This window comes from Bombina bombina, chromosome 2 (assembly GCF_027579735.1).
Source record: "Bombina bombina isolate aBomBom1 chromosome 2, aBomBom1.pri, whole genome shotgun sequence".
In the NCBI taxonomy this organism is placed as follows: domain Eukaryota; kingdom Metazoa; phylum Chordata; class Amphibia; order Anura; family Bombinatoridae; genus Bombina; species Bombina bombina.
Window position 1 is genome coordinate 279,896,614 of NC_069500.1, and position 288,358 is coordinate 280,184,971.

At 39.2% G+C, this 288,358-nt stretch overlaps 1 protein-coding gene across 1 annotated transcript; it reads left to right on the top strand.

The window, feature by feature from the left end:
* Window positions 1–13,454: 13,454 nt before the first annotated feature.
* AP3S1 (adaptor related protein complex 3 subunit sigma 1) lies at window positions 13,455–225,841 on the top strand. The gene is made up of 6 exons (XM_053701575.1): window positions 13,455–13,739; window positions 18,360–18,451; window positions 18,620–18,731; window positions 83,375–83,446; window positions 108,302–108,409; window positions 225,096–225,841. Exons 1-6 carry the CDS (start codon window positions 13,671–13,673, stop codon window positions 225,222–225,224), a joined length of 582 nt encoding a protein of 193 aa, XP_053557550.1. The 5' UTR covers window positions 13,455–13,670; the 3' UTR covers window positions 225,225–225,841.
* The last annotated feature ends 62,517 nt before the right edge of the window (window positions 225,842–288,358 follow it).

Consider the following 288,358-nt stretch of genomic DNA (forward strand, 5'->3'; position numbering starts at 1 on the left):
GTGGTTTTAGAATAGGGGTATGTGGGTGGTGGGTTGTAATGGGAGGGGGGTATAGTATTTGTATGCAAAAGAGCTGAATTCTTTGGGGCATGCCCCACAAAAGGCCCTTTTAAGGGCTGGTAAGGTAAAGAGCTTTGAAATTTGTTTAATTTAGAATAGGGCAGGGAATTTTTTTTATTTTGGGGGTTTATTATTTTATTAGGGGGCTTAGAATAGGTGTAATTAGCTTAAAAATCTTGTAATCTTTTTTTATTTTTTGTAATTTAGTGTTTGTTTTTTTTGTAATTTAGTTTAGTTAATTTAATTGTATTTTTAGATAGATGTTTGTAGTTTATTTAATTTATTGATACTGTAGGTGTATTTGTAACTTAGGTTAGGATTTATTTTACAGGTAATTGGGTAATTATTTTAACTAGGTAGATATTAAATATTTAATAACTATTTAATAGCTATTATACCTAGTTAAAATAATTAACAATTTACCTGTAAAATAAATATTAACCCTAACATAGCTACAATGTAATTATTAATTATATTGTAGCTATCTTAGGGTTTATTTTATAGGTAAGTATTTAGATTTAAATAGGAATATTTTAGTTTATAAATGAATTAGATTAATTTAATATAAATTTAGTTAGGGGTGTTAGGGTTAGATAGAGTTAATATAGTTAATATAAATACTATAGTAACTATATTAACTATATTAACCCTAATATAATTAGGGTTAATATAGTTAATATATATAATGTAATACCTATATTAACTATAATATACTTAGGGTTAATATAGATAATATAGCTGGCGGCGGGGTAGGTAGATTAAATAAGGGGTTAATCATTTTAATAGAGATGGCGGCGGTGTAAGGGGCTTACATTAGGGGTTAATAATATTAATATAGCTGGCGGCGGTATAGGGGGATTAGATTAGGGGTTAATAATTTTTATATAGGTGGCGGCGGTGTAAGGGGTCAGATTAGGGGATAGATAAGGTAGATGACAGCGGTGTAAGGGGTTCTAATTAGGGGATAGATAAGGTAGATGGCGGCGGTTTTAGGGGCTCACAGTAGGGGGTTAGTTTATGTAGATGGCGGGGGGGAGTTTTCTCCATTTTCGCCACGTAAGTCCTTACGCTGCATATTGGATACCAAACTGCGCGGGTTTGGTATACCTGCCTATAGCCCAAAAAACTACGGGCGACGGCAGAAATATACTCGCGTAACTTCTAGGTTACGCCGTATATGTGATACCAAACCCGCGCAAATATTGGCGTCGCCGGCTTTTGCGGGCGACGATTTTTATCGGATGGACCCCTAGTTGTTTTTTTTATGGGTAGAAAAATAGCTAAATGCCCTTTTATGGGCAATAGGTAGTTTAGGGTATTTTTAGTTAGTTTTTATTTTTATTTTGGGGGGTTGTAATTTTAGGGGTTAATTGTTTTATTTAATGCAAAAGAACTGTTAGCTTTAGCGCAATATACCTAAAAAAAGGCCCTTTTAAGGGCTATTGGTAGTTATTTGTAGAATAGGATTTTTTTTTAAATTCGGGGTGTTTTTTTGGGGGTATTAGAACAGGAATTTTTATTTTTTATTTTTGGTAATTTCATTTGTTATTTTTGTAATGGTAGGTTTTCTTGTGCGCAAAATGTTATTTTTTTTTATTTTTTGTAAAGGCTAGTTTTTTTGTGGTAATATTAGGTATTTTATTTTTTGTAATTTTTTTAAGTAATGTTAGATTTTTTTAGAATAAGCTTATATTGACATTTTATTTTACAGGTAAGTTTTTATTTTTTTAAGGTAGTTAGTATAGTTTTAATTTAATTTATGGGTATTTTAATTGGGGTTAAGTTAGGGGGTTTAGTTATTAGTTTATTACTGTGCATTGTGAGAAGATGGTGGTTAAGGGATTATTTATTTAGATAGCTTGCGATGTGGGGGATGGCAATTTATGGGTTAATAGTTTAGATAGTTTGTGATGTGGGGGATGGCAATTTAGGGGTTACTAGTTTATGTAGTTTGCAATATGTGGAGGGATGGCGGTTTAAGGGTTAATAGGATTATTAAGTGTTTGCAATGTGGGAGGATGTCGGATTAGCAGGCCCATTTATCAAAGGGCTTGCGGACCTGATCCGACACTGCGGATCAGGTCCGCAAGACCTCACTAAATGCGGAGAGCAATACGCTCTCCGCATTTAACATTGCACCAGCAGCTCACAAGAGCTGCTGGTGCAACGCCGCCCCCTGCTGACTCGCGGCCAATCGGCCGCCAGCAGGGAGCTGTCAATCAACCCGATCGTATTCGATCGGGTTGATGTCTGGCGATTCCTGTCAGCCTGTTCAGAGCAGGCGGACAGGGTTATGGAGCAGCGGTCTTTAGACCGCTGCTTCATAAGTTGTGTTTCTGGCGAGTCTGAAGACTCGCCAGAAACACGGCCCTTCAAGCTCCATACGGAGCTTGATAAATGGGCCTGTTGGTGTCATGTTACGGTGTATATGAACTCAGGACAGAGACCCTAGGGGCAGTGGTAGGGAATTGGAGACACCGACCCCTGACCCGGGGAAGAGTATCCTGGACGTGGATAGATGATATTCTGTGATTCATAGTTGCAAGAAGTTATTGTAGAATTCATGGATACTGAATCATATGTATACAATATAGTCTGGCTTCAATGGAAACATAAATTGATACTGTGACTTATAGTTAATAGGAGTAGCTGCAGGATTCATGAGTGAAAAATATAACAATGTAAGATGTTCAGGCTTCAGAGTAAACTGGTAGAAGATTGACTCATAGATGCAAACTAAGGTTTGTTGCAGGTTCACAGTACATAATATTATATGGAGCTGTATGTCAGTAATAAGCAGAGCAGCACAGGTGATAGACAAGTTGCAAGTTTAAGGCATTCAATACCGTTTGTGCATATATTGGAGAATCAGCTCAATCCTATTGGCTGTTTGGATCAGCCAATAAGATTGAAGCTCAATCCTATTGGCTTATTGCATCAGCCAATGGGATTTTTTCACCTTTAATTCCGATTGGCTGATAGAATTCTATTAGCCAATCGGAATTCAAGGGACGCCATCTTGGATGATGTCACTTAAAGAAACATTCATTTGGGAAGAAGACTTCGTTTGAAGAGGATGCTGCGTGCCGGATGTCTTGAAGATGGACCTGTTCCGCGCCGGATGGATGAAGACACTTCTGCCGGCTTTGATGAAGACTTCTCTCGGCTTCGTTGAGGATGGATGTCCGGTCTTCAAAACTGTAAGTAGATCTTCGGGGGTTAGTGTTAGTTTTTTTTAAGGGTTTATTGGGTGGGTTTTAATTTTAGATTAGGGCTTTTGGGCAATAGAAAAAGAGCTAAATGCCCTTTTAAGGGCAATGCCCATCCAAATGCCCTTTTCAGGGCAATGGGGAGCTTAGGTTTTTTTAGTTAGGATTTTATTTGGGGGGTTGTTTGTGTGGATGGTGAGTTTTACTGTTGGGGGGTTATTTGTATTTTTTTACAGGTAAAAGAGCTGATTTATTTGGGGCAATGCCCCGCAAAAGGCCCTTTTAAGGGCTATTGGTAGTTTAGTTTAGGCTAGGGTTTATTTTTTATTTTGGGGGCTTTTTTTATTTTGATAGGGCTATTAGATTAGGTGTAATTAGTTTAATTATCTGATAATTTCTTTTTTTATTTTGTGTAATTTAGAGGGGTTTTCTGTAATTTAGGTAATTGTATTTAATTTAGGTAACTATTTAATTTAGGTAATTTATTTAATTGTAGTGTAAGGTTAGGTGTTAGTATAACTCAGGTTAGGTTTTATTTTACAGGTACATTTGTATTTATTTTAACTAGGTAGTTAGTAAATAGTAGCTAGCTTAGGGCTTATTTTACAGGTAAATATTTAGTTTTAAATAGGAATTATTTAGGTAATGATAGGAATTTTTATTTAGATTTATTTTAATTATATTTAATTTAGGGGTGTTATGGTTAGGGTTAGACTTAGGTTTAGGGGTTAATAACTTTAGTATAGTGGCGGCAACGCATTGGGGCAGCAGATTAGGGGTTAATAAATGTAGGTAGGTGGCGGCGATGTTAGGGGCAGCAGATTAGGGGTTAATAATATTTAACTAGTGTTTGCGAGGCAGGGGTGCGGTGGTTTAGGGGTTAACATGTTTATTCTAGTGGCGGCGATGTCCGGAGCAGCAGATTAGGGGTTAATAATTTTATTTTAGTGTTTGTGATGCGGTCTCGGGTTTAGGGGTTAATAGGTAGTTTATGGGTGTTAGTGTACTTTTTAGCACTTTAGTTATGAGTTTTATGCTACAGCTTTGTAGCGTAAAACTCATAACTACTGACTTTAGATTGCGTTACGAACCTTGCGGGATAGGCTGTACCGCTCACTTTTTGGCCTCCCAGAAAAAAGAAAAAACTTGTAATATCTGCGCTATGGAAGTCCCAGTGAAAAAAGACTTTACGCAATTTACTTTTCACAGCAGGGGAGAGCAAGCTCATGTAGGCCATATAGATAGCATTGTGATCACGCCCGTGGCTAGTGGCAGACACTGCACTAATTGGCTAAAATGCAAGTCAATAGATAATAACTAAAAGTCATGTGATTAGGGGCGGTCAGGAGATGCTTAGATACAAGTTAGTCACAGAAGTAAAAAGTGTATTAATATAGCAGTGTTGGTTTTGCAAAACTGGGGAATGGGTAATAAAGGGATTATCTATCTTTTTAAACAACAAAAATTCTGGTGTTGACTGTCCCTTTAAATCTAAGATAGATAAAGAGTCTGCAATGATTGTTTTTAGCCAATCAAATATGTTTAAGTATTTTAAATGTGAGAGCCCAGGTGTAAAGTCCTAAGCTATAATTTTCTTTCAGTAGACAACCCAAATTATTGATCTAGGCACATTTTGGTATATTTTATGCCACCTTTTCACCACCAAATGTGATGAAATAAAAAAAATTGTTAACTTTTCACAAACTTTAGGTTTCTTACTAAAATTATTTACAAACAGCTTGTGCAATTATGACACAAATGGTTGTAAATGCTTCTCTGGGATCCCCTTTGTTCAGAAATATCAGACATTTATGGCTTTGCAATTACTTTTTGGTAATTAGAAGGCCGCTAAATGCCACTGCGCACCACACTTGTATTATGCCCAGGTAGCTTGTAGGGAGCTATTAGGGTTAATTTTAGCTTTAGTGTAGGGATCAGCCTCCCACCTGACACATCCTACCCCCTAATCCCTCTTAAACAGCTCTCTTCCCTCCCCCACCTTACAATTGTCACAGCCATCTTAAGTACTGTCAGAAAGTCTGCCAGTACTAAAATAAAAGGCATTTTTTTTAAATGTTTTATTTTATTTGTATGTTTATTCTGCAGTATTGGATTCCCCCTTAGCCACTAACCTCCCTGACCCCCCCCAACAGCCCTCCCCCCTCTACCTTTATGCCGCCATCTTGGGCACTGGCGTCTGCCAGTACCCAGTTTGCTGGAATTTTTTTTTTTTTTTCTGTAGTGTAGCTGCCCTCTCTCAATTCCCTCCCCCTCTCAGATCCCTTTCCCAACATTTATTCCCCCCTCCCTCCTTTCCATACATCTGATCTTACTGAATTTTTCCATACATCTGATCTTACTGAATTTCCATGTGGCTCTCTCTGCATCGGTGGGTAAAAAAGGGTATTGCAGTGATGCCTCAATATCGAGGCATCACTGCAATACCTTGAAAGCGGCTGGAAGCAATCGCTTCCAGCACTTGAAACCACAGAGGATGTGCCAGGCAAGTGCTTGGTCGTTAACAACCGTTTATTGTAGGACGTGCCTGGCAAGTCCTTGGTCATTAAGGGGTTAAAATGGATTAGAATAAAGATGTGTTTTTTTTTAATGGAAATTCACCACTGTTAAGGATTTTCTTTTGCTTATTGTATATTTTTATACCTATATATAATCATGCACTCACCGTCGACTTCATTAGGTATACCTATTCAATTGCTTGGTTACACAAATTGCTAATCAGCCAATAACATGGCAGCAACTCAATTCATTTAGGCATCTAGACGTAGTGAAGACGACTTGCTGAAGTTCAAACCGAGCATCAGAATGGGGAAGAAAGAGGATTCAAGTGACTTTGAACGTGGCATGGTTGTTGGTGCCAGGCGGGCTGGTCTGAGTATTTAAAAAACTGCTGATCTACTGGGATTTTCACGCACAACCATCTCTAGGGTTTACAGAGAATGGTCCGAAAAAGAGAAAATATCCAGTGAGCGGCAGTTGTGTGCCCATGAAGTCAGAGGAGAATGGGCAGACTGGTTCAAGATGATAGAAAGGCAACAGTAACTCAAATAACCACTTCTTAAAACCAAGGTATGCAGAATACCATCTCTGAACGCACAATAAGTCGAACCTTGCGCCTGAATTTATCACAAAAATAGACGTAACTTTGCGCAGGCGAGTTGGGGCGTAATAATGATAAATTTTGCCTGTCGGCAAAAGCATTTACTCCCTATTTATCACAGTACATCCCTATAAATATTTACGCCGCAATGTTTTGATTATTAAAAAAAAACGTTTTTTTAGGTAACTATTTAGCTTATATTTATATTATATAATGTTTCTGTGCTATTTTTGCCATAGGTTGATAATTGAAGATCACAAAAATAAATATATCAATATATCGATATATACATACCTAGGCTTACCATAATTTTTAGAGGTGAAACTGGGACCACCTGGTGCGGTGCCAGTGGGGGTGTGGTCAGGAGCGTGGTCAAGGGGGAGTGGCAATTACCAGTCCTTTTAAAGTAGTAGCTTTTATGTGTGTAATGTTTCGTGGATACTCTACCCTTCCTCAGTCAAACAAGTGAATCACACAGTTTAAATAGACCATAACACCACGCCCTAGTGAAAAAGGCACCATTACGTTGTCATGGCAAATAAATCATTAATCTAAATCTCAGATTCTAAATAATGCCAAACATCAAGCATAATTATCACTTTCATAATTATCAATTTCACAATTTAATATCTGCAGTGTAATATGTGTTTTATGTGTCTAATTAAGGAACAGAGCCAAATACTGATAAGGCATAAATACAACATTGAATGAAAGTAAAAAAGAAACACGTACCTGCTAAAGCTGTTTAAGAGGCTACTTTATACCATAATGCAGGAAGATTATAGTCAAAATGCTATTCTGCATGATCATACCCATATGATTCCCCTAAAGGTGTATTACCGGCAATGTCACCAGGGGTCGGGGGGGGTGTGTGTTAAATTCTTAGAAAAATAAACCAAGTAGTACTACAAAATTAAAAAAAACTCTATGCTGCTCACTCAGCCTGTATTACTAAATGTAAACTTTGAAGGACACGAACGTTAAAGCTAAGCAGGGCTGTATGTAACAAAGTACCAGCATCCAACTATGCTGGAGAGCCACAGTTCAGTCATTTTGAATAATGTGTCTGGGTTTCAGATGGTCTGAAACCCAGACACATGATTTGAAACCTGGAGGTGGCAACCCTACTGGGACAGAATGAACAACTGGTTGGGACACTGGGACAGCGCCTCCAAACCGGGACAATCCCAGTAAAAGTGGGACTTCTGGTAAGCCTATACATACCTCCCAAAATTTAAAAATTCAAAATAGGGACACCCCCCCCCCCCCCGCGACAAAAAATTGAAATGTGGTGGGCGGGGCTTAAAAAATCATAAGACCAAAGTAATATAAATAAAATTCTAAATAAAGTCATATATTTTAATACACAGGCAGCAAATCAAACACAAGCTCAAACCACTGATATGGCTATGTGAGCTATGTATTTAATAAGCCTTTGCAAAGACATTGCTAAATATTTTTATCTTAATTGGACATTAAATAATAAATTCTTTAAAACTGCTCTCTGCATTCCCCATTAATATTCTAGATTCTAGCCTTTAAAGTCAGCAAAAATGCACAGTAGCACACTACATAGCATACACATGCAGATATACACACACTCCATAGCATACACATGCAGATATACACACACTCCATAGCATACACATGCAGATATACACACACTCCATAGCATACACATGCAGATATACACACACTCCATAGCATACACATGCAGATATACACACACTCCATAGCATACACTTATACATGCAGATACACACACACTACATAGCATACACTTATACATGCAGATACACACACACTACATAGCATACACTTACACACGAAGATACACACACACATTACATAGCATACACTTATACATGCAGCATAAACTTATACATGCAGATACACAGACACTATATAGTAAACTTGTATACATGCAGACACACACTACATAGCATACACTTATACATGCAGATACACACTTATACATGCAGATATACAGGGAGTGCAGAATTATTAGGCAAATGAGTATTTTGACCACATCATCCTCTTTATGCATGTTGTCTTACTCCAAGCTGTATAGGCTTGAAAGCCTACTACCAATTAAGCATATTAGGTGATGTGCATCTCTGTAATAAGAAGGGGCGTGGTCTAATGACATCAACACCCTATATCAGGTGTGCATAATTATTAGGCAACTTCCTTTCCTTTGGCAAAATGGGTCAAAAGAAGGACTTGACAGGCTCAGAAAAGTCAAAAATAGTGAGATATCTTGCAGAGGGATGCAGCACTCTTAAAATTGCAAAGCTTCTGAAGCGTGATCATCGAACAATCAAGCGTTTCATTCAAAATAGTCAACAGGGTCGCAAGAAGCGTGTGGAAAAACCAAGGCGCAAAATAACTGCCCATGAACTGAGAAAAGTCAAGCGTGCAGCTGCCAAGATGCCACTTGCCACCAGTTTGGCCATATTTCAGAGCTGCAACATCACTGGAGTGCCCAAAAGCACAAGGTGTGCAATACTCAGAGACATGGCCAAGGTAAGAAAGGCTGAAAGATGACCACCACTGAACAAGACACACAAGCTGAAACGTCAAGACTGGGCCAAGAAATATCTCAAGACTGATTTTTCTAAGGTTTTATGGACTGATGAAATGAGAGTGAGTCTTGATGGGCCAGATGGATGGGCCCGTGGCTGGATTGGTAAAGGGCAGAGAGCTCCAGTCTGACTCAGACGCCAGCAAGGTGGAGGTGGAGTACTGGTTTGGGCTGGTATCATCAAAGATGAGCTTGTGGGGCCTTTTCGGGTTGAGGATGGAGTCAAGCTCAACTCCCAGTCCTACTGCCAGTTTCTGGAAGACACCTTCTTCAAGCAGTGGTACAGGAAGAAGTCTGCATCCTTCAAGAAAAACATGATTTTCATGCAGGACAATGCTCCATCACACGCGTCCAAGTACTCCACAGCGTGGCTGGCAAGAAAGGGTATAAAAGAAGAAAATCTAATGACATGGCCTCCTTGTTCACCTGATCTGAACCCCATTGAGAACCTGTGGTCCATCATCAAATGTGAGATTTACAAGGAGGGAAAACAGTACACCTCTCTGAACAGTGTCTGGGAGGCTGTGGTTGCTGCTGCACGCAATGTTGATGGTGAACAGATCAAAACACTGACAGAATCCATGGATGGCAGGCTTTTGAGTGTCCTTGCAAAGAAAGGTGGCTATATTGGTCACTGATTTGTTTTTGTTTTGTTTTTGAATGTCAGAAATGTATATTTGTGAATGTTGAGATGTTATATTGGTTTCACTGGTAAAAATAAATAATTGAAATGGGTATATATTTGTTTTTTGTTAAGTTGCCTAATAATTATGCACAGTAATAGTCACCTGCACACACAGATATCCCCCTAAAATAGCTATAACTAAAAACAAACTAAAAACTACTTCCAAAACTATTCAGCTTTGATATTAATGAGTTTTTTGGGTTCATTGAGAACATGGTTGTTGTTCAATAATAAAAGTAATCCTCAAAAATACAACTTGCCTAATAATTCTGCACTCCCTGTACATACACACACTACACATAGCTTACATTTATACATGCAGACACACACTACATAGCATAAACATATACATACAGATACACACACAGAGTTATGGATACAGAGATAGACACACACACTATATCATATATGGGTATCTGTAATTCATTGAATGGGGTCCTGGGGTTGGCAAGCACATTAGCTGGCAGTCTGCGGCTGACACTGTTCGTTACCCTGGTACTTGCACTGCTCATTGTATAAAACTGAAGGCATGCTAGTATTATCACCAGGGGTTAGACATCATCACTACCAGAGGTAGGTTAGAGAGGTCACCATTACCCGCGGTCAGTGTGTATACAGCCTTCTTACTCCTGCTTAACCCACACACCATTCCTTTTCCACAGGGAATCTAACAGGTATCTAAGCCAGCTGCTTCTGAACAGAATTTAAATTTTTTTTTAATGCTTGGGGCAATTCAGGACAGATGGCTAGCAACCCAGGACAGGGGGACAGACACCTAAAATCGGGACTGTCCTGCGAAAATCGGGACAGTTGGGGGGTATGTATATATATATATATATATATATATAAAACTGTTGGTACCCATATGCGCCTGTGGAAGCGCAAATTTCTTGCAATAACAGTCTCTTTTTGTCGCTGAGCTTTTGAAAAATTAGTTAAAAGAAGAAAGTACTGCATCACAAGATGTAAAAGCATGTATTTTAATGGTGTTCGCCTCAGTCTGTATGGCGAAATATACAACACACAATTGAAGCCGAAATTTCAGTTCCCTATCGGCGCAAAGCAATGATGAATTCCAAACAAGTCGTATTTCTATGTCTGCATCTAAAATTATGCCTGTAAGCAATGTGTATTAGCACTGTCGAGAGCGCGCCCGTGCGCCTAGGCGAACAGATTTATTTCAGATTTACGCAAATATTCAGTAGTTTACTGAATAAGGGGATCAGTGCGTATGAGTTATTTTGAGCGCGATTATAGAAGAATGACTTTGATAAATCTAGGGGGGGAGAGAAGGGGAGAGAGAGAGCGGGAGAGAGAGCGCAAAAGAGAGGGGGGAGAGGGAGAGAGCGCAAAAGAGAGGGGGGAGAGGGAGAGCGCGCAAAAGAGAGGGGGGAGAGAGAGCGCGCAAAAGAGAGGGGGAGAGAGAGCGCGCAAAAGAGAGGGGGAGAGAGAGCGCGCAAAAGAGAGGGGGAGAGAGAGCGCGCAAAAGAGAGGGGGAGAGAGAGCGTGCAAAAGAGAGGGGGAGAAAGAGCGCAAAAGAGGGGGGAGAGAAAGCGCAAAAGAGGGGGGAGAGAAATCACAAAAGAGGGGGGAGAGAAAGCACAAAAGAGGGGGGAGAGAAAGCACAAAAGAGGGGGGAGAGAAAGCACAAAAGAGGGGGGAGAGAAAGAGAGTGCAACAGAGAGGGGGGGAGAGAGCGCAAAAGAGGGGGGAGAGAGAGCGCAAAAGAGAGGGGGGAGAGAGAGAGCGCGAGAGAGAGCGCAAAAGAGAGGGGGAGAGAGAGAGCGCAAAAGAGAGGGGGGAGAGAGAGAGCGCAAAAGAGAGGGGGGGAGAGAGAGAGCGCAAAAGAGAGGGGAGAGAGAGAGCGCGCAAAAGAGAGGGGAGAGAGCGCGCAAGCGAGGGGAGAGAGAGCGCAAAAGAGAGGGGAGAGAGAGCGCAAAAGAGAGGGGGGAGAGAGAAAGCGCAAAAGAGAGGGGGAGAGAGAGCGCGCAAAAGAGAGGGGGAGAGAGAGCGCGCAAGAGGGGGGAGAGAAATCACAAAAGAGGGGGGAGAGAAAGCACAAAAGAGGGGGGAGAGAAAGCACAAAAGAGGGGGGAGAGAAAGCACAAAAGAGGGGGGAGAGAAAGAGAGTGCAACAGAGAGGGGGGGAGAGAGCGCAAAAGAGAGGGGGAGAGAGAGTGCGCAAAAGAGGGGGGAGAGAGAGCGCAAAAGAGAGGGGGGAGAGAGAGAGCGCAAAAGAGAGGGGGGAGAGAGAGAGCGCAAAAGAGAGGGGGGAGAGAGAGAGCGCAAAAGAGAGGGGGGAGAGAGAGAGCGCAAAAGAGAGGGGGGGAGAGAGAGAGCGCAAAAGAGAGGGGAGAGAGAGAGCGCGCAAAAGAGAGGGGAGAGAGCGCGCAAGCGAGGGGAGAGAGAGCGCAAAAGAGAGGGGAGAGAGAGCGCAAAAGAGAGGGGGGAGAGAGAAAGCGCAAAAGAGAGGGGGAGAGAGAGCGCGCAAAAGAGAGGGGGAGAGAGAGCGCGCAAGAGGGGGGAGAGAAATCACAAAAGAGGGGGGAGAGAAAGCACAAAAGAGGGGGGAGAGAAAGCACAAAAGAGGGGGGAGAGAAAGAGAGTGCAACAGAGAGGGGGGGAGAGAGAGTGCGCAAAAGAGGGGGGAGAGAGAGCGCAAAAGAGAGGGGGGAGAGAGAGAGCGCAAAAGAGAGGGGGAGAGAGAGAGCGCAAAAGAGAGGGGGGGAGAGAGAGAGCGCAAAAGAGAGGGGGGAGAGAGCGCAAAAGAGAGGGGGGAGAGAGCGCAAAAGAGAGGAGAGAGGTGAGGGGGGAGAGAGTGCAAAAGAGAGGGGGGGAGAGAGAGAGCGCAAAAGAGAGGGGGAGAGAGCGCAAAAGAGAGGGGGAGAGAGCGCAAAAGAGAGGGGGGAGAGCGCAAAAGAGAGGGGGGGAGAGAGAGCAAAAGAGAGGGGGGAGAGAGAGAGAGCAAAATAGAGGGGGGGAGAGAGAGCAAAAGAGAGGGGGGGGAGAGAGAGCAAAAGAGAGGGGGGGAGAGAGAGCAAAAGAGAGGGGGGAGAGAGAGCAAAAGAGAGGGGGGAGAGAGAGCAAAAGAGAGGGGGGAGAGAGAGAGCAAAAGAGAGGGGGGAGAGAGAGAGCAAAAGAGAGGGGGGGAGAGAGAGCAAAAGAGAGGGGGGGAGAGAGAGCAAAAGAGAGGGGGGGAGAGAGAGCAAAAGAGAGGGGGGGAGAGAGAGCAAAAGAGAGGGGGGAGAGAGAGCAAAAGAGAGGGGGGGAGAGAGAGCAAAAGAGAGGGGGAGAGAGAGAGCAAAAGAGAGGGGGAGAGAGAGAGCAAAAGAGAGGGGGAGAAAGAGAGAGAGAGCGAGCAAGGGGTGGGACCGCTGTACTGCAAAAAATGGCCCGTGTGAACGGGCTTTAGGACTAGTTATTAGTGATACGTCTCACAGTCCAGTCTTACTTTGTTTTAAAGGTCGATTTATTTTCTCTTTAGCAAACAAGCTACATATAATATTAGAAAACAGTATCTATATGAGACTACAATAATTCTCTATCTATACATGATATACTTACAGGCTCGTGTCAGCGCTGTAGTGGGGTACGTACATTTTAATATGTTCCCATAAATTACTTATAAGCAGCTGATCGAATCCACCTTAAGAGAACCGCCGCGCAAGAGCCAGAGGTGGGGCTACATGCTAATGCATGAGACTGTGATACAGGAACTGCTGGCAATATTGTCGTGTGTCTCTACACTGACACGGCTTCCCTAGTTTGCCAGTAACAATACGATAGGTTTGGCCAGTGTCACATGATGCTTGTGACGTGTATCTCGGGAAGTATCAGCTGGATGTAAAAAGAAAGAGGCTATACGGCGTGTAAAGTGGGGAATCCTGGAGGCTCGGTGTGGTGACAAGTGCCCGTTTTTTGTGGGAGGTGCGGGGTTCTAAACGTTATCCTTGGAGACCGTACTGTGCCTTGGCTAAGTCGTCACAGGCTATTCGCACCGACAGTTATATCATCATGATCAAAGCAATCCTGATATTTAATAATCACGGGAAGCCCAGGCTATGCAAGTTCTACCAGCATTATGTGAGTGCTTGCACAATAATAAGCGACATATTGCATTCTAGAACATCTGCTGTGTGATAAGTGATGTCATTTTCAGGTTAATGAATGAGGTCTCAGCCATACATATGTGAACGTATTCACAAAGAGTATGTGCTTTTAAACTGCTTTGCAATTTATTTATATTATCTTATTTATTTTGTTTTCTTTGCATCCTTTGTTGAAAAGGACTCCTAGGTAGGCTCAATGGCTGCTGATTGGTGGCTGCACATATATGCCTCATGTATTGGCTCACTTAAAACGCTCTGCTAGCTCCCAGTAATGCATTATAGTTTATTTGCCTAAGGATACCAATTGAATAAAACAAACTAGATAATATAAGTAAATTGGTTAGTTCTTTAAAATTATATTCTCTATCTGCATCATGAAAGAAAAATGTTGGGCGTCATGTCCCTTTATTTTGCATACAGTATATATGAATGTACTACCTAGCCAGCTCCTTAAAATGTAGTTTTTCTGATGTTTGTGTAATTTATTTATACAGCATTTCCTATTGTATATTTATTTTACACTATCTCTTAAAGTTAGAGGGGAACATTTTGATCAAGACAATACCACCCTTTATTAGGCAGTCATGGAAGTGATGCATTTACTTTAATATATCATTTCTACAACAGCATTATCAACATAAATGTCTTTTTATTTATTTATTGGATTGCTTATTTTTTAGAATATGAAAGTGCAAAGTTGTCTAATTTACATGTCCCAGTCCTGCCTTATGAGACTTATTTCTTTTTTGTCTACAAGTAGCCTTGGCTGGTTGGTAAGTTGGATGCTGTATGGTCCAAAATATCCTACTGCTTTTTAGAAGTAGAAGTTCCAAAGATGCTTTGTGTCATGATAGAGCCTGAATTACTAGACATGTGCAGAACTCTTCAGTGATTATTCATGTTACCAAATGGCTTGTTATTCTATCTGTTAGAAATAAAGTCTTTGGGAATGTGTTGTTTTTTTTTTTCTATTGCACAATGTCTCAGGTGATTAAACATTTTGATGTATTGACTGAGTTTACGTTTAGAAAAAGATAAAGCTACTTTAGGTGCAGGGGCTGCAAAACAGCTTGTTTTCGGTTTCTTTTTTTAATTTTGAAGAACGAGCAAGTACTGTAATTGAAAAGCAATTAAACGAAGAATACCTAATGATGACCCTACCATTGTTTAACTGAACTTAATTTCTGTCCCCCATGTATCCTCTCTCTTATAATTGCACTAAACCACAGGTTTTCAAAGCTGTCCTCGGCCTCCCTAACAGGCCAAATTGTTAGGATTACCTTGGCTGAGAGCAGGTAAAATAACCATGTTTACTAATCATCTGATAATTTCACCTGCCTAGTTCAGATGTCCTCAAAATCTGGCCTGTTAGGGAGGCCTGGGGACAGGTTTGAAAACCAGTGCCCTAAACTGACCTCATTATTTCGTATCTTGATTGAAAAAAAAAAATAATGGGACACTTCCTATGAAGAGTGCCATTTAATTTATGTAACACAGTCATTCTAATGTGAATGATTGCGGACATAAAACAGTCACTTCAGTACCAATAATTAGTTGTAACCTTCTGGACTGTAACAAACCAGAAATCAAGTAACTATTGAATCAGAAAAAGCTAGTATATGCTTTGGGTCCTGTTTGTTTTGTTTAAATAATTATATCTAAAGACTAACGCACATTTTTAATACAAGTTTTTTCTTTAAACATGAGAAATTTAACACTATCACACACTACTGCTTTTTATTTACATAACAAAAGTTACATATAAAGGGACAGTAAACAGTTTGTAATTATAAGAGATTTCTCTTGTGTTGATATTGAATAACGTATCAGCCAATTTAAAAATTTTAAATCAAATTCACATCCTTTTAACTACAATTGTTTTTCAATAGTCAAAATCCACAAACTGTTAGTATACAGTAATTTGGTCAAATATTATACCAATGTTAGTATAAAATGTATTGTTTTGCAGTTGAAATCAGCTAAGCCAACTAGGGATGATATGTAGCTGGGTTAGCCTTGATACGTCAGCAGGGTGCATTTCAAGTTGTTTGAATTAGAAAATCCTCAATTTCAGAGCACAATTAAATGAGCAGATGGTAAAATAACTGAGGAAAATATATTGTGTCATTACACAGAAATAAACATTTTATATAAAAACCTCAAAATATTTACTGTCCCTCTTAATCTTTAGATTTTAATAATGTGGTCAGCAGTCTATTGACCAAACGTGTTAAAATTAGGTACTGTTTATGTATTTTACAATATTAAACAATCCAAGATAAAATGTTAAGATCTAATGCTTCTGTGGCGTTTTTCTCCCTTTTTATTTAAAAGTTAGTTCTGAAAGATATAGTACAGTATAACACACTTTAAATGGACAGTGTACTGGAAAATTGTTTTCTCATTATACCTGATTCAGAGTTTAAAATGTACGGGAAATTGTTCCTGTCAGTTTATTCACGTATATGAAATAGCTATATCTGATAACTGAAACTACAACCCAATACAATAGGTTGATGTTATTTGGAGAGAATACCTCATTATCTTATTTATCTGTCTAATTATTTACACAAAGTCCTCCTTATCTTCTTCATTACTTTTCACTTAAAGGCCAATACTTATAGCCTGATATTCAAAACCTCTTTGCTCAGGTGAGATATTCTAAGAAGTCTCATCGGTACGGTGAGGCCCTTTAAAGAAAAATCGAGAAACACAAATTTTATCTTGACAAATCTTTATGTTGCTATGTAGTGTTTATGTGAAACAGACTCTTACATTACAAGGTAAAAAAAAAAATCCAAAAGATTTTGCGTGATTTCTCATGTCGGCAAAGTTTTGAACATCAGGCTATTAGAAAGAACAATGGGAACTTAACATTTTAGTACCTCTCGGTCACAGCCTCCTACTGGGAGCATGATTGTAACTAAGCCTTCTTTTTACATGGTTGTTTTTTTTTTTTTTCTAAGCAGAATTTAAGTTTTGAAATGTTCAGTATATATAGAGATATAATAGGCAAAAATCAAAATGTGCAATTTCTTAAATAGGTAAAATGGAAAATTTGGGAACACGTTAAAATATTAGCATACACTGTCCCTTTAATCATTTCTCAGACTGACTTTACATATTGGGAGGCTGCCCAGAGTAACTTAGCAATGGTTTGTGCCTAGCTGCTGATTCTCACATGACCCAGTATAATGTGATTTAGTACTGGGACCCAGTAACAAAGGAAGTGTAGCTGTGTGAGCTGAATGTGAACTCATCACAACAGATGTGAAAAGATGATCCTGCTAGCATTGCAAGGGCCAGTGCACAGCAGAAACAAGATTCTGCTTTTATCTTCTGTTCATAGAAATGTAGATCACCTGATGAAAGCAAACTTTGCCTGTGCATATTGTAATTATAGGCTAAGTGCACATATAGTAATTATCATGCTAGATTAGAAGGGTAACCGCCTACAAGCAGATATTTATATGTTGGTAAATAGATATTTCAAGGGACATGAAAAACTGAGATTGTGAAGTTTTTTTAATTATGCAAAATTGATATATTCCTAATTTTACCCCCTTTCTGTAATTTAATTCAGAGAAGATAAAGCACCCACTGCTGACTTTACAAGCCTGACCCTGCTACATATATGTCTCTATGTGGCCTCAGGTGATAAGATACTGCAAAACAATGTAATTATTGCTAACGTAATGAAAGCTGCTAGCCTGGTCTATTCCGTCTGGATTGGCCTTTTCGAATAATGCAAGTGGGGGAGTTTGCCTATTAAACTTAAAGGGACACTGTAACCAAAATTTTTATTTCGTGATTCAGATTGAGCATGAAATTTTAAGCAACTTTCTAATTTACTCCTATTATCAAATTTTCTTCATTCTCTTGGTATCTTTATTTGAAATGCAAGAATGTAAGTTTAGATGCCGGCCCATTTTTGGTGAACAACCTGGGTTGTCCTTGCTGATTGGTGGATACATTCATTCTGCTGTTCAGAGTACTGAAACCAAAAAAAAGCTTAGATGCCTTCTTTTTCAAATAATGATAGCAAGAGAACGAAGAAAAATTGAAAATAGGAGTAAATTAGAAAGTTGCTTAAAATTGCATGCTCTGTCTGAATTACAAAATAAAAAATTTGGGTTCAGTGTCCCTTTAATAATTGCAATAAACAATGGGTTTATTTAGAAAGTTTCCACACTTGGCTGACAATTACATTTAATGCAAGGCTGCAGTCAAAAAAACACAATCTATAAGCCGACTTTTTTTTTTTTTTTTTTTGCAAGGCTCTGGTTTTGGCAACATTTATCTACAAAACCGTAATGCTTTAGTGTCATGACAAGGCAATATATAATTTTGTTTTACATATGAAATGTTATGGTTTTACTCTTATTAATAATAACACATTATTTCCCTTGTATTTCTGGGTGCTGTATATTGCGACAAGCAGATTAGTATTCTGCAGAAGTTTTATTCTCTCATAGTTTTTACTCAGAAATATATTTATCTTTTTTTTTACATACTTTTTATTGTATATCTAAATGGCCTGCGCATTTATTTTACAGGCGATCATTGCTGTAATTGTGGTATTTTTTTTTTATAGAGTGAAGATATCCAGCAGCAGATCATAAGAGAAACATTCCACTTAGTATCCAAAAGAGATGAGAATGTTTGCAATTTTTTAGAAGGGGGCTTGTAAGTATAATCTAAGTCTGAATGCCATCAGATATATGCTATTATAACAGTGCACTGCACTGTAAAGTAAAAAAAAAAAAGCAAATCTGTACAGTTAAAAATTGTGCTCTTATGTTTATAACAGCTGAATCTATTGTTTTGTTTTTTTTGTTTGTTTTGTTTTTTTAGATTAATAGGCGGGTCTGATAACAAACTTATCTATCGGCATTATGCAACTTTGTATTTTGTCTTTTGCGTGGATTCTTCAGAAAGTGAACTTGGCATCTTGGATCTCATTCAAGTAAGTTCTTTATGTTTAAAATATCCTTCTGCATCACCTAGTAATTGTTGGATCATCTATAAATGGGCTTATGGAAGTTATTGATCATCTACCGGATCATGCATGTGACACCAGAACCGATATCGAAAAATTATACAAGCGCCTGGCATGATGTTCTTGTATTGAGGGAAATAAACCTTTCTGTCTTATTGAAACAGAGTTATAGGAGTTATCAGCCACTGAGCAGTCTGTACCTCACACTAATGAGCTTTATCTTATATAACCTTTTAACGCCGTTACGGCGTTGTATTCCGTTTAAATTTTTCTGGGATTTAACATCAATGGACGGAATACAACGTCCTAACCGGGTGGCTCATAGGGACGCCCCCCTAATGCAAACCCATCATTGAAATCTCGTGATCACTTGCACGATCGCGAGATTTCAAATTGTTTACATCGGAACAGTTGTTCCGATGTAGACACTTTAAGCCCGGCAGGAAAGGGTTAAAAACATTTGAAACCGCTTGGCAACTAATTTTCGTACAAAAAGCACAGAATGCTTGCAACAATGAATCATCCTAAATAGATCTTCTATTAAAGGTATATTAAACACTAAATACATTTTTATAAGCATAGAATTGAGGCTATTGAGTGTGTCACCATGTTTAAATCCAGCTTTCACTGCATTCTAGTGCTGTCTTTGCACATTTTCAGCAACTCTCTTCTAGATTTCTGTGAATATCCTAGTTTCTAAAATGGTGGCTCCCATAATTAGAATGAGGTGCAATAAATCTATTTAGTGTTTGATATCCCTTTAAATACACCTGTTTATTTTTTCATTTACTTACTTTTCCATGTAATAAGATACTCCCAAACTTGTATATGCTTTGACACCAGCAACAAAACCGCTATAGGGGTTCCAGTCTTCAAAAGAGGAATCTAATATCCAGTGCTATGGACTTATTTCTTTTAAAAATAAATATGGACAGGAATGTGATAAATGTTGTATTACTGTTTCCTGACCTACCGAAATAGGACCAGTGCTGTGAAGTAGTTTCTGCTGTTATGACAATCACATGTACGCTTGGGTGACATTGGAAAATAGAAGATGACCCTTTTCCATTAAGGAGTCTAGTATCATATATATATTGTGAGAAATAAAGAGGGGCTACCCCACTACATGACTTCTCACTTTCTTTGTTTTATGAGGAAGGAGTAACCTCCTGGCCGTTATAAGGGATATCCTTGGTGCCTAGTCGTGCCTTACCATTGTAATAACCTGCAGAGGTTTATATCTCTTGAAAAAAAAATCACTTCTTTCCTAAAAGGGTTATCTTACCCTATTGGTTTAATCATGTAAACAATATGTGCTCTGTAATACTCCCTTATATATATGTATTAGACATGGAAACTGAGCAATGGCTCATATACATCACATGGGTAGATCTAAAGCTGGAAGTCCCTGTGAGCTGCTTCCTATAGAAAGGAATGAAGCTCTTTTAAATGCAGAATGGTCTGGTAGTGCAAGGTTAACATGGGAACACCTGACCCCAAGCCTCAGTGTGAAGCATGTTTTAATGTTCTATTGTGAAATTTGAGGTCACTTCCTCTGCATACAATTGTTTTATATAAATCATTGAGAATTGCAGGTGTAAAGTTTTTATGAGTACTGTAAAGCGCTTCAGACAATGGGCCAGATTACAAGTGGAGTTCTATTTAACGCTCCCACTCAAACGTTAACTCCTCTAGCAGTAAGCTTTATGTACCCATATACTGTATAGTGAATCACAACAAAGCCCTTAATGTAAAAAAAAAAAAACTAGTGTATAATATGTATGGATGCACTTAACAAAAGAGGATAATTATGGTGAAATCAATGTACAGATAGAGTAAAAGCACAACATAGTTTTATTTATGCAATTTATTTCTGCTACCTGCTAATATACTGATGGGTACTTACAAGGTTAAATCGAAGTGTGCATATAGTGTATAAAAACATAATGTCCCAAGTGTTATCCTACACTCCAGATCATGCCGTTTAGGTTACATCAGGTGGCGGCTCCAAAGTTGTTTGGTCTTCCACTTAGTTCTGATCATACTATTTGGGCTCTTGCCATTAGATGAAAAAACTGCTGCGCACAAACTAGCTCTACTTCTTTCATTTACTGCACCGTAGACTGAGGTTTTCATCCTTCCTTATATAGGGCACCATTCATGCTACATACTGCAATTGAACAATATTAATTGATATTCAAAATGCATAAGAAAGTTGTGTGTCTTTATATTGAACTTCTGATAATCGATGCACCAGTTTTCCCACTTTGGACATTTAGTTTTTATGCACTATTTGTACACTCTGTTTTTAACCTTTGTGAGAACCTGACAGTATATTAGCAGATAGCGGAAATAAAATGTATACGTTGAATCTGTGTTGCGCTTTTTCTTTCTGTATATTTACTTGTTCTCTGTGGATGCGCATTGGAATCCCATTACTGAAGAAGCAGAAGCATATTCTTAGCGTACTTACTACGGTGTGGTTTATTATACTCAAGAGGATACATTAACTGACACCAGAGGACATTCCAGACTGTAAACTGTTGGGATTATGAGGGAGGTACTGTTGTATTTTGTTTTACCATTACAAAGTGTTCAAAGAAGACAAACTGATTAGTATGGTTTTATTTATGTATTGATTTATATACACTTATTGTTTATTTGATATTTAGTGGCCTATATCCGTTGTTAAGGCTAGCGCTGATTTTCTTTTTTAAGCTTATGACGAACTCATAATGAGCCAAAATGGCCCGTGTCATGTAAGAACAGAAACTGGGGGAAAAAACTCTGTCCTTAAGGGGTATAGTGCAATAATAAAATGCTTTTATTACAAATGTTTTAAGTTTCTTTAAACTATTAAGGCTGTGACACACTGCAAGTGGAGCGGTGCGCAGCGTGTAGATGCAGCTGTGCGCACTCAGAGATGAAATAATTGAACTTCAGAAGCGATGCGAAGCAGTGTGTCACAGCCTTTAAGCCTGTGACACACAGAGTGGCACAGCGTGATGATGTGGCTGTGTGCACACAGTGTGTCCTGCTTTTTCATCTCTGTGTGCGCTCAGCTGCGTCAGGTTGCGCAGCTGAGCACTCAGAGTTGAAATATTTGAACTTCAGAAGCGATGTGGCGCGAAGCGGCTGCTTCGACTCGCATCGCTTGCAGTGTATCACAGCCTTTAGGCTAACACTGCAGAGCAGTTCAACTGCCACTTGTCCATCTTTCACTAGTCTACCGCCAGCATAATGAGCAGCATAAAGACAAACTGGTGGCAATTACTTGTCACCACTATAGGGGGCGCCACAAAGTGAACTATAGACCGTGGAGCAGAAAACCCCAGAATAACACTTAATGATAATGGTATTGTATATTATGATGATATAGGTCACGTAATAATTAGATGCATGTAATATGTTATAACTGGTCAGTCCATGAAGTAAAATAACAATCAGTGATTGCAATATTGTATACTACAATGGTAAAAATCACATAAAAATTAAATGCATATAATATGCTAAGACTTATCAGTCCAGGGATAGAACAGTCTTTGATAGTGGGATTCCAGTCAGGTTTGTTGATCTCTTGATCCCTGAATCCCGGCAGCTCCTTCCCAGAAAATAGTCAAAACGAAATCTGTGATGTTAAAACAAAACAAAGAAGGGCGCCTCCTAGTGTGATATAGTATTGGCTGTTTGCTTTACAAATAACAGATGGAGATATACTCACAAGCGTGGCAGCACTCACTCGTGCTAAGTAACACAGACTGGGATCTCTCAGTGTCTCAGGCTCTCAAACACCTCTCTCAGCGGCGTAGTCTCCCAGCAGGAAAGAACAGGCTCTCAGTCAAGTGATATATACAACTCACTTTAAATAAAAACAAAGTTAAAACACAGTGTACAAGGAGTATTCACTATGTAGTTAAAATGTGCAACTAGTTTCTCAGCTTAGCACGCCGTTTCTTCAGGCATCTCTAATGTGCAGCATAGCTTGTGCTGTAGCATTTACACCTGCACCTACTCAAGCACACAAGAAAAGCAAACCAGGGTGTGGTCTTGAGTAAAGCTATGTGTGACGTGAATGGAGCCGAGAATATCACCAGCAATCACACTTTGACTGAATTCTTCTCTTTTTAGTGATGTGTTGGGATCATTTGATAGGAGGCTGCAATGTGCCAGTGGAACAATAACAAAGGCCCGGGTTCTGTATCTTTGCTTGCTGCACAGTATGGTGCAGATCTCTTATAGTGAAAGGGATAGACAGCTTGCAGTTTTACCCCTTGACATTGAAGCAGTAGAGCTGGATATACTTTACTTTAAGTAGGATGTTTTAAATAAATTGGAGTTAATTATACTGTTTAAATGCTGTTTAGAAGGAAACAATTGATCTTACCTTTATATCTTTTTACATGACTGAACAAATAAAATATTCATGGAATTATAGAGTAGCATGAAATATTTAAGCAGGGCTGACCTGGATAGTTTTATATTCTCCCTGATCTTTCTTTGTGCAACACATTCAACACCCAGCACTTCCACTTTTTTATCCCAGAACTTGTTTGTATAAATATTTTAAATTTCAAGTCTAGCTAAGGTTTATAGAACTCTTGTTCAGCTATTAAATATCTGGTAGTTCACATTTTTTGATTGAATTCATCTTTAGAGCTAAAAGTAATAAATTGTGGATAAATTAAAAAGAACATTAAACTAAGTACAGCACCTTACGGTAATTTCATAAAGAGTATTGTGAAATCATTTCATAGGGAAATAAGCACATTACTACGCTGTTTCTTCTGGAGTTTGAACAGCAGGTGGCACCACAACTCTTTTAGTAACATTAATTCTTATAAATCAGATTTGCAAATATAAGTTTGATGTTTGCAGTTCTTGCATATAGCAGTTATCTGCCTACCAATAAGGCCATATCATTTGGCACACTGGCTTTAGGCTATCGTCATACTGCTTTGTTTCTTAATTATTTTTCTTATGGAGACATGCTATAAATCTGCATTTAAGCTTTAAAGGAATAGAAAGGTCAAAATTGAAATATACTTCCAATAGTGAAAAATGCATCTAGTAACAGTTATTACTGATTTTCAGAGGCATAAGCACATATGCTGTGAACGCCTTGCAAAAGTATTCAAACGCCACACATTCTCAAAATGTCAACAGTGGCTTGTGTGACACAAATGAATGCAATATACACCACTGCCGGATCTGTTAGTGGGTAGGTGCCCTCACTGCAAATGTGCGTATGCTGCTGAAAAATAGTAATAATTTTTTTATTAGAAGCATTTTGCTAATCAACATATATTGCGAAAATGCTTCTATTCAGAATTGCAATGCACCCATGCACAGTTTAAATTTTGACATTTCTATCCCTTTAACTGTTGCTATACATCATGGATTTAAAACAAAATTTTATATAAATGTTTCTTAAAAAATATACACAAAAAAAGATACCATGGGCACTAGAGAGATTTTTTTTTTTTTAGAAAATTGTCACCAATCTGGTTGCTTTCGCTAAAAATAGGCAATCCATGGATCCTCTGCACTCCTCTTTTTAAAGGGACGTTCCAGCCAACATTAGAATCCACAGATGCATTTCAGTTTTGATAAGAAACATTTTTATATTATAGATGAATTAGCAGAAATGCTTCTACTTAAAGCTGTAGCTGTTTAAAAAGTGTATTTAAAGGGGCAGTAAACTTAAAAAATGTTACATAACTCTGCGTATAGTGCAAAATGATGTAACATTATCTTAGTGACAGCTTTAAAAAATCAAAAGATTTTAGATCCTAATGTTAAACTTACCTTGTTTCCTCTCCAAGGATCAGGTCTTCCTTTCAAAAGAGGTTTGCGGTCGCGCTGTCTAATCAAATCGCCCGATTGCGCTATTGAACTAAATGTAGCTCACTGTGGTCTGGTAGCGGGAGCAAGCTATATTTAGTTCAACAGCAAACCCGCCAACCACTAAGACCTGATCAGAAGAGCCTGGAGAGGAAATGAGGTAAGTTTAACATTGGGGGGCTAAAATCTCTCAAATCTTTTGATTTTTAAAGCCAACACTAAGATAATGTTACATAATTCTGCTCGGTGTGCAGAATTATGTAACATTATTTTTTAAGTTTACTGTCCCTTTAAGTATGCTCCGTGCACAAGAATTTTAAACACAGCACTTGCTTAGAGACCCTTAGGTGCTTGTACCATCTGAGAATGACTCAATTTGTTAATTGTTGATACAAGTCCCACTGGTGCTCTATGCAGCTGCAGTATTATATATATATATATATATATATATATATATATATATATATATATATATATATATATATATATATATATATAGTGCGATACGATAGCCAAAGTGTATATATAAGTCTGATTGGGTGATTAAGCTGCAAATATCCTCCAGAACCCTGCTTTATCAGGGTGTAGACTGTCCCTTTTAACTGTGCTACGTTAGAAGAACGCTGCAGTAATCGGTTTGCAGCTTAAGCTCTACCGGATTCTGGTGTTCCTATACACAGACTATACTTTGCTACTGGGTAGTCTATGAGTAAAGCTTGAGCTCTACCGGATTCTGGTGTTCCTACACACAGACTATACTTTGCTACTGGGTAGTCTATGAGTAAAGCTTAAGCTAAACCGGATTGTGGTGTTCCTACACACAGGCTATACTTTGCTACTGGGTAGTCTATGAGTAAAGCTTGAGCTCTACCGGATTCTGGTGTTCCTACACACAGACTATACTTTGCTACTGGGTAGTCTATGAGTAAAGCTTAAGCTCTACCGGATTCTGGTGTTCCTATACACAGACTATACTTTGCTACTGGGTAGTCTATGAGTAAAGCTTAAGCTCTACCAGATTCTGGTGTTCCTATACACAGACTATACTTTGCTACTGGGTAGTCTATGAGTAAAGCTTAAGCTGAAACACATCATATCTATTTTAAAGGTACATAAAACCCCCTTTTCTTTCTTGATTCAGATTGAGCATTTCATTTTACAAAAGTTTCTAGTTTATTCTTTTTATGAAATGTGCTTTGTTCTCGTGGGGCTCTTTGTCTAGGTAGGTAGCATGCTTATGTCTGGAGCACTATGTTGCAGCAGTTCTGCCATCTAGTGCTTGAACATTGTTAAAAGCATTATTGGAAAGCTGCTTCCATATAGGGCTCCAGACATGTGCACACTCTTGGTCCTTCTTTTTTTTTTTTTTTTTTTTTTTTAATATTTATTTATTGTTTTCTCTTTAACAACAACATAACATCACAGAAAATCAATAACAATAGCACCTTGAAAAATATATCATACATTGGATTTCCATACAAAAACAAGTTCAAGTATATGCAAGAGTCCAAACTCCCGTAATAGCTTTACCTTATATATATATATATATATATATATATATATATATATATATATATATATATATATATATATATATAAGAAATCACCATATATACCTAACCAACTGGATAGGATACTCTTTAGTAGGCAAAAAAAAAACTAATACAGTTCTCGAGTTCCAACTCCTTTCCTAATCCTTCCTTAGGAAAATATATGCATCAACAGATAAATAGCCATGAAAAAACACAAGAAAATAACGAAACGAAACAAGACAAACACAAAAAAAAACAAAAAACCCCCACAAATTATAATATATATTTCCCCTCTCCTCTCCCCCGCACCTCCGCCTCCGCTATCCCTGATGAAATTCCCCACAAAGCTATACTATCCATTCATATGGGAAAATATTCAATAGTGTAAGTTTCGCAAAACTCACTGATGATAGAAAAGGAGAAAGGATCAATTTTTGGAACGTATTTGGGTAAGATAAAATTACAGGAGACCATCTCCAAAGAAATTTATTAATACTATTTTCGGAAGCATCATGGAGATGGTGTGATTTAAAGAGGATTTGATCTTGAAGTATTTTAAAAACCGTGGCTAATCCTGGTACATATCTAGCTTTCCAGTTTTTAAGTATGCCATATCTAACAGCCAGAATTATTGTATTTAGACTATTTATTGTACTACTATTGAAAGCATCTTTTTCGCGGGTATAAAAAAATAATATCCTCCGCAGATAGTCCTATTGTAACTTTGTATAATTTATTAAACCAGAAGATAATTTTCAGCCACAATTGTCTAACTTTAGAGCATGACCAAAACATATGCAGTGTATCTGCTCTAATGTGTGCACAACGTGGGCATATATTAGCCGAGGCGGGATAAAACTTAGCTAGTTTCCATGGAGAGGGATAGAAATTATTAACTAGTTTCATATGTGATTCATTCCAAGCTACCAGGGTTTTACATTTGCGTAATGACTCAAAGCTCTGTTTAATTGTTCCATGATCAACCGCAGGAATTAGGGGAGACCAAGATTTACAGATATTGTCAAATATAAGCAAGCTCTGCTTATTCAGCATAATGTCATACATCAGAGAGATCGAAGAGTCCCCTGATGTGAATTTTTGTATACAAGGCTTAATCTCCACCCAGGCTAAGAAAGAGGGAGCATGCCAATTTTGCTCTGAGATGAAATGACGAATTTGAAAAAAGGCAAATTAACTAGATCTAGATAATCCAAATTTACTGAAAATAGCTTCCGCCGATAACATTTGATAGTTTTCATCAAGAAGTTGTTTTACATGGCATAACCCTTTTTCGGCCCAGTCTTTAAAGACTTTCTGATATAAACCTGGAAGAAAACTTGGATTCTTTAAAATCGGCAGAAATTCAGAGACGGAGTGATCTAACTCTAAAATTCCACAAAATTTTTGCCAGGCGTGAACTATATTTTTGATAGAGTTAAGACAGCTCACATTCTGCGGTAGTTTCTGAACTTGTACATGTAGGATAGCTTTTAGAGAAAACGGGGCAATTAGATAAGATTCTATTTCTTCCGATGCTACTATATTAGCTCCGGTGAGCCAATCTATCGCTGTTTTGGCCATTGCAGCCAGATTATACAATTGAAAATTAGGAAGAGCAAGTCCTGCTGCTCCAGTACTTTGCATTAATCTTGCAAGCGCGATTCGAGGCTTTTTTTTATTCCAAATGAATTTGGAAAAAAGGGCATTAATTAATTTCAGATCCTTATTTACTATAAATAGAGGAAGATTCTGTAAAGGATACAGCAAGCGAGGAAAGATGATAGATTTAATTAGGTTAACTCGTGCTATCAAAGATAATGGAAACGCCGTCCAAAGTTGCAAATCGGCTTGAATCTTTTGAAATAGAGGCCCGAAATTATCTTTGTACCAGAAAGTAGGGTTTTTATGTAAGACTAAACCTAAATATTTAATAGCATTGACGCGTTTAAAGGGAACCTTGGAAGCTACTATCTCTGTGTTATTAAAACACAATAATTTGCTTTTTTCAAGATTTATCTTGTACCTAGAAAAGGAGCTAAAGCTTTTCAAAATTTTTAAAACAGTCGGTATAGCCTGTTGCAAGTTGACTAAAAAGACCAACACATCATCCGCGTATAACAATGTTTTAAGGTACTGTGTACCAAATGGAATTCCACATAATGCTTCTCTAAATCGTATTGCTAGTGGTTCCAAAGCAATATTGAAAAGAACAGGGGACATGGGACACCCCTGCCTAGTGCCTCTCTGTAATATTATTTTAGGAGATAATGAGCCATTAATAAGTAAGAAGGAAATTGGATTATGATACAACCTATTGATAAAATATACAAACTCTCCATTAAACCCAAACTGTTCTAATACCCTAAATAGATATTCCCAAACAATAGAATCAAATGCTTTGACAGCATCCAGGGAAAGAATAGCCAGATCTTGCCATAAAGTTTTTTTATTACCCTGGTCAGCATTCCAAGCGTAATCTAGAACATTAATTAATTTACGAATATTTTTTTGTTGGGTTTCTATTAGTCATAAAACCAGTTTGATCTGGATGTATAATTTTATGTATACAACTAGACACTCTCTAAGCAATGATAGACATTAATAGTTTGTCATCTATATTTAGAACAGAGATTGGTCTATAGGAGGCCGGATCTTCAGCATTTCTATCTTTCTTTAGGATAAGTGAGATATTTGCAGCTGAGAAGTAATTTGAGATAGGATTCTGTGTGCAAAAATAAAAATTAAAAAGTTTTTCTAACGTAGACAGAATATCTTCACCTAAGCATCTATAAAATTCAGCAGGGAATCCATCAGGTCCTGCCGCCTTATTCAACTTTAAATTATCTATGGCTTTTCTAATTTCTTCCGATGAAATTGGAGCATTTATTACTAATAGATCCTCAGCCGAAAGTTTGGGTATCTTTATCATATTCAGAAAACTATCTTGATTCGTAATATCAGATTTCACTGTGGAATAAAGTTGTTGGTAATACGCGTAAAACGCTTCTAGAATGTCTTTAGTTTCCGTAGACCTACCTCTATCTGTTTGAATGGCGAGGATCAGATTCTTCTTTTTTCTGGCTTTAGTAAGTCTGGCCAAATATTTGGCCGGACAACCATGGACACCTCTAAAATAAAGATTTATTTTGGCTTCTTCCTCTACGAGTTTTTGTTTAAGAAGAAAATCTCTTTCCTTTCTCATGTCTCTATTTTCCCCAATTGGCAGCCGTACGGTTTAAACAAAACTTTCTATACGCATTTCTAACTTGATTTGTAATTTGAATTTCTCGTGCTCTCCTCTTTTTTTTTTTTTTTCCTATACTTACGAACAACTGAATCTCTCCCCATAATACTGCCTTATACGCCTCCCAAAAAATTTCCGGTTTGTCAAAATAGTGTATGTTCTCAGTGTAATATCGCTGCCAAGATGCTTTCAAGTAGCAAACAAATTTGGGATTAGTATATAGATAACTGGGGAAAACAAATCTAGCTGTTTTAATCCTTTCCTTATTACCTAAGGGAAAAAATAGGGAGATAATAGCATGATCTGATACTATGATATCGTGAATCTCAATCTCTAATTCCTGTATAGATAATATTTCAGAGATTAAAAAAAAAATCAATTCTAGAAAAGGTTGCATGTGATTTCGACTCACATGTGAATAACAGCTTATCCGGGTTTTTTAATCGCCAAATGTCTACTAATTTTAGACTGGTATACAATCGTTTTAAAAATTTTGCATTTCTATCATAGTCTGGTCTATTTTTCTTGGAAAGTCTGTCCAAAACTGGACAGAGTGTAGCATTAAAATCTCCCCCGAGTATTAAATTCTCAGTAGACAATGGAAATAATTTCAATTTTATTTTTTCCCAGAAATCTCTGGAGAAGTTATTGGGGGCGTATACATTACATATCACTAGCTTTATATTATTTAGTTGGATTTGCAACAGAATATATCTAGCTGCTGGGTCTATGTCTACTTTGACTATCTTGTAATTTAACTCTTTATGTAGCAAAATAGCTAGGCCGCATTTTCTGGTTCGCCCAGCAGTAGAAATAACTTCACCTACCCACTTTGTCCTCAGTTTTGCTGCTTCTTGCTCATTAAGATGGGTCTCTTGCAGGAGAACCATATCAGGATTATGCTTCGCAAGTGTTTTAATAACGAGTTTACGCTTAATGGGGGAAGTTATTCCCCCTATATTCCATGATAATATTCTAATTCCCTCACCCATCTGTCCACAAAAATTCAGCAGAGATTAGGACAGGAGGCCTTTCCGGAGAATAAACCCGAAATACAGCACAGGGACGGGGAATACAGGGGGGGCGGGAGAGATCGAAGAGAAAAAAAAAAAAAAAAGACCACAAAAAGATATCCCGAATAGGGCCACATAACATATATTCAAAATCGCTAATACTAACTAATATAGACGACATAATATCCCTATAAACACAGACTGGCCAGGGTTTGACCTATTTACTCTATCTTATCAGCTGACGTACACAGTAAGGAAAGCTATATGGTCCCCAGGTATGTTTTGACTTCTGAGACATCTTCAAAAGAACGTCTGGTGCCTTGATCTTCAACAATAATTCGTACAGGATAGATCATCCGTGCTTTTAACCCCTTATTTATTAATTGTGTACAGTATGGGGCCATTGATCTTCTTTTAGAGGAGGTCTCAGAAGAAAAGTCCTGGAACATTAATATCCTGGAATTATCAAATAACAGGGGGTCAGCTGCTTTAAATAACCTCAAAAGTTCCAATTTATCTTGGTATTTTAAACATTTGAACAGACAAACTCTATTTTTTAAGGCTCCATCTGGAGAGGTTTTTCTAGGACCCAGTCTATGTGCCCGTTCAATCATAAGTGGTAAAAGATGGGAGGACATCCCTAGTGCCAGGGGTAAAGTAGTGGAAGCGAATTTTAGCAGATCTTCATATTCTAAAACTTCCGGGAGACCAACTAATCTGATATTGTTGTGCCTGGAGCGATCTTCAAGATCCTCCAGGCGCAGCTGCATGTTTTTGATTTTGGTCTCCTGTTTCTGTGTTGTCTCAGTAAGTGTATGAGTTTGATCTTCTACATCCGAGATTCTAGTCTCTGCCTCTGCTAGTCTGGCTGAAAATTGTCTCACTTCAGATGACAGTGTACCTAGGTCAGTAGAAATTGAGCCTAATTCTTTTTTAATAACTTCAAATTGAGGAGAAAATATAGCTGAAATTTTGGATATGAGTTCTTGCAGGTCAAGAGAACTCTTGCTAGTCTCAATTGAACTATCAAGACTGGTATCAGATATTTTATTATTTTTTTTTTTTTCTTTCATTTTCGCAGGCATTATGGGTGAATTAGCTTTCACCTGAGTGATATATTTTTCCATAAAAAAAAAGTGCATTAATTAAAAAAAGAAAAGCCTGAAGGCCAGAAGAATCTGGCTAAACACACGTGAATCTATACAACCTGTGTATATCTAAATACAACTATATGGGGCACACCCCTTTACCCTCCCCGCTCCTAAAAAAAAATATATGTGTGATATATATGTGCCAAAAAAGAAAAAAGAAGGCCTGCGAAACACCAAGAACACCTGGCCAGTCAAGAGTATACTCTCATACTTCTATCCCTCTAATCCTTTTTAGCAAAGTATTTAAGATAGGAATACAAAAAACAAACAAACAGCTTTTCACTACCTAATGATATTTTCTAACACGGAAATAATGTCTTACAATATAATTCAGGGGTCTATTTTGTATCAAAGTTAATTGGATGGCACTTAACTAGAGCCTCCCTAAACCAATTTCAGAATGTATAGATGAGTTAACTAGTATTACCAACCACCTTGCACCTATACAAAAAAAATTTTTATAGCGCAGAGTTACACATACAATTATATATAACTTCCTCTGTGTATATATATATATATATATATCTTACAGAAAAGGACACCCTATTGTGGCCACACACTAATCAAAATATTACTTAACATTGACTTCACATATCCTAGCTAACAGTGTCTTCTTACTCTTCAACATTCATAGAGACAGGCATATATAAAGTCTCTAGGCAGGGGAAAACTCCACACTTGACGTTAAAGTCTATAAGTAATTTTAGGCCGACTACGCCCAAAGAGATCCTCCTGAGATTAACTTTGATTGGGAGTCTGTATCATCCAGGGAGACAAACAGGAGAAAAAAAAAAAAAAGCCTCAGCCTCGAATTTTACTTTCTTTAACCGGCAGAAGCCATTTCTATAAAGAGCTTACTCTATTGATAATGCGAGGCAAAACAAGGCTAGAGGGGCTACCAAAAAGCTCCAGGTGTAAAACTGTGTCTACAAACGATTTGCTGATCTGAGAAAATGCTTCTTAAGATGCAAAAATAAAGTCACATAATGTCTTTCCTCAAAGGCAAGCTTGCAAATCACAAAGTTCAGCGTCTATAAGACAGAGGTGCACAAAGATTTATAATTGCACTCACATAGATCTCCTTGGTTGCGTGGTATTGGGATCTGGAAACCACCCCCAGATAGCTGCCTTCAAGCTTTCAGCTGTAACACTCGTTCTCCTTCTGAGGCTAGAGGTCTCCTTTACTCTTGCGCGTCTGTAGCGCTTTGATGTATCAAGCCTGGTGTATCAGAATGTGTATCAGAATGTATCAAGCCTGGTGTATCAGAAAGCCCAAGTTCACTCCAGATGGGATCGCAGGATATATCTTGTATAGTAGTAGGTTTCACCCTTGTTAGGACACTGGGAAATTGTTCGCAGCTATAGCGAGATTGCGGCTCTGTCACCTGAGCCTGTATTATAGCACCGGGGGGGGTGACTGCGAGGGTCTAGGTAGAATAGCCCGTCTCTCTAGGGTGCAGTCCGCATCAACAACGAGAGCAACCGCAGGTGGGATTAGCTGACAGAGGCTGGCTGAGCTCCACTCTACACGCCGACTTTCTGCGTGTGCTCTACTCAGCACAGCTCCTCCCACTGGAAACACTCCCCCTCCTTGGTCCTTCTTATGCTTTTTAACAAATGATACCAAAAGAACAAAGCAGATTTGATAATAGATGTAAATTACAAACTTTTTTAAAAAATTGCTCTACCTGAATATCTGGTGGTATGGTTGTAAAATCTGCTATTCTTATGTTTCTGTGAAAAAATCTTAACATTCCATTATTACACTTGCTTTAATTCATTAGTGTCATTTTATCACTACCGACCTTGCAAGTCTGTGTTTCATACCCACAGATGGGTTAAACACATAAACGTACCACTTGGAAGCCGCAGAGAACAGCTGGGCCCTTGCAGGCATGGCTGGCGAGCTAATTGGGAGCATCAGCCTCACAACCCTTCCAATCACCGGCTTTGCCTCTTGTCTGCAGCTCTTGAGCAGGCCATTTAACTATGTGTTTAACCCCATTTGCCAGGCTTTTTCCAGGTTTGCTAGTGCTAAAATGAATTTTGCACTACATTGGTCTTTTAACATTTGTTTGCAAAAATGCAGCCAGTATTTGTGCGGATCCCTATTTCTTTGTATGTATTTGTTTTAGTGGTAATTGGTTATATAAGCTCTGTGTAGAGCATAGATTTTCCTTCTGTCCAGTTTGCCTTTCATGGTTTCTTTATTTATTGTATTTATTTATTGTACTATATAGAGCTGCAGAATCTGGTGATGTCCTATAAAAAGGATAAGAATAATAAAAGTAATACTTGCTTCACTAGAATATAACTTGTCTGACTTGTTGAGTTTTATTCAGAAGTTAGGCACCCACAACATAGTGTTGTGCTTGGGGTACACTTAGACCATTTGCAAGCATTCCAAAAAAATGTTGGAGGAAAACCACAGCTCTAATTTGAGCTGTTTTTCGTTATTACTAGATTTTACATTTGATTGCTGTCCTTGTTTATCCTTAGGATGTATGTTATATCTAAGTAACACTGAGAGTGGAAGACAATAACTCCCTCCCTGTGTTCTGTCTTCCCTATTTAAATATTTGGCAACATTTCTGAGCCTAGAGAATATTGTTCTGGAATTAATTTCAGTTTACAGAAATATTTTCCACTAACATTAGAATTAATTCAAAGGTTCATCCATCTTATTGTAGCATGAACAAAACTCTGATGGGCAGTAGTACAGAATATGACTAACATGCCAACATAGTTTCATGTGTGTGATTTTTTTTTTCCTTTCTTTAAAAGGTAAATCTGGTTTAAAAAAATAAAATAATAAAGATGGGTGGGAAAAAAAGTTCTTTAAAACTCACTGCTATTAGCATGTCCAGTGAGACAGATAAGATACACAAGTTGCACTGTAAGAATGACCTCTTCCACTAATCGTGGTCTTGGTGTGTCACCATTTGGATTGGTTACTCTAAACATACAATCAAATCTCTGTTGGCTGTGGCCAATCACACCACAGAAGGGGGCAGCACTAATGTAGGTTTAGCCCTAAAAAACAATTTGCTCATTCAAGACTCACAGTTATTGTGACTTTGGTCTTATACATGTTTTATTATTTTATATATACTTTTTAATAATGACATGCTAAAAAAAAAAAGTGGAGCTTAGCCAGATTGCTTTAAACGTTTTATTATAACAACCATTGGTGTACTGTGTATGAAATGAACCTTTGTTTTAGGAACAGGTGACCAAATCAAGACATACACATACAGTAAGTGATAAATAAAGACGTGTTGTGTACAGAAATTAAAATACTGTTACATGAGTTGTGTAGAAGAAAAACATACAAAAAGTGCAAAACAATATTACACAAAGCAGGTTGCTTCTTTTTCAACTCAGCCACAAGTCTCTATTTCTTTTCTTTCTGCCCTATTAAACTCTTTACCCCATCCCTTCACACAAGCACCATTTTCAGAACATTTTTCTAGCCGCCAGGATGTATTTATTGTATTCGTGGTACCCCCTACTAATCCTGGCTACCCTATATTGTGAGCACCCGGTAAACACAAAATGGCTTGTAGCTCCCGCATCATGTGATCGAAATGCAAACTGTCCCAGAATGTGGGCCTGAACAAGAGCTTTAAAATGATGTCAACCACTTGAAGCCAGGCCCTTTGCTGTTAGTTACCGGACCTAAACTTGCTAAGCTAAATGTTGTGCCTGGGAAATCTACCTTCCTGGCAGGATCTTTCACTGTATATAAACCCTGTATCTTGACCATTAAAGTGTTCCTCTCTACTACACTAAGCCTTGTCTGGTGTTTGTATGGGAGGGGGAAGAGCTTCTTCATTACAGAGCTTAATCACTGCATATAGTGTTATTAGTAGAGTAGCCTGGTCCCTGTAGCCCTCTGGTGGTACTTGGAGAATGAAGAAAAGCACAGCAGGGCAAATCTGACCCTCAACTCGGGGTGCAATTCACTAGGTCCCTCTACAAATATATACAACTATTACTTTACAATACTAAGCTTCTCTAAGATTCCTATACAGATATCTTTTGTGGACTCCTAAACTTTCTGGTATTGGGTCTCTGAACTTCAAAGACTGCTCCAGGACTTTCTCTTTCTGTCTGTGTGGTCTAAGGTCCCCTCAGGATTTTCAAAGACTGCTGGGCTCCCAAAGTTCCACTCTGCACTTTCCAGAATGGCTTCCCCTCCACAATTTCACTCTCAACAGCCTTCAGAACAGCTGCCTCTCCTTTGGTTTGACCTGTCCAACCCAGAATGTGCCTTTTGGGGTTGTAGAGAATTCTCACAAGATTGTGAGACAACTGTCAATTTACATGTAAATGTATATAAGCATCCCTAATGTGACTTCCTTTCTGGTATATGAAGGTACATAAATAAATTAAATACAGGTATACCCCGCTCATACAGCGGGTTAGGGACCGGAGCCCCGCTGTAAAGTGAAAACCGCCTTGAAGTGAAACAAGGCAGTTTTAGCTTTCTTTTCACTTGTCAGTGTGTTTAAAAACTTGAAAACATGTTTGAACTAACATATATTAGAGGTGCAATAATGCTACGTTTAATTTAACACTAGCACGGCACAGTATTCAATAAATACTGTACCTGTAAAATAGTGACAATTACTCTAGTAAAATTTGCCAGACTATAACACTGAGAAACAGATTGCACTGTAATGCTGTAAACAGAGTGAACTAAGCATAACAAAATGGTGCCAGTCACACTTCTCGCAATCTCACGATGATTACAGCACTGTTTCAAAATCCTTGGAGGTTGAACTTCAGCTCCACAAAGCGCTATATTAGCGAAGCGCTGTAAAGTGAGGTATACCTGTACTTTGTTTCATAAATGGCAAATCCTTTCTTACATGCTGTTATTGCTTTTTGCTTTACAGGGACAGTCAAGTCCAAACATTTTTTTTCATGATTTAAATAGGGCATGCAATTTTAAACAACTTCCCAATTTACTTTTTATCACCAATTTTGCTTTGTTCTCTTGGTATTCTTAGTTGAAAGCTAAACCTAGGAGGTTCATATGCTAATTTCTTAGACCTTGAAGACTGCCTCTAATCTGAATACATTTTGACCACTAGAGGGCATTAGTTCACATGTTTCATATAGATAACATTGAGCTCATGCACGTAAAGTGACCTAGGAGTGAGCACTGATTGGCTAAACTGCATGTCTGTCAAAAGAACTGAAATAAGGAGGCAGTCAGCAGAAGCTTAGATACAAGATAATTACAAAGGTAAAACGTGTATTATTATAACTGTGTTGGTTATGCAAAACTGGGTAATGGGTAATAAAGGGATTATCTTTCTTTTTAAACAACAAAAATTCTGGTGTTGACTGTCCCTTTTAAATTGATAATTTCAAAGCAAAAAGGATATTGTTATAAATATTCCATATAAACAAATGAATAATCTGTTCCATTCAATGTTTTTATACAGCATTTTTCTTTTTCTTCTTTTTATATCTCTATTTCCAAAGAGTCTTTAGTTTCTCCATGGGATTTACCTCTGATGCCATGATGGCATCTCAATATAAACCAATAGGGGAAGTATTTCTCTGCAATTTCACATTGAAAGCATGTATTATTTTGGTGTATTTTTCAGATTTGCAGTTTAGCTTCAGGAATTTGTTGCCATTCTTGTTATTTGGTCTTTCATCATTACAAATAGTTCTTAAACTAGTTTGTGTAAGCATTTGTTTGCTGATACGAAAAGAAAATGACCAGAAGCATGTACATTGGTAGAATATAGTTCTTATGGGGAGATCAAAGAGTGTGGCAATAGCAGAAATAGGATTTTGAAACAAGTATTGGACAGGTTTCGTTGACAACTCCAGAACTGGGAGTGGAAGACCCATAATCAGAGCAGCAACTGAAGTAGACTTAACAGGACTAGTCAGACTTGTGCCCAAGAATGATTCGGGTCAGAAACCTCTAAGCAGAACTGGACTTCTTGTGGGCAGGTTCAGCAGCTTGGATGCAGGATGAGGATTTAATAATCTCGTATGCAAGAACAGAAACAATTGCATATCCAGACTGTAGACAGAGTGACCGGATTCTGAAGGAAGGGCTTTGTCATTTATATAGAATTGCCTGTGTCATTCCACCTCTCTGGGGACATTGCACGTTTAGATTTCGCACTGTGTACAAGGCAGTGCATTGGGACATTACTGGCAAGGCAGCTGTCTTAAAGCTCCAGAGGTGATGATAACAATGCATACTGATGTTTATTCAAGAAAGAGGGTAGAACGCAGAACTAATGCAAAGTGATGTATTACTGTTCTTTAATTTCTTCATAAGGTGCTTTTCAGGTTTCATTCCTCAAGACCTTTTCCTTCCTTATTTTGTGCTGGTCTAAACCTTGTCACTAGAGAACTGTGTTTTACCTTGGATGTGGTTTGCTGTCTTCACATTTTGTCTCGAAAGGGCAAAAGAATATGGTAAAACAGACAGACGATTTGTTATTCCACTGTGAAATTGCAAAGATTTTGTGTTAGCAAAAACTATAATTTCCAGGTGGAACTTTTGTTGCATCATCTCCATTTATTAAAGGGACAGTAAACGTAGGATTTCGGACATCATTTTACTAAATGCCTTATGCAACTATGACAGTCTAGCGGTATCTCACAATAAAAAAAAAACATTTATAACATACATTAACCCCTTAATGACCACAGCACTTTTCCATTTTCTGTCCGTTTGGGACCAGGGCTATTTTTACATTTTTGAGGTGTTTGTGCTTAGCTGTAATTTTCCTCTTACTCATTTACTGTACCCACACATATTATATACCGTTTTTCTCGCCCTTAAATGGACTTTCTAAAGATACCATTATTTTCATCATATCTTATAATTTACTATAAAAAAATTATAAAATATGAGGAAAAAATGGAAAAAAACACACTTTTTCTAACTTTGACCCCCAAAATCTGTTACACATCTACAACCACCAAAAAACACCCATGCTAAATAGTTTCTAAATTTTGTCCTGATTTTAGAAATACCCAATGTTTACATTTTCTTTGCTTTTTTTGTAAACTATAAACCATAAATACAAGTAGCACTTTGCTATTTCCAAACCATTTCTTTTCAAAATTAGCGATAGTTACATTAGAACACTGATATCTTTCAGGAATCTCTGAATATCCCTTGACATGTATATATTTTTTTTTATTAGACAACCCAAAGTATTGATCTAGGCCCATTTTGGTATATTTCATGCCACCATTTCACCGCCAAATGCAATCAAATACAAAAAATCGTTCACTTTTCACAAATTTTTTCACAAACTTTTGGTTCCTAACTTAAATTATTTACAAACAGCTTGTGCAATTATGGCATAAATGGTTGTACATTCTTCTCTGGGATCCCCTTTGTTCAGAAATAGCAGACATATATGACTTTGGTGTTGCTTTTTGGTAATTAGAAGGCCGCTAAATGCCACTGCGCACCACACGTGTATTATGCCCAGCAGTGAAGGGGTTAATTAGGTAGCATGTAGGGAGCTTTTTGGGGTAGTTTTAGCTTTAGTGTAGTGTAGTAGACAACCCCAAGTATTGATCTAGGCCAATTTTGGTATATTTCATGCCACCATTTCACCGCCAAATGCGATCAAATTAAAAAAAAACGTTAATTTTTTCTCAATTTTAGGTTTCTCACTGAAATTATTTACAAACAGCTTGTGCAATTATGGCACAAATGGTTGTAAATGCTTCTCTGGGATCCCCTTTGTTCAGAAATAGCAGACATATATGGCTTTGGCATTGCTTTTTGGTAATTAGAAGGCCTCTAAATGCCGCTGCGCATCACACGTGTATTATGGCTAGCAGTGAAGGGGTTAATTATGTAGCTTGTAGGGAGCTTGCAGGGTTAATTTTAGCTTTAGTGTAGAGCTCAGCCTCCCACCTGAAACATCAGACCCCCTGATCCCTCCCAAACGGCTCTCTTCCCTCCCCCACCCCACAATTGTCCCCGCCATCTTAAGTACTGGCAGAAACTCTGCCAGTACTAAAATAAAAGGTATTTGGCCCTTTTTAAAAAAAAAAGAAAAAAAAAAAGCATATTTACATATGCTGATGTGTAGGATCCCCCCTTAGACCCCATCCTCACTGATCACCCACCAAACAGCTCTCTAACCCTTCCCCTCTGCAATAATGGGCGCCATCTTGGGTACTGGCAGCTGTCTGCCAGTACCCAGTTTTGTAAAAAAAATGTGCCTTTTTCTTTAAAAAAAATACCCTTTTCTGTAGTGTAGCTTTCCCCCCCCCACCAAGACCAACCCCCAACCCCTTCCAGGTCCCTTAGATTATATTTTCAATATTTAAATTGTATGTGTTTTTAACTTTTAACTTTTTTTTTTTCTGTAGTGTAGCGGTTCCCACCCCCGATCCCGTCCCCCTCCACTCCACACAGAGCATCGATGGCCACCCACCCGCCTCCCACGTAAGCTCCCACCCACCAACGATACAGGCCATCGATGTCCGGTGCAGAGAGGGCCACAGAGTGGCTCTTTCTGCATCGGATGGCCAAGGGGGGTTATTGCAGGATGCCTCCATATCGAGGCATCACTGCAATAACCGGAAAGCAGCTGGAAGCGAGCAGGATCGCTTCCAGCTGCTTTCCAGACCAAGGACGTACGCCACACGTCCTCGGTCATTAACTGTATTTTTTTTGAGGACGTGTGGCGTACGTCCTTGGTCGTTAAGGGGTTAAACAGACTGCTAACCTTACATGTAGGGAGTAAACACCGACCGCCCAGTATTTCTTATGTATATAGAATTTTTACCATGCTTCTTAATCCTAACCAATCCCCTGTATATCGATCGCGCAGCTCCTTGAGCGTCAGGGGCGAGCGTTCTTTGATTGACAGGGATTGCTGGAGACATACTGGGCATGCAATCCAGTCTTTATCATATCGCTGTTAAAGTGCATGCGCAGTTTGAGTAGCTGTCGAAACACTTGACAGACAGAAGCTTGTGAACGAACAGTAATGGGAGGAACGGGGGCGTTTGTAGCCCTTCCTATGGGGTGAACAGTTAGCTGATTAAGCACTCCAAGAGCAGGAGCGGCTTCGTGGGCGGTGAGTGAGGACTTACATAATGGTTATTTTCAGTAACTTCAAAATGTTATAACTTAATTTTTAAAAAGTTTACTTAAAAAAACAAAAATAGCATAGAGATAAGAACATTAGAGTCTCCCTATATGTGAAACATAAAATGGCAAGATTTACTGACACTTTAAGTAATAAAGTCTTAGGCTAAAGGCTCATTCTTTAAGGGCCTTCCCATTTCTTGCGCTTATACATTTTCTTAAAGGGACATTAAGCACTAAGTAGATTGTATGCTCCTCCCACTAGTTATGGGTGCCGCCATGTTGGAACTTCACTGCAGGTATCTGAAGGAGAGTTACTGCACATGATGGTTAAGTACATTAAAGGGTTTAGTAAAACTGAGGCTGTGGGTATTTTACATAAAATGGAAAATTCAAGAACAAGGGGTCATGAGCTCAAGCTAAAGGGTAGTAGATTCAGGAGTAATTTGAGGAAGCATTTCTTTACAGAAAGAGTGATTGATTTATGGAATAAACTTCCTCAAGAGGTAGTAGCAACAAACACTGTGGGGGACTTTAAAAATGCATGGGACAAGCATAGGGCTATCCTACGAACTAGATAAGTTTATACTGTTAGGTAAGGTCGGGCAGACTTGCTGGGCCTATGGCTCTTATCTGCCGTCAATATCTATGTTTCTATGTGCAAACACGTCAGCACTGGAATGCAAGAAAAATAAATTTCAACATGGCAGCATCCATGACTGGCAGGAGGCAAGGAATAACCTTAATACTATGCTTATAAAATGTGTATTTCCCTTTTTAGCACTGGGTGTCAGTCCTCCGTTTAAAAAAATAAAATAAAAATTAGGCCAAATTTAGCAGGAATAAATAATCAATTCATTGGTTTGAGGCTTTGGTTTTTTGTCTATCGCCCCCCTCCCATAAAAGTGCTAATCTTCAAATTATAAAAGTTACAGTGTCGGACACTCTGCAATGTAAATCAGCAGCACAGAACACTGCGCCTTCATTTCCCTTTCTTGGTATAGGTGTTGCACATTAGTGGATATGTTTACCATCATTTCTGCCTGCCCTTTGCCTCGCCCCATTTTTTTTTTTTTTACATTTGATACAGCAGCTCGTATAATGGCACCACCCTACACATTGCAAATAAACAGAGCATGCTCCTGCACTCGTGTGGTGTGACTGATCATGCAGCTCACATGCCTGAGCCAGACTAGGTAAAGCATCATAGTGAGGAAGCCATGGGGTGCTTCATATTAGTTGTATCATTACCTGTAGCTATATGTTTACCATCTTGAGAGTCTGTAGATTATATGGGATGCTTGTGATGATGGTTACAAAAGTGATATCATTTATTTATTTCCCTTTAGCCCCCAAAAATCTAGAAATGCAAAAGGACATGAAACCCAAATGAGTTTTTTCATTATTCAGATAGAGCGTGCAATTTTAATCAACTCTCCAGTTTACTTCCATTTATAACACATTTTCTTAGTTGAATAACAGGGGAGGTAAGCTCAGGAGTGTGCACGTGTCTGCAGCAGTTTTGCAAAAATTTTATACATTTTAAAGAGAACTAGATGGCAGCACTATTTCCTGTCATATAATGCTCCAGATGTGCACTTTTACCTACCTAGGTGTCTCCAACACATTCAAAACATTTATGCACTGTCTGAGTCATGAAAAAAAAGTGTTTCATGTCCCTGTAATATACATTTTACATTTATATAAAGACGCATTCATTGTACTGTGCATTGTTCTTTCTTTTATTTGTCACTTTATTACAATACTTATAAAGGTTATAAAAAGCATGAAACAATCCAGTGTATAATTTTCTCTATTTCCTTAACCCCTTCGCGACCGAGGACATGCAAGGCACGTCCTACAAAAAAAATACCCTTCGTGACCAAGGACGTGTCTGGCACGTCCTCTGGGGTTTCAAGAGCTGGCAGCGATGGTGATCGCTTTCAGGGTATTGCAGTGATGCCTCGATATTGAGGCATCATTGCAATACCCTTTTTAACCCACCAATGCAAAGAGGGCCACTCTGTGGCCCTCCCTGCATCGGTCATTGATGGTGCCCATTGTTGGTGGGTGGGAACAGGGAGGCATGTGGGCGGCCCATCGATGGTTACATCCGGATCTGGTTCACACCGATGTGTATGCGCTGAGTTCCTACTGCGGCGGGGTTAATGTGGGTGGGGCGCGCACCGCATATACTTATATTGTGCAGCTATGGAAAGGAGGGAGAGGGAGGGGGGAATAATTTAAGTTTGGTTTGATCTGGGGGTGGAGGGTGGGTAGGGTATTGAGGGGGGACAGCTACACTACAGAAAATTATGGTATTTTTAATATAAAAAAGTAAAAAATTTTTGGGGGGCCTTTTATTTTAGTACTGGCAGACTTTCTGCCAGTACTTAAGATGGCGGGGACAATTGTGGGGGAGTGAAGAGTGTTGTTTGGGAGGGATCAGGGGGTGGGATGTCGGGTGGGAGGCTGATCTCTACACTAAAGCTAAAATTAACCCTACAAGCTATCTAATTACCCCCTTCACTGCTGGGCATAATACATGTGTGGTGCGCAGGGGCATTTAGAGGCCTTCTAATTACCAAAAAGCAATGCCAAAGCCATATATGTCTGCTAGTTCTGAACAAAGGGGATCCCAGAGAAGCATTTACAACCATTTGTGCCATAATTGCACAAGCTGTTCGTAAATAATTTCAGTTAGAAACCTAAAGTTTGTGAAAAAAATTAACTATTTTGTTTGATCACATTTGTCGGTAAGATGGTGGCCAGAAATATACCAAAATGGGCCTAGATCAATACTTTGGGTTGTCTACTAAAAAAAAAATATATACATGTCAAGGGATATTCAGGGATTCCTGACAGATATCAGTGTTCCAATGTAACTATCGCTAATTTTGAAAAATAAAAAATGGTTTGGAAATGACAAAGTGCTACTTGTATTTATTGCCCTATAACTTGCAAAGAACATGTAAACATTGCGTATTTCTAAACTCAGGACAAAATTTAGAAACTATTTAGCATGGGTGTTTTTTGGTGGTTGTAGATGTATAACAGATTTTGGGGGTCAAAGTTAGAAAAAGTGTGTTGTTTTTTTTCCATTTGTTCATCATATTTTATAAAAAAAAAATTATAGTAAATTTATAAGATATGATGAAAATAAGGTTATCTTTAGAAAGTCCATTTAATGGCGAGAAAAAATATGTAAGAGAAAAATTACAGCTAAACACGAACGCAGCAGAAATGTAAAAATTGCCCTGGTCCCAAATGGTCAACAAATGGAAAAGGGGTCTGGTCACGAAGGGGTTAAAATTTAAAAGCAAAAATTGACCTTGTGTTTGAATTATCACTACATTGTTTTGCTGGCAATGCCTGTAAAATTTGTGCATTATCTTTGGTTTGGCAGCAGTAGTTTGTAAGAGGCTTTTGACCCTTACACATCTGTTTTTAATTTTGTTTGATTACATTTTTCCTATACAGAGGAGATCCATTTTGTGTCTTAAGTTATGACAGTGTTGCTTAACCCCTTAAGGGTTTGAAAATTATTTATTTTAGGAGGATAGGCATTATTTTGTAATTTTAGCAATGTTTTGATTTACATGTACACAAGAAAACTAAATGGTTTTTAGTACCAATTCATGTTTAATATATTGAATATATGATGCAGCAGATAAGAAAAAAAGGAAAATAAGTTTTCTCTTACTATTATACAATATATTGTTTTGAAAATTCCTTGTAAGCTAAATCGTTTTATATATTAGCTAGTTTCTCTGAATATATCAATATCCATTATTTGTAGATCTTCATCCGTGTTCTCCACAGGCGATTTTGCAGGCCAGGTAGCACTATGAAATAGCCGGGTGGGGTTAGTGTAATATTACAACATTTTTATATTTTTTGAAAATGTTACTTAAACTATTCAAAGCACAAATGAATTGCATAATTTAACATACAATTGGTTTAATATTTTTTGCAATAACAATTAAACAAACCTAATATTAGCTAATTATAGCATAATATTGTCTGAAATTTTAACCGAGTGGTGTGCCTATTAAATGGGTCCTGGGGAGAACTCTGTTTTATATTTTAGGGGCAATACTGTAATCACATCACTAAGTGCCAGATTACGAGTGGCACGCTAACAGTTAGGCACTAGCAAAAATAGGCTTATTGCGGCTGTTTGCACACGTCTGGTGTAGTACTCGTATTACAAGTTGCAAGTAAACTCAATCGCTTGAGCACAATTGAAGTAAATGTGCATCAGGATAGCTCCTCCTCGGAGCTCTGGTTAAAAGGACAGTGTAAACAAATTTTCATATAACTGCATGTAATAGACATTACTATAAAGGAATATGTCTTAGTGATGAAATATCAGAAAGCGCCTAACTAGGGGCTATTGGGAAGTGGGTTTAGAAGATTCTATAAGCTTCTCTATCATGTGTAAATATTTTTGGTAAAATATAACACAAGGTTGTATAAAAGTGAATATATAAGCGATATAAAAGTTTGACAAATTTAATACATAAAATAAAATTAAAATTCAGCATACAATCAGTTAAAAACATATACATATTATAGAAAACATATACATATTATAGAATATTGTACAATATTAATCGGTTAATAACAATTGTTTTAAAACGATAGGTAACAGTTGTTTTAAAACACAAACTTATTCTAAAAATCACAAACTTCTGTAAAAATTACTTTAAATATTACAAACTTCTGTAAAAATTACTTTAAATATTTGTTGTTACACAGTTCCTTAAAATGTAGTTTGGGTGTATTGCACCAATTAATTGTAATAGTAATTTTTACAGAAGTTTGTAATATTTAAAGTAATTTTTACAGAAGTTTGTGATTTTTAGAATAAGTTTGTGTTTTAAAACAACTGTTACCTATCGTTTTAAAACAATTGTTATTAACCGATTAATATTGTACAATATTCTATAATATGTACATGGATCCATGTTTTTAACTGATTGTATGCTGAATTTTAATTTTATTTTATGTATTAAATTTGTCAAACTTTTATATCGCTTATATATTCACTTTTATACAACCTTGTGTTATATTTTACCAAAAATATTTACACATGATAGAGAAGCTTATAGAATCTTCTAAACCCACTTCCCAATAGCCCCTAGTTAGGCGCTTTCTGATATTTCATCACTAAGACATATTCAATCTCAGGGGCAGCTAGGTACCCCATTATCAAAAAGCAAGATTGGGATATTTTGAGCGCTGTAAGATACCGTTAAATTACTATAAAGGAAATCCAGTATAAAACCTTACTATAAGCTCCCAGTTTAGCACTGTTGATGAGGTTGGGCTGGGACGTCACACCACCACCCCTGCATATGAAAAAACAGATTACACAAACAATAGCAGCAAAAATCTGTAGACTTGGGTCTGCATCTGATACTTCTGTACTTTGTTACAAAAACACTCCCAGATGGGCTACAGTTGTAATCAAAATTATTCAACCCCCATTGCAAATCAGGTTTATTGTCCAAATTTACAGACTTTCAGTTGTTTGCAATGAACAAATCAAACAAAAGCAATTGAAATAGCCCCACACAATGAATGCTTCAAGTTGTTTCCCCAAATTCAACTGAAAATGCAACTTTTAATGAATTTTGAAGTTTCTAAATTATTCAACCCCATACATAGAATCCCTCACAACAGCACAAATATGCAAAACAGGTGTTATCTCAAGCACACCTGATGCAACTAATCAGGGGCTTCATTAGTTGCACCAGGTGTGCTTGAGCTAGAACACATGAAATACCTGAACTGGCTGGGGGGGGGGGCTAAGTCAAAAGAATGGTCTAAAAAGTTAAGAGAAGGGATCATCGCCCTTCACAAACAAGGAACAGGATGAAAAAGATAGCGAAGGTACTGAATGTTCCTAGAGACACCTTTTGGAAGCATAGTTTACAAGTCGAAAGTTAAAGGAACGGTAGTTAGCTTCCTTTTTCTGCCCCATCCAGGTAGTCTATCAACTGCTGCAACCAGATATCTGAGAAGGCAGGTTGATGAAAACCCTCGAGTGTCTGCAAAAGACTTGCAGCAAGACTTGATGGAAACAGGCACTAAGGTTTCAGTTTGCACAGTACGGCTCGTACTAAACGCAGAATGTTTCCATGCCAGAACTCAGACGTACACCACTACTGACCCAAAAGCACAAGAAAAGTCGGCTCCACTATGTTCACAATCATATACATAAGCCACAGAAGTTTTTGGATTCTGTTCTGTGGAGAGATGAAACAACCAAAATCAGAAGGTTAATCCAGCACACAGCGACCCTATTGCCAGCCACTCCAGAGACCCACTCCAGTCTCTGTAACATCAATAGAATTTCCACTCTGAGTAGCAGCAAACAAATAGTGTTTATTTAAAACAACACAAAACAATCGGCAACATTTCGGTATGTCTACCTTATTCATGCTCATTGGAGAGATGAAACAAAACTGGAACTTTTCGACTCGAATCAGCGGTATGTCTGGAGGAAGACAAATGAAGCATAGGCCTACAGTTAAGCATGGTGGTGGCTCGGTGATGCTCTTGGACTGCTTTGCATCCTCTGGCACTGGAAACTTGCATCGTGTGGAAGGCAAGATGGATTCATTGAGGTATCAGGAAATCCTAGGAGAAAACGCCATGACGTCTGATGAAGCTTGGGCGTCATTGGACCTTTCTACAGGACAGTGATTCCAAGCATACCTCAAATTCCACCAAGGCTTGGTTGAAGAAGTCCCGGAAGATTCTACAATGGCCATCAGTCACCTGACTTGAACCCCATAGAAAATCTCTGGTGGGATTTGAAGAAGGAGGTAACAGTACGCAAAACCAAGAATATTACTAAACTGGAGGCCATTGCTCATGAGGAATGGGGTAAGAATACTCAGGAACACTGCCAGAAGCTGGTGTCTGGCTATGGATTACGTTTGCAACAGGTCATAACCACAAAAGGGTGCTCTACTAAGTACTAAAGATGCTTTCCATGAAGGGGTTGAATAATTCTGAGACTTCAGAATTCATTAAAAGTTGCATTTTCAGTTGAATTTGGGGAAACCACTTGAAGCATTTGTTGTTTTGAGCTATTTCAATTGCTTTTGTTTGATTTGTTCATTGCAAACAGCTGAAAGTCTGTACATTTTGACAATAAACCTGATTTTCAATGGTGGTTGAATCATTTTGATTACAACTGTATATAAATGGATCATCTACAAAACAATTGTGTAAAGAAAATCTAGTGTACAATGTCCTTTTAACTGTGAAACTATGAAAATCTAGAATATGTCTTCATTCGTCCAATTACCTGTCCTGGAATTTTCTTTAAAAATAGGTGTTCTTCTTATTTTTTGGTGTGAAAAATGCCATTGTTGATATTATTGAGAACAATTTAAGGAAGAAAGAAAAAGTGGTAAAAATGAAACATAGTCTGTCTCCTGAGCACACAAATATAAAAGATGTACAGTCATACCTCGTTTTATTGCGCTTCAATTTATAGCACTTTGCAGATATTGCTCTATTTACAAATATAAGGTTTGTGGCAACTCTGAGTTGATCAAGTCTATTGTCTCTATTTTTTTTCCAACATATATACTCATATAAATACATATGAAGTCACATATATAGACGCCAATCGCAACAAAAATGATGAATCACTGTAGCATTTTTTTTACCAAAAATATATATATATTTTTTTAATATTTTTATTAAGGTTCTGTGAAAGGCATACAGAGAATACAAAAAAAGGAAACATTACACAGTGGTAATGGTATACAGATGAGTGCCAACATAGAAAGATGCAAAAGCATAATCTAGAAATATGGTGCCTAGTGCTTTAGGAGCCCCCCATGTGACAGGAGAGGCCGCTCTTGGACCTCAATTGGAAGCTAGGAACCATAACCTGGGGGTTGTTTCTGGTTTAAGAGACCACTTTTGGATCCCCAATGAGAACCTCATTTTATACATTATTAAAGTTTTAGAAAAGTGTATTTATCAGGGTAGTACAATATAATGGCGAAAAAATTGTGCTAAAGTTTTGCCTGCCCAGCTACTAAGAAAGGAGATGTTAATGATAAGATCTGTTGTATGGGGAGCCACACTAGGTTCTTAGAACTATGTCTATATGGGACCAAGGGTCAAATACATACAGAGAACGTGACTCTCGTTGTAAATATAAAATTGCCGAAATGTGGGGAATTTCCTATAGTCAAACCAAACCCCAACAACACAAATAGGAGGGAGAAAGGCCCAACCACAATAACTAAAGAAGGATAATAACAATCGTTTGGTATAATACTTGAAGGTATACTACGTCTGACTAATGGCAATAGGCTAAGCTGGTGGTATTAAGTATATTTCTTCTATTCAGAGTTAGAGACAAATACAGTGCCGTGCTCCAAATGTCATGCTATCAAAGAGTAAGAGCATCAGCTATAGCAGCTTAGGTATAGGTTATAGGCTCTAAAATATGGGAGACATTTATAACCTAGGTAGGTGCAAATATGGGGGGAAAATCCTCACGCCACCCTGGCCACAGATAGCGAGAGAAAAGAACCACCCCTGTAGACTGACTCTCTAGGTGTATAAGCAAGGACGTTAACTAAGAGAGCGGTCCTATAGCTATATTTAGATATATAAACTGCATATAGACTAGATATGGAATTGTAGATGCATATCACTTTGCAAAGTGGTGAGCTTTAATCAGGCTGCAAGGAGTCCACACATATAAGCAAAATAACACTACTGTAATACTGGAATACTGTAAAAATTGCTTCATAGTCCTAGCAAGGGCAAACATTAAAAAGTAACAATCCTGCTATTAAGCCCTAGTTAAGATAACACATAACATTCTTAACAAGAAAAACATGCAATTACTAGATATAGTTAACACAGAATAAAAGGGCACAATTATGCAGCTAATAATTTGGTAGTGTCCTATGGATTGTTATTAGAGTTACTCTTGGCGATTGTGAGAGATAAAAGGGTCCACTACGAGTCTTTCCAGCCTCTTGCCAAGTTCACTATAAAGGGCCACAAAATAGCCCTAGGAGACCAGGACATAACAGAGTTGAGGCATTATCAAATATAAATATAGAGGGTGTCTCAAAGGCTACGACTGGATGGGCACAGGAATGAGAAATACCATTCCATAGGCAAAGAATGCTCAGGTCTTTAATCATGGTGGTAAAAATGACAATGTTCCAGCTCAGCGTTAACAAGCTTGCGGAGAGACCAATTCTAAGCCACCCCCGTTCACTAAGCCTCAATCACAAGAAGCAGTCCAGTGCGGACCGCCAGGGTCCCAGCTCAGGGTCAGCAGAGCTGTGTTAGGATGGGGATCCAATGAGAAAGATGTTTGCAAAGTCTGTACTTCTTTTAGGTACATAGACTCCTTGGTCTGGATAAAATCACCTGCTAGGGACCCCTTGGGAAAATACATAGTAAAGATCGGCGGCGATACAGGAGCTAACCAAATGTCACTTGCCTCCGCTATAGCCGTAGGGCACATGACCTGCGTCTGCATAGGCGAAGCATTTCGGCTCTCACCTCCCAGCGAAATCACATGTGGGCTCCAACTTAAGGTATTCCGGGGATGTGCTGAAGTCGGGGTAAGCTTTGTGGTTTCAACCTCTGCAACCAGGGGTAGGGCAGCAAGGGTCTCCATACCTCTCTCCCAGCCACTTCTCCAATAATGGAACTGGGGACAGGCGGCGAGCGCCGGGGCCCCAAAGCGCCGCCGCCCCCCCCCCCTTCTACAGTAACGGGCTCTGGCTGAGGTGACTGCAGGACCGAGCCACTGCTGCAATTGCCAAAAGAGTTATGTAGTGCGTCCGCCAGAGCAGCGTGGTGGCCATCAAGTAAGATGGGTAGCTCCTCCAAAAAATAGCTGGTCATCTCCATAGTAGATGTGTAGGGATGATTTTTTTGACAGGCAGATGATATGCGATATTTCTTGCATTCAACACAATGGGCCACTTAACGACAAGGCCTTGGTGTGCCTCACCGGGGGGTATTGTGAGAAGGCCTCAACCTCCTATGGTGCTCCGGGCGCTCAATACTGCAAATATCTTGTTAGCATTTGGCTCATCAGATGCAGGTTCTTAAGCGGTGTGAAGATTTATGTGGGTAGCAAGCACTCGAGCTGTTTAGAGGTTATTTCAGGTAAAAATAGATGAGATGCAGGAGCAGTGTGAAAATAAGCAGCCTATCATGGCTGCCACCCGGAAGTTCCCCCCCAAAAAATATTTTTTAACTTAAGTATGAACATTGTTTTTTTAGACATAATGCTATTGCACACACACTTAATAGACTACATTTATAGTGTAAATGTAACTTTTATATGCACTGGTAAACAAAAAACGTTTAGGTGATTCACTTTATTGCTATATTCGCTTTATTGCGGTGGTCTGGAACCAAACCTGCAATATCTCTGAGGTATGCCTGTATATGCGTTCTTACTTTTATTGCTAGGACAGCCAGCAAATATACAACATGTCCTATGGCCTGATGATGTAAAATATGACACCAACGCTCACATGCTCTGACCTCAATAATGAACGTAAAAGGGCTGAGCCAGGAATTCACAGAATTTTCGAACTTACCTCCATAAAAAGTAATGAAGCTCCCTAGAATGCAGGGAACACCTACAAATGAAATGATGCTGTTTTTAGCATAATTTACATGGCAATTTTCACGTGTCCTCTTTTTTTTTTTTTTCCCTCCTTTGCTTTCAATAGCGCGACACATATTTTAAGCGAAATACGCCAGCCTACATTCAGCAAGATGAAACTGCAAGACTTACAGGCAAAATATGTTAAAATAAAATGTATCACAATGGTCAAAAACACAAATACAAATAATGTGAAATAAAGTGTGTCAATATAAAAAAAATATCTGATACAGACATCAAAGAATCGCGTATCAAATGCAAAAAGTCAGAGTCCTCTTGAGTAAGATACAAGGGCAATCTTTATTCTTGTTCTTACAAATCCTCAGAAGCAATCCTCAGGGAAAGAGAAAAGCAATCATAGCGTAACACAGTATATGTAATGGGCAGCAGTCCCCCACTCGAGTCAATCCTACTCACGTGTTACAGAGCTATAACTTAGCTCTTAGTGTAAGCGCTTTCAACATTAATCACCTCCCTGTTTCACAGCATACAAGATTTATTAAAAACAAAAACATAGATCACTAAGGGTTAAAAACAGCTTTGCAAGTATGTACACGCTATTTGTGTCAGTGTCCTAACATCACAGGATCAAATACGAACACAGCAATTTCAAGGTAGCAGCCTTTCAATTATGTTCACCCTTCCTTGTGACAAGTGAATGTAAACGATTAACTCCGACGTACGTTTCCCTGGGCAAACATCTAGAGTGTAGGTTCCCACGGGAACAGGGCCCTCAATCCCCCCCCCCCCCTGTATTTGTTTGTTTTAATTTTGTCCGGTGTCTTATATTGTATTGTATCACTGTTGTACTTTTATCTTTGTACCCATGGACAGCGCTGCAGAATCTGTTGGCGCTTTATAAATAATAATAATAATTCCAGCTTTTTCAAGGAGATTAATTGGTTTCCAGTTGGTGTTTATTATACCGTTTTTTTCCAAGCTGATTGGTTTGTGAGTAGGTTCAAATTTATTAGTCCATTCACTTGATAGGTGGAGCGGATGATAAACATTAACCAATATGGTGACACTGACACATGCAGATGTGGAACCAAGAAAAACATTTAAAACATAAAAACTGTTAAACATTTTCATTCCGTCCCTAAATAATATACAATATCTATAAACTTTAATATCTTAATTTACAACAAAAATGTACATACATTAACATCTTAAATTATAAAAAATATTTTAAAAACACTGGGACCAAACTCTGGTCCTAATGGTGCTAGAGCAAAGATAATACCAATAAGCCATATGGCTTATTGATGATAGTATGACTATTTTCAGAAATATATCATGTCAAGCTCAATTCCCCCTCGCTATTAAAATTTAATTTGGATTACTAGGGCAGTGTTTTTCAACCAGTGTGCCGTGGCACACCAGTGTGCCATGAGAGATCCTCAGGTGTGCCACGGCAGACTGACAACAGTGTGACATATTTTTTAAACGTTGCTTGTTTTTTACTCCCAGTGCAGGGGTAGTTTGTAGGAGGCATGGCATAACAGCACAATACATACAGTATGTGCGTGTTTGTGTGTATGTGTATATATATATATATATGCTCTATTAGGCTACAATGTGTGATTTTTTTTAAATTTTGGGATGGTGGTGTGCCACAGGATTTTTTTAATGTAAAAAAGTGTGCCACGGCAAAAAAAAGGTTAAAAATCACTGTACTGGGGGATCTTTACTCAAAATCAAAAGGAGAGATTCAAACATGGGTAATAGTCAGTAGAAAATAATTCATTATACAAAATGAATTTAAATATATACACTCACCGGCCACTTTATTAGGTACACCTTGCTAGTACTGGGTTGGACCCCCTTTTGCCTTCAGAACTGCGTTAAAGGGACACTGAACCCACATTTTTTCTTTTGTGATTCAGAGAGCATGCGATTTTACGCAACTTTCTAATTTACTCCTATTGGCACATGTTCTTCATTCTCTTGGTATCTTTATTTGAAAATCAAAAATGTAAGTTTAAATGCCGGCCCATTTTGGTGAACAACCTGGTTGTTCTTGCTGATTGGTGGATAAATTCATCCACCAATAAACAAGTGCTGTCCATGGTTCTGAACTTTCTTTTTCAAATAAAGATAGCAAGAGAACGAAGAAAAATTGATACTAGGAGTAAATTAGAAAGTTGCTTAAAATTGCATGCTCTATCTGAATCCCAAAAGAAAAATGTGGGTTCAGTGTCCCTTTAAGGCAGTTCTGAAGGCAATAAATTTAACAAGATGTTACATTCCTCAGACCTTTTGGTCCATATTGACATGATATCATCACGCAGTTGCTGCAGGTTTGCCGGCTGCACATCCGTGATGTGAATCTCCCGTTCCACCACATCCCAAATGTGATCTGGTGACTGTGGAGGCCATTGGTGTACAGTGAACTCATTGCCATTTTCAATAAACCAGTTTGAGATGATTTGAGCCTTGTGACATGGTGCATTATCTTGCCGGAAGTAGCCATCAGAAGATGGGTACACTGTAGTCATAAAGGGATGAACATGTTTATCTCAATTGGTACTAAGGGGCCCAAAGTGTGCCAAGAAAATATCCCCCACATCATTACACAACCACCACCCTAAACTGTTGATACAGGGCAGGATGGATCCATGCTTTCATGTTGTTGTTTATGCCAAATTCTGACTCTACCATCTGAATGTTGCAGCTGAAATTGAGACTCATCAGACCAGGCAAAGCTTTTCCAATCTTTTATTGTCCAATTTTGGGGAGACTGTGTGAATTTTAGCCTTGGTTTCCGGTTAGCTGACAGGAGTGGCACCCGGTGTGGTCCTCTGCTATTGTAGCCCATCTGCTTCAAGGTTCGACGTGTTGTGCATTCAGAGATGTTATTCTGCATACCTTGGTTGTATCATCTCAAACCAGTCTGCCCGTTCTCCTCTGACATCAACAAGGCATTTTCGTCCACAAAACTGCCTCTCACTGGATATTTTCAGATTATTCTCTAAACCCTAGAGATGGTTGTGCGTGAAAATCCCAGTAGATCAGCGTTTTTGAAATACTCAGAACAGCCATGCCATGTTCAAAGTCACTAAAATTCCCTTTCTTCCCCATTCTGATGCTCGGTTTGAGCTTCAGCAAGTCGTCTTCACCACGTCTAGATGTCTACATGCATTGAGTTGCTGCCATGTTATTGGCTAATTATCAATTTGTGTTACCAAGCAATTGAACAGGTGTACCTTATAAAGTGGCCGGTGAGTGTGTGTATATGTGTGTATGTATATATATATATATATATATATATATATATATATATATATATATATATATATATATATATATATATATATATATATATATATATATATATATATATATATATATATATATGGAATAGAATCCTGTTCTACACAGTCTAAGGACATCACATATTTTAGTGATATTTAGTGATATTTTAATTACCTAGTAGTGATAGTATTAGCCTTGTAACCAGAGTGGGAACAAAATAAAAAATTAATAAAACTATTATACTCCGAGGGGGAACCTAACTTTAAATCTCTAACACATCATAAAAAAACATACATTTTATCAGTGGTTATGTATTATTGGAAATTATAATGGAAGTGTCAACTCAATAATAGATCATAGAAAATGATGTAATTCAAAGTCTTTATTGTGTCCCCCTGGAATAAGAGATTCCAATAGGAAAATCCATTTCATTTCTAGCTTTCCTAGTGAGGTATGCCTGTCCACTCCTCTCCAATATGGAGTAACTCTCTTGATTCCCCTCGTGTTTAATTATATGTTTGGGATCACAATTGTGCTTCATCTTAAAATGTAAGGAAAAGGGGTGTTACTCAAATCCGCTTTTAATTTTGCTTACATGCTCTCCCAAACGGATACCCAAAGAACACTAAGGGGCCTATTTATCAAGCCATCAACCGCAAATACGCTGGAATTCCGCAGCGTAATTGTGACGAGCCTGATTCCCCTTATTTATCAAACCCTCCAGACCGGCAAAAGTATATATTTTTTTTTTTTGTGACGTAACATACAATCCGCCGGTCAAAGTCCGACACAGATCGATGCTTACATCATTACAGATGTGCTGAACGCAAATTCGGCACTATCCGACTACTTTTGCTAGTTAACAAATTTCTACCAGGTACGCCCGGCACTATTCCGGCCCTGCGTACCTGGTTTTCAATCCGCCGCCCTCGAGGCGGCGGATGCCATAGCAATCAATGGGAGCCTGAAAGCAGCAAAAGCTTCTGTTCGCTGCTGCCCGATATCCCATTGATTCCTATGGAAGATTAAAGTTACGTTTACACCTAACATATACCCCGAGTCTAAACACCCCTAATCTGCTGCCCCGACACCGCCGCCATTTACATTATACTTATTAACCCCTTAATGACAGAGGACGTACCAGGTACGTCATGGAAAAACATTCCCTTAATGACAATTGACGTACCTGGTACGTCCTCTGTTGTTAGAAGCGCTGGAAGCGATCATGATCGCTTCCAGCTGCTTCCAAGGGATTGTAGTGATACCTCAATATTGAGGCATCACTGCAATCCCTTATTTTACCCACCGATGCAGAAAGGGCCACTCTGTGGCCCTCTCTGCATCGGACTATAGCGATCACACATTCGTTGGTGGGTGGGAGCAGCTTCTGGGAGGACCGTTAATTATATGCTCCCGATCTGTGTTGTTATTGAGTAGTTCCGTTAATTTCGGCGGTTGCGGCGGGGGGGGGAGCGGGGGCGGGTGCAAAATATGACCGGAACAGAAAAAAAAAATATATAACAAATGCAGATGCCTGGGGTCCTGGGGATCTTCTTTGAGTAGTAAGGGACCTGGGAGGGGGAGGGATGTAGATTATTAAGGGGGGCCCAGCTACACTACAGAAAACATATTTTTCATCTAAAAAGTAAAAAAAAAACTATTTTTGGGGGCAAATTGGGTACTGGCAGACAGCTGCCAGTACCCATGATGGCGGCAAATAGGTAGAGGGGGAGGGTTAGAAAGATGTATGGGGGGATCAGGGAGGTTGTGGGGTAAGGGGGATGCAGACTGCAGACAGTATGAAAAAATAAATAAAAAAAAAATAAAAAATGATTTTTATTTCAGTACTGGCAGACTTTCTGCCAGTACTTAAGATGGCGGTGACAATTGTGAGGTGGGGGAGGGAAGAGAGCTGTTTGAGGGAGGCCAGGGGGGGATCAGGGGGTGGGATGTGTCAGGTGGGAGACTGATCTCTACACTAAAGCTAAAGCTAAAAATTAACCCTATAACCCCCTAACTGATGGGCATATGTGTGGTGCGCAGCAGCATTTAACGGCCTTATTATTACCAAAAAGCAACGCCAAAGCCATATATGTCTGCTATTTCTGAACAAAGGGGATCCCAGAGAAGCATTTACAACCATTTGTGCCATAACTACACAAGCTGTTTGTAAATAATTTCAGATAGAAACCTAAAATTGTGAAAAATTTAAGTTTTTTTTTTTATTTGATTGTATTTGGCGGTGAAATGGTGGCATGAAATATACCAAAATGGGCCTAGATCAATAATTTGGGTTGTCTATTACACTACACTAAAACTAAAATTAAACCTAAAAGCTCCCTACAAGCTCCCTAGTTAACCCCTTCACTGCTGGGCATAATAAACGTGTGGTGTGCAGCGGCATTTAGCGGCCTTCTAATTACCAAAAAGCAACACCAAAGCCATATATGTCTGCTATTTCTGAACAAAGGGGATCCCAGAGAAGCATTTACAACCATTTATGCCATAATTGCACAAGATGTTTGTAAATAAATTAAGCGAGAAACTTAAAGTTTGTGAAAAAGTCAACAATTTTTTTTATTTGATCACATTTGGCGGTGAAATGGTGGCATGAAATATACCAAAATGGGCCTAGATCAATACTTTGGGATGTCTTCTAAATAAAAATATATACATGTCAAGGGATATTCAGGGATTCCTGAAAGATATCAGTGTCCCAATGTAACTAGCGCTAATTTAAAAAAAAAAGTGGTTTGGAAATAGCAAAGTGCTACTTGTATTTATGGCCCTATAACTTGCAAAAAAAAAAAAAAGAACATGTAAACATTGGGTATTTCTAAACTCAGGACAAAATTTAGAAACTATTAAGCATGGGTGTTTTTTGGTGGTTGTAGATGTGTAACAGATTTTGGGGGTCAAAGTTAGAAAAAGTGTGTTTTTTTCCATTTTTTCCTCATATTTTGTATTTTTTTACAGTAAATTATAAGATATGATGGAAATAATGGTATATTTAGAAAGTCCATTTAATGGCGAGAAAAACGGTATATAATATGTGTGGGTAAAGTAAATGAGTAAGAGGAAAATTACAGCTAAACACAAACACTGCAGAAATTTAAAAATAGCCATTGTCATTAAGGGTAAGAAAATTGAAAAATGGTCCGGTCCTTAAGGGGTTAATCCCTAATCTGCCGCCGCCACTTACATTGTTATTAACCCCTAATCTGCCCCCCCACACCGCCGCCACCTACATAACACTTATTAACCCCTAATCTGCCATCCCCAATGTCGCCGCCACTATATTAAATTTATTAACCCTAAACCTAAGTCTAACCCTAACACCCCCTAACTTAAATCTAATTTATATAAATAAAATTACTATCATTAACTACATTATTCCTATTTAAAACTAAATACTTACCTATAAAATAAACCCTAAGATAGCTACAATATAACTAATAGTTACATTGTAGCTAGCTTAGGGTTTATTTTACAGGCAACTTTGTATTTATTTTAACTAGGTACAATAGTTATTAAATAGTTATTAACTATTTTCTAACTACCTAGCTAAAATAAATACAAAAGTACCTGTAAAATAAAACCTAACCTAAGTTACACTAACACCACACTATAATTAAATAAATTAACTAAATTAAATACAATTAACTAAATTAAATACAATAACCTAAATTAAATTATCTAAAGTACAAAAAAACAAACACTAAATTACAGAAAATAAACAAATTACAGAAATTTAAACTAATTACACCTAATCTAATAGCCCTATAAAAATTAAAAAGACCCCCTCAAAATATAAAAAAACCCTAGCCTAAACTAAACTACCAATAGCCCTTAAAAGGGCCTTTTGCGGGGCATTGCCCCAAAGTAATCAGCTCTTTTACGTGTAAAAAAAAATATACAAACAACCCCCCCAACAGTAAAACCCACCACCCACACAACCAACCCCCCCCAAAAAAATACTAACTAAAAAAACCTAAGCTCCCCGTTGCCCTGAAAAGGGCATTTGGATGGGCATTGCCCTTAAAAGGGCAGTTGGCTCTTTTGCAGCCCAAATCCCTAAACTAAAAATAAAACCCACCCAATACACCCTTAAAAAAAAAACCTAACACTAACCCCCTGTTTTATTTTACAGGTACTTTTGTATTTATTTTAGCTAGGTAGTTATTAAATAGTTAATAACTATTTAATAACTATTCTACCTAGTTAAAATAAATACAAACTTGCCTGTAAAATAAAAATAAACCCTAAGATGGCTACAATGTAACTATTAGTTATATTGTAGCTATCTTATGGTTTATTTTATATATATATATTATATATTTTATATATTATATATTGTTTTAAATAGGAATAATGTAGTTAATGATAGTAATTTTATTTAAATTAGACTTAGGTTTAGGGGTTAATAAATTTAATATAGTGTTGGGGACGGCAGATTAAGGGTTAATAAGTGTTATGTAGGTGGTGGCGGTGTAGGGAGGGCAGATTAGGGGTTAATAACATAATGTAGGTGGCGGCGGTGTAGGGGGCGGCAGATTAGGGGTTAATAAGTATAATGTGGGGGGTCAGATTAGGGGTTAATAACGTAATGTAGGGGCGGCAGATTAGGGGTTAATAAGTATAATGTAGGTAGCAGTGGGCTCCAGGAGCCGTGGTTTAGGGGTAAATAACTGTATTTAGTTGCGGCGGTGTCCAGGAGCGGCGGTATAGGGGTAAAACAGTATAGTATAGTGTGAGTGTTTAGTGACGGTATACCAATAAAGCTGGGAAAAAGCCGAAGAGCAGCGAGATCGATGACTGTTAGTTAACAGTCCGCTGCTCATCGCCCCGTACTTGGTGCACGGCTTTTTTGGTAACTTTTGAAAACGTATTCAGGTCCGTGGCGGCGATCTTAGGCGAGCGTATTGGTACCGGTGAATGCAAGTAAGTTGACCGGTTGATAAATAGGGGCCTAAGTATCCATTTGGGAGAGCATGTAAGCAATATTAAGAGGATTTGTAAGAACAAGTACAAAGATTTCCCTTTCTATCTTACTTTAGAGGACTCTAACTTTTTGCATTTGACACTTGATTCTTTGATGGTCTGTATCAGATTTTTTTTTATATTAACACACTTTATTTCATAAAATGCTAAAATAATTCTAATACTAGTGTGAGGAAACTTAAAGGGACAGTAAATCCCAAAAATGTTATTGTTTAAAAAGATAGATAATCCCTTTATAACCGATTCCCCAGTTTTGCATAACCATTACTTTTTACCTCTGTGATTACCTTGTATATAAGCTTCTGCAGACTGCCTCCTTATCTCATATCTTTTGACAGACTTGCATTTCAGGCAATTAGTGCTGACTCTAAAATAACTCCACGTGCGTGAGCACAATTATCTGTATGGCACACATAGTCTAGCTGTGAAAAACTATAAAATGCATTCAAATAAGAGGCGGCCTTCAAGGCCGTTGAAATTAGCATATGAGCCTACCTAGGTTTAGCTTTTAGCTAAGAATACCAAGAGAACACAGCAAATTTGATGATAAAAGTACACTGGAATTTTGTTTAAAATGACATGCCCTATCTAAATTATGAAAGTTTAATATGGATTTTACTGTCCCTTTTTAATATACACCCAAGGAACTCCCCTGTTCAGCCCACTCGCCAATACTGCGAGACTCATCTCGCCATCACATACAAAAGTTACAGCCCCTTAGCGAGATACACAGCTGAGTGTCAAATGTGCATTTAAATAATCTGTCATGGACTTCATAGCACTGATAGATCATCTTGCCTGAACGGACAGATTTAGCTCATTGTTCCCATGCAATTTTCATGGATGCTTTAATAACCCTAAACCCAAATTTAATCCCCTAAAATATATATCTCCTGAAAGTACACAATTTAGGGAATATAAAATTCCTCAAGAGTTTTTTCCAATTGCAATACTTGTCCATGAATTGGTTGTAAACATCAGGGATCTCAGGTCTTTAGTTAGGAAGGTAAATTATCCCACACATTGTATTCTTCCTAATTGTAAACACCTTAGTGAATATAAATGTCAATAAAATGTCTTCATCAATAGAAAATTGGCTTCAAAATTTAGTTTTATATATTTAAATATTTTTTTTTTATTTTTTTTTTTTAGGTAAATTAAAAAAATAAAATAAAAATACCCATGCACCATAAACAAAAAATTAAATAACTCATTTTCTTTCTTAAATGCCTTGGGTAGCACTGTCCCTAAATTTGTAACATGTTATTTTTGTTTCATAATTTTAAAATGCCGCAAGACTTAACTATCCCATGTATGAGGTTTTACCTCAAAAATGTGTTTCGAACGAAATAGAAAATTCGGAAAATGTCTTCCTCATGGAAACACTTACCCAGTAAGCTTTACATATTTTTAAGAGGAATTTTATTTTTTTTCTTCCCATATTCTTAGTATATATTTGATCACAAAGTAATTGGTAAAAAATGGCATATGATAAACCCTATATTGCATAAACACATACCAAGCATTTGTATTATGGTTTCTTAACCCTATGGTTACTAACGATCAACATTTTCAACCTCTTCTAAAGTGCCATCCTTTAATTATCACTGCTGAATTAACCTTCAGATTAACCTTCTAAAAGGGTGGTCCTAAGTTACATTTAAAGGGAACATCTACTCCAGAATTTGTATTATTTTAAAAGTTAGATAATCCCTTATTACCCATTCCCCAGTTTTGCATAACAAACACTGTTATATTAATATACCTTTTACCTCTTTGACTACCTTGTATCTAAGCCTCTGCATGCTGCCCCCTTTTTCAGTTCTTTTGACAGACTTGCATTTGAGCCAATCAGTGCTGACTCATAAATAATTCACCTAAACTAGTGCTGTCCAGCTGTGAATAACTGTCAAAATACACTGAGATAAGAGGCGGCCTTCAAGGACTTAGAAATTAGCAAAGGAGCGTACCTAGGTTTAGCTTTCAACAAAGAACACCAAGAGAACAAAGCAAATTTGATGATAAAAGTAAATTGGAAAGCTGTTTAAAATTGCATGCCATATCTGAATCATGAAAGTTTAATTTTGACTAGACTGTCTCTTAACACCTTTTTTACTTTTGTGTAAAAATCGTACATTGTCCTACACTCTCCCTCGAGAGGCCAAAAAAGCAAAATCTGTAACCCAGGACTTCAAAATGCTGCAAATTGTTGGAACAAGCTATTTTATTTGCAGGTTACAGATGTTGTCTTTTTAGCCTTGTGGGGCAAGCACTGTATTATTATTGAGATGTTAAAGGGTCTATAAGCAGACGGCTCAGTCACAAAATGGAAGACCATGCAAACTCACAGAGTGGGGCCACCAAGTGTTGAAGCATGTGAAGTGTAAAAATGTCCTACCATCTGCTGCATCACTCACTACAAATTTCAAAACTGGCTCTGAAAGCAACATCAGCATAAGAACTGTGTCCGGGGGTTTCCATGACTGAGCAGCAGTATACATGCCTGTACACAATTATCATGCATAATGTCAAGCGTTGGCTGGAGAGGTGTAAGGCATGACGCCACTGGACTCTGGAGCAGTGGAAGCATGTTGTGTGGAGTGGTGATTCACGCTTTACTGTAATATCCCCAGGAAAGGGAAAAAAGGCGCGCTATTTATGGGTAAAGGATATCACAAAAGACAAACATATTAAATGATAATAAGCAAATATGAAATAATAAATAAAAATTAGAACATTGAATAATGATATTACCAAGCTGACTTAGTCCCTTATCGAGTATATCTTACCCGGATATATGGCTGTAATGCCTCAAAAGGAAAAGTCTGTTGCTAAATGGTTGTGTTTTGCTCGTTGCTTTTATGCAGGCAGCTCCTCTTGTTCCCAGAGAGCAGGGATGTGGCTGTTTAGGAAAGAAGAAAGAGAGGGCGCCGCATAGTGTGATATTGTTTCAATATAATGTGACACAGATGTAGACAGGTAATGCGCTTACCAAAAGGTGTGGTACTGTGCTGTGCGCAGTACAATCTCGCCTGCTAGCACTTAATACATTGGCTAGTACACTGCCAGACTAGATCCTTCCTGGAGAACACCCTCCTTGCTGTAAGAGACGGCTACCAAAGAGATCTTCAGTGTGGCTGTAAAGAAATCCTCGTTTTGCAACTTTGAAAAACTTGTTCAAAATCGTTGCATAAATAAGTGTAAACAACTTCCAGTGTTAAAAGATTTAAAAGGCTTTTAACACTGGAAGTTGTTTACACTTATTTATGCAACGATTTTGAACAAGTTTTTCAAAGTTGCAAAACGAGGATTTCTTTACAGCCACACTGAAGATCCCTTTGGTAGCCATCTCTTACAGCAAGGAGGGTGTTCTCCAGGAAGGATCTAGTCTGGCAGTGTACTAGCCAATGTATTAAGTGCTAGCAGGCGAGATTGTACTGCGCACAGCACAGTACCACACCTTTTGGTAAGCGCATTACCTGTCTACATCTGTGTCACATTATATTGAAACAATATCACACTATGCGGCGCCCTCTCTTTCTTCTTTACTATCTGGCAGTCTAATGGAAGAATCTGGTTGTGGAAGAAGGTCAAGAAGACCTGGTTTGGTGTGGAGGAAGTCAACTCCATTCAACACTTTTGGGACACATTGGAACGCTGATTACAAGCCAAACCTTCTCATCTATCATCAGCGCCTAACCTCAAAAATGCTCTTTTTGCTGAACAGGCTAATATTACCCAGACACACTTCTAAATCTTGTGGAAAGCCTTTCCAGAAGAGTGACAGCTTTTATAGCTGCAAAGAGGGGGCTCCATATTAAGGCCCATTGTGCTGGAATGGGATGTCCAACAAGCTCATATAGGTGTGATTGTCAAGTGCCCACATACTTTTGGCCTTATGGTGTGTTTAATGTTCCTGTTCCTTTAACACTAAGCAAAACGGAGTTGTCAAAATCGCATTTTAAAAGAAAAAAAAACGTGTCTGGAATACAATTTAGTATTTGGAGACATCCTGAAATGAAAATCTAAACATGAACTATTGCCAAATATTGAATGATAGCTCTCTTTTTTTGTTGTTGTTGTTGTACTTAAAATGTAAGTGGGTAATTCTTCTTGAGGTCACAATGTGCTTATACGAGTGACATGTTTAAAGTGTTGCATCTGGTCTATACAATATAAAAGCTTTAAACGTTTTGCTTTTTTTTTTTTTTTTTAACTGTTGCTTGTAAACCCTTTATGCGGAAATCTGGAAAATATTATTTTCATATTTCTTGTTCCAATTACAAACAATTCCAGGTTTAAATTAAAATATTACTAAAAATGTTTTTCATATATATCAAAGATCACTATTTAAATAAATATATATCTAATATTTGTCTGAAGAAAAGGGAAAGTTATTTAAATTTATGGTTAACCTAACAGGAAGTGGCTGATTGTGTACATTTTTTATTAATAATATCAGTTATTTCTTGAGCGCCAACAGATTCCGCAGAGCTACATTTGGGTCACATTGCAGTGTTTTCCACAGAAAATGTTGCCAGGTGGGTGGTTTTCTAAAGTTGCTGGGTGGGAGCAGTGCATTGCTTTCAAATATTTTAACCTTTTCTGCTATCCAAAGCACAAAATAATTGCATAGTTGAACATACATTTATTTTATAATAATTTGTGCAATAAATAAACATTTGAACATATTCGCTTATTTTAACTTAATATTGGCTAGAATTTTAGCCAAGTTTTGCACAAATTAAAAAGGTCATAGGAAGAACATTTCATTGGTTGATAGGGACAGTGCCAACATAAATATGTATTTTCCAGCATAGGAACATCAATAAAAAATAAAATAAAAACATAGCACCCTTATACATTTTGAAAAATTCTCTTTTTACATGGAAGAGAAATATATTTTGAATATCATGTCCCTTTAATTACCATTTGCGAGTTACCTCCTTAAAGGGACATGAAACCCCAAATTGTTCTTTTATGATAACAATTTAGAATGCAGTTGTTTTAAAACTTTCTAATTTACTTCTATTATAAGATTTTAATAATCATTTTGGTATACATACTTGATGGAGCCACAATGCACCCTTGGCATCTACAAAACTCTGGAGAACAAATGACAGGAGCCATAAATGTGCAGCCACCAGTCAGCAGCTAGCTCCCAGTAGTTCATTGCTGCTTTTGAGCCTACTTTAAGTATTTTTTTTCAACAAAAAATGCCAAGAGAATGAAGCAAATTAAGTAATAGAAGTAAATTGGAAAGTTGTTTTAAAATTGAATGTTCTATCTGAATCATGGAGGTTTTTGATTTTTAACTTTGTTAGGGTAGGGTAATTATAATAAGAATGACTTAACCCATACTGTCATTCTCTGTCATTGTCTAAAAAACCTTGGGGGATCGTACGGTATTAATTAGGGAGTGTGGCACTACAACAACATTCAGTTTATTCCATTAGTCTCCAGTTCTGCTCTCCTGCTAAGCTAAAATTTTAACAACATTCTTAATAACTTAACCATTGTCTGTTGACCCTGTCAGCTAATAGAACTTACAGGGTGAGGCTTTAACCCCCCACAACTCAAGCCAGATGTGTTGGAGTCAGTATCCATCTATAAGTAGAGTTATTTTGATGGAAGCTTTTTGTTTGTATCAAACTGCATTCAGTTATACAGCATTTTATTTATCTTTAGTATGATTTGTCAATGTTAATTTTTTTTTTTTTTTTTGCATCAAATTTCAAACACATAGTTGTCATTCCTCAGGGTATATGCATAGAAACTAACACTCCCTCACATAACTAAAATGTCATTTTTAAAACATTTTTATTTTCAGTGATATTAAAAGAATATAAAACCAAAAACGTTTCTTTCATGATTCAGACAGGACATGAGATTCTAAAGAGACAGTCAACACCAGAATTTTTGTTGTTTAAAAATATAGATAATCCCTTCATTACCTATTCCCCAGTTTTGCATAATCAACACAGTTATAATAATACACTTTTTACCTCTGTGATTGCCTTGTATCTAAGCCTCTAAAAAACTGCCCCCTTATTTTAGTTCTTTTGACTAACTTGCATTTTATCCAATCAGTGCTCACTTATAGGTAACTTCACATGCATGAGCTCAATGTTATCTATATGAAACACATGAACTAGTGGTGAAAAACTATAAAAATGCATTCAGATTAGAGGCAGCCTTCAAGGTCTAAGAAATTAGCATATGAGCCTCCTAGGTTTAGCTCTCAACTAAGAATACTAAGAGAACAAAGCAAAATTGGTGATAAAAGTAAATTGGAAAGTTGTTTAAAATAACATGCCCTATTTGAATCATTAACGTTTATTTTGGACTTGACTGTCCCTTTAAACAACTTTCTAATTTACTTCTATTATAATATTTTCTTTGTTTTCGGGTTATCTTTTGTTGAAAAGCAGGGATGTATGCTTAGAAGTCGGTCCATTTTATATGGCAGCAGTTTTGCACGAATGTTATCCATTTGCAAGAGCACTAGATGGCAGTACTACTTCTTGCCATGTTGTGCTCCAGATGCCTACCTAAGTATCTCGTCAACACAGAATATCATGGGAACTAAACAAATTTGATAATAGAAGTAAACTGGTATGCTCTCTGAATCACAAAAGAAACATGTTGGGTTTTATATCCCTTTAACTATGAAGATTATTATATAATAATCATAGTCCTAATGAGCCATAACATTACAGTAGTAGCAAACCTGCCCATTTAGAGAATTTCATTTTTTTCACATTATCATATTCTCTCTGAACAACGACAAGTGAAGCCCATAAATTAGGATTTCTTTTTCAATTTGATCTTGGATGCCAAGAGCTGTGGTATGTCTTTGTAATGTAACGTTTAGTATAATTATTTTTTAGTAATATTGTTAACCTCTGCTAAAAGGTTTTTAGAATTTACACTATGGCCTTTTTGCTTGAACACTTTTAGAAGTCATACTAAGATTTCATCTGGTGCATGAGGTCTCCCTTTAAACATTCCAAAAATTGAAAGTCTGTCAGCCCCATACTTTAGATTCTAGAATACTCTATAACTTATTACTGTTAAATGAAAGGACAGCATCCAACTTAAACCATTTTATAGCAAGGTGTGTTCAGTGTTTTCTAAAACCCTTTAAGATGTAGAAGAACCAAACACCTCAGAAATGAAAGGCTGGTTCTATTAAGTTCATATCAATTACAAAAAGGAAAAAGAAAGGGAAAAATGAATGGTGGTTTAAGGGGCACTATCATCCACTATAAAATATATACCTTTATTTAATTTCATTAAAAAATACAGGTTTAGGAAATAATTTAGATTCTCAGCTAGTGAGGTATATCAGAGATAAATTTAAATAATTTTGATAAAAAATACTGCAGTTGTGAGTATAAGGGTTAAACTAATACCCTATATATGCTTCACTGCAGAATGGGAATACAAATATTCATGTACTTAAACCAGTTAGCTTACAGTGATTCGTATTCCATGTATGCCCGGCCGATAATCAGGATACCTCAGCATCGGTCTGGAAACGTATTTGTGGCTTCCTGGCACTAGTTACAGACACACAAACATAATAATATAGTACAAATGCATTTCGGTCTGTAAACGGACCTTTTGTCAATGTAACGTTTTCTTTGAATTGGACAATACCTGAATGGCTAATCCAAGCCCTCGCTATTTAAGCTCTGAAGTTTACACCTACTTAGGTGCGTTTTCACTTCTAAATCTATCATATGGCTAATCGTAATATTCCTTGCTTACTTGTTATCAAACAATCATTGTTTAGGACATGGTAAGTGTGTTATTGTCTCCACCTCCACCATAGTAACATCATTGTTTGGGGAGTGTATCTTTATTGTGGATGCATGTCCTAACGACACTCCCTCTATAATCATAAACTGATTATTGGTCAGAAGAGATGCGCGTATATTTCCTCCACCCTTTTGACGTCATCATGGGCGGAGAGTGTATAAGAAGTTGTATCAGAAATATCACGATCGTGCCATCTATAGGTATACACAACTTGTCAGAATTAAATACAGCAACATTGTGTATGTTATAATCACTGATTCCCTTTGTGAACTTATCTGGGAACCGCAAAAATGTGTATTGTGTGAATTTGTAAGCCACTCGTTTTGCGTGCTCCAGTAGTCACTGAAGAGTCCATGATACCACTCCCTCTGTATTAGTTTCCCTGTTATTGGTCAGAAAATAGTGGGCGTGTATTGTTTCTCCGCCCCATCAATATCATCATGAGGGGAGTGTAAGGCAACTAATGCCCGATATTTATAATTATGCCGCCCAGGGGGATAAAACGACATGTCAGATACTAAATAAGACAGCGTTTATTATAATACCTGATTCCACTATGTGCAGGCTTATCTTGGCAATACATAATGCATGTAATGTAAATTCATTCACACATTCATTCACACAACCAGATAGTCACTACAGAGTTCATATATAGTAGTGGTCATGTCTGATTTCATCCTCCTAGATTATATCCATTCTCTCCACTACATATGTCTTACTCTGTAGGATTCAATAAAAATAACTAAAATGTAAAAGCTTTAACATAGCCTTGGCTATTAAGATTATTAACTACTGGGTTTACATCTCTATTTGGAGCATCATATCTCCTTTCAACCTGTGATCATCCTCTCCCCTCTTATGTAACCTACTGTATATATGAATTACAGTCTATAGGATTCTTCATTATTAGGGGGGCTTTAAATGACTTATGTATGTATTATGTTGTTCCATATAACTGAAGATTATTATGGGCCATCTTTTGACATATATTTCTTAAATTAAAACATATGCAGTAAGTTTATCAGATGGCTGAAGGATGATTTATATGAGTGCACTTTGCACATTAGTACACACTCACAGTTTTATTCCCAGTTTATAACAACTAGTTTTATTACTGTCCATTATACTTCGAACCAATATCATACAGTTATTTATAAATATACCCAGTAATTATTGCATTCATTCATGCCATTTGGGAATACCGTATTCAACAAAAATATCCATTTCCATCTAAAGGGGAGGAGAGTCCACGGCTTCATTCAATACTTGTGGGAATAAAGAACCTGGCCACCAGGAAGAGGCAGACACCCTAGCCAAAGGCTTAAATACCTCCCTCATCCCCCAGTCATTCTTTGCCTTTCGTCAAAGGAGGTTGACAGAGAAGTGTCGGAAGATTCGGAGTATCCTCTTATGGAGGGTAGTACTCTTCGGAATGGAACTGGAGTTTTAAGTAGTCCTGTCAGCCTCTGTGAGAGCTTAAGTAAGAGTCCGGAGATGCAGGGAGAGTCTTTCTGCGAACCCATCCCGACTCAGTTTAACAGCTCCATAAGCAATTGGCGTTGACGAGTTTCGCTGCCTGCTTTCTACACTCAAGTCCATGTAAGGAGTGAGGCTACTACACTGTCACACTTGAGAGGCCGTGTTCCTGTTCCATGGCATAGATTCTGGTAAGATCGTTTCATTTTTTTTTTTTTATACACATAACGCAGAAAACAGGGTCACAGTGTGATACCTTTTTATCTTTATAGAATCAAGGGTTAATATCCCTGGTAGGGGGATTATTGAACAGGGGGGTTTTATACATAATATTCTTTGTGTCATTGCTGCGATATGTGTGAGATGAGGCTCTGGCAATGAGTAGACTTTAGTTTCATTTCCGGGAGTATTTGCGCGGCAGATTTGGCGCGTTTTCTCCCGAGTGCAGGGATGGTCCTGCGAGGCATTCCTTCTGATCGGGTGTGGCCAACTCAACTTCCTTGCTTGACCGGCGGTGCAGGAGACTTAAGGTTTCTATGGTCCGGGTCATAGGAGGTGGTGAGTGCCGCGGCCATTGGAGGTTATAAAGGTGCTATTTTTTATATTTATAACTAGTCCGTAATAAAGCTTTAAGCTATGGAGGACTCGGACGCATTAGAGGGTACTCCCTCTTTAACTAAGTCTAGTAATTGTGTTTATTGTGAGGAGGTTCCTGTAGATCCGCCTGCTCAATTATGTTCCACATGCCTTGATGAACTCACAACATCTAGAAAGAAAAGGATGTCTAGTACTACTGAGCCATCCACATCTGAGGATTCCCCGTCCCATGAGGTGCGTTCCCTACATTCATCTCAGAGTACACATGCAGCGCCCCAGGGCATGACTATTTCTCCTACGGGAGAGATCCGTTGGCCGTCAGATTTTACAGATCAACTGCAAACGGCGGTTCTCTAAGGTGATTAGTGCCATACCATGTTCTGCAAAGCGTAAGGTAAAATATGGCGATCCGACCCAGGGGTCATCTGCGCCAATGGATATTTTGGAAAGATTATCCGCCGATGAGGACAACTCCGACTCTTCGGAGGACATTCATTCTGTGTCAGAGTCTATCTCATCTAAAGCTCTGACTGCAGAGGAGCCTGACTTTAGGTTTAGGATGTAAAATTTGTGCTTTTTGCTGAAGCAAGTGCTTGCTACCCTCGAAGTTCTGGAACTAAAACTACCGGAGTAAGCCTAAGGGATCTACTTTTCGTTGCTTTCATGCGGACAAGGCCCAACAGCCCGCAGCAAAAGCAGATCAGTCCAAGGGCAGTTGGAAACCAGCTCAGTCTTGGAATAAGTCCAAGCAGAACAAGAAGCCTGCTGAAACAGTCAGCATTAAGGGGCGGCCCCTGACCAGTCTCCGGACCAAGTAGGGGGCAGATTATCTCTCTTCTCAGAAGCCTGGTTGCAGGATGTTTAGGACCCTTGGATTCTGAAGGTTATCGCCCAAGGTTACAGGATAGTGTTCAGATCTCATCTGCCCAGGGGCAGATTCCTCCTGTCAAACCTGTCTTCCAGACCAGAAAAGAGGGACGCCTTTCTAGAATGTGTGAGGGATCTCTCTTCCCTCAGAGAAATTGTACCAGTACCCCCAGCAGAAAGGGGTCTAGGGTACTATTCCAAACTTTTCGTGGTCCCAAAGAAGGAGGGCACGTTCCGCTCGATTCTGGACCTAAAATGTTTAAACAAATTTCTAGCTGTTCCATCGTTCAAAATGGAAACGATCAGATCTATTCTGCCCCTAGTTCAAGAGGGTCAGTTCATGACAACAATAGACTTGAAGGATGCCTACCTTCATGTGCCAATCCACAGGGACCACTTCAGGTTCCTGAGATTTGCATTAATGGACCATCATTTCCAGTTTGTGATCCTTCCCTTTGGTCTTCACAAAGGTTCTAGGGGTGCTACTTGCAGTGGCCAGATCCAAAGGCATTGCTGAGGCGACCTATCTGGACGATATCCTAGTCCAGGCGCCGTCGTTCAGTCTCGCAGAGGATCACTTGAGGGCTCTTGTTCTTTTGCTCCAATTCCACGGTTGGAAGATAAACTCAGGAAAGAGCTCCCTGATTCCCAGCAACAGGGTGGAGTTCCTGGGAATGATAATAGATTCTATATTCATGAGGATATTTCTCACAGATCAGCGACACTGAAAGATAGCGTCCACCTGTCTTGCCCTTTTGTCCTCAAGTCCCTCGGTGGCTCAGAGTATGGAGGTGATCGAGCTCATGGTGTCCAGCATTGATGTCATTCCATTCGCCAGGTTCCACCTCAGACCTCTTCAGTTGTGCATGTTGAGACAGTGGAACGGCGACCATGCAGACCTATCCCAACAGATTTCTTTGGATGATCGGACAAGGGACTCCCTCTCTTGCTGGATCCGTCCGGAACAACTGTCCCAAGGGACATTCTTCCTGAGACAGTCCTGTGAGATTCTGACCACAGACACAAGTCTGGCAGGATGGGGGGCTGTTTGGGGTGCCAGGATGGCACAGGGAAAATTTTGGTCTTGAGGAGTCTCTCCTTCCGATCAATATTCTGGAACTCCAAGCAATCTACAGTGCTCTGAAGGCGTGGCCTCTCCTGGGATTGTTTAACTTCATCAGATTCCGGATAGACAACATTACCTCTGTGGCTTACATCAACCACCAGGGGGAGACGAGAAGCTCTCTAGCAATGAAGGAGGTTTCTTGGATATTGGATTGGGCAGAGTCCCACAACTGCTCGATCTCAGCAATCCACATGGACAACTGGGAAGCTGATTTCGAAGCTCATGGTGTCCAGACTCAATTGCAAGCTACCCAGATACTGGTTGCGGTCCAGGGATCCCCAGGCGGAGCTGATACATGCTGTAGCGGTGCCTTGGGGGTTCAACCTAGTGTACATTTTTCCACTGTTGCTTTGGCTATTCTGATTGCTCTGTCGTGGCCGCGGATCTGGAGGAGATGTCATCCTTTCCTCCATGGAGGTTACCCTGTCGCAGGGACCTGTTGGTACAGGGTCTTTTTCAACATCAAAATCTAGATTCTCTGAGGCTGACTGTGTAGAGATTGAACGCTTAGTCTTGGCCAAGGGAGGGTTTTCTTAGAGAGTGATTGATACACTTGTTCAGGCCAGAAAGCAAGTCACTCGTCGCATCTATCACAAGGTGTGGAGGACTTACTTATCCTAGTGTGAGAAGCATGGATATCCTTGGCACAAGATTAGAGTATCCAGGATTCTGTCCTTTCTCCAGGAAGGGTTGGAGAAGGGGCTTGCCGCAAGTTCCTTAAAAGGTCAAATTTAGGCATTATCTGTTTTATTGCACAAGAGGCTCGCTGAGCTTCCTGATATTCGGTCTTTTGTTCAGGCTCTGGCTAGAATCAGGCCTGGTTTTAGACAGTCTGCTCCTTCCTGGAGCTTGAATCTGGTCTGAAGGTATTGCAGAGGGTTCCGTTTGAACCTATGCACTCTATTGACATTGATTCTTTACTGGAAGGTTCTCTTTTTGTTGGCCATTGCATCAGCGCGCAGACTCTCTAAAGTTGGCAGCCTTGCAATTTGAGCCTCCTTATTTGGCCTTTCACGCTGATAAGGCGGTTCTTTGCACTGATTTCTGATTTCTTCCCAAGGTTGTGTATAACTGTAGCATCAATCAGGAAATAGTTGTTCCTTCTTTGTGTCCTACCCCCTCTTTCTCCTAAGGAGAGGTTACTTCATAATTTGGACGTGGTTCGATCCTTGAAGTTTTATCTTCAGGCTACAAAGGATTTCAGACAATCTAGTTCTCTTTTTGTGGTGTATGCAGGGAAGCGCAAGGGGCAGAAAGCCTCTTCAACTTCTTTGTCCTTTTGGTTGAGGAGCATGATTCGCTTAGCCTATGAGACAGCGGGACATAAGCCTCCTCAGAGGATCGCAGCTCATTCGACTACAGCGGTGGCTACTTCTTGGGCATTCAAGAATGAGGCCTCTATGGAGCCGATTTGTAAGGCAGCTACCTGGTCTTCCTTACATTCGTTTGCATATTTTTTTCTTCGGTGGAAGCAGTTTTCAGGAGAAAGGGTTTACAGGCTGTGGTGCCCTCAGATTAGGGTCCGCGTTCTTTTTGCCCTCCCGTTTTTCATTCAGTGTCCTCTAGAGCTTGGGTATTTGTTCCCACAAGTAATGAATGAAGCCGTGGACTCTCCTCCCCTTTAGATGGAAAACATAAATTATGCTTACCTGATCATTTAATTTCCATCGAGGGGTGGAGAGTCCACGGCCGCCGCCCGTTGCTCCGGTGGGCGCACCTAAATTTTAGTTTTTTGTTCTTCTGGCACCATTTATACTCTTATATTTTTCCTTCTGTTCCTTGTTCCCTCAGCAAAATGACTGGGGGATGAGGGAGGTGGGGGAGGTATTTAAGCCTTTGGCTGGGGTGTATTTGCCTCCTCCTGGTGGCCAGGTTCTTTATTCCCACAAGAAATGAATGACCATATAAATGTACTCAAAAAAGGTCTCTAGTGTATCCCTGATCCCAGCATTGATAAATTTGATTTAGTCAAAGACATCCATTTGTTTGCTAGGAAATTACTTTTGAAAAAAAAACTTCGATAATAGTTCCTATAATGATCAACAAGCTATAGACAACCTAGTGTCATAGTTAGAGGATTGTGAGGCAGAAATAAATGGCGAAAATGGCACTTTTATTTTTTAACCCCTGGGTCTCTATTTGTATATCCTCTGTCCATTTTTTCATCTCTTTCCCCCAAATTAAAACTGGCCATTCTGAATCTTGTTGGTTAAACACGTGCTCTAGTTCAACCAAAAGAGACTGTTAGACTCTAATAAACTGATGTAGAAAAATTGTGTATTAACTGGATGTTTTTATGAAATTAAATAAAGGTATATATTTTATAGTGGATGATAGTGCCCCTTAAACCGCCATTCCTTTTTCCCTTTCTTTTTTCTTTTTGTCATTGATATCAGTAATCATTGGAGGTAGGGCGCACCTAATTTAGGTATCCCATGTAGGGATCTTTATTAGCCCAATCCCACTTTAACTTGCACAGTGCCAGTAAATACACATTTATTTTTTTCTCCATTAAGTTCATGGGGCCTATTTACTAATGTGCGAGCGAACATGATCCAATATAGCGATAAATCGCTAGCAGGGGTGTCAATCAACCTGATCGTATTCGATCGGGTTGATTTCTGTCCTGGGCCTCAGAGCAGGTGGAAAAGTTATGTTGCAGTGGTTTTTAGACTGCTGCTTCTTAACTTCTGTTTCGCTCGCCGGAAACACGGGGCATAATTCAGGCCCCCATGTCATTACTTTGTCACCCAAAGATAGTTATACTAGTATATAAGGGAAAGTCCAACAGTCATCATGGTTATGCAGCAAATTAAAATGTTCAGAACAAAATAATTTTGGCAGCACATTGTTTCCTAATCCCTCTTTATAGTTTTGTTTTATGTTGGCTTTACGAGATCTTTAAAGTCTGCTTCAGAGCAGCAATGCACTAGTGAGAGCTAGCTAAACACATTTGCTGAGCCAATGACAAGACAAATGTGTGTATCCCAGGGCTTAACAAATCTTGGGGCTACTGGAATTTTACCCCTGGCTCCTAAATGTTTGGGTTATTTTCCATACATCTATATATAAAAATCATTATTTGGCTCCTACATTTAAAACAGATTTGTTAATTCCTGGTGTAGCCCATCCCTTCATTGCCGATGATATGTTTTGCAACAAAGTAAATTTGATAATAGAAATTAATTTAATTTGAAAACTGCATACTTTTAAAGTTTGATTTTGGCTTTTATGTTAAAGGGACATGTAATCCAATTTTTTTCTTTCATGATTCAGATAGAGTATGTGATTTTATACAACTTTCCAATTTACTTCTATTATCTAATTTTTTTTTTTTTTTTTTTTTTAAAAATCTTAATTTTTATTGAGGTGAATAATGCAAAATCACAGCTCAGAAATTCAAAAATCAACCATAACCGTTCAAAAGAAAAATACAATCTCTGGTACTTAACAATTTGCTTTGATAATAGGTTACTTATAATATATCGCAAATAAAATTCTTGTTTTCCCAAATATTTTCAGATTCTAATACAAAGTCGTCCCTTGAACTATCTGTACCATCCATAGCGGATATCATATGGGGAGAGAAGGGGAGGAAGAGGGAGGGGAGGGAGAGAAAAGGAAAAAGGAATGTTACCAACAATCTAACATCACTATTTCGGAGTGCCTGAAGGGATAGATTAATTGATCTATCTCTTCTTGGGGGAAAATCTTAATAAATGTGGACCATTTTTTGAAAAAAGAAGTTATTTCCCTTTCGGAAGTTAACGTTGTATCCATCTGTTCGATGATACATTGTTTTTTCATATGATTCTTAATCTCTAAGATACTGGGAACCGAGGGATCTCGCCATTTCTTGAAAATTAAATTTCTTGCTGCCAAAATTGTCATATTTCTAGCCTTTTTGTGTTCAGGAACTAATGAGGATTCTCTAAGAAAAACAACCTCTGCCAAAGAGAGAGAGAGAAAAGGTATCTTCATTACTTTAGTGAGCCAGAATTCTATTTTCAGCCATAGCTGTCTTATCCTAGGGCATGCCCAGACAATATGAATTATATCAGCTGCCGGAAATGCACACTTCGGGCATGTATTAAATTCATGATTATGCCATTTAAATCCCTTTAATGGGGTGTAATAAGATCTGTAGAGTAATTTAATATGTGATTCTCTCCAGCTCTCAGATAATGTGGTCTGAGCTATTGTAACTATGGATTTCTACACCTGGTCAATCTCAATATTTAGTTCTGGTGACAAACAATTCCATTTTTGTGTTATCTGTTGTAGATTACCTTCTCCATTTTGACTGATAATCAGCTCATACCAAATTGAAATGGAGGTTATATCATTTTTGGCAAGGATAGGCCAATTATCTAGTTTACCCCATGTCCAAGTCCACCCAAATTTCTCAGTGAGGGAGAAAAGATAATGTCTGGCCTGAAGGTAAGCAAAGAAGTCCCTGTTACTTAGATTAAATTCCTGTTTTAATCTATCAAAAGATTTTACTGATGAGATATCCGGATCTATAATTTGAGACAAAAAAATTAAACCCTTCTTATGCCAAGTGTCAAATATTTGAGATTGAAAGCCTCTTTGAAATTCTGGATTGCCACACAAACATTGGAATTTTGGGATGGAGAGATCAATGCCTACCTTCTGCCCAAACTTTTTCCAAGCCTGTATTATCGTAAATATGGAGGTAAAGCATTTTACTTCTTTCGGAATTAAGTGAAGCTGGCAGTGAATTAGCGCTAAGGGGTTATAGGGGTATAAAATGTTTCTTTCAAGCTTGTTATTAGTAAAATAGTCTTTATTCAGAATCCAATCTATCGCAATCCGAGAGAGAAAAACTAAGCTGTATTTACTGAGATCGGGTAGAGCCAAGCCCCCACATTTTTTGGGGAGATAAAGTTTATTTAAAGAGATTTGGGGTCTTTTGCATTTCCATATGAAATATCGAAGAGCGCTATTTAGACTTTTCCAATCTTTGACTTTTAAGGTAACCGGAATGTTTTGCAAGGGATAAAGTATTTTTGGGAGAAGAACCATTTTAAATAGGGCAATGCGCCCTGACAGGGAGAGTGGAAGATTTTGCCAACTGCTCATATACTCTTATCTTAACTAAGATGGGAGAAATATTAAGACCATACCAGTCTTGTGGATTGACTGATATGTTAATTCCTAGGTATTTAAAGTGGGACCCTACTTCTTTAAAGGGTATCACCGAAGGAGAAGCCTCATTTTTCCTGACCCACATTAGTTCTGATTTGGTTAAGTTAATTTTATAACCTGTAAAAGTTCCAAAAGGGTTAGTGATCGAGAGTAGTCTCGGAATATTATTTTTTGTGTCAGATATGTAGATTAACACATCGTCCGCATATAGGGCTATTTTTTGTTCTAAAGAGCCAATTTTTATCCCCTTAAGGGATTGTCTAATTTTAAGAGCTAAAGATTCTATTGCCAAGTCAAATAGGAGAGGTGATGGTGGGCAACCTTGTCTTGGGCCTCTCTGGAGACTGATTGGTTTAGATTCTAAATTATTAATAATCAGCTTGGTAGAAGAGTTAATACAGAGATTGTTAATGAAAGAAGCAAAATTATCTTTGAAGCCAAAATTAAACAGGGAAGTTAAAATATGTTGATGATATACAGAGTCAAACGCTTTTTCTGCATCAAGCGCAATAATTGCTATATCTGACTGATCTTGCGAGGAAATTTTGTTTTATTCTCTTGGAATCTTTATTTTAAAATCATACCTAGTTAGGCTCATAAGCTATTGATTGGTGATTGCACAAATATGCCTCATGGTATTGGATCACCCAATGTGCTCAGCTACCTCCCAGTAGTGCATTGCTGCTTCTTCAACAAAGGATACCAAGATAATGATTCAAATTTAGATAATAGAGGTAAATTGCAATTGTATTTTCTATCTGAATCATGAAAGAAAAAGCTTGGGTTTCACGTCCCTTTAAATTCTGAAATTATTTATCACTGTAGTTTGAGCAATTTAAAGTGAATACATGAAGATGACCCAGCTTTTAACTTGCTGTAAAATTCTACTTATTGGCAGTGTGGGTGTGTCTGTTGGGCATGATGTAAACAATGACATTAGAATGTTTTCCCCCTGATCATTACAGAAATTCATTAATATAGAATTGCCCTTGCCCAGACTGCTTTATGAAATATTGTAGCAAATCATGTCGCTGGACATCGCTGCAGATGGACAGAATACGCTGTCCGAACTTATCATTGCACACTAGAAATGCTTGTGCAATGCTTCCCCCCTGGCCAAACGACTGCTAACAGGGGCTGTCAATCATCCGGATCCAATCAGGATGATTTAAATCCACCACATTTTAGGTCTCACGACTGCTGCTTATTAACTTTTTAGCCACTTTGTAGTTTATCAGTGGGTTGCTTAGGAACATGGGTGGGAATTAGATATAATTTTAATGGACAATTGTACACAAAGAGATTCTTGCATATGAAATAACAAACATGTGGCGAGATTACGAGTTTTGCATTAGGAGCTATGCGGTGCTAACGAGCAGTTTTTTTCTCACCACTCACTTACATGCAGCGCTGGTATTACGGGTTTTCAGAAACCCGGCGTTAAAAGACAAGAAGTGAACGTAGAGCAAAATTTAGCTCCATATCTCACTTCAATACCAGCGTTGCTTAAAGGGCAACTGTAGTCAAATATACTCTCGTGTTGTAACAATAGTATACTGTTAAATAAATCTTTTTTCTCCAACATAGGTGTGTCCGGTCCACGGCGTCATCCTTACTTGTGGGATATTCTCTTCCCCAACAGGAAATGGCAAAGAGCCCAGCAAAGCTGGTCACATGATCCCTCCTAGGCTCCGCCTACCCCAGTCATTCTCTTTGCCGTTGTACAGGCAACATCTCCACGGAGATGGCTTAGAGTTTTTTAGTGTTTAACTCTTGTTCAGGCCAGAAAGCCTGTAACTAGAAAAATTTACCACAAAATATGGAAAAAATATATCTGTTGGTGTGAATCTAAAGGATTCCCTTGGGACAAGGTAAAGATTCCTAAGATTCTATCCTTTCTTCAAGAAGGATTGGAGAAAGGATTATCTGCAAGTTCCTTGAAGGGACAGATTTCTGCCTTGTCTGTGTTACTTCACAAAAAGCTGGCAGCTGTGCCAGATGTTCAAGCCTTTGTTCAGGCTCTGGTTAGAATCAAGCCTGTTTACAAACCTTTGACTCCTCCTTGGAGTCTCAACTTAGTTCTTTCAGTTCTTCAGGGGGTTCCGTTTGAACCCTTACATTCCGTTGATATTAAGTTATTATCTTGGAAAGTTTTGTTTTTGGTTGCAATTTCTTCTGCTAGAAGAGTTTCAGAATTATCTGCTCTGCAGTGTTCTCCTCCTTATCTGGTGTTCCATGCAGATAAGGTGGTTTTACGTACTAAACCTGGTTTTCTTCCAAAAGTTGTTTCTAACAAAAACATTAACCAGGAGATAGTCGTACCTTCTTTGTGTCCGAAACCAGTTTCGAAGAAGGAACGTTTGTTGCACAATTTGGATGTTGTTCGCGCTCTAAAATTCTATTTAGATGCTACAAAGGATTTTAGACAAACATCTTCCTTGTTTGTTGTTTATTCTGGTAAAAGGAGAGGTCAAAAAGCAACTTCTACCTCTCTCTCTTTTTGGATTAAAAGCATCATCAGATTGGCTTATGTGACTGCCGGACGGCAGCCTCCTGAAAGAATCACAGCTCATTCCACTAGGGCTGTGGCTTCCACATGGGCCTTCAAGAACGAGGCTTCTGTTGATCAGATATGTAGGGCAGCGACTTGGTCTTCACTGCACACTTTTACCAAATTTTACAAGTTTGATACTTTTGCTTCTTCTGAGGCTATTTTTGGGAGAAAGGTTTTGCAAGCCGTGGTGCCTTCCATTTAGGTGACCTGATTTGCTCCCTCCCTTCATCCGTGTCCTAAAGCTTTGGTATTGGTTCCCACAAGTAAGGATGACGCCGTGGACCGGACACACCTATGTTGGAGAAAACAGAATTTATGTTTACCTGATAAATTACTTTCTCCAACGGTGTGTCCGGTCCACGGCCCGCCCTGGTTTTTTAATCAGGTCTGATAATTTATTTTCTTTAACTACAGTCACCACGGTATCATATGGTTTCTCCTATGCAAATATTCCTCCTTAACGTCGGTCGAATGACTGGGGTAGGCGGAGCCTAGGAGGGATCATGTGACCAGCTTTGCTGGGCTCTTTGCCATTTCCTGTTGGGGAAGAGAATATCCCACAAGTAAGGATGACGCCGTGGACCGGACACACCGTTGGAGAAAGTAATTTATCAGGTAAACATAAATTCTGTTTTCAATGTACATCCTATTTGAAATCTTATTCGTTTTCAATATATAACTTTTTTAATTTTAATTGTTTTCCAAACCCACTGATTTATAGTCCGTAGCTGTATTCCAATCCTGGAGGACAACTCCAGTTGGAAGATGGTGACTACCGGACGCAATGCGCATGCGCGATTTCACGCAACGTCATCGGATAGATTGAAATTTAATGTGCGCATGCGTTATTTTCTGTCTGTTGTCAGCGATGTCCACTTCTGTGCCAATATGCGCATGCGAGACTAATAGAAAACAATTGCGCATGCGATGAGTGACGAAAATGTATTTAAATTACATGCTAATACTGGCAAGTATGTTATTGCTTAGACGGCCCACATTTGAGGGCTGGATAACGACGTCATTGACAGAAAGTATAAGTTTATTTTTATGCTAAAGGGAGCTTCGTTTTTCAAAATGAAAAGGTACCTTTTATTTATATTAACATTGCAATGTTTAATGTTGAGTGCGTTTTGCTTAAGGTCAGCAAAAGTTAGTATTCCTTTAAGTCAGCGGTGAGCTGGTCGAACGTGCTCGGGAGAGCTGGCTGAAAAAAAGTCTAACACCTGCCAAAAAGCAGCGTAGCCCCATTGATTCCTATGGGGAAACTAAAGTTATGTTTACACCTAACACTCTAACATGAACCCCTGAGTCTAAACACCCCTAATCTTACACTTATTAACCCCTAATCTGCCGTCCCCGCCGCCACCTGCATTTATATTTATTAAACCCTAATCTGCCGTTCCGGACACCGCTGCCACCTACATTATACTTATAAACCCCTAATCTGCTGCCCCCAACTTCGCCGACACCTACATTATATTTATTAACCCCTAATCTGCCGCCCCGAATGTCGCCGCAACCTACCTACACTTATTAACCCCTAATCTGCCGCCCCCAACGTCGCCGCCACTATATTAAATTTATTAACCCCCAACACCCCCTAACTTAAATATAATTTAAATAAATCTAAATCAAATTACTATCATTAACTAAATTATTCCTATTTAAAACTAAATACTTACCCGTAAAATAAACCCTAAGCTAGCTACAATATAACTGTTACATTGTAACTAGCTTAGGGTTTATTTTTATTTACAGGCAAGTTTGTATTTATTTTAACTAGGTAGAATAGTTACTAAATAGTTATTAACTATTTAATAACTACCTAGCTAAAATAAATACAAATTGACCTGTAAAATAAAACCTGACTTAAGTTACAATAACACCTAACACTACACTACAATTACATAAATTACCTAAATTAAATACAATTAAATAAATTAAATTTAAATTAGCTAAATCACAAAAAAACAAACACTAAATTACAGAAAATAAAAAACAAATTACAGATCTCTAAACTAATTACACCTAATCTAATAGCCCTATCAAAATAAAAAAAAAAGGCCCCCAAAATAAAAAAACCCTAAACTACCAATAGCCCTTAAAAGGGCCTTTTGTGGGGCATTGCCCCAAAGTAATCAGCTCTTTTACCTGTAAAAAAAAAAAATACACACAACCCCCAACGCCCCGGCTTGGATGAAGACTTCTCCCGGCTTCGTTGAGGACTTCGGCCCGGTTGGATGAAGACTTCTGCCTCTTCCTTGAGGATGGATGTCCTGTCTTCAAAACAGTAAGTCGATCTTCAGGGGGTTAGTGTTAGGCTTTTTTTAAGGGTGTATTGGGTGGGTTTATTTTTTGGTTTAGGCTTTGGGCAGAATAGAGCTAAATGCCCTTTTAAGGGCAATGCCCATACAAATGCCCTTTTCAGGGCAACGGGGAGCTTAGGTTTTTTTAGTTAGTATTTTATTTGTGGGGTTGGTTGTGTGGGTGGTGGCTTTTACTGTTGGGGGTTGTGTTTTTTTTTTTTTTTTTTTTTTTTTTTTTTCAGGTAAAAGAGCTGATTTCTTTGGGGCAATGCCCCACAAAAGGCCCTTTTAAGGGATATTGGTAGTTTAGTTTAGGCTAGGGTTAATTTTTTGTTTTGGGGGGCTTTTTATTTTGATAAGGCTGTTAGATTAGGTGTAATTAGTTTAAAGATCTGTAATTTGTTTTTTATTTTCTGTAATTTAGTGTTTTTTTTGTGATTTAGCTAATTTAATTTATTTAATTGTATTTAATTTAGTTTATTTAATTGTATTGTAGTTGTAGGTGTTATTGTAACTTAGGTTAGGTTTTATTTTACAGGTCAATTTGAATTTATTTTAGCTAGGTAGTTATTAAATAGTTAATAACTATTTAGTAACTATTCTACCTAGTTAAAATAAATACAAACTTGCCTGTAAAATAAAAATAAACCCTAAGATAGCTACAATGTAACTATTAGTTATATTGTAGCTAGCTTAGGGTTTATTTTATAGGTAAGTATTTAGTTTTAAATAGGAATAATTTAGTTAATGATAGTAATTTTCTTTAGATTTATTTAAATTCTATTTAAGTTAGGGGATGTTAGGGTTAGACTTAGATTTAGGGGTTAATAAATTTAATATAGTGGCGGCGACGTTGGACGGCAGATTAGGGGTTAATAAGTATAATGTAGGCGGCGGCGATGTTAGGGACGGCAGATTAGGGGTTAATAAGTATAATGTAGGCGGCGGCGATGTTAAGGGCGGCAGATTAGGGGCTAATAATATTTAACTAGTGTTTGCGAGGCGGAAGTGCGGCGGTTTAGGGGTTAATATGTTTACTATAGTGGCGGCGATGTCCGGAGCGGCAGATTAGGGATTAAAAATGTTATTATAGTGTTTGCGATGCGGGAGGGCCTCGGTTTAGGGGTGTTAGTGTACTTTTTAGCACTTTAGTTAAGAGTTTTATGCTACGGCGTTGTACCATAACACTCTTAACTACTGACTTTAGAATGCATTAGGGATCTTGAAGGTAGAGGGTGTATCGCTCACTTTTTGGCCTCCCAGGACAGACTCGTAATACCAGCGCTATGGAAGTCCCATAGAAAAAAGGGTTTACGAAGTTTACGTAAGTCGGTTTTGCGGTAAGACCAAAGAAGTGTGCGGTGCCACTAAACTCGGAATACCAGCGGTAGTGAAAAAGCAGCGTTAGGACCTGTTAACGCTGCTTTTTCAGCCTACCGCACAACTCGTAATCTGGCCGATGGTATTTTATATGTAAAATTATGTTGTATATCTACGTACGAACTGGCTCCTATATCTCTACTGATACTGCTACAGAGCATCCATTTTTCAAACACTTTCTTTCATGATTCAGATAGAGCATGCAACTTTAAGCACTTTCTTATTTAATCCTATTAATTTTCCTCATTCTCTTTGTATCTTTATTTGAAAAAGCAGGAATGTAAGCATGCATGCTCTTATCTGAATAGTGAAAGAAAATAAAATTGGGTTTAGTATCCCTTTAACAATAAAAATGTGTGATGCGGTGTGGGCAGTCATTTTCCCATGTAATCTCTTGCTAGCTTGTCCAGCCCAACACATAGGGCTAACACTAACCTTCTACACTCCTGCTGTCTAAAAATCTCTTTTTTTATTTCAACAGGTGTTTGTGGAAACCCTGGACAAATGCTTCGAAAATGTATGTGAGCTGGATTTGATTTTCCATGTAGACAAGGTACTGTGATGACATCTTGTATAACATAACATATTTTCAATTCTCTTCATAGTTTACCTACATCTTTCTGTAAAGTTTTAGGGCATTTTTAGATTTTTTTTTTTTTCTTTTTTTCATCCATCAATGCTGGTGTAGTATTGTTTCCACTTCAGTAAAATATTTATTTCCATCTTAATATGAGGAGAGTCCACGGCTTCATTCCTTACTTGTAGGAATACAGAACCTGGCCACCAGGAGGAAGCAAAGACACCCCAACCAGAGGCTTAAATACCTCCCCCACTCCCCTCACCCCTAAGTCATTCTTTGCCTTTTGTCACAGGAGGATGGCAGAGAAGTGTCAGAAGATTCAGAGTAGTCTCTTATGGAGGGTAGTACTCTTCTGTATGGGACTGGAGTTTCAAATAGTCTTATCAGCCTCTCAGTGAGAGCATTGACGAATGTTAGGGTCTGGAGATGCAGGGAGAGTCTTTCTGCAAAACCATCCAGACTCGTATTAGCAGCTCCTAAGCAATCAGTGTTGACGAGTTTCACTGCCTGCTTCTACCACTCAACTCCATGTCAGGTGCGATGCTACAAGACTGTCAAACATGAGAGGCTGTGTGTCTGTTCCACGGCAAAGATTCTGGTTAAATCGTTTAATTTTATTTCATATGATAAAGTAAGAAAACAGGGTCACAGTGTGACTCCTTTATCTGTATGGAATCAAGGGTTAATATCTCCGGAAGAAGGTTATTGAACAGAGGGGATTTATACATAACTTGCTTTATTATGTTTTATGCTGCGATGTGTGAGATGAGGCTCAGGCAGATGTGGAACATTTAGGTTTTACTTTAGTTTTTGAGATAACTGCGTGGCGTGTTTCTCTCCTGGAGCAGGGGTGGTCTTGCATGGCACTCCATGTTACCGGGTGTGGTCTCATTGACTTCCTTTTTCCTGACCGTGCGGTTTACAGGAGAAGAAGCGGTTTCTCTGTGGAGCCTGGGTCATATGAGGTGGCGAGTTCCCTGGCCATTGGGGGTATAAAGGTTCCATTTATCTTGTTTCTATTATCCATCTTCAAAGCGCAAGCTATTGAGGACTCTGATGTGTTAGAGGGTACTCCCTCTTTTCTTAAATCTAATACCTGCCTGCTTCATTATGTTCAACATGCCTCGATTAGGTAGTTATATCTAAAAAGACAAAGATGTTTAGTACTACTGAGCCTTCACCTCTAAGGGGTCTCCGTCCCGTGAAGTGCGTTCCCTGCAATCATCTCCTATTACACATGCAGCCTCCCATTGCACTACTAATCCTCTTTCGCCAGGGGCCCTCTTACCGCCAGACTTTTGTGAACAGTTACAAACAGCAGTGTCTGCAGCCTTCAGTGCTTTACCTCGCCCTGCTAAGCGCAAGCGAAAGGTCAAATATTGCTAATCTTCCCAGGGGTCATCTACCAATTTGTTGGATTTATCTGATACTAGATTATCCACTGATGAAGACTCCTCTGCTAGTTCAGAGGAGGCTCTTTCTGGGTCGGAATCTGCTGCCTCTAAACCTTCAGCTGTGAAGGAACCAGACTTTAGATTTAGGATTGAGCACTTACGCTTTCTGTTAAAGGAAGTGTTGTCTACGTTCAAGGTTCCTGAACCTAAATTACCAGAGGAACATTCTATTCCTAAGCTTGACAAAGTTTATGAGGACAGGGTGGTGCCACAGACTTTCCCGGTTTCCTCCTCCCTCCTCAGAGACGTTAAATTACTTCCAGTTGTCTTGCCCTCCAGACCTCCTCAGGGCCATCTGTGTCCCGGTGTATGGAGGTAATTGGGCTCATGGTGTCCAGCATAGATATTATTCCATTTGCCAGGTTCCATCTCAGACCTCTTCAGCTGTGCATGCTGAGACAATGGAACGGCGACCACTTGGATCTCTCAACAGATTTCTCTGGACAACCGATCGAGAGAATCACTTTCTTGGTGGCTCTGTCCAGATCGCTTGTCCCAAGGAAAATCCTTCTTGAGACCATCCTGGGAGATTGGGACTACGGACACAAGTCTGTCAGGATGGGGAGCGGTTGGGGGTGCCAGGAAGGCACAGGGCCGGTGGACACGAGAGGAATCTCTTCTTCCGATCAACATTTTGGAACTTCAAGCAATCTTCAATGCTCTGAAGGCTTGGCCTCTTCTGGGTTCGTCCCAGTTTATCAGATTCCAATCGGACAACATTACCTCGGTGGCTTACATCAACCATCAGGGGGGTAACGAGGAGCTCCCTAGCAATGAGGGAATGGGTGGAGGCCCACAACTGCTCGCTGTCAGCGATCCACATTCCAGGTGTGGACAACTGGGAAGTGGATTTCCTCAGCAGACAATCCTTTCATCCGGGGGAATGGTCTCTCCATCCTGAGGTGTTTGCGGAGATTTGCAACAGATGGGGGATGCCGGAAATAGATCTCATGGTGTCCCGGCTCAATTCCAAGCTACCCAGATATGGGTCGCGGTCCAGGAATCCACAGGCAGAGCTGATAGATGCATTAGCAGTTCCTTGGAGGTTCAAACTAGTTTACATCTTTCCACCGTTACCACTTCTACTTGGGGTAGTGGCCCACATGAAACAGGAGCAAGCTTCAGCAATCCTAATTGCTCTATTGTGGCCGCAAAGGATGTGGTTTACAGATCTGGTGGGGATGTCCTTATCTCCTCCATGGAGGTTACCTTGTTGCAGAGATCTGCTGGAACAGGATGCCTTTGTTCATCAGAATCTAGATTCTCTGAGGCTGACTGCGTGGAGATTGAACGCTTTGTCCTAGCCAAGAGAGGTTTTTCTGAGAGAGTGATTGATACTCTCATTCAAGCTAGAAAGCTGGTCACTCGCGCATCTATCATAAGGTCTGGAGGACCTACTTATTCTGGTGTGAAGAGCTGGGATTCCCTTGGCATAAGGGCAGGGTATCCATGATTCTTTGCTTTCTCCAAGATGGTTTGCAGAAGGGACTTGCCCCTAGTTCCTTAAAGGGACAGATTTAGGCTCTATCTGTGTTATTACACAAGAGGCTTGCTGAGCTTCCTGATATACAGTCTTTTGTTCAGGCTCTGTCTAGAACAGGCCTGTGTTTAGACATTCTGCTCCTCCTTGGAGTTTAAATCTAGTTCTTAAAGTTTTGCAGAGGGCTCCTTTTAAGCCCATGCATTCAATTGACATTAAGTTACTGTCTTGAATGGTTATTTTTCTTCTGGCTATTGCTTCGGCATGCAGAGTCTCTTAAGATGGCGGCCTTGCAATGTGAGCCTCCTTACCTAGTTTTTCATGCTGACAAGGCTGTTCTTTGCACTGGGTTGTTTTTTTTCCCTAATGTTGTGTCTGATCGCAACATCAATCAGGAGATTGTGGTTCCTTCCTTGTGTCCTAATCCTTCTATTTCGAAGGAACGATTACTTCATAATCTGGATGTGATTCGAGCTTTGAAATTCTATCTTCATGCCACAAAGGATTTTAGACAAACTTCTGCATTGTTTGTTGTCTATTCTGGGAAGCGCAGGGGGCAGAAGGCTTCTTCCACTTCCCTATCTTTTTGGTTGAGGAGCATTATTTGCTTAGCATATGAAACAGCGGGAGGATTATGGCTCATTCAACTAGAGCTGTGGCTTCATCTTGGGCCTTTAAGAATGAGGCCTCTATCGAGCAGATTTTTTTTTGTTCTTCTGGCACCATTTATACCCTGATATTTCTCCTACTGTTCCTTGTTCCCTCGGCAGAATGACTGGGGGATGAGGGGACTGGGGGAGGTATTTAAGCCTTTGGCTGGGGTGTCTTTGACTCCTCCTGGTGGCCAGGTTCAGTATTTCCCACAAGTACACAAGGATTCCCACTAGTAAGGAATAAAGCTGTGGACTCTCCTCATACAGATGGAAAGGAATTTATCGGGTAAGCATAATTTGTTTTTCACAATAGTGGATAGATCTAAAGAATAATCACCGGCCCACTTTTCAGTGTTGCTAATGCACTGCCATTTAAGTATAATAATTTGCAAAATGAGCTGCCTGTTAAGTTCAAGTAGTATGTAATAAGTATTACTCTATAATGGTGTTTTATCCATTTTGATATTTTGCACAGCAAATTACAAGCTTAAAGGGACAGTAAACCTTAAAAATAATGTTATATAATTCTGCACATAGTGCAGAATTATATAACATTATTTAGGTGCTATAGCCATAAAAGCATTTTTTACCATTTAATTTGCTAAAATACGGCGCTTTTACAGACCCGCTCTCTGCTGAGCGGGTCTGTTATTTTTAGTAAGCGCATCGGGCCAGCTGTATAGTCACAGCCCGGCCCGACCGCGCCATAGCACTAAGTGCAGCTCGCTCCTGTGACAGGAGCGAGCTGCACTTAGTCTTATGGCGCGGTCGGGCCGGGCTGTGACTATACAGCTGGCCCGATGCGCTGACTAAAAATAACAGACCCGCTCAGCAGAGAGCGGGTCTGTAAAAGCGCCGTATTTTAGCAAATTAAACGGTAAAAAATGCTTTTATGGCTATAGCACCTAAATAATGTTATATAATTCTGCACTATGTGCAGAATTATATAACATTATTTTTAAGGTTTACTGTCCCTTTAACTATAAAGGGACATGAAACACAACATTATTTCATGATTCATATTTAGATCATACTGGAGATTTGCATTTGGATCCTTTGTGACAATCGGAATCCGGAAGTAGGCGCACACTCGTGCCATTCAGATCTTTTTGTAGCCGGATTGATTCTAGTGAAAGATCTCCACACTAGAATCGATCCAGCTATGAAACGTTCCGAACGGCACAAGCTGCTACCTACTTCCACATTCGGATCCTCACAAAGGATTCAAATGCACATTCCTAGATCATACCATTTGAAACCACTTTCCAATTTACTTCTATTATCTACTTTTTCTCATTCTCTTTGGGCTAGATTGATCATGTTGTGAACCTGTCTGCATTTCATTGAAAATTGTGGAGTGTCAGTTGGAGTCAATAGTTTTTCAGACTGGAATGAATTTAAATTATAATTTTGTAGTGTAATGAGGAAGGTGGCAGAAGAGAACACAGCCTCTGCAGTGAACAAATTTAAACTCCGCATCTGTGCATATTTTTATGCACAGATATTTATTTGCTAAATTTAACTAATTGGAAAAAACTAAAAACTGTAAATGTGGCATGTGCACCCTTCTTGTCAGTACTCAGTAATATCTTCTTTGGCAGAACTCACAGCCCCCAAACCCTTTTAGTAGTTAAGTCTTTGTATTCTTGCTTTAGGACTATTTCCCCACTCTTCCTTATAGAAAATTATTTTGTAGCATGTACTGCGTGTTTGAGTTCTTCCCAGAGATATTCAATAATATTAAAGTCTGGGGACTAAAGAGGCCACTGGCAGCCACACAACCCTGAACCATAATAGATCCAATCCCCATTCTTAAAGGGACATTAAACCCAACATTTGTCTTTCATGATTCAGACAGAGCACACACAAACAACTTTCCAATGCACTTCTTTTATCTAATTAGCTTTGTTCCCTTGGTGGCCTTTGTTATAAAGCTTATCTAGATAGGCTCTGAAGCTGGGAACTAGCTACTTGTGATTGGCTTACCAATGTGTTAAGCTAGTTCCCAGTAGTGCATTGCTGCTTCTTCAAGAAAGGAATATAAAGAGAATGAAGTACAATTGGTAATAGAAGTAAATTGCAAAGTAGTTTACTTTATGTATACTCTATCTGAGTCTATCTGAATTATGAAAGAAAATGTTTGGGTTTAATATCCCTTTAACTCTTGGCATGGTAATTTTTACTTCATCACACCACAGCATTATACCTCTGGCATACTGTATCTGTTTTGCGTTGCATATAAATTCTTAATGCTCCATGTTGATAATTACTTTGCACTAACATGGCTTTCTAAAATTGAAAAATGCTTTCACTGTGTATATAAAATCACCAATATTTTTTCTAAAGTTTTCAGTGCAGATCATTTTTAATTTGTAAAATCCTGTAAGTGATAGTATAATTATAAAATAGTATTCCTAGACAAACATCTTTCTATTCAGAAAAATCAACTGGTTCTGTGCAAAAGCTGAAAATTACAACAAGCAATTGCACTTCCTACATATTCCCTCCCCAGCGTGCAGCATGCTGGGATTTGTAGTTTTTCTTTTTTCATACAGGTGGTGAGAGTCCACGATCCTCTATAAAATCCCTTCCACCTCACACATACCACAGCCTCTGTTGTAGATGGTCGAAGAATAAAGATGTGCAGTGTTTTAACGAGAGAGGGGTTTTCAGTGCATATTGAGGCCCGGTTCCTGGCTGAGTACAGTGCTTGTCAGAGGGATGTATTGGAGTATGGTTTGTGATACAGTGGTTTTGCCTCATGGAAAAATCCTTCATAGGCCCTCTGCAAATTCGATCGCAGCCACTTGTCTTCTGCCTCCCTTTGCAGATCTACATTATAGTCATATTTCCATTACCTCTGCTGATATGTTTCAGTACTGGTTTGGCTGTTTACTATTGGCTTGTTTATGGACGAGTGTCTATGGGTAATGTGTTTATATAGCTTTATCATGAGCACTTTTATATGTTTAAAAGTTTATCTGTATATGTCTTTATATATTTGGTCCTGGGACAGATTCTCACTATTCCCCTTTTGCGCGCGTACATTTTGGCACAGTTTAGTTTTCTCCCGCCGGGCTCTAGATGCTGATATACTTTCCCGCTGGGCTCTAGATGCTGATATACTCTCCCGCCGGGCTCTAGATGCTGATATACTTTCCCGCTGGGCTCTAGATGCTGATATACTCTCCCGCCGGGCTCTAGATGCTGATATACTCTCCTCAGATTAGTGTTTTTAGTCTTTTTAGAGGATGTTTTTTTTTTTTTTTTGGTGCTCGCTTTCTGTTCTTCTTAGTTTGGCAGAGCATGCTTTCTTCATGAGGGGGTATAGGTTCTCCATTCCTCAAGAGCTTGCTTAAAGGGAGTGTTTTTTATAGTGCTTATCGCATTGCTATTGTTTTTTGCTATATTGGAGCAGAAAAAATATGTCCCTAAATTTACTCTAAATCTGAGTCTCCTGTACTCCTTTCTACCAATTTTAAGTGTGCTTATTTTAAAACAACTGAAGCTTCTTCTTCAGCTCATTTATGGGGCCCATGTCTAGATTTGTTATCACATTCTGATTAGTCTTTTTCCCGGGGTAATTACGCACCTAATGTCTGTTCAATACAGGAAAATGCTGATGGAGTACCTCCAGCTTTGAAGAATTACATTACTTCTGCAAATATGAAGGCACTTGCTCTATCGCCTTCAAAAGAGTGTAAAAGGTCAGTTTAAGCTTTTCCTACTATTAGTGATGTGTGTCCTGATACAGGGGATACTGTGGTATCTTCAGATGGTGAGGTTTCGTCTGAAAATGAGGATCCCTTATCTGATATAGAACCAGATAACTCCTCTTCCTTTTTTTTCTTTTAAGTTGAACATATTAATTCTCTCTTATAAGAGGTTTTGCTTACCTTAGGGGTTGACAAACCTAAACAGTCTGATAATAAACCATTGTAATCGTTTAAATTCAGTTTTTTAAACTGCTGCTAATCTCCTTGAGATTTTTCCTGTTCCTAATGCAGTTTCTGATATGATTGCTAAGGAATGGTTCTAAACCAGGTGTGTCTCTTTATCATCTGCAAGGTTTAAAAAAGCTATATGCTTTACCTACTGCTAATTTAGAGTTATGGGAAACTGTTCCTAAGGTGGATGGGACAATTTCTACTCTAGCTAGACATGCTTTGGAAGACAGTAGTTCTTTTAAAGACCCTTTAGACAGAAAATTTCAATCTTTTATAAGATGGGCCCTTTTACATACTTGTTATGTTCTTAGACCTTCTGTTTCTGTTGCTGATGTATCTGCTGCTTCTACTTTCTGGTTAGATAGTCTTGCTCAGCAGTTTTCTACTTGACCCTGTTCTAATCTGTTAAATTTGCTTCAAAGTGCAAATTCCTGTATTTGCTATTATGAAAATCAATGTGACAAACATGTCTATTCTTGCCAGGAGGGCCTTGTGACTTAAAGCCTGGAATGCTGACATAGTGTCCAAATCTTGATTGTTGTTTCTGTGCTTTCAAGGAAATACATTATATGGGTCTGATTTAGATTCTATTATTTCTACAATTGGGGGTTAAGGAAATTTTCTTCCTCAGGATAAGAAATCTAAAGGAAAATTCAAAGCTCCTAATAATTTTCGTTCCTTTTGTCAAAATAAAGAAAAGAAAATTGACTCTTTTTGAGTCTCTCTCATTCCCTACAGTGGCCCAGTATATGGAGATTCTAGGTCTCATGATTGCAGCTTAAGATGCAATTTCATTTGCTTGGTTCCACATGAGGTCTCTCCAGCTTTGTATGCTGTGTCAACGGTACAGGGAATATTCTTAGCTATCTCAAAGGATATTCTTAGATTCCAGTACAAGTTAGTCTCTGGCTTGGTGGCTGAATCATCAGTTCATTATTCAGGGGGCTTCTTTTGTTTGTCCTACCTGGTCTGTGATCACAGATGCAAGTCTTTCAGGTTGGGGAGCAGTTTGGGGGTCTCTAACTGCACAGGGGATTTGGGATCCTAGGGTACTTTGCGAGGTCCAGGGATCCTGTGGTAGTGGATGCTCTAGTAGTTCCTTGGTCATTTCAGCCTGCTTACTCCTCTGGTTCTTCTTCCCAGAGTGATTTCCAAGCAAGAGAAGTTGTTTGTATTCCTGATTGCTCCAGCTTGGCCTCACAGGTTTTAGTTCAGATGTCCAGTTGCCCTCCTTGGCCACTTCTCCTTCTGTCTCAAGGTCCTTTCTTCCATCCCGATTTAAAGTCTCTAACATTTGATGGTATGGAAATTGAACGCTTAGTTCTGAGGCATAGAAGTTTCTCAGATTCTGTTATTGAGACTCTTATACTGGCTCATAAGCCTGTGCCTAGGAAGATTTATCACAAGATTTGGAAAACTTAATTTCCTGGTGTATAGATCATGATTTTTTTTTCTCCTGGGATTCTTTTAGAATTCCTAGGATTCTTCAGTTTTAGCAGAATGGTTTTGATCAGGGTTTATTTGCCAGTTCCCTGAAAGGATAGATTTCTGCTCTCTCAGTATTGTTTCACAGAAAGATTGCTAGTCTTCCTGATGTTAAAGGGACACTCAAGTCAAAATTAAACTTCATGATTCAGATACAGCATGTAATTTTAAACAACTTTCCAATTTACCTCCATTAACAAAATCTGCACTGTCTTTTTATATTTACACTTTTTAAATCACCAGCTCCTACTGAGCATGTGCAAGAATTCACAGCATATACGTATATGCATTTGTGATTGGCTGATGGCTGTCACATGGTACAGGGGGAGTGGAAATAGACATAACTTTGAAATTTATTTAAAAAAAAAATCTACTACTCATTTGAAGTTCAGACTAAGTGCTATTGCATTGTCTTCTTATCATGCATTTGTTGATTATGCAAATCTATTGTATTGACTGGTCCTTTAATTGTTTTGTTCAGGCTCTTGTCCGAAATAAACCTGTTTTTAAGCCTATTTCTCCTCCTTGGAATCTTAACCTGGTGTTAAGAGCTTTGCAAGCTCCTCATTTTGAGCCTATGTTTAAATTGAACGTTAAGCTTCTTTCTTGGAAAGTGTTGTTTCTTTTGTCTATTTCTTCTGCTAGAAGAGTTTCAGAATTGTTAAGGCTGTTTTGTGGCAGCATTTATTTTTTTTGCTTAAGGTTGTTTCTTCTGACAAAATTGGTAGAGAGATTGTTGTTCCTTCTTTATGTCCTAATCCTAAGAATGCTTCTAAAAGATCTATGCATTTTCTGGATGTTGTTAGGGCATTGAAATATTATGTTACTACTAAGGATTTCAAACAGACCTCTAGTCTGTGTGTTCTTTTTTCTGAACCTAGGAAAGATCAGAAAACCTCTGCTGTTTCTTTAGCCTCTTGGTTGAAACTTTTGATTCACAGAGCTTATTTGGAGTCAGGTCAGCCTGACTGTGCCGCTGCACCTCGCTAAAGTCAGCGGCTCCAGCCTCCCACGGCACAGTGCTCTTCTACCAATGAGGTGACGTTTACACCTCAAAACATATAGTAGTGCTAGCATACAGAACACTGTCAACTGTCAGGCATGGCTATTGGTTTAGAGGTGCAAATGTCACCTCATTTAACCCCTTAAGGACTGATAACGTACGGGGTATGTCCTCTAAAAAAAAAAATACACTTAACGATCGAGGACGTACCCCGTACGTCGTCGGTCTTGGAAAGCGGTGGCAGCGATCCTGATCGCTTCCAGACGCTTTCCGGTTATTGCAGTGATGCCTCGATATTGATGGCTGATGCAAGAGGGGGTGGGATAGCGGGTGGCATTGCCAGAGTCGCGCGCGTGTGTACAGGGAGGGAGTGGGTGGGTGGGTGGGAACCATTACACTATGGAACAATTGGTTATAATAAGTGGGAGAGAGGGGGGAGGGAATTAATATTTTCTGAGATCTTAGTGATCTGGGAGGGGGGAAGCTACACTATATTTTAGTACTGGCAGACTTTCTGCCAGTACTTAAGATGGCGGGTACAATTGTGGGGTGGGGCAGGGAAGAGAGCTGTTTGGGAGGGATCAGGGGGTGTGATGTGTCAGGTGGGAGACTGATCTCTACACTAAAGCTAAAATTAACCCTTCAAGCTACCTACAAGCTACCTAATTAACCCCTTCACTGCTAGACATAATACATGTGTGATGCGCAGCGGCATTTAGAGGCCTTCTAATTACCAAAAAGCAATGCCAAAGCCATATATGTCTGCTATTTCTGAACAAAGGGGATCCCAGACAAGCATTTACAGCCATTTATGCCATAATTGCACAAGTTGTTTTGTAAATAATTTCAGTAAGAAACCTAAAAGTTTGTGAAAAAGTGAACGATTTTTTTTATTTGATCGCATTTGGCGGTGAAATGGTGTCATGAAATATACCAAAATGGGCCTAGATCAATACTTTGGGATGTCTTCTAAAAAATATATATATATACATGTCAAGGGGTATTCAGGGATTCCTGAAATATATCAGTGTCCCAATGTAACTAGCGCTAATTTTGAAAAAAAGTGGTTTGGAAATAGCAAAGTGCTACTTGTATTTATTGCTCTATAACTTGCAAAAAAAGCAAAGAACATGTAAACATTGGGTATTTCTAAACTCAGGACAAAATTTAGAAACTATTTAGCTTGGGTGTTTTTTGGTGGTTGTAGATGTGTAACAGATTTGGGGGGTCAAAGTTAGAAAAAGTGTGGGGTTTTTTCCATTTTTTCCTCATATTTTATAAAAAAATTTTTTTTATACTAAATTATAAGATATCATGAAAATAATGATAACCTTAGAAAGTCCATTTAATGGAGAGAAAACTGGTATATAATGTGTGGTTACAGTAAATGAGTAAGAGGAAAATTACAGCTAAACACAAACACCGCAAAAATGTAAAAATAACCTTGGTCCCAAACGGACAAAAAATGGAAAAGTGCTGTGGTCATTAAGGGGTTAAGGAGAGCGCTGACTTTAGCGAGGTGCAGCGGCACAGTCAGGGTGAGTTTAGCACACTTTTTTTTAATAACTGACAACTTAAACTCAACTTTATTTTTAATGATCGTAAATCCTAGCATTGGTTAAACGCTCTGCTTTACCATCACTTTAAGCGAAAGAAATATGTTTCTGCGCTGGAAAACACTATTAAGCCTATGGAAAAAAAAATAGGTCTCCCCGGCCTCTAAGATAATTATGTGATGGAGTATAAGGATTATTTAGCCGAAGCTAGATAACCTTAAATCATAAGCACCAACAAAAGCTTAAAATAGTGATATAAGAGAGCCTTTAAATATACACAAGCCAATAATGGCCAACTAAAGTGATCCAAGCTTGAACATGTGATTTATAAGAATTTAATAAAATAAGTAAATGAATATACACAGACTTATGAAATAAAATAAATGCGTCGATCAGGCGCAATAAAAAAGATGGCTAAATAATCCTTTTACCATCACTTTAACATTCCACGAATGTTTATTTTTATTTTGAACTACTTTTAACATTTAATATATTTTGGCTTTTATACATAATGGAAAAAAGGTTTAGTAGTTGGACAAAAGTTTCTCTCACCCCTTAGTATTATCTGTGTCTGTTTAATGAGCCTGTAGAGGACAGTGTTCTATATAGCTTAGATTTGTAACGTGTTAATACCTATTTGTTCATACAGAATATCATTACAACATAATTTTCTATTTATTGTTTTTTCACTATCCTCAAAGCTCTTTTTCTAACCACTATGAAGACCGCTTTATATTCAAATAAGCATATCCTATATTTCCCTTGTTTATGAATCTTTGACATGTAGAAACACCCTACACGAAGAGTTCTTACTTCAAGGGATATTGTACTGAAAATATCCACTCGAAAGATCAAATGTATTGACCTTTTTATTGCCTGAATAAATGACATAAAAAGTGATTGAAATATAAGCCAGCATACTAGTATCAGCTGTGCTCTTCCTGCTGTGCTTTGAATGAAAGTACTTCATTTTCATGTTCAATATGTTTTTAGCAGAAAACGCCTATCAACCAATAAGCATTAGCAGGAAGTGCTTATCAGCTAATAACTATTTGCAGGTACCTATCATCTAGTGAATGTTGAGTGTTAAGTAGTACACTAATACAGTTATATTAGTTTAAATTTAAACAACTTCTCATTTTTTCCTGGCAAAAAAAATCAAAACATTTTTGATTTTTCATATGGATGACAGAAATAGTTTGAGGAGAGTGTTCCTTTAAATAGTGTATATGGGCAATAAATGATGTGGCCTGTAGATGGCTGGTCTTACCTACCAAATCATTTTCAAAATGTCGGATGGGACAGCTTGCATTCATTTTAAAGGGATAGAAAACACCAAAAATGTTATTGTTTAAAATTTATTGTTTATTTTATTTACCATTCCCCAGTTTTGCATTACCAATACTGTTATAGAAATATACTTTTTACCTCTGTAATTACCTTGTATCTGCTGACTGACTCCTTATCTAATGTCTTTTGATAGATTTTCTTTTCAGGCAATTAGCGCTGACTCCTTAATGTGCGTGAGCGCAATGTTTAAATGAAACACATGAACGAACGCCCTCTTGCTGTGAAAAACTGTCAAATGCAGTCAGAGAAGAGCTTAAAAATTAGCATATGAGCCTACCTAGGTTTAGCTTTCAACTAAGAGTAACAAGAGAACAAAGCAAATTTGATGATGAAAGTCAATTAGAAAGTTGTTTAAAATTACATGCCCTATCTGAATCATGAAAGTTTAATTTGGACTTTACTATCCCTTTAAAATGACATTGCAATAGATTACCTGTCATGTTGGACACGATAACACTTTTGGAGATCACTCACTAAATCTCTAAATTTGATATCCACAAACACATGGGTGAAACCACTAAGACATCTTTTACCTCAAGGAATTCACGGACAGATAAGATAGTGGGCAAACAAGGACGAATATAAGGACGTATACTAACATTTAACCAACTACAAGGGAAAATGCTTCCACAAAAATTACACTGGTACATTTATCTACAAATTTCCTCTGCCCCCAATAAATATGACATTCATCAAGCGAAAAACCCATATACATCCCTGGAACTCTTATGCAAAACTCCCAACAGAGACAAACATACAAACTCTAAACTATATCTAACACTCCAAGAAAGCAAATATAACACTAAATCAAACACTATTACAAAATGGGAGAAAGACACAGGATTCATACTCCCAAAGAATGAATAGGAAGATATTTGCCTTATGTAAAGGCATGATTAATGCAGATCTTGGGGAAAAACTGCATTAAAACATCATTCAGTTGGTACCTAACTCTTATAAAAACTTCACATTTCTCATCTACTAAATCAAAACTATGTTACAGGGGGTGTGGGCAGGACCGTCTTTAACACAGGGCAAAAGGGGCAGCTGCCCAGGGCCCAGTCTCTGTTGAGGGGCCCAAGAGTCCTTTTTTTTATGCTTCAACCAGACTGCTGATGTGACATGGGGAACACACACATTCAGTCCTAATACTGTCACAGTCAAGAGTACTCTGCTTATATTTAAAAAAAAAAAAACTGTGCCAGACCGTGCCGGTGTCATGCGACATGCCAAGCTATTGCCATGTGCTGTTTTAGATGTGCACCGTGCAGCACTGAATGCAAAGCCCTAACTCTGCATACAGCCATTCCCATTGCATCAGAAAAGGTCCTACTGGGGTTACCAATGTTACCAGGTAACTGCTCTGGTGGTGGGGATTGTTTCTGGGTAGTGCTGACTGTAGGCGCATGCAGCAGAAAGCTGGAGCGGCAGGCATGTGAGGATTTGAGCATCTGTGCAGCTGCAAACACTGCTCTCTTCAGTCCTGAGGCTGTGTGACTCATCTCACACTGTGTCCATTTAGCCTTGGGCAGACAGCATCCAGTCTGCTGGTCCCCTTAGCCCTGCTCTTTCTGCTGTGACCCTAAGATAAACTAACTGAAGTTTGTCAGTGGAACAGTGCTTTGTAGAAAGGTGTCAGTGGGAAGAATAAGTGAGTGCACACACGCCCCTCCCCATGCAGCATTGTCTAGTGCAGGGTGAGAGGGAACTTGTTCCTAGCAAAGAAGTGACATGTGCTGCTGTGGCTGATGTATAGGGGGGTAGTTATCAACGTGTCAACTTTCCTGCCTTCGCCGGCCCAATACGCCCGCCTAAGCTCGCCTACCATCGCCGCCGCGGACCTGAAAAAATGTATTGCTAGCCTGTCACTAAGCACCCACACTAACTACACTGTTCTACCCCCTATACCGGCGCCCCCGGAGCCCCCCGCAACTAAATAAAGTTATTAACCCATAAAACGCCGCTCCTAGACCCCGCAGCAACTCTTATAAATGTATTAACCCCTAAACCGCTGCTCCCGGACACCGCCGCAACCTACATTATACTTAGTAACCCCTATCCTGCCCCCCCATACCGCCGCCCTCTATAATAAAGTTATTAACCCCTATCCTGCTGATCCCGCACCTCGACGCAACTAAATAAATAGTTTAACCCCTAAACCGCCGATCCCGGACCCTGCCGCAACCTAATTAAATTTATTAACCCCTAATCTGCCCCCCTACACCGTCGCCACCTATAATACATTTATTAACCCCTATCCTGCCCCTCACTACACCGCCGCCACTTTAATAAATTTATTAACCCCTTAACCGAAGTCTAACACTAACCCTAACACCCCCCTAACTTAAATATTAAGGCGCCAAATAATGTGGGCGGCTTTTTTGGCGCTAAAAAATTTGAGCGTCATTGTTGTCTCCACAATATTTAAGTCTCATTATTTATTGCTTCTGGTTGCTAGAAGCTTGTTCATTGTCATTTTTTCCCATTCCTGAAACTGTCATTTAAGGAATTTGATCATTTTTGCTTTAGATGTTGTTTTTTTCTATTACATATTGCAAGATGTCTCAGATTGTCCCTGAATCAGAAGCCACTTCTGGAAAAAACGCTTAACTGAGTTTCAGTTCTACCAAAGCTAAGTTCATTTATTTTAAATGTTATAAATGTTTATCTTTAGCTATGGTTTGTAATAAGGTATTATGATATACGTTTACATGCAGAATCCATTAGTGTTTATGCTTTATATATTTCCATTATTACATTTTATGTACAAGAAATATTTAGAAGATTTATAAGAAATATTTTCTGATTCTATTTTAAAGGCTTTGTCTGACTTTGTGCCTTCTAATAACATTTTTAGGTCTTTTTCACTTCTTTTTTAATTATTGAAGTTTCAAATGACCAACAACATACTGATTTATCCTTCTCTGATGATGTTTTTTCTCTTTCAGAAATTTTCTTCATCAGATATTGACACTAACAAATCTACTTTTTTATTATTTTTTTACTTTTTTATTATTAAAGTACACTTGTTCTTTGTTGAAAAGGTGTTAATTATTTTGGATATTAAGGTAACTCGTTCTTTAAGACTAGCTGACACTATTTCTGCCTATTTATTTCTTCTGTGTTTTCAGAGGTATTCTTTCCAATTCCCCATTCTAGGGAATGGAATAGGCTGAGAATTTTCTTTTATTCCTTTTTCAAAGGTTTTAAACTATATTCTTTGCCAGCAGTTAAATTCAATTTGGAGGGTTCTCCAATTTATTGGGGCTATCTCTACTTCTACTAATTATGCTATTGTTTCTATAGCAAAATAGTATTTATTTTCCTTTAGATAGTTGTATCTTATTTATGGAAAATTATTTAGTTTCAGGTACTTTTCTTATTATTTCCTTCAGTTGCTATATATGCATAGAAGTTTTAGTTAGGTCTTATGGCCTCGGCATTGGATTCAATTCCCTTTGCTCATTTTCACTAGAAAGAACCTTTCCAGTCTTTTATGAGTGTTGTTTCTTCTAGAATATGGTTGGAGGATCAATTTACCAATCAGTTCGTTGATTCCTCAGACAAGGGTAACCTTTTTTAGGTTTCCTGATAGATTCAGTGTCCTTGACTCTGTCTCTGACGGACAAGAGACGTCTGAAATTGGTTTCAGCTTGTCGAAACCTTCAGTCTCAATCTTTCCCTTCGGTAGCCTTATGCATGGAAATTCTAGGTCTTATGACTGCTGCATTGGACGCGGTTCCCTTTGCTCGTTTTCACATGCGACCTCTTCAGCTCTGTATGCTGAACCAGTGGTGCAGGGATTATACAAAGATATCTCAATTAATATCTTTAAAACCGATTGTTCGACACTTTCTGACGTGGTGGACAGACCACCATCGTTTAATTCAGGGGGCTTCTTTTGTTCTTCCAACCTGGACTGGGATTTCAACAGATGCAAGTCTGACAGGCTGGGGAGCTGTTTGGGGGTCTCTGACAGCACAAGGGGTTTGGGAATCTCAGGAGGTGAGATTACCAATCAATATTTTGGAACACCGTGCAATTTTCAGAGCTCTTCAGTCATGGCCTCTTCAAAAGAGAAAGTCGTTCATTTGTTTTCGGACGGACAATGTCACAACTGTGGCATATGTCAATCATCAAGGAGGGACTCACAGTCCTCTGGCTATGAAAGAAGTATCTCAAATTCTGGTTTGGACGGAATCCAGCTCCTGTCTAATTTCTGCGGTTCATATCCCAGGTATAGACAATTGGGAAGCGGATTATCTCAGTCACCAAACGTTACATCCGGGCGAATGGTCTCTTCACCCAGAGGTATTTCTTCAGATTGTTCAAATGTGGGGACTTCCAGAAATAGATCTGATGGCTTCTCATCTAAACAAGAAGCTTCCTAGGTATCTGTCCAGATCCAGGGATCCTCAGGCGGAGGTAGTGGATGCATTGTCACTTCCTTGGAAGTATCATCCTGCCTGTATCTTTCCACCTCTAGTTCTTCTTCCAAGAGTAATTTCCAAGATTCTAAGGGGTGCTCGTCTGTTCTGCTGGTGGCTCCAGCATGGCCTCACAGGTTTTGGTATGCGGATCTTGTCCGGATGGCCTCTTGCCAACCGTGGACTCTTCCGTTAAGATCAGACCTTCTATCACAAGGTCCTTTTTTCCATCAGGATCTCAAATCCTTAAATTTGAAGGTATAGAGATTGAACGCTTGATTCTCAGTCATAGAGGTTTCTCTGACTCTCTGATTAATACTATGTTACAGGCTCGTAAATCTGTATCTAGGAAGATATATTATCGAGTCTGGAAGGTTTACATTTCTTGGTGTTTTTTCTCATTTTTCTTGGCATTCTTTTAGAATTCCTAGAATTTTACAGTTTCTTCAGGATGGTTTGGATAAAGGTTTGTCTGCAAGTTCCTTGAAGGACAAATCCCTGCTCTTTCTGTTCTTTTTCACAGAAAGATTACTAGTCTTCCTGTTATTCATTGTTTTGTACAAGCTTTGGTTCGTATAAAACCTGTTAAGTCAATTTCTCCTCCTTGGAGTTTGAATTTGGTTCTGGGGGCTCTTCAAGCTCCTCCGTTTGAACCTATGCATTCGCTGGACATTAAATTACTTTCTTGGAAAGTTTTGTTTCTTTTGGACATCTCTTCTGCTAGAAGAGTTTCTGAGTTATCTGCTCTTTCTTGTGAGTCTCCTTTTCTGATTTTTCATCAGGATAAGGCGGTGTTGCGAACTTCTTTTAAATTCTTACCTAAGGTTGTGAATTCTAACAACATTAGTAGAGAAATTGTGGTTCCTTCATTATGTCCTAATCCTAAGAATTCTAAGGAGAGATCATTGCATTCTTTAGATGTAGTTAGAGCTTTGAAATATTATGTTGAAGCTACTAAGAATTTCCGAAAGACTTCTAGTCTATTTGTTATCTTTTCCAGTTCTAGGAAAGGTCAGAAGGCCTCTGCCATTTCTTTGGCATCTTGGTTGAAATCTTTAATTCATCATGCTTATGTCGAGTCGGGTCAAACTCCGCCTCTAAGGATTACAGCTCATTCTACTAGGAATGAAGCTTCGGTTGATCAGATTTGCAAAGCAGCAACTTGGTCTTCTTTGCATACTTCTACTAAATTCTACCATTTTGATGTGTTTTCTTCTTCTGAAGCAGTTTTTGGTAGAAAAGTTCTTCAGGCAGTTGTTTCAGTTTGATTCTTCTGCTTATAATTTCAGTTTTTTTCATTATAAGATTTAAACTTTATTTTGGGTGTGGATTATTTTCAGCGAAATTGGCTGTCTTTATTTTATCCCACCCTCTCTAGTGACTCTTGCGTGGAAGATCCACATCTTGGGTATTCATTATCCCATACGTCACTAGCTCATGGACTCTTGCTAATTACATGACAGAAAACATAATTTATGTAAGAACTTACCTGATAAATTCATTTCTTTCATATTAGCAAGAGTCCATGAGGCCCACCCTTTTTGTGGTGGTTATGATTTTTTTGTATAAAGCACAATTATTCCAATTCCTTATTTTTTATGCTTTCACACTTTTGTCTTATCACCCCACTTCTTGGCTATTTGTTAAACTGATTTGTGGGTGTGGTGAGGGGTGTATTTATAGGCATTTTGAGGTTTGGGAAACTTTGCCCCTCCTGGTAGGAATGTATATCCCATACGTCACTAGCTCATGGACTCTTGCTAATATGAAATAAATGAATTTATCAAGTAAGTTCTTACATAAATTATGTTACTTACCTGTAAAATAAACCCTAAGATAGCTACAATGTAATTAATAATTGCATTGTAGCTATTTTAGGATTTATATTTATTTTACAGGTAACTTTGTATTTATTTTAGCTAGTTAACTATTTAATAACTACCTAGCTAAAAGAAATACAAAATTACCTGTAAAATAAATCCTAACCTAAGTTACAATTAAACCTAACACTACACTATCATTACATTAATTAATTAATTAAATAAATTAACTACAAATAACTACAATTAAATACAATTACATAAACTAACCAAAGTACAAAAAATAAAAAAGCTAAGTTACAAAAAATAAAAAAAATAAGTTACAAACATTTAAAAAATATTACAACAATTTTAAGCTAATTACACCTAATCTAAGCCCCCTAATAAAATAACAAAGCCCCCCAAAATAAAAAAAATTCCCTACCCTATTCTACATTAAAAAAATTCAAAGCTCTTTTACCTTACCAGCCCTTAAAAGGGCCTTTTGTGGGGCATGCCCCAAAGAAAACTGCTCTTTTGCCTGTAAAAGAAAAATACAACCCACCACCCACATACCCCTAATCTAACCCAACCCCCCCTTAAAATAACCTAAGACTAATCCCCTGAAGATCATCCTACCTTGAGTCGTCTTCAGTTCCATCGCTCGGCTGAGTGAAGAGGAGATCCGGAGCGTCAGAAGTGATCCTCCAAGGGGCGTTGAAGAAGTCTTCCATCCGATGAAGTGATCCTCCAGGCGCTGAAGAAGTCTTCCATCCGGGCGATGTCATCTTCCAAGCGGCACTGAAGAAGTCTTCTATCCGGGCGATGTCATCTTCCAAGCGGGGACTTCAATCTTCTTTCTTCAGGATCCACCTTCATCCTGCTGACGCAGAACATCCTTCTTTCCCGACGGACTACCGACGAATGAAGGCTCCTTTAAGGGACATCATCCAAGATGGCGTCCCTTCAATTCCGATTGGCTGATAGGATTCTATCAGCCAATCGGAATTAAGGTAGGAAAAATCTGATTGGCTGATTGAATCAGCCAATCAGATTGAAGTTCAATCCGATTGGCTGATCCAATCAGCCAATCAGATTGAGCTCGCATTCTATTGGCTGATCGGAACAGCCAATAGAATGCAAGCTCAATCTGATTGGCTGATTGGATCAGCCTATCGGATTGAACTTCAATCAGCCAATCAGATTTTTCCTACCTTAATTCCTATCAGCCAATCGGAATTGAAGGGACGCCATCTTGGATGACGTCCCTTAAAGGAGCCTTCATTCGTCGGTAGTCCGTCGGGAAAGAAGGATGTTCCGTGTCGGCGGGATGAAGATGGATCCTGAAGAAAGAAGATTGAAGACCCCGCTTGGAAGATGACATCGCCCGGATAGAAGACTTCTTCAGCGCCGCCTGGAGGATCACTTCATCGGATGGAAGACTTCTTTAGCGCCCCTTGGAGGATCTCTTCTGCCGCTCCGGATCTCCTCTTCAGTTCCATCAGTGGCTTGGCTGAGTGAAGACGACTCAAGGTAGGATGATCTTCAGGGGATTAGTGTTAGGTTATTTTAAAGGGGGTTTGGGTTAGATTAGGGGTATGTGGGTGGTGGGTTTTAATGTTGGGGGGTTGTATTTTTCTTTTACAGGAAAAAGAGCAGTTTTCTTTGGGGCATGCCCCCAAAAAAGGCCCTTTTAAGGGCTGGTAAGGTAAAAGAGCTTTGAACTTTTTTTAATGTAGAATAGGGTAGGGAATTTTTTTATTTTGGGGGGCTTTGTGATTTTATTAGGGGGCTTAGATTAGGTGTAATTTAGCTTAAAATTGTTGTAATATTTTTTTAAATGTTTGTAACTTATTTTTTTTTATTTTTTTATACTTTAGTTAGTTTATGTAATTGTATTTTTAATTGTAGTTATTTGTAGTTAATTTATTTAATTAATGTAATGATAGTGTAGTGTTAGGTTTAATTGTAACTTAGGTTAGGATTTATTTTACAGGTAATTTTGTATTTCTTTTAGCTAGGTAGTTATTAAATAGTTGATAACTATTTAATAACTATTCTAACTAGCTAAAATAAATACAAAGTTACCTGTAAAATAAATATAAATCCTAAAATAGCTACAATGTAATTATTAATTACATTGTAGCTATCTTAGGGTTTATTTTACAGGTAAGTATTTAGTTTTAAATAGAAATAATTTATTAAAGTATAGTGTAGTGTTAGGTGTAATTGTAACTTAGGTTAGGATTTATTTTACAGGTAAATTTCAGTTTATTTTAGCTAGGTGCAGGATAGGGGTTAATAACTTTATTATAGAGGGCGGCGGTATAGGGGGGCAGGATAGGGGTTACTAGGTATAATGTAGGTTGCGGCGCTGTCCGGGAGCGGCGGTTTAGGGGTTAATACATTTATTATAGTTGTGGCGGGGTCAGGGAGCGGCGGTTTAGGGGTTAATATGTATAGAGTAGCTTGTGGCGGGGTCAGGGAGCGGCGGTTTAGGGGTTAATATGTATAGAGTAGCTTGCGGTGGGCTCCGGGAGCGGCGGTTTAGGGGTTAATATGTATAGAGTAGCTTGCGGTGGGCTCCGGGAGCGGCGGTTTAGGGGTTAATATGTATAGATTAGCTTGCGGTGGGCTCCGGGAGCGGCGATTTAGGGGTTAATATGTATAGAGTAGCTTGCGGTGGTTTAGGGGGTAATAACTTTATTTAGTTGCGGTGGTGTAGGGGGGGGACAGCTTAGGGGTATTTAGACTCGGTGTACATGTTAGGGTGTTAGGTGTAGACAGCTCCCATAGAAATCAATGGGATGTCTGGCAGCAGCGAACTTGTACTTTCGCTATGGTCAGACTCCCATTGATTCCTATGGGATCCGCCGCCTCCAGGGCGGCAGATTGAAAACCAGGTACGCTGGGCCGGAAAAGTGACGAGCGTACCTGCTAGTTTTTTGATAACTAGCAAAAGTAGTGAGATTGTGACGTAAGAATCGATCTGTGTCGGACTGAGTGTGGCGGATCGAAGCTTACGTCACAAAATTCTACTTTTGCCAGTCTCTAGCCTTTGATAACTAAGGCAAATCAGCCTCGCCACAAATACGCTGCGGAATTCCAGCGTATTTGAGGTTGACGGCTTGATAACTACCCCCCATGATGTCATGCGGATATTTCACACATTAATGTAAGGTGTATTGTTATATTTTTTGTTTTCTCTCTGTCTCAGATTTTACAGCTTCCCATAGTAGTTCTGCTGTTCCAGTCAGTAAACTTATATTTGTCTGCACCTCCATGCTTTCTCCTCAGTCTTTACCTTGCTTTGCTCCTGTTGGCTGCCCTAAATCTCTTTAACCAGCTAATCTCACACCAGAATCACATTCAAAAGAATATTAAATGAATCCACAGTGGAGGAATTTATATATTTATTTACTTATTAGTACTGCTTACGTCAAGTTTCACATATTGCAATTTATTTCATTTTTTTTAAATGATTAGCCCAGCAGTGGATGATCCACTGCTGGGCTAATAATTTAAAAAAATTATAAAATAAATTGATTTAGTTGTTTTTTGAGATGTTGGGGTAGAGAGCGAAATTGCATGGGGTGGGGGGGTGGGGGGGGCCTCAAGAATTTTTTTGCCCCGGGTCCAGTCAATATTAAAGACAGCCCTGGGTGTGGGGAACAAAGCTCATATAGTCACATGTGGTGGGAGTGTGTCAAGGTGATGGATATATGGGATCAACTAAATAATCTACTAAGCACACTATTTGATGAGCATGTATCCCTCACCATTTCCCAAGCACTGTTGAATTAGGGAATCCCACAATTCAACACAACCATAAGAATCTACATAGCAAGGTACTGGAAAGTAGGGACCCCTACCTGGCGAAAAGTTAAAGACAAAATTAAAAATGTATATAATATGACAGAGGAGGTAGCATGGGTCCAAGGCAAGAATGATCAATTTCATAAGACTTGGTATTACTGGATCATGCATGGAAGTATATGAGGGGAGGTGGGGAAAGCATATTTAGCCACTTGACAGAATAATCATCTGGACATGCAGCAACAACAATTAATGCACAGTTTAGAAACAAATAGAATATTAATTCCCTAAACCAAATATATATATATATATATATATATATATATATATATATATATATAAAATATATAAATAATGTTCCTAAAGCAACATGGAGATATTATAGGAAGGGTACTGTTTCAAAAAGCGAAGATATTAGAGTTTGTTGTAACTATGGTCACATTTGTGTAAGAGAGTGTTGATGGAAAGGCATGAAAATCACTTGGATATGAAAAGATAAAGGGAGACAGCGCAACTCCAATTTAAAGTAATTTCTTTATTAGAACAAAGCCAAGACAAGTTAAAAACGCGCTTACTAGAAGTAAGTTCTTTTGCACATTTGAGAAGTAAATACAGCTCCGTAGGGGTCTCTCTGTCAGTCCTTTCACAAATTTCAGAGTTCCAGTATAAGCGGGGTCTAATTTTCTTTCATGTAATTGGCAAGAGTCCATGAGCTAGTGACATATGGGATATACAATCCTACCAGGAGGGGCAAAGTTTCCCAAACCTCAAAATGCCTATAAATACACCCCTCACCACACTCGCAATTCAGTTTTACAAACTTTGCCTCCTATGGAGGTGGTGAATTAAGTTTGTGCTAAGATTTCTACGTTGATATGCGCTTCTCAGCATTGTTGAAGCCCGATTCCTCTCAGAGTACAGCGAATGTCAGAGGGACGTGAAGGGAGTATCACCTATTGAATACGATGATTTCTCTAACGGGGGTCTTTTTCATGGGTTCTCTATGTTATCGGTCGTAGAGATTCATCTCCTACCTCCCTTTTCAGATCGACGATATTCTCTCAATTTACCATTACCTCTACTAATAACTGTTTTAGTACTACCAATTGAACTCACTCTGTTTCCCGACTATGGATCCTCCTAACGGACAAAAAGCTTAACACGTTTCTCCCAGTGTATGCCCGGGCTTTCTCAAGAGCGATATCTGTTGAGAGGATAGCGTTATATTTATACGAGACCCTCCCTATGTGATGAAAATCACTTGAATAAAATTGTTGTAAGAACCAGTCAACACAAATATATATATATATATATATATATATATATATATATATGTGTGTGTGTGTGAAACAAACTCAAACTGATTATGTAATCACAATGCTGTATTGATTGTTAAATATGTAGAATTGTAATATATGTGAGATGTAACAAGAACTGCCGTTTCTATTTGTTTATTATGCTGTTTTGGAACAAAATTAAAAAGAATTTCAACATAAAATGACATTGCAGGCCCATCCTGGCATTCCTGTGTGCTGTAAGCCTTTTCTGGTTCCCATGTTTGAAAAGGAGGAGGAAAGAGTTTTTTCACCAAATTCTCCCTAGTTTGGCTATGTGTAAATTAAAGCTTACAAGAATAGAAAGGTTACATATAGCTGAAGAAGTATCTCCCAAACACTTAGACGTTTTTTATTTTTACCATACAAGTTCAGCTCTATACATCCACCAGTACTGAATTGGACACTAAGTATATAAACACATATCCTAAAATGTTGTGTGTGTTTTTGTTTGTTTTACTAATTAATGATATTTTTTCTGTTTGTGACATCTCTAACAAAATAACTTTCTCTTCTTCTGTCAGGTCCATAATATCCTTGCTGAAATGGTAATGGGAGGTATGGTTCTAGAAACCAACATGAATGAAATTGTCACTCAGATTGATGCCCAGACCAAACTAGAGAAATCTGAGGTAAGTACATAACAAGGCGACTAAAAAATTCTCTCACATTTATTATCTGGTTGTGCAGAACACTCCATGTTGAAATCGCTCATTTTTCACTATTCATTTTTCCTTTATGCCCACATACATAAATGTGTGTGTTTTTAGCTATGCTGTGCAGGGAATACAAATATTTTCTAGGGCAAGGATCAGTAATCTTTTATTTTCTATATTATTTTTTTCAAAAGTCAGTAATGTGTCAGTGGAACAAAATGGTTAATGTCTGAAGGTTACTACAATGTTTCCTTCGTTAACGATCCGTTACTTTTTATTGATGAATATGTAGTACTAGAGACATAGTTTAAATGTATCAATAGACCAATTCTTCAGTTTTGTATGATTTAAAGGTAAGTTGAAGTGATATTTTAAATACGAATCATTAGTTTCCAAATACAATTTAGAATAATTTTTGCTATTAAATTTATTTTAATAGAAAAATAAAAAACAGATATGCTTGGTTGCACATGGTGCAGCTATATCCTTCTTTTTTTTTAAGCCATAAAAAAAACAAAAAAAAAACTCCAAATAAAACGAGTTTTATTTTTGATACTCATATCCTATGATTTAACCCCATCGCTCCTGGGAATTTCAGAAAAGAACTTGCCTAAAATACCGGACAATTTTTAGCATGTTTGCTATCACTCCATTTAAACAGAAATAGAGCCTTGCTATTTTTTATTTACCTGTCAAATATATATATAGTGTTTGCAGAAGGAAGCGCACTCCAAAGGACTTGTTTAAATTATTCACTTTTATTCTGTGAACGTTTTCGAGCTTAAACAGCTCGTCCTCAGACAGACAAAATTTGAACAGTTACACTTACCACCACCGTGACTAAATACCCAACACACCACCCCGTCACGCTCTACACGTTAGACACCCCCCCAAAGGGGAGCGGTCATCCGTGTCAGTGCAACGGAGCAATGTTAAAACCAAGTGACATAAAAATTTTTATACTCAAAACAAATCTACTGCAGGAGACAAGCACAGAACAGGATCTAACAAGTAATTATACAATTGTATAACGGCTATAGAGTGCCGTGAATGCGTCACCATGGTAACAACAAAACACAAGCAAAAACAACGATTGGTCATAATAAACCAGCCAATCAGAAAAGGCAATACCATGCTGGAGTGACAGAACACTGGGGAGGCAAGAGATAAATAACAGAGGGAAAGAAAAGACATATTATATGTGATCGCTAGTGTGAGAGAGATCAAAGCCACTCAGACGGGTGGTGGTAAGTGTAACTGTTCAAATTTTGTCTGTCCGAGGACGAGCTGTTTAAGCTCGAAAACGTTCACAGAATAAAAGTGAATAATTTAAACAAGGCCTTTGGAGTGCGCTTCCTTCTGCAAACACTGGATATTACTTTTGCTGCATTCAAGGCCTAATATCTGAAGTTAGGAGTGCATTTAGTCTATCTACATATATATATAATTAAGTAGGTAACCTAAGGTATTGATCTAGGGCCATTTTTGGGTTATTTCATGCCACCATTTCACTGACAAACTCTGGGTTGCTAACTGAAATTATTTACATACCGCATGTGCAATCTTGACACAAATGATTATAAAAGCTTCCCTAGGATCCCCTTTGTTCAGAAATAGCAGACATACATAGCTTTGCCATTGGTTTATGGTAATTAGAATACCGCTAATTGCAGCTGTGCACCACACTTCTATTATTCCTTGCAGTAAAAGGGTTTAATCTGGTAGCTTGTAAGGTTTAATTTTAGCTTTATTGTAGATATTACCATCCCACCTCCTGATCCCTTCCAAACAGTTCTCTTCCCTCACTGGTCACCACCATCTTAGGTACTGGCAGAGAGTCTACTAGTATGCAGTTCAGGTTTTTTTTAATTTTTTATAGTTTTTTTATACAGTGCCCATAAATAAAATAATATATATATATATATATATATATATATATATATATATATATATATATATATATATATATATATATATATATATATATATATACAGGCATAGATACGGTCATAAAATATATACCATAGAACAGTGGTTCTCAACCAAAGTGATCTCAAGGCCCGGTTAATTTGAGCTGGACATGTCCAGGGCCCGGTAGTTATATATATATATATATATATATATATATATATATATATATATTATATTAATATATATTAATAAATATATATATATTAAGCAGCAGAAGCGGACTGATCAGCCAGGCAAATAGGACCTGGGCCGAGGGACCAGCAGGTAGGGGGGCCCACAAATGGCATCTCCACTGATCCTGGTGCGTTCCTTAAAGGGACACTGAAACCAATTTTTTTCTTTTGTGATTCAGATAGAACATGCAATTTTAAGCAACTTTCTAATTTACTTCTATTATCAATTTTTCTTTGTTCTCTTGCTATCTTTATTTGAAAATGAAGGCACAGGACCCTGGACAGCACTTGTTTATTGGTGGGTGAATTTTTCCACCAATCAGCAAGAACAACCCAGGTTGTTCACCAAAAATGGGTCAGCATTTAAACTTACATTCTTGCTTTTTAAATAAAGATACCAAGAGAATGAAGAAAATTTGATAATAGGAGTAAATTAGAAAGTTGCTTAAAATTTCATGCTCTATTTGAATCACTAAAGAAAAAAAATTGGGTTCAGTGTCCCTTTAAGCTGGAGTTTTCAGTTGCCCTATCAGTAACTAAGCAGTTAAGTGTGGGTTTAATGGGGGCCCTGGAGTGTGGGGGGTCCTGCCGGGGGTCTGTCGCTGTGAGGGCCATGGAGTGTGGGGTCTGGCCCTGAAGGTTGGAGGCCCTTTATCTGGCCCTTAATGTTGGGGGTCCTGGCTCTGGAGGTTGAGGGGCATGTTGGGGACAGGGCAGGGAGGCTACCATGTTCATTTGCATACATTTGAATACATTTGGGTCAGTGTGAGACAGTTTTCCTGGGGCCTTGATTGGTCTCAGTCTGCCTTTGGTGTGCAGTGGGGTAAGAGTGTGCAGTGGGGGCATGACAGGTTGGGGCCCACCAGCAGGGCTATCACGGCCCGGTACTGGGCCACGGCCCGGCTGTTGAGAAACCAGGCCATAGAACATATAAAACACATAAGTTGCTCAAATGTGTGAATATGTGACATACGATTGAAATAACACTTAGCACGTAAATCAATTCAATAAAAATACAAAAGAAAAGTTCAAAGGAGTCCAGATGGTTTTTATCTTCTTAAACAAGCTCCCCCTAACGGTGTCCACTTACTTGAATTGCTCTCAATCAATATGAGGTAAGTATAGACGTAATCACCAGTATATCTCACTGCCTTTATGGTTTGCCACGTCACTGTATGAAGAGATCTTTATTAACTCTTGGAATCCCAGAGGTAGAGTGAGAAACTCTCAATCTCACTTTCCTGGTAGGTGTAGAAACTGTGTGCAAACTTTGTGTGAACTCACATGGAAGACAAAGAGAAACACTAATAGTGTGTTACCCTTTTATTTAGCTAAACAGCACACAAACAATTAAAAACCTACTCACATAACTTAACCTCAATAATTATGATTTATAAACTACTAGTACCCAGGTAAAAGAAATAGTAAGGGGCACAGCAGAAAAAAATATTGCATTCCAATTCCAGACCTCCAAACAAGTAGAGGGAAGCCTAGAAACATATAGGCATTGCGGTAAAAAGCAATATGATAAAAGTCTAGTGCAGAAAAACACAATCCTAACACGTTTCAAAGGCTTGTATGACTTTCGTCTGCCTTCATCAGAGGTACAACTCTGCTACGGAACTTCCGTGTCTTTTAACGACACCTGGCGTGAGTACGTCATGGGGCGGACTTCCCTTTCCATAATTGTACACGTATTAAAGTGAAACTAAACTTTAATGAATGAAAGCCTGGTTTTTAAAAATACTATTAAAAACAGGGGCACTTTCATTCATCAAAGTTTACAAAGCAGCCGTTTTGATTAAAAACTTACCTCTCTAATTTGCACAGTGCAGCTTCCTCCTCCTGGAAATCGTTCCTCCAATCACAGCATGGCCTCAGACAATGACCACCCTGGGGGGAAAGCCGTGATTGGAGGGAGCCAGATTAGTCATTGCTGATGTGTGAAGAGAGGAAATCCAGGTGGGGTAAGCTGCTCTGGCTGTGAAAAGAAAAAAAGGTAAGTTTTTAATCAAAACGGCTGCTTTGTAAACTTTTATGAATGAAAGTGCCCCTATTTTTAATAGTATTTTTAAAAAACGGGCTTTCATTCATCAAAGTTTACCTTCACTTTAACATACGGACATAAGAACATAAATAAGTGCTTTTAAAATATCCTATACATACTTATTATCAACCTATGTTAAATGTATAAAATATATATAAACGAGAATAATATATACATATTAAAAAATGATGAATTAAATGAGCAACCGTTCACAATTCATAATAGTAGGGATCGCACAACTACCATATAAGCATTAAGAAACGGGCACCCATAAATATTAGATTATATTGGCCCTTCTCAATAGAATCATTGTATGAAAATAGAGACATTATTTAAAATGCAATATTTATATACATGTGCAATTAATTTCCCTAGTACCTTAAAATTAGTATAATACATATAAAAAGATACACACAGGGTAAAAAATACATACATAATGAATCAATATTAATAGCCATAACTGTGTATAAAAAAAAAATAACATTGTCAAAAGTTCTACATTACATCACTTTGTTAGAACATAACCCAATACAATGGGGACCATCTTAAAGGAACAACAATCCAATTGTTGCCAGCTTTGTAAAAAGAAGAGGCTATGGGAATGGGAATTTAAAGAAAAGCAGCTATATCGATATCCTTATTGAGACCATAAGGAACCATACTGTTAAACAGAAGGATCCAGAGATCGTTCTCTTTCTCCTCCCCTTTCAGCAACTTTAACGTGTTCCAAAATAGTACCCCTTAAACATGTAGGATTGTGAATGTTCCTATAATGTTCAGACTTGCTATGAGATTTAAGTCCCCCCTTAATGTTAGTGTTATGTTCATACATTCATTTCTTAAAGGGGCGGGTAGTACAACCTATATCCTGAAGGTCACAACTACACTGTAATAAATGGACCACATAGAGTCTTTCTCTCTTTGTCACCAGCATGCCTATCCATATAACCTAAGATGGTGCTGAAGTCAGGATATATATATATATATATATATATATATATACAAAATATTATTATTATTATTATTATTATTTCTGTAGTGGTTCACCCCCTCCCTTTTTTTCTGCAGTGTAGCTCTTCATCCCTCCCTCTTCATTCATATTTTTTTTTCTTCTGCTGTATAAGGCTGTATAAGGCTCATCCCACTCACTCCCCCTCCACACTGGAGTATCTTCCCGTCTTCCCTTCCACACCTCCCTTTGGCACTAGCAGATAATCATTACAGACGGTGACGCACACAGTGTGGGATCTTCCTTCATATGGAACCTCAGCACCGATTGTGCTCCGGTTCTATATGCAGGCAGATGCCTGGAGCTCATGAACCTCAGCTTGGTCTATGCAAATTAAAAAGACACTTGGGCTCAATGGCCTAAATGTTTTAGGTTATCATATGAATTGGATTCTTAAGTAAATAAGCAAATTTTCCTCATCAGTTAGTTTTTGTTGGAATATACACTTTCTTTCATGTAATTGGCAAGAGTCCATGAGCTAGTGACGTATGGGATATACTATCCCTACCAGGAGGGGCAAAGTTTTCCAAACCTTAAAATGCCTATAAATACACCCTTCACCACACCCACAATTCATTTTGATAAACTTTGCCTCCTATGGAGGTGGTGAATTAAGTTTGTGCTTGATTTTCTTCTGTGATATGCACTTTTCAGCATTTTGAAGACCGATTCCTCTCAGAGTACAGTGAATGTCAGAGGGATGTGAAGGGAGTATCACCTATTGAATGCTATGGTTTTCCTCACGGGAAACCTTTTCATAGGTTCCCTGTTATCGGTCGTAGAGATTAATCTCCTACCTCCCTTTTCAGATCGACAATATATTCTCATATTCCATTACCTCTACTGATACTGTTTCAGTACTGGTTTGGCTATCTGCTATATGTGGATGGGTGTCTTTCTGTAAGTATGTTTTCATTACTTAAAGGGACACAAAACTCAAATTTTTTTCTTTCATGATTCAGATTGTAATTTTAAACAACTTTCTAATTAATTTCTATTATCTAATTTGTTTCATTTTCTTGGTATCATTTGTTGAAGGGGCAGCAATACACTAATGGTTTCTAACTGAACACATGGGTGAGCCAATCACAATCAATATATATATATATGCAACCACCAATCAACAGCTAGAACCTAGTTTCTCTGCTGCTCCTGAGCTTGTCTAGATAAACCTTTCAGCAAAGGATAACAAGAGAAGGAAGCAAATTAAATAATAGAAGTAAATTGGAAAGTTGTTTAAAATTATATTCTCTATCTGAGTCATGAAAGAACATTTTTGGGTTTCATGTCCCTTTAAGACACTCTCAGCTATGGTTAGGCACTTTATCTATTAATGTAAAGTTTTAAATATATGTATTGTACTTATATTTGCCATGAGTCAGGTTTATGTATATTTCCTTTTGCAGACTATCAGTTTCAAATTGGGAAAAACGTATTTAGGAAGTTATTTTTTGACTGTTTTCTTTCATTTTCTCGGGCAAAATTAGGCTTGCGAGGCCGCAAAATGCTATTATTTATTGCGTCATTCTTGGCGTTCATTGACACAAGTTCACCATTTCCGGCGTCTTAGTTGACGCCAGGTTCCTTGCACAAGGTTGCGTCTGCTATGACGCAAGTTGCATTATTTACGGATGTTGTTAGCGCCAAAAAATGTAATTTTGCATTGCACGTCATACTTGGCGCCAAATAATTTATTTAAGCCCCACTTCCTATATGCCTCTTGCCTTTCTCTATGCTCAGAGGGCTATGCTGTTTGCATTTTTTCCTATTCCTGAAATTGACATATAAGAAAATTGATAATTTGGCTTTATATGTTGTTTTTTCTCTTACATTTGCAAGATGTCTCAATCTGATCCTGTCTAAGAAACCACTGTTGGATTCCTGCTGCCTGATAACAGTTCTACCAAATATAAGTGTATCTGTTGTAAATTAGTAGTATTAGCGGTAGTATGTAACAGTTGTCATGATAAACTTTTACATGCAGAGAATGTATCCATCAGTACTAGTACAATGCCTGTTGTTCCCTCAACATCTAATGTACATGATATCCCTGTGAATATAAAAGATTTTATTGCTGATGCGATTCAGAAGGCTTTGTCTGCTATTCCGCCTTCTAATAAACGTAAAAGGTCCTTTAAAACTTCTCATAAAGTTGATGAAATTTCCAATGACCGACAACATACTGTTTTATCCTCCTCTGATGAGGATCTATCTGATTCAGAAGATCCTACCTCAGATATTGACACTGACAAATCTACTTATCTCTTTAAGATAAAGTATATTCGTTCCTTGTTAAAAGAGGTGTTGATTACTTTGGATATTGAGGAAACTAGTCCTCTTGATATTAAAACTAGTAAATGTTTAAATTCTGTTTATAAATCTCCTGTGGTTACTCCAGAGGTTTTTCCAGTTCCTGATGCTATTTCTGATATGAATTCAAAGGAATGGAATAGGCCCGGTATTTCTTTTATTCCTACTGCTAGGTTGAAAAAGTTGTATCCCTTGCCAGCAATTAGATTGGAGTTTTGGGGGAAAATCCTCAAAGTTGATGGGGCTATCTCTACTCTTGCCAAACGTACTACTATCCCTATGGAAGATAGTACTTCCTTTAAAGACCCGTTAGATAGGAAACTTGAATCTTATCTAAGGAAAACTTATTTATATTCTGGCTATATTCTCAGGCCTGTCATTTCTATGGCTGATGTTGCAGCTGCATCAACTTTTAGCTATCTTAGCTAGAAGAGCTTTTTGGCTTAAATATTGGAATGCTGACATGGTATCTAAGTCTAGATTACTATCTCTTTCTTTCCAAGGTAACAATTTATTTGGTTCTCAGTTGGATTCAATTATTTCAACTGTTACTGGGGGGAAGGGTAATTCTAAGGCTTCTAATCATTTTCGTTCTTTTCTATAGAATAAGGAACAGAAAGCCAATCCTTCCCCCAAAGAATCTTGTTCCAATTGGAAACCTTCTTCAAGTTGGAATAAATCCAAGCCTTTTAAGAAACCAAAGCCAGACCCCAAGTCTGCATAAAGGTGCGGCCCTCATTACAGATTAGCTGGTGGGGGACAGATTAAAATTTTTCCAAAACATTTGGGCAGATTCAGTCCAAAATCAATGGATTCAGAGCATCGTCTCTCAAGGGTATCAAATACGAATCAGAGTAAGACCTCCTGTGAGAAGATTTTTTTTCTCTCACGCATTCCAGCAAACCCAGTGAAGGCTCAGGCCTTTCTGAAGTGTGTTTCAGATTTAGAGCTTTTAGGGGTAATTATACCCGTTCCGTTTCAGGAACAGGGTCTGGGCTTTTATTCAAATCTATTCATTGTCCCAATGAAAGAAAATTCATTCAGGCCAGTTCTGGATCTGAAAATTTTGAATCATTATGTAAGAGTGCCAACTTTCAAAATGGTCACCATAAGGACTATTCTGCCTTTTGTTCAGCAAGGTCATTATATGTCCACGATATACTTACAGGATGCTTATCTTCATATTCTGATTCATCCAGACCACTATCGGTTTCTGAGATTCTCTTTTCTAGACAAGCATTACCAATTTGTCGCTCTCCCATTTGGCCTAGCGACAGCTCCAATAATTTTTTCAAAAGTTCTCAGTGCCCTACTCTCTGTAATCAGAGAATAGGGTATTGCGGCGTTTCCTTATTTGGACAATATCTTGGTACTCGCTCAGTCTTTACATTTCTCACACATATCAACTAGTGTTGTTTCTTCAAAGACATGGTTGGAGGATCAATTTACCAAAAAGTTCTTTGATTCCTCAGACAAGGGTCACCTTTTTAGGTTTCCAGATAAATTCAGTGTCCATGACTCTGTCTCTAATAGACAAGAGACTAATTAAATTGGTTTCAGTCTCAAATGTTCCCTTCAGTGGCTATGTGAATGGAAGTTTCTTTCATGTAATTGGCAAGAGTCCATGAGCTATTGATGTATGGGATATACAATCCCACCAGGAGGGTCAAATTTTCCCAAACCTCAATATGCCTATAAATACACCCCTCACCACATGCACAATTCAGTTTTATAAACTTTGCCTCCTATGGAGGTGGTGAAGTAAGTTTGTGCTAAGATTTCTACGTTGACATGCGCTTCTCAGCATTTTGAAGCCCGATTCCTCTCAGAGTACAGCGAATGTCAGAGGGATGTGAAGGGAGTATCACCTATTGAATGCAATGGTTTTCCTCACAGGAGATCTATTTCATAGGTTCTCTGTTATCGGTCAAGAGATTCATCTCTTACCTACCTTTTCAGATCGATGATATACTCTCATATACCATTACCTCTACTGATAACTGTTTCAATACTGGTTTGGCTATCTGCTATATGTGGATGGGTGTCTTTCGGTAAGTATGTTTTTATTACTTAAGACACCTCAGCTATGATTTGGCACTTTATGCATTAATATAAAGTTCTAAATATATGTATTGTACTTATATTTGCCATGAGTCCGGTTCATGTATTTCTTTTTTGCAGACTGTCAGTTTCATATTTGCGGAAAATAAACATATTAAGACATATTTTTCTTACCTGGGGTTTTAAATTGACTTCATTTTTCTTTGCAAATTGTGGGCAGGATTAGGCCCGCGAGTGCGCCAAATGCTAGACATTCTTGGCGCGAGAATTTTTTTGGCGCGAAAGTACGTCCGTTGACGCAAGTTCGGTTTTTCCGGCGTCACAGTTGACGGCGAGTTCCTTACACAAGGTTGCGTCGTTAGTGATGCGAGTGTCCGGACGTTGTTGGCGCCAGAACATTTTCAGTTACGTTGTGCGTCATACTTGGTGCAACATTTTTTCATTATTTTTTCACCCCATTGCTATTTGCCTCTTGCCTTTTTCTATGTCAGAGGGCTATGCTATTTGCATTTTTTCCCATTCCTGAAACTGTCATATAAGGAAATTGATAATTTTGCTTTATATGTTTTTTCTTTTACATTTTGCAAGATGTCTCAATCTGATCCTGTCTCAGAAGTATCTGTTGGAACTTTGCTGCCTGATATCGGTTCTACCAAAGCTAAGTGCATTTGTTGTAAACTTGTGGAGATTATATCTCCGAATGTCATTTGTAATAGTTGTCATGATACACTTTTGCACGCAGATAATGTGTCCATCAGTAATACAAAAGATAAGCAGGGTCTCCAGCACTTAAAACAGTTTATTTTGTACAGAAGCGACGTTTCGGGGTCACAGCCCCTTATTCATGCTTGGTAATTAAACATGGACCTGTTGAATCTTTAAATTCCTTAAGTTTGGCGCCTTCTCCACTCTGAGTGGGAGAAGTGCTCCCTCTAATGGCCAATGTTATACACTCACCAACATTTTTAAATACAATGTAGCTCAAGTGAACATGTTACAAAACATATAATTACACAAGTTCATAGAAAAAGATTTTCTCATAAAAATTCATAGAAATACTTAAAACATTTCAGGGCTAGAATAGATAGCAGGATATATAAATAACAAGGATGGGGGGAATGTAATTGTACCAAGGGCACACTACAAGAGACATTAAAAGAAGCAACTTAAATCAAAGTCCCTATTGAGCCCTTTTGGTGCCATACTATCTAATTTATGTACCCACCACATCTCTCTCTGTTTTAGTAGACGTTCCCTATCAATGCCTCTTCTATTTGGGGGAATATGGTCAATGACCTGCCACCTAAGTTGGCTGATGTTATGTCCTTTTTCTTAAAAAATGGTTGGACAATGGAGCCTCTTTATTCTTGCACCTGATGTTGGACCTGTGTTGACTTATATGGTCCCTCACCTTACGGGTGGTCTCCCCTAAGGGACCATCTAGTTCACACAGATGTAGGGACCAGTAAACATAAAAGACAACTTCTTTTGAGCAAGAAGAATATGGGGACTTTCCCTTGCTTGAGTTGCATGAGTTGTCATTAAGTAATAAAAGGAACATTTTTTCATCATCCACATAGTGGTGGGAAAAAGTTTGCAATCAAGGGGTATTATACTTGTGAAACCACCCCCGTTGTGTATCTCATAAAGTGTCCATGTTCCTCCATTTACATAGGGGAGACCACCCGTAAGGTGAGGGACCGTATAAGTTAATACAGGTCCAACATCAGGTGCAAGAATAAGGAGGCTCCATTGTCCAACCATTTTTTAGAAAAAGGACATAACATCAGCCAACTTAGGTGGCAGGTCATTGACCATATCCCCCCAAATAGAAGAGGCATTGATAGGGAACATCTACTAAAACAGAGAGAGATGTGGTGGGTACATAACTTAGATAGTATGACACCAAAAGGTTTCAATAGGGACTTTGATTTAAGTTGCTTCTTTTAATGTCTCTTGTAGTGTGCTCCTTGGTACAATTACATTCCCCCCATCCTTGTTATTTATATATCCTGCTATCTATTCTAGCCCTGAAAGGTTTTTAAGTATTTCTATGAATTTTTATGAGAAAATCTTTTTCTATGAACTTGTGTAATTACATGTTTTGTAACATGTTCACTTGAGTTACATTGTATTTAAAAATGTTGGTGAGTGTATAACATTGGCCATTAGAGGGAGCACTTCTCCCAGTCAGAGTGGAGAAGGCGCCAAACTTAAGGTATTTAAAGATTCAACAGGCCCATGTTTAATTACCAAGCATGAATAAGGGGCTGTGACCCCGAAACGTCGCTTCTGTACAAAATAAAGTGTTTTAAAGTGACAGTCTACACCAACATTTTTCTTATTTAAAATGATAGATAATCCCTTTATTACCCATTCCCCGTTTTTGCATAACCAACACAGTTATATTAATATACTTTTTACCTCTGTGATTACCTTGTATCTAAGCCTTTGCAGACAGCCTCCTTATCTAAGTGCCTTTGACAGACATGCAGTGTAGTCAATCAGTGAAGACTCCCAAATAACTTCACGGGAGTGAGCACAATGTTATCTATATGACACATGTGAACTAGCACTGTCTAACTGTGAAAAACTTTCAAAATGCTCTGAGCTAGGAGGCGGTTTTCAACTGTTTAGAAATCAGTTTGAGCCTTGCTAGGTTTAGCTTTTCAAAAACACCACCAAGGGAACAAAGCAAATTTGATGATAAAATTAAATTGGAAAGTTGTTTAAAATTGCATGCCCTATCTGAATCATGAAAGTTTAGTTTTGACTAGACTGTCCCTTTAATGATAAAAGTAAATTGGAAAGTTGTTTAAAATTACATGCCCTATCTGAATCATGAAAGTTTAATTTTGACTAGACTGTCCCTTTAAGTGCTGGAGACCCTGCTTATCTTTTGTACTACTGTCTCAGGGCTTGGCAGCGCCCTGAGGTCTACCGTGCAGGCGTGCACTTACCTCTACATGTGTTCTGTTCCCCCTGTTTCAAATTGTGTCCATCAGTAATAGTACATTGCCGGTTGCAGTTCCTTCAACTTCTAATGTACATGATATACCTATGAATTTTAAAGATTTTGTTACTGATTCTATTCAGAAGGCTCTGTCTGCTTTTCCGCCTTCTAATAAATGTAAAAGTTCTTTTAAAACTTCTCATAAGGTTGATGAAATTTCAAATGACCGACAACATAATGAATTATCCTCCTCTGATGAGGATCTATCTGATTCAGAAGATCCTTCCTCAGATATTGACACTGACAAATCTACTTATTTATTTAAAATGGAGTATATTCGTTCTTTGTTAAAAGAAGTGTTAATTACTTTGGATATTGAGGAAACTAGTCCTCTTGACATTAAAACTAGTAAACTTTTAAATTCTGTTTTTATACCTTCTGTGGTTACTCCAGAGGTTTTTCCTATTCCTGATGCTATTTCTGATATGATTTCTAAGGAATGGAATAAGCCGGGTACTTCTTTTATTCCTTCTTCAAGGTTTAAAAAAAATGTATCCTTTACCAGCAATTTCAATAGAGTTTTGGGAAAAGATCCCCAAAGTTGATGGGGCTATTTCTACTCTTGCTAAACGTACCACTATTCCTATGGAAGATAGTACTTCTTTTAAAGATCCTTTAGATAGGAAACTTGAATCTTATCTAAGCAAAACCTATTTATATTCAGGTCATCTTCTCAGGCCTGCAATTTCTTTGGCTGATGTTGCAGCTGCATCAACTTTTTGGTTGGAGAATTTAGCGCAACAAGAATTGGATTCCGACGTATCTAGCATTGTTCGCTTACTGCAACATGCTAATCATTTTATTTGTGATGCCATTTTTGATATTATCAAAATTGATGTTAGATCCATGTCTTTAGCTATTTTAGCTAGAAGAGCTTTGTGGCTTAATTCTTGGAATGCTGATATGACATCTAAGTCTAGATTGCTATCTCTTTCTTTCCAAGGTAATAATTTATTTGGTTCTCAGTTGGATTTTATTATTTCAACTGTTACTGGGGGGAAGGGAGTTTTTTTGCCAAAGGATAAAAAACCTAAGGGTAAATCTAAGGCTTCTAACCGTTTTCGTTCCTTTCGTCAAAATAAAGAACAAAAACCTAATCCTTCCCCCAAGGAATCTGTTTCCAATTGGAAGCCTTCCTCAAATTGGAATAAATCCAAGCCATTTAAGAAACCAAATTCAGCCCCTAAGTCCGCATGAAGGTGCGGCCCTCATTCCAGCTCAGCTGGTAGGGGGCAGATTAAGGTTTTTCAAGAATGTTTGGATAAATTCTGTCCAAAATCATTGGATTCAGAACATTGTCTCTCAGGGGTGTTGAATAGGATTCAGAGTAAAACCTCCTGAGAAGATTTTTTTTCTCTCACACATCCCAGCAAATCCAGTAAAAGCTAAGGTTTTCCTGAAGTGTGTTTCAGACCTGGAGTTATCTGGGGTAATCATGCCAGTTCCTTTTCAGGAACAGGGTCTGGGGTTTTATTCAAATCTATTCATTGTCCCAATGAAAAAAAATTCATTCAGACCAGTTCTGGATCTGAAAATTTTGAATCATTATGAGAGAGTACCAACTTTCAAAATGGTAACTATAAGGACTATTCTGCCTTTTCTTCAGCAAGGACATTATATGTCCACAATAGACTTGCAGGATGCATACCTTCATATTCCGATTCATCCAGATCATTATCAGTTCCTGAGATGCTCTTTTCTAGACAAGCATTACCAATTTGTTGCTCTTCTGTATGGCCTAGCAACAGCTCCAAGAATCTTTTTAAAGGTTCTCGGTGCCCTGCTCTCTGTAACCAGATCGTTTTTTCCTTATTTGGACAATATCTTTTTACTAGCTTAGTCTTTACGTTCTACAGAATCTCACACAAATCAACTAGTGTTGTTTCTTCGGAAACATGGTTGGAGGATCAATTTACCAAAAAGTTATTTGATTCCTCAGACAAGGGTCACCTTTTTAGGTTTCCAGATAGATTCAGTGTCCATGACTCTGTCTCTAACAGACAAGAGACGTTTAAAATTGGTTGCAGCCTGTCGGCACCTTCAGTCTCATTCATTCCCTTCAGTGGCTATGTGCATGGAAGTTTTAGGTCTCATGACTGCAGCTTCGAACGCGATCCCCTTTTCTCGTTTACACATGAGACCTCTCCAGCTTTGTATGCTGAATCAATGGTGCAGGGATAATACAAAGATATCACAATTAATATTCATAAATCCCAATGTTCGACACTCTCTGATGTGGTGGTTAAATCACCAGCGTTTAGTTCAAGGGGCTTCTTTTATTCGGCCAACCTGGACTGTGATCACAACAGATGCAAGTCTTTCAGGTTGGGGAGCTGTTTGGGGATTTCTGACAGCACAAGGGGTTTGGAAATCTCAAGAGGCGAGGTTGCCAATCAATGTTTTAGAACTCCGTGCATTTTCAGAGCTCTTCAGTTTTGGCCTCTGTTAAAGAAAGAACTGTTCATTTGTTTTCAGACAGACAATATCACAACAGTGGCATATGTCAATCAGGGTGGGACTCACAGTCCCCAAGCTGTGAAAGAAGTATCTTGGATACTTATTTGGGCGGAATCCAGCTCCTGTCTAATTTCTGCGGTGCATATCCCAGGTGTAGACAATTGGGAGGCGGATTATCTCAGCCGTCAGACTTTACATCCGGGGAGTGGTCTCTCCATCCAGATCTGTTTTCTCAGATTGTTCAGATGTGGGGTTTTCCAGAGATAGATCTGATGGCCTCTAATCTAAACAAGAAACTTCCCAGATACCTGTCCAGGTCCAGGGATTTTCAGGCGGAAGCAGTGGATGCATTGACACTAACTTGGTGTTATCAACCTGCTTATATTTTCCCGCCTCTAGTTCTTCTTCCAAGAGTGATCTCCAAAATCATCATGGAACAATCGTTTGTGTTGCTGGTGGCTCCAGCATGGCCACACAGGTTTTGGTATGTGGATCTTTTTCGGATTTCCAGTTGCCAACCTTGGCCACTTCCGTTAAGGCCAGACCTATTGTCTCAAGGTACGTTTTTCCATCAGGATCTCAAATCATTAAATTTTTAAGGTGTGGAAATTGAACGCCTAGTGCTAAGTCATAAAACTATGTTACAAGCTCTTAAATCTGTCTCTAGAAAGATTTATTATCGAGTTTGGAAGACTTACATTTCATGGTGTTCTTCTCATAAATTTTCTTGGCATTCTTTTAGAATTCCTAGAATTTTACAGTTTTTTCAGGATGGTTTGGATAAGGGTTTGTCTGCAAGTTCCTTGAAGGGACAAATCTCTGCTCTTTCTGTTTTATTTCACAGAAAGATTGCTAAGCTTCCTGATATTGGTTCGTATCAAGCCTGTCATTAAATAAATCTCTCCTCCTTGGTGTCTTAATTTGGTTTTGAGGGCTTTACAGGCTCCTCCATTTGAGCCTATGCATTCTTTGGACATTAAACTACTTTCTTGGAAAGTGTTGTTCCTTTTGGCCATCTCTTCTGCTAGAAGAGTTTCTGAGCTTTCTACTCTTTCTTGTGAATCTCCTTTTCTGATTTTTCATCAGGATAAGGCAGTTTTGCGGACTTCATTTCAATTTTTACCTAAAGTTGTGAATTCTTTTTTACCTAAGGTTGTGAATTCTAACAACATTAGTAGAGAAATTGTTGTCCCTTCCTTGTGTCCTAATCCTAAGAATTCTTTCGAAAGATCCTTACATTCTTTGGATGTGGTGAGAGCTTTGAAATATTATGTTGAAACTACTAAAGTTTTCAGGAAGACTTCTAGTCTATTTGTTATATTTTCTGGTTCTAGGAAAGGTCAGAAGGCTTCTGCTATTTCCTTGGCTTCTTGGTTAAAGCTTTTGACTCATCAAGCTTATTTGGAGTCGGGTCAGGCCCCGCCTCAGAGAATTACAGCTCATTCTACTAGATCAGTCTCCACTTCGTGGGTTTTTAAGATTGAAGCTTCAGTTGATCAGATTAGCAAAGCGGCGACTTGGTCCTCTTTGCATACATTTACTAAATTCTATCGTTTTGATGTATTTGCTTCTTCAGAAGCAGTTTTTGGTAGAAAAGTTCTTCAGGCAGCTGTTTCAGTTTCATTCTTCTGCTTATGTTTTAAGTTTTTCTTGTCATTAAAGAATAAACTTATAATTTGGGTTGTGGATTATTTTTTCAGCGAGGCTGTTCTTTATTTTTATCCCTCCCTCTCTAGTGACTCTTGCGTGGATTTCCACATCTTGGGTATTGATATCCCATATGTCACTAGCTCATGGACTCTTGCCAATTACATGAAAGAGAACCTAATTTATTTAAGAATTTACCTGATAAATTCATTTCTTTCATATTGGCAAGAGTCCATGAGGCCCACCCTTTTTATTGTGGTTATGATATTTTTGTATAAAGCACAATTATTTCCAAATTCCTTTGTTGATGGTTTTTACTCCTTTCTTTATCATCCCACTTGGCTATTCGTTAAATTGAATTGTGGGTGTGGTGAGGTGTGTATTTATAGGCATTTTGAAGTTTGGGAAACTTTGCCCCTCCTGGTAGGATTGTATATCCCATACGTCACTAGCTCATGGACTCTTGCCAATATGAAAGAAATGAATTTATCAGGTAAATTCTTACATAAATTATGTTTTTTTAGGTCTCATGACTGCAGCATTGGACGCGATCCCCTTTGCTCGTTTTCATATGAGACCTCTCCAGCTTTGTATGCTGAAGCAATGGTGCAGGGGTTATACAAATATATCCCAATTAATATCCTTAAATCCCAATGTTAAACTTTCTCTGACTTTTGTGGTTAGAACACCACCCTATAATTTAAGGGGCCTCTTTTGTTCATCCAACCTGGACAGTAATCACAACTGATGCAAGTCTTTCAGGTTGGGGAGCTGTCTGGGGAACTCTGACAGCACAAGAGGCGAGGTTACAAATCAATATTTTGGAACTCCATGCTATTTTCAGGGCTCTTCAGGTTTGGCCTCTATTGAAGAGAGAACCATTCATTGGTTTTCAGACAGACAATGTCACAACTGTGGCATATGTCAATCATCAGGGCGAGACTTGCAGTCCCCTAGCTATGAAAGAAGTATCTCGGATTCTTGCTTGGGCGGAATCCAGCTCTTGTCTAATTTCTGCGGTACATATCCCAGGTATAGACAATTGGGAAGCGGATTATCTCAGCCGTCAGACTTTACATCCGGGGGAGTGGTCTCTTCATCCAGATGTGTATTTTCAGATTGTTCAGATGTGGGGTCTTCCATCTGATGGATTCTCATCTAAACAAGAAACTTCCCAGGTACCTATCCAGGTCCAGGGATCCTCAGGCGGAGTCGGTGGATGCCTTAGCAGTTCCTTGGTTTTACCAACCTGCTTATATCTTTCCACCTCTAGTTCTTCTTCCAAGAGTGATTTCCAAAATCATCATGGAACATTCGTTTGTGTTTCTGGTAGCTCCAGCATGGCCTCACAGGTTCTGGTATGCGGACCTTGTCCAGATGTCCAGTTGTCAACCTTGGCCACTTCCTTTAAGACCAGACCTTCTGTCTCAAGGACTATTTTTACATCAGGATCTCAAATTGCTAAATTTGAAGGTATGGAAATTGAACGCTTAGTGCTTAGTCACAGTGGTTTCTCTAACTCAGTGATTAATACTATGTTACAGGCTCGTAAATCTGTTTCTAGAAAGATTTATTATCGAGTTTTGAAAACTTATATTTCATGGTGTTCTTCTCATAAATTCTCCTGGCATTTTTTTAGAATTCCTAGAATTTTACAGTTTCTTCAGGATGGTTTGGATAAAGATTTATCTGCAAGTTCCTTGAAGGGACAAATCTCTGCTCTTTCTGTTTTATTTCACAGAAAGATTGCTAAGCTTCCTGGTATTCACTGTTTTGTTCAGGCTTTGGTCTGTATCAAGCCTGTCATTAAATCAATCTCTCATCCTTGGAGTCTTAATTTTGGTTTTGAAAGCTTTACAGGCTCCTCCTTTTGAGCCTATGCATTCTTTGGATATTAAACTACTTTCTTGGAAAGTGTTGTTCCTTTTGGCTATCTCTTCTGCTAGAGGAGTTTCTGAATTATGTGCTCTTTCTTGTGAGTCACCTTTTCTGATTTTTTTTCATCAAGATAAGGCAGACTTCATTTAAATTTTTCCTAAACTTGTGAATTCTAACAACTTTAATAGGGAAATTGTTGTCTTTGTGTCCTAATCCTAAGAATTCTTTGGAAAGATCCTTACATTCTCTGGATGTTGTAAGAGCTTTAAAATATTATGTCGAAGCTACTATAGATTTCAGGTAGGCTTCTAGCCTATTTGTTGTCTTTTCTGGTTCTAGAAAAGGTCATAAAGCTTCTGCCATTTCATTGGCTTCTTGGTTAAAGCTTTTGATTCATAAGACTTATTTGGAATTGGTCAAAAGTAGGGAGAATGGGGGGAAAGACTGGACAAGAAGGGGTTATTTAGCACTCATTCCTATAGTATATTGTAATTAAGTTGATATATTCAACTAGACAAGAAAATTAATTTAGTTAAAACTAATTGTTTATTATTAAACCACTATAAAAGAGAGTGTGAGAAGATAAGCACTCTCACCATTTACAAAATTGCTCCACACTCACACTCCACACTCACGCTATTAATATCACACTGCAATATACCCAGACAATGAAACACAGATTCAACCACCCCCCTGTATTCCTGGCCAGTAACAGGATACGCTGGCTTCAGGTGACAGGGATGGTTTCTATACTGTGTGACACGTCCCTTGCAGCTATTAAGCTAAAGCGTGAGTAACAAAAAGTTAATTTAAAAACACTATGCTACATAAGCATACTACTGTGCTGCGCACAAACGCGTTTTGGCCGAGTGGAGGCCTTTCTCAATGTGCAAATTCAGTTTGACAAGACGAGTGTCTCGCTGTGAGGGCCTGATATACCCCTCTCCTATGTCCTTTACCCAATCGTAGCGTGCATATCATTCACGCCCACCTCTTAGCCACTCACACGCGATTTGGTTTAATTCCAATCTTCTACAATTTACTAAGCACATCACCCACTGGTCCAGGTATATAGATGACATTTTGTTTGTATGGGAGGGCTCTACAGAATTATTAAATGAGTTTATTTTGATCCTCAATGATAATCCCTTTGGATTACATCTTACCATGACATATGATGATAAAAAGTTAGAATTCCTAGATTTATCCATTTTAAAATGCAACAACAATCTAGAGACGGAAACCTTTAGAAAGCCTACGGCCACAAATAATATCCTTAACGCCAATAGTTCTCATCATCCAAACACCATTAGGGGTTTACCAATGGGGGAATATTTGAGGCTGCGTAGAAATTGTTCATCATTAGAATCTTTCCAAAAGGCTGCTAATGAATTGAGGAATAGACTACTTTTGAGGGGGTATTCTAGAAAGTCTCTTAAGAGAGCCTATCAAAAAGCACTATACAAAAATAGGGAGGAACTTCTTAAACCCAAAAAGATAGAGGCAAATTCAAATCCGCTCAGATTCATTTCCACATACTGTAACCAAAGCCAACAGGTATCTAATATACTATCAAAACATTGGCATATTTTACAACTAGATGAACAGTTAAAATCCATTATCCCAGAGAATCCTATGTGTACTTATAGACGTGCAAAAAATTTAAGTGATCAATTAACCGCCAGCCACTTTGACAGAAATGCTAAAAAAGCTCCATTATACAAAGGATCCATAGCATGTGGTAATTGTAAAAATTGCACATATATGGTCAAAAAGAAATACATGATGGATAGATTCAATAGAAAGTTGACAATTCATAATCACATCACTTGTAAAACCTCAAATGTGATCTATTGTCTGTCATGTAGCTGCAACTGTTTTTATGTAGGTATGACTACCAGACCAATGGGGGTTAGAATCACTGAGCACCTCAGTAATATAAGGAACGCAGCAAAGGATGTAGAAAAAGGCAAACAAATTACCAGTGTTGCCAGACATTTTCTAAACCATCATAAAGGAAAGACCAATACTTTTAAATTCTGGGGACTGGAAAGTATACGCCCTGGCATACGGGGTAGTGATATGGAACAAATCTTGCTCAAAAAAGAAGCGAGATGGATATTTAATCTGAATACTGTCATGCCCAATGGCATGAATGAGAATAACAATTTTTGGGCATTCCTCTGATTTCTAACTATATGCTTCAATTTTATTCATTGCTTAAATATTAATATGATGTTCTCTAGTTAGCTGCATTCTCTTGTGCACCCAGAAATAATTCCTTAGATAACACTATGATATGCATAACGGCATCATGCTATTACTGCATTGGTTATATAGGTCTGTTTTTTATTTGTTTATAAATATGTTAAAATATTTGAATTCTTGTATGTTAAAAACCATAATGCATATAATAGACCCTACGTATAAAGGGTCAAGTATTACTCATTATCTTTTACATTAAATCATGTCTTCATAGTAATGCTATGTTAAAGTTGGAATTTCTTGCTGCATAGACATTACTTTGTTTTTTGAGTTTGTACAAAGATTAAATAAATAATTATTGTGTGGTTACATAAAATCATCAATCATCTGGGTAAATACTACTTTTTACGTAATAATAAATTATCTATTTCAATGAGACAGTAAAAACTATATATATCTGTTTCATTCGTTTGCAGTTACCAAGCAGCCAATATGTTATGTATTATAACGTGTACGCTATCATTTTCACAAATCTAACAATGAGCTATTATTGTTATGTAAGAATCAAGTGGCACGCTGTGTAGATATTATTTGTACACCGCATAAGCTCACTTCTGCCCTTACAACATAATTGGCCCTTGGATTAATATTTTCTGGGTGCACATGGAATCGCACTATTGAGAGTGATCACCGCTACAGTTATTCTATTATCCAAGCCTCATAAACATTGTAGAGAACTAAAGGGATCAGCAATTGGTTAAGAGGATTTTACGAGTAACCAATCACAAACTGATTCTCACCCTATGACACGCTAATACCAAATCGCGTGTGAGTGGCTAAGAGGTGGGCGTGAATGATATGCACGCTACGATTGGGTAAAGGACATAGGAGAGGGGTATATCAGGCCCTCACAGCGAGACACTCGTCTTGTCAAACTGAATTTGCACATTGAGAAAGGCCGCCACTCAGCCGAAACGCGTTTGTGCGCAGCACAGTAGTATGCTTATGTAGCATAGTGTTTTTAAATTAACTTTTTGTTGCTGCAAGGGACGTGTCACACAGTATAGAAACCATCCCTGTCACCTGAAGCCAGCGTATCCTGTTACTGGCCAGGAATACAGGGGGGTGGTTGAATCTGTGTTTCATTGTCTGGGTATATTGCAGTGTGATATTAATAGCGTGAGTGTGGAGTGTGAGTGTGGAGCAATTTTGTAAATGGTGAGAGTGCTTATCTTCTCACACTCTCTTTTATAGTGGTTTAATAATAAACAATTAGTTTTAACTAAATTAATTTTCTTGTCTAGTTGAATATATCAAGTTAATTACAATATACTATAGGAATGAGTGCTAAATAACCCCTTTTTGTCCAGTCTTTCCCCCCATTCTCCCTACTTTTGAATAATTAATATAAAGGGTTAGCACCGGGGAATACTATATCCCTTTTTCCTATATTAACACTTTCACAGTGCCAGACTTTTTCTTTCTTTTATTTGGAATTGGGTCAGGCCCCGCCTCAGAGAATCACAGCTCATTCTACTAGATCAGTTTCCACTTTGGAGGCTTTTAAGAATGAAACTTCAGTTGATCAGATTTGCAAAGCAGCAACTTGGTCTTCTTTGCATACTTTTACTAAATTCTAACATTTTGATGTATTTGCCTCTTCTGAAGCAGTTTTTGGTAGAAAAGTTCTTCAGGCAGCTGTTTCAGTTTGATTCCTCTGCTTATGTTTTAATTTTTTTTTTTCGTTTATGAGAAAAACTTATTTTTTTGGTTGGGGATTTAATTTTTTCAGCAGAAAATGGCTGTTTTTATTGTATCCCTCCCTCTCTAGTGACTCTTGTGTGGAGTTCCACATCTTGGGTATTTCAATCCCATACGTCACTAGCTCATGGACTCTTGCCAATTACATAAAGGAAAACATAATTTATGTAAGAACTTACCTGATATATTCATTTCTTTCATATTGGCAAGAGTCCATGAGACCCACCCTTTTTATGGTGGTTTTTTTGTATAAAGCAAAATTATGTTTCCAATTCCTTTGTTGATGCTTTTTACTCCTTTCTTAATCACCCCACTACTTGGCTATTCGTTAAACTGAATTGTGGGTGTTGTGAAGGGATGTATTTATAGTCATTTTGAGTTTTGGGAAACTTTGCCCCTCCTGGTAGGATTGTATATCCCATACGTCACTAGCTCATGAACTCTTGCCAATATGAAAAATGAATTTATCAGGTAAGTTCTTACATACATTATGTTTTTCCTTCTGTATATAAGGAGAGTCCACGGCATCATTCCTTACTGTTGGGAAATACTGAACCTGGCTACCAGGAGGAGGCAAAGACACCCCAGCTAAAGGCTTAAATACCTCTTCCACTTCCCCCATCCACCAATCATTCTTTGCCTTTTTGTCACTGGCAAGTTTCTAAACTTCCCCTTGTTCAAGATGGAGACGATAAGGTCCATCCTTTCCTTAGTACAGGAAGGACAGTTGATGACCACTGTAGATCTGAATGATGCTTACCTTCACGTTCCAATCCACAAGGATCATTTCCAGTTCCTAAGGTTTGCGTTCCTAGACCAGCACTTCAGTCCATTGCACTTCCCTTTGGTCTAGCTACTGACCCAAGATTTTTTACGAAGGTTCTAGGGGCTCTTCCTGCCGTTGCCAGGACCTGGGGTGTAGCGCCTTACTTGGACGATATTCTTGTACAAGCATCATCTTTTCATCTGGCGGAGGACCATTCTGAATCTCTTCTCCGATCTCATGGATGGAAGATAAATCTAGAAAAGAGTTCTCTTATTCCAAGCACCAGAGTAGAATTCCTGGGTACTGTATTAGACTCCTAACCCATGAGGATATTTCTAACAGACCAAAGACGTTTCAAGCTTGCTTCAGCATGTCTTGCCCTCCGGATCTCCTTAAGGCCCTCTGTGGCTCATTGTATGTAGGTAATTGGTCTCATGGTGTCCAGCATGGACATCATTTCCTTTGCCAGGTTCCGTCTCAGACTGCTGCAACTGTGTATGCTGAGGCAGTGGAACGGCAATAATTTGGATCTGTCTCAACAGATCTTTCTGGACAACTGGTCAAGAGAATCGATCTCTTGGTGGCTCTGTCCAGATCATCTGTGTCGAGGGACATCCTTCTTAAGACCATCCTGGGAGAGTGTGACTCTGGTTGCAAGTCTATCAGGATGGGGAGCTGTTTGGGGAGCCTAGAAGGCACAGGGCCTGTGGTCTCAGGAGGAACACTTCGTCCTGATCAACATTCTGGAATTTCAAGCAATCTTCAATGCTCTGAAGGTTTGGCCCCTTCTGGGTTTTTCCCGGTTTATCAGATTCCAATCAGACATTATAACCTCGTGGCTTACATCAACCATCAGGGGGAAAGAGAAGCTCCCTAGCAATGAGGGAGGTATCTCGAATTATAGAGTGAGCGGAGGCCCACAGCTGTTCACTGACAGCGATCCACATTCCGGCTGTGGACAACTGGGAAGCGGATTTTCTCAGCAGACAATCCTTTCATCCGGGAGATATGCAACAAGTGGGGGACGCCAGGGATAGATCTCATGGCATCTCGTCTCAATACCAAATTACCCAGATATGGGTCAAGGTTCAGGGATCCTCAAGCGGAGCTAATAGAAGCATTAGCAGTGCCTTGGAGGTTCAGTCTAATTGACCTTTTCCCGCAGTTACCATTTCTTCCTCGTGTAGTGGCCCGCATCAAGCAGGAGCAGGCATCAGTGATACTGATTGCTCCATTGTGGCCGCCAAGGATGTGGTTCGCGGATCTGGTGAGGATGTCATCTTCTCCTCCGTGGGAGTTACCTTGTCGCAGGCATCTGCTGGAACAAGGTCCCTTTGTTCATCAAAATCTAGATTATCTGCGGCTGACTGCATGGAGATTGAATGCTTAGTCCTAGCCAAGAGAGGTTTTTCTGAAAGAGTGATTGATACTCTCATTGAAGCTTGTAAGTCGGTTACTTGTTGCATCTATCATAAGGTGTGGAGAACCTACTTATTCTGGTGTGAAGAGTGTGGATTTCCCTGGCATAAAGTTAAGGTTGCCAGGATCATGTCATTTCTCCAGGATGGACTGGAGAAGGGCCTTTCTGCCAGTTCCCTGTGGGGACAGATTTCGACTCTGTTTGGATGCACAAGAGGCTCTCAATATACAAATGGTGCTGTAAGAAACCAGAGTTCCACAATATGCAGCTAATGATTGCTTAATATATATAAAAGAATCAGTCTTACCATATAAGCCCTTTATAGACAAATATCAGCAGATTAGGCACTGGTAGTGTATATACTGTATGTGTTAAAAGACGTTGTGTCCAGCAAAGTGTAAATCAAAAACTTTTTTAATTTGTATGGTGTCCTGCTGCTCCTTTTTATCCACTGGTGTGAACTCCGTGGTTCGATAGATATAGGAAAAATTTCTGAAAAGACAGAACAAATGGAGCGCAACACTGTGCACCAAAAAATGCACAGGCGATCTGAGTGTAGTAAGATATTACAGCTTTAATAAAATAAGGCACAAATAAAAAATGCACACTCACATTGTATGCCCTCAAACATATGATGTATGTTCCAGCGTACCACATCCTTGGCGGCCACAATGGAGCAATCAGTATCACTGATGCCTGCTCCTGCTTGATGCGGGCCACTACACGAGGAAGAAGTGGTAACTGCGGGAAAAGGTAACTTAGACTGAACCTCCAAGGCACTGCTAATGCTTCTATTAGCTCCGCCTGAGGATCTCTGAACCTCGACCCATATCTGGGTAATTTGGTATTGAGACGAGATGCCATGAGATCTATCTCTGGCGTCCCCCACTTTCACCCTGATATTTCTCCTACTGTTCCTTGTTCCCTCGGCAGAATGACTGGGGTTATGAGAAAGTGCAAGAGGTATTTAAGTCTGGCTGGGATGTCTTTGCCTCCTTCTTGTGGCCAGGTTCAGTATTTCCCAACATTAAGGAATGATGCCGTGGACTCTTCTTATACAGAAGGAAATTAAATTATCTGGTAAGCATAGTTTTATGTTTTTGTTTTTTTTCTTTCAGTATGCTAAACTCTCCACAAGGATGTGATTTCTACAACCAAAACATTAATAATTTTAGTCTGCAAAGTTCTTAAGTATTTTGAGTTCACCTTTTCACATTGAATAAGTAATATAATTTAATGGGTGCTTTATTTAAAAATGGACTTCTTCCCAACAATATTAACTGTTCCTGGTAATCACATTTTAGTAGTAAAGATAGGGTGCTTCTAAACTTCTAAATGTAGGCATCTTAAAGGGACAGTTTACACCAATTTTAATTTAACTGTATGGTATATACTCTACTATAAAGAAGAATATGCACTGATGCTGATACAAAAATCCGGTTTAAAACCTTTTATAAACTTAGAAGCTCCCAGTTTAGCACTGTTGATGAGATTAGTCTGGAACACCCACTGAAAGGGACTGAGAGCAGACCCCCCACCCTCCCCTGCATATCAATAGACCCATTATACAAACAGAATAATGTAAAGTCTGTATACATCAGTATTCATCTAAAAGTTTGGGGCTTGGTTGGGAGTCTGAAAATCAGCACAATGTTGTTTAAAAATAAGTGAAATTATACATTTTTACCACAACACCCCCAGATGGGCTATATAAATGGATCATCTACAACACATTTATGCAAAGAAAAATCTAGTGTACAATGTCCCTTTAAGGCAGGGAATTAAGGGTAGAAACATTCGATGACAAATGCCATCCCAAATTGTTGGAATGCCAAGCAAGGAGAAGTTGCTGAGGCCAAGCAGGATACCTAGGATGTACTTGAAAAATCTTTTGCTTACAGCCAACATCCATTTAGTTTCAATGCCAAATACTAACAATCTGACCTTCTTTTTTATGAAAACAGTTTAGTAGATGGATCAGTTAAGCTTCAGGTTTTTGATTTTGCCGAAAAGGTTGTACTGCTGCTGTGAGAGTATGAAAAGCCTGTTATGCTTTAGCTTTTCCACATACTAATGTGTGAAACTAGCTTTACTTTGGCCTTTCTTTATAACTCTTAGGAATGTCAAGTTGTCAAAATGCCATAGCAGCAGTTTTAAGCTGATGGCACATGTTCAGATTTCTTAATTTTATTTAACTGCTTTTTATGGCAACTTGTCTATTTAGTCTAAAATGGTATTATTTATTCTGGTATATAAAATTCATAATAATGGATATTTTGCCTTGTGCAATATCTACTTCAGTACTATTCATATTTGGCTTATGGTATTGTGGGCTATAGATGTGGGTCATCCCAATATATTTGTTTATCACAGAGGAATTAAGAAGATTGTTCTAAGCCCTTCTCATTCTTATATCCAGATGATTCTGCAGGCTTCCCATGGACTCTCCGCCACTGACTTCCTTTGGCTAGCTTTGTTCATTTATGTAGACCATGGCACACAATTATCATTGTGTTTAGTTCTGTAGAACTATTGTCTGTAGCCATCCCTAGCTCAATGTTCCATGTGTTAGAGCCAGTAGTGTGTGTTGGGATTTTTCAAAACTGACTCTTTTTGCTAAACATCCCTGCTCCATTTAAATCCTGAATTGTCAGGTTGTATGCTAATTTTTATGGTATTTCTTGAGGTAAAAATTATTTCAGTCTCTGTAGCTATATCTTTACCTTTATCCTACTTTTTCCCTGATGTTTGTATTTGTTTATAAAGTTCTGTACTTAATTGTGAGTTAGCACAACTTTTAGTGTGTAAAGTCATAAGCATATTGCAGTGTTTTTGCTGCAGCATTTCTGAGGTTTGAATTTGATGGGTTTATTGGGTGGATCTTGGGTACATTTCATAGAAATGCTGCTGCAGCTGATCTCAGGTTTGACCACCAAGACAGCTTCATTATTATTCTTGCTCCTGTGCTTCTGCCTCTGCTTTTCAGATAAGTATAATAATCTAGAAAATAATTGTAAGGAATATGTTCTGGCTGTTTAATACAGTCGATCTCAACTGCAGTAACTGATAGTTAAGACTAGTTCTTCTTAAAGTAGAGAAATGTATCACTTTGACTAAATAACTACTTATCAGGAAGTAGTCAGAATTAGGCTTTAAGTGAATTAGTAAAGTGTGTAACAGATGGAAACAAAGTCTCCAGAATCAATGAGTTCACAGCGTTACAGGGTATGCAAGCAAGTAGTGATCCACACTGTGGTCAGTGTTCTTTATGTCTCACTGTGGGAGGATGCCTGGTCTGCTGAGGTCACATTTTGGGGTAGAGCCTAAGTCCGGAGCTCAGAGCGGTCGATGCAACTCCGGTGTTAGATTAACAAGACTCGGAAACTCAGAAGCGAAGTGAGTACTTTTTCCAGTTAGGTGGTGATCAACTTCAGGATCTGTGAAAACAGAAGTGGTTCGGTTTGGCTCGTGTGACAGTATTAGATATACAGCTGAGAGGTGGTTGTGGTTGTAGTGAAACACTGCGGCTCAGTGCAGAGTACTTCAGGTGGGTGATAACAGTACTGATGACCAGAGTTTGAGCAGATTGCCCGTATATGCTGCCAGCTGCAGCAGTAAGGTTATCAATTTAAGAAAGTTCCGTAGGGTAACAAACTTGGTAGCAGAAAATAAAAGTACTAGCATTAGTCCGCAAATCCAAAATAGTACACTCTAGAATAAGCAGGTTCTTGATGTTAGATGTAGTTAAGGATAAGTCCTACAAAGTGGAATGACAGATGATTCAGAGTTAATTTCCTAGGTAGGACAAAGAGCTCAGTGTTCGTTGCGAGGTTTAGCACAACTTTAGCACAACAAATTACTAAGCATCTGTATCAGGGTGTGTACAAGATATAAAGGTGGAAGGGGAAGGGCTAAGAGGAATGACAGAGAGAGGATCCTGACAATAATAGTTTCTTGATTGACTAATTTATTCCTTTGCTCTGCATAGAAATTCGAGAATCTAGATCTCCGCAATATATATTAAAGTTTATTTACCAAGAAATAAATGTGTCAACTGTATTATGGTGGTATACGCATATGAAAGACATTGACTTGATGAGCTTTAAGACCTTCCTTAAACGGTGTCAGTTTAGTGTGTTGGTATCCTTTTGGATGTACTGGTTTTGCTTGCATCTTTTGATTTCCATGTGGAATATTCCTGACTTTAAGCCTCATTTATTCATCCCTAATTTGTTTCCTACCATGCAAATAGAGTTTAGGTTTTTAAGTTGTTAAAGCCTTTTCTCCATTTTATTCCATCTTCCACATAGACATTCTGAGACAAGGTTGTGTTTTTTTTTCTTTAGTTGGCTTATGTTAAGGTGTGTGGGATATGTTACCTATGTATAAAACATCCCAGTACATTTTTTCGCAGCTTGTCTTTCAACAAGTTTGCAATTCCTGACTTCAGCACCATCTTAGGTTATATGGATGTGGGTCTATGAACAAGTGTATATGTATATATGTGTGTGTGTGTGTGTGTATATGTGTATATATATATGTATGTATATGTGTATATATATATATATATATATATATATATATATATATATATATATATATATATATATATATATATACATACATGCATGCATGCATGCATGCATGCATGCATACATACATATATACATTTCTCATCATGCAGGCCTAGACACTATGAGGGAACAGCTGGTGGCTTCTGATAAATATGTGGGCCCACCCATAGAATTTGTGGTTCAATTGGCTGAATTCTGCTTAACTAAAAATTATTTTAAATTTAAGAGATCCTTTCTCCAACATTGGTGTGTCCGGTCCACGGCGTCATCCTTACTTGTGGGAATATCTCTTCCCCAACAGGAAATGGCGAAGAGTCCCAGCAAAGCTGGCCATATAGTCCCTCCTAGGCTCCGCCCACCCCAGTCATTCTCTTGCAACAGGCAACATGTTGCACAGGCAACATCTCCACGGAGATGGTTAAGAGTTTGTGGTGTTTAGTTGTAGTTTCTCCAACATAGGTGTGTCCGGTCCACGGCGTCATCCTTACTTGTGGGATATTCTCTTCCCCAACAGGAAATGGCAAAGAGCCCAGCAAAGCTGGTCACATGATCCCTCCTAGGCTCCGCCTACCCCAGTCATTCTCTTTGCCGTTGTACAGGCAACATCTCCACGGAGATGGCTTAGAGTTTTTTAGTGTTTAACTGTAGTTTTTATTATTCAATCAAGAGTTTGTTATTTTGAAATAGTGCTGGTATGTACTATTTACTCAGAAACAGAAAAGAGATGAAGATTTCTGTTTGTATGAGGAAAATGATTTTAGCAACCGTCACTAAAATCCATGGCTGTTCCACACAGGACTGTTGAGAGCAATTAACTTCAGTTGGGGGAACAGTGTGCAGTCTCTTGCTGCTTGAGGTATGACACATTCTAACAAGACGATGTAATGCTGGAAGCTGTCATTTTCCCTATGGGATCCGGTAAGCCATGTTTATTACGATCGTAAATAAGGGCTTCACAAGGGCTTATTAAAACTGTAGACTCTTTCTGGGCTAAATCGATTCATTATTAACATATATTTAGCCTTGAGGAATCATTTTATCTGGGTATTTTGATATAATAATATCGGCAGGCACTGTTTTAGACACCTTATTCTTTAGGGGCTTTCCCAAAGCATAAGCAGAGCCTCATTTTCGCGCCGGTGTTGCGCACTTGTTTTTGAGAGGCATGGCATGCAGTCGCATGTGAGAGGAGCTCTGATACTTAGAAAAGACTTTCTGAAGGCGTCATTTGGTATCGTATTCCCCTTTGGGCTTGGTTGGGTCTCAGCAAAGCAGATACCAGGGACTGTAAAGGGGTTAAAGTTCAAAACGGCTCCGGTTCCGTTATTTTAAGGGTTAAAGCTTCCAAATTTGGTGTGCAATACTTTTAAGGCTTTAAGACACTGTGGTGAAAATTTGGTGAATTTTGAACAATTCCTTCATGTTTTTTCGCAATTGCAGTAATAAAGTGTGTTCAGTTTAAAATTTAAAGTGACAGTAACGGTTTTATTTTAAAACGTTTTTTGTACTTTGTTATCAAGTTTATGCCTGTTTAACATGTCTGAACTACCAGATAGACTGTGTTCTGAATGTGGGGAAGCCAGAATTCCTATTCATTTAAATAAATGTGATTTATGTGATAATGACAATGATGCCCAAGATGATTCCTCAAGTGAGGGGAGTAAGCATGGTACTGCATCATTCCCTCCTTCGTCTACACGAGTCTTGCCCACTCAGGAGGCCCCTAGTACATCTAGCGCGCCAATACTCCTTACTATGCAACAATTAACGGCTGTAATGGATAATTCTGTCAAAAACATTTTAGCCAAAATGAACACTTATCAGCGTAAGCGCGGCTGCTCTGTTTTAGATACTGAAGAGCATGACGACGCTGATAATAATATTTCTGAAGGGCCCCTAACCCAGTCTGATGGGGCCAGGGAGGTTTTGTCTGAGGGAGAAATTACTGATTCAGGGAACATTTCTCAACAGGCTGAACCTGATGTGATTGCATTTAAATTTAAGTTGGAACATCTCCGCATTCTGCTTAAGGAGGTATTATCCACTCTGGATGATTGTGACAAGTTGGTCATCCCAGAGAAACTATGTAAAATGGACAAGTTCCTAGAGGTGCCGGGGCTCCCAGAAGCTTTTCCTATACCCAAGCGGGTGGCGGACATTGTTAATAAAGAATGGGAAAGGCCCGGTATTCCTTTCGTCCCTCCCCCCATATTTAAAAAATTGTTTCCTATGGTCGACCCCAGAAAGGACTTATGGCAGACAGTCCCCAAGGTCGAGGGAGCGGTTTCCACTTTAAACAAACGCACCACTATACCCATAGAGGATAGTTGTGCTTTCAAAGATCCTATGGATAAAAAATTAGAAGGTTTGCTTAAAAAGATGTTTATTCAGCAAGGTTACCTTCTACAACCAATTTCATGCATTGTCCCTGTCGCTACAGCCGCATGTTTCTGGTTCGATGATCTGATAAGAGCGGTCGATAGTGATTCTCCTCCTTTGGAGGAGATTATGGACAGAATCAATGCTCTCAAATTGGCTAATTCTTTCACCCTAGACGCCACTTTGCAATTGGCTAGGTTAGCGGCTAAGAATTCTGGGTTTGCTATTGTGGCACGCAGAGCGCTTTGGTTGAAATCTTGGTCGGCTGATGCGTCTTCCAAGAACAAGCTACTTAACATTCCTTTCAAGGGGAAAACGCTGTTTGGCCCTGACTTGAAAGAGATTATCTCTGATATCACTGGGGGTAAGGGCCACGCCCTTCCTCAGGATCGGCCTTTCAAGGCAAAAAATAAACCTAATTTTCGTCCCTTTCGTAGAAACGGACCAGCCCAAGGTGCTACGTCCTCTAAGCAAGAGGGTAATACTTCTCAAGCCAAGCCAGCTTGGAGACCAATGCAAGGCTGGAACAAGGGAAAGCAGGCCAAGAAACCTGCCACTGCTACCAAGACAGCATGAAATGTTGGCCCCCGATCCGGGACCGGATCTGGTGGGGGGCAGACTCTCTCTCTTCGCTCAGGCTTGGGCAAGAGATGTTCTGGATCCTTGGGCGCTAGAAATAGTCTCCCAAGGTTATCTTCTGGAATTCAAGGGACTTCCCCCAAGGGGGAGGTTCCACAGGTCTCAGTTGTCTTCAGACCACATAAAAAGACAGGCATTCTTACATTGTGTAGAAGACCTGTTAAAAATGGGAGTGATTCATCCTGTTCCATTAAGAGAACAAGGGATGGGGTTCTACTCCAATCTGTTCATAGTTCCCAAAAAAGAGGGAACGTTCAGACCAATCTTAGATCTCAAGATCTTAAACAAGTTTTTCAAGGTTCCATCGTTCAAGATGGAAACCATTCGAACTATTCTTCCTTCCATCCAGGAAGGTCAATTCATGACCACGGTGGATTTAAAGGATGCGTATCTACATATTCCTATCCACAAGGAACATCATCGGTTCCTAAGGTTCGCATTCCTGGACAAACATTACCAGTTCGTGGCGCTTCCTTTCGGATTAGCCACTGCTCCAAGGATTTTCACAAAGGTACTAGGGTCCCTTCTAGCTGTGCTAAGACCAAGGGGCATTGCTGTAGTACCTTACTTGGACGACATTCTGATTCAAGCGTCGTCCCTTCCTCAAGCAAAGGCTCACACGGACATTGTCCTGGCCTTTCTCAGATCTCATGGATGGAAAGTGAACGTGGAAAAGAGTTCTCTATCCCCGTCAACAAGGGTTCCCTTCTTGGGAACAATAATAGACTCCTTAGAAATGAGGATTTTTCTGACAGAGGCCAGAAAAACAAAGCTTCTAGACTCTTGTCGGATACTTCATTCCGTTCCTCTTCCTTCCATAGCTCAGTGCATGGAAGTGATCGGGTTGATGGTAGCGGCAATGGACATAGTTCCTTTTGCGCGCATTCATCTAAGACCATTACAACTGTGCATGCTCAGTCAGTGGAATGGGGACTATACAGACTTGTCTCCGAAGATACAAGTAAATCAGAGGACCAGAGACTCACTCCGTTGGTGGCTGTCCCTGGACAACCTGTCACAAGGGATGACATTCCGCAGACCAGAGTGGGTCATTGTCACGACCGACGCCAGTCTGATGGGCTGGGGCGCGGTCTGGGGATCCCTGAAAGCTCAGGGTCTTTGGTCTCGGGAAGAATCTCTTCTACCGATAAATATTCTGGAACTGAGAGCGATATTCAATGCTCTCAAGGCTTGGCCTCAGCTAGCGAGGGCCAAGTTCATACGGTTTCAATCAGACAACATGACAACTGTTGCGTACATCAACCATCAGGGGGGAACAAGGAGTTCCCTAGCGATGGAAGAAGTGACCAAAATCATTCTATGGGCGGAGTCTCACTCCTGCCACCTGTCTGCTATCCACATCCCAGGAGTGGAAAATTGGGAAGCGGATTTTCTGAGTCGTCAGACATTGCATCCGGGGGAGTGGGAACTCCATCCGGAAATCTTTGCCCAAGTCACTCAGCTGTGGGGCATTCCAGACATGGATCTGATGGCCTCTCGTCAGAACTTCAAAGTTCCTTGCTACGGGTCCAGATCCAGGGATCCCAAGGCGGCTCTAGTGGATGCACTAGTAGCACCTTGGACCTTCAAACTAGCTTATGTGTTCCCGCCGTTTCCTCTCATCCCCAGGCTGGTAGCCAGGATCAATCAGGAGAGGGCGTCGGTGATCTTGATAGCTCCTGCGTGGCCACGCAGGACTTGGTATGCAGATCTGGTGAATATGTCATCGGCTCCACCTTGGAAGCTACCTTTGAGACGAGACCTTCTTGTTCAGGGTCCGTTCGAACATCCGAATCTGGTTTCACTCCAGCTGACTGCTTGGAGATTGAACGCTTGATTTTATCGAAGCGAGGGTTCTCAGATTCTGTTATTGATACTCTTGTTCAGGCCAGAAAGCCTGTAACTAGAAAGATTTACCACAAAATTTGGAAAAAATATATCTGTTGGTGTGAATCTAAAGGATTCTCTTGGGACAAGGTTAAGATTCCTAGGATTCTATCCTTCCTTCAAGAAGGATTGGAAAAAGGATTATCTGCAAGTTCCCTGAAGGGACAGATTTCTGCCTTGTCGGTGTTACTTCACAAAAAACTGGCTGCTGTGCCAGATGTTCAAGCCTTTGTTCAGGCTCTGGTTAGAATTAAGCCTGTTTACAAACCTTTGACTCCTCCTTGGAGTCTCAATTTAGTTCTTTCAGTTCTTCAGGGGGTTCCGTTTGAACCCTTGCATTCCGTTGATATTAAGTTATTATCTTGGAAAGTTTTGTTTTTAGTTGCAATTTCTTCTGCTAGAAGAGTTTCAGAATTATCTGCTCTGCAGTGTTCTCCTCCTTATCTGGTGTTCCATGCAGATAAGGTGGTTTTACGTACTAAACCTGGTTTTCTTCCAAAAGTTGTTTATAACAAAAACATTAACCAGGAGATTATCGTACCTTCTCTGTGTCCGAAACCAGTTTCAAAGAAGGAACGTTTGTTGCACAATTTGGATGTTGTTCGCGCTCTAAAATTCTATTTAGATGCTACAAAGGATTTTAGACAAACATCTTCCTTGTTTGTTGTTTATTCTGGTAAAAGGAGAGGTCAAAAAGCAACTTCTACCTCTCTCTCTTTTTGGATTAAAAGCATCATCAGATTGGCTTACGAGACTGCCGGACGGCAGCCTCCCGAAAGAATCACAGCTCATTCCACTAGGGCTGTGGCTTCCACATGGGCCTTCAAGAACGAGGCTTCTGTTGATCAGATATGTAGGGCAGCGACTTGGTCTTCACTGCACACTTTTACCAAATTTTACAAGTTTGATACTTTTGCTTCTTCTGAGGCTATTTTTGGGAGAAAGGTTTTGCAAGCCGTGGTGCCTTCCATTTAGGTGACCTGATTTGCTCCCTCCCTTCATCCGTGTCCTAAAGCTTTGGTATTGGTTCCCACAAGTAAGGATGACGCCGTGGACCGGACACACCTATGTTGGAGAAAACAGAATTTATGTTTACCTGATAAATTACTTTCTCCAACGGTGTGTCCGGTCCACGGCCCGCCCTGGTTTTTTTAATCAGGTCTGATAATTTATTTTCTTTAACTACAGTCACCACGGTACCATATGGTTTCTCCTATGCAAATATTCCTCCTTAACGTCGGTCGAATGACTGGGGTAGGCGGAGCCTAGGAGGGATCATGTGACCAGCTTTGCTGGGCTCTTTGCCATTTCCTGTTGGGGAAGAGAATATCCCACAAGTAAGGATGACGCCGTGGACCGGACACACCGTTGGAGAAAGTAATTTATCAGGTAAACATAAATTCTGTTTTTTTTATTCTACTATCAAGAGTTTATTTTAAAATAGTGCTGGTATGTACTATTTACTCTGAAACAGAAAAGGATGAAGAATTCTGTTTGTAAGAGGAAGATGATTTTAGCAGACAGTAACTAAAATCGATTGCTGTTTCCACATAGGACTGTTGAGATGAAGTAACTTCAGTTGGGGGAAACAGTTAGCAGACTTTTCTGCTTAAGGTATGACTAGCCATATTTCTAACAAGACTGTGTAATGCTGGAAGGCTGTCATTTCCCCTCATGGGGACCGGTAAGCCATTTTCTTAGTCTCAAACAGAATAAAGGGCTTAATATGGGCTATAAAACTGGTAGACACTTTAATGGGCTAAATCGATTGCTTTATTTGGACATTTTATACATGTTTATGCTGATAATTCACACTTATAAACTTGGGGAACGTTTTTTAACGTCAGGCACTATGTTAGGCACCTTTTCCAGTCAGGAAGGGCCTTCCCAGTTGTTTTAAAACCGTTTTTGTGCTTTATTGACAAGTTTAAGCCTGTTTAACATGTCTGTGCCTTCAGATAAGCTATGTTCTATATGTATGAAAGCCAATGTGTCTCCCCCTTCAAAATTGTGTGATAGTTGTGCCATAGCGTCCAAACAATGTAAGGACAGTACTGCCACAGATAATGAAATTGCCCAAGATAATTCCTCAGATGAAGGGAGTAGACATGGTTCTACATCATCTCCTTCTGTGTCTACGCCAGTTTTGCCCACGCAGGAGGCCCCTAGTACTTCTAGCGCACCAATGCTTATTACCATGCAACAATTGACGGCTGTAATGGATAACTCCATAGCAAATATTTTATCCAAAATGCCTGCATATCAGAGAAAGTGCGATTGCTCTGTTTTAAACACTGAAGAGCAGGAGGGCGCTGATGATAATTGTTCTGTCATACCCTCACACCAATCTGAAGGGGCCATGAGGGAGGTTTTGTCAGATGGGGAAATTTCAGATTCAGGAAAAATTTCCCAACAGGCTGAACCTGATGTTGTGACATTTAAATTTAAGTTAGAACATCTCCACGCACTGCTTAGGGAGGTGTTATCTACTCTGGATGATTGTGACAACTTGGTCATTCCAGAAAAATTATGCAAGATGGACAAGTTCCTAGAGGTTCCGGTGCACCCCGACGCTTTTCCTATACCCAAGCGGGTGGCGGACATAGTGAATAATGAGTGGGAGAAGCCCGGCATACCTTTTGTTCCCCCTCCTATATTTAAGAAATTATTTCCTATGGTCGACCCCAGAAAGGACTTATGGCAGACAGTCCCTAAGGTCGAGGGGGCAGTTTCTACTCTAAACAAGCGCACTACTATTCCTATCGAGGATAGTTGTGCTTTCACAGATCCTATGGATAAAAAATTGGAAGGTTTGCTTAAAAAGATTTTTGTACAGCAAGGTTACCTTCTACAACCCATTTCGTGCATTGTTCCTGTCACTACAGCAGCGTGGTTCTGGTTCGAGGAACTAGAAAAGTCGCTCAGTAGAGAGACTCCATATGAGGAGGTTATGGACAGAGTTTACGCACTTAAGTTGGCTAACTCTTTTATTTTAGATGCTACTTTGCAATTAGCTAGATTAGCGGCGAAAAATTCAGGGTTTGCAATTGTGGCGCGCAAAACGCTTTGGCTAAAGTCTTGGTCAGCGGATGTATCATCCAAGACAAAATTGCTTAACATCCCCTTCAAGGGTAGAACTCTCTTTGGACCTGAATTGAAAGAGATTATCTCAGACATCACTGGGGGAAAGGGTCACGCCCTCCCACAAGATAGGCCTTTCAAGGCCAAAAATAAGTCTAATTTTCGTTCCTTTCGTAATTTCAGGAACGGACCGGGCTCTAATTCTGCATCCTCTAAGCAAGAGGGTAATACCTCACAGTCCAAACCAGCCTGGAAACCGATGCAAGGCTGGAACAAGGGTAAGCAGGCCAAGAAGCCTGCCGCTGCTAACAAAACAGCATGAAGGAGTAGCCCCCGATCCGGGACCGGATCTAGGGGGGGGCAAACTCTCTCTCTTTGCTCAGGCTTGGGCAAGAGATGTTCAGGATCCCTGGACGCTAGAAATAGTTTCTCAGGGTTATCTTCTGGAATTCAAGGAACTACCCCCAAGGGGAAGGTTCCACATGTCTCAATTATCTTCAAACCAAATAAAGAGACAGGCGTTCTTACATTGTGTAGAAGACCTGTTAAAGATGGGAGTGATACACCCCGTTCCAATGACGGAACAAGGAATGGGATTTTACTCAAATCTGTTCGTAGTTCCCAAAAAAAGAGGGAACCTTCAGACCAATTCTGGATTTAAAGATCCTAAACAAATTTCTCAGGGTACCATCGTTCAAAATGGAAACCATTCGAACGATTCTACCCACTATCCAGGAAGGTCAATTTATGACTACCGTGGATCTAAAGGATGCGTACCTACATATTCCTATCCACAAAGAACATCATCAGTTCCTAAGGTTCGCCTTTCTGGACAAACATTACCAGTTTGTGGCCTTCCCATTCGGATTAGCCACTGCTCCAAGGATTTTCACAAAGGTACTCGGGTCCCTTCTAGCGGTTCTAAGACCGAGGGGCATTGCAGTAGTACCATACTTGGACGACATTCTAATACAAGCGTCGTCCCTTTCAAAATCAAAGGCTCATACAGACATCGTTCTGGCCTTTCTCAGATCTCACGGATGGAAGGTGAACATAGAAAAAAGTTCTCTGTCTCCGTCAACCAGAGTTCCCTTCTTGGGAACAATAATAGATTCCTTAGAAATGAAGATCTTTCTGACAGATGTCAGAAAGTCAAAACTTCTAAGCGCTTGTCAAGTTCTTCATTCTGTTCCACGTCCTTCTATAGCTCAGTGCATAGAAGTAGTAGGGTTGATGGTTGCGGCAATGGACATAGTTCCTTTTGCGCGAATTCATCTAAGACCATTACAACTGTGCATACTGAAACAGTGGAATGGGGACTATACAGACTTGTCTCCAGTGATTCAAGTAGATCAGAAGACCAGAGACTAACTCCGTTGGTGGCTAACCCAGGATCACCTATCCCAGGGAATGAGCTTCCGCAGTCCAGAGTGGGTCATCGTCACGACCGATGCCAGCCTAGTGGGCTGGGGCGCGGTCTAGGAATCCCTGAAAGCTCAGGGACTGTGGTCTCGGGAAGAGTCTCTTCTCCCGATAAACATTCTGGAACTAAGAGCGATATTCAATGCTCTCAAGGCTTGGCCTCAGCTAGCAAAGGCCAGATTCATAGGATTCCAATCAGACAACATGACGACTGTTGCGTATCTCAATCATCAGGGGGGAACAAGGAGTTCCCTGGCGATGAAAGAAGTGACCAAAATAATACAATGGGCGGAGAATCACTCCTGCCATCTATCTGCGATCCACATCCCAGGTGTGGAAAACTGGGAAGCGGATTATCTGAGTCATCGGACATTCCATCCGGGGGAGTGGGAACTCCACCCGGAGATCTTTGCCCAGTTGACGCAACTATGGGGCATTCCAGACATGGATCTGATGGCGTCTAGTCAGAACTTCAAAGTTCCTTGCTACGGGTCCAGATCCAGGGATCCCAAGGCGACTCTAGTGGATGCACTAGTAGCGCCTTGGACCTTCAACCTAGCTTATGTGTTTCCACCGTTTCCTCTCATTCCCAGGCTGGTAGCCAGGATCAAACAGGAGAGGGCCTCGGTGATCTTGATAGCCCCTGCGTGGCCACGCAGGACTTGGTATGCAGACCTGGTGAATATGTCATCTGATCCACCATGGAAGCTACCTTTGAGATAGGACCTTCTTGTTCAGGGTCCATTCGAACATCCAAATCTGGTCTCCCTCCAGCTGATGGCTTGGAGATTGAACGCTTGATTCTATCAAAGCGTGGGTTTTCAGATTCTGTGATTGATACTCTGGTTCAGGCCAGAAAACCGGTAACTAGAAAGATTTACCATAAGATATGGAAAAGATATATCTGCTGGTGTGAATCCAAGGGATTACCTTGGAATAAGATTAAAATTCCTAAGATTCTTTCCTTTCTGCAAGAAGGTTTGGATAAAGGATTATCTGCGAGTTCTCTAAAGGGACAGATTTCTGCTTTATCTGTCTTACTACACAAACGACTGGCAGCTATGCCAGATGTTCAAGCATTTGTTCAGGCTCTGGTTAGGATCAAGCCTGTTTACAGACCTTTGACTCCTCCCTGGAGTTTAAATTTAGTTCTTTCTGTTCTTCAAGGGGTTCCGTTTGAACCTCTACATTCCATAGATATTAAGTTGTTATCTTGGAAAGTTTTGTTTTTGGTTGCTATTTCTTCTGCTAGAAGAGTTTCAGAGTTATCTGCTCTGCAGTGTGTTCCGCCCTATCTGGTGTTCCATGCAGATAAGGTGGTTTTGCGTGCTAAGCCTGGTTTTCTTCCAAAGGTTGTTTCTAACAAAAATATTAACCAGGAGATAGTTGTACCTTCTTTGTGTTCGAATCCAGTTTCAAAGAAGGAACGTTTGTTACACAATTTGGACGTAGTCCGTGCTCTAAAATTCTATTTAGAAGCTACAAAATATTTTAGACAAACATCTTCTCTGTTTGTCGTCTACTCTGGTAAAAGGAGAGGTCAAAAAGCGACTTCTACCTCTCTTTCTTTTTGGCTTAAAAGCATCATCCGATTGGCTTACGAGACTGCCGGACGGCAGCCTCCTGAAAGAATCACAGCTCACTCCACTAGGGCTGTGGCTTCCACATGGGCCTTCAAGAACGAGGCTTCTGTTGATCAGATATGTAAGGCAGCGACTTGGTCTTCACTGCACACTTTTGCCAAATTTTACAAATTTGATACTTTTGCTTCTTCGGAGGCTATTTTTGGGAGAAAGGTTTTGCAAGCCGTGGTGCCTTCCGTTTAGGTGACCTGATTTGCTCCCTCCCTTCATCCGTGTCCTAAAGCTTTGGTATTGGTTCCCACAAGTAAGGATGACGCCGTGGACCGGACACACCAATGTTGGAGAAAACAGAATTTATGCTTACCTGATAAATTACTTTCTCCAACGGTGTGTCCGGTCCACGGCCCGCCCTGGTTTTTTAATCAGGTCTGAGGAATTATTTTATCTAACTACGGTACCATATGGTTTCTCCTTTTTTTTTCCTCCTGTCCGTCGGTCGAATGACTGGGGTGGGCGTAGCCTAGGAGGGACTATATGGCCAGCTTTGCTGGGACTCTTTGCCATTTCCTGTTTGGGAAGAGATATTCCCACAAGTAAGGATGACGCCGTGGACCGGACACACCGTTGGAGAAAGTAATTTATCAGGTAAGCATAAATTCTGTTTTTTCTTTCATGTAATTAGCAAGAGTCCATGAGCTAGTGACGTATGGGATATACATTCCTACCAGGAGGGGCAAAGTTTCCCAAACCTCAAAATAAATACACCTCTCACCACACCCACAAATAAGTTTTACAAACTTTGCCTCCTGTGGAGGTGGTGAAGTAAGTTTGTGCTAGATTCTACGTTGATATGCGCTCCGCAGCAGGTTGGAGCCAGTTTTCCTCTCAGCGTGCAGTGAATGTCAGAGGGATGTGAAGAGAGTATTGCCTATTTGAATTCAATGATCTCCTTCTACGGGGTCTATTTCATAGGTTCTCTGTTATCAGTCGTAGAGATTCATCTCTTACCTCCCTTTTCAGATCGATGATATACTCTTATATATACCATTACCTCTACTGATTCTCGTTTCAGTACTGGTTTGGCTTTCTACTACATGTAGATGAGTGTCCTGGGTAAGTAAGTCTTATTTTTGTGACACTCTATGCTATGGTTGGGCACTTTTATATAAAGTTCTAAATATTTGTGTTTAAACATTTATTTGCCTTGATTCAGGATGTTCAATATTCCTTATTTCAGACAGTCAGTTTCATTATTTGGGATAATGCATTTGAATAATCAATTTTTTTCTTACCTTAAAATTTGACTTTTTTCCCTGTGGGCTGTTAGGCTTGCGGGGGCTGAAAATGCTTCATTTTATTGTGTCATTCTTGGCGCGGACTTTTTTGGTGCAAAAAATTCTTTGTTATTTCCGGCGTCGTTCTTGTCACCGGAAGTTGCGTCATTTTTGACGTTTTTGCGCCAAAAGTGTCGGCGTTATCGTATGTGGCGTCATTTTTTGGCGCTAAAAGCATTTAGGCGTCAAATAATGTGGGCGTCTTTTTTGGCGCTAAAAAAATTTGGGCGTCATTATTGTCTCCACATTATTTAAGGCTCATTGTTTATTTGCTTCTGGTTGCTAGAAGCTTGTTCACTGGCATTTTTTCCCATTCCTGAAACTGTAATTTAAGGAATTTGATCAATTTTGCTTTATATGTTGTTTTTTCTATTACATATTGCAAGATGTCTCATATTGACCCTGAATCAGAAGATACTTCTGGAAAATCGCTGCCTGATGTTGGATCTACCAAAGTTAAGTGTATTTTCTGTAAACTTGTGGTATCTGTTCCTCCAGCTGTTGTTTGTAATGAATGTCATGACAAACTTGTTAATGCAGATAATATTTCCTTTAGTAATGTTACATTACCTGTTGCTGTTCCATCAACATCTAATACTCAGAGTGTTCCTGTTAACATAAGAGATTTTGTTTCTAAATCCATTTAGAAGGCTATGTCTGTTATTCCTCCTTCTAGTAAACGTAAAAGGTCTTTTAAAACTTCTAATTTTTCAGATGAATTTTTAAATGAACATCATCATTCTGATAATGTTTCCTCTGGTTCAGAGGATTCAGTTTCAGAGGTTGATGCTGATAAATTTTCATATTTATTCAAAATGGAATTTATTCGTTCTTTACTTAAAGAAGTCTTAAATGCATTAGAGATAGAGGAATCTGGTCCTCTTGATACTAAATTTAAATGTTTAAATAAGGTTTTTAAATCTCCTGTAGTTATTCCAGAAGTTTTTCCTGTCCCTGATGCTATTTCTGAAGTAATTTCCAGGGAATGGAATAATTTGGGTAATTCATTCACTCCTTCTAAACGTTTTAAGCAATTATATCCTGTGCCATCTGACAGATTAGAGTTTTGGGACAAAATCCCTAAGGTTGATGGGGCTATCTCTACTCTTGCTAAACGTACTACTATTCCTACGGCAGATAGTACTTCCTTTAAGGATCCTTTAGATAGGAAAATTGAATCCTTTCTAAGAAAAGCTTACTTATGTTCAGGTAATCTTCTTAGACCTGCTATATCTTTAGCGGATGTTGCTGCAGCTTCAACTTTTTGGTTGGAAGCTTTAGCGCAACAAGTATCAAATCATAATTCTCATAGCATTGTTAATCTTCTTCAACATGCTAATAATTTTATTTGTGATGCCATCTTTTATATCATTAGGGTTGATGTCAGGTATATGTCTCTAGCTATTTTAGCTAGAAGAGCTTTATGGCTTAAAACTTGGAATGCTGATATGTCTTCTAAGTCAACTTTGCTTTCCCTTTCTTTCCAGGGTAATAAATTATTTGGTTCACAGTTGGATTCTATTATTTCAACTGTTACTGGGGGAAAGGAACTTTTTTACCACAGGATAAAAAATCTAAAGGTAAATTTAGGTCTACTAATCGTTTTCGTTCCTTTCGTCACAATAAGGAACAAAAGCCTGATCCTTCCCCTACAGGAGCAGTATCAGTTTGGAAACCATCTCCAGTCTGGAATAAATCCAAGCCTTTTAGAAAGCCAAAGCCAGCTCCCAAGTCAACATGAAGGTGCGGCCCTCATTCCAGCTCAGCTGGTAGGGGGCAGATTACGATTTTTCAAAGAAATTTGGATCAATTCGATTCACAATCTTTGGATTCAGAACATTGTTTCACATGGGTACAGAATAGGCTTCAAGATAAGGCCTCCTGCAAGAAGATTTTTTCTTTCCCTTGTCCCAGTAAATCCAGTGAAGGCTCAAGCATTTCTGAAATGTGTTTCAGATCTAGAGTTGGCTGGAGTAATTATGCCAGTTCCAGTTCTGGAACAGGGGCTTGGGTTTTATTCAAATCTTTTCATTGTACCAAAGAAGGAGAATTCCTTCAGACCAGTTCTGGATTTAAAAATATTGAATCATTATGTAAGGATACCAACATTCAAAATGGTAACTATAAGGACTATTCTGCCTTTTGTTCAGCAAGGGCATTATATGTCCACAATAGATTTACAGGATGCATATCTGCATATTCCGATTCATCCAGATCACTATCAGTTTCTGAGATTCTCTTTCCTAGACAAGCATTACCAGTTTGTGGCTCTGCCGTTTGGCCTAGCAACAGCTCCAAGGATTTTTACAAAGGTTCTCGGTGCCCTTCTCTCTGTAATCAGAGAACAGGGTATTGTGGTATTTCCTTATTTGGACGATATCTTGGTACTTGCTCAGTCTTCACATTTAGCAGAATCTCGAATCGACTTGTATGGTTTCTTAAAGAACATGGTTGGAGGATCAATTTCCCAAAAAGTTCATTGATTCCTCAGACAAGGGTAACCTTTTTAGGTTTCCAGATAGATTCAGTGTCCATGACTCTGACAGACAAGAGACGTCTAAAATTGATATCAGCTTGTCGAAACCTTCAGTCTCAATCATTCCCTTCGGTAGCCTTATGCATGGAAATTCTAGGTCTTATGACTGCTGCATCGGACGCGATCCCCTTTGCTCGTTTTCTCATGCGACCTCTTCAGCTCTGTATGCTGAACCAGTGGTGCAGGGATTATACAAAGATATCTCAGTTAATATCTTTAAAACCGATTGTACGACACTCTCTGACGTGGTGGACAGACCACCATCGTTTAGTTCAGGGGGCTTCTTTTGTTCTTCCGACCTGGACTGTGATTTCAACAGATGCAAGTCTGACAGGTTGGGGAGCTGTTTGGGGGTCTCTAACAGCACAAGGGGTTTGGGAATCTCAGGAGGTGAGATTACCAATCAACATTTTGGAACTCCGTGCAATTTTCAGAGCTCTTCAGTCATGGCCTCTTCTAATAAGAGAGTTGTTCATTTGTTTTCAGACGGACAATGTCACAACCGTGGCATATGTCAATCATCAAGGAGGGACTCACAGTCCTCTGGCTATGAAAGAAGTATCTCGAATACTGGTATGGGCGGAATCCAGCTCCTGTCTAATTTCTGCGGTTCATATCCCAGGTATAGACAATTGGGAAGCGGATTATCTCAGTCGCCAAACGTTACATCCGGGCGAATGGTCTCTTCACCCAGAGGTATTTCTTCAGATTGTTCAAACGTGGGGACTTCCAGAAATAGATCTGATGGCTTCTCATCTAAACAAGAAGCTTCCCAGGTATCTGTCCAGATCCAGGAATCCTCAAGCGGAGGCAGTGGATGCATTGTCACTTCCTTGGAAGTATCATCCTGCCTATATCTTTCCGCCTCTAGTTCTTCTTCCAAGAGTGATTTCCAAGATTCTAAAGGAGTGCTCGTTTGTTCTGCTGGTGGCTCCAGCATGGCCTCACAGGTTTTGGTATGCGGATCTTGTCCGGATGGCCACTTGCCAACCGTGGACTCTTCCGTTAAGACCAGACCTTCTATCGCAAGGTCCTTTTTTCCATCAGGATCTCAAATCCTTAAATTTGAAGGTATGGAGATTGAACGCTTGATTCTCAGTCATAGAGGTTTCTCTGACTCTGTGATTAATACTATGTTACAGGCTCGTAAATCTGTATCTAGGAAGATATATTATCGAGTCTGGAAGATTTACATTTCTTGGTATTTTTCTCATCATTTTTCTTGGCATTCTTTTTGAATTCCTAGAATTTTACAGTTTCTTCAGGATGGTTTGGATAAAGGTTTGTCTGCAAGTTCCTTGAAAGGACAAATCTCTGCTCTTTCTGTTCTTTTTCACAGAAATATTGCTAGTCTTCCTGATATTCATTGTTTTGTACAAGCTTTGGTTCGTATAAAACCTGTTAAGTCAATTTCTCCTCCTTGGAGTTTGAATTTGGTTTTGGGGGCTCTTCAAGCTCCTCTGTTTGAACCTATGCATTCGCTGGACATTAAATTACTTTCTTGGAAAGTTTTGTTTCTTTTGGCCATCTCTTCTGCTAGAAGAGTTTCTGAATTATCTGCTCTTTCTTGCGAGTCTCCTTTTCTGATTTTTCATCAGGATAAGGCGGTGTTGCAAACTTCTTTTAAATTATTACCTAAGGTTGTGAATTCTAACAACATTAGTAGAGAAATTGTGGTTCCTTCTTTGTGTCCTAATCCTAAGAATTCTAAGGAAAAGTCATTGCATTCTTTGGATGTTGTTAGAGCTTTGAAATATTATGTTGAAGCTACTAAGGATTTCCGAAAGACTTCTAGTCTATTTGTTATCTTTTCCGGTTCTAGGAAAGGTCAGAAGGCTTCTGCCATTTCTTTGGCATCTTGGTTAAAATCTTTGATTCATCATGCTTATGTCGAGTTGGGTAAAACTCCGCCTCAAAGGATTACTGCTCATTCTACTAGGTCAGTTTCTACTTCCTGGGCGTTTAGGAATGAAGCTTCGGTTGATCAGATTTGCAAAGCAGCCACTTGGTCTTCTTTGCATACTTTTACTAAATTCTACCATTTTGATGTGTTTTCTTCTTCTGAAGCAGTTTTTGGTAGAAAAGTACTTCAGGCAGCTGTTTCAGTTTGATTCTTCTGCTTATAATTTCAGGTTTTTTCATTATAAGATTTAAACTTTGTTTTGGGTGTGGATTTTTTTCAGCGGAATTGGCTGTCCCTCTCTAGTGACTCTTGCGTGGAAGATCCACATCTTGGGTAGTCCTTATCCCATACGTCACTAGCTCGTGGACTCTTGCTAATTACATGAAAGAAAACATAATTTATGTAAGAACTTACCTGATAAATTCATTTCTTTCATATTAGCAAGAGTCCATGAGGCCCACCCTTTTTTGTGGTGGTTATGATTTTTTTGTATAAAGCACAATTATTCCAATTCCTTATTTTTTATGCTTTCGCACTTTTTTCTTATCACCCCACTTCTTGGCTATACGTTAAACTGATTTGTGGGTGTGGTGAGGGGTGTATTTATAGGCATTTTGAGGTTTGGGAAACTTTGCCCCTCCTGGTAGGAATGTATATCCCATACGTCACTAGCTCATGGACTCTTGCTAATATGAAAGAAATTAATTTATCAGGTAAGTTCTTACATAAATTATGTTTTTCTTCAGGTAGCGGGCACGGCGATGGGGTCGAATATGGCCCCATTGTATGCCAATCTATTTATGGCAGGTTTTGAAAATAAGTTTTTATGGTCTAAGGGTGGTACCTCAGGTTCTACAGGAGGTACATCGCCAGAAATCAACCCGATCGAATACAATCGGGTTGATTGACTCCCCCTGCTAGCTCTGCAGGGGGCGGCACTGCACCAGCAGTTCACCAGAACTGCTAGTGCAATGATAAATGCCGACACGGTATGCTGTCGGCATTTATCGATGTGCAGCGGACATGATCCGCAATATCAGATCATGTGCGCTCGCACAATCATAAATATGCCCCTATATCTCAGCCATGTATTGAAGGTTTTTAAAACAAATTAACATCATGTTTGTTGCAGTTGGTTTTTAAATAGCCAAACTCCACCCACCACTTGCCTTGTTTGGAGGAGCCAATCCAGGCTTGAGTCTACAGACAACAAGGCTAGTCACAGTCATAATGTTAGTATAAAGTGCATGGTTTTGTAGCTGTTATTAACTAAAGCCATTTAGGCACATATATGTAGCAGTGTTAACCTTGAGTATCCCTGAGAAGTCAGCAGGGTACATTTCAAGTTATGAGAAATAGAAAATCCTCATTTTGCAGAGTTAAATTACATGAACATGGGGCAAAATAAAAAATGAAAATATATTGCAAACTTGTTTCATTGCACATAAATAAACATTTTAAATGAAAATCTCAAGGTGTTTACTGTCCCATTAAATTGTCTCAAGCAAGAGTGTGTGCAAATAAAAGGTTTTAAATAAATTAAAAAATTATAATTTCTCAGTATATTAATGGTTTAACTGAGAATACTAATAGAAAAAAAAACATATTGAGAACCTAATATAAGTATTTTTTATATATATATATATATATATATATATATATATATATATATATATATATATATATATATATATATATATATATATATAATGTATCATATATATATATATATATATATTATAATATATGGAAAGGTTTAGTAAGGGTTGTAACCTCTTATATGGACACAGACTGTGAAAGTTGTACTTATTTGAGAGCCAACTTATTTTACTTTATCTGAGGCTGGTTGGTAAGCTGCAGAATCTATGCTGAGCTCTCTACTCTCTCCTGTCATATTTACAGTACTTTAGGTTGAATTGGAAATGTCAAAAAGGTTCTTTTAATGCTAAAGCTTAATAATGTAAATAAGTAAAACACAATTTTACCAAGCTAAAAAAAAGAATAATCTTCCCTCTACAATCAATCAAACTACCATATTTCCCCTGCCCTCCAGTAGTTCTTTGCCTCATCTCGTGGAGGTAGGCAGAGAGAGGTGCTCTATAATAAAGAAAATAAGTTTATCATGGTTTAGCTGAGGATAGCTGGGGATTATATATCCATATAAATCTCTGAGGAGTATTGGTGTGTGTATATGTGTGTATATATACTAATTGGCGCTGATTTTCTCATGCCTCTTTTTTCATACTACTATTGTTGGATAACGCAGTGTATTTCACACTAAATTACAGACATATTATTGGTGAATTGTCCCCACTTTCATGGCATTTTGTCTAACAAAGAGGAGGTATAAGTATGTGTTTCACACTACAATACAAACTCATTATGATTGCGTTGTCCTTTCTTTCATGGCATGTTTGTCTAACACAGAGGAGGTCTTGTCCTTGTGATGCGTGCTAGCCTCTTTGTCAGACTGCCGCAGTTAACCAGGAAGGAGGAGCGGTGCTTTGACACAATGGTATGCAGGTTGCGGACAAGTGTAGATACATTATATGGTCATTTTAGGACAATTAGACTGCCGGGGCTTGGTGCTGATGTAGGGGCCGCACTCGTGGTTAGTGGCCTGGTCATCATGGGCCTACCGTTATACCGTTCAGGATACACCCAATGTCATCTGACGTAAGAAGTTAAACAGGTTCAGACTGGGTCTCTAAGGCTCATGTGGTACAGATCAACGCAATCTTTTGTTGTTTGTTACTCCTTAGGGGGTATATATTGTTTTAGTGTTTGTAGAAGTTTGTTTAAGCCTTTGTTTTTCATGTATCCTCTTTAGAAGACGGGGTTTGTTGGAAATGTTCTGTACTTTTTTCTTGTGGATGAATCTCCTTGAGATGAGTCCTCACCCTATGGGGTGATGAATGTGTTTCCTTGGTCAGGGTCTTTTAGCTGGGCTGCCAGATTAAGATCTCAGTGGAGTGGGGAACAATGTTTTCCACCCAGAACAATGTATCTAAAAAAAAGAAGAAAAAAAAACTACACTGCAGAGTTCTTGGGTAGGGTGCCTTATATTGGATTTCCTTTCCTCTTCTAATCCCGCCCATGAACTCCACAGCTTGGGTATTGGTTTTCCATAGGTTATGAATGTCATTGTGGACTCTTACTGAAAATAAGAAGGAAAACTAAAATTATTTTTACCTTTATAATTTAATTTCCTTCTTGGCAGTGAGAGTCCACGACCCTGCCCTATTGTTTTGTTGTGGCGGCAGCAGTCAATTGCACCTCTATACCTCTAGTTTCTTTTCAGCTTAACTATTGGAGGGTAGGGGAAGTAGGTGGAGATATTTATAGTCTTGTTTGGGGGAATTAAGTCTGCCAGAGGTGAGCTGCAGCGGACAGGGGTACGTATATGCGCCCCTCTATGTACAACTATTCTTTTAAAGACCCTTTAGATAGGAAATTGAAGGGCCTTTTACAAGCAGGTTGTTTGCTCAGGCCAGCTATTTGTTACTGGTTGTCTAGTTTTTTTTTATAACAGTATTCTGATGACTCTGCTAGTGCAAGTCATTTGGTTTTACTCAGAAATGCCAATTCTTTTATTTGTGATGCTGTATTTGATATTATGAAGATTAATATCAAAAGCATGTCTTTGGTAGTCCTTGCCAGGAAAGCCTTATGGCTTAAATCCTGATCTCCTGGTATGGTGTAAAAATCCAGATTATTATCTCTTTCCTTTCAAGGGAAAGAAGTTGTTTGGTTCGAAATTTAAATTCTTTAATATGTACTGTTACTGGATGTAAAGGGGCTTTTCTTCCTCAGGGCAAGATGTCTAGAGGGAAATCTAAAGCTTATCGTTTTCAGTCCTTTTGTTAGAATTAGGAGCAAAAGGTTGACTCATCGCTCAGAAGCAAGGCACCTCTGGCTCAGTCTGGAGACCTAGTGCTAACTGGAACAAGTCAAAGCAGGGTAAGAAATCTATCCCTATTACCAAATCTGCATAAAGGTGCGGCCCCCGATAGAGATGTCCTTGTAGGTTGTAGGTCAAGCTTCTTTCAGGATGCTTGGTTTTAGTATGAAAGCTATGGGAGCGATTGTTCCAGTTTCTTTGCAGGAACAGGGGATGGGATTTTATTCAAATCTCTTCATTGTCCTAAAGAAGGAAGGTACTTTCAGTCCAGTTTTTGTATCTAAAAGCTCTGAACAAATTTGTAAGGATTCCGTTTATATCCACAATAGATGTAAAGGATACTTACCTTCATGTTTCAATTCAGAGAACATTTCAAGTTTCTGAGGTTTGCATTCCGGGCAAGCATTTTCAGTTTGTTGCTCTACCATTTGATCTGGCTACAGCTCCAAGAATATTCACACATGTTCTGTGTGCCCTTTTGGTCATATAGTGTGTTTTCATATTCCCCTACTTAAGGTAGCTGCAAAAAGTATTTATATTTATGAGGCTACTCTCTGGCAATAAAGGGGTTAACATGCACTTTTGACACCACTACAACTCCAGCTCATTCCTTAAACATATGTTTCACCTATGCTTTTCTACATTTATTATACTAAATGTTTTATTGTACAGAACAGGCATGATGATTTCAAACAAGAATGTATTTGCAAACCAATCTAAATGCATTCTTATTTCATAGCAAAGAAAACCTAAAGCTTTGCAGTTTTTATGTTAACCAGCTTACAGATTTTATAGACCTTTACTTTGCACATAAAATTGCAGTTTACAGTCTATGGCAATAAAACAGTGAGAGATTTTGGATATGAATTGCTGTGTACCCTTTATTGTTTGAGAAACTGCAGATGTGAACAATCTATTCTGATGTGAAAACAAAACATTAATTGACTTGGTTTTATGATCTGGAATTTTGGTGCAGTGGTTAAATGCAAATATGGATGGGGAACTTATAACTTCCTGGTTTATTTTGACGTTTCTTCTTGCTGCATCTTTATAGGAGGTCCTCCGTGACAACAGATTGACTATAACTGAAGAGAATATAGAAAAAAATGTTAGTTTTAATTTGTTAAAAGGAACCTAGTGTTATCAAAATATACAATAAACTAACAATAAATTGTATTGTGTACTTAAAATAAGCAACTCAATTCAGTTATCTAGAATAACTTGGTCTTCAGAATGCCCACCCAGTACTTGTCATCATTTTATTTGACCTATAACAAGAGGTTAAATCTATTGAGTGTGTGAGATGGAGTAGATTAAGAGGCAGAAGTGTAGTCTAGACTGGTAGATGGTTTGTGGTATAAAATAAAAGCTACACCTTTGCTCTACTCTACTGATCTCTTTTGGTTATTTATACATTGTTTCCCACTTCTAGTCAATTAGGGAAAAGACAATCATTTTATTTTAGGAATCAGAAAAAGGGTGTTACAAATTTATACACGATTAACAAATATAAGGAAATGTCACATAAATAACATGATAGGAGCTTTAGCTGATGTGATTTCTCAAGACATTTTATTGCAGATCACACAGGATTACAGGGCATTAAAAACCACAACGTGCCTAAAATACACAAAGTTGTAAAGATACCTTTTAAGATTTTACATTTAAAGGCGTTATTCTTTCTGAACTTTAGAATTTAAGTTCTATTTGTAGCCTCCATACATTCGTCCGGGTTAGTAATTTTTTTTTTTTCTCGTCATTTATTGTGACATCACAAGAAATATAACTAGTGGGTAAACAGTAAGTCCACGACTTCATTACTGTTGGGAATATCAACACCTGGCCACAAGGAGGAGGCAAAGACACCCCAGCCAAAGGCTTTAAATATCCCTCCCACTTTCCCTATCCCCCCAATCATTCTCTGCCATTCATACACTATAGGAGGATGGCAGAGAAGTGTTAGAAGAAATGAAGAGTCCTTTAATGGGTATTTTCCCTTCAAGAGAGGACAGCGTTTTTTTAAGTAACCATGTATATCTCTCTCTGAGAGTAGTGGTGAAGGTTAGCAGCTGGATGCGGCAGGCATTGTGCTCTGTCTGAATCTAGCTAATGGCTCTAACAACCTCTTGGGGAACCAGTGTTAGCATTTTACACTGTTTTCTTTTATTTCACTCATGTCACTGTCAGGCAACGTTGAGAAGAGACTGTCACACCTTGAGACTCTGTTTGCTCCACAATGCTGGGAGTATTTTGGAGAGGACCTAATAGTGACAGTGGGATACTGACTGATGACCCTAATGGATCTGGTGACAATCTCTTCCATAGTTGAGGTGGATTTAATGAGCAGTTGGGGACATTGTGTGCTGCTTAGCTCCTTAGCCAACGGAGCACTTTGTGTATGGGGTCTGGCTCATGAGAGGTTAAAGGCAGATGGATGCAGGGGTGTATTTATTTTTTTCAGCGCTGCACAGCTAATATTAGCTTTGTGCACTTTTTACTTCAGTGGGGTGGTCCCCGACTTGCACACCATGTGACAGGGCGCAGTTTCCTCCTAATTCCTGTTCCTGTAACGTTATGTCAGGGAAGTCTGTTGCTGCAGGGAGATTTCAAGGTCCCTACGATCTGGGAGGTGGTAAGTACCTCAGCCAAGGCTGTAGGTAGAGGTTCCCCTCTTAGTAAATGAAAAGTTTTTTTGTATTTGACCATGTGTTGAGATCTGCTATCCCGCTATGGAGGACACTGACATAAACCCCTCAGAGGGTTCTAGCTCTGCTATCTCTTTAAATAATAATACATATATTGTGAGGAGACTTTGGTTTGCCCCCCTGCACAATTTGGGAGGTGGTAAGTACCTCAGCCAAGGCTGTAGGTAGAGGTTCCCCTCTTAGTAAATGAAAAGTTTTTTTGTATTTGACCATGTGTTGAGATCTGCTATCCCGCTATGGAGGACACTGACATAAACCCCTCAGAGGGTTCTAGCTCTGCTATCTCTTTAAATAATAATACATATATTGTGAGGAGACTTTGGTTTGCCCCCCTGCACAATTTTGCTCTATCTGCCTAGGTGATGTTTTAAAAGCTAAGAAGGGGTTAAAAACTGTAATCTATCTGGTAAACGTATTCTTTCTGAGCCATCCACCTCCGCCGTCCCCTTTTAACCCTATATCACAAGCAGTTCCCCGGGGCGCACCTGTAACTCTTGCCGGAGGTGGTTTATTGCCAGTGGACTTAGCTTCACAACTTCAGTTCGCTGTCTCTGCTGCGCTAAACTCTTTACCTATCTCTGAGAAGTGTAAGAGAAAGGTTAAGCATAATTCTGCTGATTTGGGGGGATAGCCCTTCACTTCAGTCTGAGTTGGCTAGTGTGTCTCATATTTCTGAGGATGAGTTAACCTCTTTTGCATCAGAAGGTGAACTTTCGGAGTCGGAGGTTTCAGAAAATAAGCCTCGTACCTCTGAGGAGTCTAAAATTGAGCACCTCCATTTTCTCTTGAAGGAGGTTTTATCTACCCTAGAAGTCCCAGAAGCCAAGCTTACTAAGGAAACCAAGATTCCTAAGCTAGATTGGGTCTATGAGGAGAAGAAGGTTCCACAGACTTTTCCGGTTCCAGTCTGCATGGCAAATATTATTGCGAAAGAATGGGAGAGGATTGGTATACATTTCTCTCCTTCTGCAACTTTTAAAAAGTTGTTTCCAGTTCCAGTTGTTTCCAAGTGGATGGAGCCATTTCCACTCTCACCAAGCGTACTACTATCCCTCTAGGATAGCTCCTCTTTCTTTCATGTAATTGGCAAGAGTCCATGAGCTAGTGACATATGGGCTATACAATCCTAGCAGGAGGGGCAAAGTTTCCCAAACCTCAAAATGCCTATAAATACACCCCTCACCACACCCACAATTCAGTTTTTACAAACTTTGCCTCCTATGGAGGTGGTGAAGTAAGTTTGTCCTAAGATTTCTACGTTGATATGTGCTTCTCAGCATTGTTGAAGCCCGATTCCTCTCAGAGTACAGTGAATGTCAGAGGGACGTGAAGGGAGTATCACTTATTTGAATACAATGATTTCCCTAACGGGGGTCTATTTCATAGGTTCTCTGTTATCGGTCGTAGAGATTCATCTCCTACCTCCCTTTTCAGATCGACGATATACTCTCAATTTACAATTACCTCTACTAATAACTGTTTTAGTACTGGTTTGGCTATCTGCTATATGTGGATGGGTATCTTTTGGTAAGTATGTTTTTTATTACTTAAGACACCTCAGCTATGGTATGGCACTTTATTCATTTATATAAAGTTCTAAATATATGTATTGTACTTATATTTGCCATGAGTCAGGTTCATGTATTTCTTTCAGCAGACTGTCAGTTTCATATTTGGGGAATTTAAACATTTTAAGAAATGTATTTCTTACCTGGGGTTTAGTCTTTTTTTTTCTCAATTGACTACTTATTGCTATTGTGGGTATTAGGCCCGCGGGTGCGTCGAATGCTAAACTTTATTGCGTCATTCTTGGTGCGAAATTTTTTTTGGCGTGAAAAAAGACGTTTATGACGCAACTTCGTCATTTCCGGCGTCATATGTGGCGCCGAGACCTTTCACACGGCGGCGTCTTTAGTGACGCGAGTGTGTCATTTCCGGTTATTTTTGGCACCAAAAGAGTTTACGTTACGTTGTGCATCATATTTGCCGCCAAATTTTTTTCATTATTGCAATACCCCTTGTATGTTTGCCTCTTGCTATTTGCTATCAGAGGCCTATGCTATTACATTTTTCCCATTCCTGAAACTGTCATATAAGGAAATAGATAATTTTGCTTTATATGTTGTTTTTTCTCTTACATTGTGCAAGATGTCCCAATCTGATCCTGCCTCAGAAGTTTCTGCTGGAACATTGCTGCCTGACATCTGTTCTACCAAAGCTAAGTGCATTTGTTGTAAAATTGTAGAAATGATTCCACCGAATGTCATTTGTAATAGTTGTCATGATAAACTTTTACATGCAGATAGTGTTTCCATCAGTAATAGTACATTGCCAGTTGCAGTTCCTTCAACTTCTAATGTGCATGATATACCTGTAAATTTTAAAGAATTTATTTCTGATTCTATTATGAAGGCTTTGTCTGCATTTCCACCTTCTAATAAATGTAAAAGGTCTTTTAAAACTTCTCATTTAGCTGATGAAATTTCAAATGACCAACAACATAATAATTTATCCTCTTCTGATGAGGATCTATCTGATTCAGAAGATCCTTCCTCAGACATTGACACTGACAAATGTACTTATTTATTTAAAATAGAGTATATGCGTTCTTTATTAAAAGAAGTGTTGATTACTTTGGATATTGAGGTAACCAGTCCTATTGACGTTCAGTCTAATAAACATTTAAATGCTGTTTTTAAACCTCCTGTGGTTTCTCCAGGGGTTTTTCCCATTCCTGAGGCTGTTTCTGATATGATTTCTAGGGAATGGAATAAGCCAGGTACTTCTTTTATTCCTACTTCAAGGTTTAAAAAATTGTATCCTTTACCAGCAAAATCTATAGAGTTTTTGGAAAAAATCCCCAAAGTTGATGAGGCTATTTCTACTCTTGCTAAACGTACCACTATTCCTATGGAAGATAGTACTTCCTTTAAGGATCCTTTAAATAGGAAGCTTGAATCTTATCTAAGGAAGGCCTATTTATATTCAGGTCATCTTCTCAGACCTGCTATTTCTTTGGCTGATGTTGCGGCTGCATCAACTTTCTGGTTGGAAAATTTATCGCAACATGAATTGGATTCTGACATATCTAGCGTTATTCGCTTACTGCAACATGCTAATCATTTTATTTGTGATGCCATTTTTGATATTGTCAAAATTGATGTTAGATCCATGTCTTTAGCTGTATTAGCTAGAAGATCTTTGTGGCTTAAGCCTTGGAATGCTGATATGACATCTAAATCTAGATTACTATCTCTTTCTTTCCAAGGTAATAATTTATTTGGTTCTCAGTTGGTTTCTATTATTTAAACTATCACTGGGGGAAAAGGAGTTATTTTGCCTCAGGATAAAAAAACCTAAGGGTAAATCTAAGGCTTCTAACCGTTTTTGTTCCTTTCGTCAGAATAAGGAACAAAAACTCAATCCTCCCCCCCAAGGAATCTGCTTCCAATTGGAAGCCTTCCTTAAATTGGAATAAATCCAAGCCATTTAGGAAACCAAAGTCAGCCCCTAAGTCCGCATGAAGGTGCGGCCCTCATTCCAGCTCAGCTGGTAGGGGGCAGATTAAGATTTTTCAAGGATTTTTTGGATAAAATCTGTCCAAAATCATTGGATTCAGAGCATTGTCTCTCAGGGGTATCAAATAGGATTCAAAGTAAGACCTCCTGTGAGAAGATTTTTTTACTCTCACACATCCCTGTAAATCCAGTAAAAGCTCAGGCTTTTCTGTAATCATGCCAGTTCCTCCTCAGGAAAAAGGTTTGGGGTTTTATTCAAACCTATTCATTGTACCAAAGAAAGAAAATTTATTCAGACCAGTTCTGGATCTGAAAATTTTGAATCGTTATGTAAGAGTACCAACTTTCAAGATGGTGACTATAAGGACTATTCTGCCTTTTGTTCAGCAAGGACATTATATGTCCACAATAGACTTGTAGGATGCATACCTTCATATTCCGATTCATCCAGAACACTATCAGTTTCTGAGATTCTCTTTTCTAGACAAGCATTACCAATTTGTTGCTCTTCCATTTGGCCTAGCAACAGCTCCAAGAATCTTTTCAAAGGTTCTGGGTGCCCTACTATCTGTAATCAGAGAACAGGGTATTGCGGTGTTTCCTTATTTGGACGATATCTTGGTACTAGCTCAATCTTTACATACTGCAGAATCTCACACGAATCAACTAGTGTTGTTTCTTCGGAAACATGGTTGGAGGATCAATTTACCAATAAGTTTCTTGATTCCTCAGACAAGGGTCACCTTTTTAGATTTCCAGATAGATTCAGTGTCCATGACTCTCTCTCTAACAGACAAGAGACGTTTAAAATTGGTCGCAGCATGTCGGCACCTTCAGTCTCAGTCATTCCATTCAGTGGCTATGTGCATGGAAGTTTTAGGTCTCATGACTGCAGCATCGGACGTGATCCCCTTTGCTCGTTTTCACATGAGACCTCTACAGCTTTGCATGCTGAATCAATGGTGCAGGGATTATACAAAGATATCACAATTAATATCCTTGAATCCCATTGTACGACACTCTCTGACATGGTGGATAGATCACCATCGTTTGGTTCAAGGGGCTTCTTTTGTTCGGCCAACCTAGACTGTGATCTCAACACATGCGAGTCTTTCAGGTTGGGGAGCTGTTTGGGGATCTCTGACAGCACAAGGGGTTTGGAAATCTCAAGAGGCGAGATTACCAATAAATATTTTAGAACTCCGTGCAATTCTCAGGGCTCTTCAGTTTTGGCCTCTGCTAAAGAGAGAACCGTTCATTTGTTTTCAGACAGACAATATCACAACTGTGGCTTATGTCAATCATCAGGGTGGCACTTGCAGTCCCCAAGCTATGAAAGAAGTATCTTGGATACTTGCTTGGGCGGAATCCAGCTCCTGTCTAATCTCTGCGGTGCATATCCCAGGTGTAGACAATTGGGAGGCGGATTATCTCAGCCGCCAGACTTTACATCCAGGGGAGTGGTCTCTCCATCCAGATGTGTTTTCTCAGATTGTTCAGATGTGGGGTCTTCCAGAGATAGATCTCATGGCCTCTCATCTAAACAATAAACTTCCCAGATACCTGTCCAGGTCCAGGGATGTTCAGGCTGAAGCAGTGGATGCACTGACACTTCCTTGGTGTTATCATCCTGCTTACATCTTCCCGCCTCTAGTTCTCCTTCCAAGAGTGATCTCCAAAATCATCATGGAACAGTCTTTTGTGTTGCTGGTGGCTCCAGCATGGCCACACAGGTTTTGGTATTCGGATGTCCAGTTGCCCGTCTTGGCCACTTCCGTTACGGCTGGACCTACTATCTCAAGGTCTGTTTTTCCATCAGGATCTCAAATCATTAAATTTGAAGGTATGGAAATTGAACTCTTAGTTCTAAGTCATAGAGGTTTCTCTGACTCAGTGATTAATACTATGTTACAAGCTCGTAAATCTGTCTCTAGAAAGATTTATTATAGAGTTTGGAAGACTTACATTTCATGGTGTTCTTCTCATAAATTCTCCTGGCATTCTTTTAGAATTCCTAGAATTTTACAGTTCCTTCAGGATGGTTTGGATAAGGGTTTGTCTGCAAGTTCCTTGAAAGGTCAAATCTCCGCTCTTTCTGTTTTATTTCACAGAAAGATCACTATACTTCCTGATATTCACTGTTTTGTACAGGCTTTAGTTCGTATTAAGCCTGTCATTAAATCAATTTCTCCTCCTTGGAGTCTTAATTTTGGTTCTGAAGGCTTTACAGGCTCCTCCATTTGAGCCTATGCTTTCTTTGGACATTAAACTACTTTTCTCCAACATAGGTGTGTCCGGTCCACGGCGTCATCCTTACTTGTGGGATATTCTCTTCCCCAACAGGAAATGGCAAAGAGCCCAGCAAAGCTGGTCACATGATCCCTCCTAGGCTCCGCCTACCCCAGTCATTCTCTTTGCCGTTGTACAGGCAACATCTCCACGGAGATGGCTTAGAGTTTTTTAGTGTTTAACTGTAGTTTTTATTATTCAATCAAGAGTTTGTTATTTTGAAATAGTGCTGGTATGTACTATTTACTCAGAAACAGAAAAGAGATGAAGATTTCTGTTTGTATGAGGAAAATTATTTTAGCAACCGTCACTAAAATTCATGGCTGTTCCACACAGGACTGTTGAGAGCAATTAACTTCAGTTGGGGGAACAGTGAGCAGTCTCTTGCTGCTTGAGGTATGACACATTCTAACAAGACGATGTAATGCTGGAAGCTGTCATTTTCCCTATGGGATCCGGTAAGCCATGTTTATTACGATCGTAAATAAGGGCTTCACAAGGGCTTATTAAGACTGTAGACTTTTTCTGGGCTAAATCGATTCATTATTAACACATATTTAGCCTTGAGGAATCATTTTATTTGGGTATTTTGATATAATAATATCGGCAGGCACTGTTTTAGACACCTTATTCTTTAGGGGCTTTCCCAAAGCATAGGCAGAGCCTCATTTTCGCGCCGGTGTTGCGCACTTGTTTTTGAGAGGCATGGCATGCAGTCGCATGTGAGAGGAGCTCTGATACTTAGAAAAGACTTTCTGAAGGCGTCATTTGGTATCGTATTCCCCTTTGGGCTTGGTTGGGTCTCAGCAAAGCAGATACCAGGGACTGTAAAGGGGTTAAAGTTCAAAACGGCTCCGGTTCCGTTATTTTAAGGGTTAAAGCTTCCAAATTTGGTGTGCAATACTTTTAAGGCTTTAAGACACTGTGGTGAAAATTTGGTGAATTTTGAACAATTCCTTCATGTTTTTTCGCAATTGCAGTAATAAAGTGTGTTCAGTTTAAAATTTAAAGTGACAGTAACGGTTTTATTTTAAAACGTTTTTTGTACTTTGTTATCAAGTTTATGCCTGTTTAACATGTCTGAACTACCAGATAGACTGTGTTCTGAATGTGGGGAAGCCAGAATTCCTATTCATTTAAATAAATGTGATTTATGTGACAATGACAATGATGCCCAAGATGATTCCTCAAGTGAGGGGAGTAAGCATGGTACTGCATCAGTCCCTCCTTCGTCTACACGAGTCTTGCCCACTCAGGAGGCCCCTAGTACATCTAGCGCGCCAATACTCCTTACTATGCAACAATTAACGGCTGTAATGGATAATTCTGTCAAAAACATTTTAGCCAAAATGAACACTTATCAGCGTAAGCGCGACTGCTCTGTTTTAGATACTGAAGAGCATGACGACGCTGATAATAATGTTTCTGAAGGGCCCCTAACCCAGTCTGATGGGGCCAGGGAGGTTTTGTCTGAGGGAGAAATTACTGATTCAGGGAACATTTCTCAACATGCTGAACCTGATGTGATTACATTTAAATTTAAGTTGGAACATCTCCGCATTCTGCTTAAGGAGGTATTATCCACTCTGGATGATTGTGACAAGTTGGTCATCCCAGAGAAACTATGTAAAATGGACAAGTTCCTAGAGGTGCCGGGGCTCCCAGAAGCTTTTCCTATACCCAAGCGGGTGGCGGACATTGTTAATAAAGAATGGGAAAGGCCCGGTATTCCTTTCGTCCCTCCCCCCATATTTAAAAAATTGTTTCCTATGGTCGACCCCAGAAAGGACTTATGGCAGACAGTCCCCAAGGTCGAGGGAGCGGTTTCCACTTTAAACAAACGCACCACTATACCCATAGAGGATAGTTGTGCTTTCAAAGATCCTATGGATAAAAAATTAGAAGGTTTGCTTAAAAAGATGTTTGTTCAGCAGGGTTACCTTCTACAACCAATTTCATGCGTTGTCCCTGTCGCTACAGCCGCATGTTTCTGGTTCGATGAGCTGATAAAGGCGGTCGATAGTGATTCTCCTCCTTATGAGGAGATTATGGACAGAATCAATGCTCTCAAATTGGCTAATTCTTTTACCCTAGACGCCACTTTGCAATTGGCTAGGTTAGCGGCTAAGAATTCTGGGTTTGCTATTGTGGCGCGCAGAGCGCTTTGGTTGAAATCTTGGTCGGCTGATGCGTCTTCCAAGAACAAGCTACTTAACATTCCTTTCAAGGGGAAAACGCTGTTTGGCCCTGACTTGAAAGAGATTATCTCTGATATCACTGGGGGTAAGGGCCACGCCCTTCCTCAGGATCGGCCTTTCAAGGCAAAAAATAAACCTAATTTTCGTCCCTTTCGTAGAAACGGACCAGCCCAAAGTGCTACGTCCTCTAAGCAAGAGGGTAATACTTCTCAAGCCAAGCCAGCTTGGAGACCAATGCAAGGCTGGAACAAGGGAAAGCAGGCCAAGAAACCTGCCACTGCTACCAAGACAGCATGAAATGTTGGCCCCCGATCCGGGACCGGATCTGGTGGGGGGCAGACTCTCTCTCTTCGCTCAGGCTTGGGCAAGAGATGTTCTGGATCCTTGGGCGCTAGAAATAGTCTCCCAAGGTTATCTTCTGGAATTCAAGGGGCTTCCCCCAAGGGGGAGGTTCCACAGGTCTCAGTTGTCTTCAGACCACATAAAAAGACAGGCATTCTTACATTGTGTAGAAGACCTGTTAAAAATGGGAGTGATTCATCCTGTTCCATTAAGAGAACAAGGGATGGGGTTCTACTCCAATCTGTTCATAGTTCCCAAAAAAGAGGGAACGTTCAGACCAATCTTAGATCTCAAGATCTTAAACAAGTTTCTCAAGGTTCCATCGTTCAAGATGGAAACCATTCGAACTATTCTTCCTTCCATCCAGGAAGGTCAATTCATGACCACGGTGGATTTAAAGGATGCGTATCTACATATTCCTATCCACAAGGAACATCATCGGTTCCTAAGGTTCGCATTCCTGGACAAGCATTACCAGTTCGTGGCGCTTCCTTTCGGATTAGCCACTGCTCCAAGGATTTTCACAAAGGTACTAGGGTCCCTTCTAGCTGTGCTAAGACCAAGGGGCATTGCTGTAGTACCTTATTTGGACGACATTCTGATTCAAGCGTCGTCCCTTCCTCAAGCAAAGGCTCACACGGACATAGTCCTGGCCTTTCTCAGATCTCGCGGATGGAAAGTGAACGTGGAAAAGAGTTCTCTATCTCCGTCAACAAGGGTTCCCTTCTTGGGAACAATAATAGACTCCTTAGAAATGAGGATATTTCTGACAGAGGCCAGAAAAACAAAGCTTCTAGACTCTTGTCGGATACTTCATTCCGTTCCTCTTCCTTCCATAGCTCAGTGCATGGAAGTGATCGGGTTGATGGTAGCGGCAATGGACATAGTTCCTTTTGCGCGCATTCATCTAAGACCATTACAACTGTGCATGCTCAGTCAGTGGAATGGGGATTATACAGACTTGTCTCCGAAGATACAAGTAAATCAGAGGACCAGAGACTCACTCCGTTGGTGGCTGTCCCTGGACAACCTGTCACAAGGGATGACATTCCGCAGACCAGAGTGGGTCATTGTCACGACCGACGCCAGTCTGATGGGCTGGGGCGCGGTCTGGGGATCCCTGAAAGCTCAGGGTCTTTGGTCTCGGGAAGAATCTCTTCTACCGATAAATATTCTGGAACTGAGAGCGATATTCAATGCTCTCAAGGCTTGGCCTCAGCTAGCGAGGGCCAAGTTCATACGGTTTCAATCAGACAACATGACAACTGTTGCGTACATCAACCATCAGGGGGGAACAAGGAGTTCCCTAGCGATGGAAGAAGTGACCAAAATCATTCTATGGGCGGAGTCTCACTCCTGCCACCTGTCCGCTATCCACATCCCAGGAGTGGAAAATTGGGAAGCGGATTTTCTGAGTCGTCAGACATTGCATCCGGGGGAGTGGGAACTCCATCCGGAAATCTTTGCCCAAGTCACTCAGCTGTGGGGCATTCCAGACATGGATCTGATGGCCTCTCGTCAGAACTTCAAAGTTCCTTGCTACGGGTCCAGATCCAGGGATCCCAAGGCGGCTCTAGTGGATGCACTAGTAGCACCTTGGACCTTCAAACTAGCTTATGTGTTCCCGCCGTTTCCTCTCATCCCCAGGCTGGTAGCCAGGATCAATCAGGAGAGGGCGTCGGTGATCTTGATAGCTCCTGCGTGGCCACGCAGGACTTGGTATGCAGATCTGGTGAATATGTCATCGGCTCCACCTTGGAAGCTACCTTTGAGACGAGACCTTCTTGTTCAGGGTCCGTTCGAACATCCGAACCTGGTTTCACTCCAGCTGACTGCTTGGAGATTGAACGCTTGATCTTATCGAAGCGAGGGTTCTCAGATTCTGTTATCGATACTCTTGTTCAGGCCAGAAAGCCTGTAACTAGAAAGATTTACCACAAAATTTGGAAAAAATATATCTGTTGGTGTGAATCTAAAGGATTCCCTTGGGACAAGGTTAAGATTCCTAAGATTCTATCCTTCCTTCAAGAAGGATTGGAAAAAGGATTATCTGCAAGTTCCCTGAAGGGACAGATTTCTGCCTTGTCTGTGTTACTTCACAAAAAGCTGGCAGCTGTGCCAGATGTTCAAGCCTTTGTTCAGGCTCTGGTTAGAATTAAGCCTGTTTACAAACCTTTGACTCCTCCTTGGAGTCTCAATTTAGTTCTTTCAGTTCTTCAGGGGGTTCCGTTTGAACCCTTACATTCCGTTGATATTAAGTTATTATCTTGGAAAGTTTTGTTTTTAGTTGCAATTTCTTCTGCTAGAAGAGTTTCAGAATTATCTGCTCTGCAGTGTTCTCCTCCTTATCTGGTGTTCCATGCAGATAAGGTGGTTTTACGTACTAAACCTGGTTTTCTTCCAAAAGTTGTTTCTAACAAAAACATTAACCAGGAGATTATCGTACCTTCTCTGTGTCCGAAACCAGTTTCAAAGAAGGAACGTTTGTTGCACAATTTGGATGTTGTTCGCGCTCTAAAATTCTATTTAGAAGCTACAAAGGATTTTAGACAAACATCTTCCTTGTTTGTTGTTTATTCCGGTAAAAGGAGAGGTCAAAAAGCAACTTCTACCTCTCTCTCTTTTTGGATTAAAAGCATCATCAGATTGGCTTACGAGACTGCCGGACGGCAGCCTCCCGAAAGAATCACAGCTCATTCCACTAGGGCTGTGGCTTCCACATGGGCCTTCAAGAACGAGGCTTCTGTTGATCAGATATGTAGGGCAGCGACTTGGTCTTCACTGCACACTTTTACCAAATTTTACAAGTTTGATACTTTTGCTTCTTCTGAGGCTATTTTTGGGAGAAAGGTTTTGCAAACCGTGGTGCCTTCCATTTAGGTGACCTGATTTGCTCCCTCCCTTCATCCGTGTCCTAAAGCTTTGGTATTGGTTCCCACAAGTAAGGATGACGCCGTGGACCGGACACACCTATGTTGGAGAAAACAGAATTTATGTTTACCTGATAAATTACTTTCTCCAACGGTGTGTCCGGTCCACGGCCCGCCCTGGTTTTTTTAATCAGGTCTGATAATTTATTTTCTTTAACTACAGTCACCACGGTACCATATGGTTTCTCCTATGCAAATATTCCTCCTTAACGTCGGTCGAATGACTGGGGTAGGCGGAGCCTAGGAGGGATCATGTGACCAGCTTTGCTGGGCTCTTTGCCATTTCCTGTTGGGGAAGAGAATATCCCACAAGTAAGGATGACGCCGTGGACCGGACACACCGTTGGAGAAAGTAATTTATCAGGTAAACATAAATTCTGTTTCTTGAAAAGTGTTGTTCCTTTTGGCTATCTCTTCTGCTAGAAGAGTTTCTGAGCTATCTGCTCTTTCTTGTGAGTCTCCTTTTCTCATTTTTCATCAGGATAAGGCAGTTTTGCAGACTTCATTTACAATTTTTACCTAAGGTTGTGAATTCTAACAACATTAATAGAGAAATTGTTGTCCCTTCCTTGTGTCCTAATCCTAAGATTTCTTTGGAAATATCCTTACATTCTTTGGATGTGGTAAGAGCTTTGAAATATTATGTTGAAGCTACTAAAGATTTCAGGAAGACTTCCAGTCTATTTGTTTTATTTTCTGGTCCTAGGAAAGGTCAGAAGGCTTCTGCTATTTCTTTGGCTTCTTGGTTGAAACTTTTGATTCATCAAGCTTATTTGGAGTCGGGTCAGGCCCCGCCTCAGAGAATTACAGCTCATTCTACTAGATCAGTCTCCACTTCGTGGGCTTTTAAAAATGAAGCTTCAGTTGATCAGATTTGCAAAGCGGCAACTTGGTCCTCTTTACATACATTTACTAAATTCTACCGTTTTGATGTATTTGCTTCTTCGGAAGCAGTTTTTGGTAGAAAAGTTCTTCAGGCAGCTGTTTCAGTTTGATTCTTCTGCTTTTATTTTAAGGTTTTTTTTTTTTAAGTTCAGCGGAATATGGCTGTTTTTATTTTTATTCCCTCCCTCTCTAGTGACTCTTGAGTGGAAGACTCCACATCTTGGGTATTGATATCCCATAGGTCACTAGCTCATGGACTCTTGCCACTTACATGAAAGAAAACATAATTTATGTTAGAACTTACCTGATAAATTCATTTCTTTCATATTGGCAAGAGTCCATGAGGCCCACCCTTTTTATGGTGGTTATGATTTTTTGTATAAAGCACAATTATTTCCAAATTTCCTTTGTTGATGCTTTCTACTCCTTTCTTTATCACCCCACTGCTTGGCTATTCGTTAAACTGAATTGTGGGTGTGGTGAGGGTTGTATTTATAGGCATTTTGAGGTTTGGGAAACTTTGCCCCTCCTGGTAGGATTGTATATCCCATATGTCACTAGCTCATGGACTCTTGCCAATATGAAAGAAATGAATTTATCAGGTAAGTTCTTACATAAATTATGTTTTTCGGGATCCCATAAACAAGAAACTCGAGAGTTACTTAAGAAGGATGTTTCAACATATGGGCCTTCTTTTTCAACCGGCTGCCGCAGTAGTTGTGGTTGCAGGCACTGCAACCTATTGGTGTGACTCTTTGTCAGCATTAATTGAAGTTGAATCCTCTCTGGAGGATATTCAGGATAAGATCAAATCTCTAAGAATAGCCAATTCTTTTATCTGTGATGCTAATATGCAGATTGTCCGTCTGAATGCTAAGGCCTCAGGTTTTGCCGTTCTGTTGCGTCGGGCCCTTTGGTTAAAATCTTGGTCTGCCGGAATGGTCTCCAAGTCTAGAATTCTCTCTTTACCTTTCAAGGGAAAGATTTTATTAGGACCAGGTCTGGACTCTATCATTTCCACTGTTACTGGAGGGAAGGATTCCTTTCTCTCCCAGGATAAGAAAACTTGACCCAAGGGACATCTGTCCTCTAGTTTTCGTTCCTTTCATTCTGAAAAGAACCAGCGGGCTCAATCATCCTCCACGCCATAGCAATCCATGGGCACTTGGAAACCAGACCAGACTTGGAATAAATTCAAGCAGACCAAAAAGCCCACTGACAATAAATCCGCACGAAGGGGCGGCCCCCGATCCAGAATCTGATCGAGTAGGGGGCAGGCTCTCTCTTTTCGAAGAAGCTTGGAGCCAGGATGTTCAGGTTCCTTTGGTGTTAGACGTAGTATCTCAAGGATACAAAATAGGGTTCAAATCTTGTCCTCCAAGGGGCAGATTTCTCCTGTCAAGATTGTCTACGAGACCAGAGAAAAGGGCAGCTTTCTTAGAGTGTGTTCAGGACCTCTCCTCAATGGGAGTAATTGTCCTGGTACCCCGCTCAGAAATGGGTCTTGGTTTTTACTCAAACCTCTTTGTGGTTCCAAAGAAGGAAGGAACTTACCTTCCAATCCTGCATCTAAAATGTAAAAAAAAAAAGGTTCCTCAGGGTTCTTTCAAAATGGAGACTATCAGGTCCATACTTCCCTTGATTCAGGAAGGTTGGTTCATGACTACAATTGATTTGAAGGATGCATACCTTCATGTTCCGATCTACAATGATCACTTTCAGTTCCTGCAGTTTGCATTTCTGGACCAGCACTTCCAGTTCATAGCCCTACCATTTGGCTTAGCTACTTCTCCCAGAATATTTACAAAGGTTTTGGGAGCCCTCCTAGTAGTGACTCCTTACCTGGACGATATCTTGGTTCAAGCCTCATCTTTTCCTTTAGCAATATATCAGACGGAGTGTCTTCTGTGTCTCCTTCGAACCCACAGATGGAAGATAAATCTAGAGAAGAGTTCCCTGGTTCCCACTACCAGGGTTGTTTTTCTAGGTTTTTCTAAGTACCATAATCGATTCAGTCTCTATGAAGATCTTTCTCACAGATCAGAGATGTTCCAAGCTGATGTTGGCTTGTCAAGGCATTCAGGCCACTCCAAACCCTTCGGTGGCTCAGTGCATGGAAGTAATTGGTCTCATGCTGTCTTCCATGGATGATATTATTCCTTTTGCTCGCTTTCATCTGTGACCTCTAAAATTATGCATGCTGAGGCAATGGAACTGAGATCACTTGCATCTAGACAACCTCACGAGAGACTCTCTCTCTTGGTGGCAATGTCAAGATCACCTGTCCCTAGGCACGTGCTTCTTGAGACTATCCTGGGAGATTGTGACTATGGGTGCCAGCCTTTCAGGCCGGGGTGCAGTTTGGGGTTCCAGAAAGTCTCAGGGGACCTGGTACAGAGAGGAATCTCTTCCAATCAATATCTTGGAACATCAGGTAATCTACAACTCTGTTCTGCCCGGTATATGTTTTCAATCAGACAACATAACATTTGTCAAGGAGGAACAAGACATTCTCTAGCAATGATGGAAGTAGCTCAAATCCTACAATGGGCAGAAACTCACAATTGCCTTCTTTCAGCGATCCATATCTCAAGAGTGGACAACTGGGAAGCAGATTTCCTCAGCAGGCAGTCCTTTCACCTGGGGGAGTGGTCTCTAAACCCTGAGGTGTTCTCCGGGATAACTTTCAGATGGAGGGTTCCGGAGATCAACCTCATGGCATCTCGTCTCAATACCAAGCTACCTAGGTATGGGTCGAGATTGAGGAATCCTTAGGCAGAACTGGTGGATGTGTTAACGGTTCCATGGAGGTTCAAACTCATATCTTTTTTTTTTTTTTTTCTCAGTTGGCTCTCTTACCTCTAGTCATTGCTTGCATCAAGAAGGAGCTACCTCCGGTAATTCTAATAGCGCCATCTTAGCCACGAAAAACGTGGTTCGCAGATCTGGTGAGGATGTCGTCCTCCCCTCCATAGAGGTAACTTTTCCGAACGGGTCTTCTAATGCCGGGGCCTTTTCTGCATCAAAATCTAGATTCTTTGAAACGGACTGCGTGGAGATTGAATTTCTAGTCTTATCCAAAAGAGGTTTTTCTGAGAGAGTTATAGATACTCTGATTCAGGCTCACAAGCAGGTTACTCGCCGTATTTACCACAGGGTATGGCATACTTGCCTACATTGGTGCCAGGAACACAGTTTTTCCTGGCACAATGTTAAATTTGCTCGAGTTCTGGCTTTTCTGCAAGATGGGTTGGAAATGGGTCTGTCGGCTAGTTCTCTGAAGGCTCAGATTTCTGCCTTATCGGTCCTGCTGCACAAGAGGTTGGTTGACCTTCCTGATGTACAGTCCTTTGTCCAGGCTCTGGTCAGAATCAGGCCTGTATTTAAACCTGTTGCAAGGGCCAGAAGGCCACTGCAACTTCTTTATCTTTTTGGTTGAGGAGTATCATACGTTTGTTTGGCTTATGTAAAGGCTGGACAAAAGCCCCCTGAGAGGATAATGGCTTTTAAGAACAAAGCCTCTATAGATCAGATTTATAAGGCAGCTACGTGGCGGTCCTTGCATACTTTTTTAAAATTCTATAAATTTTAATGTTTTTGCTTCAACTGAAGCAGCTTTTTGAAGAAAAGTGTTACAGGCAGTGATGCCCTCAGATTAGGTTCCACCTTCTTCTTTTGCCCTCCCGTCTGTTATTCATTCAGTGTCATCTGGAGCTTGGACATTGGTTCCCAACAGCAATGAATGAAGGCGTGGGCTCTCCCTGCCTTTGAAAAGAAAACAAAATTTATGCTTACGAGATAAATTCCTTTCTTTCCTGGCAGGGAGAGTCCATGACCCAGCCTGTGGTTTTTCTTTTTTGTTTGGGGCGGCTCCCTTTTTCTTTTCTTCTTGCACCTTTTTATACCCTAATGTTTCTCTCAATTTTCCTTGTTCCCTCGGCCAAATGACTGGGGGGATAGGGGAAGTTGGAGGGTTATTTATAGCCTTTGGCTGGGGTGTCTTTGCCTCCTCCTGGTGGCCAGGTGCTGATATTCCCAATAGTAATGAATGAAATGAAGTTGTGGACTCTCCCTGCGAGGAAAGAAAGGAATTTATCTGATAAGCATACATTTTGTTTTTCTAAACTGAAGTCTTATCTTTGACTTGTGAATTGCAAGGCTCCAACAGTGCCTTCAGCTCTTGACTACAATCTGTTCCTCCCTTTTTAAACTTAAAAAGGTCCTAAACAATTTTATTAAATTCTCATCTTAAAGATAGAACTGTATTCTATTCAGAGATTAATCTGAGACCATACATGTACACAATCAATCAAAAATGCCATCCCCCATATATCCTTTGCACTACTGGTTCCCTTTTTCCTTTTAATTACCAGCATTTTAAATATGGCTCTTCTTGCCAAAGACCCCTTAATGTATAAAATGTTTTTAAATTTCTTATATCCACTGTGAGGTTTCAGGGCATATCTGCATTTCCCTGCCTTGATAGCACTCTTGTTACCAAACTGTATTAATGTCTAGCTACTCCACCAGGTTTATTTTTTGAGTGTTGTTTTGTTCTTGTTCATTATGTAAGTTTTGATAACTTCCTCTGATAGGCAGACCTTGTTGTTTTTTAATTTTATTGTTCTTTGCTTTCCCAACATATCACCATTTTGTGTCGCCCCAGCCTTATGTTGACAGACACAAAGCTGCCTCTTTTGTTCATTTCATGTGCCCTTTACTTTTGCACTTCCTACATTTTTGGGTCTGCTATCTCAAGGATTTTCTCAGAGATTCTAACAGCCACCGTATTTGTAAAATGCTATTGAGTTATTTTATTTTGCTTTGCTACAGTGGCATCCTGATCTGGCCTGAACACTGGCTTATTTCAGTCATCCAGGGAAACTCAGCCCTGCAACAATGAGGGAAGTCTTCGACAAAGGCATCCCAGCAATTCACATTCATATGGTGCTTTTATAGTTGCGATGCCATCCTGACAATACCTGACATCCTTTTAAAGGTGGTATTATATACTTCCTTAAACTCGGCAATGGTTCTTCTTTTCCTTCTTAATATGGGAAGAGTCCACAGCTGCAATCCTTACTTGTGGGAAATACTGAACCTGGCCACCAGGAGGAGGCAAAGACACCCCAGCCAAAGGCTTAAATACCTCCCCCACTTCCTCATAACCCCAGTCATTCTTTGACTTTTGTCACAGGAGGTTGGCAGAGAAGTGTCAGAAGATTTCGGAGTATTCTCTTATGGAGGGTAATACTCTTCGAGATCGGACTGGAGTTTTAAGTAGTCCTGTCAGCCTCTCAGTGAGAGCATGGATGAAAGTTAGATTCCGGAGATGCAGGGAGAGTCTTTCTGAAAAACCATCCCGACTCATATTAACAGCTCCATAAGCAATCAGCGTTGACGAGTTTCACTGCCTGCTTTCTTCACTCAAGTCCATGTCAGAAGCAACGCTACTGACATGGACTGTTCCACGGCATAGATTCTGGTAAGATCGTTTCATTTTTTTTACATGTATGATAACGCAAGAAGACAGGGTCACAGTATGACTCCTTTTATCTGTATAGAATCAAGGGTTAATATCTCCTGAGGGGGATTATTGAACAGTGGGGAATAATCTTATATGTTTGTTTGGTTTTATGCTGCTTTTATGTGTGAGATGTTATGGGCTCATAGGCTGTTATGGAATATACAGGTTTCACTTTGAGAGCTGTGCAGCTTACAAGTTTGGCGCGCTTTTTCTCATAGCAGAGACGGTCCTGCATTGTGCAGTTTTCATTCCCTCTTTCCTGACCGGCTGTCTATCAGAGAGGAGTCATAAATCTCTGTACTGTCTGGGTCATAGGAGGTGGGGAATGCCCCAGCCATTGGGGTATAAGGGTACCGTTTTTTGTGACTAAAATAAGTGTTTTCTTTTCTATAGTTCTCCGGTTATTGCACTAGCGACAGAGGATTCTGTTACTTTAGATGGTACTCCCTCTATTCCTAAAGAGTAATCCTGTTTATATTGTGAGTAGGCCTTAGATCCGCCTTCTCAATTATGTTCCATATGCCTTGTTAATGTGAAAATATCAAACATGTTTGATACCACTGAGTTGTTGTCCAGGGAGGTGCGTACCCTACATTCTTCTCTCTCTCTAAACATGCAGTTTCCCGTAGCATTGCTGATCCTCCATCTGGAGGGGGCCTTTTTTCCACCAGACGTTACTGCGTAGTTCAGACGGCGGTGTCTACGGCCTTTAATGCTTTACCTCGCCCTGCCAAGCGCAAGCGAAAGGTTACATATTGCACTCCTTCCCAGAGTACATCAGATTATTTATTAAATTTAACTAATAATATCCGAGGATGTAGTTCTTTCGGAGACTTTAGAGTATGAACATTCTGGATCGGAGTCTGCTGCCTTTAAACCTCCTGCGGCAGCGGAACCAGACTTTAGTTTTAGGAATTTGTGCTTTCTTCTAAAGGAAGTTTTGGTGAATTTAGAGGTTCCAGAGGCCAAATTGCCAGATGAACCTTTGATTCCTAAATTGGATAGAGTTTGGGGACAGGGTGGTACCTTATCCTTCCATGCTCCTGTTAGATGGCGAACATAATTAAGAATGAATGGGACAGGATTGGATTCCTTTTCCCCCTCTTCTTTCTTTAAGAAATTGTTCCCGGTCCTGGACTCTTAATGGAGTTGTGGGGTTCCGTCCCTAAAAGGGATTGCGCTATCTTCACCCTTGCTAAACATACTGCTATCCCACTTGAGGATAGCTCTTCGTTTAAAGAGCCCATGGATAAAAGATGGAAACTCTGTTAAGAAAGATGTTTCAACATACGGGATATTTGTTTCAACCGGAGGCAGCTGTTGCCATGGTTGATGGAGAAACTACCCACGGGTGTGACTCCATATAGGATTTGATTGGGGTGGAGAGGACCCCTCAACGTTATTCAGGAAAGAATTACGGCCTTGAGGGTTGCTAATTCTTTTATCTGTGATGCTATTAAGCTGATTATTCACCTGAATGCTAAGACTTCAGCTTTTTTGCTCAGGCCTGTTGGGCTCTGGCTGAAGTCATGATCTGCGGATATGACTTCTAAGTCTAGACTTCTTTCCCTCCCCTTTAAAGGAAAGATTTTGTTTGGTCCAGACCTGGACTCAATTATCTCCACGGTCAAAGGGGGCAAGGGTGCCCTCCTACCGTAAGAGAATAAGAACTAGTTTAAGGGACAATTTTTGTTCTTTTCGTTCTGATAAAGCCCATTGTCAGCAGTCCTCCGCTTAGCCAGAGCAAACCAACTTGGAAGCCGGCTCAGTCCTGGAATAAATCCAAGCAGAGCAATAAGCCCACCGAGTCTAAGTCAGCATGAATGAGCAGTCCCCAGTCCTCTTCTGGATCATGTAGGTGGCAAACTGTCACTCTTTTCAGTCGCTTGGTTTAGGGACGTGCAGGATCCATGGGTCCTGGTGGTTATAGCTCAGCGGTACAAGATAGGTTTCAAGTCTCAGCCATCCAGGGGCAGATTCCTCCTCTCAAACCTGTCTTCCTGACCAGAAAAGCCTTTCTGGGGTGCGTACGGGATCTGTCCTCTTAGGAGTTATTGTCCAGGTGCCTATCGCAGAGAGAGGTTTGGGATACTATTCAAACCTTTTTGTGGTCCCAAAGAAGGAGGGATTCTGGACCTAAAGTGCTTAAACAGGTTTTTATATGTCCCCTCGTTCAAGATGGAGAAAATAAGGTCCATTCTTCCCCTCGTTTGAGAATGGCAGTTCATGACCACGATAGATCTGAAGGATACTCCCTTCACATACCAATCCTCAAGGACCAGGTCCTAAGGTTTGCTTTCCTGAACCAGCACTTCCAGTTTATTGCACTTCCGTTGGGTCTAGCTATGGCTCCAAGAAATATTTTCAAGAGTGGACTATTCGGAATCTCTTCTTCGATCCCATGGATGGAAGATAAATCTACAGAGAGTTATCTTATATCAAGTACCAGGGTAGAATTTCCAGGTACTATAATAGACTCCATAGACATGAGAATATTTCTAACAGACCAGATACGTTGCAAGCTAGCTTCAACATGTCTTTCCCTCCAGACCTCCTTAAGGCCATCTGTGGCTCAGTGTATGGTCTCATGGTGTCAAGAATGGACATCATTCCCTTTGCCAGGTTTCACCTCAGACTGTTGCAACTGCACATGCTGAAGCAGTGGAACGGCGATCATTTGGATCTGTCTCAACAGATTTTTTTGGACAACTGATCAAGAGAATCGCTCTCTTGGTGGTTTTATCCTGATCTCTTGTCCCAAGGGACGTCCGTCTTAAGACCATTCTGGGTGATTGGGACTACGGTTGCAAGTCTGTCAGGATGTGGAGCTGTTTGGGGTGCCAGGAAGGCACAGGGCCTATAGACTCGGAAGGAAAGCTCCCTCCCGATCTCATTTTGGAACTTCGGGCAATATACAATGCTCTGAAGGCTTGTCCTCTGCTTGGTTTGTCCCAGTTTATCAGATTCCAATCAGACAATATAACCTTGGTGGGTTACATCAACAATCAGGGGGGGGGGGGAAAGAAAAGCTCCCTAGCTATGAGGGAAGTATCTCGGATTCTGTTCGCTGTGAGCCATCCACATTCCGGGTGTGGACAACTGGGAAGCGGATTTCCTCAGCAAACAATCCTTTCATCCGGGGGAATGGTCTCTCCATCCCAAAGTGTTTTTTCGGAGATTTGCAAAAGGAAGATCTTCTGATGTGTCAATACCAAGCTACACAAATATGGGTCGAAGTACAGGTGGAGCTAACAGATGTATTAGCGGTGCCTTGGAGATTCAGTCTAATTGATCTTTTTTTGGCTGTTTACCACTACTTACTCGTGTAGTGACTCGAATCAAGTAAGAGCAGGCGTCAGTGATACTGATTGCTCCGTCTTGGCCATGATGGATATGGTTTGCGGATCTAGTGGGGATGTCCTCATCTCCTCCGTGGAAGTTACCTTGTTGCAGGGATCTGCTTACCAAGGTCTCTTTGTTCATTAATGTCTAGATTATCTGAGGCTGACTGTGTGGAGATTGAACGCTTAGTCCTAGCCAAGAGAGGGTTTTCTAAGAAAGTTATTTTTAGTCTCATTCAAGCTCGTAAGCTGGTTGCTCATCGCATCTTTCATATGGTGTGGAGGACCTACTTATTCTGTTCTCCAGGATGAACTGGAGAAGGGCTTTTCTGCAAGTTCCCCTTATAGAACAGATTTCGGCCCTGTTTGTGTTACTGCACAAGAGGTTCGCTGAGCTTCCAGATGTACAGTCATGTGTTAAAGGGACACTGAACCCAAATTTTTTCTTTCGTGATTCAGATAGAGCATGCAATTTTAAACAACTTTCTAATTTACTCCTATTATCAAATTTTCTTCATTCTCTTGGTATGTTTATTTGAAAAGCAAGAATGTAAGTTTAGATGCCAGCCCATTTTTGGTGAACAAACTGGGTTGTCTTTGCTGATTGGACAGAACCAATATACTTGTGCTGTCCATGGTTGTGAACAAACAATTTGCTGGCTCCTTAGCTTAGATGCCTTCTTTTTTTAAATAAAGATAGCAAGAGAACAAAGAAAAATTGATAATAGGAGTAAATTAGAAATTAGAAAATTGCTTAAAATTGCATGCTCTATCTGAATCATGAAATAAAAAATTTGGGTTCAGTGTCCCTTTAAGGCTCTGCTAGTATCAGACCTGTGTTTAGATCTAAGACTCCTCCTTGGAGTTTAAATCTTGTCCTTAAGGTTTTGCAATGGGCTCCATTGGAGCCTATGCATGAAGTAGACATTAAATTGTTGTCTTGGAAGGTTCCTTTTCTACTGACTATTGCTTCTGCGCGCAGAGTATCTGTGATTGCTGCCTTGCAATGCGTCCCTCCTTATCTGGCTTTCCATACTGATAAGACTGTTCTACGAACCAAGTTAGGTTTCTTCCTAAGGTTGTGTCAATTTGCAACATCAATCATGAGATTGTGGTTCCTTTCTTAATTCCTAATCCTCCTTCGTCGAAGGAGCGTTTTCAACGTAATTCTGGATGTGGTTTGTGCCTTGAAGTTCTATCTTCAGGCCACAAAGGAATTTAGACAAACTTCTTTCTCTGTTTGTTCTCTTTTCCTTGAAGCGTGGGGCTCAGAGGGCCTCTTCAACTTCCTTATCTTTTTGGCTGAGGAGTGTCATCCGTTTAGCATAGAGACAGTGGGACATAAGCCTCCTCTGAGGATTACGGCTCATTCTACGAGAGCAGTGGTTCTCCTTACATACTTTTTCCAAACTTTACAAGTTTGATGTTTTCATTTCTGCTGAAGCAGCCTTCGGGAGACAGGTTTTGCAGGCTGTGGTGCCCTCAGATTAGGGTCTGCCTCTCTCTTTTCCCTTCCGTTAGCATTCTGTGTACTCTAGAGATTGGGTATATGTTTCCCACAAGTAAGGAATGCAGCTGTGGACTCTTCCCATATTATGAAAGAAAACTTAAATTATGCTTACCTGATAATTTCCTTTCCTTCTGTATGGGAAGAGTCCACAGCCCCGTATTCTCCGATGGGCAGCCCTAAATTTAAATTTATTCTTCTGGCACCTCTTTCACCCTGATATTTCTCCTACTGTTCCTTGTTCCCTCTGCAGAATGACTGGGGTTATGAGGAAGTGGGGGAGGTATTTAAGCCTTTGGCTGGGGTGTCTTTGCCTCCTCCTGGTGGCCAGGTTCAGTATCTCCCACAAGTACACAAGTAAGAAATGCAGCTGTGGACTCTTCCCATACAGAAGGAAAGGTAATTATCAGGTAAGCATAATTTAAGTTTTTGTATATACCTCAAGACTGAACATAAAGATCTTCCACACATGCAGTGAAAGCCGTTAAATATTTATCAGCTACAGCATGCTTCCACAAAATGCCTTAAAGTGTAGTCTCTGAAAAGCTCTTAAAGCATGTTGTCTCTTTCACTTTGTACTACAACTAGCCAATCATTAAGTTTCTCTGCACATTCTACCCATGCACTGGTCACATTGTGGGAAGCCTGTCATGAAACTTTGTTTAAGCATTTGAGTAAAAATGCTGTTTGGTCTTCTTTGCATATTTAAGTTTTGTAATTTCATTGTTTTACAGGTTGTTGTTGTTGTTGTTGTTGTTTTTTAACGGTTCCTGTTTCCATTTTCACTTGTTTTTTTGTTTCGTTGCTGATTTCTAGATCATGGTCAATACCCTCTAGAGAGGATTCTCACTGCGGTGGTACTAGAACTTGGTCATGGCTCCTCTTTTTTGCTTTTTCTTCATAATAAATATGGCATAAACATGATATAAAACAGGATTCTTTTTTTTAAAATATTAATAGTATTCCTAAACCATTTTCTTCTCATTGTGAGGAACCACATATGAAGACCTTTCCTTGAGTCTTATTGGTCTTACACTATCCTCCATTTGTTTAGCCTAACATTAAAACTGTAGCGATATACTTGGGTGGGGAGTAGTTTTAGGTTACATTTTCTGTTTCCTCTTGCTTTAAAGGGATAGTAAAAAACAAAAATGTTATTGTTTAAAAAGAAAGATAATCCCTTCTATTAACCTTTCCCCAGTTTTGCATAATACTGTTATAGAAATATACTTTTTACCTCTGTAATTACTTGGTATATAAGCTTCTGCTGACTGCCTTCTAAACTCAGATCTTTTGACAGACTTGCATTTCAGGCAATTAGTGCTGACTCTTAAATAACTTAATGTGAGTGAGCACAATGTTATCTATATGAAACACATGAACTAACGCCCTTTAGCTGTGAAAAACTATCAAATGCATTCAGTTGAGAGGCGGCCTTCTAGGGCTTAGAAATTAACATATGAGCCTACCTAGGTTCAGCTTTCAACTAAGAATAACAAAAGAATAACGCAAATTTGATGGTAAAAGTAAATTGGAAAGTTGTTTAAAATTGCATACCCTATCTGAATCATTAAAGTTTAATTTGGACTTTACTGTCCCTTTAACCCCTTAATGACAACTGACGTACCAGGTACGTCATGCAAAAACGACCAGTTAATGACAATAGACGTACCTGGTACGTCAGTTGTCTAACAGTGTGCTGGAAACGATTGCAATCTCTTCCAGCAGCTCTCAGGGTATTGCAGTGATGCCTCGATATGGAGGCATCCTGCAATACCTTTTTAGAAGACTCCGATGCAGAGAGAGCCACTCTGTGGCCCTCTCTGCACCGGTAGCGATGGGGGCGTAGCAGGGAGCCGGGTGGGCGGCCCATCGCTACCCGGCATCCGGTTCCTGTGAGTGCAATGTGCACGCCGGGTGCGGGGGGGCCTGCAGGGGCGCACGCCCATTAGCCACTGACACCAATGAGGAGGGAGAGGGGGGAAAAATATTTAAAAAAAAATGTAAATATAAAAGGATGGGGGAGGGGGGTATTGTGGGGAGGCTGCTAAACTACAGAAACTGCTACACTACAGAAAAAGTTTAAAGTGCAAAATAAAATAAAAAATACTTTTGTTTTTGGGGGCAAACTGGGTACTGACAGACAGCTGCCAGTACCCAAGATGGTGGCAATTAGGTAGGGGAGAGGGTTAGAGAGCTGGGGGGGGGGATCAGGGAGGTTGGGGGCTATCACAGCTAAAATATTTTTTAACTCCTTTTATTTAGTACTGGCAGACTTTCTGCGGGGACAATTGTGGGGTGGGGGATGGAAGAGAGCTGTTTGGGGGTATCAGGGGGTGGGATGTGTCAGGTGGGGAGGCTGATCTCTACACTAAAGCTAAAATTAACCCTGCAAGCTCCCTACAGGCTACCTAATTAACCCCTTCACTGCTGGGCATAATTCATGTGTGGTGCGCAGCAGCATTTAGAGACCTTCTAATTACCAAAAAGTCAAAGCCATATAAGTCTGCTATTTCTGAACAAAGGGGATTCCAGAGAAGCTTTTACAACAATTTGTAGCACAAGCTGTTTGTAAATAATTTCAGTGAGAAACCTAAAATTGTGAAAATTTTTATTTTCTCGCATTTGGCGGTGAAATGGTGGCATGAAATATACCAAAATGGGCCTAGATCAATACTTTGGGTTGTCTACTACACTAAAGCTAAAATTAACCCTACAAGTTCCCTAATTAACCCCTTCACTGCTGGGCATAAAACACGTGTGGTGCGCAGTGGCATTTAGCGGCCTTCTAATTACCAAAAAGCAACCCCAAAGCCATATAACACACAAGGATAACAAGGGCACTATATAGGCAAGCTCCTCACTAGTTTCAATTATTTAAGATACTGTATTTAGTTTATAGTATCTGTATTTTATATTCCTTTGAGGAGTGGTGCTAGCATCTGATACTAAACTTGCAACAAGATTGGGATATTCTCCCTAGAAAGAAATGCTATATAGCACTCTCTGCCCAGACTGGGGTAGAGCCACTGATACCTTTAAAATTTAACTTTTATTATTCACTTTAAAAAATGGGTGAACACAAACAAATTAAAATGTCTCTATCTCTAAATAGCTGATGTCAAAAGCTTCAGGTTATTACCGAATTATTCAAGTAACCGGTTGATTCCCAAATACTTTTATATATAGTTATATTAGATCAATCGGTGTTCCCTTGTATTGGTCAAGTAAAATTGGTAGGAGCTTAGTAATGGGTGTTTATTTCGTTTGAATGTCTCATATATTTTTTGAGGCTTGTATTGGTGTAAGATTGGTTTGAATTGAGCCTGAGTGACAGTAGGGATTATCAACTTTTATTCACGTTTGTACATAGATTTCAGTTGTGGTTGAGTGTTTTAAAGATTTGTTTTTCTTGGTTATGTTGGTGTGCGGATGCCCTGGTTTGGGTATCCCTTACATTCAGATTTTTTGTGTGTATTCCAATTTTTTATATACACTCTTAAATTATTAATTAAGTAACAACACTGGTATACGAGAATTCCTTGATACTAATAGTTTTTTTCTAAGACCCACTGCTTACAATGTTTCTTTCTATAGTTACTCTTATTCTTATGGGTAACTGGGCTATTGTATTTGTATATGTTTCATTCCTTTATAGGTGCTCAACAATTGTTTTTGGTTATAATAGCAATATCCACCTTGGGATTTTATTCCATTTTCATGCTAATTTTGCTTTTTGTGTTGGGTGTATTATTCGGGTGGCTGTATAAATCCTATGAACATATAGTCCAGATTTGTTCTATATCTTACTGCTGGGTGATACAATAATCGTGTAAGTATATTGCGTATTCTTATTCCAACATTCTTAGGCAATCTGTTTGATAATACTGCCTGTCTGCATCTATTTCTTTGCTTGATACTATATGTGCCCCCCTGATAGTAATCTTATCTTGCTGTTACCATTGTTTGTGGGGTTGCTATGCTGCTATATTTTGTATTGTTACTTTTAAACCACAAGTATTTTGTGATTGTAAAGTGTTATAATAAGTATACAATGTTGCAACACTCTAACTCTGGTTCCTTGCTAGGGACTCCAACATTGATTTTCCTTATAATTAAGGTTCCACCTCTAAGTTCGGTTACACTCTGTGCTTATTTGACTGTACCTATTACTTATACCACTCGGTGAATCTTTCGGATTACCTACAACCCGGTACTATGTCTTCATAAATTATTCTAATGATATTTACGATAATATCCTAACTGCCGCTCTGCGCCGTTTACACTACAGCTAGGTTTGGCAGTCTGTCACTAATATAGAGTCTAGTTCGATTGAGATCCGTTGGCAATCGATACTTCTATTTGGCTAAGCCCCTTATGGACACTAGTGGGGATGCACTTGGGTTAATTATTTAAATAAGGATACCCATAAGTTATATTCCGGTTTTTATCGTAGTTTAACCATTAACCCCCAACATGCATTCACACACTGTTTGATATCTTCCCCATTACTTTTGCAAATTTTCGCTATTTGAGATAGATTAATTTAAAATACACACATAACACACTAGTGGGACCCCATTGTCCCACGCAACCCCCTGACGCGTTTCGCCCCATTGTCCCACTAGTGTGTTATGTGTGTATTTTAAATTAATCTATCTCAAATAGCGAAAATTTGCAAAAGTAATGGGGAAGATATCAAACAGTGTGTGAATGCATGTTGGGGGTTAATGGTTAAACTACGATAAAAACCGGAATATAACTTATGGGTATCCTTATTTAAATAATTAACCCAAGTGCATCCCCACTAGTGTCCATAAGGGGCTTAGCCAAATAGAAGTATCGATTGCCAACGGATCTCAATCGAACTAGACTCTATATTAGTGACAGACTGCCAAACCTAGCTGTAGTGTAAACGGCGCAGAGCGGCAGTTAGGATATTATCGTAAATATCATTAGAATAATTTATGAAGACATAGTACCGGGTTGTAGGTAATCCGAAAGATTCACCGAGTGGTATAAGTAATAGGTACAGTCAAATAAGCACAGAGTGTAACCGAACTTAGAGGTGGAACCTTAATTATAAGGAAAATCAATGTTGGAGTCCCTAGCAAGGAACCAGAGTTAGAGTGTTGCAACATTGTATACTTATTATAACACTTTACAATCACAAAATACTTGTGGTTTAAAAGTAACAATACAAAATATAGCAGCATAGCAACCCCACAAACAATGGTAACAGCAAGATAAGATTACTATCAGGGGGGCACATATAGTATCAAGCAAAGAAATAGATGCAGACAGGCAGTATTATCAAACAGATTGCCTAAGAATGTTGGAATAAGAATACGCAATATACTTACACGATTATTGTATCACCCAGCAGTAAGATATAGAACAAATCTGGACTATATGTTCATAGGATTTATACAGCCACCCGAATAATACACCCAACACAAAAAGCAAAATTAGCATGAAAATGGAATAAAATCCCAAGGTGGATATTGCTATTATAACCAAAAACAATTGTTGAGCACCTATAAAGGAATGAAACATATACAAATACAATAGCCCAGTTACCCATAAGAATAAGAGTAACTATAGAAAGAAACATTGTAAGCAGTGGGTCTTAGAAAAAAACTATTAGTATCAAGGAATTCTCGTATACCAGTGTTGTTACTTAATTAATAATTTAAGAGTGTATATAAAAAATTGGAATACACACAAAAAATCTGAATGTAAGGGATACCCAAACCAGGGCATCCGCACACCAACATAACCAAGAAAAACAAATCTTTAAAACACTCAACCACAACTGAAATCTATGTACAAACGTGAATAAAAGTTGATAATCCCTACTGTCACTCAGGCTCAATTCAAACCAATCTTACACCAATACAAGCCTCAAAAAATATATGAGACATTCAAACGAAATAAACACCCATTACTAAGCTCCTACCAATTTTACTTGACCAATACAAGGGAACACCGATTGATCTAATATAACTATATATAAAAGTATTTGGGAATCAACCGGTTACTTGAATAATTCGGTAATAACCTGAAGCTTTTGACATCAGCTATTTAGAGATAGAGACATTTTAATTTGTTTGTGTTCACCCATTTTTTAAAGTGAATAATAAAAGTTAAATTTTAAAGGTATCAGTGGCTCTACCCCAGTCTGGGCAGAGAGTGCTATATAGCATTTCTTTCTAGGGAGAATATCCCAATCTTGTTGCAACCAAAGCCATATAAGTCTGCTATTTCTGAACAAAGGGGATCCCAGAGAAGCATTTACAACCATTTGTGCCATAATTGCAGAAGTTGTTTGTAAATAATTTCAGTGGGAAACCTAAAGTTTGTGACAAAATTTGTGAAAAACTTTTTTTTTTTATTTGATCGCATTTGGCGGTGAAATGGGGGCATGAAATATACTAAAATGGACCTAGATCAATACTTTGGGTTGTCTTCTAAAAAAAAATATATACATGTCAAGGGATATTCATGTATTCCTGACAGATATCAGGGTTCCAATGTAACTTGCTAATTTTGAAAAAAAAAAAAAAATGGTTTGGAAATAGCAAAGTGCTACTTGTATTTATTGCCCTATAACTTGCAAAAAAAGCAAAGATCATGTAAATATTGGGTATTTCTAAACTCAGGACAAAATTAAGAAACTATTTAGCATGGGTGTTTTTTGGTGGTTGTAGATGTGTAACAGATTTTGGGGGTCAAAGTTAGAAAAAGTTTTTTTTTCCATTTTTCCCTACATATTTTATATTTTTTTATAGTAAATTATAAGATATGATGAAAATAATGTCATATTTAGAAAGTCCATTTAATGGCGAGAAAAACGGTATATAATATGTGGGGGTACAGTAAATAAGTAAGAGGAAAATTACAGCTAAACACAAACACAGCAGAAATGTAAAAATAGCCTTTGACCTTAAGGGTAAATTGAAAAATGGTCTGGTCATTAAGGGGTTAAAGGGACACTCAACTCAAAATAAATTTCTTTCATGTAATTAACAAGAGTCCATGAGCTAGTGATGTATGGGATATACATTCCTACCAGGAGGGGCAAAGTTTCCCAAACCTTAAAATGCCTATAAATACACCCCTCACCACACCCACAAATCAGTTTTACAAACTTTGCCTCCAAGGGAGGTGGTGAAGTAAGTTTGTGCTAGATTCTACGTTGATATGCGCTCCGCAGCAAGTTGGAGCCCGGTTTTCCTCTCAGCGTGCAGTGAATGTCAGAGGGATGTGAGGAGAGTATTGCCTATTGAATGCAGTGATCTCCTTCTACGGGGTCTATTTCATAAGGTTCTCTGTTATCGGTCGTAGAGATTCATCTCTTACCTCCCTTTTCAGATCGACGATATACTCTTATATTTACCATTTCCTCTACTGATTCTCGTTTCAGTACTGGTTTGGCTTTCTACAAACATGTAGATGAGTGTCCTGGGGTAAGTAAGTCTTATTTTCTGTGACACTCTAAGCTATGGTTGGGCACTTTATTTATAAAGTTCTAAATATATGTATTCAAACATTTATTTGCCTTGACTCAGAATGTTCAACTTTCCTTATTTCCAGACAGTCAGTTTCATATTTGGGATTATGCTTTAATTATCATATTTTTCTTACCTCAAAAATTTGACTTTTTCCCTGTGGGCTGTTAGGCTCGCGGGGGCTGAAAATGCTTCATTTTATTGCGTCATTCTTGGCGCGGACTTTTTTGGCGCAAAAATTCATTTTGTTTCCGGCGTCATACGTGTCGCCGGAAGTTGCGTCATTTTTTTGACGTTATTTTGCGCCAAAAATGTCGGCGTTCCGGATGTGGCGTCATTTTTGGCGCCAAAAGCATTTAGGCGCCAAATAATGTGGGCGTCTTATTTGGCGCCAAAAAATATGGGCGTCGTTTTTGTCTCCACATTATTTCAGTCTCATTTTTCATTTGCTTCTGGTTGCTAGAAGCTTGATGTTTGGCATTTTTTTCCCATTCCTGAAACTGTCTTATAAGGAATTTGATCTATTTTGCTTTATATGTTGTTTTTTCTCTTACATATTGCAAGATGTCTCACGTTGCATCTGAGCCAGAAGATACTACAGGAAAACCTCTGCCTGCTGGATCTACCAAAGCTAAGTGTATCTGCTGTAAACTTTTGGTAGCTATTCCTCCAGCTGTTGTTTGTATTAAATGTCATGACAAACTTGTTAATGCAGATAATATTTCCTTTAGTGATGTACCATTGCCTGTTGCAGTTCCCTCAACATCTAAGGTGCAGAATGTTCCTGATAACATAAGAGATTTTGTTTCTGAATCCATAAAGAAGGCTTTGTCTGTTATTTCTTCTTCTAGTAAACGTAAAAAGTCTTTTAAATCTTCTCTCTCTACAGATGAATTTTTAAATGAACACCATCATTCTGATTCTTTGGACTCTTCTGGTTCAGAGGATTCTGTCTCAGAGATTGATGCTGATAAATCTTCATATTTATTTAAGATGGAATTTATTCGCTCTTTACTTAAAGAAGTACTAATTGCTTTAGAAATAGAGGATTCTAGTCCTCTTGATACTAATTCTATACGTTTGGATAAGGTTTTTAAAGCTCCTGCGGTTATTCCAGAAGTCTTTCCTGTTCCTAATGCTATTTCTGCAGTAATTGCTAAGGAATGGGATAGATTGGGTAATTCATTTACTCCTTCTAAACGTTTTAAGCAATTATATCCTGTTCCGCCTGACAGATTAGAATTTTGGGACAAAATCCCTAAAGTTGATGGGGCTATTTCTACCCTTGCTAAACGTACTACCATTCCTACATCAGATGGTACCTCGTTTAAGGATCCTTTAGATAGAAAAATTGAATCTTTTCTAAGAAAAGCTTATCTATGTTCAGGTAATCTTCTTAGACCTGCTATATCATTGGCTGATGTTGCTGCAGCTTCAACTTTTTGGTTGGAAACTCTAGCGCAACAAGTAACAAATCGTGATTCTCATGATATTATTATTCTTCTCCAGCATGCTAATAATTTCATCTGTGATGCCATTTTTGATATTATTAGAGTTGATGTTAGATTTATGTCTCTGGCTATCTTAGCCAGAAGAGCTTTATGGCTTAAGACTTGGAATGCTGATATGGCTTCTAAATCAACTCTACTTTCCATTTCTTTCCAGGGAAACAAATTATTTGGTTCTCAGTTGGATTCTATTATTTCAACTGTTACTGGTGGGAAAGGAACTTTTTTACCACAGGATAAAAAGTCTAAAGGTAAAAACAGGGCTAACAATCGTTTTCGTTCCTTTCGTTTCAACAAAGAACAAAAGCCTGATCCTTCGTCCTCAGGAGCAGTTTCAGTTTGGAAACCATCTCCAGTCTGGAATAAATCCAAGCCTGCTAGAAAGGCAAAGCCTGCTTCTAAGTTCACATGAAGGTACGGCCTTCATTCCAGTTCAGCTGGTAGGGGGCAGGTTACGTTTTTTCAAAGAAATTTGGATCAGTTCTGTTCACAATCTTTGGATTCAGAACATTGTTTCAGAAGGGTACAGGATTGGTTTCAAGATGAGACCTCCTGCAAAGAGATTTTTTCTTTCCCATGTCCCAGTAAATCCAGTGAAAGCTCAAGCATTTCTGAATTGTGTTTCAGATCTAGAGTTGGCTGGAGTAATTATGCCAGTTCCAGTTCCGGAACAGGGGATGGGGTTTTATTCAAATCTCTTCATTGTACCAAAGAAGGAGAATTCCTTCAGACCAGTTCTGGATCTAAAATTATTGAATCGTTATGTAAGGATACCAACGTTCAAGATGGTAACTGTAAGGACTATATTGCCTTTTGTTCAGCAAGGGAATTATATGTCCACAATAGATTTACAGGATGCATATCTGCATATTCCGATTCATCCAGATCATTATCAGTTCCTGAGATTCTCTTTTCTAGACAAGCATTACCAATTTGTGGCTCTACCGTTTGGCCTTGCTACAGCTCCAAGAATTTTCACAAAGATTCTCGGTGCCCTTCTGTCTGTAATCAGAGAACAGGGTATTGTGGTATTTCCTTATTTGGACGATATCTTGGTACTTGCTCCGTCTTTACATTTAGCAGAGTCTCATACGAATCGACTTGTGTTGTTTCTTCAAGATCATGGTTGGAGGATCAATTTACCAAAAAGTTCTTTGATTCCTCAAACAAGGGTAACCTTTCTGGGTTTCCAGATAGATTCAGTGTCCATGACTTTGTCTTTAACAGACAAGAGATGTCTAAAATTGATTACAGCCTGTCGAAACCTTCAGTCTCAATCATTCCCTTCGGTAGCCTTATGCATGGAAATTCTAGGTCTTATGACTGCTGCATCGGACGCGATCCCCTTTGCTCGTTTTCACATGCGACCTCTTCAGCTCTGTATGCTGAACCAATGGTGCAGGGATTACACGAAGATATATCAATTAATATCTTTAAAACCGACTGTTCGGCACTCTCTAACGTGGTGGACAGATCACCATCGTTTAATTCAGGGGGCTTCTTTTGTTCTTCCGACCTGGACTGTAATTTCAACAGATGCAAGTCTCACAGGTTGGGGAGCTGTGTGGGGATCTCTGACGGCACAAGGAGTTTGGGAATCTCAGGAGGTGAGATTACCGATCAATATCTTGGAACTCCGTGCAGTTTTCAGAGCTCTTCAGTTTTGGCCTCTTCTGAAGAGAGAATCGTTCATTTGTTTTCAGACAGACAATGTCACAACTGTGGCATACATCAATCATCAAGGAGGGACTCACAGTCCTCTGGCTATGAAAGAAGTATCTCGAATTTTGGTTAGGGCGGAATCCAGCTCCTGTCTAATCTCTGCGGTTCATATCCCAGGTGTAGACAATTGGGAAGCGGATTATCTCAGTCGCCAAACGTTGCATCCGGGCGAATGGTCTCTTCACCCAGAGGTATTTCTTCAGATTGTTCAAATGTGGGGGCTCCCAGAGATAGATCTGATGGCCTCTCATCTAAACAAGAAACTTCCCAGGTATCTGTCCAGATCCCGGGATCCTCAGGCGGAGGCAGTGGATGCATTATCACTTCCTTGGAAGTATCATCCTGCCTATATCTTTCCGCCTCTAGTTCTTCTTCCAAGAGTAATCTCCAAGATTCTGAGGGAATGCTCGTTTGTTCTGCTAATAGCTCCGGCATGGCCTCACAGGTTTTGGTATGCGGATCTTGTCCGGATGGCATCTTGCCAACCATGGACTCTTCCGTTAAGACCAGACCTTCTGTCTCAAGGTCCTTTTTTCCATCCGGATCTGAAATCCTTAAATTTAAAGGTATGGAGATTGAACGCTTGATTCTTGGTCATAGAGGTTTCTCTGACTCCGTGATTAATACTATGTTACAGGCTCGTAAATCTGTATCTCGAGAGATATATTATAGAGTCTGGAAGACTTATATTTCTTGGTGTCTTTCTCATCATTTTTCTTGGCATTCTTTTAGAATACCGAGAATTTTACAGTTTCTTCAGGATGGTTTAGATAAGGGTTTGTCCGCGAGTTCTTTGAAAGGACAAATCTCCGCTCTTTCTGTTCTTTTTCACAGAAAGATTGCTATTCTTCCTGATATTCATTGTTTTGTACAAGCTTTGGTTCGTATAAAACCTGTCATTAAGTCAATTTCTCCTCCATGGAGTTTGAATTTGGTTTTGGGAGCTCTTCAAGCTCCTCCGTTTGAACCTATGCATTCATTGGACATTAAATTACTTTCTTGGAAAGTTTTGTTCCTTTTGGCCATCTCTTCTGCTAGAAGAGTTTCTGAATTATCTGCTCTTTCGTGTGAGTCTCCTTTTCTGATTTTTCATCAGGATAAGGCGGTGTTGCGAACTTCTTTTGAATTTTTACCTAAAGTTGTGAATTCCAACAACATTAGTAGAGAAATTGTGGTTCCTTCATTATGTCCTAATCCTAAGAATTCTAAGGAGAAATCATTGCATTCTTTGGATGTTGTTAGAGCTTTGAAATATTATGTTGAAGCTACGAAATCTTTCCGTAAGACTTCTAGTCTATTTGTTATCTTTTCCGGTTCTAGGAAAGGCCAGAAAGCTTCTGCCATTTCTTTGGCATCTTGGTTGAAATCTTTAATTCATCTTGCCTATGTTGAGTCGGGTAAAATTCCGCCTCAAAGAATTACAGCTCATTCTACTAGGTCAGTTTCTACTTCCTGGGCGTTTAGGAATGAAGCTTCGGTTGACCAGATCTGCAAAGCAGCAACTTGGTCCTCTTTGCATACTTTTACTAAATTCTACCATTTTGATGTATTTTCTTCTTCTGAAGCAGTTTTTGGTAGAAAAGTTCTTCAGGCAGCGGTTTCAGTTTGAATCTTCTGCTTATGTTTTTTGTTAAACTTTATTTTGGGTGTGGATTATTTTCAGCAGGAATTGGCTGTCTTTATTTTATCCCTCCCTCTCTAGTGACTCTTGTGTGGAAAGATCCACATCTTGGGTAGTCATTATCCCATACGTCACTAGCTCATGGACTCTTGTTAATTACATGAAAGAAAACATAATTTATGTAAGAACTTACCTGATAAATTCATTTCTTTCATATTAACAAGAGTCCATGAGGCCCACCCTTTTTTGTGGTGGTTATGATTTTTTTGTATAAAGCACAATTATTCCAATTCCTTATTTTATATGCTTCGCACTTTTTTTCTTATCACCCCACTTCTTGGCTATTCGTTAAACTGATTTGTGGGTGTGGTGAGGGGTGTATTTATAGGCATTTTAAGGTTTGGGAAACTTTGCCCCTCCTGGTAGGAATGTATATCCCATACGTCACTAGCTCATGGACTCTTGTTAATATGAAAGAAATGAATTTATCAGGTAAGTTCTTACATAAATTATGTTTTTTATGATTCAAATAGAGCAGCAATTTAAGACACTTTCCAATTTACTTCCATTATCACATTTTGCCCAGTCTTTATATATACACACTATCAAGATCCTACTAAGCATATGCTCGTAGGGTATAGGTGTAATAGTCTGTGATTGGCTGATGTTTGTCACATGATACAAGGGGCCGGAAAATAGGAGAAAAAATAATTTACTGCATATTTGAAATTCACAGTAGGTGTTTAATTATTGTCATTTTATTATGCACTTGTTAATTATGCAATCCTACGGCATTGAGTGGTCCTTTTTAAAGTGTTTCCTTTTATACACTGGTTATAAATCATGTTCTGTTTCACGTGCGGTCTCTTAGACCACTAAAGAAGGAATTTAACAGGGAGTATAAAATCTTGTTTGTTCACTTAAAAAAAGTAAATCATTTGTTTAACAGGGACAGTCTACTTGAAAATGTTTGTTTAAATCAAAGATAGATAATCCCTTTATTACCCATTCCCCAGTTTTGCAGAACCAACAAAATATTCTTTTTACTTCTGTTATTACCTTGTATCTAAGCCTCGGCGGACTGCCCATTATCTCAGTTGTTTTGACAGACTTGCATTTTAGCCAATCAGTGCTGACTCATAAATAACTCCACAGGAGTAAGTACAAGGTTATCTGTATGACACGCATGAACTAGCACCATCTAGCTGTGTAAAACTGTCAAAATGCACTGAGATGAGAGGCGGCCTTCAAGTGCTTAGAAATTAGCATATGAGCCAACCTAAGTTTATCTTTCAACAAAGAACACCAAGGGAACAAAGAAAATTTGATGATGAAAGTTGTTTAAAAGTGCATGCCCTATCTGAATCATGAGTTTAATTTTGACTAGGCTGTCCCTTTAAGTAAAGTCAGCTGTTGTCCTTTTCAAATAATGTATATATGAATTATTTAATGTTTTCTCCTTTAATCTATTTTTTTCTTTTAAAATAATGACCTACTGTGTCCATGCTTTCTTAGTAAGTCATGTATTTGTCATTCTCATCTCCTGCATATTTGAAATGAAACTTAATGTATTTATGCAGCTTACAGCAAATATTTTTTTTATTACTGTTGGTTGCTACAGCCAATCAGAGATCAGAGGCTATGGTATCTGAATTATTATTTCTTCTACAAGATACGACAAGTCCACGGATTCATCCTTACTTGTGGGATATTATCCTCCTGCTAACAGGAAGTGGCAAAGAGCACCACAGCATAGCTGTCTATATAGCTCCTCCCTTGACTCCACCCCCCAGTCATTCTCTTTGCCTATGCTTGTCATAGGAAGGGTAAAGTGAAAGTGGTGAGAGAATAATAGTTTTTTAGTCCTTAAATCAAGAAGTTTTTTATTTTAAATGGTACCGGTGAGTACTATTTTTTCTCAAGCAGGAGATAGAAGAAGATTACTGCCATGAGGTTGTTGATCTTAGCAGATGTCACTAAGAACCATGTCGGTTCCCACAGAGTTGCTTAGTTGCTATAAGCAGCATTGAGGTATGTGCAGTCATTTATTCTGAAGAGGCTATAGTATATCAGAATTGGCTGACATGTTTCCCAAATTGGGAAGGGGTAAGCAGTAGACCTATGTGTCACAGGGTGTTACTGAAAACCTATGGAGTTTAACTTTGTCATGATGCAAAGAAAATTCAGGGCTGATTATTAGACACTGGGGCAGCCTAACGTTTATTTTTTATATAAAACAGTTCATGGCTGGTAATGTTTGGGATTCTGGGGTGTCACATGGCTATGTTTGTTTGCGTGTTTCACTTTGATATCCCTAATGGCTGTGCTAAAAACGCTTCCCATGGGGTTACTGAGGCAGGCAGGACATCGTCCATGATGGGCGGAGCCTCTTTTTGGAAGGACAAGTACCGGAGTGGAACCCCCTCTTACATTGTGTCCTTCTTGTACTGAAAGGGCCTTACACTGTAAAGAACATATTTTAAATAAAGAAAGTGTGTCTAAGGATGATTCTCAGTCTGAAGAGAATCAGGATATGCCATCTAATTCTCCCCATGTGTCACAACTTTTAACGCCCACTCAAGCGACGCCAAGTACTTCTAGTGCGTCTAATTCTTTTACTCTGCAAGATATGGCTGCAGTTATGTCAACTACCCTTACAGAGGTATTATCTAAACTGCCAGTTTTGCAGGGTAAATGCAGTAGGCCAGGTATGAATGTAGATACTGAACCCTCTGATGCCTTATTGGCCATTTCCGATGTACCCTCTCAGTGCTCTGATTTAAGGGTCAGGGAATGGCTGTCTGAGGGAGAACTTTCAGAATCAGGAAATGTATTACCTCAGACAGATTCGGATGTCACATCCTTTAAATTTAAACTTGAACACCTCCGCCTGTTGCTCAGGGAGGTTTTGGCGACTCTGGATGATTGTGACCCTATCACAATTCCCCCAGAAAAATTGTGTAAGATGGACAATTATCTAGAGGTCCCTACTTACACAGATGTTTTTCCGGTTCCTAAGGGAATTTTGGAAATTGTTAAAAGGGAATGGGACAGACCAGGTATACCGTATTCTCCCCCTCCTAACTTTAAGAAAATGTTCCCTATATCTGACACCATACGGGACTCCTGTCAATTGGTCCCTAAGGTGGAGGGAGCTATGTCTACTCTAGCTAAGCGTACAACTATACCTGTTGAGGACAGTTATGCTTTTAAAGACCCTATGGATAAAAAATTAGAGGGCCTTCTCTTACAACCTACAGCCTGCATTGTTCCAGTAACTACTGCGGCTGCCTTTTGATTTGACGCCCTGAAGGTAGAGACGCCTTTAGAGGACATTTTAGACAGAATAAAGGCTCTTAAACTAGCCAATTCATTTATTACTGATGCTGCTTTTCAAATTGCAAAATTAGTGGCGAAAAACGCAGGCTTTGCCATCCTGGAGCGCAGAGCGTTATGGCTAAAATCGTGGTCTGCTGACGTATCATCTAAAGCTAAGCTTTTAGCTATTCCCTTCAAGGGTAAGACCCTATTCGGGCCTGAGCTGAAGGAAATTATCTCTGACATTACTGGAGGTAAGGGTCACGCCCTACCTCAGGACAAAATATTTTTCGTTCCTTTCGAAATTTTAAAGGAGTACCCTCTGTTTCCTCTTCCTCCACTAAGCAGGAAGGGAATTTACTCAATCCAAGTCGGTCTGGAGACCTAACCACGCCTGGAATAAAGGAAAACAATCCAAGAAGCCCGCTGCTTACTACCAAGACAGCATGAAGGGGCAGCCCCTCTCTCTTTGCTCAGGCTTGGGCAAGGGATGTACAGGATCCCTGGGCATTGGAAATTGTGACCCAGGGGTACCAGCTGGAATTCAAGGATTTTCTCCCAAGGGGGAGATTTCACCTTTCTGTAGACCAGATAAAAAGAATCAAACGGGAGACGGTTTCACTAATTCTAATTGCGCCTGCGTGGCCACGCAGGACCTGGTATGCAGATCTAGTGGACATGTCGTCTCTGCCACTGTGGAAACTGCCATTGAGACAGGACCTTCTCATTCAAGGTCAGTTCCAACATCCAAATCTAAATTCTCTGCAGCTGACTGCCTGGAGATTGAACGCTTGATTTTATCTAAGCGGGGATTCTCTGAGTCGGTCATTGATATTCTGATTCAGGCTCGCAAGCCTGTTACTAGAAAGATTTACCATAAGATATGGCGTAAATATCTTTATTGGTGCGAATCCAAGGGCTACTCATGGAGTAAGGTTAGGATTCCTAAGATTTTGTCCTTTCTCCAAGAAGGATTGGAGAAGGGATTATCAGTTAGTTCCTTAAAGGGACAGATTTCTGCTTTGTCAATTTTACTTCACAAGCGTCTGGCAGGTGTCCCAGACGTTCAGGCTTTTTGTCAGGCTTTAATCAGAATCAAGCCTGTGTTTAAACTTATTGCTCCGCCATGGAGTTTGAATTTAGTTCTCAATGTTCTTCAAGGGGTTCCGTTTGAACCTATGCATTACATAGATATTAAGCTGTTATCTTGGAAGAGTTGCTATCTCTTCTGTTTGAAGAGTTTCTGAGCTTTCTGCGTTACAATGTGCTTCGCCTTATCTTATATTTCATTCTGATAAGGGGGTTTTGCGTACTAAACCTGGATTTCTTGCTAAGGTTGTTTCCAATAAGAATATTAATCAGGAAATTGTGGTTCCTTCCGTGTGTCCTAATCCTTCCTCTAAGAAGGAACGTCTGTTACATAACTTGGATGGGGTTCGTGCCTTGAAGTTCTACTTACAAGCGAACAAGGATTTCCGTCAAACGTCTTTCCTATTCGTTGTTTATCCTGGGAAGCGTAGGGGTCAAAAAGCTACGGCTACCTCTCTCTTTTTGGCTGAAAAGCATCATCCACCTGGCATACGAGACTGCTGGACAGCAGCCTCCTGAAAGGATTACGGCTCATTCCACTAGAGCTGTGGCTTCCACATGGGCTTTTAAAAACAATGCTTCTGTTGAACAGATTTGTAAGGCTGCGACTTGGTCCTCCCTAAATACTTTTTCCAAATTTTACAAATTTGATACTTTTTCTTCTTCTGAGGCTATTTTTGGGAGAAAGGTTCTTCAAGCAGTGGTGACTTCCGTTTAGGTATCTGTCTTGTTCCTCCCGTTCATCCGTGTCCTGTTGCTTTGGTATTGTATCCCACAAGTAAGGATGAATCCGTGGACTCATCGTATCTTGTAGAAGAAAAGGAAATTTATGCTTACCTGATAAATTGATTTCTTCTACGATACGAGTCCACGGCCCGACCTGTCTTTTTAGACAGATTTTATTTTACTGTTCAAACCTTCAGTCACCTCTGCACCTTTTTTAGTTTTTCCTTTTTCTTCCTATACCTTCAGTCGAATGACTGGGGGGTGGAGTCAAGGGAGGAGCTATATAGACAGCTCTGCTGTGGTGCTCTTTGCCACTTCCTGTTAGCAGGAGGATAATATCCCACAAGTAAGGATGAATCCATGGACTCGTCGTATCGTAGAGGAAATCAATTTATCAGGTAATCATAAATTTCCTTTTTGTATGGCAACGGCTCATGGTACCTCCGAGGATCACACAGGACAGTTCATTTCATCCCCAAAACTATGCACACCTGGGATCCTCTGATTGGATGTAGCTCCCACCGGCTAAAAAACATTTTCAGTAAGTTTGTCTGGAGGCGTTTAAGTTCCATCTAAAATAGATACAAACAAAACCATGCATATTTCCTATTTAACAAAACCTATAGGGAATGGAGACATTAACCTTTATACATCACTCCATAATGTCCTTAAGATGAGTTTCCCCATCAGTTACCCTGTTATTCAATACAACATACAAAACCTGTTTTCCCTTATTTTTTTAAACACTAAAACATTTTTATAAGTTCTCTTTCAACAGAAAAGTCACTACTGTTGTTAAGACTGATTATTTTTAAAGAATAGTAGGTATGGCATCAAAACAAAATAAACTTGGGGAAACACTTTGAAAATCATACACTGCCCAGCATGATACTCCTTCAAAGAAAGATAATCCCCCTAAAACACGAAAAGCTGTTTTGAAATGTCTCATGTTTTTGCCAAAGATTAGATGTAAGAGACGTTTTTAAGGATACACTATTGCATTTCTAAAAATCTCTATGTAATGGCTATGTTGTGAATGAAAATGTTGTACTTCCTAACCAATGTTGTATTTGGCGCAAGCATAAGTTTGCTTCCATTTAAAAAAAATATAAGCCTAAAACTATAAGGTTTTAACTTTTATCCTTAGTGGTATGTATTTTGTAATTGACACAGCATACAAAAATTGTCAGCAATTTAAAAAAATTAAGTGTGAAAATGCTCATAATCACATAGCTCAAAATGATTTCTCGTTGCTCAGAACGAAAAGTGAATTTAACTATAATAGATAACAATTACTTACTGTCTCTTTATCCTATCCGTATAATGGAAATTTTGTATATATTCTGTTTTTCACATTTGCTTGATGGCTTTGTTCTGACAGAGATCCAGAGGAAGCCCTGTCTCTACATGTTGAAACAAATCTCTCTAGCTCTTTTAAATTGTTCTTTTTTTTACAGAGTTTTATCTTTCAGTCTCCCAGGCAGGACAGGTAGACAAAGGTACCAGTGAAAAAAACGTACTTGATGTACTGTTCAGAAAGGGAAAGCAAAATGATGTCAATGACATTTTTTAGGCCAGACTTTTAAGACTGATTTTTAACATGCCAGCCACGCAGTCTTTGTTTAGTAATTTCTATTATTTTTAGTTTGTTTTTTTCTGTCTTTTTTTTATTTTAATTAGCTTGTCTTGAGCAGGTTTTATGACATTTCATGCTTTCATTTGTTAATCTGTAAGTAGCATTTTGTTTAAATTCATTTTGTAACCCACTATTGAAGCTCATAATGATTATTAGCTGTTGCCGTTTGATTATATGGTCATCATCTAAATAAATAAATATCCAATTAGCATTTCATCAAAGACCACCTTGTGACAAAAAAAAACAATTTATTAGTGTTATCATAAGCAATAATAGAAAAGCAGACTCCCCAACTGTCCCTATTTTAGAGGGGCAGTCCCTACTGCTGAGCTTTGTCCCTCTGAGACAGCCATATGTACTAATTTGAAGAATTTCCCTTGGCCCCACCCAGCCACACTTACCCACCATCCAGACATGATCCTGCCCACTATGCAACTGTAAGCCCTATTATGAAATAGCAAAAATCTGTTTACTTAAAAAACTTCAATTTAGCTAATCCCTTAAAGTTAGACCCTAACTCCCTGGGGGTCTGATATGAGAAATATGATGTGTTAGTTTAGAAATAGCGCTGATAAGCTGTTGAAGGACCCCTCGGGGACCCACTTTGGATAAGTAATAACAAGAAGTGTAAATAATGTTATAGACAAAGTATAAACTATTAACAGGTGTAGTCTCAAAGTGTAAACATTGATAATTCAATATATACAATAGTGATCTTAGATAAATAAAAGCATATACAAGTCAAATCTGCTAACAGCTGGAGGAAGAAGCCAGTTTTGAAAATCACTCCCGGTAAGAAACCGCTTCATGAGAGGAGAGAATACACTCACTCAAGAGGAGTTGATAAGTCTATATTGACTGTTTTTTCACACTATGGAACCATAGAGCAACTCTCAACAAGTCTAATTAAAGGGACATAATACTCATATGCTAAATCACTTGAAACTGATGCAGTATAACTGTAAAAAGCTGACAGGAAAATATCACCTGAGCATCTCTATGTAAAAAAGGAAGATATTTTACCTCACAATCTCCTCAGCTCGGCAGAGTAAGTTCTGTGTAAAAAGTTATACTCAGCTGCTACCAGCTGCAGGTAAAAAATAATAATGAAGAAATGAACTGCAGCCAATCAGCATCAGCAGTGCTGAGGTCATGAACTCTTTTACTGTGATCTCATAAGATTTGACTTAACTCTCATGAGATTTCATAGTAAGCTGAATAGGGAAATAATATGAGAGTGCACGATGTTCATCCCCTAAACTGTCCCAGGACAGACATACTAATATGCTGCTTAGAAATCCTTTACAATGGGAGGTGGCTACTGAGAAACTTTTGAGGTAAAATATCTTTCTTTTTTACATAGAGATGTTCAGGAGATATTTTTAGTCAGCTTTTTACAGCTATGCTGCATCACTTTCAAGTGTTTAAACATTTGGGTATTATGGCCCTTTAAGACAACAGCTAATCCCTAATCACGGGATTCCATATCCATATAACCTAAGGATATTGCTAACAAGCAGTGACCATAAGGTAAATTTGAACCACCATCCATATCACAGATTGGAGGTTTCTCACCAAGTCACTATACACATTGAAAGTGCTTATTTAACGTCACTAATTAATACCTGACAACTACAGCATTATTCACTAGCACATGTGCTTAAAAATTAAAGAGACATTACAATACTGGTCTCTGGATTTACCTGTGTATTTATTTCTTTTGCATGATGTACCGAGTCCACGGATTCATCCTTACTTGTGGGATATTATCCTTCCTAACAGGAAGTGGCAAAGAGAGCACCGCAGCAGAGCTGTCTATATAGCTCCCCCCTTAACTCCCCCCCAGTCATTCTCTTTGCCGGCTCTAAGCAGGAAGGGTAAAGTGAAAGAGGTGTTAAGCTGTTAGTTTTATTTTATCTACAATCAAGAGTTTGTTATTTTTAAATGGTACCGGTGTTGTACTATTTACTCTCAGGCAGGACATAGATGAAGATTTCTGCCTGGAGGATTATGATCTTAGCATTTGTAACTAAGGTCCACTGCTGTTACCACAGAAGCTGAGGAGTACAGGAAAACTTCAGTGTGAGGAAAGGTTTCGTGCTATACAGAAATGAGGTATGTTCAGTCATATTTTCTGCAGAGACTGTGTTAACTCAGAAAGGCTGACAGTATCCCCATTAGGGAAAGGGTAAGCAGTAATCCCAGTGTTATAAGAGGCTTTACTAGCTTGCATAAAGGGTTAATTTTTTGGGGCACTCAGTTTTTTTATGAGAGATTGGGACAAACGTGTGGGAGTAACGTTTTTTATTTTTGATGGGACATTTGCTTGAGGGTTCATTTGGCTTATTTGGGGTTGTTATAACCCACGTGGTTTTCAAACAAGGTTTGTTAGATTTGTGTAGGTCATCGAGTGTGGTGGGCGGGGCCTATTTTCGCGCCTCAGTTGCGCATTTAGTTATTCAGACAAGCAGCAAGCAACTTCTCCAGAGGTCCTGATAGTCTTATGAGGGCCTAATCAAAGCTTTAACCCCATATTATCGTTCCCTAAGGGCAGGTAGGGCCACAGCAGAGCTGTGGCAAGGTGCTAATAGGGTTTTTAACCGGTTTTAGACAATTATCAATCCGTTTTTTTCATTTGGGGGTTTATTGCTTATTTACTTGTTGTGCAATCCTTCTAAAGCTTAGTGGGTACACTGTTAAAATTTCAGAAAATTTGAAGCAATTTTAACCTGTTTTGCAGTTTGTGTATGCCTTTTTTTCTCTTAGGCACAGTACCGTTTTTGCAAATTGTGTTTTTTTCATTAAATAAAGTGTTTTCCAAGCTTGCTTGCCTCATTATTAGCCTGTTAAACATGTCTGACACTGAGGAATCTCATTGCTCAATTTGTTTAGAAGCCATTGTGGAACCCCCTCTTAGAATGTGTCCCACTTGTACTGATATGTCTATAAATTGCAAACAGCATATTTTGACTTATAAAAATGTGGCATTAAATGATTCTCAGACAGAAGGAAATCGGGTTTTGCCATCTAGTTCTCCCAAATGTCACAACCAGTAACGCCCGCACAAGCGACGCCAAGTACTTCTAGTGCGTCTAATTCTTTCACCTTGCAAGATATGGCTTCAGTTATGAATACTACCCTCACAGAGGTTTTATCTAAACTGCCAGGGTTGCAAGGGAAGCGCAGTAGCTCTGGGTTAAGAACAAATGCTGAGCCTTCTGACGCTTTAGTAGCCGTATCCGATATTCCCTCACAATGTTCTGAGGTAGGGATGAGGGATTTGCTGTCTGAGGGAGAAATTTCTGATTCAGGAAAGATGTTCCCTCAGACAGATTCAGATATGACGGCATTTAAATTTAAGCTAGAGCACCTCCGCTTATTGCTTAGGGAGGTTTTAGCTACTCTGGATGATTGTGACCCTATTGTAGTTCCAGAGAAATTGTATAAAATGGACAAATATTTAGAGGTTCCTGTTTACACTGATGTTTTTCCGGTCCCTAAGAGGATTTCGGACATTGTTACTAAGGAGTGGGATAGACTAGGTATACCGTTCGCTCCCCCTCCTGTTTCTAAGAAAATGTTTCCCATTTCTGACACCATAAAGGACTCATGGCAGATGGTCCCTAAGGTGGAGGGAGCTATTTCTACTCTGGCTAAGCGTGCAACTATACCTATTGAAGACAGTTGTGCTTTCATTGATCCTATGGATAAAAAATTAGAGGGTCTCCTAAAGAAAATTTTTGTTCATCAAGGTTTTCTTCTTCAACCTATAGCGTGCATTGTTCCTGTAACCACTGCAGCTGCCTTTTGGTTTGAGGCTCTAGAAGTTGGAGACCCCACTAGATGATATTCTGGACAGAATTAAGGCTCTCAAGTTAGCTAATTCTTTTATTACAGACGCCACTTTTTAATCTTGCTAAGTTAGCGGCAAAAAATTCAGGTTTTGCCATTTTAGCGCGTAGAGCGTTATGGCTTAAGTCCTGGTCAGCTGATGTGTCATCTAAATCTAAGCTTTTGTCCATCCCTTTCAAAGGTAAGACCCTATTCGGGCCTCCACTGAAAGAGATCATTTCAGACATTACTGGAGGGAAGGGTCATACCCTCCCTCAGGATAAGTCAAATAAGACAAGGACCAAACAAAATCATTTTTGTTCCTTTCAAAACTTCAAGAGTGGTCCCACTTCCTCCTCCTCTGCTGCAAAGCAAGAGGGGAACTTTGCTCAATCCAAGCCAACCTGGAAACCTAATCAGGCTTGGAACAAGGGTAAACAGGCCAAAAATCCTGCTGCTGCCACTAAGTCAGCATGAAGGGGTAGCCCCCTATCCGGGACCGGATCTAGTAGGGGGCAGACTCTCTCTCTCTCTCTCTCTCTTTGCTCAGGCCTGGGCAAGAGACGTTCAGGATTCCTGGGCAGTAGAAATTGTAACCCAGGGATACCTTCTAGATTTCAAGGATTCTTCTCCAAGGGGAAGGTTCCATCTTTCTCAATTGTCTGTAAACCCGACAAAAAGAGAGGCGTTCTTACGCTGTGTAGAAGACCTTTTTACCATGGGAGTGATCTGCCCTGTTCCAAAAGCAGAGCAGGGGCAGGGGTTCTACTCCAATCTGTTTGTAGTTCCCAAGAAAGAGGGAACCTTCAGACCAATTCTGGATCTCAAGATCCTAAACCAATTCCTAAGAGTCCCATCTTTCAAGATGGAGACCATTCAGACTATCTTACCATTGATCCAGGAGGGTCAATATATGACCACCGTGGAATTAAAGGATGCGTATCTACATATTCCTATCCACAAAGATCATCACCAGTTCCTCAGGTTCGACTTTCTGGACAAGCATTATAAGTTTGTGGCTCTTACTTTCGGGTTGGCCACGGTGCCACAAATCTTCACGAAGGTGCTAGGGTCCCTTCTGGCGGTTCTAAGGCCGAGGGGCATAGCAGTGGCGCCTTATCTAGATGACATTCTAATTTAAGTGTCGACTTTCCAACTAGCCAAGTCTCACACGGATTTAGTGTTGGCCTTTCTAAGATCTCACGGGTGGAAGGTGAACGTAAAAAAGAGTTCTCCTTCCCCCCTCACAAGAGTTTCATTTCTAGGGACTCTGATAGACTCAGTGGACATGAAAATATTTCTGACGGAGGTCAGAATATCAAAGATTTTGTCCACCTGCCGAGCTCTTCACTCCATTCCTCGTCCGTCAGTGGCTCAGTGTATTGAGGGTAATCGGTCTAATGTTAGCGGCAATGGACATAGTTCCATTTGCTCGCTTGCATCTCAGACCACTGCAACTATGCATGCTCAATCAGTGGAATGGGGATTATGCAGATTTATCTCCTCAGATAAATCTGGATCAAGAAACCAGAGACTCTGTTCTTTGGTGGTTGTCACAGGATCATCTGTCCCAGGGAATGTGTTTCCTCAGGCCAGAATGGGTTATAGTGACGACAGACGCCAGCCTTCTGGGCTGGGGTGCAGTCTGGAATTCCCTGAAAGCACAGGGTTTGTGGACTCGGGAGGAGGCTCTCCTACCGATAAATATTCTGGAATTAAGAGCGATATTCTATGCTCTCCAGGCATGGCCTCAGCTGGCTTCGGCCAGATTCAACATGTTTCAGTCGGACAACATCACGACTGTGGCTTATATCAATCATCAGGGCGGAACAAGGTGTTCCTTAGTGATGATAGAGGTCTCAAGGATAATCCGATGGGCAGAGGCTCACTCTTGCCATCTGTCAGCGATCTATATCCCAGGTGTAGAGAACTGGGAGGCAGATTTTCTAAGTTGTCAGACTTTTCATCCGGGGGAGTGGGAACTCCATCCGGAGGTGTTTGCTCAACTGGTTCAGCTATGGGGCACACCAGAATTGGATCTGATGGCGTCTCGTCAGAACGCCAAACTTCCTTGTTACGGCTCCAGGTCAAGGGATCCTCAGGCTGTACTGATAGATGCTCTAGCAGTACCCTGGTCGTTCAACCTGGCTTATGTGTTTCCACCTTTCCCTCTCCTTCCACGTCTGATTACCAGAATCAAACAGGAGAGAGCATCAGTGATTTTGATAGCGCCTGCGTGGCCACGCTGGACTTGGTATGCAGACCTGGTGGACATGTCATCTCTTCCACCATGGTCTATGCCACTGAGACAGGACCTTCTGATTCAAGGTCCATTCAAGCATCCAAATCTAATTTCTCTGCAACTGACTGCTTGGAGATTGAACGCTTGATTCTATCAAAGCGGGGTTTCTCTGAGTCGGTCATAAATACCTTGATTCAGGCTTGAAAGTAAATATCTTTTTTGGTGCGAATCCAAAGGCTTCTCCTGGAGTAAAATCAGGATTCCTAGGATTTTGTCTTTTCTCCAAGAGGGATTGGAGAAAGGATTGTCAGCTAGTTCCCTGAAAGGACCGATATCTGCTCTGTCAATTTTGTTGCACAAGCGTCTGGCAGATGTTCCAGACGTTCGGGCTTTTTGTCAGGCTTTAGCTAGAATTAAGCCTGTGTTTAAACCTGTTGCTCCGCCATGGAGTCTAAATTTGGTTCTTAGAGTTCTTCAGGGGGTTCCGTTTGAACCCATGCATTCCATAGATATTAAGCTTTTATCTTGGAAAGTTTTGTTCCTAGTTGCTATCTCTTCAGCTCGAAGAGTTTCTGAACTATCTGCATTACAATGTGACTCACCTTATCTTGTGTTCCATGCTGATAAGGTGGTTTTGCGTACCAAGCCTGGGTTCCAACCTAAGGTTGTTACTAACAGGAATATCAATCAGGAAATTGTTGTTCCTTCTCTGTGTTCTAATCCTTCTTGTAAGAAGGAACGTCTGTTGCACAACTTGGACGTGGTTCGTGCTTTGAAATTTTATTTGCAGACAACCAAAGATTTTCGTCAAACATCTTCTTTGTTTGTTGTCTATTCTGGAAAGCTTAGGGGTCAAAAGGCTACGGCTACCTCTCTTTCCTTTTGGCTGAAAAGCATCATCCGTTTGGCTTACGAGACTGCTGGACAGCAGCCTCCTGAAAGGATTACAGCTCATTCTACTAGAGTGGTAGCTTCTACATGGGCTTTTAAAAATGATGCTTCTGTTGAACAGATTTGTAAGGCTGCGACTTGGTCTTCGCTTCATACCTTTTAAAAATTTTACAAATTTGATACTTTTGCTTCTTCGGAGGCTATTTTTGGGAGAACGGTTTTGCAAGCAGTGGTGCCTTCCGTTTAGGTTTCTGTCTTGTCCCTCCTTTCATCCGTGTCCTAAAGCTTTGGTATTGGTATCCCACAAGTAAGGATGAATCCGTGGACTCGGTACATCATGCAAAAGAAAACAAAATTTATGCTTACCTGATAAATTTCTTTCTTTTGCGATGTACCGAGTCCATGACCCGCCCTATCTATTCAAGACAGATGGTATTTTTTATTAAAAACTTCAGTCACCTCCTCACCTTATAGTTTGTCCTTTTTCTTCCTTGGCCTTCGGTCGAATGACTGGGGGGTGGAGTTAAGGGGGGACCTATATAGACAGCTCTGCTGTGGTGTTCTCTTTGCCACTTCCTGTTAGGAAGGATAATATCCCACAAGTAAGGATGAATCCGTGGACTCGGTACATCGCAAAAGAAAGAAATTTATCAGGTAAGCATAAATTTTGTTTTTCTGCACTAAATTCTACACTTTCCTGATTAGGATTTGGACATACCTATTCACATTTGGATTATTTGATGAACTATAAAGTACTTTACTTTTAACATTTTTTCAATTTTTCCTTATTTTACATTTTTTTTTTCTTTTCATTTTTATATCTTTTTTTAATTTTTATATCTGTTTTCAAATTTCTGGGTATTCATTTTTTCTATATTGGCTCAATTTATTTTTATATTTTTATATATGTTTCTCCAACATAGGTGTGTCCGGTCCACGGCGTCATCCTTACTTGTGGGATATTCTCTTCCCCAACAGGAAATGGCAAAGAGCCCAGCAAAGCTGGTCACATGATCCCTCCTAGGCTCCGCCTACCCCAGTCATTCTCTTTGCCGTTGTACAGGCAACATCTCCACGGAGATGGCTTAGAGTTTTTTAGTGTTTAACTGTAGTTTTTATTATTCAATCAAGAGTTTGTTATTTTAAAATAGTGCTGGTATGTACTATTTACTCAGAAACAGAAAAGAGATGAAGATTTCTGTTTGTATGAGGAAAATGATTTTAGCACCGTAACTAAAATCCATGGCTGTTCCACACAGGACTGTTGAGAGCAATTAACTTCAGTTGGGGGAACAGTGTGCAGTCTCTTGCTGCTTGAGGTATGACACATTCTAACAAGACGATGTAATGCTGGAAGCTGTCATTTTTCCCTATGGGATCCGGTAAGCCATGTTTATTACGATGGTAAATAAGGGCTTCACAAGGGCTTATTAAGATTGTAGACTTTTCTGGGCTAAATCGATTCAGTTTTAAAACATATTTAGCTTTGAGGAATCATTTTATCTGGGTTTTATTGATATTATAATATCGGCAGGCACTGTATTAGACACCTTATTTCTCTGGGGCTTTCCCAAAGCATAAGCAGAGCCTCATTTTCGCGCCGGTGTGGCGCACTTGTTTTTGAGAGGCATGGCATGCAGTCGCATGTGAGAGGAGCTCTGATACTTAGAAAAGACTTTCTGAAGGCGTCATTTGGTATCGTATTCCCCTTTGGGCTTGGTTGGGTCTCAGCAAAGCAGATACCAGGGACTGTAAAGGGGTTAAAGTGTTAAAACGGCTCCGGTTCCGTTATTTTAAGGGTTAAAGCTTCCAAATTTGGTGTGCAATACTTTTAAGGCTTTAAGACACTGTGGTGAAAATTTGGTGAATTTTGTACAATTCCTTCATGTTTTTTCGCAATTGCAGTAATAAAGTGTGTTCAGTTTAAAATTTAAAGTGACAGTAACGGTTTTATTTTAAAACGTTTTTTGTACTTTATTATCAAGTTTATGCCTGTTTAACATGTCTGAACTACCAGATAGACTGTGTTCTGAATGTGGGGAAGCCAGAATTCCTGTTCATTTAAATAAATGTGATTTATGTGATAATGACAATGATGCCCAAGATGATTCCTCAAGTGAGGGGAGTAAGCATGGTACTGCATCATTCCCTCCTTCGTCTACACGAGTCTTGCCCACTCAGGAGGCCCCTAGTACATCTAGCGCGCCAATACTGCTTACTATGCAACAATTAACGGCTGTAATGGATAATTCTGTCAAAAACATTTTAGCCAAAATGAACCCTTGTCAGCGTAAGCGTGGCTGCTCTGTTTTAGTTACTGAAGAGCATGACGACGCTGATATTAATATCTCTGAAGGGCCCCTAACCCAATCTGAGGGGGCCAGGGAGGTTTTGTCTGAGGGAGAAATTACTGATTCAGGGAACATTTCTCAACAGGCTGAACCTGATGTAATTGCATTTAAATTTAAGTTGGAACATCTCCGCATTCTGCTTAAGGAGGTATTATCCACTCTGGATGATTGTGAAAAGTTGGTCATCCCAGAGAAACTATGTAAAATGGACAAGTTCCTAGAGGTGCCGGAGCTCCCAGAAGCTTTTCCTATACCCAAGCGGGTGGCGGACATTGTTAATAAAGAATGGGAAAGGCCCGGTATTCCTTTCGTCCCTCCCCCCATATTTAAAAAATTGTTTCCTATGGTCGACCCCAGAAAGGACTTATGGCAGACAGTCCCCAAGGTCGAGGGAGCGGTTTCTACTTTAAACAAACGCACCACTATACCCATAGAGGATAGTTGTGCTTTCAAAGATCCTATGGATAAAAAATTAGAAGGTTTGCTTAAAAAGATGTTTGTTCAGCAGGGTTACCTTCTACAACCAATTTCATGCATTGTCCCTGTCACTACAGCCGCATGTTTCTGGTTTGATGAACTGATAAAGGCGCTCGATAGTGATTCTCCTCCTTATGAGGAGATTATGGACAGAATCAATGCTCTCAAATTGGCTAATTCTTTCACCCTAGACGCCACTTTGCAATTGGCTAGGTTAGCGGCTAAGAATTCTGGGTTTGCTATTGTGGCGCGCAGAGCGCTTTGGTTGAAATCTTGGTCGGCTGACGCGTCTTCCAAGAACAAGCTACTAAACATTCCTTTCAAGGGGAAAACGCTGTTTGGCCCTGACTTGAAAGAGATTATCTCGGATATCACTGGGGGTAAGGGCCACGCCCTTCCTCAGGATCGGCCTTTCAAGGCGAAAAATAGACCCAATTTTCGTCCCTTTCGTAAAAACGGACCAGCCCAAAGTGCTACGTCCTCTAAGCAAGAGGGTAATACTTCTCAAGCCAAGCCAGCTTGGAGACCAATGCAAGGCTGGAACAAGGGAAAGCAGGCCAAGAAGCCTGCCACTGCTACCAAGACAGCATGAAATATTGGCCCCCGATCCGGGACCGGATCTGGTGGGGGGCAGACTCTCTCTCTTCGCTCAGGCTTGGGCAAGAGATGTTCTGGATCCTTGGGCGCTAGAAATAGTCTCCCAGGGTTATCTTCTGGAATTCAAGGGACTTCCCCCAAGGGGGAGGTTCCACAGGTCTCAGTTGTCTTCAGACCACATAAAAAGACAGGCGTTCTTACATTGTGTAGAAGACCTGTTAAAAATGGGAGTGATTCATCCTGTTCCACTAAGAGAACAAGGGATGGGGTTCTACTCCAATCTGTTCATAGTTCCCAAAAAAGAGGGAACGTTCAGACCAATCTTAGATCTCAAGATCTTAAACAAGTTTCTCAAGGTTCCATCTTTTAAGATGGAAACCATTCGAACTATTCTTCCTTCCATCCAGGAGGGTCAATTCATGACCACGGTGGATTTAAAGGATGCGTATCTACATATTCCTATCCACAAGGAACATCATCGGTTCCTAAGGTTTGCATTCCTGGACAAACATTACCAGTTCGTGGCGCTTCCTTTCGGATTAGCCACTGCTCCAAGGATTTTCACAAAGGTACTAGGCTCCCTTCTAGCGGTGCTAAGACCAAGGGGCATTGCAGTAGTACCTTACCTGGACGACATTCTGATTCAAGCGTCGTCCCTTCCTCAAGCAAAGGCTCACACGGACATTGTCCTGGCCTTTCTCAGATCTCACGGCTGGAAAGTGAACGTGGAAAAGAGTTCTCTATCCCCGTCAACAAGGGTTCCCTTCTTGGGAACAATTATAGACTCTTTAGAAATGAGGATCTTTCTAACAGAGGCCAGAAAAACAAAACTTCTAGACTCTTGTCGGATACTTCATTCCGTTCCTCTTCCTTCCATAGCTCAGTGCATGGAAGTGATCGGGTTGATGGTAGCGGCGATGGACATAGTTCCTTTTGCGCGCATTCATCTAAGACCATTACAACTGTGCATGCTCAGTCAGTGGAATGGGGACTATACAGACTTGTCTCCGAAGATACAAGTAAATCAGAGGACCAGAGACTCACTCCGTTGGTGGCTGTCCCTGGACAATCTGTCTCAAGGGATGACGTTCCGCAGACCAGAGTGGGTCATTGTCACGACCGACGCCAGTCTGATGGGCTGGGGCGCGGTCTGGGGATCCCTGAAAGCTCAGGGTCTTTGGTCTCGGGAAGAATCTCTTCTACCGATAAATATTCTGGAACTGAGAGCGATATTCAATGCTCTCAAGGCCTGGCCTCGGCTAGCGAGGACCAAGTTCATACGGTTTCAATCAGACAACATGACAACTGTTGCGTACATCAACCATCAGGGGGGAACAAGGAGTTCCCTAGCGATGGAAGAAGTGACCAAAATCATTCTATGGGCGGAGTCTCACTCCTGCCACCTGTCTGCTATCCACATCCCAGGAGTGGAAAATTGGGAAGCGGATTTTCTGAGTCGTCAGACATTGCATCCGGGGGAGTGGGAACTCCATCCGGAAATCTTTGCCCAAGTCACTCACCTGTGGGGCATTCCAGACATGGATCTGATGGCCTCTCGTCAGAACTTCAAAGTTCCTTGCTACGGGGCCAGATCCAGGGATCCCAAGGCGGCTCTAGTGGATGCACTAGTAGCACCTTGGACCTTCAAACTAGCTTATGTGTTCCCGCCATTTCCTCTCATCCCCAGGCTGGTAGCCAGGATCAATCAGGAGAGGGCGTCGGTGATCTTGATAGCTCCTGCGTGGCCACGCAGGACTTGGTATGCAGATCTGGTGAATATGTCATCGGCTCCACCTTGGAAGCTACCTTTGAGACGAGACCTTCTTGTTCAGGGTCCGTTCGAACATCCGAATCTGGTTTCACTCCAGCTGACTGCTTGGAGATTGAACGCTTGATTTTATCGAAGCGAGGATTCTCAGATTCTGTTATCGATACTCTTGTTCAGGCCAGAAAGCCTGTAACTAGAAAGATTTACCACAAAATTTGGAAAAAATATATCTGTTGGTGTGAATCTAAAGGATTCCCTTGGGACAAGGTTAAGATTCCTAGGATTCTATCCTTCCTTCAAGAAGGATTGGAAAAAGGATTATCTGCTAGTTCCCTGAAGGGACAGATTTCTGCCTTGTCGGTATTACTTCACAAAAAGCTGGCAGCTGTGCCAGATGTTCAAGCCTTTGTTCAGGCTCTGGTTAGAATCAAGCCTGTTTACAAACCTTTGACTCCTCCTTGGAGTCTCAATTTAGTTCTTTCAGTTCTTCAGGGGGTTCCGTTTGAACCCTTACATTCCGTTGATATTAAGTTATTATCTTGGAAAGTTTTGTTTTTAGTTGCGATTTCTTCTGCTAGAAGAGTCTCAGAATTATCTGCTCTGCAGTGTTCTCCTCCTTATCTGGTGTTCCATGCAGATAAGGTGGTTTTACGTACTAAACCTGGTTTTCTTCCAAAAGTTGTTTCTAACAAAAACATTAACCAGGAGATTATCGTACCTTCTCTGTGTCCAAAACCAGTTTCAAAGAAGGAACGTTTGTTGCACAATTTGGATGTTGTTCGCGCTCTAAAATTCTATTTAGATGCTACAAAGGATTTTAGACAAACATCTTCCTTGTTTGTTGTTTATTCAGGTAAAAGGAGAGGTCAAAAAGCAACTTCTACCTCTCTCTCTTTTTGGATTAAAAGCATCATCAGATTGGCTTACGAGACTGCCGGACGGCAGCCTCCCGAAAGAATCACAGCTCATTCCACTAGGGCTGTGGCTTCCACATGGGCCTTCAAGAACGAGGCTTCTGTTGATCAGATATGTAGGGCAGCGACTTGGTCTTCACTGCACACTTTTACCAAATTTTACAAGTTTGATACTTTTGCTTCTTCTGAGGCTATTTTTGGGAGAAAGGTTTTGCAAGCCGTGGTGCCTTCCATTTAGGTGACCTGATTTGCTCCCTCCCTTCATCCGTGTCCTAAAGCTTTGGTATTGGTTCCCACAAGTAAGGATGACGCCGTGGACCGGACACACCTATGTTGGAGAAAACAGAATTTATGTTTACCTGATAAATTTCTTTCTCCAACGGTGTGTCCGGTCCACGGCCCGCCCTGGTTTTTTAATCAGGTCTGATAATTTATTTTCTTTAACTACAGTCACCACGGTACCATATGGTTTCTCCTATGCAAATATTCCTCCTTAACGTCGGTCGAATGACTGGGGTAGGCGGAGCCTAGGAGGGATCATGTGACCAGCTTTGCTGGGCTCTTTGCCATTTCCTGTTGGGGAAGAGAATATCCCACAAGTAAGGATGACGCCGTGGACCGGACACACCGTTGGAGAAAGAAATTTATCAGGTAAACATAAATTCTGTTTTTTCTCTCTATTTTTTTTATACCACTTGGTCCCGCATAAATTGTTTTTATTTATAACGAATATATATTTTTGCATATGTAATTCTGTGATCTTATTTACCTATATAATACTGTTTACAGTCAACCTTCATTCATATAGATATTATAAACTTTATCCTTATTCTTTTAAAGGACTTTTTGATTGGATTTTATTATATCCGGATATATACATATAGTTTTAATCGTGTTATTCTTAATTTTATGTCTAGTTCTCCTAAGAGTATATACATATACTCTATCTATAAAATAAATGTTGTATATTTTACTGAACTTGGGTATATGCTTTTATTTATCTAAGACCACTATTGTATGTATTTAACAATCAATGTTTACACTTTGAGACTACACCTGTTAATAGTTTATACTATACGTTGTCTATAACATTATTTACACTTCTTGTTATTACTTATCCAAAGTGGGACCCCGAGGGGTCCTTCAAATGTAAGCCCTATTGCCCAGTCGCATCTTCTCCCAACATTAGCCCTTAATACCTTGCCACAAATGTTGGGAGGTAGAATAATGCTAGACTTGTTAAAAAAATTTAAAGGCTTGCAAGAAGAACATTCTAAAACATTATTTAGCATAACGTGTTTTCTACAAAAAAAGTTTGTTTGTTAATATAATAGTTTTTGTAAAATTAGTTTTTTTAAGGTGGAAAAGACTTCACAAAACTATAAATATTTAATAATTTGATTTCAGAAAAATCTGTCATTTCACTGTCCAATTCCATGAGCTGCAAAGATGCCAAAATTGGAAGCTTTGTCAAAAATCTGTTTTTCCGATTTATGTGAATCAGGACTTGCACAATATAAACATCTATAAGACTAGTTACTAATGTGAATTAAAGACATCATTGTGTCTCATATTTGCCGTATTAAAAATTCTTCCAATTAAGTTTATAGTTTATCGTTCCACTTCCTCCGTACTTCACTAACGTCTAATATAAACCATTGCTTATTTTGTTAAAAAAAAGACCATTACATTGTATAGTATATTTTTGCATTAGGGAAAATTCTGTATAACTTAATAAAACACCTAGTAATACCATACATATATAATACTTATTCTGTGAAAACACTTTTTATGCTTAATAAATTAACTTGATTGGTTTGCAACTAATGCATTGCATTTCATGTGGAAACTGCACCTCTGAACCGTGGAGCAGCTCCCTTTCATTTTTTGTTAATAAAAATATCGAACCAAGAAGTACTATCTCTTTTCCTTTGTCTCATATTTTATATGTCATATTTGAAAATGACCTACAGTAGAGCTCCCCTGCATAAGAAGTCAATGAATTCCTAAAGGAATTGCCTGCCAAAATGAAGGCCAAAATATATTTTAAAGGATCATACATAGCTATATTTCATTATTTTCCGAATCGTTTTTAACTCCAAATTTCAATTATTTTGGCAACAATATTCTAGGGCAGCTGGTTCATGTGAGTGTCCTTTGTTTCGTTACCTGTATGCAGAGTATGGCCTTATTTATTTTAACTTGCTCCAATATGTAAATTGGTTCCATGTGAGCTGCTAATTCATGCACTTCCCACATTTTTTTTTAATCAGACTTTTTTAAGAAAAAATGTTTTGTGCCATAATGAATTTCATATAATTATTGGATATACAATTTTATGAACAATCTTCAACATTTTAGAAGGAATGATGATGAGAAATTGCTCTGAAAGTGAGCAGAATGTACTTTAGATATTATTAAAGGGCGAACCACAAACTAAATCTAGACAGTAAGGCTCTAGATTCTCTAGATCTAGGAACTAATCTCTCATCGGCAAACATTTTTAGGGTCAATCCATCTTTAGTGGTCCAATAATTGTCAAGTTGGTTGCTTTATCATTTTTAAAAAAATTTTGAGTGATTACCTCTATGTATTGGTATTGTAAAACCACCAGTTTTTTTTTTTTTATTTAACTTTTTTTTTAAAAGCAGCCACCTTTGTGTCATGTTCCACAACAAATTTTGGTTATACAGATGTACAAAACCTCAATATCTCAACTCAGGATGGTCCTAGCTCCTTGGTACAAAAATCTCTAGATGACTATACAAGGGTACATGTTACATAAAAAAAACATCTCCATCTTAATGGGAGGAGAGTCCACTGCTTCATTCATTGCTTGTGGGAATTAAGAACCTGGCCACCAGGAGGAGGCAAAGACACCCCAGCCAAAGGCTTAAATAACTACCCTCATCCCCCAGCAATTCTTTGCCTTTCGTCACAGGAGGTCGGCAGAGAAGTGTCGGAGTAGTCTCTTATGGAGGGTAGTACTCTTTGAAATGGGACTGGAGTTGGAAGTAGTCCTGTCAGCCTCTCAGTGAGAGCATGGGTGAAAGTTAGAGTCCGGAGATGCAGGGAGAGTCTTTCTGCGAACCCATCCAGACTCGGTTTAACAGCTCCATTAGCAGTCAGCATTGACAAGTTTTGCTGCCTGCTTTTCTTCTCTCAAGTCCATGTCAGGAGCGATGCTACTACCCTGTCACACTTGTAGGGCTGTGTTCCTGTTCCACGGCGTTGATTCTGGTATCGTTTCATTTATATATATATATATTTGATAACACAAGAAGACAGGGTCACAATGTGGCTCCTTTATCTTTATAGAATCTAGGGTAATACCCTCGGAATGGGGTTATTGAACAGGGGGGATTTTATTATGCATAATATTGTTTATTGTGTTTCTGCTGCATTTGTGTTAGATGAGGCAGTGTGGAACAGTCAGTTCATTAGCAAGAGATTAAGACAGACTTTTTTGGCCCGTCTCTCTCTCTCTTTCTCTCTCTCTCTCTCTCATGCAGGGGCGGTCCTGCATGGCACTCCATGTGACTGGGTGTGGCCTATGTAACTAACTCTTTCTTGACCTGCGTTTTTATTTTTTGATCAAGTCCGTAATAAAGGCGCAAGCTATGGAGGACTCTGATATGTTAGACGATACTCCCTCTTTATCTAAACCTATTATCTGTGTATTTTGTAAGGAGGTTCCAGTTGAATTGCCTTCGCAACTCTGTTCCACATGCTTTGACAATATTGCTATATTTAAAAAGAAATAAGTATTTAGTACGACTGAGCCGTCCACCTCTGAGGGTTCTCCACCCCGCGAGGTGCGTTCCCTACAATCATCACAGTTTACACAAGCAGTTCCCTAGGGCACTACTAATCCTCCTGCGGGAGGGGCCCTTTGGCATCCAGACTTCGCCGATCAGTTACAGACGGCGGTTTCTGCGACTATTAATGCGATGCCTCGCCCTTCTAAATGGAAGGTACGGCACTGCTATCTGTCTCATGGGTCTTCGACTCTGCTGGATGTTTCAGACTATCCACTGAGGAGGACAACTCCGAATTATCGGAGGATGTCGCTTCTGGGTCGGAATCGGCTACTTCTAGGCCTCCGTCCGCGGAGGAACCAAATTTTAAATTTAAGATGGAGCTTTTGCGCTTTCTGCTGAAAGAGGTGCTTGCAACGTTGGAGGTTCTGGAACCGAAGCTACCGGAGGAACCTTCGATCCCTAAACTGGATAGGGTTTACGAGGACAGGGTAGTGCCCCAGGCCTTCCCGGTTCCAGTCAAGATGGCTAACATTATTAAGAATGAATGGGAGAAACTTCTTTTTAAAAGCTTTTCCCCATTCTGGGCGTGCAGCTTAAACTGTGGGGAACTGTCCCTAAAGTGGATGGTGCTATCTCCACGCTCGCTAAGAGAACAACTATTCCGCTAGAGGATAGCTCCTCTTTCAAGGAACCCATGGATAAAAAGATGGAGTCCATGTTCCGAAAGATGTTCCAACTCACAGGGTTAGTTTTCCAAACGGCGGCGGCGGTTGCTGTGGTGGCTGGTGCGGCTACCTCCTGGTGTGACGCTCTATCAGCAGTGGTCGAGGTAGAGACTCCCCCTCAATGTTATTCTAGAACGAATCAAGGCCTTAAGGGTAGCACATTCGTTCATTTGTGATGCTAACATGCAGTTTATTTGCCTGAATGCTAAGACATCAGGTTTTTTTATTTTAGCCCGCAGGGCTCTGTGGCTAAAGTCGTGGCCTGCTGACATGACTTCCAAGTCTCTCTTGCTTTCCCTCCCATTCAAAGGGAAAGTTTTGTTTGGCCCGGGCCTGGATTCTATCATATCTATGGTCACGGGTGGCAAGGGTGTTTTTTTGCCTCAGGATAAGAAGGCTAAACCTAAGGGGTCTACTTTTTGTCCCTTTTGTGCGGACAAGTCTCAGCGCCAGCAGCCTGCTGCAAAGTCTGAGCAATCCAAGGGATCTTGGAAGCCAACTAACTCTTGGAACAAGTACAAGCAGAACAAGAAGCCCGCCGAGTCAAAGTTGGCATGAAGGGGCTGCCCCCGATCTGTCCTCTGATCAGATAGGGGTCATACTATCTTTTTGCGGAGGCCTGGAGAAGAGACGTTATAGACTCTTGGGTTCTGGAAGTCGTAGCCCAAGGTTACAGGATAGGTTTCAAGTCCTATCCGCCCAGAGGCAGATTCCTCCTGTCAAACCTATCTTCAAGACCAGAAAAGAGAGACGCCTTCCTGGGGTGTGTGAGGGATCTCTCGTCTCTCGGGGTAATCGTCCCAGTCCCTCCGGCAGAAAGAGGTCTGGGTTATTATTCAAACCTTTTCATGGTCCCTGTACAAGTTGATTCAAGTTGATTCAATCTTCTAAAGATAATAAATAGTTCTCTCTCTGCCCCATATATGTTTCTTTTTCAATCACAAACACTTTTTTGTAGATGGTGGGACACAGTGACTAACCAGGGACAAGTTTTAGAGGATAGTTATTTTCCTTTTGATATATGTTGTAATTGGATTCCTCCTAGTCATTTTGTAATAGGTTTGTTGTGATATTCCAAGGGATTACAACAACTGTTACCAAATAGCATGAAATAAATTTCTATTGAAATATTGCCTACTTACAAACTGATGTAACATCACATCCTACCCTTGAACACAGTAACTCCTTTTTTCTGAGATGTAGTCACTTACTGCTTTTATTTCAGGAGAAACAATAACATAGCTCTGTTTATGACACTGTACATTTGTAAAACACCCAAGTGAACACTGTATTTCGATATTCGGATAAAATCTGCATCACTTTAAACTAGCACACTTTAGCAACTAGCATCTAACTTACAAGAATGCAGCCAACACACTGACAAGCTGTGTCCATACACTTTCAGTTTTGGACATGCCCAGGCATGCATAGACACATTTTCTTGCCTTAATGTTATGTTTGTGCCTGACCAACATGATAGAACATGCTTCAAATGTAGTAAAATGTTAGCTTATTGACAAGCATAAGCTATTGTATGTCAATCATAAACATAATTAGTGTAAAATACTGTGCATTTTTATTATTTGTTATGCCTATTGCATCTTGTGATTTCTCAAAACACATGATTAAAATAGTCTTTTCCCAGATTTCTTTTTTTTTTTTAACTGACTTTATAAATGAAAAATTTGCAAATTACAATCTGGAAGACGCAGCTCCCTCGTAGTTGCCTTTCCGAGATTTCTACTAGCCCTAGCTCTGTAGCCAGTTAAATCTCAAACTTTTTACAGCAGAATGCTACCATAGAGGACTTATATCTCTTATTTCAGTTTCCTTCCTTGTCCCCCACCAGAGATAACCTAAAAGTGAGGGGAAATGTAAATTAAAAAAAATTGTACTTTCTCACCCTAATAAAAAAGAAAGAGAAACCTTTGAAATGTTCTGCAGTCACACTATTCTTACCTAGGTACTCCTCTAAAAAAAAAAACACCCTTCTCATTATAAATTGACCCTAAAAGTGGAACTTTCAGCGATTTTCATCATTACATTAGGACTGAAGTTCTATGTCTAAGGATCGTGAGTGTGCAAAATGTTTATATATGTGCATGAATCTTGTAATGTGATCTAGTGATCAATTTTTGTTCCAAGGAGCTAGGACCATCTTGAGTCAAGATTTTGAGGTTTCCGTAAACATCTGTATAAACCAAAATTTGCTGTAGAGGGCTGTCGTGGTTAAACCAAGTAAAATAAAAATAAAAAATAGGAAAATTTAAAAATGGTTAAGCAACCTATGTTAGACCACTTGAGATGGCTTGACCCTAGGGCAAGAATAGTCATGTTCTTCTCTAGCAGTGAACAGAAGAAGGAAAAGTGGCAATTTTCATTAATAAAAAAACACAACAAAAAAAACTTCTCAAACATTGGCTTTGTTGCATCATTGTGCTCTTACATTAGCACAGCAGTAATTTCCCCATGACCATATATTATGTGTGTAATTTTTTTACCACGGTTACCTTGTGACATATCACAATCATTGCTTGTTAGCATGGCATTGGTTGCCAATATTAAATGTCTCTTTGCATGATTCTCATTCAATTACATCCTTTTTATTGTTGGTTGGAATTCACATTTGCCTTAACAATCTAAAAGTATAGTAAACTTTTAATTAAAAAAAAAAGTTTTAAATCCATGTATTTTTAATTATTTTAAATGCCTACTGATAATGTATTTTGTATACAATTTGTCAGTTTAAATATCTAGTGTATATATGCTGTTATATAGAATTAAATTGTCCCATAGTTTTTGTAAATGTTGATGCAGTTTGTCCTTTGACTGATCAAACACATTTACAGTTTAATATGTATTAAATAAAAAGCAAACCTGTTTTCTTGATACAGTAACTAATATTAGATTTAATATTGATATTTGCATAAATAGCCATAATTATCTTCTTATATCTCTTAATCTTGTGTTTTTTATTTATGCTTGTAGACTTTTTAGTTTGCTTTTTACATTATTTATTTTGTGGATCTGGCAAAAGAATTCAATTAAATATATCATCCCTTCACATTATTATCCTTGTGATTCCATAGCTTAAACTCAAGCAAATGTCTGTACAAGTCTCCTATCAGTTTGGCCTCATTTCAATATACTTGCAGACTTCATTTTGTTTTCTTTCTCTTATTTTCATTTGTTTAAACTCATTGGTATACAGGTATTATCACATATGGTTCCTGTAACTCCTTTCCATCAGAGCTTCACAAATCCAGTTGCTTTCTGCTCATTTGTTTTGTATAGAGACAGTGAACGCATTTGAATAGTGTTAGCATATTTGTTGCTATGTATCAAAGTAGAACCTATCTAGATGTTTACATTTTTAGAGTCTTAGAATATCAGTCTGACTCTTCAACATCCAGTGATTACTGTCCAACGTTGCCAATCCTTACCATTAACTAGTTTACTAGTGCTTCCTCCAATACTTAAAGGGACAGGAAACCCCTAAAAATGTCATTAAAGATTCAGATAGAACATATAAATTTAAACAAATTTCAAATTTAATTTTATTATCAGATATGCTTCATTCTCTTGTTATCCTTCGCTGAAGGAACTGCATTGCACTACTGGCAGCTAGATGAAAACATCTAGTTAGCCAAGCACAAGAGACAAATATGTGCATGCGCCAATAACCAACTAGCTCCCACTAGTGTAGTATATGGGCATATTCATTTTTAACCATGGATACCAAGAAAACGGAGCACATTTGAAAATAGAAGCGATTTCAAGTGTCTTGAAACTGCATGCTTTATTTGATTCTTGTAAATTTAATTTTGACTTTCCTATCCCTTTAATTGGAGTAAAAAGATATAGCAAAGTCTCAAATTCGACATACCTCAAATCAGTTAATCACATTGAAAAGAATAGGTTTTATTTCAAGTAAAGTTTATAATGTATATAAAGAATGTTAAAACTGCACCAATGTTTACATATCCCCAAACCTATACTTATTATAGACTTTAATGCAGTACAAACTAACTATAATATGTTGAATACATACTTCAACTGTTTCAACTTCAACTGTCATTCATTGCACCATATTGAAACGTTTTGTTTTAATTTAGTTATTCATAGGATATCTACAGATTATAATCGTTTCCAATCTAAATTTTAGCTGCTACGTAATGATTTGTAATATGGTTTTGAATAATATTTAATGATCCGATTATCTCCTTTTGTTGTCCTAAAATACAGGTTCATAGTTCTTAAACAAATTTGACTTCATATTATTAGTCTACAGTAATTGTGTCTCCTGTTCAGGAGTAATGTTTAAAAGCAGTATGGGCCATTAATATACATGGAAAGAAAATTAATGGGATGCGGGTAATTGATACACAAAAAATTGCAATTAATCACATGCATATTGGGAACTATTGTATGAGCTGTCAAGACGTATTCACGAAAAAATTCCTAAGCTAAATAAACTCTCTTAAAGATTGTTTAACACAGGGTGGGGGTAGGCTGATGTAATACATTATTAAACACCCTTTATATGCAGCAATACATTATTAAGCTTATCATGATCATATAGATGTTGAACTTGGCGTTTCTTGTCTTCCTCTTCTGTGAATTGTCTAACCCCTACTTCCTATTAGACCATTCCATGCAACCTGTAAGGCACCATTCAGTGTTTTTTTTAGATTATAATATACAAATAATGTGTTTACATTGTGGTAATACTGTACTTAACTTGATATGATTTATTTTATTTCAATTTTATATAGGCTGGCTTAGCAGGAGCACCTGCTCGAGCTGTATCTGCCGTCAAGAACATGAATCTTCCAGAGATCCCAAGAAACATTAACATTGGTGACATCAGTATAAAAGTGCCAAACTTGCCCTCCTTTAAATAAAATGGCTCCATCTATTACTTGAAGTTGTTTAAAAAAATAAAATAGAACATGTTTTCTATTGAGTCAGATGTCAGAACTGTGTAAATTTGAAATGTTGGAACCAAGAGTTTCTATAGGCTTGCGCAACAAGGCTAAATCTAGGAAACCGCTACCTTAAGCATGATTCAGAAGTTACATTCCTATGTCCTCTTAAGGCATGTCACTGTTTGGCTGCTGAGCTATCCAGAGAAAGTATTTAAGATGTCATTTCTTTGTTGATTCTACAGTGTTGTTATCTTTTTTACCTTTCCTTGTTCTATAGTTAGATGTTGAATCGTCCATAATATTTCTGCAGCATTTATCTTGATTATTTAAGAGCACATTCTCAAGCATGTATGAAAGCATCCACAATTTAGATTTTTCTTTAGCAACATTTTAAGTCAAATTTAGACAGGGTTTTGAATGTGTTTTTGGCTTTGAAAAAAATGCTATAAAACCAAGTAAGATTTTTTAAAAGTTGTTTGCTAAGAAAAATAACCTCAGAAATATACATATATTTTAACATTGTAATAAACACGGTTAGGTTTAATGCTGTAGTGTTGTGTACAATGAACTTAAATAAATATTTTATAAACTGACTTCTTGTTTTAATATTTAATGCTATGGTCAGCATTTATACAAAGAGAATGTGTTGAAATAAGTAATATTTTGAAAGTTCCATTATTGGGTATGTTAATCAAATGTCAGTGTAGAATGCAAGCAATTCAAATTATTTGTCTTCAGTTCATAATAAATGTTTTGTTCTAAATCACTGTCGAAGGCTCTAAGGGCAGTTTCCTTTGTAAAAAGTAAGTAGCTCCAAGCCCACTTGGAGTAGCTATCGACTTCCTGAGGTCAAATGTAATCCGGCTCCTAATTTATTTTAGATGCCTTATATCCTATTCTAAAAACTTTATTTCTTTCATGTAATTGGCAAGAGTCCATGAACTAGTGACATATGGGATATACAATCCTACCAGGAGGGGCAAAGTTTCCCAAACCTCAAAATGCCTATAAATACACCCCTCACCACACCCACAATTCCGTTTTACAAACTTTGCCTCCTATGGAGGTGGTGAAGTAAGTTTGTGCTAAGATTTCTACGTTGATATGCGCTTCTCAGCATTGTTGAAGCCCGATTCCTCTCTGTACAGCGAATGTCAGAGGGACGTGAAGGGAGTATCACCTATTGAATACGATGATTTCCCTAACGGGGGTCTTTTTCATGGGTTCTCTGTTATCGGTCGTAGAGATTCATCTCCTACCTCCCTTTTCAGATCGACGATATACTCTCAAATTTACCATTACCTCTACTAAAGAACTGTTTTAGTACTGGTTTGGCTATCTGCTATATGTGGATTGGTGTCTTTTGGTAAGTATGTTTTTATTTCTTAAGACACTCTCCGCTATGGTTTGGCACTTTATGCAAATTATATAAAGTTCTAAATATATGTATTGTACTTATATTTGCCATGAGTCAGGTTCATGTATTTCCTTCTGCAGACTGTCAGTTTCATATTTGGTAATATAAACACTAAGAAATTTGTTTCTTACCTGGGGTTTAGTCTTTTTCAATTTGGACTACTTTTGCATTTGCGGGTATTAGGCCCACAGGTGCGTCAAATGTTAGACTTTATTGCGTCATTTTTGGCGCGAACTTTTTTGACGCGGGAAATTACGTTTTTGACGCAACTTCGTCATTTCCGGCGTCATACGTGACGTAGAGACCTTTCACACGGCAGCGTCATTAGTGACGCAAGTGTGTCATTTCCGGTCATTTTTGGCGCCAAAAAAGTTTACGTTACGTTGTGCGTCATACTTGGCGCCAAATTTTTTTCATTATTTCAATACCCCATTTATGTTTGCCTCCTGCTTTCTTCTCTATCAAGAGGCCTATGCTTTTGCATTTTTTCCCATTCCTGAAACTGTCATTTAAGGAAATATATAATTTTGCTTTATATGTTGTTTTTTCTTTTTCATTGAGCATGATGTCCCAATCCGATCCCGTCTCTGAAGTTTCTGCTGGAACATTGCTGCCTGACATCGGTTCTACCAAAGCTAAGTGCATTTGTTGCAAAATTGTAGAAATTATTCCACCGAATGTCATTTGTAATAGTTGTCATGATAAACTTTTACATGCAGATAGTGTTTCTATCAGTAATAGTACATTGCCAGTTGCAGTTCCTTCAACTTCTAATGTGCATGATATACCTGTAAATTTTAAAGAATTTGTTTCTGAATCTATTATGAAGGCTTTGTCTGCATTTCCACCTTCTAATACACGTAAAAGGTCTTTTAAAACTTCTCATTTAGCTGATGAAATTTCAAATGACCAACAACATAATAATTCATCCTCTTTTGCTGAGGATCTATCTGAAACAGAAGATCCTTCCTCAGATATTGACACTGACAAATCTACTTATTTATTTAAAATAGAGTATATGCGTTCTTTATTAAAAGAAGTGTTAATTACTTTGGATATTGAGGTAACCAGTCCTATTGACGTTCAGTCTAATAAACGTTTAAATGCTGTTTTTAAACCTCCTGTGGTTTCCCCAGGTGTTTTTCCCATTCCTGAGGCTATTTCTGATATGATTTCTAGGGAATGGAATAAGCCAGGTACTTCCTTTGTTCCTTCTTCAAGGTTAAAGAGGTTGTATCCTTTACCAGAAAAATCGATAGAGTTTTGGGAAAAGATCCCCAAAGTTGATGGGGCTATTTCTACTCTTGCTAAACGTACCACTATTCCTATGGAAGATAGCACTTCCTTTAAGGATCCTTTAGATAGGAAGCTTGAATCTTATCTAAGGAAGGCCTATTTATATTCAGGTCATCTTCTCAGACCTGCTATTTCTTTGCGTGATGTTGCGGCTGCATCAACTTTCTGGTTGGAAAATTTAGCGCAACATGAATTGGATTCTGACATATCTAGCATTGTCCGCTTACTGCAACATGCTAATCATTTTATTTGTGATGCCATTTTTGATATTATCAAAATTGATGTTAGATCCATGTCTTTAGCTGTATTAGCTAGAAGAGCTTTGTGGCTTAAATCTTGGAATGCTGATATGACATCTAAATCTAGATTACTATCTCTTTCTTTCCAAGGTAATAATTTATTTGGTTCTCAGTTGGATTCTATTATTTCAACTATCACTGGAGGAAAAGGATTTTTTTTCCTCAGGATAAAAAACCTAAGGGTAAATCTAAGGCTTCTAACCGTTTTCGTTCCTTTCGTCAGAATAAGGAACAAAAACTCAATCCTCCTCCCAAGGAATCTGCTTCCAGTTGGAAGCCTTCCTCAAATTGGAATAAATCCAAGCCATTTAGGAAACCAAAGTCTGCCCCTAAATCTGCATGAAGGTGCGGCCCTCATTCCAGCTCAGCTGGTAGGGGGCAGATTAAGGTTTTTCAAGGATTTTTGGATAAAATCTGTCCAAAATCATTGGATTCAGAGCATTGTCTCTCAAGGGTATCGAATAGGATTCAAAGTAAGACCTCCTGTGAGAAGATTTTTTTCTCTCACACATTCCTGTAAATCCAGTAAAAGCTCAGGCTTTTCTGAAGTGTGTTTCAGACCTGGAGTCTTCAGGGGTAATCATGCCAGTTCCTCTTCAGGAACAAGGTTTGGGGTTTTATTCAAACCTATTCATTGTACCAAAGAAAGAAAATTTGTTCAGACCAGTTCTGGATCTGAATATTTTGAATCGTTATGTAAGAGTACCAACTTTCAAGATGGTGACTATAAGGACTATTCTGCCTTTTGTTCAGCAAGGACATTATATGTCCACAATAGACTTGCAGGATGCATACCTTCATATTCCGATTCATCCAGAACACTGTCAGTTTATGAGATTCTCTTTTCTAGACAAGCATTACCAATTTGTTGCTCTTCCATTTGGCCTAGCAACAGCTCCAAGAATCTTTTCAAAGGTTCTGGGTGCCCTACTATCTGTAATCAGAGAACAGGGTATTGCGATGTTTCCTTATTTGGACGATATCTTGGTACTAGCTCAGTCTTTACATACTGCAGAATCTCACACGAATCAACTAGTGTTGTTTCTTCGGAAACATGGTTGGAGGATCAATTTACCAAAATGTTTCTTGATTCCTCAGACAAGGGTCACCTTTTTAGGTTTCCAGATAGATTCAGTGTCCATGACTCTCTCTCTAACAGACAAGAGACGTTTAAAATCGGTTGCAGCCTGCCGGCACCTTCAGTCTCAGTCATTCCCTTCAGTGGCTATGTGCATGGAAGTTTTAGGTCTCATGACTGCAGCATCGGACGCAATCCCCTTTGCTCGTTTTCACATGAGACCTCTACAGCTTTGCATGCTGAATCAATGGTGCAGGGATTATACAAAGATATCACAATTAATATCCTTGAATCCCAATGTACGGCACTCTCTGACATGGTGGATAGATCACCATCATTTGGTTCAAGGGGCTTCTTTTGTTCGCCCAACCTGGACTGTGATCACAACAGATGCGAGTCTTTCAGGTTGGGGAGCCGTTTGGGGGTCTCTGACAGCACAAGGGGTTTGGAAATCTCAAGAGGTGAGATTACCAATAAATATTTTAGAACTCCGTGCAATTCTCAGGGCTCTTCAGTTCTGGCCTCTACTAAAGAGAGAACCGTTCATTTGTTTTCAGACAGACAATATCACAACTGTGGCTTATGTCAATCATCAGGGTGGGACTCACAGTCCCCAAGCTATGAAAGAAGTATCTCGGATACTTGCTTGGGCGTAATCCAGCTCCTGTCTATTCTCTATATGGTGCATATCCCAGGTGTAGACAATTGGGAGGCGGATTATCTCAGCCGCCAAACTTTACATCCAGGGGAGTGGTCTCTCCATCCAGATGTGTTTTCTCAGATTGTTCAGATGTGGGGGCTTCCAGGGATAGATCTCATGGCCTCTCATCTAAAAAAGAAACTTCCCAGATACCTGTCCAGGTCCAGGGATGTTCAGGCGGAAGCAGTGGATGCGCTGACACTTCCTTGGTGTTATCAACCTGCTTACATCTTCCCGCCTCTAGTTCTTCTTCCAAGAGTAATTTCCAAAATCATCATGGAACAATCTTTTGTGTTGCTGGTGGCTCCAGCATGGCCACACAGGTTTTGGTATGCGGATCTGGTTCGGATGTCCAGTTGCCCGTCTTGGCCACTTCCGTTACGGCCGGACCTACTATCTCAAGGTCCGTTTTTCCATCAGGATCTCAAATCATTAATTTGAAGGTATGGAAATTGAACTCTTAGTTCTAAGTCATAGAGGTTTCTCTGATTCAGTGATTAATACTATGTTACAAGCTCGTAAATCTGTCTCTAGGAAGATTTATTATAGAGTTTGGAAGGCTTACATTTCATGGTGTTCTTCTTATAAATTCTCCTGGCATTCTTTTAGAATTCCTAGAATTTTGCAGTTTCTTCAGGATGGTCTGGATAAGGGTTTGTCTTGAAAGGACAAATCTCCGCACTTTCTGTTTTATTTCACAGAAAAATTGCTATACTTCCTGATATACACTGTTTTGTACAGGCTTTAGTTCGTATTAAGCCTGTCATTAAGTCAATTTCTCCTCCTTGGAGTCTTAATTTGGTTCTGAGGGCTTTACAGGCTCCTCCTTTTGAACCTATGCATTCTTTGGACATTAAACTACTTTTCTCTTGTAAGGTGTATCCAGTCCACGGATCATCCATTACTTGTGGAATATTCTCATTCCCAACAGGAAGTTGCAAGAGGACACCCACAGCAGAGCTGTAATATAGCTCCTCCCCTAACTGTCATACCCAGTCATTCTCTTGCAACTCTCAACAAGCTAGGATGTTGTAGGAGACAGTGGTTAAATATAGTTAGTTTATTTTCTTCAATCAAAAGTTCTTTTTTTTTTTTTTTTGGTAGCTATTTCCTCGGCTCGTAGAGTCTCTGAGCTATCTGCCTTACAATGTGATTCTCCTTATCTGATTTTTCATACGGATAAGGTAGTCCTGCGTACCAAACCTGGGTTCTTACCTAAGGTGGTATCTAACAAGAATATCAATCAAGAGATTGTGGTTCCATCCTTGTGTTACACAATCTGGACGTGGTCTGTGCTTTAAAGTTTTACTTACAAGCTACTAAATATTTTCGTCAAACATCTGCTTTGTTTGTTTACTCTGGACAGAGGAGAGGTCAAAAGGCTTTGGCAACCTCTTTTTCTTTTTGGCTAAGAAGCTTAATCCGCTTAGCCTATGAGACTGCTGGACAGCAGCCTCCTGAAAGGATTACAGCTCATTCCACTGTGGCTTCCACTTGGGCCTTTAAAAATGAGGCTTCTGTTGAACAGATTTGCAAGGCGGTGACTTGGTCTTCGCTTCATACTTTTTAAAAATTTTACAAATTTGATACTTTTGCTTCTTCGGAGGCTATATTTGGGAGAAAGGTTTTACAGGCAGTGGTTCCTTCCATTTAAGTTCCTGCCTTGTCCCTCCCTTCATCCGTGTACTTTAGCTTTGGTATTGGTATCCCACAAGTAATGGATGATCCGTGGACTGGATACACCTTACAAGAGAAAACACAATTTATGCTTACCTGATAAATTTATTTCTCTTGTGGTTTATCCAGTCCACGGCCTGCCCTGTCATTTTAAGGCAGGTAATTTTTAAATTTAAACAGTAACCACTACACCCTATGGTTCCTCCTTTCTCGGCTTGTTTTCGGTCGAATGACTGGCTATGACAGTTAGGGGAGGAGCTATATTACAGCTCTGCTGTGGGTGTCCTCTTGCAACTTCCTGTTGGGAATGAGAATATCCCACAAGTAATGGATGATCCGTGGACTGGATACACCACAAGAGAAATAAATTTATCAGGTAAGCATAAATTGTGTTTCTTGGAAAGTGTTGTTCCTTTTGGCTATCTCTTCTGCTAGAGGAGTTTCTGAGCTATCTGCTCTTTCTTGTGAGTCTCCTTTTCTGATTTTTCATCAGGATAAGGCAGTTTTGCGGACTTCTTTTCAATTTTTACCTAAGGTTGTGAATTCTAACAACATTAGTAGAGAAATTGTTGTCCCTTCTTTATGTCATAATCCTAAGAATTCTTTGGAGAGATCCTTACATTCTTTGGATGTGGTAAGAACTTTGATATATTATGTGGAAGCTACTAAAATTTTCAGGAAGACTTCTAGTCTATTTGTTTTATTTTCTGGTCCTAGGAAAGGTCAGAAAGCTTCTGCTGTTTCCTTGGCTTCTTGGTTGAAACTTTTGATTCATCAAGCTTATTTGGAGTCGGTCAAACCCCGCCTCAGAGAATTACAGCTCATTCTACTAGATCAGTCTCTACTTCATGGGCTTTTAAGAATGAAGCTTCAGTTGATCAGATTTGCAAAGCAGCCACTTGGTCCTCTTTGCATACATTTACTAAATTCTACCATTTTGATGTATTTGCTTCTTCGGAAGCAGTTTTTGGTAGAAAAGTTCTTCAGGCAGCTGTTTCAGTTTGATTCTTCTGCTTTTTGATTTAAGTTTTTTTCTTTCAAAAGTGAAAATAAACTTATTTTTGGGTTGTGGATTATTTTCTCAGCGGAATACGGCTGTTTTTGTTTTAGTCCCTCCCTCTCTAGTGACTCTTGAATGGAAGACTCTACATCTTGGGTATTGATATCCCATATGTCACTAGCTCATGGACTCTTGCCAATTACATGAAAGAAAACATAATTTATGTAAGAACTTACCTGATAAATTCATTTCTTTCATATTGGCAAGAGTCCATGAGGCCCACCCTTTTTTATGGTGGTTATGATTTTTTGTATAAAGCACAATTATTTCCAAATTTCCTTTGTTGATGCTTTTTACTCCTTTCTTTATCACCCCACTGCTTGACTATTCGTTAAACTGAATTGTGGGTGTGGCGAGGGGTGTATTTATAGGCATTTTGAGGTTTGGGAAACTTTGCCCCTCCTGGTAGGATTGTATATCCCATATGTCACTAGCTTATGGACTCTTGCCAATATGAAAGAAATGAATTTATCAGGTAAGTTCTTACATAAATTATGTTTTTTAGTTTGTAAATTGTTGATCCCAGACTATGGAGCTCTCATTCAAGTGCACTATAGTATATTATTTTAAAAAGAAAGAAACATGTTATAGTGATACAGCTTAACTATTAAACCACTGTTTCTGAACTAGTAGTAGGTAAACATTTCAAAAAGACTTCAGGGATATGCCATTCTTATAGGCACTTCTCTTTCTTGCTGGTATCATTTTTTATTTTCCCAAACTGAATTATCGTGATGTGGGCTGTAGCTCTATTCCATCCTTCTGATATGTTTTTTGTTTGTTTTTGTGAAGGCAGAAAACTGTGGGTCATTGCAGTAGTGCAATGGGACAATGAACCCATGACAAATTGTTTATGATCTTTGGGGCACCGTCATACAGATCACTAGGACGTTTGCCTATGTTTGTTTCCAGGTAATTTTACTTAAGCGGTTACCTTATGGGTTGGCATATATTTTGCAGGAGCATTCAAAATTTATTTTAATGGTGGCCTTTCATGACATGATTTTACACTTGAACCTTCAACAGTCCAGCTCTGTCTAAAGCTCTGATGTTTTTCAGGCTGTATTTTTCAGATTATTTTGTACTTTCCAAGATGGGGCAGATCTGGTCTCAACTTATGCGATTAAATGGAGACATTTCTCTTGTAAAGGTGTATCCAGTCCACGGGTTCATCCATTACTTGTGGGATATTCTCCTTCCCAACAGGAAGCTGCAAGAGGACACCCACAGCAGAGCTGTCTATATAGCTCCTCCCCTAACTGCCACCCCCAGTCATTCTCTTGCAGCTCTCGATAAGAAAGGAAGTATCAAGAAAGATGTGGTGAATTAGTGTAGTTTTTTACCTTCAATCAAAAGTTTATTTTTAAACGGTACCGGCGTTGTACTGTTTTTACTCTCAGGCAGAAATTGGAAGAATAATTCTGCCTGGAGGTTTGATGATCTTAGCGGTTTGTAACTAAGGTCCATTGCTGTTCTCACACATAACTGAAGAGTATGGAAAGAAAATTTCAGTTGGGAGGACGGTCTGCAGATTGCCTGCTTTGAGGTATGTTCAGTATATTTTTTTCTAGAGAGATGATAAGGTCTAGAAAATGCTGACAGTGCCTGGTATATTTGAGGTAAGCCTGATACAGTGATTTAACAGCAACTGGGATCATGCTTGCAAAAAAGGGTAATATTCATGTTAATACTCTTATTACTTAGTGTAAAAACGTTTGCATGTTTTAGAGTAAACGTTTTTTCTCTGAGGGTGATAAATCTTTATTTTGGGGCCTAGTTTTCCACATGGCTTGTTAGATCACTCCTAAAAAAGGCCCCCTGACTTTCAGTGCATGGTGGGAGGGGCCTATTTTCGCGCACTTTATGCGCAGTTAATCTTCAGACTGAGACATACAGCTTCCCTAAAGGAGTCCTCTGGCATCTAGGACCACTATAGAGGGTGTTTTTCCTGCAAAAAAAATTGTGTTTAATAGCAGGTAGGGCCACAGCAGAGCTGTGGCAGTGTGTTTGACTGCTTTTTAACATTTTTTCCGTTTTTCTAATCCGTTTTGGGGCCTAAGGGGTTAATCATCCATTTGCAAGTGGGTGCAATGCTGCTTTAGTCTCTTATACACACTGTAAAAATTTCGTACAGTTTACTACTTTTTATCACTGTTTTGCAGTTTATGAGGTAGTTTTTTTCTCTTAAAGGCACAGCGCCATTTTTATTTAATTGCTTTTTCACATTTATTAAAGTGTTTTCCAAGCTTGCTGGTCTCATTACTCATCTGTTAATCATGTCTGACATCTTGAAGAGGCTCTTCAGGTGGAGACCCCGTTGGATGATATCCTAGACAGGCTTAAAGCTCTTAAGTTAGCCAATTCATTTATTTCTGACGCCGTGTTTCATTTAACTAAGCTAACGGCTAAGAATTCAGGTTTTGCCATTCAGGCGCGTAGGGCGCTGACGTTACTTCAAAGTCTAAGCTTCTCAACATTCCCTTAAAGGGGCAGACCCTATTCGGGCCTGGACTGAAGGAGATCATTTCTGATATTACTGGAGGGAAAGGCCACGCCCTTCCCCAGGATAGGTCTAACAAATTAAGGACCAAACAGACTAATTTTCGGAACTTCAAGAGTGGTGCAGCTTCAACTTATTCTACTACAAAACAAGACGGAAATTCTGCCCAGTCCAAGCCAGTCTGGAGATCTAACCAGGCTTAGAGCAAGGGAAAGCAGGCCAAAAAAACCTGCTGCTGCCTCTAAGACAGCTTGAAGGAGTAGCCCCTGATCCAGGACCGGATCTAGTTGGGGGCAGACTTTCTCTCTTCGCCCAGGCTTGGGCAAGAGACGTCCAGGATCCCTGGGCTCTGGAGATTGTTTCCCAGGGATATCTTCTGGATTTCAAAGCCTCATCTCCAAAAGGGAGATTTCATCTCTCACAATTATCTGCAAACCAGATAAAGAGAGAGGCATTCTTACGTTGTGTTCAAGACCTTCTGGTCATGGGAGTGATCCACCCAGTTCCAAGGGAGGAACAGGGGCAAGGATTCTATTCAAATCTGTTTATAGTTCCTAAAAAAGAGGGAACTTTCAGACCAATCTTGGATCTCAAGATCCTAAACAAATTTCTCATGGTCCCATCCTTCAAGATGGAGACTATTCGAACCATCCTACCTTTGATCCAGGAGGGTCAATATATGACTACCGTGGACTCCACATTCCGATACACAGAGATGATCATCGGTTTCTCAGGTTTGCCTTCCTAGACAGGCATTACCAGTTTGTGGCTCTTCCCTTCGGGTTAGCCACTGCACCAAGAATATTTACGAAGGTTCTAGGGTCCCTACTGGCGGTTCTAAGGCTACGGGGCATAGCTGTCGACCCTTACCTAGACGACATTCTGATACAGGCGTCCCATACGGACATTGTTCTGGCATTCCTGAGGTCTCATTGGTGGAAGGTGAACGAAGGAAAGAGTTCTCTCTCCCCTCTCACAAGAGTTTCCTTCCTAGGAACTCTGATAGATTCAGTAGAAATGAAGATTTTTCTGACAGAGGTCAGGTTGTCAAAGCTTTTTTACTTCCTGCCGTGCTCTTTATTCCACTTCTCAGCCGTCAGTGGCTCAGTGTATGGAAGTAATCGGCTTAATGGTAGCGGCAATGGCAATTTGCACAAACGTCTGGCTGAGGTTCCAGACGTTCAGGCGTTTTGTCAGGCTTTAGTTAGAATTAAGCCTGTGTTTAAACCTGTTGCTCCGCCATGGAGTTTAAATTTAGTTCTTCAAGGGGTTCCGTTTGAACCTTTGCATTCCATAGATATTAAACTTTTATCTTGGAACTGTTTCTAGTAGCTATCTCCTCGGCTCGAAGAGTTTCGGAGTTATCTGCTTTTACATTGTGATTCCCCTTATCTGATTTTCCATGTAGATAAGGTAGTTTTGCGTACCAAACCTGGGTTTCTTCCTAAGGTAATATCTAATAAGAACATCAATCAGGAGATTGTTGTTCCTTCATTATGTCCTAATCCTTCCTCAAAGAAGGAACGTCTTTTACACAATTTTGATGTGGTTTGTGCTTTAAAGTTTTAGTTACAAGCTACGAAGGATTTTCGTCAAACATCTGCTTTGTTTGTTGTCTACTCTGGACAGATGAGAGGCCAAAAGGCTTCGGCAACTTCTCTTTCTTTTTGGCTGAGAAGCATAATCTGCTTAGCTTATGAGACTGCTGGCCAGCAGCCTCCTGAAAGAATTACAGCTCATTCCACTAGAGCGGTGGCTTCCACATGGGCTTTTAAAAATGAGGCCTCTGTTGAACAGATTTGTAAGGCGGTGACTTGGTCTTCGCTTCACACTTTTTCTAAATTCTACAAATTCGATACTTTTGCTTCTTCGGAGGCTATTTTTGGGAGAAAGGTCTTACAGGCAGTGGTGCCTTCCGTTTAAGTGCCTGCCTTGTCCCTCCCTTCATCCGTGTCCTAAAGCTTTGGTATTGATATCCCACAAGTAATGGATGAACCCGTGGACTGGATACACCTTTACAAGAGAAAACAAAATTTATGCTTACCTGATAAATTTATTTCTCTTGTGGTGTATCCAGTCCACGGCCCGCCCTGTCATTTTAAGGCAGGTGTTTTTTATTTTTAAACTACAGTCACCACTGCACCCTATAGTTTCTCCTTTTTTCTTGCTGGTCTTCGGTCGAATGACTGGGGTGGCAGTTAGGGGAGGAGCTATATAGACAGCTCTGCTGTGGGTGTCCTCTTGCAGCTTCCTGTTGGGAAGGAGAATATCCCACAAGTAATGGATGAACCCGTGGACTGGATACACCACAAGAGAAATAAATTTATCAGGTAAGCATACATTTTGTTTTTAGGCAGGTGTTTTTTATTTTTAACTACAGTCACCACTGCACCCTATAGTTTCTCCTTTTTTCTTGCTTGTCTTCGGTCGAATGACTGGGGGTGGCAGTTAGGGGAGGAGCTATATAGACAGCTCTGCTGTGGGTGTCCTCTTGCAGCTTCCTGTTGGGAAGGAGAATATCCCACAAGTAATGGATGAACCTGTGGACTGGATACACCACAAGAGAAATAAATTTATCAGGTAAGCATAAATTTTGTTTTGTATAGTCTCAATACAAATTTGCTACTCCTGTATAAATCCTGTATCAAATACGTTATCCTTCAGTTGTGTCTCAAAGAGTGATGAATGAGTGAAGGATGTGGATTTACGTGTTGAGTTTTATCTGAAGTTATCCATGTGTTTGAGGTTTAGCTGCACAAAAACAACTCCTTTATTTTCTTAAGTGAATTTCCACTTCTGTATTAATCTCCTTCCCCAGATAAGACAAATAAGTGAAATGTAATATAGCAAGGGTATTTCCATCTTAATATACGGAGAGTCCATGGCTTCATTCCTTACTTGTGGGAAATACAGAACCTGGCCACCAGGAGGAGGCAAAGACACCCCCGCCAAAGTCTTAAATACCACCCCCACGCCCCTCATCCCCCAGTCATTCTTTGCCTTTCGTCACAGGAGGATGGAAGAGAAGTGTCGCTAGATTCGGAGTAGTCTCTTATGGAGGCTAGTACTCTTCGCTATGGGACTGGAGTTTTAAGTAGTCTTGTCAGCCTCTCAGTTAGAGCATTGACAAATGATAGGGTCTGGAGATGCTGGGAGAGTCTTTCTGCGAAACCATCCAGACTTGTATTAACAACCTCTAAGCAATCAGTGTTGATAAGTTTCACTGCCTGCTTCTTTCACTCAAGTCTGTCAGGTGTGATGCTACAAGACTGTCAAACTTGAGAGGCTGTGTGTCTGTTCCACAGCGATGATTCCGGTAAGATCATTCAATTTTATCCTATATGATAACGTAAGAAGACAAGGTCACAGTGTGACTCCTTTATCTGTATGGAATCGAGGGTTAATATCTCCGGAAGGGGATTATTGAACATGGGGGATTATACATGATTTACTTTCTTATGTTTTATGCTGCGACATGTGTGAGATATGGCTCTGGCAGATGTGAGAACATTCAGGTTTTACTTTTGTTTTGGATAACTTTGCAACCTGTCAGTTTGGTTCCTTTTTTCTCCCTGCAGCAGGGGCGGTCCTGCATGGCACTCCATGTGACCGGGTGTGGCCTCATTAACTTCTTCTTCCTTTGACCGTGCGGTTTGCAGGAGACGAAGCGGTTTCTCTGTGGGGCCTGGGTCATAGGAGGTGGTGAGCTCCCCGGGGTATAAAGGTGCCATTTAATTTTCTGTAGTCCATCATTAAAGAGCAAGCTATGGAGGACTCTGATGCTCCCTCTATAACCAAATCTAATACCTGTTTTTATTGTGAGGAGGCTATGGTATACCCCCCCTATGGTATACCCGCCTGCTAAATTATGTTCCACATGCCTCGATAAAGTACTTATCTCTAAAAAGAACAAGTTGTTCAGTACCACTGAGCTGTCCACCTCTGAGGGGTCTCCGTCCCGCGAGGTGCGTTCCCTGCAATCATCTCCCATTACTCATGCAGCTCCCCATTGCACTACTAATCCTCCTTCGGGAGGGGCCCTGTTACCACCAGACTTTACTAAACAGTTGCAGCCTTTAGTGCTTTACCTCGCCCTGCTAAGCGCAAGCAAAAGGTTAACTATAGCTATCCTTCCCATGGGTCATCGACTAACTTGTTGGATTTATCTGATACTAGATTGTCCGCTGATGAAGACGCCTCTGATTCTTTAGAGGAGGCTCTTTCTTGGTTGGAATCGCCTGCCTCTAGGCCTCCGGCTGCGGAGGAACCAGACTTTAGATTTTGGATACAGCGTCTACGCTTTCTGTTAAAGGAAGTGCTGGCTGCGTTAGAGGTTCCGGAACCCAAGTTACCCGAAGAACATTCTATTCCTAAGCTTGATAAGTTGTATTGAGGACAGGGTGGTACCACAAACTTTCCCGGTTCCCATAAAGATGGCAAATATCATTAAGCGTGAATGGGAAAGACTGGGATTTTCTTTTTTCCCTTCTTCCTTTAAGAAATTGTTCCTGGTTCCTGATGCCCAACTAAAATTATGGGGATCTGTCCCTAAAGTGGATGGAGCTATCTCCATGCTTGCTAAGCGCACCACTATCCAGCTTGAGGATAGTTCGTTGTTTAAGAAGCCCATGGATAAGAAGCTAGAAACTCTGTTAAGATGTTTCAGCACACTGGATTTTTATTTCAGCCGGCAGCAGCGGTTGCTACGGTGGCTGGAGCCGCTACCTATTGGTGTGATTCTCTGTCAGAGATGATCGAGGTGGAAACTCCCCTCGATGAAATCCAGGAAAGAATTAAGGCCTTGAGGGTAGCTAATTCTTTTATTTGTGATGCAAATATGCAGATTATCTGCTTGAATGCCAAGACATCAGGCTTTTTTGTTCTAACCCGTAGGGCTCTATGGTTGAAGTCTCGGTCTGCTGACATGACTTTGAAATCCTATATTACTTTCCCTTCCATTTAAGGGGAAGGTTCATTTCGGTCTGGGACTGGACTCTATCATATCTACGGTCACTGGGGGCAAGGGCGCCTTCTTACCGCAGGATAGGAAGAATAAAGTTAAAGGACAGAGTCCTAATTTTCGTCCATTTCGTTCAGATAAGTCCCAACGCCAGCAGCCTTCCGCTCAAGGTTACAGGATAGGTTACAAATCTCATCCACCCAGGGGCAGATTCCTCTTATCAAACCTGTTTTCAAGACAAGAAAAATGAGACACCTTTCTAGGGTGCGTGAGGGATCTCTCCTCCCTAGGAGTCATTGTGGCAGTACCTCTAGCAGAAAGAGGTCTGGGATACTTCTCAAACCTTTTTGTGGTCCCAAAGAAGGAGGGTACATTTTGCCCGATTCTGGACCTAAAGTGCTTAAACAAGTTTCGTTCAGTACTATCGTTCAAAATGAAGACGATAAGGTCTATTCTGCCCTTAGTTCAAGAGGGACAATTCATGACCACAATAGACTTGAAGGACGCTTACCTTCATGTGCCAATACACAAGGATCACGTCAAGTTCCTAAGATTTGCTTTTCTGAATCAGCACTTCCAGTTTGTAGCTCTCCCCTTTTGGTCTGGCTACTGCTCCAAAAATCTTTACAAAGGTTCTGGGGGCTATGCTCACGGTGGCAAGGTCCAGAGGTATTGCAGTAGAACCTTATTTGGACGACATTCTGGTCCAAGCTCCATCCTGCCAGCTGGCAGAAGAACAATTCAAGAGCTCCTCTTCTTCTTCTCCTTCAATCTCATGGATGGAAGATAACCTTAGGAAAGAGTTCTCTGGTTCCCAATACCAAAGTGGAAGTCCTGGGCACAATAAAAAGTTCCGTATCCATGAAGATATTTCTTATAGACCAGAGACAGTGCAAGATTTCTTCCAGTTGTCTTGCTCTACAGACCTCCTTAAGGCCATCTGTGGCCCGGTGTATGGAGGTGATTGGGCTCATGGTGTCCAGCATAGATATCATTCCATTTGCCAGGTTCCATTTTAGACCTCTACAGTTGTCCATGCTGAGGCAATGGAATGGTGATCACTCGGATCTATCCCAACAGATTTCTCTGGACAACTAATCAAGAGAATCACTCTCTTGGTGGCTCTGTCCAGATCGCCTGTCCCAGGGGACATCCTTCCATCCTGGGAGATTGTGACTACGGACACAAGTCTCAGGATGGGGAGCTGTTTGAGGTGCAGGAAGGCACAGGGACTGTGGACTCGAGAGGACTCTCTTCCTTCCGATCAACATCCTGGAACTTTGAGCGATCTTCAATGCTCTGATAGCTTGGTCTCTTCTAGGTTCGTCCCAGTTTATCAGATGCCAATCAGACAACATTACCTCGGTGGCTTACATCAACCACAAAGGGGGAACAAGATGCTCCCTAGTCATGAGAGAAGTATCTTGAATCCTGGATTGGGCGGAGGCCCACGAATGTTCACTGTCAGCGATCCACAGTCCGGGTGTGAACAACTGGGAAGCGGATTTTCTCAGCAGACAATTGTTTCACCCGAGGTGTTTGCGGAGATTTGAAACAGATAGGGGACGCCTTAGATAGATCTTATTGCATCCAGACTCAATGCCAAGCTACCCAGATACGGGTCGCGGTCTAGGGATCCCCAGGCAGAAGTGATAGATGCCTTAGCAGTGCCTTGGGGGTTCAACCTAGTTTACATTTTTCCTCCGTTGCCACTTCTACCTCGAGTAGTGGCCCTCATCAAGCAGGAGCAAGCTTCGACTATTCCAATTGCTCCATTGTGGCCGTGAAGGATGTGGTTTGCGGACCTGGTGGGGATGTCATCATCTCCTCCATGGAGGTTACCTTGTCGCAGGGATCTGCTAGTACAGTGTCCTTTTGTTCATCAGAATCTAGATTTTCTGAGGCTGACTGCGTGGAGATTGAACGCTTAGTCCTTGCCAGGAGAGGTTTTTGATACTCTCATTCAAGCTAGAAAGCCAGTCACCCGTCGCATCTATCATAAGGTGTGGAGGACCTACCTATTCTGGTGTGAAGAATGTGGCTTCCTCTGGCATAAGGTCAGGGTATCCAGGATTCTTTCCTTTCTCCAGGTCGGTTTGGAGAAGGGACTTGCTGCTAGTTCCTTAAAGGGACAGATTTCAGCTGTTCGCTGAGATTCCTAATATTCAGTCTTTTGTTCAGGCTCTGTCTAGAATCAGGCCTGTGTTTAGACATTCCGCTCCTCCTTGGAGTTTGAATTTGGTTCTTAAGGTTTTGCAGAGGACTCCGTTTGAGCCCATACATTCGGTCCACATTAAGTTACTGTTTTGCAAGGTTCTTTTTCTATTGGCTATTGCTTTGGCAAGCAGAGTCTCTGAGATGGCGGCCTTGCAATGTGAGCCTCCTTACCTAGTTTTTCATGCTGATAAGGCTGTTCTTCACACTGGGTTGGGTTTTCTTCCTACGGTTGTGTCTATTAACAGCATCAATCAGGAGATTGTGGTTCCTTCTTTGTCTCCCAATCCTTCTTCTTCGAAGGAGCGATTTGCTTCACGTTTTAGATGTGGATCGGGCACTGAAATTCTATCTTCAGGCTACGAAGGATTTTAGACAGACTTCTTCATTGTTTGTTGTCTATTCTGGGAAGCGCAAAGGGCAGAAGGCTTCTTCCACTTCCCTATCTTTTTGGTTGAGGAGCATTATCCGCTTAGCATATGAGACAGCGGAACATAAGCCTCCTCAGAGGATTAGGGCTCATTCAAATAGAGCTGTGGCTTCTTCTTGGGCTTTCAAGAATGAGGCCTCAATGGAGCAGATTTGTAGGGTGGCTACCTGGTCCTCCTCAAATACTTTTCAAAGTTTTACAAATTTTACGTGTTTGCTTTGGCTGAAGCAGCTTTTGGGAGAAAGGTTTTTGCAGGCTGTGGTGCCCTCAGAATAGGGTCCGCCTTTCTTTTTACCCTCCCATTTTTCACTCAGTGTCCTCTAGAGCTTGGGTATATGTTTCCCACAAGTAAGGAATGAAGCCGTGGACTCTCCTCATATTAAGATGAAAAGCATAAATTATGCTTACCTGATAATTTCATTTCCATCTGTATGAGGAGAGTACACGGCTCCCGCCTGTTTCCTCTGTTGGGCGGACCTAAATTTTTGTTGTTCTTCTGGCACCTTTTATACCCTGATATTTCTCCTACTGTTCCTTGTTCCCTCGGCAGAATGACTGGGGGATGAGGGTAGCAGGGGAGGTATTTAAGCCTTTGGCTGGGGTGTCTTTGCCTTCTCCTGGTGGCCAGGTTCTGTATTTCCCACAAGTAAGGAATGAAGCCGTGGACTCTCCTCATACAGATGCAAATGAAATTATCAGGTAAGCATAATTTGTTTTTTGGCCTGTGTTTGGACGGTTGGTAAACTGGGTTCCTTTACCAACTTTTCTCTAAATGTTCGCAGTTACTTTTGTAATACGTTTTACAGAATTAAGAAAGGTTTACATGTCACTTTCATTGCTGTATTTATTTCAGATGAATCTTTTAAAATTGAAGCCTATGGAGTTAAATAAGAGACGTTTAAAGATTTATTTTGGGTACCACTATATTCTTCCAGTCACTGGTTTGTCATGTTTGGTGTGAATCCATGTACTTCAAAAACTTTCAATAGTGTGAATGCTGCAACAATATTGGATGATTTTCATTAGAGACCAGAGAGTGAAAAGAAAATAGCAAAACCAAAATGCTGCAGCTCTCAGCGCGGGGTGTGCAGATACCGGAAGTGCTTAGTGCAAGCAAAAATAACTTCCTCCCCGTTATCCGGAGTGCCGTAGCCAGCAGCGGATCAGGCTGCACAAAATGTAGCACAAAAAGAAAAAGGCAGGCTTCTGCTTTATAGTACTGCCTGCCTTTTTCTTCTAGTGAAAAGAAAATACCCTTGGATATTATGTAGCCTAAATTAGAAAGGCACCTTCAGTCATCCTTTTGCGTGACACTTTTTTTGTCACAAATGCAGCAATATTTTTATTTTTTATCTGCCCTGATGGAGGATCCAGCCCTGATGCTGGATGTTAAGAATGATCATGTCTCAAAAACAAATAGGCAGTGTGCTATATTGGGCTTTCAAGGCAGTAATATTCTGACTATTCTATTTTTTCTAATTTCTTGCAGCACAAAGCCCAGAATGTCATTGTTGCAAAATATTTTTGTGCTATGGAACAAACCTGCTTATAAGGATCAAAATCTCTTTACTATATTGTTGGGAGGATTCTGCACAAAATCTCTTTATTATACTGTTGGGAGGATTCTGCACAGACGCTAATACAGATTATTTAGCTAAACTTTTAATATTCTGTATATAAAATTCTTGATACTGAGGGGCCAATTTATGAAAGTCTAGCGGACATGATACGCTGTAGCCTATCATGTCCGCCAGACATCGCTGAATGCCGACAGCCTACGCTATCGGCATTTAACATTGCACAAGCAGTTCTATTGAACTGCTTGTGCAATGCCGCCCCCTGCAGATTAGCTGTCAATCGGCCACTAGCAGAGGGTTTCAATCAGCGCGATCATACACGCTTGGGCGAATTGCAGACCGTAGCCGCAGAGGAGGCATATGAGTTAAGGAGCATCGGTATTAAGACATTGGGGCCAATATGGGGGGTTATTAAATCGGCCCCTGAGGCACAACTTTCTTTTGACCCGAACACTAGTAATAGACTTGGATCTATATACCTCATCTTTTTTATTTTACTGACTCCTTTTAAGGTTCATTCTACCTTTCTAAAAAAAAAATATATACAACCTACTGCTGATACCTAAGCATTTAAAGATTTCATGGAAAAGCAAATGGAACAACATTTAAGAAAAATTAAATAAAACTGCGTGTCGGTATAGCTGTACCGCAAGCATTTTAGCCTGTAACGCAACGTCAATCCCGCACTCAAAAAAAAATGCAGTTTTTGCGTGGGATTTCCATAGCGCCAGTATTACAAGTTGTGCAGTGAGGCTAAAATGCTTGCGTTGCAGCCTAAACTGACATGATCCATACCGCCATCTGAGAGCAGTAGTTATGGATTTTGTGCAACAAAAATGTTCCACAAAACTGTTACAAAGTATACTAACACCCATAAACTACCTATTAACCCTTAAACCGAGGCCCTCCTGCATCACCAACACTATATTAAACTTAACCCCTAATCTGCCGCCTGCCCACATCCCTGCCACTATAATAGTTATTTACCCCTATTCCGTTGCTCCCTGACACCACCGCCACTAACTAAACCAATAAACCCTTCACCCCCTAACTTCAAATTAAAATTACAGTATCCCTATCTTAAAATAAATAAAAACGTACCTGTGAAATAAAAAAAAAACTAAGTTTAAACTAACAATTAACCTAACATAACTATTATACTAAAATTAAAAATTAAAAAAAGGGCCTTTTGTAGGGCATTGTCCTAAAGAAATCAGCTCTTTTACCTGGAAAAACAATACAAAGACCCCCCAACAGTAAAACCAACCCCCCAAAATAAAAAAACTCTAACAAAAACCTAAGCTACCCATTGCCCTGAAAAGCGCATTTGTATGGGCATTGCCCTTAAAAGGGCATTATATTTGTATAAAAACACAATAATAATACGAAAATGTGAGAAAATACATTTTTTCTCACATTTTTGTATTATTGTGTTTTTATTCAAATATAAGTTTTAGTAAAGAGTTTAATATATTTGTATCTGGTATTGGTGATTGTTTTTTGCTCTTATTTAGGATATTCAGGTATTTATCATATAGTTCACAAAAGGGTTACAAATTAATAGACACTGTTTATTCAGGTGTACATATTTATAGATACATAGTATATTATTATCACAGTAGCATTTGGAACAAGCGCCTAGTAACAGATATTCACTATACACGAAATTGTGTTTTGACACACAGGTTTAATTGATTTTCTCATTTTTATGTGCACACTACCTATGATATATGTGACATATATGCTCCCAGTAACAGAGATTCACTATACACGTATTTCGTTTGACACATAGGTTTAATTGGTCATCTCATTTTTTAATCAAGAGGTTTCACCATATTATGGAACACTACCTCTGAGAGGTATACAACTAGTTTTAAGCACTACATTTATAGACACAGATTTAAGGAACTTTGTAATATACGCCAAATTTAGATAAGTACGGATATATCGGTATATTTACCTGAACTACTATATGCTGCTAATTAAACTATTATAGATTGGGTTTATTTTTACCTTTCCGCCGCCGGGATGAAGAATTCTTGCCGCCTGGATGAGGATCGATGTCCGGACTTCAGAAACTGTGAGTGGATCTTTGGGGGTTAGTGTTATTTTTTAAAAAAAATTTATTGTGTGGGTTTTTTTTTTAGATTAGGGTTTGGGCTTTAGGTTAAAGAGCTAAATGCCCTTTTCAGGGCAATGTAAAAGAGCTGAATGCCCTTTTCAGGGCAATGATCATACAAATGCTCTTTTCAGGACAATGGGTAGCTTAGGTTTTTGTTAGTTATTTTTTTTTATTTTGGGGGTTGTTTGGGTGATGAGTTTTACTGTTGGGGTCATAGTTGAAGGCGTGAGCCGAAACGCGTCTGACCCACTCTACTTGTAGTATTTTTTATTACCATGTTTTTATGGTGCTTTACTGTGGGGGGGGGGGTCTTTGTATTGTTTTCCAGGTATAAGAGCTGATTTCTCTTGTAAGGTGTATCCAGTCCACGGATTCATCCTTTACTTGTGGGATATTCTCCTTCCTAACATTAAGTGGCAAAGAGAGCACACAGCATAGCTGTCCATATAGCTCCCCCTCTAGCTCCACCCCCCAGTCATTCTCTTTGCCGGCTCTAAGCAATAGGGTCCCTCTCGGAAGGGTAAAGTGAATGTGGTGTTAGATTTGTAGTTTTTGTTCTACAAGCAAAAGTTTGTTATTTTAAATGGTACCGGTGTGTACTATTTACTCTCTAGCAGACAAGAGATGAAGATTTCTGCAGGGAGGTCAATGATTTTAGCATGTTGTAACTAAAATCCACTGCTGTTCCCACACAAGACTGAGGAGTACAAGAAAACTTCAGTTGGGGGGAACGGTTTGCAGGTTAGGCTGCAATAAGGTATGTTCAGTCATTTATTTCTAGACAAGACTGTGATAATGCTAGAAAAGGACTGATAAGATCCCCATGAGGGAAGGGTAAGCTTTATTCAGAGACTAAGTATGGAATTGCAAGCTTACATAACAGGGCTAAATTATGCTGGTTGACACTATTTTATGGCAAACGGTTTTTACTAATAAATATCGTTTTTTTGAGACACTTTGAAGGTTCCTTTGGGTTTCTTTCAGGAGTTGTTACCCACATGGCTATTATTAAAACACTTAGGAGTGTTTCTTTAGGCCTCACAGCACCGGAGTAAGGTGGGAGGGGCCTAATTTTACGCCTCAGATGCGCAGTTAGATTGACTAGATCTTCAAGCTGTTTTCACATGGAGGGTCCTGCTGGAGTTTAAGGGCCTATAAGAAGCTTTTTCCCCACAAATCTGGTCCCTAGGGGCAGATAGGGCCACAGCAGAGCTGTGGCAAGGTGCTGAAGTTGGTTTAACCGGTTGTTAGCTTGCTATTGATCCGGTTTGGGCATTAAGGGGTTAATCGTTTTTCTTGCTAGTTGTACAATCTTACCAATGCTTTAGGTACATACTGTGAAATTTTTGAAAAGTTTGCTGCATTTTTCACTGTTTTGGAAAATTGTGTGCCTTTTTTAGCTCTTAAAGGCACAGTAACGTTTTTTGCAAAGTGTGTTTTTACCGTATTAAAGTGATTTCTAAGCCTGTTTGTCTTACTACTAGTCTGTTAAACATGTCTGACACTAAGGAAAATCCTTGTTCAATGTGTTTAGAAGCCATGGTGGAACCCCCTCTCAGAATGTGTCCCACTTGTACTGATATGTTTATACACTTTAAAGACCATATTGTTGCACTTAAAAATGTGGCTCAAGATGATTCTCAGACAGAAGGTTAGCCCGTTAACCTCTCCCCAAGTGTCACAACCAGTTATGCCCGCTCAAGCGACGCCTAGCACCTCTAGTGCGTCTAACTCTTTTACCTTGCAAGACTTGGCGGCAGTTATGGATAATACCATCTCAGTGTTTTTATCTAAACTGCCCGTGTTACCTGCAAAGCGTGATAGCTCTGTTTTAAGAACAGATAATGAGCATTTGGTAGCCGTATCCAATATACACTCACAACGCTCTGAAATGGGGGCGAGGGATGTGCTATCTGAGGGAGAAATTTCTGATTCGGGAAAGGTTGCTCCTCAGACAGACTCAGATACATTGGCTTTTAAATTTAAACTAGAACACCTCCGATTATTGCTCAGGGAGGTATTAGTTACTCTGGATGACTGCGACCCTTTGGTGGTTCCAGAGAAATTGTGTAAAATGGACAAGTACCTAGAAGTTCCTGTTTACACTAATGTGTTCCCGGTCCCTAAGAGGATTGCGGATATAGTAACTAGGGAGTGGGATAGACCAGGTATTCCGTTTGTTTCCCCTCCTGTTTTTAAGAAAATGTTCCCCATATCTGACTCCACGCGGGACTCGTGGCAGACGATCCCTAAGGTGGAGGGGGCTGTTTCTTCACTTGCTGAACGCACAACCATACCAATTGAGGACAGCTGTGCTTTTAAAGACCCTATGGATAAAAAATTAGAGGGTTTACTTAAGAAAATGTTTGTTCATCAAGGTTTTCTTCTCCAACCCATAGCGTGCATTGTTCCTGTAACTACTGCAGCTGCTTTCTGGTTCGAGGCGCTGGAAGATGCGCTCCAGACGGAGACCTTATATGAGGACATTATGGACAGAATTAAGGCTCTTAAGCTGGCTAATTCTTTTATCACAGATGCCGCTTTCCCACTAGCTAAGTTAGCGGCAAAGAATTCAGGTTTCGCCATTTTGGCACGCAGGGCGCTATGGCTAAAGTCCTGGTCGGCCGATGTGTCGTCAAAATCCAAACTACTGAACATTCCTTTCAAAGGAAAGACCCTTTTCGGGCCTGAATTAAAAGAAATTATCTCAGAAATCACTGGGGGAAAAGGCCATGCTCTCCCTCAGGACAAGTCCTTTAAGACAAAGAACAAACAAAATAATTTTCGTTCCTTTCGAAATTTCAGGAGCGGTCTCGCTTCATCCTCCCCTGCTGCAAAGCAAGAGGGTAACACTTCACAACCCAGGGCAGCCTGGAAACCAGGGCTGGAACAATGGTAAACCGGCCAAGAAGCCTGCAGCTGCCTCCAAGACAGCATGAAGGGGTAGTCCCCGATCCGGGACCGGAACTAGTAGGGGGCAGACTCTCTCTCTTCGCTCAGGCCTGGGCAAGAGACGTACACAATCCTTGGGCCTTAGATATTGTATCCCAGGGATATCTTCTAGAATTCAAGGACTCCCCTCCAAGGGGAAGGTTCCACATTTCTCGTCTGTCCTCAGACCAGACAAAGAAAGAGGCGTTCTTACGCTGTGTAGAAGACCTACATACAATGGGAGTGATCCACCCAGTTCCAATTGTGGAACAAGGGCTGGGTTTTTATTCAAACCTGTTTGTGGTTCCCAAAAAAGAAGGAACTTTCAGACCAATCCTGGATCTCAAAATTCTAAACAAATTCCTCAGAGTCCCATCATTCAAGATGGAGACCATTCGGACAATCTTACCAATATATGCCTACCGTGGATCTAAAGGATGCGTATCTACACATTCCTATCCACAAAGATCATCATCAGTTTCTCAGTTTTGCCTTTCTGGACAAGCATTATCAGTTTGTGGCTCTTCCTTTCGGGTTGGCCACTGCTCCCAGAATTTTCACAAAGGTGCTAGGGTCCCTCCTGGCGGTTCTAAGACCGCGGGGCATAGCAGTGGCACCTTATCTAGACAACATCTTAATTCAGGCGTCAACTTTTCAAAGAGCCAAGTCTCACACGGAAATTGTATTGGCCTTTCTGAGGTCTCACGGGTGGAAGGTGAACATCAAAAAGAGTTCTCTCTCCCCCCTCACAAGGGTTTCCTTCCTAGGAACTCTATTAGATTCGGTAGAAATGAAAATATTTCTGACGGAGGTCAGAAAGTTAAAACACTTAACCACTTGCCGAGCTCTTCATTCCATTCCTCGGCCATCTGTAGCTCAGTGCATGGAGACAATCGGACTAATGGTAGCGGCAATGGACATAGTCCCTTTTGCTCGGATACACCTCAGACCACTGCAACTATGCATGCTCAAACAGTGGAATGGGGATTATGCAGATTTGTCTCCTCAAATACAGTTGGACCAGGGGACCAGAGATTCTCTTCTCTGGTGGTTGTCTCAGGATCACCTGTCTCAGGGAATGTGTTTCCGCAGACCAGAGTGGATCATCGTAACGACCGACACCAGTCTGTTGGGCTGGGGTGCAGTCTGGGACTCAGGGCTTATGGTCTCGGGAAGAAGCTCTTCTCCCGATAAACATTCTGGAACTGAGGGCGATATTCAACGCTCTTCAGGCATGGCCTCAGCTAGCTGCGGCCAAATTCATCAGATTTCAGTCGGACAACATCACGACTGTAGCTTACATCAACCATCAAGGGGGAACAAGGAGTCCCCTAGCAATGATGGAAGTAACCAAAATAATCAGGTGGGCGGAAGATCACTCTTGCCACCTCTCAGCAATTCACATCCCAGGAGTAGACAACTGGGAGGCGGATTTTCTAAGTCATCAGACTTTTCATCTGGGGGAGTGGGAACTCCACCCGGAGGTATTTGCCCAGCTGACTCAGCTATGGGGCACTCCAGAATTGGATCTGATGGCGTCCCGTCAGAATACCAAATTTCCTCTTTATGGGTCCAGGTCCCGGGATCCCCAGGCGGTGTTGATAGATGCTCTAGCAGCACCTTGGTCCTTCAATCTGGCCTATGTGTTTCCACCGTTTCCTCTCCTCCCTCGTCTGGTTGCCAGAATCAAGCAGGAAAGGGCGTTGGTGACCCTAATAGCACCTGCGTGGCCACGCAGGACCTGGTATGCAGACCTAGTGGACATGTCATCCGTTCCACCATGGACTCTGCCAATGAGGCAGGACCTTCTTCTTCAAGGTCCTTTCAAACATCCAAATCTAATTTCTCTGCTTCTGACTGCTTGGAGATTGAACGCCTAATTCTATCAAAGCGTGGTTTCTCTGAGTCAGTTATCGATACCCTGATTCAGGCTAGAAAGCCTGTCACCAGGAAAATCTACCATAAGATTTGGCGAAAATATCTTTGTTGGTGCGAATCCAAGGGATACTCATGGAGTAAGATTAGGATTCCCAGGATATTGTCTTTTCTCCAAGATGGATTGGAGAAAGGATTGTCAGCTAGTTCCTTAAAAGGACAGATATCTGCTTTGTCTATTCTTTTACACAAACGTCTAGCGGAGGTACCAGACGTTCAAGCGTTTACTCAGGCTTTAGTCAGAATCAAGCCTGTTTATAGACCTGTGGCTCCGCCATGGAGTCTGAATTTAGTTCTTTCAGTTCTGCAAGGGGTTCCGTTTGAACCTTTACATTCCATAGATATTAAGCTTTTATCTTGGAAAGTTTTGTTTTTGGTAGCTATCTCTTCTGCTCGAAGAGTTTCAGAGTTATCTGCTTTACAGTGTGACTCCCCTTACTTGGTGTTCCATGCAGATAAGGTAGTTTTGCGTACCAAACCCGGTTTTCTTCCGAAGGTTGTGTCTAATAAGAATATTAACCAGGAAATTGTTGTTCCTTCTGTGTCCTAATCCTTCTTCGAAGAAGGAACGTCTGTTACACAATCTTGATGTGGTTCGCGCTTTAAAGTTCTATTTACAAGCAACTAAGGATTTCAGACAAACAACTTCATTGTTTGTTATCTATTCTGGTAAGAGGAGAGGTCAGAAGGCGACTGCTATCTCTCTTTCCTTTTGGCTGAAAAGCATCATCCGTCTGGCCTATGAGCAGTGGCTTCCACATGGGCTTTTAAAAATGAGGCTTCTGTTGAATAGATTTGTAAGGCAGCGACTTGGTCTTCGCTGCATACTTTTTCCAAATTTTACAAATTCGATACTTTTGCTTCTTCGGAGGCTATTTTTGGGGGAGAGGTTTTACAAGCAGTGGTGCCTTCCGTTTAAGGTACCTGTCTTGTTCCCACCCTTCATCCGTGTCCTAAAGCTTTGGCATTGGTAACCCACAAGTAAAGGATGAATCCGTGGACTGGATACACCTTACAAGAGAAAACAGAATTTATGCTTACCTGATAAATTACTTTCTCTTGTGGTGTATCCAGTCCACGGCCCGCCCTGGCTATTAGTCAGGTAGATTTTTAGTTTAAACTACAGTCACCAATGCACCATATGGTTTCTCCTTTTTCTTCCTAACCTCCGGTCGAATGACTGGGGGTGGAGCTAGAGGGTGAGCTATAGGGACAGCTCTGCTGTGTGCTCTCTTTGCCACTTCCTGTTAGGAAGGAGAATATCCCACAAGTAATGGATGAATCCGTGGACTGGATACACCACAAGAGAAAGTAATTTATCAGGTAAGTATAAATTCTGTTTTCTTTAGGGCAATGCCTACAAAAGGCCCTTTTAAGGGCTATTGGTAGTTTGTTGTAGGCTAGGCTTTTTTTGGGGGGGCTTTTTTATTTTTATAGGGCTATTAGATTAGGTGTAATTGTTTTTATTTTTGATAATTTCGTTTGTTATTTTTCGTAATTTAGTATTTTTTAATTTTTGTAATTTTAGACTTACATTTTTTTAGTAGTGTTAGGTTTTTTAAATGTGTAATTTTTAGTTTTTTTAATTGGTAGTTATTTGAATTTTAGTATAATAGTTGTTAGGTTAATTGTTAGTTTAAACTTAGGTTTTTTTAATTTCACAGGTAAGTTTTTATTTATTTTAAGATATGGATATTGTAATTTGAATATAAAGTTAGGGGTTGTTAGGTTTAGTGGTTAATACTTAAGTTTTTTGCAAACTGAGGGGCTGGCTGTTTAGGGGTTAATAGGTTTATTTAGTGGAGGTGATGTTGGAGGCCAGAGGTTTAGGGTTTAATAAAGTATAGTATTATAGTGGCGGCGTTGTCGGGGAGTGGCGGAATAGGGGTTAATAACTTTTATTAGTGGCGGCGATGTCGGGAGTGGCAGATTAGGGGTTAATAACTTTATTTAGTTGGCGTCGATGTCGGGGGCAGCAGATTAGAGGTGTTTAGACTAAGGGTTTATGTTAGGGTGTTAGGTTTAAACTTAACTTTTTCCCCCATAGACATCAATGGGGTTGCGTTACGGCGATCGCCATTCCGCATCTCAGGTGTTAGTTTTTTTTCTAACTCTCTCTCCCCATTGATGTCTATGGGGAAAGCGTGCATGAGCACGTATTCTCAGACCTTGGCTTTTGTGCGGTATGGAGCTTAACGCCACCATATCGCACGCACAAGGAGGCGTTTCGGAAACTTGTAATGGCAGCGCTGGGGGGGTGAAATAATGCAACTTTTGTTGCGATCTCTCCCCATTGATGTCTATGGGGAAAGCGTGCATGAGCACGTATTCTCAGACCTTGGCTTTTGTGCGGTATGGAGCTTAACGCCACCATATCGCACGCACAAGGAGGCGTTTCGGAAACTTGTAATGGCAGCGCTGGGGGGGTGAAATAATGCAACTTTTGTTGCGATCGTTTCGCACCCTCTATAGAGCAAAACTCGTAATCTAGGCGATAGTTTCTCCTACATTGGTGTGTCCGGTCCACGGCTTCATCCTTACTTGTGGGAATATTCTCTTCCCCAACAGGAAATGGCAAAGAGAGCACAGCAAAAGCTGCCCATATAGCCCCCCCCCCCTCTGGCTCCGCCCCCCAGTCATTCTCTTTGCCGCTCTGAACAAGTAGCATCTCCACGGGGATGGTAAAGAGTATTTGGTGTTAGTTGTAGTTTTATTTCTTCTATCAAGAGTTTGTTATTTTAAAATAGTGCCGGTTTGTACTATTTACTCTAAAACAGAAAGTGATGAAGAGTTCTGTTAAAAGAGGAGTATGATTTTAGCAACAGTAACTAAAATCCATTGCTGTTCCCACGCAGGACTGTTGAGCCCAGAGAACTTCAGTTGGGGGGAACAGTTTGCAGACTTTTCTGCTCCAGGTATGACTAGTCTCTTTTCTAACAAGACATAGTAATGCTAGAAGACTGTCATTTCCCTTTTGGGATCGGTAAGCCATTTTCTTAGACTCATAACAGAATGAAGGCTTATAAATGGGCTATATACTGGTTGACACTATTGTGGGCTAAATCGATTGATTTATATAATATTTATATGATTTTTGGAGTGTTTTGAGACTTGGAAACACTTTTGGGAACGTTTTATTACGCCTGGCAGTTTGTTAGACCCCTAATCTAGTCAGGAAGGCCCCTTCACTCTGGTATGCAGAGGGAGGAAGCCTCATTTTTGCGCCTTAATTGCGCAGTTTCTCCTGGAAGCAGTGCATGCAGCTTCATGTGAGAGGGTCCTGTGGCCACAAAAACGATTCTAAGAAGGCTTATTTCTGTGGTGAATAACCCCCAAGGAAGGTAAAGCCGCAGCTAAAGGCTGTGGCAGGGACTGTAGTGGGTTTAAACTGCTAAATTGAACAATTTGCTCCGGTTTGCTCATTTAAGGGGTTAAAGACTTGAAATTTGGTGTGCAATACTTTCAAAGCATTAAGACAATTTCGTAAAGATCGGATAATTCCTTCATAGTTTTTCAAACATTCAGAAATAAAGTGTACTCTGTTTATTATTTAAAGAGACAGTAACGGTTTTGTTTAAAAACGTTTTTTTTTGCATTAATAGCCTGTCTAAGTCTGTCTAACATGTCTGTACCTTCAGATAGATTATGTTCTGTGTGTATGGAGGCCAAGGTGATTCCCCCTTTAAATGTATGTGAAAATTGTGCCATGGCGTCCAAACAAAGTAAGGACAGTCATGTCACATTTAATAAGGTTGCCCAAGATGATTCTTCAAATGAAGGTAGTGGGGATAGTTCATCATCCTCTCCTTCTGTGTCAACACCAGTTATGCCCGCGCAGGCGACACCTAGTACATCGAGCGCGCCAATGCTTGTTACTATGCAACAATTAACTGCAGTAATGGATAATTCTATAGCAAATCTTTTATCCAAACTGCCAACACTTCCCAGAAAGCGTGATTGCTCAGTTTTGAATACAGAGGATGAGCAAGTGGGCGCTGATGATAGTTTATCTGTAATACCCTCACACCAGTCTGAATTGGCAGTGAGGGAGGGGCTGTCTGAGGGAGAAATTTCTGATTCAGGAAAAGTTTCTCAGCAGGCAGAACCTGATATCGTGACGTTTAAATTTAAGTTAGAACATCTCCGCGCCCTGCTTAAGGAGGTGCTAACTACTCTTGACGATTGCGACTCTTTGGTAATTCCAGAGAAATTGTGCAAAATGGACAAATTCCTTGAGGTCCCTGTGCACGCTGATGCCTTTCCGATACCCAAGAGGGTGGCGGACATAGTGAACAAGGAGTGGGAGAAGCCAGGTATACCTTTTTGTCCCACCTCCTATATTTAAGAAAATATTCCACATTGTCGACCCCAGAAGGGACGCATGGCAAACAGTCCCTAAGGTTGAAGGAGCAGTTTCTACGTTGGCCAAGCGCACGACTATTCCCATTGAGGACAGTTGTGCTTTCAAAGATCCTATGGATAAAAAATTGGAAGGATTGCTTAAAAAGATATTTGTTCAGCAAGGTTTCCTTCTTCAGCCAATTTCGTGCATTATTCCGGTCACCACGGCGGCGTCTTTTTGGTTCGAGGAACTAGAAAATTCGCTCAATAAGGAGACTCCATATGAGGAAGTCATGGACAGAATTCACGCACTAAAGTTGGCTAATTCCTTTATTTTAGATGCCGCTTTGCAATTGGTGAAATTAGCGGCGAAAAATTCAGGTTTTGCAATTGTGGCGCGCAGAGCGCTTTGGCTAAAATCTTGGTCGGCGGATGTGTCATCCAAGACAAAATTGCTTAATATTCCTTTCAAAGGTAAGACCCTTTTTGGGCCAGAATTGAAGGAGATTATTTCAGACATCACTGGGGGAAAGGGCCATGCCCTCCCACAGGATAGGCCTTTCAAGGCTAAGAACAAATCAAATTTTCTTTCCTTTCGCAACTTCAGGAACGGACCGTCTCCTAACTCTGCAGCCTCTAGACAAGAGGGTAACGCTTCCCAGGCTAAGCCAGCATGGAAACCATTGCAAGGCTGGAACAAGGGTAAACAGGCCAAGAAGCCTGCTGCTGCTACCAAGACAGCATGAAGGGGTAGCCCCCGATCTGGGACCGGATCTAGTAGGGGGCAGACTTTCTCTCTTTGCTCAGGCTTGGGCAAGAGATGTTCAGGATCCCTGGGTGCTAGAAATAGTCTCTCAGGGTTATCTTCTAGAATTCAAGGAACTTCCTCCAACATGTCTCGCTTATCTTCAGACCAGATAAAGAGACAGGCATTCTTACATTGCGTAGGAGATCTATTAAAGATGGGAGTGATACACCCAGTTCCAACAGTGGAACAAGGTCAGGGGTTTTACTCAAACCTGTTTGTAGTTCCCAAAAAAGAGGGAACTTTTAGACCAATTCTGGATTTAAAAATTCTAAACAAATTCCTCAGAGTTCCATCGTTCAAAATGGAAACCATTCGAACGATTTTACCAACAATCCAGGAGGGTCAATACATGACTACCGTGGATTTAAAGGATGCGTACCTACATATTCCTATCCACAAAGATCATCATCAGTTCCTAAGGTTCGCCTTTCTGGACAAACATTACCAGTTCGTGGCTCTTCCGTTCGGTTTAGCCACTGCTCCCAGAATTTTCACAAAGGTGCTAGGGTCCCTTCTAGCGGTTCTAAGACCGAGGGGCATTGCAATGGCACCTTACCTAGACGACATCCTAATCCAAGCGTCGTCCCTCTCCAGATCAAGGGCTCATACAGACATTGTATTAGCTTTTCTCAGGTCTCATGGGTGGAAGGTGAACATGGAAAAGAGTTCCCTGTCCCCGTCTACAAGAGTTCCCTTTCTGGGAACAATAATAGATTCTGTAGAAATGAAGATTTTTCTGACAGAGGTCAGAAAATTAAAGCTTCTAAAGGCTTGTCAAGTTCTTCAATCTATTCCTCAGCCTTCCATAGCTCAGTGCATGGAAGTAATAGGTTTAACGGTTGCAGCAATGGACGTGGTTCCTTTTGCTCAAATTCATCTAAGACCAATGCAACTGTGCATGCTCAGACAGTGGAATGGGGATTATGCAGACTTGTCTCCCCAGATTCAAGTAGACCAGTTAACCAGAGACTCACTCCGTTGGTGGTTGACTCAGGATCACCTGTCTCAGGGAATGAGTTTCCGCAGACCAGAGTGGGTCATTGTCACGACCGACGCCAGTCTATTAGGCTGGGGCGCGGTCTGGGACTCCCTGAAAGCTCAGGGTCTATGGTCTCGGGAAGAGTCTCTTCTCCCGATAAACATCCTGGAACTGTGAGCGATATTCAATGCGCTCCGGGCTTGGCCTCAACTAGCGAAGGCCGGATTCATAAGATTTCAGTCGGACAACATGACGACTGTAGCTTACATCAATCATCAGGGAGGAACAAAGAGTTCCTTGGCGGTGAGAGAGGTATCCAAGATCATCAAATGGGCGGAGGATCACTCCTGCCATCTATCTGCAATTCACATCCCAGGAGTAGACAACTGGGAGGCGGATTATTTGAGTCGTCAGACTTTCCATCCGGGGGAGTGGGAACTCCACCCGGAGGTCTTTGCCCAGTTAACTCAATTATGGGGCATTCCAGACATGGATCTGATGGCGTCTCGTCAGAACTTCAAGGTTCCTCGCTACGGGTCCAGATCCAGGGATCCCAAGGCGACACTGGTGGATGCATTAGTGGCGCCTTGGTCGTTCAACCTAGCTTATGTGTTTCCACTGTTTCCTCTCCTTCCCAGGCTCGTAGCCAGGATCAAACAGGAGAAGGCCTCGGTGATTCTGATAGCTCCTGCGTGGCCATGCAGGACTTTGTATGCAGACCTGGTGAATATGTCATCGGCTCCACCATGGAAGCTACCTTTGAGACAGGATCTTCTAGTACAAGGTCCATTCGAACATCCAAATCTAGTCTCTCTGCAGCTGACTGCTTGGAAATTGAACGCTTGATTTTATCTAAGCGTGGGTTTTCAGATTCAGTTATAGATACTCTGGTCCAAGCCAGAAAACCTGTGACTAGGAAAATTTACCATAAAATATGGAAAAAAATATATCTGTTGGTGTGAATCCAAGGGATTCTCTTGGAATAAAATTAAAATTCCTAAGATTCTTTCCTTTCTCCAAGAGGGTTTGGATAAAGGGTTGTCAGCGAGTTCTCTAAAAGGACAGATATCTGCCTTGTCTGTTTTGTTACACAAACGCCTGGCAGCAATGCCAGATGCACAAGCTTTTGTACAGGCCTTAGTCAGAATCAAGCCTGTTTACAGACCCATGACTCCTCCATGGAGTCTAAATTTAGTTCTTTCAGTTCTTCAAGGGGTTCCGTTTGAACCTTTACATTCCATAGATATTAAGTTACTATCTTGGAAAGTTCTGTTTTTGGTTGCTATTTCTTCTGCTAGAAGAGTTTCTGAATTGTCTGCTTTGCAGTGTGATCCACCCTATCTGGTATTCCATGCAGATAAGGTTGTTTTGCGTACCAAACCTGGTTTTCTTCCAAAAGTGGTTTCCAACAGGAATATTAACCAGGAAATAGTTGTTCCTTCTCTGTGTCCGAATCCAGTTCGAAGAAGGAACGTTTGTTACACAATTTAGATGTGGTCCGTGCTTTAAAATTCTATTTAGATGCAACAAAGGATTTCAGACAGACTTCATCTTTGTTTGTCATTTATTCTGGTAAGAGGAGAGGACAGAAAGCTACTGCTACCTCTCTTTCTTTTTGGCTGAAAAGCATCATCCGATTGGCTTATGAGACTGCCGGACGGCAGCCTCCTGAACGAATTACAGCTCACTCTACTAGAGCTGTGGCTTCCAAATGGGCCTTCAAGAACGAGGCTTCTGTTGATCAGATATGTAAGGCAGCGAAATTTATCAGGTAAGCATAAATTCTGTTTTTGTACATAAACTATAAATAAACCTCTTGTAAATGTCAACGATATAATAGATGCAAACCTGGTAAGATGTTTCATATGGTTATCACATTTGGAGGAAGGAGTCACATCCAAGATTGATCCTTCATCAAACCTAGCTTGGGGTCACATATTGTAAGAGTGTGATCCTAAATTGTCTTTACCAGCCTCTGTTTTTTTTTCAGTCTCTAGTAAACCTCTGCAGTTTCCAGTCTCTGCCAAGACTCTGCTGTACCTAGTCTCTCCCAAGTATGTGTTTTACCCAGTCTCTGACATGTCTCTACTGCATCCAGTCTCTGCCAAGTCTTTGCTGTATTCCGTCTCTGCTGAATCCACTCCCTGATTAATTCAGTTCCCAACCTGTGCTCAGGTGGTCCCAGTTTCATGCACATAGTTCTGGTGGTGCCAATAAATATTTCCAGTTCTGCGTTTCTGTCAGTTCCAGTCACAGTACCACCTTCCTGTTAGTGCCTATACCAGACCTGCCTTTCTGCTGTTACTACAGAACTTGTCTTATTAAACTATTTTTTCCTAAAGCTTTCATCAGGCCTAAAAGTAGACAGAACTCTAAGCCAGAAATCGTCGCACAAAACCATCTTCACACACCTGATCCCAGCACAAACCTGAGTATCTTCCAGTTCCAAATGAAGCCTGTTCAATTTAAAGTTTAAGCTGTGTGATATTTTAAGAAAATATTCAATGATTTTACTCCTTTTTTCTGACATTGTTTACTGATCAGAGCTGCTGCTTAAAAAAAAATAAAAAAAAAAATCCCAAAGTTGGAAACCAAATTTACTAGCAAAAGACAGAGGACATGTCAGACCTTCCTCATCGCTGCATAGTCACAATCATGGTGTAAATAATCTTCTATACAAAACTTTGGTTATTTGTCTCACTTCAGAAACACAGGTAATGTCAATTTCAGACAGATGTTGTTTCAAGAGGTTATCAGTTAGAGATCTGAAAAATACCTTGACTCACACTTTGTACCATCATCATTTCTAGTACTTTAAGGCAAAAGGAAAACAAATACATTAATTATAGGAGTAAAAAATAAGGTGTTGCAGAATCCCAGCACAGATACTAGTAAAGAATAATAGATATTGGAGGCTGGTTTTGGATTTAAGATCCATGTACATGTTAATGGTGGCAAAGACATTCAAGATGGACTTAAAGGGACAGTAAACACCATTTTTTTTAAATATAAAATGTTTATGCATAATGAAACAACTTTGCAATAATATGTTCATTATTTATTTTGCTCCTTTTCATGTAATAGAAAATTGCGCCATTTCTATCAGAACTTGAAATACATTGCTGCCTTCTCAATTATTTAACCCTGCTACCTGTCGCTAATTTAATTTATCACTAATTTAATTTATCTACAAATCAATTCTTTCTTTACTAACTTTACAACAGTGGCTTGATTTGTTGTCTGTAGACTAAAGCCCAGATTGACTCCTCTAAATAAGACAAATGGGTGGAGTTTGGCTATTGAAAAATGATGTCAGTAAAAAGGATGTTAATTTGCTTTAAAAACATTAAGACTGGGCTATAGCAACACAACAGAAATGTCTTGTAATTAAATCAGTGTTTACTGCCCCTTTAATGTCTGTCAATGTGTTTTTCTATTTTTCCAAACATCTCAAAAAAGCGTGCTTTCAAATTCAAGTGGTGAGCAGTCATGTGCAACACCTTTGGTTTGTAGTAGAGGCAAATATGTTTAATTTGCGTCTTTCTTCAAGTTTACATACACAATCCAGAAGTGAAACAAATTATTTAGTTAGTCTAGTGGCTTGGTAATAAAAACAGAGACAGTATTTGTGGGAATAATTTTAACACCAAAGAGGGCATGATGCCCCACCACAGAACATTGAGGACATTATCTCATACAGTATTTGACCAATGTGTTTCTTTAGTCTGTTTTGATCCAGATAAAAATAGATTCCTTCATGTATAACTTGGAATATTTTGAAGAAATATTGCAACAACACTAAGATATTATAAAAAACAAAGCAGTAATATCCTACATATGATTCCAAGTGCAAACAGAAAGTTAAGCAGGCCTTTAAAGAAGTCAGTCCATTGTTCAGTTGAGTCCAACAATGGGGAGGCTTTAAAGGGACACTAAACCTTGTAAAAAACTTGTTTTAAATCGATATACACATGTAATAATCATATTTGTAATAGGCTTTACTTATCGTATTTTTAGCGTTCTAACAATATTCACAATCAAAATTTAATTGATTTCCAAACCCACAGTTAGGCGCTCTATTCTGCAGAACGAATTGCTCACGATAACCTGCGTTAACAATATGGCCGTTACCCTCCGCACTGCGCATGCGCAATCTATATAGCGCGTCATCTTCTACGTCACCATCCTGTGGAGCAGCAGACCGTCTGAATCGATACTTGCCAAAACAGATGTGACAGCGGTCTCTAACAGGTAAGATCGCAACGCTTAGCTGAGAGAATTCCCCTAGTAATAACGAGCATAAAATCTTTGTTTATGAATGAAAGCCATATTAAAATAAGAGATATTATTTATGGGATAGTGAATATTACTCAACTTAGGAAGAGAAATATTTATATCATTGACAATTAGATCGCAACGCTTAGCAAAGAGAATTCCCCTTGAAATAACGAGCACTAAATCTTTACACTTTTGAGAGGGTACTACTAATTATGAATGAAAGCCATATTAAAATAAGACATATTATAAGACATATTATTTAGAGGATAGCGAATATTACTTAAACTAGGAAGAAAATATTTTATACCAGTGACAATAATCATAAAAAAATGAATAAACGTATTTTTAATATTAAAAATGTGTTAATTTATTTTAATAAATTATGTTTGCATAATCGTATAATAAGAGCTGTGGAATATGTTTGCGCTCTACAAATAACCAATAATAATAATTTATTACAATTAATGTGATACATAAGAATAGTAATATATACCAAAAATTTATTGTAAAAATGTATTAACAGTAGATAGATAATATAGCAATTATAAATTAGCATGTGATGACATTGAAGATATAGAATAAATTTACTATGCACTGTGTACATGTTAAATATAATTCATAAACTATATATAGATGCCCTTTTATGTGCAAATTTGAGCATCATCCTCAATTGAAAGATTGAGTGTTTTTTTAATAATAGAAATCATTTTATTGTTCGTTATCAAATACAATTTTATATACAGCACTTATAGACAACACGTTTGCATTTTTATTGTCTCTAATACAAGACGAAATTGTATTTACACTATGTGCATGAACTATGTTCAATTGTATTATTATAAGTTTTCAGTACTTATTAGTGGCGATACCAATATATATAAATTAACATTTATTTATAGCAGAGCTTTCCAAACTTTTCATGTTGGTGACACACTTTGTAGACCTACATCATATCGCGACACAGTAATTAATTCAGTTGTACTAGCAAAAAGGAGGTTAAACTAACTTGTTTTAAGAGATACGGACACATACATAAATGATATAATAACAAAATGCATTTACAAGTATGTATGTGCAAGAATTAAAAAAAGTTTAATAACACCAATAGCTACTTACTATTTTAATGGGATGTATGAGGTTGATGGGATGAGCACAGTTTCGGAATATTTAGTGGAATATTGGATAAAGACACTCACATTTCATCATCAAGCATTTTTAAACTTCCACTTCCTATCCATATATCAAGAGCAGGAGAAGAAATGCACTACTGGGAGCTAGTTGCAAAAAAATCCCACTGACTTCAGCTCAGCATTTAAGCTGCCACTCTCAGAGCTCTGTGAGTCCGACTGACTACTGCCCGCGCTGCAAACACACGGCTGTCCCACTCACTGACTACACTTGCAGTCAGGAGCCAATTAAGGAGACTACACGTGCAGTCAGGAGCCAATGTGCCGCCAAATCTGCCAATGGTAATAGTTTCAGTTCCCATTGAGCTGTGCCAATTGGTTAAGATGATCTGTGACCCACTAGGTATCAATCACGTGTCAACCATGTGATATGCGTAGCAGGCGGGTGGAATGTCAGAAACCAAAAAACAATTTAAAAAAAAATAATTTCAATTTAACAAAAATTTGTGCTGAAGCAGGGACACACCTACACACTGCTGCCGGCACACTAGTGTGTCCCGACACCCAGTTTGGAAAGCACTGATTTATAGACTTGATAGCATTTTTAAATATTTACATACTTTATAAAGTATCACATTGTTTTTATAATTTTTCATTTTTGTATTATTTTAATTTATTATTTGTAATAACTATCATTGTTCAATATTTTATGACTTCTATTTGACAGATTATTTTTCTATAACGAACTATATATATATATATATATATATATATATATATATATATATATAAAAATATATATAAAAATGTTTATATTTAATTATCAAATATATCCAAATATATATGTATATTTGTAAATATATATATATTGATCTCTCTCTCTGTGTATGTATATATATATATATATATATATATATATATATATATATATATATGTAAGTAATCCAGTCAAATGCACTCTCAGGTCTTTTGAATAGGTTCTTTAATGGAACGTTTTCGGGGTTCACAACCCCTTCATCAGCATAAGCAAATAACCAAATATCACACAATTTATAGTGTATCAAAACAGTGTCTCACCAAACAATTTTGCTTCCAAAAAGTGCGCCAAAATACTGAGTGTGGAACGCATCTTGCGTTCCACCGTGATCATGCCAACCGGAAGTGATGTCACTTCCGGATTCGTGACATGATTAAAACATATATACATTGCTTTGTATTGCATTTAATGACAATTTACAATGTGCTCAAAGTTACCTAATAGATAATTGAAAACTGATGTCAACAAACAGAATGTAATTACCTGTGATCTGCACATTAAATATTATAGTGTGAATCAATCGTCATAGTAACCGTAGCCATGGTTACGAGACATAACTAAATAAGTGTATAATAGTGAATTGTCTAGTGCAACAAACATATATAGTGACATTAGTTGCTAAACATTCTGTGTCATGTCCATTCACAACTATGCATAATAATTTATATACATAAATACGTAAAGAAAAAGGGAATTAAATATAAAAGTAAACTTAAAAAGTGGCGATTCTTGCTGTTACTTGTTATCAATACATATAGCAATGTACCCTACCTGCAGGATAGTACATGTACTTTATACAGGCAGTGTATCAATAAATCGTTTTGCAACATTATTCTGTTGTGTATTACCCTAAATGTAAAAATAAATAAACGATGTACTATGGCTAGTTTAGCATGACTTATTCTGTTAGCTTTCAAACTTAGCAAACAAAAAAGTACATCTATTTCTTTGTATATTAGTAATATGATACAGATATGTGGCCCACTACGAAAAATTCACTTAATGATACAGTGAATTCACAAAGGGATCCAAATTAGCATACTAGGACAAAGAGCGGCATATTAGGTCATGACAATCTTCATTGTACCACTATTTCTGTGTATATATTAATGTGGCCTATAGCTGTTTTATACTTTTATGGTGTATGTAAATATGTCTAGACAGTGTCTAGGATTTAATCTCTTATTACACCAAGATGAACCAGGTAACAATGTCCAACATGTAGATGACCAAGTGTGGACACATAAGAACAGTCCATCTTATAGCTCCTAAGCATTTGCAGTTAGATTGGTTTATTCCCGGCTTAAGGTGTAAAGTGCAGAATTGGGTAATCTCACCTCAGAGACCAGGCTTCCTCAACCCAGATGGGGGATATGTTCCTCCACCTTGGTGTGTCGTAAGCGACCAGTTCACATCGCTCAGATGAGCCATGGAGCTGGGAGCTAAACGTAGCCACAATGACCCTGGGTTATACCCCAAGCATGTAGCACTACCTTATAACCTTAGGTAAGATTTTTTAAATCTGGGGTAGTGTTTAATCCGCCTGGATGGATAGTCCCCAATTTAAAAATCCATTGGGCTTCCCGTTTGAGTAGTATCCTGCTCCTATCCCCTCCCCGATCAAGTGGGGGTATATGATCGATGAGGATATAGCGGATTGAAGATACGGCATGGCCTCGCTTGGCACAATGGCGTGCAACAGGTTGGTCAGAATCCCCCTGTTTGAGTGCCAATCTAATTGCGTGCCTATGGTTTGCCATTCGTTCACGTAACGTGCCTGTGGTTTTGCCCACGTAAAAACAAGAACATGGGCAAAAGAGGAGGTACACCACGTGTGTGGTAGTGCACGTGATAGAGTGCTTGATCACGTATCTTCGATTAGTATGTGGGTGATGAAAGGTTTTAGTACTGACCAAACCATTGCACGTTGTGCAGCCTAAACATCTATATGATCCTTTCATGTTTATTTTAGCCCCTGTGGTGTAGCTAGCTTTTTGATCAGTACGCATCAAGAGGTCTTTAAGGTTAATACCCCTCTTAAAGCCCACCATTGGTTGTACCTGCCGGGTAAATGTTAACTTGGGGTCTGACGTCATAATAGGCCAGTGTTGATGTAGAATACGTCCTGTATTTTTTATAGTCCTGATTTACTGTTTCTAATTTCCTGTTTTTGAAGGTTATTAGATCCGTCTGGTATTTATCTATTTGTGTTTTAATTTTAGATAACCAGTTTTCTTGTGTGTCACTAGTAAGTGTAGCTTGGTATGTATTTTCAAAAGTCTGTATTTCAACTTTGACTTTACCTAAGATAGAAGTGACTTCCTCTATAACAAGTAGAGTTAAGTCTAAGGAGCACTTGTTCAGAATAAAGCACCATTTTTTTCTGAACTCTGGATTTTCACGCCCGATGGTGGGTACATTATGGACCCTAAAACCTTGGGGTATGTGCCCTGTTCTAAAGTAATCAGAAAGGTAACTACCATGTAAAGTTAAATCAACCTCTCTCTTTTTTTAATTTCAATAATAGATATAGATTGATTGGGGTCTCACCAACTGTCTTGGAGATTGGTGCGAACAAGATCCGGGCAGCATCATCTGGTGTGTACGATACAGTTCCAGTCTGGGCTTCCACTGCTTGACAGGTTAAATCCTCACTTAGTACTTGCTGCTCAATATGTTCCTCCTGTGTCTGTAATGTAGACATGCTATAATGAGGAAAGAAGGTACAAAAACAGGACCATGAGAAATAATTCAGATATACAAACTGGGGTCTCCCAATTGGCAGGAGTGGGAGAAAGATTCCGCGAGCGGGGATATAAACTTTCCATTATCCAAGAAAACATGAGTACAGCATCCTCACTCACTCAGGAAGAACTTATCAAGCCCACACCAAAGAGGGACACGAGTAACAAACTAATTATGACCACTACATTTACTCCAACTACCAAAAATACAGGACGTATTCTACATCAACACTGGCCTATTATGACGTCAGACCCTAAGTTAACATTTACCCGGCAGGTACAACCAATGGTGGGCTTTAAGAGGGGTATTAACCTTAAAGACCTCTTGATGCGTACTGATCAAAAAGCTAGCTACACCACAGGGGCTAAAATAAACATCAAAGGATCATATAGATGTTAAGGCTGCACAACGTGCAATGGTTTGGTCAGTACTAAAACCTTTCATCACCCACATACTAATCGAAGATACGTGATCAAGCACTCTATCACGTGCACTACCACACACGTGGTGTACCTCCTCTTTTGCCCATGTTCTTGTTTTTACGTGGGCAAAACCACAGGCACGTTACGTGAACGAATGGCAAACCATAGGCACGCAATTAGATCGGCACTCAAACAGGGGGATTCTGACCAACCTGTTGCACGCCATTGTGCCAAGCGAGGCCATGCCGTATCTTCAATCCGCTATATCCTCATCGATCATATACCCCCACTTGATCGGGGAGGGGATAGGAGCAGGATACTACTCAAACGGGAAGCCCAATGGATTTTTAAATTGGGGACAATCCATCCAGGCGGATTAAACACTACCCCAGATTTAAAAAATCTTACCTAAGGTTATACGGTAGTGCTACATGCTTGGTGTATAACCCAGGGTCATTGTGGCTACGTTTAGCTCCCAGCTCCATGGCTCATCTGAGCGATGTGAACTGGTCGCTTACGACACACCAAGGTGGAGGAACATATCCCCCATCTGGGTTGTGGAAGCCTGGTCTCTGAGGTGAGATTACCCAATTCTGCACTTTACACCTTAAGCCGGGAATAAACCAATCTAACTGCAAATGCTTAGGAGCTATAAGATGGACTGTTCTTATGTGTCCACACTTGGTCATCTACATGTTGGACATTGTTACCTGGTTCATCTTGGTGTAATAAGAGATTAAATCCTAGACACTGTCTAGACCTATTTACATACACCATATAAAGTATAAAACAGCTATAGGCCACATTAATATATACACAGAAATAGTGGTACAATGAAGATTGTCATGACCTAATATGCCGCTCTTTGTCCTAGTATGCTAATTTGGATCCCTTTGTGAATTCACTGTATCATTAAGTGAATTTTTCGTAGTGGGCCACATATCTGTATCATATTACTAATATACATCACTTCCGGTTGGCATGATCACGGTGGAACGCAAGATGCGTTCCACACTCTGTATTTTGGCGCACTTTTTGGAAGCAAAATTGTTTGGTGAGACACTGTTTTGATACACTATAAATTGTGTGATATTTGGTTATTTGCTTATGCTGATAAAGGGGTTGTGAACCCCGAAAACGTTCCATTAAAGAACCTATTCAAAAGACCTGAGAGTGCATTTGACTGGATTACTTATATTGCTTATTTTTGCACCCAGGCGGTTGACACTTGTTGGGCTGAGCTGGAAATTGTTTGAATATATATATATATATATATATATATATATATATTTCTTCAACAAGATGACGAGCGCACGGATTTCATCCTTGTGGGACGAAATTGTATTTACACTATGTGCATGAATTATGTTCAATTGTATTATTATAAGTTTTCAGTACTTATTAGTGGCGATACCAAGATATATAAATTAACATTTATTTATAGACTTGATAGCATTTTTAAATATTTACATACTTTATAAAGTATCACATTGTTTTTATAATTTTTCATTTTTGTATTATTTTAATTTATTATTTGTAATAACTATCATTGTTCAATATTTTATGACTTCTATTTGACAGATTATTTTTCTATAACGAACTATATATATATATATATATATATATATATATAAAAATATATATAAAAATGTTTATATTTAATTATCAAATATATCCAAATATATATGTATATTTGTAAATATATATATATATATTGATCTCTCTCTCTCTGTATGTATATATATATATATATATATATATATATCTTCAACAAGATGACGAGCGCACGGATTTCATCCTTGTGGGATTTATCCTCCTGCTAACAGGAAGTGGCAAAGAGCACCACAGCAGAGCTGCATATATAGCTCCTCCCTTCCCTCCACCCCCAGTCATTCTCTTTGCCTGTGTTAGCAATAGGAAGAGGTAAAGTGAGGTGTTAGTTTTAGATTCTTCAATCAAGAAATGTTTTATTTTAAAATGGTACCGGTGTGTACTATTTTTCTCAGGGTGAAATCCTCAGTCTGGATTCGCAAGAGGAATGGAGACATTATTTTTCTGCCCTGATGTTGATGATCTTAGCAGACGTTATCTAAGATCCATTCTGGTTCCCACAGAGCTTCTGAAGGTAGTGCAAGAAAAATCTTCAGTGTGGAGACCGGTGTCATGCTACAAGAGCATTGAGGTATGTTAAGTCTTTTATTTCTGAGGAGACTTGTTATATCAGAACTGGCTGACATTATTCCCTACCGGGGAAGGGGTAAGCAGTAGACCTATATGGGTTATGGTGGTACTGAAATTACCAGTTTATTTATTGATTACTAGATGTTATGTGAGAAATATGGGCTTGACACTGGGAGAGGCAGCTGAGAGACTTTCTATTTTTATTACTGGCCTAGTGAAATGTTTGGGTGAAGATATTAATGGAACACATGTCTTTACTAAAACTGCTTCCCATGCGGTTATGGGGACAGTTAATGCAAAGTCCATGATGGGCGGGGCCTATTTTGCACGCTCAGATGCGCAGTTTTCTCTTCACTAGAAGGCAGAAAGACACTAGCTCCGGTGGGGACCAAGTTTGAGTTTTAGTCACCGGATCGTTATTGACACAGTCTTGAGTACCCTGGGGGCAGGTAGGCGCCACAGCTGTGTAGGGGCTGATATCGTTTTTTAAGACTTAATTTACAATTATAGATGCTTAAAATGTGATTTAGCTTTTTCTTCCAAATTGTGCAATATTTCTTGGCTAATTTGAACTGTTTACTATAGTTTTTAGTGCTGAAAAGTTTGTTTTTGTGCAATACAGAAAAATTGTTGCGCTTTTATTTTTAATTTTTTTAAATTCTATTGAATCAATAAATAAGGTTAAAAGCAAATATTGTGGCTATTGCTAGTCTGTTTAACATGTCTAAACTTGAGGAAACTCCTTGTTCTTTGTGTTTAGATGCCATTGTGGAACCCCTCTTACTTTGTGTACCTCTTGTACTGAAAGGGCCTTACAATGTAAAAAGTATATTTTATGTAAAGAAAGTGTGCCTAAGGATGATTCTCAGTCTGAAGAGAATCAGGATATGCCGCCTAATTCTCCCCAAGTGTCACAACTTTTAACAACCACCCATGCGACGCCGAGTTCCTCAACCACGTCTAATTCTTTTACTCTGCAGGATATGGCTGCAGTTATGTCAACTACCCTTACAGAGGTATTATCTAAGTTACCAGTGTTACAGGGCAAACGCAGTAGGACAGGTATCAATGTGAATACTGAGTCCTCTGATGCTTTGTTGGCTATTTCCAATGTACCCTCACAGGGATCTGAGTTGGGGGTCAGGGAACTTTTGTCTGAGGGAGAACTTTTGGAATCGGGAAGTGTGTTACCTCAGACAGATTCGGACGCCATGTCCTTTAAATTTAAGCTGGAACACCTCCGCCTCTTACTTCGAGAGGTCTTAGCGACTCTGGATGACTGTGACCCTATTATGGTACCACCAGAGAAATTGTGTAAAATGGACAAATATCTAGAAGTAATCGCTTACACTGATGTTTTTCCGGTTCCTAAGAGAATCTCAGAGATTATCAAGAGGGAGTGGGACAGACCGGGTATACCGTTCTCTCCTCCTCCTAATTTTAAGAAAATGTATCCCATAGCGGACACCGTTCGGGACTCTTGGCAGACAGTCCCTAAGGTGGAGGGAGCTATATCTACCCTGGCTAAGCGTACAACTATTCCTATGCCGAGCCCTTCAGTCCAATCCTCGGCCATCAGTGGCTCAGTGCATGGAGGTAATTGGATTGATGGTGGCGGCAATGGACATCATTCCGTTTGCTCGGTTTCATCTCAGACCACTGCAACTGTGCATTCTCGGACAGTGGAATGGGGATTATGCAAATTAACCAAATTTAAACCAAGAGAATATTAAAAGACAGAATCCTTGAGCACAGGGATGACATAAAGAACAAGGTGAAAAACAGTACTGTGGCTAGGCATTTTGAGTCCTTCCACAACAGCAGCCCAGACTGCATGAGAGTGCTGGGCATAGATAAAGGGATCACCAATGGTAGAGGGGGGGATAATGATAAAGTCCTACTGCAGAAGGAATGTAGGTGGATTTTCAACCTCTCTACCATTGGCCCAAAAGGAATGAACGAAAGATTAGATATGGCATGTTTTTTGTAGAGTTGGCAACATAAAACGTTACAGTGATGTTAAGAAAACACTAACTACATAGCCGTATTTAAGTACTTTAGATCCTATAACCTGTTTATTTGTTCTCATAGCTACAAATCTTAAATGAGGATGAGATTTTTGAATATATATTTGAAACTTTGTATGTTAGAATATTTTCACCTCCCATATGGGCGGAGTTAGTTTGGTTTAAAGATAGGACCAACATACGCTAGATCATACAGCCCTGAGGAAGCCCCGTCTCTCCTGTGATGTGGGGGTGAAACGCGCGTCGGCATTGGCTGACCGGTTCACGTGACCTGAGACGCAGTGTTGCTGAATGGAACAGAGCGGTATGCCGTGGTGAGCCGCCAGCTTTGAGCGAAGCAATACTTGGAGTTTGGATCCTTATGTGAGCACTATACTTGGTGCATTGGAGTTCATTCTGCAAACAGATCGACTTGGAGAAGAAAATGAAAGCGACTCTGGAAAAGACAAGAAGAGAAGTGCGCCCACAGGTGTAGTTGACAGAGGGATGTCTATACCCGGCGTTCTCCTACATCTCTGATAGTGCCTATTACTTACACATTCTTGTTCTAGATCATGAAGTTACAAGTTCAAGTGGTTGCAGTCGACAGAGGGATTTGTATATTTATTTAAAATCCTCCTGCATATCTGCTTGTTTGTCCAGCTGCTTGCTTACTTTTTTCGATCCTGCTTGCTGCATTGCATGTCTCCTTGTGTGCCCCTTGACTTTTGCTTACAATTACATGCTTTGGCTCACTGAATGACTTTATCGCCTTACTTTTTACAGCTCATTCTTTATAGCTCTAACAGAACTTACAACTTGGTCAGTTAATGCATATTACTGGAACAGTTAAGTCGGCAACTTTGGGACTTTGCATATCACCGTTGTAGTGACTACCCACTGTAGCTATTATTGTAGCATAAAATTTGATATAAGCATCATTTGTTGTTGAATTGCATTATACTGTGTACATATATCTTATATTGCATATATGGGAATACTCGGCTAACACAGTTTACTAAAACTTTTGTCTGTGTTATTTATCCGCTGGTTTTTCATATATTCCATATATAAATTAGTGTGGATTATTTGCATATGCTGTATGTACTTATTCTGTTGGTTCCTTCATCACTAGCGTTTCCCAGCCACTTGGACCGGTCCAATTTTAGTGCAGTACATGTATGCACTTTTTTAATTTTTTAGGTACTGGTTGTTTATGTATTTCTATCTGTTAATTTGTTGCTGAATCGGCACCCGGCGAGGTGCGTGAATTAAAAACCTACTTTCTAAACTGCACTTTGTGTTGCCTTGATTATTTTCATTAAAAGAGTGCTGAAATCACAGTCTTTTAAGAGGTTATATCATAAACCTCTTTTCTTTCTTCTTCATTTTATATGATACAAATTAAATGGGTCTGCACCGGTTGTTATAGATTCCACTTATATAGATTTGTTTAAAATAAGTGGGTATTAAGTGCCTTGTTACTAGAGCACTTGAATCAACACTAAATTAGCAATTCTTCCATTCACAATTTTTTCTTTTATATATATATATATATATATATATATATATATATATATATATATATATAAAGATCTTTTTAAATAATATTTTTCATAAATTTAATCAATTTGTATTTGAAATAGGATGTGTAAGCAAGATAAAAAATTGCAATCTAGCCAGAACACACCATCAGTGCACATTTTGAAACCTTGATTTACTTTATTATTGTTCTTAGAGTTGTAAAATATCAGCAAATATCTTGAATAGCATATCTCTCTCTAGGGGCCTCACAACATCTGTTTTCGGCAATTTGTAGTCATGGAAACACTGTTGTAAATAAAGTCTATAGACTTTCCATCTTGATTATAGTTTTGAAAAGGTCAAACGGCTAACACAAATAAAAATGGTCTAGAAGTTATTCCTAGACATGATCAGTTAATTTTATTATTCTGATCTATTTAAATATACATATTCATCAATATATATTTGCATTTGTTGATTAATAATATATAAATATAAATGTTATTGACTCACCCACACACAGACATACTAACAGACATATTGAACAAAACACACACATACACAGACTCACCTTTGCACACACAAACACACATACTCACACAAAATTATACATATGCAAAGATCACACACACAAACGCAAATTAAAAAATAAAGACGCACAGATAACCTTTCAAAAACACAGTCACACAGACATACACCCACACACATCTAAATAATAAAAAAAAAATATTTTAAAGAAACACCTTCACATACACACACAAACACTCACATATCAATTTCAAAAAGACATAGAGAACGCCCACACGCATAAATATACACATATATAAACATATACACACACAGAGACACTCACAAACATACATATACCAACACATACAAAAACACATACCGACACAAACACACACATACACACATAGACACTCCCAAACACGCAGATACTAACACATTGACAAGCACATACCCACACACAGAAACAGACACATACATAAACATATAAATTAAAAAAATAAAGATAACGCATTAACAAACAAACCACATTTAAAAACAAAATAGCACATACACACACACACACATAGACACTCACACACATAACCCCACAAAGACATACATCTACACAAATACACAAAAAATTAAAAACAAAACAATCCCTCACATACACACAGACACACACACTAATAAAGACACACACACAAAGTCACATTCAAACACTGATACAAATTCAGACACCATCAGAAAAACACACACAAACACAAACTTCACAATATCAACACTCACAAACACACAGAGCCACAAACACACACATACTAACACTAAAATACAAATATCACACCACACACACAGACACACACATGCTAACACATAAAAAAACAAACACACATACACAAACACACACATACTAACACTTAAACACATAAACAGTGCCTCCCCCCCACACACAATCACTTACACACACATACTAACACAGAAACCTACAAGCCCCCCCCACACACACACATACACACATAGACACTCAGAACCAGAAAAAAACACATACACACATATAGAGACCCTCAAAAAAACAACCTCAAACATATCGACATACAAAAACATAAACCAAAAAAAATAACACCTTCACATACATATAGACACGCACATACACACAACATTACATACACACACAGAAACAATCAAGCACACAAATACCAACAAATACACACATACCCACACATACACAAACAAAGACCCACATACTAACCATACACACACTCACTGCATCCCCCCCCACACATATTAACACATAATCACACACAGACCACCACTTCACACACAGACACTCACAAACACACAAATACTAACACATAAAGACGCACAGACCCCCCCACATACACGCACATAGACACTCACTAACACACACATACTACTACATACACACAAAGACAGACCTACAAACACATACCCAAACATACTAACAATTAAAAAAAACAGTGCGCCACACTCACACACACACTGAATCACTCAAAAACACACACATACTAACACAGAAACCTACACAGACCCCCACCCCACACACACACATACACACACTTAGAGACCCTCAAAAACACAACCTCAAAATGATCAACAAGCATACACATACACCAAAGAAATAAAAAAAACACCTTCACGTACACATAATTAGAGACACACGCAAAATGACATTACAATACATACACACACATAGACACAATCACAAACACACAAATAAAAACACACACAAACATACATATACAAACACAATCACAAAGACACACACATACTAACACATAAAAAAAGACACACAAACAACTCAAAACAAAAAACACACTAATAGAAGCATAAAAAAATCCACATACATACACAAATAAATTACATCCACACAGCCACTTCACAGACACACAAATCCTGACACACACACACTAAATAAAATCCCAACATATAGACACACATACATTGTTACAAACACAAAAAGAACTAAACATACACACACACAGACAAACACACACATACACACATAACACATACATACACACACACACATACCAACAAAATAAGAGACACATAGAGATAATAACAAACACAAGCTCAGACAGACATACATCCAAACACATACACAAACAAACAACACACACGACCCTTCACATACACACACCAAAGCAAAACACACACAAAAAGAGCCCCCCATACACACACACACCAACACATAAACACACAGAGAACCTCATAAACAGAAACACACAGACCCTCTCACACACACACACACACATACAAACAGAGAAAATACACGCACATACTATCACATACACACACAGAGACAAACACACATACACATAACAAAAATATTAATCAAAAACACAACCTCACACAGAGCTAAATCTACAATATTTTTTTCGATTAAGTCCATATCAAACTAATGATGCATATTTAGAAATAGTAATTAATTTAATACTGTATAAAAATGACATGCTCTATCCAAATATTTTAATTTAATTTGAATTTTCCAATCCCTTTAACCACATTCATTGTCCAACTCTTCTAAAGCTCATGAGCTTCTCTGATGCTGAATCCTGCTTATTCTAAGTGTGTTTATGCCAATTTTTAAATAATTTATATTAATAAATATAATATATAGATATTATATTTATTTTTAATATTAATGCTGTCGAAAGATTAAACACAAATAAATAAAAAAAATGAAAAGTTATTTCAAGGGGGGGCGGAGCCAGCTGCCAAAAGAATAGGACGTTCATTTCATGAGCTCCTGCTAAATATTCCAATTCAAGGGATAAACCTATAAATAGTCATAAAATCCTTCACCCATTTCCAAGACCCTAAAAAGGAGCCTTTGTAAAGATTCATTGGATTGGGTTTGGAACATCTATTTTGTTTGCCACCCCAGCTAAAGCCATTTAGAGAGGCCATGAGGCAAAAGAGACTGTTAACAGGGACACCATTCATATGGCAGCAGAGTTTTTTCACTATAGATATATCAGCTGCAGTCATTACAGATGAGATATATAGCTTGGAAGACAGTGTACCACAACTACTAAACTGCCACTTCAAGAAGTTGGAGAAGGAAATAGACTTGCCACTTTCTATTACAAGCGGTGATAAATATGTTACCGAGGCCCATCAATGATTGCAGAGACGAGGTACTGTGCAGGACCCGCTCGTTTCCAAAGGGCAGATTACTCTGGAACTCTGTCCAAGTAATAGGGACTCTCTCTCTGGCATATTACATCCAGTTAATTCTAGGGTGTCTGCGACTACACAGATCAAGGAGGAGGCAGAATTTCAAATAAGAGAAATAGAAGTGCCGCAAGTTAATCCTAAAGGGGATGCCCGAATCCTATATCACACCAAAGATGTGGACTATGTACACGGAAAAGATCCCAAAAGGAGTGGGAACATTAAAACACATAAGGGGTATGAAAAGAGATTGAAACATTTGGTCCCCCTCACTCGATTATCCACATGGTGCTATCGTCTGGGCCGTTTCCAGTTGGCACAATGCTCCTCGTTTGCCACACGCATCCTCAGTAACAGAACAGCATTCACAGAGAAGTGCATGGGAACTGCTATGCTGAATGTGAGGTTAGGAGTGGGCTAAAGCGATGGTTATTGTGTAAGGATGGAACGGTCTGCTCTTATGTCAGCTCCTTAACTACTCTAAATGTTTTCAGTGATATATACACATCCTGTAAGACGTCCTTAACATGAAGACTATTCTGAGTCTGATACTTTCCTCAATTATTTATTTGTTTTTACACCCATAAAAAAAAATATAATAAAGTGGTTCTCTTTTTGTAATGACTTCAATTACAGTGGGACTGCAACTTTTCCTTTATTCAATGAACTGAATGCTTACTTTTTCATTTTACGTATGGGTGCTCTGTGTTCTTTTTATTTTACTTTGGGTGGAGACCCTGTAGGATATAGCCTCTATATATTATGTTCCCTATTAGAGCCGACTATCACCTATTACTGAATGTACTTATAATCTAATTAAAGTTAGCCTCCAATGTTTCCTAGATATAAAGAATGCAGTAGTGTCCGGAAAAAGACATAAATATAGCGGCCAACTTCAGAGTAGTAGTGTTGTTCTTGCTATTTCACTTATATATTGGTCTGGTTAAATGTTTGATATAACATGGGGCTTGATGTGAATCTGTATACAAATATTACGCTTATGATCTTATGTCATTCTTGTAGCTCTTACTTAATTTAATCTGTATGCATATTATATATCTCTTAGAATTTGAAGGCTTGGTATCAATCAAGTTAACAATCACTACTTTATATATTTGAAAGATATATTACTTCCTGACTTGCATATCTAAATGTTGTGTATATTATACTTTATGTCACTGAAAGACTATTAACATAAGCACACTCTGCTGAAAAGAAGAATAGCCTTTCCCAATGTTTTAGTCCCTATTTAGTATTTTAGTGTTTAGCGTATTCTGTTTACCTTCCTCATGACTCATGATACAGACTGTGCAATATTTAGTTATCTTACATAGAGATCATTTTAGCTAATAGTGGTTTTGGAGTAATCTTTGTACATTCTTAATTTAACTCTCATTAACACCATATAATAAGATGAGAGATATGTCTACTCATCTAAACTAGGCTCAATATGCATATACAGACCCTCTTAAGCAACAACTCCGGATTAATATGGTGGTGTTATGGTATCTTTAAACAATTCTAGAAAAGTCCAGCACCAAAAGGAATCCAAAGAGGGTAATCCTCAGAGTGACTGCCACACTCAGAAAAAAATATCCAAAAAAACAATGGGAAAACTCCTCTGTAATAAAAATCCAAATTTATTGTGATACAGGATCAGACATAAAACCACAACGTTTTGGGGTTAGTACCCCTTAGTCATGTGATGAACACTCATAACACACCTGTTTAAATAGGCTAACTAGGTATTTAACCCCTTATATACTCATTAGGTGAAATGAATCACAACAATGTAATTTACTGCTCTCTTCTGGACAAGGGTGAAATGACATGAATTATAAAAACAGATATTCAAGCCTCAAGGGTATTTACATGGTATCAAGCAATATAACATTTTATACAAAGAACAGTGTTTTTTAACATTATTCATTGCAAGAATCATTGATTGGAAATTTATAATTTTACATACATAATGGAAGACACTGTAAATTTATTTGAGAAAAAGGTTATTAAAAAATAATACATTTATTTTAGAAAAATAAATTTAACTAAAAAAAGATTTAACTAAAAAAAGAAAAAGAAAAAATTGATACTAAAAAATAATTTCAACAAATTAATTTTGCAACATTTTATACCAAAACAATTCAATGATCACATCCAAAAGAACTCAGACTATATATTTAAGATGTTTATAATTGGTGTTACCCACACCAACAGAGTATAGTCAACGGAATATTATTAGACATAGAGTGAAACCTCATTATCCAAAGACCATACTCCAATATAGTTGAGCAAGCACAATTATCAATAAGGGAAAAAACCACATCAGTAAAAAACTGACCAGTTGATTTCACCCCCCCCCTTTTACATAGTACTTTGGGTATGTACTTAAATCCCAAATTCTAATACCCGGTTTCCCTAGGTAAGCACCGCTTTCATTATGATTTTCTATTATTTAGGGACCTGTTGCAGTGCCGATAGAGGTCATGCTAATATTTTAATAGAGCTGGGAAGGTACTCGGGGGTACAGGATCTTTATTATTCAGATATATTTCAGCTCTCACAAAGAGATTCTGTATATTTGAAAATGGTACCCATTTTGCTTTCATGGGTGTCTGGAGCAAACCCAAGAGCCCTGGGTGGTGCCGGTTCCTGAACATTATTTCATAAAATATGGCCCCTAGTTTCCTATAAGCCTACCGCTTGCTAATTTATTGATGGTCTTATTCTCTAGTAAACAGGCATATATTTTCTTTCCTGTTTCCTTTGCTCCAATATTATGTGTTCTAATAAATTAAGGCATTGTCGCAGGCCTTTATTCCCTTTTTACTTCAACTATTAAACAAACTTAAATTTATATACTTCTACTTAAAATGTAATCTTTTCATCAAATCTATAAGTTTCATGGTATATAATTTCAAAGCAAAGGAAAAATGTGAAAACTTGAGGTTCATGTTATGAAATTGTAAACTTTTTTTGTATGGCAACAGATTGGATTGTAAATATGTATTGAGGCATTTGATATGTCCTTGAACTATGTGTATGAGTTACTATAGGAACAGGTGCAGTCCTTGTATGTTTATTTTGGATGTACACTGCTAAATGTTTTGTATTGTTTTATAACGTGCTGGTGATAATTGTCTCTATGCTTACATGTGAACCTCAATAAAAATTATTTTTTTAAAAAAATGTTATTTAATATCATTATTCATGTATATTTTGAAAATTGTTTTATATTTTATATATTAATTTTTTATTTTTAAAATTTAATCAGATTTGATTACCTTTTTTCGATTGGAAATAATTTGTCCTTAAAAGCAACATCGCATCTTAAATTACAAGGTAATAATTTTAATCACTATCTTTTTATATGTTTGTACATGTAAAATAAAAACACAAACCAAAAAGTGATCTTATATTTATCAATAAGAACTCTGTTCTAAGTACATTTACATTTTTTATTCTTGTCAATATTCATGGATTCATTTATTCATGATTACATCGATTAATAGAATTAAAGCTGATATATCGTTATATTGCGATCTTTATTGTAATAAAATAATAACATTGTCACTACATTGCCCATTTGGTTACACATCATGGATAGCGCTATCAAATTTTTATATAAAACATGTTAACATTGATGTGTTTAGAATATAATTTTATAAACAGGTATAGTATAACTAACGTATTGAATTTTTTTATTTTTTTTTAAATTTCTTGTGTTATATTAATGTCCAAAATGATTTTTAAAAATTAATAATTTTTTTTTTTTTTTAAAGATGCCGAAATGTTTTGTAAAAGGATGTGCTTCGAAACACAACAATCGATCTAAAACAACAGAAGTTAGCCTACACTGTTTTCCACGTTCACCCAATAGGATACGTAAATGGATTGAAATTACAGGACAATCTTTAACAAATCCAGAAACTATAGTACAAAAGATTGTGCAGCCCAAAAGTACTGTGAATTATAGAATATGTTCTAAACATTTTTCAAATTACAGTTATTTAATGATTGGTTCACATAAAAGCCTTAAAAAGGATGCAATTCCAACTTTGCACGTACATAAGATAACATCAGAGTTACCTTTTTATTATTATCAGGTATTTGTAGAGCGCCAACAGATTCCACAGCGCTGTAAACATAGTCAATGTACAGGATAGCTTTTGTAGGGGTCAAGTGGGTAGAGGGCCCTGCCGAGAGTTTCACTGTTGTAGTCGGCTCTTATAAAGCGATCTGTAAACAGCTGGGCCCATAGGCTTACACTCTAAGGGGTTCAAGGGGAAAGCAGTGGAGTTAGGAAAGGTTAGTGTTGGTTGTATGCATCCCTGAATAGTAGAGTTTTTAGGGAGTGCTTGAAGCTGTTAAAACTAGGGGAGAGTCTTATGGAGTGAGGCAGGGAATTCCACAAGATGGGGGCCAGTCTGGAGAAGTCCTGTAAACAGGAATGTGAGGAAGTAACAAGAAAGGAGGAGATCCTGAGCTGATCGAAGGGGATGGGAGGGAGAATATCTAGAGACAAGTTCTGAGATGTAGGTGCAATTGAGAGCTTTATAGTTCAGTGTGAGGATTTTATGTTTAATCCTAGAGGCAAGAGGAAGCCAGTGAAGGGATTGGCAGAGAGGTGCAGCAGATGAAGAGCAACGAGTAAGGAAGATGAGCCTGACAGAGGCATTCATAATGGATTGTAAAGGAGCTATGCAGCAGCTAGGTAGACCAGAGAGGACGGAGTTGCAGTAGTCGAGGCGGGAGAGGATGAGAGAGTGGATTCAAATCTTGGTTGTATCTTGTGTAAGGAAATGTCTAATTTTAGCGATGTTTTTAAGGTGGAAGCGGCAGGCTTTAGCCAAGAACTGAATGTGAGGAGTGAAGGAAAGATCTGAGTCAAGTGTGACCCCAAGACATCGGGCGTGTGGGGTAGGGGTAATGATGGAATTATCAACAGTTATAGAAATTTTGGGGGTGGAGACATTGGAAGAAGGGGGAAAAATAAGGAGTTCAGTTTTGGAGAGATTTAGCTTAAGGTAGTGAGAGGACATCCAAGATGAGATATGAGAAAGACAGTTAGTGACACGGGTTAGTAAGGAAGGAGGTAGGTCTGGTGCAGAGAGGTAGATTTGGGTGTCATTGGCATACAAATGGTATTGAAACCCATGGGACTTTATTAAGGAACCTAGTGACGACGTGTAGATTGAAAAGAGAAGGGGATCAAGGACAGAGCCTTGAGGTACCCCAACAGAAAGTGGTAACGGGGCAGAGGATGCTCCGGAGAAGGTTACACTAAATGTACGGTTAGTCAGATAGGAAGAGATCCACGAGAGAGCTGTGTCACAGATGCCGAAGGATTGGAGGGTTTGGAGCAGAAGAGGGTGGTCAACAGTGTCAAAGACTGCAGATAGGTCAAGGAGGATAATCAGAGAGAAGTGGCCTTTGGATTTTGCTGTAAGTAGGTCATTTTTGACACAGAACAACCATTAAAGGGACATTATACACTCATTTTTTCTTTGCATAAATGTTTTGTAGATGATCTATTTATATAGCTCATAAAGTTTTTTTTTTTTTTTTAAATGTATAGTTTTGCTTATTTTTAAATAACATTGCTCTGATTTTCAGACTCCTAACCAAGCCCCAAAGTTTTATGTGAATACTGTCAGCTACCTTCTCCAGCTTGCTGCTGTTTGTGTAAAGGGTCTTTTCATATGCAAAAGAAGGGGGAGGGGGGAGTGTCTTATTTCCTACTTGCAGTGGGCTTTCCAGCTACCTTTTCAACAGAGCTAAACTAAGAACTTCTAAGTAAGTTTTTAAACAGTTTTATACTGGATTTTTATATCAGTATCTGTGCATCTTATTCTTTATAGTAGTGTCTATTACATGCAGTTATATAAAAATGAGTGTATACTGTCCCTTTAACATCAAGGATGAGTAGTGAAATTGTCAATGTCTCTTCTGCAAGTGTCGATTTAATACAAAGTGACAGTGAAGATATAATGGAGATATTTCCAGAACCCTCCATTCCATCTTGGCAAGCCGATCATCATTACAGTAGCACACTGTCGAGTATGGATAGCTTTGAAACCAAAGTAGCAGAAATTTCTCATAGTAGTAGAGATGAACTTTCTACTGAACGCACATCTACTTCACTCACAAGTCATGGTCAAACTACAAATTTATTTAAAATGTCACGGAAAAGTTTTACTAACTAACTGCAACCAATTTAACAGAACATTAATTTTTAAGAAGATCACCAAGATTAAAAAAGCAAAAAGTAAAAGGACTTACAAAGAATGTTTCTACTACAACTAAAAATGTAATAGAAACTCAATCGATTGGTACCTGGACTGGAACTTATGACTTTTTTATAGCTGAAATTGCCTCATATCAGAAATTTTTGTGGAAGAAGAATCAATATCTTCATTTAAAATTATGTCCATGCCAAGGCAAATTACTAAACATTACTTGAAGTCAACACTTACACCAAGTAATGTAGTTGAATCCCGAATACCAAGAATAATCATCCCAGAACAATATTCACCGATTTTGAGCCACAGCATTGAAGAAGATGTTCAACCACTAGATACCAGAGCATTAAGTGCCGGTATCAATCCATTAGAAGAATCAGCAACATCGGAACATGTGGAGGATAAAGATACATCCTATGTTCCAAGATCTGATTCTTCACCGTCTTCTGAAAAAGAAAAAAAATTAAATTTGGAAACATCCATAAAAGCCCAGAATGATTGAAAATGTATTATTTTAGAATCTTGTCTGGATGAACTTTTCAAGATTATAAAGTGCTCATATGGTGGTAACAGCAATTCTCCATTGGAACAAATTTTAAAAACCATTACCGGAACAAACATTACAATACACATTGAATGCACTGCAGGCCATAAGTATAAATTTTGGGACAGCCAGCCTCATTTTGGAAAAAAAGCTATTGGAAATATTATGACTTGTACATCTATCATACTGTCTGGTAACCATTATAGTAAAATTTCAGAATATTTTAACATTATGAACATTCCATTTCTCTCTGAAACCACTTACTACAAATTTCAAAAGAGTACTTTTTCCCAGCGATAGAGAGAAGGTGGATCATGGAGAGACAACAAATAATAAACAACTTGAAAGGCAAATTTGTGACAGTTATGGGTGACGGTCAGTGCAACAGTCCTGGATTTTTAAAAAATATTATACAGGTGTCAGAAACAACATCTTTGGTTGCAATGGAAGCAAAAGCATTCCGACGAAGTGTCACCAATCTTGTAGCCGAAGGTCTCGATATAATGACAATGGCCACTGACCGTCACGTGTCAATTAGAAAAATTATGAGAGAGGCTTATAAAGAAATCAGGCACCAATTTGATTTGTGGAATTATAACAAAAGTCTTAAAAAGAAACTGAGAAAATCAACCACTACAACATTGGGTTCCGCTAATTTCTAACCACCTGTGGTACCGTGCTGCTTACTGAAAAGGGGACAAGATCATATTAAGCGAATTTTGGCGCTCTGTATTACACCATGTTTTGAATATACACTCATGGGAAAATTAATCAGTGGTGAAGCAATGTCTTCACAAGGAGCTTACACCAGAAGAGATTGCTGAGCGTCCATGGCTTGATAAAAAATCGATAGCATACGCTTAACTTTGTAAGTTCATAGAGGACCCACTCATTGAAAAGGATCTTGTGCATCTGAAGGACTACTGTCATACTGGACGTATAGAAGTATTTCACAGTATGGTGCTGAAATATCGTCCAAAGAGGGTCCATTTTTCAATGGATGGGATGAATGCAAGAACACAGTTGGCAGTCATGTCACACAACGCGAATGTGGATCGTCCTCAAGCAGTTGTTACCAAACCAACTCGAGTAAGTCATAAAAAATGAACCGAACGATTCAAGCCCTTTTACTCCAAAATGAGTAAGCAGTGGCATGTGAAAGCAGTCTATGAAAATACAAATAATGAGTTCCTTCAGCCGATCATGTTTGACATTCTGCAAATAGTCAATGGAGAATTAAAATATGACTTTCATTCTCAAGTTGCATGATTACCACCAAATATAGCACAGGTTCAAAGACCAACAACATCAGAGTTAGTGGATTCACATCGTTCAAGACTATCAAGGAAAAGGCTGTTTTCGAGGGAATGAAAATTAGTTTTCATTCCTATATATTGAATGACTCTTTAGTTAAAATAAAAATTTGATTGTTTTGCTCATCTGTATTAGACATGACAACTTAATATATATATATTTTTTTTTTAAAGTTTACATTGAACGTTGAAAAAAAAATGTGTTTTTGTATTATCGAATCCAAATATAGAAACAATAAATCGTCATATTGGATTTATGTTTTATTATTTTACTTTATATATTATTAAACATTTATTCTATTTTCATATTGGTTTTTTTAATTATTTTTTTACTTTTTGAACCTTAATAAAAAAAAATCTTTTTTATCAAAAATATAAATTATATAGTGTAATATCTCAATGATAATTTGAATACAAAATGTGAATTTATTTAATAATAATAATAAAAATCTATGGTAAATAACTATTTATTAATTGTCTAATAAAGCAATTGATATATTTTCATGATTAGGAATGAGTATGCAATTTAAATCACTTTTAATTTAATACTATTTATAATTTTTTCTTTGTTCTCTTGATATCTTTATTTCAAAATCTGGATTGTCATGCATAGTTTAGTGAACATTTTAGGTTTATAACCTGGGTTATGCTTGCTTATTAATGTGTAAATTTAATATTACAATAAGCAAGTGCTCTCCATGGTTCTGAACTTAAAATGGCCTTGGTGCTGATATTTACATTAATGATTTTAAACTAAAGATAGAGAATGTATCAAAAATTTTAATATGAGTAAATTAAAAAAATATTTTTTTTTTGCTGTATCCGATTCGTGAAAATATAAGATTAAGTTCAGTCTACATTATGGATATACTAGAAAAAAGTATAATCTTTTTGCAAAAAAAAATGTATATGAATTTTTAACATTGAATGTAAAGAGACACTAAAATAAAAAATTAAAAATTAATTTATCAGATAGAGCTTGCACTTTTAATAAAATTTATATTTTTATAACATAATCAATTTTTCTTAGTTCTCTGGCTATCTTTTTTAAATATGCATGATTGTGAAGCATTGGAGCCGGAACATTTTTGTTTGAGAACATGGTTTATACTTGCTAATTGGTGTTTAAATGTAAGACTCAAATAAGCAAGCACTATCCATCTTGCTGCACATAAAATTGGCTGGATGTTAAGATTTAAATTGCTGCTTTGAAAATAAAGATAGTAATAGAACGACCAAAAAATTGTTAATAGGAGTAAATTATAATTTATTTTATTATTTAAGGCTCAATCTGAATCATGTAAGAAAATAAATTATGTACATTGTGCCTTGTAAAGATATATAGTTATACAATATTGATGGAGATGCAAAGTAGAGAGTCATATTTGGATTGATACTCATAATTATTATAGATAACTGTGCTTTCAAATTTATGCAACACTAATGACTTATTATCCTTCTTTGTGAACAGAAAATATACTGTATTCTATGATTCACAATCATGCTATTTAAATATAAATTTTAAATGGATTAATTTATTAATATTAATAATTGATTTCAATAAAAATATTATAAACACTCAAATCAGATGGTGTGTACCATGGTTAAACCTTTTTTACATATTTAATAAAAATACAAAAATATAAATTATTTATAAATTTCAAATCATATATTTAAAGATATTGATCTTCTAAAATAATTGTTTGTCGAATATAATCAGCTACGGTATATAATATTTTTTATGTACTTGTGTTCAATTTATAAAATATTAAAAATGTACGATTTTTGTAAAAAATAAAATGGTTACTGTTTTTTAAAAATTGAATGCATGATTTACATATTCAAAAAATTTCAAACATTAATAGTAAAATCATTAAATAAAAAAATATTTTTTTTTATTAAAGTATTAATAAAAATAATAATTTATTTTATTTGTGAAAAATCTTAATAATGAAATACAACTAAAAAATATAATTTATAAACATTTAATAAAAATAAATAAATATAAGATAAGATAAACTATATATAAATTACAAATAAAGAGAAAAACAACTTGTTGAACTATAAAACAACAGGATAACTATGTTAAGAATCAATAGTGATCTAATAATAAACTAATAAAATATGAAATATTATTTAATAAAAATAAAATTAGTCAAAAAACATTTCTTCAGCAGGTCCATCAAATTCAACTCTATAAAATCCCATGTAGATTCTATCTGGTGCTGGAAATTGTTGTTGTATGGTATTTACAATGCAAGATGGTATGGGTCTGCGATTCAAAGGACCCAGGTATCCATGAACCCATAATGTGAATTGCCTGTATGCAATTTTCCTGTAGTCCCTTCAAGAAAAAAAAAATAAAGAATATTAGTTATGTTTTTTAAAAAATAAAATTCATATAAATGTCTAAAAATAAAAGAAACCAGAGAGTCAATTTTAAAGTTTCAAAATTAATATATTACATTAACACTTTTTAAAATCGAAATAATTAAAAATTATTGTGACAATACAAATTATTTAAAGTGACAATGAAAAAATTGTTATTTCATGGGTTCATAGAATTAAAAAAATAATCAACTTTGTAATTTAATATTAATTTAATTTTTTATTGATTAATATCTATATTTCATAATAAACAATGTTATACTTTGCAGACAGTACAATTTCTGTTCATAAGCATAAATATTTATTTATAATTTTAGTATTAAAGGGACAGTCAACACCAGAATTTTTGTTGTTTTAAAAGACAGATAATGCCTTAATTACAAATTCCCAAGTTTTGCATAACCAACACAGTTATAATTATACACGTTCTACCTCTGTAATAACCTTGTATCTAACGCTCACTTTTCAGCCGCGAATTTTCCATACCGCAGATCCCCTTACATCAATTGCGTATCCTATCTTTTCAATGGGATCTTTCTAACTCCGGTATTTAGAGTCGTGTCTGAAGTGAGCGTTAGAATTCTAACGACAAAACTCCAGCCACAGAAAAAAGTCAGTAGTTAAGAGCTTTCTGGGCTAACGCCGGTTTATAAAGCTCTTAACTACTGTGCTCTAAAGTACACTAACAGATATAAACTACCTATGCACCCCTAAACCGAGGTTCCCCCACATCGCCGCCACTCGATTAAATATTTTTAACCCCTAATCTGCCGATCGCCACCTACGTTATACTTATGTACCCCTAATCTGCTGCCCCTAACACCGCCAACCCCTATATTATATTTATTAACCCCTAACCTGCCCCCCACAACGTCGCCGCCAGCTACCTACAATAATTAACCCCTAATCTGCCGACCGCCACCTACGTTATACTTATGTACCCCTAATCTGCTGCCCCTAACACCGCCGACCCCTATATTATATTTATTGACCCCTAATCTGCCCCCCTCAATGTCGCCTCCACCTGCGTACACTTATTAACCCCTAATCTGCCGAGAGGACCGCACCGCTACTATAATAAAGTTATTAACCCCTAATCCGCCTCACTCCCGCCTCAATAACCCTATAATAAATAGTATTAACCCCTAATCTGCCCTCCCTAACATCGCCGACACCTAACTTCAATTATTAACCCCTAATCTGCCGACCGAATCTCGCCGCTACTGTAATAAATGGATTAACCCCTAAAGCTAAGTCTAACCCTAACCCTAACACCCCCCTAAGTTAAATATAATTTTTATCTAACGAAATAAATTAACTCTTATTAAATAAATTATTCCTATTTAAAGCTAAATACTTACCTGTAAAATACATCCTAATATAGCTACAATATAAATTATAATTATATTATAGCTATTTTAGGATTTATATTTATTTTACAGGTAACTTTGTATTTATTTTAACCAGGTACAATAGCTATTAAATAGTTAAGAACTATTTAATAGCAAAAATAGT

Coding starts and splice junctions, on each gene's coding strand:
- AP3S1 (XM_053701575.1), top strand. CDS start 13,671: ATGATCAAAGCAATCCTGATATTTAATAATCACGGGAAGCCCAGGCTA. Junction 13,740..18,359: donor GCAAGTTCTACCAGCATTAT/GTGAGTGCTTGC, acceptor TTTTTTTTATAG/AGTGAAGATATCCAGCAGCA. Junction 18,452..18,619: donor AATTTTTTAGAAGGGGGCTT/GTAAGTATAATC, acceptor TTGTTTTTTTAG/ATTAATAGGCGGGTCTGATA.